The 288358-nt window shown below is 39.9% G+C and overlaps 6 protein-coding genes and 1 long non-coding RNA gene across 12 annotated transcripts; 4 read left to right on the top strand and 3 right to left on the bottom strand.

The window, feature by feature from the left end:
• Window positions 1–60281: 60281 nt before the first annotated feature.
• LOC141018360 (5-hydroxytryptamine receptor 1B-like) lies at window positions 60282–61433 on the bottom strand. The gene has a single exon (XM_073493319.1). It carries the CDS (start codon window positions 61431–61433, stop codon window positions 60282–60284), a length of 1152 nt encoding a protein of 383 aa, XP_073349420.1.
• Window positions 61434–73348: 11915 nt separating this feature from the next.
• On the top strand, window positions 73349–196813 carry mei4 (meiosis-specific, MEI4 homolog (S. cerevisiae)). 3 transcript variants are annotated; one of them, XM_073493318.1, is made up of 5 exons: window positions 73349–73474; window positions 75478–75723; window positions 81117–81667; window positions 95791–95922; window positions 196774–196813. In XM_073493318.1, exons 1-5 carry the CDS (start codon window positions 73447–73449, stop codon window positions 196783–196785), a joined length of 969 nt encoding a protein of 322 aa, XP_073349419.1. In that variant the 5' UTR covers window positions 73349–73446; the 3' UTR covers window positions 196786–196813. The 3 variants fall into 3 exon arrangements, with proteins under 3 accessions (XP_073349419.1, XP_073349417.1, XP_073349418.1); XM_073493316.1 differs by lacking the exon at window positions 196774–196813 and adding an exon at window positions 141457–142342; XM_073493317.1 differs by lacking the exons at window positions 95791–95922; window positions 196774–196813 and adding an exon at window positions 141457–142342.
• On the top strand, window positions 106567–108033 carry LOC141018369 (uncharacterized). The gene is made up of 2 exons (XR_012180717.1): window positions 106567–106751; window positions 107506–108033. It is a non-coding gene; the product is annotated as an uncharacterized lncRNA (long non-coding RNA).
• On the top strand, window positions 196792–213939 carry LOC141018356 (snake venom 5'-nucleotidase-like). The gene is made up of 9 exons (XM_073493312.1): window positions 196792–197262; window positions 201368–201590; window positions 202936–203124; window positions 208849–209046; window positions 209271–209425; window positions 210320–210428; window positions 210551–210700; window positions 211507–211707; window positions 211790–213939. The coding sequence occupies exons 1-9, from the start codon at window positions 196897–196899 to the stop codon at window positions 211972–211974; spliced, it is 1776 nt and encodes a 591-aa protein (XP_073349413.1). The 5' UTR covers window positions 196792–196896; the 3' UTR covers window positions 211975–213939.
• A 613-nt stretch (window positions 213940–214552) lies between these two features.
• snx14 (sorting nexin 14) lies at window positions 214553–240526 on the bottom strand. Of its 2 annotated transcripts, XM_073493305.1 has the most exons (30): window positions 240342–240519; window positions 240002–240142; window positions 237569–237689; window positions 236772–236845; window positions 236425–236503; window positions 236208–236251; window positions 236034–236121; window positions 235521–235605; window positions 234961–235117; window positions 234699–234774; window positions 234164–234208; window positions 233835–233915; window positions 233480–233594; window positions 233042–233197; window positions 231738–231862; window positions 231115–231173; window positions 230555–230581; window positions 228546–228678; window positions 228001–228187; window positions 227261–227344; window positions 227028–227128; window positions 226143–226254; window positions 225416–225456; window positions 222579–222698; window positions 221645–221768; window positions 220751–220915; window positions 220292–220387; window positions 219504–219595; window positions 216400–216456; window positions 214553–214737 (listed from the first exon to the last, which is right to left on the bottom strand). In XM_073493305.1, the coding sequence occupies exons 2-30, from the start codon at window positions 240127–240129 to the stop codon at window positions 214711–214713; spliced, it is 2799 nt and encodes a 932-aa protein (XP_073349406.1). In that variant the 5' UTR covers window positions 240130–240142; window positions 240342–240519; the 3' UTR covers window positions 214553–214710. The 2 variants fall into 2 exon arrangements, with proteins under 2 accessions (XP_073349406.1, XP_073349407.1); XM_073493306.1 differs by lacking the exon at window positions 230555–230581 and having other exon boundaries at window positions 240342–240526.
• A 1103-nt stretch (window positions 240527–241629) lies between these two features.
• syncrip (synaptotagmin binding, cytoplasmic RNA interacting protein) lies at window positions 241630–254019 on the bottom strand. Of its 3 annotated transcripts, none has more exons than XM_073493310.1 (11): window positions 253885–254019; window positions 253059–253218; window positions 251206–251324; window positions 250832–251053; window positions 250142–250318; window positions 249741–249876; window positions 248836–249041; window positions 248225–248374; window positions 247957–248078; window positions 247298–247836; window positions 241630–245750 (listed from the first exon to the last, which is right to left on the bottom strand). In XM_073493310.1, exons 1-11 carry the CDS (start codon window positions 253885–253887, stop codon window positions 245722–245724), a joined length of 1863 nt encoding a protein of 620 aa, XP_073349411.1. In that variant the 5' UTR covers window positions 253888–254019; the 3' UTR covers window positions 241630–245721. The 3 variants fall into 3 exon arrangements, with proteins under 3 accessions (XP_073349411.1, XP_073349412.1, XP_073349410.1); XM_073493311.1 differs by lacking the exon at window positions 241630–245750 and adding an exon at window positions 246638–247164; XM_073493309.1 differs by lacking the exon at window positions 241630–245750 and having other exon boundaries at window positions 246638–247836.
• An 876-nt stretch (window positions 254020–254895) lies between these two features.
• On the top strand, window positions 254896–269064 carry bub1 (BUB1 mitotic checkpoint serine/threonine kinase). The gene is made up of 24 exons (XM_073493328.1): window positions 254896–255076; window positions 255232–255291; window positions 255726–255867; window positions 255979–256175; window positions 256694–256734; window positions 256829–256908; window positions 256997–257046; window positions 258509–258699; window positions 258808–258935; window positions 259095–259585; window positions 260513–260553; window positions 260638–260757; window positions 261009–261122; window positions 261635–261716; window positions 262264–262345; window positions 262760–262937; window positions 263098–263164; window positions 263335–264143; window positions 264713–264813; window positions 266426–266587; window positions 266671–266828; window positions 266933–267110; window positions 267325–267431; window positions 268641–269064. The coding sequence occupies exons 1-24, from the start codon at window positions 255054–255056 to the stop codon at window positions 268837–268839; spliced, it is 3801 nt and encodes a 1266-aa protein (XP_073349429.1). The 5' UTR covers window positions 254896–255053; the 3' UTR covers window positions 268840–269064.
• Window positions 269065–288358: the final 19294 nt, after the last annotated feature.

Below are 288358 nucleotides of genomic sequence, written 5' to 3'. Positions count from 1 at the left end.
GATCAATCGTTCATCGCTCAAGAAAACTGAATGGGTAACACATAAACGGAGCACAAACCATAAAGCCATGGGGAGCAGGAAACAGATGCAAGAGACATAGACCAACCAACTGAAGCCTAGTTCACACATACGTGGGTGTTTTGGAAACATAGTTCTGGTCCAAACAAGCGTTTTGGCACCGTTTCAGAAAGAATCTCTGTCCATTCAACACACCTGAAAACACATATCACATGACAATTCAGGTACACTGGACATGCACACGACATCGTAAACAGGAAGCAGATTGATCACTCTGGTCGGTTGCTGAGTTACAGAAAATACTATGAACGAGGCGGGGAAACATGACTGTTCTGAATCTTCTCAGATTTGGCAACTAAACAACGTCAGCGGCCATTTTTGTCTCGTTTCCATCATGTCTTTAATGTTAAACAATATAACATCCATTCCATCACTGTGCAAACTCAAATACTCAAATATCATAACACATACTCCTAGTTCACATTTGGTAATGATGCTACAAACACTGATAAACGTGTGTCTGTGTCATTGTTTCAGTATCTGATATTAAATGGACTTAAGTATCAAAAGTACAAATAGTAACTAATACATGTATTTACATATATATGAATACACTGTATACTATGGGTGGACTGGATACCTGCCCAGCCAATTACTGGATCCGATATTCTGCGTTTTTCTGGTTATCGGAATCAATGTTTTGTTTTTTTTGTTAAAAATGTCATACTTTGGCTCTGTAACTAGTTACTAATTGTATCAATTAAATGTATTTAAATAGAAAATGTAAATACTCAAGTAAAGTACAAGTACCTCAAAATTGTACTTAAGTACAGTACTTGAATAAATGTACTTAGTAACATCCCATCACTGCCCGAGAGTGAGGTGAAAACAAAGGCTTAAATACACAGGAATGATTAACTAATGTAACACAGGGGAGAAGGAAAAAGACAAAGACAGGAAGTGAAAAGAAAGATATGACACATGAGGATAAACTTTCAACATAAAACAGGAAATCACAAAACTAAAAGTACAAACCATGACAGAACTGACATTTTACACTTTGTTTTTGGTAAAAGATTCAATAAATGAGTTATAAGATGTTGATCCATAAGCAAACTACAAAAAATATTTCAGGCGACACCCTCTGACTCTTCACTGCTATCTAACATGTAAACCTTCAGCTGAAATCAGTGTTGTGTCCTCCAGCAGCAGCTCAGTGGATCTCTGCCCGACCACCTCTCCAGTTTTACCACTATAGTAATCTGCTTGGTGTCACCAGTACAGCAGCAGCTATTTGTCTCCAGACTTATGGTGTTTACAAGCCCCTGATGCACACTTAAATTGTTTTTTAAATCAGTTTTTAATTGGCCTGTTTTGGGTCTTTACCAGTTTGGCACCTTATTATGTTTTCCTCCGTCTCGCCGTCTAGCAGCGCTCCAGAGGGATTTACTGTACGGAGCAATTTCTTCTAAATAACACAGAAGAGCTCTGCTATTAATAAAGTGCCTATCTGTGCATCCACCAGCCCGTCTGTCTGTCTGTCTGTCTGTCTGTCTGCCTGTCTGTGTTTCTATCTGTGTGAGATCGCAGTGCATCTGTCAGTCACGGCAGCAAATTGATTCCTGTAAATTGCATCTCCATCGAGTGTCTCCAACTAACCATCCTCTGCATAAATGAAGGCAGAAATACGATTTACACTTGTGTTTGACAGCTGTCTACCTTCCCTCTTATCTACACTACATATCTGCCGTGTTAACAAATCCACTTTTCACCTCATGTTATTAATCTGAGAGCACCAACCAGCTGTATCATGTTATCGTGGTGATTTATCTCTGAGGAGCAGCAGGTCTAATCTGATTGTGATAACACTTTACTTTGCAGTGGCCTTATACCACAGAATTAACCCTTAAGGAGCCATTTAAGGAATCAATAATAAAAACTCTTTGCTGGTGAATCAGTGTTAATACGAAGGTCCGCAGCAGTGCCGGAAACCAGAAAGCTGCCGCCTGCACTGATTTGTAATACATACACACACGCCTGACGTCAGCTCAGAAGTCCAGTGTGATCTTATAATGATTTTTGCAATAACAGGATGTTGCCTCTTGTGTGTTGCTACAAGTGTGTTTTTGAAAATGAAAGGAATAGTTCTATAGGCTATAAAAATTTACTAAATTATGTCGTTTCGCGTAAACTCTGGATGTCACTTCAGGACACTTGGATTGCAGTGGACGAGCAGTATGGAGGAATGTTACAAAGTTTTTGTGTAGTTTTATGGACCTTTTCGTCTCGGACACCATTGACGCCCCTTATATGGATTTTGGTCCACGGTACTCCCGCGGGTCTCCAGCTGCACTTTGAGGAATAAAAAACTACACCGGATGTCTCATCAGCATGAGGGTGAGTCGATAATGACTGAATTTCGTTCTAGAGTGAACTATTCCTTTAAGTATGATTATTGCCAAAAAATCTATTTTATACCTAAAGCTCCTGTTAGTAAGACACTTGGTTTTTGAGTCTCTTTCACAGCTCATTAAATACTGTTGCTTTCATGGCTGAGCCAAACTACGAGTTGGGAAACCAATTCATCAGTTTTACTATCTTACCACCAGGAGTTTTAAGCTAATTTAACATCAGATACATGTCAGATCATTAAAATAGTTATAAATACAATTAAAATATGTTGTCTCTCAAATCCAAAATCCAAAGATATGAATGGAAAGTATCGGTCTTGCAACTGCAACTCGGACTGCACAAAAAACTGCACATTTAATAACCAGGAATTTAAATCATAAATTAAACTCCGGTGACAAATCTGCCACATGTTTCACACCTTGGCCAGACCTAGTCTTATTACAACACTGGATGGATGTTGAAATGTGAAAATGTAAATGTTTACTGATCATTAAAAAGACTTTGTGAAAGTAAATTCTTCATAAATTTCAATAATAAATAAGTTTCAAATGTTTCTATTTTATAAACTTTAGTTTCGTCATGAGGTCGACATTTATGGTTTTGAGTGAAAAGTCAAATGTGAAAAGCGGATGACAAATGACACCCATTTTTTCTTTAAGTCTGGAGGACATCTGGAGTCAAATGTTTCACACACACACACACACACACACACACACACACACACACACACACACTAGTCTGACCGCCACACCATCATAACTTCTATTTCATTTTGACCTGCTGTCAGAGAAATGTCAGTTTTTGTTGACGCCACCAGCGGATCAGCAGAATAAGCCTCATGTCATGTGTTCGTAATGAGGGTTTAAAGGTAACACTCATGTCACATTTCCCGTCTGTCTCTGCACTATAACAATAATCCAGTGACAGAAATACGTGTGACAGTTCTCATGAATGTAATAACACTCACAGCTTCCTGTATTCATCAGTTTTTTTCTTTCCTTTTCTGTGTCCTCAACCTCAGTTCAGAGTTTGGTTTTGATTTATGTGTCACGTTCAGTTTCATTCTAATCTTTAAGATGTAGTTTGTAAGAAATGGCCAGAATTCAAACATTATCTTTTGCTGTAGTGACTGGATGACTGATTTTTTTGGACCAAACCAGATGTGACTGTGGAAAGAGTAACCAACATTGTTTTGGTGAGTTTGATTTCGTTGTGTGTGTTTTACAATGTGTTAACGGGTATTAATCTCGTCTTAGCTCAGTAAAATCGAGAAACTTAAAGTGTTCCAGATGCAAGACGCCAAAAGCGAACAAAGACCTTGACCGACCGTGACAGAATGAGCATACACACAACTGCACCCCCAGCAGTGCAGCCTCCTAAACGAAAAAGAGGAGACGTCATTATATATTTTATTGTACAGCAAACGTATTTAAACATTTCATTCACAACCCTTAACAAATACTTTATTCTACAAATACCAGTGATGGGATGTAACTAAGTACATTTACTCTAATATTGTACTTACAATTTTGAAGTACTCATACTTCACTTGAATATTTTCATTTTCTGCTACTTTACACATTTTGGAGGCAAATATTGTACTTTTCACTTCACTGCATTCATTTGATTACTTAAGTAACTAGTGGCACATTTTTAAATGTATTTATTGATCATAAGTCATAATCGGCTTGGTCAATAATCGGTCGACCCATAGCATAATGTTTACATGTCAAATATATGTTATACTTTTACGTTCGATAAGTACAGTTAATGTCAGATAGTTTAAGACTTTTACCCAAGTACTATTCATATGAGTGACTTTCACTTTTACCAAAGTGATATTTTAACATGATGTCTTTTCTGTTACTCAAGTATGACTTTTGTACAACACTATTTATTTTATACAACAATGATAAATACACCCTACCCCTTTCCCATGGGTGCTGCCATATAGAGCCGAAGTCACGACCCTTCTGGTTTCCCCCATGGGACCTCAGTTCATAAAAACTTTGTATGTCAGTGAATAGAAAAAGATTTTCTGATCCTGTTTGAATTGTGCCATGAACGACACATATGATGTCTGTCAATTAAAAAGATAACTTACTAAGTCAATAAAGTCTCAGTTTGTCATCAAACTAATGAAATATAAGACGTTATTATAAAGACTACACAGCCAACAGTCACCTTAGTAACGTCGTCTCATTGAAAAGTCACTAAAACCCGTAACTTAAACATTGTAGAGCTGCTCCTGTATGTTAGCAGCTTACAGAACTGACCAACCCTACTTTCATATGACTGCAGTTGTCAATGTGAGCAGATTTATTGTGATTTTCATGTCATGTGTTGGTGAGGTGTGACTTCAGCTCTCTATTGTTGTCTGACGTGGGACAACCGGCATCAGACAATCACCTCTTGTGGTACAAAGTGGTATTACAGAACAGGACAGGCCGGTGCTAGCTGATTAGCATGCTAACTTCAGTAGACATCTGCAGCAAAGTACACAGATCTCTTTGACATAACATCAACAATGTTATTTCCTCATATTCTTTTGATGATGTTAGTTCATTTTTTAAACAAAAATTCTGAACATGTTTTACAAATTGCCCCTTCAAATGTCCAGATTTGATTCAAAACGTTTTCCATTTGGCTTCTTTGTTAAGAAACATGGAGAGAAGTAATGATAACAGTTTCTGTGTTGATCCTTTAATGTGTCAGAGTTACTAAATATGATCACTTTAGTAAAGTCTGCACTGTTTGTGGGTATAATATGTAAATGTAAGACACTTCATTATCACACAGTGGAGGAATCCCGAGGTAGACAGAAAAGAGAGTCACATGAGGTTACATGAAAACCTCCAGCGACTGTCTGATCGACCTGCAGCTCATTTCTGATTCAGTACAATCTTTGTCTGTTAAAAAAAGACTTGATTTCATTAACCATCAGCTTGATTGAATTTTGTGCCACAGCTGTCTTGTAGTCTCGGGCGATTCAGCCTGACAAAGAAATTAAAAGATTAATTTCAGGCTGTTGTAGCTAAAATTAAAGCTCAGCTTCATTTGAAGGATATTCTGACTGTCCATATCAATCACGATTATTAACTTCATAATATCAGTCACAGCATTGTGTAAGTCATTTACTTTCCCTCCATAATGATTTGCAGACTGATGAGGGGACCTAATAATGTGGTTAAACGTTGTGTTATATAGACATTAAAAGACAGCGTGAGTCAAAATACAATTTCAATGTTCAGTAATAAACAACCAGGGAAACAAAAATTATAAATATGGACCTTAAATTGCATAAACCAACCACAGAGATAATAAGAGCTACTATTAGTCATCAACTCTGTGAGCATCATTTTGTTTTCAGAATATGCTTGAATGTCTGATGGAGATATAAACGTGAATAAGCACAGAAATACTGCATGTGTATGTATAACTGTAATGCTAATGACAATTAAAACTGACAGATAAATGATATCATGCTGATTCAGAGCCGTGTAATGATGCAAAACACTGGATGCTAAAGCTAACAGCTACAAATAAAACATCTTCATGTAGAAGACATGGAAATAAAGGAGCAGCACTGGTCCTATGTTGTAGCACACCGTGAGCAAGTTAGCCCTAGTTATAGTACAGGAAAAGAATTATCAGACCGCACAATGTTGTTTATGGGTCTACTACAGAAAAGGGGCCACTTAAATCACTTGGACAGTCAAGCAAATGTTTGATTTATACTTTATTGTTGTATTTTCAAAAAATATGTTTTTCATTTACAAAAGAAAAGAAGACAACTTTGAGGATGAGAAAAACACATCTCTGATGATCTTCATCTCATCCATCAAAGAACAGGACAGAGAGGCCAACGTTAAGTTAAACTCTGATATGACAGTTAACATCTGGGTCTATAACATAACCTATAACCTATAAAGTTACACTAGGTTACTTCAGTTACACGATAGTTAGCCAGACATGCTAATGTTTGAGGCTCACTTTAGAGCAGATAGACACACTGTTTAATCCATTCTTTAAAATTCTGCTGTTTGATTCTTTGATAGAACCTTTAACAGCTTGACGTGACTTGTCCAGTTAAGCCTCAAACTCTCTTCCAAATCTGCCTGTCAACAAGTATTTATTTAGCTTTTAGCTTTTGGATGTGTTTTGGTTGTTTCCAGCTGCTCGAGGTTCACAGAGACAAAAGAAGTTTGTAGCCAGGGGCGACAGACTTTCAACCAAAGCTGAGCCTCAAATCCCATAACTGTGGGAAACATGTTGACTGAAAGCTGTAAATGTAGAAAAATATACAGGGGAGGGTACAGGGGGATTTTTATATGTGTAGGTTCAGTTTTGTGTACATTTAAAGAACAAGTCTTTTACAACCTAACACCAGTCCTGGAAATGTATGTAAAATGATCCTTAAACTCATATCCCAGTGTAGACCAGTAAATTCAAAGCTGATTTTAACAGCAGTAAGGCATGGTTTTGGCCTGTTTTGAAAGGTTATAAGCTGATTGTTTATTACAAGATGTCAAAAGCTCTGTAAGTGTTTCTATCATTAACATAAAGGAGTTTGAAGACACTGTATTATTTATTTTTCTCGCCTAAATTTTTGTATGCAGATGAACTGTAACTGCCCCTATCAGCTGGAAAACACAATGGGTCCACATCATATAGTCTTACATGGTCCAAATTCAAATTTAATAACAATATCACTGTAAATGGACACTTAACACGTTTTTCTGAGGAAATATTCAGGCACCTGGCAAAAAAAAAAAAGGGGAAAAAAGCCATTTTATGACCTCAGAATTCCCCAACCTAAGAGTAACAGGGGCAAAAACTCATTAGAGTTCTTTATATACTTATTGACAGTAACAAAATAGTCAAAAACAAGAGCTTAGGTGGAGAAACAGCCTTTTCAAATGCATAGAACTACATAAACTTGCATAATTTCCAAGTTTAGGGCTTTAAAAACCGATATAAACTATATATTACTTGATTTTAAATCTCATTGGCTACATGATGCATCAATCATCTGGAGACATGTAAGTGGCTCCGGAGAGATGAGTGGAAGTGAAAATCGGTCACTTGTCTACACAATCACTAATTGGATGTGTAGGCTCTAGGGTGGGCAGGGAAGCTCCTATCTGCTCAAATGAGCTGTCAATCAAACAGCTGCCATCTCAGGGTCTCCAGTGTAGAGGGATAATTGTGCCTGCTGTGAAATGAGAGGAATCTTTTTACAGATAAAAGCATTAAAAAGCGATGACAGTCTGCGATGACAGTTTTTTTCTCCATTTTGTCATCATTATTATGTATTATAACATGGTCCAAGTTCAAATTAGATAACAGTATCACTGAAAATGGACACTTAGCACATGGTTTTCTGAGGAAATATTCAGGCACCTGACAAAAAAAAGCCCTTTTGTGATCTCAAAATGCTCCTCCCTGAGAGTAACAGGGGCAAAAACTCATTAGAGTTCTTTATTTCCTTATTTACACTAACTTGATGCATATAAAATAGTCAGAAACAAGTGCTGAAGTGAAAAAAAAGCCTATTCAAAGAAAAGAAATACATAAAAGTTCATAAACTTGCATCATTTCCAAGTTTAGGGCTTTAAAAACTGATATAAATTATATATTACTGGATTTGAAATCTCATTGGCTACATGATGCATCAATCATCTGGAGGCTGGCCAGTAAGAAATGCAGAGGGGAAAGAAGTGAGTGAGGCTCACTTGTCTACACGATCACTCATTTGCTGTTGTAGGCTCTAGGGCGGGCATAGAAATTCATATCTGCTCAAAGGAGTTGTCAATCAAACGGCTGCCATCTCAGGATCTCTGGTGTAGAGGGATTATGGTGCCTGCTGTGAAATGAGTCTTTTCACAGATATGTCCCTATTTAATATTCTATATGTTGTTCTATTCTCAGCAATGCCCATGATAACTGTGAAGACCCTCACATGTCTTCAATTTTGTGATATTCCACATTTTAACATTTCTGTACTGATATATCAGACCTAACTACAAATCAATTCAAGAAATGCACGTCTGTAAAAACCTGTGCCAACTTAAAAGCATGAAAATGAGCATACTGTAAGCCTGAAATTAAGCAAGCCTCGGGTCCTTTTACACCTGCTGAAAGAAGAAGAAAAGAAGTATCTGATCATCTTTGAGCAGGAAAAAGTCACATTCTTCCTTCCTGAATAAAAAAAAAGCAAATAGCTGGTTTCCATCCAAGAGAAGCAAAAGGCAGTCCTTGAAAAGCCATTATACAGCCCATAGTGTGATTATGTGGCACTTTATTGCGGAGCTGTCGAGCATTCAGATGGATGGTAATCTGAGGTCTTCTGTCATCAGTGTCAGCCTGAACTGCCTCTGCTGCAGCTTTATGTATGTCTGTCATCAGATCCACTCGTTCTGACCTTGGTCAACACTGTGATCACTGTGAAGCCACAAAACAAACAACACTTTGCTTTATGTTGCTCCTCAATGCACAGAAATATTAAAGTGAGATGTTTACTGCCTCACACCTGAGGCTGCCGCTGCTGTTTGGTCCCAGACAATATCTCTGTGCAGTGGAAATACACAGTGTTTGCCTTCTGTGGAGATCTGATATATTAAAATACATAGATCCGCTCCCATGGGGTAGATATGTTCACCTGAGGACAGCAGATGGAAGGGTTGTATTATTCTCAGATAGCTGTACCACTGATGGTTTGATATCAGTAACTTATAGACCCAACACAAAGTTTACATTTAGTGTGCAATGCATTTTGTTTTGTGATTGTTGGCAAGTAGCCTTCAAGCATCAGTGAGGCTCATTCTTGTGCGGTGATAAAAAACAATTCACTCTAAATCAACAAACTGTAACTGCAACTAAACACGACAGCTCTGTTCTGGACACTTAGGCCCTGTCCACATTAATATAGATATTTTGCAAAAGGAACATTTTCCTGTATGTTTTGGCTTCTTTTCAACACGCAAACAGAGTTTAGGTCACTAAAAATGCCTTCTAAAGTGCGTATTCGTACATGTAAAACGGAGCGTGTGGGGAAATTATGACGTCGCACCTCAATTCGTGCATGCCCATTGTTGTGTTCTGGAAGCAGCAACATGTCAACTGACCTTTATTTCAAAGGTGTTAAATTACATTTAAATTAAATAAAAAATTACATTTAAATCAAATTTAATTGAATTTAATTTAAAGGTGTTAAATTAAATGTCATGTGTCAAATAACCACAAAAAAATGAATCATACCTTCTACTGTTTATGTTTTTTAAAGGCGAAAATGTTCACTGTGCATGCTCAGAATGTTCTTTTCTGTTTCTTTGGTTCATCAGTGATGAAGACTGATAGGTCTGTTTCAGTGTTTGTAATAGTTTTTGTGTTCTCCTTTGTGCAGAGATATTTTGTAAAACTAAGGTTAAACGGAGGGAAATATCCACTTCAAAAAATATCTGTATTAGTCCTTAGATTCTCTCTCATAAAAATTGCTGCTTTTTAAAAAAAAAAAAAAATTGTGTTTCCAAAACCCAAATCAGAAGCACAAAAACAAAATGTCCACATTTCTGGAAACATTATACTGAATGACGAATGATAAACTTTTACATTTCTTTAGGTTAAACTATGAATCTTATGTTGTGACAATGCTTATGTGCTTATGCTCTGGTTAGGCTTGGGTACAAAAGACACTTGGTTGGTTGGGGCTAGGAAAACATCATGTTTTGGATAAAATACCTGTTTTTGTTGCTATAAGCATGTCTGGTGTCCCAACATCTCGTTACAGATATCCCCAGATAGCCTTCTCGCCCAGCTTTAATACAGCGTACCAGCAACAGGTGTACCGAATGTTTGGAAAACATTGTGGCTTGGCTTAATGTTACAAGGTTACAAGCTAAATTCATTGTCATTTTTTAAAACACAAGGGTTTAAAAAACAAAACTATGTTTGTGCCGAGTCTACTTTCAAAAATGGAGTGTTGATGATGATTTGAGGAGTCTCACAGCCTGGGGATTGAAGCAGCTCTGTAGTCTGGTGGTACAGCAGCAGATACTTCTGTATCTGTTGTCAGATGGCAGCAGGGTGAACAGACTGTGGCTGGGTGGGTGTTGTCTTTTAGTATCTTTGGGCTCTGTGCAGACATCGCACTTCACTGATGTCACTGATGCTCTGTAGATGGTACCAGTGATGCTCTCTTTAAATATGTTACCTATGTATTGTGAAATTCTAGAAGAACAACAGGATGTAATGACAGGTTTGCCATCAGGGCTGCAACTAACGATTATTTTTATTGTCTGTGATCTGTTGATTATTTTCTTGATTAATCAATCAGTGGTTTAGTCTATAAATTGTCAGTTGAAAATGTCGATCGGCGTTTCAAATGTCTTGTTTTGTCCACAACGCAAAGATATTCAGTTTACTGTCATAGAGTAGGAAAGAAAGCAGAAAATATTCTTATTTAACAAGCTGGAATCAGAGAATTTTTACTTTTTTCCTTTAAAAAAACACTCAAATCAATTAATCAATTATCATATAGTTAGTTGATTTAGTATCGATGAATTGTTGCAGCCCCTTCCATAGTAGCAAGTGTATTCTAATATACATTGCATTAACTTTTACACAATAAAATGTATTTATTGTTTATTATTATGTCTTTAATGCCAGTTGCGTAAAAAATAACTGGTCTGGTCTCCAAGTTATAGAAACAACTTGTTCTAAAAGAGGAATTAAAATGATTTTTTCCAAACGATGCTTCATGTTTGGTGCATTTGGAGGAAACAGTAAAAACAAAAACACAACACAAAGATAATTATGTTCTTTGGTTTGTGTAGTTTGTGTGAAGTGTATTTAAATGGTCTCATGTGTGCTGAAATCCAGTGCAGGCCTATAAATGAACCATCAGTCCTCACACGTGTGCGACTGTTTAACTGTATTTTTCTGGCTTCATTAGCAATCAGTTCTGTAATTGCACATCAGCAGAGCTTAATGTTCAGTCTGCGAGGAGATCGACAGTGAAAACGGCAGTAAGAATAATTAATGTGTCAGTCGATAATGTGCGAGTGTTAATTGTTTGGCCGCTGCTCTGCAGAGAGAGAGAGGGCTCCGGAGTTTTACACTGCGCCTGACCACTGACTGCTGTGGGCGGTCTGCAGAGGAGGTGATGAGTTTATCCCACACATGTGAATCATAGTGCAGTCCTGTCTGCAACACCGATTAAACACAAAGTCTGTGACTGAATGGATCATCTGGCTTTCAGGCCTCTTTTTCTACTGAGTAAATCAAGTCACTGTGTGTTTTTTGTGGCTTCGTTTTTTGCATTATTAAGCGAGATGATTCAGTCTGTCATCTCCTCACAGATGCTTCTGTTGGTTCTTTGTAATGACTTTATTATCTATTCACATTAGCAGTGATGCTGCTGGTGACAAAAACAATGACTGTATCACTTACAGTAAAAATCCACTCTTTACCAACCACTTTTCCTTTGGGCACGGTCTGCCAAAATAATGAAACAATTACTGGTACGAACAAACTACCACGAGTTCAGAATACATAAAAACTTCCCCATTTACACCTGCTATCAAAATCTGATCTATGCCCGCATAACGTGTCCAGATATACGAAAGTGCGTCGTTTTGAATCTAGAGAGTGAGTAAGCAAGAAAGCAAGAAAGCTGAAAGAAACACAGCTCTGGTTACTGATTAAATATCAGTAACAGCTGATCTGCTGCTAACAAAGTATGTATTTTATCTTGTCACAGAGTCGCCTTTACCGCAGGTTGCAACAAACCAGGATCACCTGACACAATATTTTTTTATGGAGAAAGGGATACCTTCATGTGTTACATATGCCGAATTTACAAGAGGGGCCAAATAATAAATAATTACTCTGAGACATCGTTTCACAAAGTTTGTAAAGTTTCCCCAAAGTCAACAACCCACAAAACTCAAAATTGATTTATAAAAGTAGTCTGGTTGTGAACGCAAAGGCAAGGTTGGATTTTTTTTGTTTATCCGGATAATGTATCCAGATACAATCCTCTCTTTTTAATACCAGGTGTAAATGGATTGTTAGATTTTGTTGTTCGATAGACAGCTGGAGTATTTCCTTAATTCCAGTGGGACACTGCAAGTGAGCACAAGAAAAATGTAAAATATCACACATCTCATTCTGCTTGTACATGATACATTTGTCTGCTAGCTACGGCTGTTGCTTGTGTGCTTACTGTGTGCCATTTATGTAATGCCTGTGTCATGTGCTTGGATATAAGCACTTTAAAGATGTTAGTATCTTTAAAGCAAGAAATCTGTCTGTTTGTTATTCACATATCTTGAGAACTCTTCATCTGATCGACTTCACACTTGGCAGGTTTTTTGCTGAGGACCCACAAAGTGCAGTGTTCAATTTGGTGCAATTTCGACACACGACACATTGAATATTAATACATTTCAAATAAACAGTGAGCACCTCTCTGTGCAGCAGTGGGGGGATGGCTTCATCACTTTGGCTTCTTGGCTCTGACTGAAGCTCAGACTGAAGCTGGGCTCCCTCTCACGTGATCTCATGGGGAAGCAGACTTAAACAAAATGGAGATTAACGTGGTGGTCTTCAGCGAAATGAGATGGTGAGATTTTAAGTTTCTGTCAACTGTAGTATGCTGGCTAACGTTAGCCTAAAGGGCTAGGATGTTTACCGTAGCTTGGCAGCACCGTCAGCTGCTCTGGGATGCCTCTCTCATTGGTTGTTGTTGTCGTTACCCGGCACTAGAAATAAATAACATCCTTTAACACACACTCTTCTTCTTTAATACAACCAGCTGTTACCATCAACATTGAGAGATACAGTTGAGTCTTGTTGGTAGACCAGGAGTTCAGATTATTTTGTCAAACCACCTACAGCTCATAGCACATAGAACGATACCTGTACAGTAACTGACATATCATTGTGATTTTAGTTGTACAGCTTTAGAAAAGTCATCATATGGTGCGCTAACTGGCTAATGATAACGAGCCTGTTAGAGGTTTATGAATGAATTTGAAGGATATCATCTTTCTTAGAGGACGTAAACTCTCATTTTCATGGAGGAAGAAATGCTGCACGGTTCAGATAAGCAGCTCAGAACAGGCTTTAATTCACTGTAAAATATTTATTGCAGTGAAATCCACACACAGGAAGATAAATCGTCCTCCCCTCAGATTCTAATTCACAGATTTCAGAAGTTTCACGGCCTTTTGAACGTTCGGCGAACCGAACAGAAGCATCTATTTCACATTCCTGTTAGCCTGTCATGACATTAGTCGCGCTAGCCTTTACATAATTGGCTGTCGCATGTGTCAGCAGACTGTAAATGATAACTTTGAAATGGAAATGAGCGTGAAGGGAGAGCGAGAGCAACAGCACGACCGTCCCCACTGACTCCTGTATGTGGGATTCCAGAGACTTCACATCAAAGTGAGGCCATTTCCCTCCTTCACACTGTAACATTTAAAACACACAAACACTCAACGCTTCAGTCTCATCCGTGTCCGAGAGCATAATGTGAATCATCAGTGAGAATATAAATGTTTCTTCTGCTCCAAAGAATGATTTAAACTCCAAACAAATGATGAAATTTTTTTGATAAAATCAGATCTGAAGTTTTTCACACATAATCAGCTTCACAATATTAAATGTTTGTAGTAAACAGACCTCCTGCGGACCTCGCAAGATTAAAAGTCTAGTAAATGCACGAATAAAGCACCGGTACGCTTTGTTGAATTTCAAAAAGCATCATTGTCATGCAACGCGTGGCTCTCCTGACCACCCGTTGCCTAGGGGATATACTGCATATATAAATCAGAGAAAAGCTTATTTTTCCACATCCGCGGCCTGCCTTTCATCTCAGCTCTGACAATCTATGGGAACCAGAATCTATTTGATAAAACATTTCCATCTTTTCTCATGAACGTAATTGATCCTCATGCAATTTTAAAGCGTTTCCTCCGACCCCTGAAGGCTCCTCGACACTCTGTGACAAACTGCAGAGGGGCTTGTAATACACAACTTTTCCTCTGATGCATTATTCACCTGCAGATGAAACGCTGAACCTATGCACGCCATACAGCCGAGCAGCTCTGGATCCAAGTCACACCCTGCAGCTGCTCAGCAGATACAGTCGCTCTCAGGGAGCTGGTAAAATCATCAGATGGACATCTGAGCGACGTCTTGAAGGATTATCCTACGGAGGTTTGTTTGAAAACCTTGAAAACAGGACGAGCAGCAGGTGGTACAGCAATGTTTTTTGTTTTTTCACACATTTCAACACAGTGCAGCTCCAACTGAGGATTTCAAGGTCATGTCATTGGTTCTGTTTCTGTGAATCACAGACTTTAAACAAGCTGAGAGGACGTTGTGACATGGCAGGAGTTACTGCAGGCGTCCAGGGGTCTGGAAATAAAAGTATTTTCTCATGTGAGGTGACTGACTTAGATAGAGATTAAACTCCTGCCTTTAGATACGCTGTGTCAAGTCAAGCTGTGATAACATATGCTTTCACTGCAGCCTCGATGGCTGACCCCTTGATTCAACTGGACGATGTCGTTTTTTTTTTAGCTAACTTATATAGTTAGCTTACATCAAGTACATAGTGTAACTTCAGTTATGTACATAACGTATGAAAATCAAGTACTTAGTTTAACCCAAACCACAATGCTTGGTCAGGTGCAACTGTCATGTTGTTTTGGGAGACGTTAGCAAACAAATTGCAAATACTCTGTTACTGTACTTCAGTATATTTTTCAGGTATCTGTACTTTACTTGAGTATTTATTTCTCTGACAACTTTTGACTTTTCCTCCCTACACATGAACACAAATATCTGAACTTTCTCCTCCTCACATTTTCATAAAAGGCTTGTTACTTTAGTTTGATGCATGTGAGGGGAATTATGGATTATTTTTAATTGGCGTCATTGCACGCCGCCTTCCCAACATTGCAAGATTGATTTCAACCTATCAGTGCACATCACGCACGGCAGACGCAGTGAGACAAAACAAAGACTTTAGAAGACAGAAACAGACAGAGGGAGACTGGAATGGGGAGAAAAGGCGTGTTAGTGTCTCGTATCTGCAGAGACCCTGCAGCCCTCTGCCTGGATTTTCTTATTTTCTCACTTTGTTGCTGCTCGGACGCTTTACCAACACAAAATGTGGCTATTTGACGTCCTGGGAATGAGACTCAACAATCAACTATCTTTGTGGTGCGTTTAGGAACAGCTGGGACAAATCCTACTGATTCTACCTTTAAGTTTAATAGTCTTTGAATTATATTAATATGACGTGAGCTTCAGTTAGCTTTGACCAGATAGCCGCTAGAAATGTTCTTCAGAGGGAGACTTTTTACTTTGATATAGTACATTTCAGAGCCTGTACTTTATTACTTTTACTGGAGTAAAGAATGTGTGTATTTTACCACCTCTGACCTGTTCACTTGTAGAGGTTTGAGGATGCTTGAGAGGCTGCCTACATGCCCGACACTTAGAGCTTCACATCTGTAGCAACAGTAAGACTGAGCAGATGGCCAATTAGCAAAATGACACTAATTTTGCAGACCTGAATGATCGACCTCGTCTTTGCATTTTAATTCAAATAAATCTGGTGTTGTACTCACTGATGTGTTAGACACAATCGACTCATCAGAGCTTCGTTGGCGGGATAAAGAATGAGGAACGAGAAAAAAAACCATCTTAATTCTTAAAAGGAATTTAGAATCATAATCAGAGCATTTCTAAAATCCTCTCTGGCTCTGCCAGAATGTGACTGGCAGCAGACTACAGCTGTGTGTGTGTGTGTGTGTGGTTTTCTGTGGCTTTGTGTGAGTGTGTGTGGGTGCATAAGTGACTGTGCTTGTGTGTGATTGGCTGTGGAGTAGAGCTGTTAATGGCCACTACAGCTGCTGCTTACCAATGATGCTACAAAGACTCCTCAGTTATCTCATAATAGAATTTATTCAAATTGCCAACGACCGCTCGAGGAAGTTTTTTGGTGGGCTGCATTTTTTGAGATTTTAAACGCTGTTCAGTTTATTAATTCAATTATACATAAAGACCAGAGGCCGGGGACAGTTTACCCGAGCTCCGGGGATGTTGATGCCCAAATCTATTTTTATAACTTTATAGCAGTTTTATTAGAGATTAAGGTGGGAGGAGGAGAGAGGCAGGAAATTACAGGAGAGCACAGACAACAGAGGTCAGGAAGAGGAGCTGAAGGTGTGACAGTAAAAATAACCATGACAAAGAACCATGCTTAAATCCATTTTTATTTTTAAGTGTTTCTTCTACACACTTGATCTTCATTAAATGGCATTAAATGTAATATTTGACATATTACAACCCTGTCCCCAGAATAAATGTTGGCTATGTACAGAACTGTACAAAACCACAGTTAAGTTCAAACTGAACGTTTCTATATGTCACAACTTTATGATTGTTGAATTTTCTATTTCTCTCTTGTCACAATGCTGTGCTTATGCTCTGGTTAGGTTTAGGCACAATAACCACTTGGTTAGAGTTAGGAAGACATCATGGTTTGGATTAAAATACCTGTTTTGGTCGCCACCATCACAGATGGAGATGGTCCGACTTCCTGGGAAAAATAGCCGGTTTTCGTCTCCACAAAAGCGTCTGGAAATGTCTCCAGATGTCCCTAAAAATATCCAGTTTGTCAGCCTTGTTGGTTGTAATAACGATCAAAGTTAATAAAAATGGCTGTCAAAATATTGATTTGTAAGTAAAAATGGAGGTAAATTTTAAAGTGTCCACGTTTTGAGATTTCTTTGTATACATTTTTGTTGAGGTAGAAACAGACAATTTCCGCCCTCTAGTGATTCAAAGTGGTATTAGTGTGGGTGACGCTTCAAACTGACAAAAACGTGACTAAGTGGTGGTTAAATTCAACCTTTTTTTGCCTGGTTTTAAAAATTATTTTAAAAAATGGGACAGCTAATTAAAAATGATAAATAATTATTGATATCAGCTGATGTGAAACTTCACTATCGTGATAGACCTTTAGACATATCGCCCAGGGCTATGATGAATATTAGTTTATGACAGAGATTATGCTAGAGGGTGAAGTATTCTGTGTTGTTTTCTGAGAATTAAAAGTAAGGGGTGCTCATTAGCTCAGTTGGTAGAGCAGGTGTCCCATGTATAGAGGCTTTGTCCTCGCTGCAGTGGCCCTGGGTTCGAGTCTGACCTGAGGCCCTTTGCTGCATGTCACCCCCCCCCCCCCCCCCCCCCATCTCTGAAGCTATCCTATCAATAAAGGCCAACAAATGCTGTTTCATTTTACTCATTATTTTGTTATTTTCATTCTCTAAATGTCATCAGAATGCAGGAAACAAAGTCATTGAATTTCACACATTTGTCGGTGGCAGGACCCCCAGAGCTCCGCTTTTTTTAAAGTCTCAAGGTTGGCAAGTCTGCAACATCATGTATTATAACTTATGACTTTTGGACTGTTATGAACATCAGGAAATGGTCACAGCTGAGGCACCGAAAACTACTTGGTTAGGTTTCAGAAAAGATCATATCGATCACAGGCCCCTGAAACAAACTGAATCTAAATTGTATCCTGGCAGACTTTGTGGTATTTTATCGTTGACCCATGAATCTATATAATATCGTATCATGATGAGGTGATTTACATCTCTACTAAATAATGTTAGCGATGACGCTGAGTGACAGCTGGGAAAGGAGAAAGGACAGAGAGGAAATGCAACCAGAACTCTATTCTATACATATCTGATTACATATTGCATTTTGATGGCAGATATAAGCAGGATGATTCCCTTGTGTCAGCTGGTTCTTTGCCCCTGAGTCATCCATTACAGTCGTAGAGTGTAAAACTTCTTGAATATTATCCATTTCTTAAGTTTCTGTAGAACAAACAAGCCGTTAAATTTAATTTGTTAACAGAGGGGAAATGTTCTTCCAACTCTCCAGCTGCTTTCTGATCATTATCTCTTCCTCTTTAGGTTTCACCTCCATATGTACACAGAAATAGCTTATTCAGCGACTCAGGAGTATCGTGAAGTGTAGTTTCTGCAGTAAAAGGAAGCTGTAAACTCTCTCTGAACTACTCCAGGTGCTCTAAAACAGCAGGAAGAAGTTGCTAAACTGTGGTAAAAGTCGTGGAGTTGTCCGAGTCGAGGGGAAAGTGGGCTGAAACAGGGCCGGAGGTTACTTCTACATTTACCTCCTGCCTCTCACCCCGAGGAGCTGCAATTTGTCTCTTTGACAGGTGCAAAGTGTAAGAGATGGATCGCTGAGAGCTTAGCTTATCCCTGAAGATCAGGAGGAAGAGACTCATTAACACCTGGACTTTAAACCTGAAAGAGCAGAAAGTACACAAGCAGGAGAGTTTGTAAGAGTTCTGCTAAAGGACTTCTGTTAAAATGTTTATTCAAGACAGTTTAAATAAGAAAGGAGGAGACGACATCACGTCACCACCTGCTGCTGCCTCTGTTCACACTCATTCAATTAACATATGGGTGCACATTGTTATCACCTCATTAATGATCATTATCTCCGTGTGTCTGATGATCAGGCAGCATTAAACGCAATCCTGGACTTTTTAATTGAGAGTTTTCTGGAACATGTCGGTTCACTTCAATTCAAAGGAGCCCTTCTGGCACTGGACAGATGTTTATATCAGCAACGCAAGTGTAAGATAAACATCGACAAATATAGAACAGATATTTACAGATTACAATAAAGGGGTCTCTTAAAATAAAATACAGATGTAGACTTATTTACGTTTAGAAAAAAACACTTTCCCAATTGAAGAAGAAACATAATATATACAAAAGTACACAAAACCTTTTTTAGTTTTAAAAGTAGGTTGTCAGTTTCATTCTCCCTCTGCGTAAATAGCCTGAGTTATAAGTTTTTAATGAAATAAGAGTATTTCTTTGCTTAGTAACAGACGTAATAATGAATGGGCTAATATGCCTGACAAAATGGTCAAAGGGTCGGAATGGGGGTTGTTAAAGGGCTGCATTTGGCCCATGGGCCGCCAGTTGAGTAGGTCTGGTCTATCAGCTATGAGCCCAGAATATGTTACATGTACTATAAGATATATTTGTACGACAGCATGTAGTAAGATAACCCAGTTTGCAGGAGCATCAGTCATGAGTGGACAGAGGAGGCTGAGAGCCACGCAGAGGACCAAACCCAGAGACAGAGTAGCCAATGACAGTCTGACCCAGTTCAACACTGCACCCACATTAAAAAAGAAGACTTCTGAGGCTGCTTCACAAGTTTCTTTTATCTCTTTTTATGGCAGCTGTGGCTTCAAGAAGAAGAAGTGGTTCCCAAAGTGGAGTCTGGGGCCCCCCAGGAGTCCTTGATCGGGTTCTTCCGGGTCTGCTGCATAATGTGGAGAGGTTTAATATCACTATTCTCTCATTTACTGGGAAATTATCTGCAGAATGATAAAATGTGTTAGAATGCCTTTTCTCCTCAGAGAGCCTGTAGAGAGTCATGAATTTCTGCTCTACATTATTCCCAACAATCCAAATCCTGTCCAACTGGGTCCCTGCTGGAGTTTAATCTGATGCACGCACACTGGTGTTAATTGACCCAAATACCTTTGAGGAAAAGGAAAGTGGAGAGGGCGTAATGATAAATGTATTAATAACTACTTTCTATATAATTTGTTCCAGTTCACTGAAATAAATCAATAGTTTGTGGACGGAATTTCATGGAGTCAAAAGGATGAATCTTTGCTACACTAAACACAGAACATATATACAGTTATGTATATACAAATATACATAAACACGTAGTGCATCTTTTGAATCTGAGTCGGGATGAGTGTAAACAGCATTAACAAGATGGTGATGATAATGTGGTCAGCATCTTCACATTAAAAGTTCAACACCTGGGTCTAAGTCCATCAACTTTGACTGTGTGTGAGCATCGAGCATCAATGATGTAAACAGAGTCCACCTCTCGTCGCCTGTTGTCCTGTACTCAGCTGTCAGCTCAGAACACGGTCTACCTGTCAAGTGCAACTGCTTGATCCAGGGTGTTGTGGTGGAGACAGGTCTCTGTAAAGATGTTCTGGGATGTTGTGGTGGAGACAGGTCTCTGTAAAGATGTTCTGGGATGTTGTGGTGGAGACAGGTCTCTGTAAAGATGTTCTGGGATGTTGTGGTGGAGACAGGTCTCTGTAAAGATGTTCTGGGATGTTGTGGTGGAGACAGGTCTCTGTAAAGATGTGGGCACAACAGGCTCCTGCTGTCTTTGGTCATCCTCTGTCCTCTTTTCATCTAGCGTCATCATCAGGACATCATTTTAATTTTTCACATACTTTGGTTTATTACCTGCTGAACTAATAACATTCCCATCAGTGTAGTGCCAGTTAGCGAATGTTAGCATGCAACATAGTAAGCCAGTGTGCAAAATCATCAACATCAGCCACACACAATTATTATTTATTACTTAAACACCCGACAATGGAAGTCACCCTCCGAGGATCACTGCTGCAGCCAGGTTGATAAACAGGAGTGAAGATAAATCCACTTTTTAATCCCAAAAGTTAAAAAGTAATCTCTGAGCTCTCCTCCCGTCAGTAAACGGCTCCGGATCAGAGCAGAATCTGATGCGACTGTGGGTGTTTATTCTTCCAGAAGGTCTGGATCTTCCTTGACTCTCTCCTCCAGAGCTGGCCGGCACTGACCAACAAATATGCTCAGAGGTGAAAAAATTGTTTGCTTTCTGTGGGACCATTATTACCCCAGCTTCACATCTTTTATCAATTTTCATGCTGCTGAAATGTTTTAATGCAGCCCTGAGCGGAAGCATGATTCTCTCACTTCCCTCAGCACTGACACTAACCTGTCCTTGAACATGAATCCCTCTTGGTTCAGTGGATCAGCTCAGTGACCAGCAGCGTCAGCAGGATGTTGCTGCATCGGCCGGCTCTCTGGAGGGACAACACATCCAGGACACTTGGCGGTTCTGCATTTCAGAGGTCCATCTCTTTTTAGCCTTAAACCATGACTTCGTAATCACTCCACACGTAGAGCATGAGCAGCTCCCTGGAGTTTTTACAGTTTTTGTGTAGAAGGAGGGACACACACTGCTGCACACCAGCCTGGAGGCTGCACGAATAACATGTCTCCACTTTTATACTCAGTCATTCTCTAAAAAGGACATACAATAGAAAAGACCTGATATCGACCATTATTAGCTGCACCTGCATATTAAACAGAGCCACTGTCAGAGAAGTCATTACTATTCAATGATATGACGGCTTAAAACTCCACCGTAATGTTGTCTTTTAATTCTCTCCGCAGTCTAATGCATATTTACACCTGAATCTGGATTTTGCAAGAATAATTAGAAGAGGCAATTTACCCAGAGATAAATTCAACTCAATACTTATATGGCTCAGTGCATTTAATCCAAATTTTACATGGCAGGTAAATGGGAGAACTGCTGTAAACAACTGGAGCCCGAAATACTGCAGTTTAGTGCTGCATTCAAATCGCTCCTCACCACTCTGCCCATAATAAACACTCACTTTACTCTATAGTGAGAAGTAAAGTGATATTTACATGAATCTTGACATTTGACACAACAGGGGAATAAAAACAGTACACATGTTTCAGCCTCAAGCCTTTCAGTGTTTGTGAATGTTTATTTACGTGGTTGACTCTGAGCTTCAGGCCTTCAATCATTAAGTGATTCAAGAAGATGATACGAAAGATAATCTACAACATCAGATGAGTCATCAGAATGTATAACCTGTGATATCATGTGTAGTTCTGTGTTGTAACAGTGCGAGGAGCTGCATTGGTAACAGAGCCAATAGTTTCTACTTGCGGACAGAGCTAGGAAGTAACAAAGTACAAATACTTTGTTACTATACTTCAGTATTTATTTCTCTGACAACTTCTGATTTCTCCTCTCTACATGTGAACACAAATATCTGAACCTTCTCCTCCTCACATTTTCAAAACAGGCGTGTTACTTTAGTTTGATGCATTTGAGGAGAATTATGGATTATTTTAATTTTGTGTCATTGCACGCCGTCTTCCCAACATCACAAGACTGATTTTAACCTTCATAGCGAAAAAACAAAGATGTAAGAAGACCCTGCAACCCTCTGCCTGGATTTTCTTATTTTCTCACTTTGTTGCTGCTCGGGACGCTTTACCAACACAAAATGTGGCTATTTGATGTCCTGGGAATGAGACTCAACAATCAACTGTCTTTGTGGTGCGTTTAGGAACAGCTGGGACAAATCCTACTGATTCTACCTTTAAGTTTAATAGTCTTTAAATTATATTAATATGACGTGAGCTTCAGTTAGCTTTGACCAGAAATGGCCGCTAGAAATGTCCTTCAGAGGGAGACTTTTTACTTTTGATACTCTGAGTACATTTCAGACTGTACTCTATTACTTTTACTGGAGTAAAGAAGTTGAATCAGTACTTCTACTTTTAACCAGAGTATCTGTACTTCTACTGGAGGACAGAATATGTGGACTCTTTTTGCTACTTCACCTGACTTCCTCCTTTGCTGCTGTAATAATCACTACAGCCACAAGAGGTTGCTGCATACGAAGAAAAGTAAATATGGGTCATAATAAGCTAGTTTCAGTCAACTATAAAGTTGTTTTTCTGATGAGGACAACCTGTAAACACCATATTTCCACCACTTTTTTTGATGCTATTACTCTTAATTACCTCATCTCATTGTTCCTTCTTGCTCTGCAATGGTTTATGGCACCCCATTCCAGAATTAGCTCCACCAGCTGTTTACCTCAACCCACCCAAATCATAATATTCACAGAACAGTAGTGGATGTGAACAGATTGTTTTGCATTTTATTTTACAGATTTTCTGGAAATTCAATCCAGATTTAAGTGATATTTGGATGGAAACTTGACTTTGGTTTGGCAGCCATCTTTTAACCGGCTAACAGCATTCACCTGGTGTCACAGGTGTGTGATTACCCTCCTGGAATAAAACCCAGCAGGGGTGCTGTGTACCATATTCAGCAGGCTCCTCTAAGAACTGATATGTTATGTAACAGCACGGCTGCACCTGAGGAAAAATGACCGTATTTTAAGATGCTGACAGGCTGCCAGAACACCTCTCGAGCTGTGATGACATCCCTGTGCAGCAGAATCTTCCTCTCTGTACATCAGGCTGTACTCGCAGTATCATGTCACATACTGCTCTTTGTACTTGCACTCTGAATTATGCAGCATCAAGTTTAAACAGCTGTTACGGCTGTTGGAGACGCTCAGAGAAAATCCAATAAAGCCACAGAGGCAGCCGGGGTTCAGACTGTGAGCCCTCTGGCCTGGTGGAGCAGTGCCGATAGCGTCTACACCTCAGCAGGGAACTTTTAATATCAATTCACTGGAACTGAGAGAGGCTTTATATTCACATATATCACCATATTACCTTCCCTGTCATGCCTTGAATATACCGTAATGCCGTAAGGGCATTTATGAGGAACTCTGATATCTCAATGAATAAATAATTCAGATGACAGGACGACACAATGGCTCTACTCGATGATTACAGTGCAGCTACATTTCATCGTGTTTGAGGGTCACTTGGTCACAAAGGGAGATTTAATTTGTGGTCCATTTTTTGTAGGTCAGAGAAGATTTGACATCTCATCAAGGTGGAAACGCTGCTAATGAGAGCGTCACCCTCATGTCATTCAGTCAAAGTCTCATTTGTTCAGCTACGTGTTTCCACACTGAGGTAACTCATTCATTTACTCCTGGCTTTGGATTTTTATTGTAATTACATTTTTTCCTAGCAGCTCTGTAGCTGCTAGACCTGTCTTAACACTTAAATCAAAGCAAATATCCTCAACTTCTACCTAGAATTTTATGAAATTTAGGACGGATATTCAGGCCCGGTTCTAGAACAAAATGACTCAGGGTACATGTGAGATTAAAGGGGGTCCAGCTGCAGTGACTGGCCACAGCAATGAAAAATAGCGTCAGTGTTAGGGGTCCTGCACGTGGTCCCCGGTGAACAGATTATGATCTTTATTTTTTTAAATCAGCCAAGCAAGAACATTTCAAATGTGTTTCCAGTGGTTTACTGAAATATTTAATTTTTGTTCAGTTTCAGTACTTAACATGTGGTTACATATACAAAATATTCTAATATCATAAAAAAGTAGCCAATACTAAAACACATACAATTGTGTAGCCGTGACAGCTAGGCTGCTATAATGTGTACGCTCTGTGCACACTATATGAACTGTAAGTCATGGGTGTGTTTTCATAGCAATAGGGTTGAGGACCCAAAGGCACACTGAGGCAGAATAGGTTGAAGAAATGTGACTTTACTAAATCAATGTTCAGATTAAAAGGCTGTTAGTCTGGCATGAGAAAGCAGTCCAAACAAGCAAACAGATCCAGAGGGGCAAGACGGGCAGGCAGGTCGTAAACGGGCAGCAGGGAAACAGGTACAGATGGCAGGAACACACAAACACTGAAGGACTGATGAGATAATGAGAAGCAGGTGTATCAGCAGGTGATGTAAATGTGAGCGAGGAGCAGGAGAATGTGGGAGTCAGGTGACCAGGATTGGTGGGAACGTCCGAGGGAATCTGACAGGGGGAGTGCACACTAAAAAACACTGAATTAAATGGACCATGGTTAGTTTTACTCAGTAGCAATTGGTTGAAAAACACCCAGCAGAGGGGTTGTTTGATCCAGTAACCTAACAGTTATGTATAAATAACACCAATTCTGGGTCAAAACACTCCAATGGGAATAGGTCAAGTTAACACAGTATTGGCAATGGTAAAAACCACTCAGACTAACATTTTGGCTCTTTTCACAGGCAATGTTTTTCATTTTTCTGAGGAATGGAGGGTTATACTTTAACTGCACAGAAGTCAGATGGACAGGGTGTCACAGTTTGCAAAATGATGAAATGCAAGCATTACAGTACATGCAGCAGGTAGTATAACAAACATCAGACAGGGGAGGAGCACAGGAACACAGGAGGGAACCTAAAAAAGAAGGAAGGTTCATTACATCATCGAATCTACCTTTAGTGCCAGATTGTCGTCTATGGGAGATGCATGGAGACACACACTTAAAACCCAACATATCTACGTCATACAACTTCTGATGAAGAAATGCCTCCAGAAAATGAAAGATCACACTTGTGACACAATCAAGACACAAGACGATACAACTACAAAATAAAACTGTAAATGACGAACCAAATAAACATGACATGGGTAGATGTTGGGTGTGTAAAGTGCAGGATATTGACATTGAAGACCAGGGTTCACCTCCTCAGTCCTGACTGTTTTAGATTGAGACAAAAAAAACAAACATTTTAGTTCAAGTCAGTGAAATATTGCTGTTAATTGTTATATTGTTGTTTCCAAACTGCAGCGTTGTCACCTACATTAATGAAACACATGTAGTTTTCAGCAGCGATTGCAACAGGAATTGTTGAGAAATGTCTCCAAACCACATGGAGGCTGGGTGTTTAAAGGTTATAAAAGTAAGTATAGAAATGGGACAAGGTGACAAGGACGACACCGTCCTAAAGATAGAGGTTTGTTCCTGATCTGTCCCACTTGTTTTCTATCTATATCAGTGACCGCCTGTACAAGATAACATCACATTGAATGAAGAGGACTCTGAACCAGGTCTGTGCCTTCTCCTCACCTGTTTCAGTGTCAGAATTGGACAAAAATATCAGGAAACAGTAGATTTCCTGTTGCTGGAAAGACTAATTTTATGATTTGGGGAAAGTTTTTCAATGAAAAACACTTAAAATAAGTCTTTGTTATTCAGCACGTGTACCTTGAACTCGAGTATCACTTCAGAATTAATGTGAAACTCATCTGACGTGTGATGCTGAATATTAATCAAGGCACCAAAGTGATTTCCCCAAATTCTTGTATGATTCCTGACAGGACAAAAAAAGGCTCTTTTTGTGAATCCTGTGATCATGTCTACTTTGATTTTTCTCTGACAAATATTTCTTTTCAACTGAAAGTGTTTTCTTAGTTTGCTCTTTATCACCATAATAATCATTTTCTCTCAAAGATAGTCTGACAAACTCTCATTTGAGAATTATTTTCTCGTCTGTCCTCGGCTCACCGCTGTGATTTTCCTGCTCGGCGCTCGGTGCTTGTTCTACTTCCACGAGCCTTTTGTTAAAGTCAGCTCCCTGTTGCAGATAATGTCTTAATAAATTTCCTTCTCTCAGCGTGACATATAATTACTGTGGGCATACATTGACCTAAATTGCAGCCCCCTTCTGAGCGGTACGGAGTCTAACGAGGATATTGATCTTCCCCTGCTCAGTAATTCTTTGGCCTTTGAATTATGACGACCCTGGTGGCTGAAGAGGCTGATTAGCTGTATTGTGTGCGCACCGAGCTGGAGATATTCTCAGAATTTGAGTGCAGAAATTTAGGAAAGAGGAAAAAATTGTAGAGCAAAATGTTGTTAGAGCATAATGATGTATGTGAAGCGTTACACAAAGAAATAATGGTTTGTCTGTGTGGAGGCTAGTGGAGCTGAAATCTTTAATATTATCCTGATGGTGGAGCTCGAGGAGTGGTCATGAGATAAATGGGATGTATATGTTTCATCCTCTGGGGAGCAGGAATGTGCATTACATTTACAGTACATTTAAAGGCAATTTGGACATGAGAAAAAAGACAGTATTTACATTTCTTGTTGAGGCTCATTTATGCTCATTGGCATACGAATACAGTCCATACAACATGGTGCTAGTTAAAGTACGGTGATGCTAACACAAAGATTCACTGATTAGCTCGGACATGTTCCCATTCCCTTGTAACAGATTGTTTTATCGATGTAGTGCCATGGTGAATAATCAGGAATGTTAAACTACCAGTAACTGTGTTTGAGCATTCAGTTTGCTAGCTACGTTTACCCAGAGAGCGACTGTGGATTACCGAACCAAGCTAACGTTAGCTAGGACCAAGGACTGGCGTTCTTGCGTTTGCCGTGCCCACTTCTGTTCATCTCAAGGCAGTTGGCAGCCTCTTGATAAATGCTTTTCTCGGTGTCTGACATCATAAATAATGAACAATTATCACGTAGCTGACGTTAGTTTATTGTTCTTCCAGCCTCCAGGAAGTTTTACAGTAGTTGGTATCTAAGATGCAATGTAACCACACCGACTTTGTATATAAGAGATTGAAATAAAAAAGAGCGGGAAAATAAATGTTTCATTATGAAATATAAGTCCCCTGAAATAAAAAGTTGCCCTTCTTTTAAAGTAACAACGTATTTATTTATTGGACTATATTGACTCATTTATATATCTATTGCCCCATTTATTTATTTCAGGATTTTTTTAATAAGCATATGTATTTATTTATTTAATATTGACTCAAATGGTGTTCCATATATCTCTGCCTGCAGATGCTCTGTTTCCACCGCCATCGAAGAACCGAGGCATTCGTTAGTCCTCGGGCGCTGCTCAGTGGCTGCTCAACACAATCCTAATTAAATTCAATGAGCGGATCTCCCTGCGGCGATCAATAAAGGATAACTTCATTTAAGTTAACTTGTGTTCACAACTAAGTGCAACACAATGAAATGTCATGTCAGGAAAAATGCCAGCCCCATATTTAAGAAGTCTTAATGCTTTGAAGGTGAAAACCACTGCAGCCTCAGCTCAACAATCAGTCTGAGCAGATTTGTTTAATTGTTTAGAAATCCTTGACCAGCAGGTCACTCAGAAGAGAAAAACAGGCGGACTTCTGTGTTTTTAGCCTTGAATGTTCATCTGTTCTTCGCTGCACTGTCCTCATTAAACTACCCACACACCACTATCATCTGCATTCTCATTGTATCACTGTTAAACTTGTAATTCTTTTTAAATTCATAATAAGGAGGCAGCGGCTGCAGGACTTAAACTGAGGACTGAGTGTTAATGATGTATCATCCACGCCGCCATTAATCTTTTTTTTACTCGTGCTAGGGAATCAGATGCTGCCCTGAGTTCTTCTTCTTCGTCCTTTTTTAAGGATTCTCCCACAAGACACGGCCGGTGATAATCTAGTTTGTAAAGAGGTGACTGTGAAATCATTCAGTTTGGGATTAACAATTAAACATGCAGCAGCTCTGTGAGGCTCAACTCAGATTATTAAGAAATAATGCAGACATGTGTCTTTATGGTACAGTGTTGAACAGAGAGCGGGGTGTGTGCTGTAGGTTATAAAAGGTTTAGGAACTGTATCACATTTTTTATTAAAGCCATAAATACTAAGAGGGCAGAACCTGTTTTTCTCAGCACATGATGACAGGTCAGTATTTTTTACTTTTAAGGAACTATGGTAGAAAGAAGATTTCACATTCAGATATCAACTCTAGGAAATGTTAAGGCAAATAAAATAAGGCCTTGAGCTGTGTTTTCCCAGCCCTGTATGTTACAGTTTCTTTCTATCTACGGTCATACAACCATACACATTATTACATTAGTGAAATTGATAAATGGGTTAAAACATGAGTCCCTTTTTTTCCCACTCTATTTTCCACACTTCCTCCTTGGCATTGTTCACGAGTAGCTAAAAAAAATCCTTAAATAATCATATTATTTTGATTTGAAATGTGATCTGTGTTTGTGTTGTGTATGGGATCAGAGTTTGGGTGGAGGGAACGGGGTTGTAGACTCATCCTGCAATATGACAAGACAGGTATTTTCACTTTACTGGACAGGAGAAACCCAAAGAAGCAACTTCACTTGAAAAACAAGAGGAAATACAAGCCACGACTACTGATAGTTGTAAGTGATTTCACAGAAAAACAAGCACAAAGTTGTGTGTAATAAGCAAACTTGGCAACCCTGAGCAGTGCCGCTGTATCCAGGCCTGAATAATACATCTATGATTTCACCTTGTAGAATATGGACAGGCTGCCCCACCTTAGTTTTTTTTCCCCAGGATGGTGAAGTCATGATCTGTTGTAGTCTGCCAATGATTGGCTGAAGCTAGGAGCCTTCATTGGTTGGTTAGGTTTAGGGACGCTGGTCAGGGTAAGGGGAAGAATAACGGTGTGAGCAGCCTTCGACATCCTAGGAAAAAATATCAGTAGTGGTAAAGGTTGTTGGGGCTGTACCTGCAGACACTGCTCAGGGCTGATAATGTTGTATTTGGGTAATAATTGTATTTACAATGAATATTATCCTAAAAAGATTCTATAGTTTAACTTCAATCAAAGGTTACTTTATTAATCTTGAAGGAAAATGATGTCGCATAAGTTATTTCCGTCCCCCTGTGCACTTTGCAGTTGCATTTTATGTGGATTTTTTTCAGTATCAACCTTTATTAGGGGTTACAACAGTGAACACACACATGTGATCAGAAGACAGGCTTGGAGAGAATATGATCCAAGATGTTTATTCAGTAAAGAAAAGGTTTTAAGTGCAAAAACTTCAGTAAAAACTGTTTGATATTAATCATTTATCCAGCTTCAGTCCCTCTCTGTCTCATTCTGTCCAGCAGATGAGAGCAGCCACAGTCTCTAATGTGTTTTGTACGCCTGTCAGCTCAAGATCAGGACCTAATTATCTCGTTACCTCCGGATAAGAAAGCGTGTCCTTGTTGTTATGACTTCATTATCCACTTTTTCAATAACAATAACAGTAACTCATGACTTATTTCATTATCTCCAAGTTATGACTTCATGATTTGACTCTTATGGGCCGTGACGGACAGAAGCCTGCGATGAGTGATCATCATGTTTAAGTGGTCATCAGGTAAAAACAAAGAGAGAGAAAAAAGTATGTATTACATTCAAATTAATTTATTCTATCAGGACGTTACATTTCAAATATTAACAAGAGCATTGTTTGTTTTCTTGAGCTAGCAGTAGGGCAAATGAGATTTTATTGTGAATTGTGAATTGTTTAAGTGTGAATTTTTTTTTTTTTTTTTTTTTTTGCCACTGCTGATTTTTTTTTCTCCACTCAGTTTCACACATGACAAAAAATTTCTCCTGAAATCTTTTTTTGGTGAAAACCAAAACATTTTTGGTTTTGGCTGGCGGCTGTGGCTCAGGGGTAGAGCCAACGTCTTGTTATTGGATGGATGCTGGTTTGATTCCCCTGGTCTGCATGTCTGCCACCGCCATCAGTGTATGAATGTCTGAAATACTGTAAGTCGCTTTGGACAAAAGCGTCTGCTAAATGTATTTTTTTTTTTCACCAATTCTCAAGGCGTCAAAAAGAAAAAAATGTAGATATTAGACATTTTTAGATATTTGACTCTCTCCTGAAAGTTATAGCAACAGGCAACCAAATGAAACACACGACCAAATACAACTCAACAACAAAAAGAATAAAGGACTAGTCTCTTTTCAGCATTTTAAATTTAAATTTCTTTTACATTAACAAATCTGAGGGTTATTTCATTAAGAAAATCAAAGTTCAGAAATAAAACTGCACAGCTACAAATCTTCAGACTCATTTTAAAAGTATTTTTCTCATAAGAAACATCCTGTGAGGCATTTAAGGCCTCCAATATGAAACAGTAACTCCCTTGAATTTGTTGAAGAGAAAATACATGAATTATACGTTTCTTGATTTGTTGAGATGACCTTAAACAGCACTTAATAATTGAAATAACATTAATATCAGAAGCCTTTATTCTCAGTGTACAGTACAGTACAGAGTTTAGATAAGAGTCGTCACGGCGAGGATTTTTAACTTTGATTTGAGGAGCGTGGTGATGAATATTAATCGAGGCTGCTCGCTGGTTTGGTAATCTGGTGATGAAATGTTTAATTTAGTCTCTCACTGTACTCATTCTCATCTCCCTCAATGATTTCCTGTTTCACACAGTTTCTTCTTTTTCAAACTGTCTGCTAGCTGAATTGCATTTTGTCCCATTTCCTTCTGCTGTCGCTGTAGAAATTGCTTTCTGTGTTCCGTCTCTGATGGATTTCTCCCGCTGTGATGACAAAAACGGAGGCTCCTAACACAACTGGGATCCTAATGTTTACATGTGAGCATTTCAAATAACCGTGATGCTGCTGGGGATGTCTGAACGTTATGCCAGGTCATCAACGTCTTATATTTTTCCAATACAAAGCAGCAGAATGAATCATAGAAACAAAATGGATGCAGAAAAGCCGAGCACATCACCAGCAGTTGCTTCCAGTCACACAGGACTGAGAGGTTGAACTGCACAAAGCTGCTCCTTCTATTTCTGCTGCAGCCTACAGAGCAGAGCAGCCTGAGGCGGCGTGGTGTTGTAAACACACAGAAACAGGTATCAGTCATTCAAATCAGCCTCTGTTGGAGCTGCTGCAGAGTGAGCTGATGGAGCCGAATCAACGGCAGCGATAGACGAAGAAACGGTGAGCATTCGTGACAGAAAATGATCTGAAATTATGATTTAAAGATTTTAATATCCATCATCCCTGCAGGCTGGTCTTGATGGTTTGGGTGATCCCACCTGTCACACCCTCAGGACAGTATTTCCACTTGTACAAGAGAAATAATAAAATCTGATGAGCAGACTCAGGCTCAATTACAAACCGGACAAATCAGGCATCTTGTTCCAAAGCCTCATTTTCTCTATTTGGCACTCTGTGGTAAATGGTAAATGGACTTGCATTTCTACAGCGCTTTTCCAGTCTACTGACCGCTCAAAGTGCTTTACAACACTTGTCACATTCACCCATTCACACACACATTACACTGATGGCAGAGGCTGCCATGCAAGGTGCCAACTGCTCTCCAGAGCAATTTGGGGTTCTAGGACACTTCGACATGCAGCTGGGGGAGCCGGGGATTCGAACCAGCCCTTTATGATGAATTATGCACTACACAACTGTCTGTCTTGCAATCAGGAATCTTGAAGTCATTGTGATTTGGACACTACATGTCACACACTAAGGGAGAAATCCACGATGAATCTTACTGGTCTCCGGCGTTTTGTCACCAAAACACACAAGTGACACAAAATTGTTTCTTGTTCAGTTGTTTCACACTGATTTAAACTACACCTTCATATGCAAGTAAAAATAAAAACACTATACTATGACAAAAAACGCGAGTTGACTTTTAGGAGAAGTTTTATTCAGTCTGTGGGATTACTGAACAAAAAGGAGGTGTTAGATGAAGAGCTGCAGGTGATAGGCTGCACACCTCTAACTCATCAGAGAGGTAACGACTCTTTTTCTCTCATTAACGTTATCAGGTTATCTGTTATGAGTTGAAATGCGACATATTGCCCAGCAGGCGCGTTTGCTTTTCACTCTGACAACAAATCCTCTGACATCGTCTTGTCAGTCAGCTCTCTCCACACTCAAAGTTAAACGTGACCCCTGTTGTGCTGCAGCTCTGTTGCTGGCCCCGCTGCTGCACGGAGTAGACACCAAAATAAGTTATTTATTAGGAGAAAAGATTTTCACTGTTAAAACCTTTTGTGTATACAGATGTTTACTGCTGTTGGCATTTTTGTTAAATATGAAGAAAATATGAGCAGAAGTGCTGCCAAGGTTAAGAAATGAAGTACAAATGTATTTCATTTCTTAGTTCAGTGCAAGGTTGCAATAAATATTTAAGAGTTGGGAAAAAGATTTGCACTTACTGTTAAAAACTAATTTCTGAATTTGTATTTCAACTTTTTTCTTGAAGCGCACAATGAAAAAATAAACTTCCTCCTCTCTTTCTTTCTCTCACCCCTGGCACTAATACTCATAAAGCCCCCCAGTAGCCAGGATCCTCCTACGTCACCACCCTCTCCACCAGCACCCTCCCTCCTGCAGCCTCCGTCCCTCTGATGTCAACATCCTGTTCTGTCATCAGTTCGTTTGGCTCTTTTTCATCTTGTCATGTAAAATGTCTAGTATCTTAAAACGCTCTTTATAAATCAGATGTATCATTATTAATCATATTTACAGAGCTTTAGTGTCAGACCTTCATGTACTTGGATAATACTCCTCTCTGCTCTGAAAGAATATCTGCTCATCTTGAAGAGTTAACATCAGTCTACACCACAGCCGAACTCTGCTGCAGTTGTTACCTGTAATCAGCTCAGATCTGAGCAGCACTCAGCTCTGCTTAAATAACACTGAAGCTCAAACATCAGTGGGAAAATGACTCAAGGATGACTAAAAGAAAAACAGGACTCCAGATGGACAGAGGCGATGATAAACATCACGCTGATGATCCCTAGAGACACAAACTTCACTGTCAACCTGCTGAAAGGCTGCCGGGACTGAAAAAAAAGCAAGAAGAGGAATTACAAGAAACGAGGAGGAGAAATACTACACTACAAGTCAACTGACAACAAGGGAAGAAACATTCATGGGCCCGGTCCAAAGATCCCTCCTAAAGCTCTAAACCTGGACCGTCACAGACAACATCACCCGCTGAGTGTTTGAGTGAGTGAGGGGCCAAAATGGTTAGATCAGAAAGTTTACCTGGACAGTTTGTGACTTTGTATTTCACGTTTTAAAAAAATACAAATAAAAACAAAAACCAGAAGTAGGCAGAAACAGAAACATTTTCAGTCAGAGGACTCAGGGAAAAAGTCTCATAGTGATTCAGATTAATACTTTTTAGTTGTAGTTGAACCCATCCACACCAACACGATCATATTAATATAGGCTCTGTGTGTTTAATACAGCCGAGCCTGTAAGTTCTTTGTTCAGTCTCTGTGTGACTGAAATGAGCCTAATGATGAAGCCTGATCCTCCGAGCGCACTTTAATTTACATTCTTGTATCACATATGTCCATGCATTCCTTCTTCTGTGGACTAAAATAAAAAGACATAGAAAAAGAGATATTTGTCTTGTCGTGTCATTATTGGCTACAATATAGAAGGTATAGGTCTGTTATGTTTCATATGATTAAGCCTACAGTTAAAAATATTTATTCCTGTCTCATAATATGTCAAACTGTGATCCTTTGTCTGCCTGCTCATCCCTGTGTCCAGGGACATTTCTTTATTTAAAAAGATCTCGGCTGTTTCATTGTTCTATAAAGGTTATTTGGGCGTTTTGTTGAAAGTAACTAAAAAGCAGTGAAATAAGTAATTTATTACACTACGCAGACAGTAATATTGTAACGTAATATATATATATATATATATATATATGTATATATATATATATATATATGTATATATATATATATATATATATATATATATATATATATATATATATATATATATATATATAAACAAAGGAAAAGATACAGTGACTATAAAATACACAACTTTGGTAAAAGTTTCTTATCATCAATCCAGTTTTCACTTTTGTTCACCTTGTTTCAGCATCATATGACGTCAACGCTGTACCAACATTTTCTCAGACTTTCAGAGTCATTCCCACCTGAGAGGGCGTTCACGCGAATTTTCCCAGTCGGAAAAGCGTTTTTCTGATAATTCCAACAGCACATGAACACACTGTAAACACACAAGGACTAATTAACTAATGAAACACAGGTGAACAGGAAAAAAAGGCGGGAAGAAAGCAACGGAGTCGGGCGACTGGAGCGGTGCACCAGACGATCCGGGACGAGGCGACAGTGTCACCTCTGTTTACTTCTATATCTGGTGTTTCCTTTAATAATAAAAGGAAGCTTCTCTCTCTGGATTCTGTTATGATATCTTACAAATAGAGGACAGGACCACTTTCTGACCTCGGACCTTCTTCAGATTGTTTGTTTGTGATATTTCTGATCGAGGGTCTGAAGCTTTCACTCTGTGGATAAGTGAGTCTGTTAACTGCCTGAAAGGTCACTGTTAATGTGTTATTGTGTTCTTCAGCGGCACTCTGCAGTGATCTGTGACTTCTCTCACATCAGCTCCTTTTAAAAGTCAAACACCTACAGAGAGACGCCACATCAGGTACAGAGACGAGACGGAGTGGACAGTAAATTACAGACGTCTCTCCCCTCCTGCATTAGAAAGCGGTCGAGATGCCAGCGTGGCATTTTCGTCCTAACAAAGCATTTCTAATTTCACAAATCATAAAAGGCCACTTCATCAGCTGAGCAGGAAGGCGTTTTGTTCAGGCGTCCGTGGAGTCAAACTGGAGTATTTGTAATCCTCAAAAGTAGAAGGAGGGTCAGAGGATAATCACACTTACATTATTCCTGCAAATTGCGTGTCACGAGAGGCTGCGGTGCTCGAGTCCGAGCTGAATCCTGACGACGCTCAGGCTGGAAATTAGTGCCCGAGGAACGACGAGATGAAATAACTGAGCCTGCTTTTTGTCCTGCTGCTGACGAAGATAAAATCATTAATTTATAATTTATAAGTCAGAGCTGTTGATAATTATATTATAATAATAACTTTATGTTGGAGGTAACAGACTTCAGATGTGGGCCTGCATGTGGAGAGTATTACACAACATCCACTGAGTCCGTTTAATATCTTTGTTAACCTAAATTGTCAACCTTTAGTCTTGTAATTGGGTTAAAATTACTACTAAAACTCACTTTTGTTTAAAGTGTGTATAAACTAATATATAAAAATATATACTTTAAGGTCGCACTGTATTTTAGAGAGTTTGTAATAAGCTGTACTTACTAGAAAATACTATATTCTTTATTAGAAAATAAAAAAAGACTCAGATCCTAACTAACTAATAACATATGTGGTTTTTATTAGAGTATAATTGGATATAGTAGTGTCTCAGCACATAGCACATTTTAGGTCTAATAATGCTTTATGTGCAGTTTATAATTACAGTGTGATTTAGGTATGTATGTGTATGCTTTATAATGTGAAAAGTGAGCAGCAGAAAACAGAGTAATGTAATAAATAAAATACAGACACTTGACTTTAAATATTCCTTCACATGTGGACAGATTGTGTTTAATCCCTCCATTCATAAAAAGTAAAGTCAGAGCCGACACCTGGTCTAATAATACTGAAGCAGAAATGACATTTTTCTGTCTCCGTCCTTCGGCAGCTGTCAGAAGCTTTTCTGTCTTCTGTCAGCAACTGCAGCGGCTTCGTCTTCTGTCCTCTGGCTCTGATTTTATTCTTGTTATTGAGAAACTGAAGCATGACCGACAAAATCTGTTCACCTTAAAGGGCTCAGAACATTCAGCTTTCATCATTTTTAAATACAAGCTTTTAAGGATATTTTGCAAGTAAATGCTGTTTTTGTAAAAGTTAGAAAATGCCCGGCGCAAGGACTGTGGTGCATGCACAGAACACCGAGGCCAGTTCAGGTCCGGCTAAGGCGTATACATGAAAGAATCTACATTTATACGTAAACATGTGAGAAGTCCTGCTAGGAAGGTTAAAACCAACACTATTTTGGTTATGTCTGCCATGTCTGACGCGCACACTGACGTCAATCAAAGGAGACAAGCAAAAAAAAAAGGCCAAAACGCATAGAAAAAGCTTTATTTGCAGAAATACCTGTGCACGAGTGTACAGGGTCTTTGAACGTAATTTCAATCTCATCTCTGACTCTGCGTTGGTGCTTATCATCACCCCTCACGTCCACACCCCCCTTGTGACCAACGGGAATCAGGAGACAAAATTGTTCGACATTGCCTTTGACCTAATAATCTGTCAATTTAAATATGTTGGTCTTTCTTCTTTCTTGTGTTCTTCAGCTGATTTGAAAGCTGAAATGAAGTGCAGACAGGGAAGATGACTGAATGATAAATATAAACAATATATCTCAAGAATATAGAGAGCTGTACAGTGAATTGCACCATGAATCACACATATGATGTTGTTATTTACTTGAAAATGATCTTTTTAATTGACAGTTTGTCATGATTAAAGTGGAATATCATCTAGTTGGTTTGTGCATCTCATCAGGATCCTCCTGGGCGGCTTCCTTTGGTGGTTTTCTAGTCACATCCAGCTGGAAGGAGACGCCGGGGTACACCAGGAATACACTGGAGTGATTACATAGCTCATCTGGATTGGAAGCGCCCTCGGGTAGGAGACAGAGCCTGGAAGATGATACTGGTGAGAACGCTGTCTCTGGATGAGAGAGCCATGCATCAGAAAATGAATGGATGGATCGGAAATGGTTAATGGTTAAAATCTGGTGCCGACAAAATGTCTTGGTTATTCCATCCAGTGCTGAGATATTTAACCTGGAACAAACCCAGAGCAGTGTGGCTAACCAAGATTTCTAACGAATGCCACGTGCAGCGTCTTATTACCTCTTTACCAAACCTGTGAGAAGCTGCTTAGTCATTCTGCTTTAACCTTGCATGATTGACTGTCGACTACACAGTGTTAAATGGCCCACAAAACGTCTCAATGGCACAAATACTACCTGTCTTTTCACTCGACAACACATTTATTACTTTTACCACTAATTTATTGTGATTAAATACAAATCACAGTCCAGGCGTTGTCAGCACAGAGCTGTGTGAGATCAGACATTCATCTTCATAACTGATGTTTTCATTATTCTTTCATTAACGTGTGTGTGTGTGTGTGTGTGTGTGTGTGTGTGTGTGTGTGTGTGTGTGTGTGTGTGTGTGTGTGTGTGTGTGACCTTTTGGCTTATTGCGTGCATAAACTAGATTCCTTTGCGGTCACAGGAAGAAGGAAGGAAGGAAGGAGGAAGAATCATCTGAGCGGCGAGTGTTTCCTGCCACTGGAGTGTCGTTCACGCCGTCGCTGGTGTGATTGGATCCCACCTCATTCCTCAATCACGGCACAAACAAATAAATAAAGCGAGCGGATCGTTTCTCTACTTGAAGAACGTGGTGTTTTGGTGATTTAAGTTAATGAGAATCTGGAGTGTTTACCCTGCTAGCATGTTATTTCTCTCTACGCTGCTTCTTTTTCTTTATCTTCTTCTGGTCGGCCACAACTCACCCTGAGCACCCATTTAGCACATCAAATAGCAGCGCTCGCAGATAAAAGTTGCTCCATCAAGGCGTGTTTTCAGACGGAGGCTGCCTGCAATATGGTGACATTTACTGTCCAGAATCTCAGGCCTGTTCCTGAGTGGAGACGGACAGATAAGCCTGGCGGAGGCGCATCAGCTGAGCGGGGTCTTTATCCCCGTCCGAGGGCTGTGAAGGACTCGGCTGCCGCCATTGTGGAGCCGTGCTGAATCACCCATGAGATAGCTGAACCTCAAACAGCTGAGGAAATTGCTCTGTGAAGCAGTAAGAAAAATGCTCGATTTCGAGAGTGATGGTTGGAAAAAGCCAATATGCAATTGATTTTTCTCCCCCCTCCTCCATGAGATGACAGAAATGGAGTTTCAGGGTGGAATGCGTGAGGCCGAAACACAATCAGCCGTATGTGGCGCCCAGCTCTTCTGACACATACTGTTCTGCCGCCAATCCACAGCCAACGTTCGTCTCATCTCGTGCGAGTAAACAGCGAATATTACAGCGGGCCGCTCACAGCATGTTGGCTAAACTCCAGTCAGATGTTTGCATCCGAGGCGGAGCTGTGTGTGAATTTTACTTCAGGCGGTTAAACCGACTGTGGGCCGAGTGATGAGGCTGTTTCGCTGCATTTATCTCAAACAGCGGACAGCATTCAGATATTCTGTCAATGAATTGAAATTTGTAAACTGTGATTTTCTTGTCTTGTTCTGTTCTTGCTCCTCCTGAGGTTTCGTCCATCTTTTATTCCCTTGTTAAAAGGGTTTCCTTTCAATATTGCAAGTTTTTCCTCACTTGGATCAAGGGTCATGGATGTCGTTCACTGTACAGATTGTAAAGCCCACTGAGGCAATGTGATTGTGATTTTGGGCTGTATGAATAAAACTGATTTGATTTGAAAGCATTTAACTGCATTGCCTACTCGTCCCTGGTAGAGGCATGAAATTCAAGGAAGAATGGTGAAAATAAACACATTCAGAGCACGTCAGCAACATCATGCAGGCAAGGTCGGAACAAAACTGTGCTGCACCAGTGAGGTCATAGAGACGTGGCCCGTGGAATAAAGGTGTTACAAGGCAGACTATCGCTCGCTGAAACGTGCACTGCAGCATCTTGCACCAGTCCAGCTGAAATACCAAGTTTTTAGGGAGACCCAGAGGAATGCATTTTATTGTGTTTGTACACTCCTGCTGCCAGTTTATTTAGATTCGGAGACGGCAGTGTGGATTATAATGCAGTATCTGTGTGTTGTTCCCCTGCTCCGACTCTCTCCATCTTCACTGGACAAATGAAGGTTATCCCAACAGCCCAAACACTGTAATGATACATATTCCAGTACAATGAGGTGTGTAGGAGATGAGAATGAAACAAGCTGTGGGACCCGACCCTTTGTTTTCACTCAGCACGCTCGCTAAAGTGAAACGTCAGAACCAATTTTGTGATGTTCATCTTAAACATGATCGTAATTTCCCTCCGGCCCCGCAGCTCGAATACGAAACAGTTTCAGTCGACAAAACTTTTCGTATTCTACAGACGCAGAATAAGAGATCAGCAACACAAAGAAAATAACAATATTAATGTGACTCAGGTGTTGTTTGTGAGGGGAGTCTAAACACTGACCTGGATCTTCCTGTTCAGGGCTGCAGAAGAAGAAAAGGCAGGGCAACAGGATCAATAACAGGGACGCTCAGGATAAAACGATAAGAGCCAACAGCAGATCAATAGCTCCACAGAGTGTGAAGTCACACATCATTCAAAACCCAGAGAGTCGTGTTGAGACAGGTTATTTGATTTGAGGATCAATCTGTGGCTTTAATTATCACCTTAGAGTTATGTTTCTGAAACAAAGAACAGATTTCAGTTCAGTTTGGTGGCACATGATGAGTTTGTGTTTTGGGTTTATTCAGTGTTTCCTGTTGTATTTCCTCATGTGTCATGTTGTGTTACTTCCTGTCTCGTCTTGTTTTCCTCCCTTGTGACTGTCCTGATTAGTTTCAGCTGTCCCTGATTAGCCTCCTGTGTTTGTTCAGCTCTTTGTCTGTTTTCCCTGCTCACCTGTGTTCAGTGAGTTATCACCCTCTGTGTATTTAAGTCCTTGTCTTCCGCTAAATCTTTGACAGCTCATGGTGTCTGCCTTCTCTGATGCCGTGCACTCCACGTCCATGTTCCCAGTGCTTCATTGGTTTGCACTTTGTTTAGTTTTTGTATTTTTTGTACTTGCTTTATTTCTTGGATTTGCTGCCTGCCCTTTTGTGTCTTGTATTTCTGACTTTTTGGGTTACACGTTACTTTGTTAAAGCTCGATTTATAAATGTTATTTCTCTCAAATTTTGAGCATAAATGTGTTGAAATCTGTGTTACTGAGCACTTTACCTGACAAGTGTGGGACATCAAGAAGTGACATGATGATTATGATTATGGTTAGTGCACAGGTGCCACTGTGAAATGTGCAGTTTAATCACACAACACAGTGCCACAGATGGCGCAAAATTTGAGGGAGTGAGCAGTTTGCATGCTGAGGGTGTTTCCCATTACAGTTTGAATGTTCTTCTCATGACCACAAGCCGTCTCCAGTGTCTTCCGAGAATTATGCAGTACATCCAAACAACCTCACAACTGCAGACCACATGTAACCGCGTCGGCTTTGGACCTCCACATTCGTGCTCTTCACCTGCATGAACGTCTGATGCAGCCGTCAGTTTGCTCAACCAAAGAATTTTTTTCGTTGTCTTAACCGTCATGAGTGGGTAAATGCTGACCTTTCGATGTCGTCTTAGGAAAGTGTTCTCTTTGCACTGTGCTTGTTACTGTTTAAATAAAAAAAGACACAGACAGGCAGGTAGGTGACACAAAAGTGAGCTTTAATAATAAGCTGATACAAAATCCAAAGGTCAAAAGGCACAAGAACAAAAGAACTACGAAAACACAAAACTAAATAAAGTACAAACCAAAGAAGCTCCTGGAAGAAACACAAGGGACAAACAGAATGGATGAACTGACAAAAAGTAACTGAACAACAGGCTTAAATAAACAGGGACTAATTAACAAACGAAACACAGGCGAAGAGGGAAAAAGGCAGGAAAAAGACAAAGGGAGGAAATGAAAAGCAAAATATGACACTACACCACAAACTCAAACCCTGTCCCCGGACAGCATTCAGGAGTGTTTTGGATTTAAATGAACTCTGCAGCCGCGGTGGAGGTGTGTATTCTCTGAACGATTTCTAGTTTTGATTCAACGTCCTCTGAAGCTGAAACCGTTCACCTCGACCAGTTCGCCTCCCGACTCGCACCAGTAACCTCACTGGCTCTCAGCACCACGACTCCACAGAGCACTGATCGAAGCTGATAAGGAAAAACAAGGCTGCACTCCGAAAAACCTGGTAGCAGATTTAACGACGCTGAACCGATGATTAAAGATTGTTCAATGATGCAGGACTTTTCTTTTTTCTTCTGTCTTTTCCTCTTCTGTTATTTACCTTGAAGTGACGCTTGCAGCAGCAGCAGCAGCAGCCTTTCTGGCTTTTTAATTGTTTTCAAGCAGCGTTTCACCTTGGAGAATCTGTTCAGTAATGACAGTAAATGTAATTTGCTGGTTTTAAACATCTGGTGGTTAAAACTGAAAATTGAGCCTCTCACTGATTACAGGCTGAGTGTGTAAGATAAAAATAAAAGCCCTCCTGGTTTTGAGAGATGTTCAACAACTAGTGAATAAATAATGGATGCAGCAGAGATACAGCTCTTATCAGGAGTATTGTAGGATGGAGTTTAAGGAATTGTGTCTTTAAATAATTGAAAAATATTCAGCTACAACTGTGAACAAGACAAACTGAACCATCTGGTAAATGAACAGTTATAGAAGCGGAACGGCCTCCTTTGTATTGGTTTGTTGTTGTTGAGTCAATGCGGCGCAGACACACCGACTCGATTAAGCCTTTACACTCGGGAAAGTCTTCGATGGCTCGGCTGCAGACCCTCACATCAATACCGTGCTTTAAACCAGCCGTGTAATTGTGAGGAATGAGGTGCGTTTGGACCTGAGTGGGCGTGCTGCGGGACTCTGCTGCCTCTGAAAACTGATCCACGAGATCCAGAGCTGCTTTTCAACCAGAATTCATCCAGGGAGTCAGATACACAGCAGTATTTTCACACATCACATCACTCAAGAACGGTATTAAGACCGCTGCATAAATTTGTAATACAGGAGCTGCCGAGGGTCTCTCGAACTCCAGACAGCTGTTGAGGGAAGACGAGAGGCAGGGCGAGCTTGTTAAAGGACAGGGACGTGACAGCTGGGTGGAGATTGTTCCAGGAACAGAAACCTCTCCAGTTGCTGTCACTGGACTGGATTTAGATACAAGAAGAGTTGTGTTAAATCGATATCTGCAAATAATGATTATTCTAATTCATGGATTAATTAGTTTATACGTTTTTTTTAAATCATCAATTGCTCTGTTTAAAAAATTTCAATAGAGCATTTTCCTCTGACGTCACGCTCAGGATGTGAAGCTCAAATGTCGTACTGCTGTGTTGCAGGCTGCACGTGGTACAAACATAATGAAGTAAAGTGGTCGTTTCACCACTTTTTGATTGATAAGCAACTGTAAAGACACTGGATGGTGAGAATCCAGATCAGCCGTATTTCAAGGTAAAACATCACATTGAAACACAGCAGCCTTTTCCACACAGAGATTCTGCAGTGTGCTGCGAAACCAAAGAGGCGTGACGGTAACATCAAAACATTGAGGTCTTTGGTTTTTAGTTTCCACCTGTAAATCTAAACATGTATCCGCAGACCGTTTATAATGATATGGATGCTGTTATAGAGTATTGTGATTGAGACCCTGACCCACCATGCATCGTGGAAAGTGACTAAGAGAATTTATTTTTTTGAATATGAATGTGTTTCCTCAACATGTACACACAACAGCAAACCATTTTTTATAAACTTTTTTCACTATAATTAGCGATCTTCTAACATCTTCATGTTTAAAAATATTAGTTTGACATCTCAGGAGATGCACTTGCTCCACAGCCACCGTGCACACGCCAGTGCTTTCCCAGGAACAGATAAACAGGGAGGATCAGGAAGGAAAGACCTACGACAAATCAAATATGTGGATCACAAATCAGATTGGGTTAGGTGGAGCCACATTTGCCACTGAGATGGAAACAGATGTCCCACTGTGGTGACCTCTAAAGGAGAACAGGCAAGAAGAAGAAGATGAAGATTTTAGGGACATGGACATGTTTGCTGTCTCTCTGAGAGATGAGATGAGAGGTTGGAATCCGTTTCATGTCAGCAGGAGGAGAGACACGCTTATCTTAGCTTAGCTTAGCATTAACCAGCATAGCTTCACTTTAACCCCTTCATTTACATTATAAACAGCATATTAACATTTAATAAACGCTCTATAAGACACAGTAATGTAGTTGTTAGCAGATTTAAATATTAAGCAGCATTAGTGTTGGCACCTAAAAGTGGAGGCTAATAAACAAACGATAAATGATAACAGAGTAAAACATGGCTGTAGTAACATAACATAGATGATTATTGGCTGAGAATTTCTCAAGATAACAAGAACTTTTAATAGAAGAGTAGCTTGGAAGATTCAAAGCAAACCATATAAACTTTGAATCCATTTCTCTCATTGGTTTTGAAAGTATGTGTCGCTTCCATAGCTGCCACCTTAATCATGTCCCGTTATAGCTACATTATGGTGTTTTTAAATGTTTCTACTGATTATAAAAATTAAATGGAGGGAGCCAAGTGAGAAAAACACTTCTAAAGTTTACCGATTAACATTTTGTGTCAATATTAGTTCTACCTGCTGGACTAATGTCACCACAGGAGGAAGCCTGTCAGCGCAACACAAACATGAGTCTAAACCAGCCTGATTTCAGGTTTTCACCCCGTTCCTCGTTCTCTGTCTGGGCCCAGATCTCCCCCAGCTGGTCCTAAATTTGATCTGGCAACCTCTCAGTCAGTCCCCGGCTCCCTCCTCTCTGAGCTCCAGGCTGTCGCTGACAACAACTTCAGCTCTGCCTGCCAGGAGGACTGACATGTTTTCCCTGAGATGAGGGTATCATTACACCCACTCACCCAGTCGCCGCCCCGCCAAGCCAGCGGTCTGTCTCGCATATCGCCTCCTCGCTCTCATCAGCATATCGCTCGGCTTCTCCCGTCCAGCCCGGTCTCGCTGCCACGAAGCAATACAGCAGAGACTGTTATGCAAACAGGTTCGGTGCTTGTTTGCCTCTGAATCATCTGCAGCTGAAGGCCTGATAGTCCCTATTTTCCAAAATAAACATGACATTACGTGCCGCAGCTGCACCTCCAAAGCCAGAATAAATAACAGAAAACTTTTGAGTTTTTTCATACTCTCGTACCAGTTGAAGGTCTTTCCTGCAGTTTTATTCATCAGGTTTAAAACAGAGTCTCAAGTCTTTACTGCAGTTTTATTTCCTGTCTTTTAGGGAACAAAACCCCTTAATTGTGCATCTCTACAGTCCAGATTAAATTAAGATGTGCTTCATTAATGTGAACTGAAGTGAGTCTCTAAATGTCGCTCCTGCTCCCGTTCTTACAGCGGTGATGAAGAGTTTTAATAACTTTGTTTTTATTGAAGTGTCATGTCCACTTATCTTCCAAATTCAGGCAAATGTTTGTCCTTAAAGTCAGACCTCTCCGACACTGTGAGCGCAGAAACATGATGAAGGTTTGATCAATGAAAGAGAGAAAGTGAAGGCCTAAATGAGTTTGCTTTGCAGACGGAGTTGTATTAATTCATTTGTTTATTAAGTGTCCACTGATACCCTAAAAAAAAAAGAAACATACTTTGCCTTAAATTTGGAGGATTTCTTAAATCTAAAACCATCTCTTTGTGGTTTACTGTCTGTTTGTTGTTTATCTGACCTCGGGACATCAGAGTAAGGAGGATGTGGGTGCACGACGTGATTCATAGGAGACAAAAATACGGTGAATATTAACACCTAGGCCAGGAAAAAGAGAAAGAGCCAGGGTGACATAACCAGCGCCTTTCTGAAGCACAAAAAAAAAGCCGTGCTCGTACAAAAAGACGCTGGGCGCTGCGCCTTGTCTCTGGGAGAACGCCTGTTGCTGCAGTCGCTCACTCCTCATTGGGAACAATTGAAAAAAGACGCTGGCACACGAATGAAATGTTGTTCATTCTGAACAGCAGCCAGGCAGAGACACCAGGAAGTTTCTGGTCCCGACATAAGAAGTAGTCCCGCTCAAATCCCTCTGTGAAACCACAACTTAATGGTTTTATACTTTGGTTATTGCACAAAATTAAACAAACAAATTATAATGTGTTAATCAGTGAACTGTTTCCAGTCTTTATGCTAAGCTAAGCTAACCAACAGCCGGTTGTAGCTTCATATTCAACAAATCTGCTGTATGTTACAGTGGTATTGATAATGTGTGTTTACACCCGAATCTTAACAGCTGATGGATTGGTGCATCTTTCTGTCAAATGGTGAGTTTGAAACATGAAAAAAAAAATAAAAATAGCACACCCATGCATGTCCGCCCACAAGCATGTTCCATGTCAAGGGCGCTGAAATGTTATGTAAAACGTCAAGTAGGCAGAAGTTATTCACTTTCACAACAATCACTTTCCACTGACCTCAGTCCTGTTCGGTGATCTCTGTTTCAGTCCAGTTAAACACTGTGAAGAATTCATCACGGTAATGCATTTATCATGTTCTCTCTGTGCTGAAGCTCACATTAAATATGCAGGTACAGTATTTCTTCACTACTGTCCTCTTTTTCTCCGTCTGAAGGGATTAGTGCTCATATTCTCATGCACATGTTTTGAGGATGTTTATGTGAATGTTTAATCACCAGACAACAGGTAGCGGTCGCAGTGAATATTAGGTTTTGTTAAAAGTTTGGGAGATGACGCTACTTTTCCAGTAAAAGTCCTGATGGTTCTGATTTTTGTCTTATTTCCTGTAACGTGTTTCGATTTGTTGTCTCTGAGGACACGAAGCACAAGTTCAAACACCTACTTATCTCAATGAAGTCTGACGGAGCATCACAGGGAGCTCAGACTTCCTGCCTCGTCCAGAATCTGAATTATCATTTTAATCACTGCTGTGCTCGCTCTAAAATCGTGTCTGCTGTCATCTTAAGTAATGACCTACAATGAGAGGTACTATTAAAGCCATTTATTATGCTGCTGCTGCTGCTGCTGCTGCTGCTTTTTTAGCAGACAATTTACCTCTCTATGCACCTGTGACATCTCTAAAACGCTGGGATAAATATTCAGAGGAGCAGGAGGAATGGTAGTTTGGGGACATTGTGATCCTGGAGTCTTAAAAAAAACCTGTTAGCAGTTTTTCATTGTTTTTGAAAAGCTGACAATATTTCTTTTTGACTGAGGCTGTGTGTTCGTTAGCATTTAGGCTAATGACACCACCCTGATTTTCCTGGTTGCCCAACAGCCTGTGGACTGATTTCTATGTAAAGCACTCAGGAGGCATTTATGTCAGTCAGGATGTTGTGCCGGCCCCCAAGTGCCTTGCCTGCCTCTTCTCCGCCCACCAACCAGCCAATTTATCAGCCGGTTAGTCTGGAAGAATGAGCTGAAGTTACCTACTCAAAACAGTCTCTTGTACACGTCAGCTAGCTAGCAATTCATCAGCATTAGCACTCAAGCTAACGTTACCAAACAATAGCCAGCTGAAACCACAGTATCACAGTATATTTCACGTTTTGCAGAAATTTTAGCTTCGACTTTGAACTGTGTGTGGTGAAGCAGCGTAGCTAAATTACAGCTAGCTGGGTAACCTTAGCATGCTTGCTTGGTAACTTTGAAATGCTATCTGAGTGGATGTTAGTTGGCCAAATCCCTTCACCAGCTAAAGTTGCTAACTTACGACAAACAGTGTTAATTTAGAAATGATTGTCATAAATGTCATAATTTGAGCCATTTGGTCTGATAAAGTGTCTAGAAGACCATTTTATCTCTATTCAAGTTAGCCGGTGCTAAACCGGAAGTTAGCCAGCTTGGTCAGCAGAAGTCTCTAGTGTGCACGCTCTGCGGGCCACACAACATGGAAGATCTGGGTAATTTTATAGCTGGGAAATCAAGCTTTTTTGGCTCTGCCTTTAACACTGTATCCAGGTTTTAATGTGATGTCCTTGGTAGAAACATGGAAACGTACAGTACCCTGTTGTGCAAGACTAGCTAACATTAGCGTAGAAATAAGATCTTTGGTTATCACCGGCTTAAGACATTTTCACATTTTGTTGTACGACATAGAATACGTCAGTAAATACTCCACATGTGAATTATAAAGCTCTTATGTGTCTTAAAATTGGCGTTGCTAACAAGTGTCTGAATGAGACTACAGAGGTGTCGTGACATTAAACGTCATCACAGTGAACACGGAGACTCATCTACTCACCAGTCCGTCTTCACAGGCCGACTTTAGTTACAAACTATTCTAACTTTAACTTTACAACTTGTACATTGATAATTTTATAGAAAACGTGTATAGTAATTGTGAAGTAAGACGCTTAATGGTGGTGACATTTGAGTCATGTGACAGTGATGTTGTCTGTTTATAGTCTAACATTAGCTTTTTACTTCTAGAAATGTAATTTATGTTTTGAAAATCACAAGTGGTGTTCAACTGAAGATTATTTTGCAGAGCAAAACGTGTAAGTACCATAAACTTGTGTTTATTTTCTGCAATAATCCAAAATCCAGCAGAATAGACCCATAGGCTTTTTGTCGAGGGAACCGGGGCGATGCTAACTTCCACATTAGCATACAGAAACGCGTCCTCCCTGCAGCTCTCTGTTGGTGGATTTTCCCACTGCCATTCTGACTCCTTCAGTAAATAATTTGACTGCCTCCTCCTCTTCCTCACTGACACGTTTGAATCTTTCAGCCGTGCAGAAGTGATTTCACAGTCGCAGCAGCTCATCAGGATTCGTCTGTAAACGTTGCTCGTGTTGTGCGTGCTGTAGAAAGCAGATACTGTACGTTCCTGCTCAATTTTTTATCCTGATAAAGTTTCATCACAGAACAAATCTCATGCAAAATTGAAGCAGGAGTGCATATGTTAGTGGTGATGAGGGAAGGCTGACTGATGTACAGGCGGGTTTGGAGGAGCTGAAGTGTGTTTCTAACTGAGCACACACACCATCCCACTCACTAACACACACTCCTCTCCATCCGTCCATCCCCACCGTCTGTGTGTCAGTTCATTTTAATTTCTTTATTGTTGTCGTGTTGTTGTTGCTGTTTCTGGTGCTCGCTGTCGTGTCGAGAAGGTTCTGTTGAGATATTTTGTGTGTTGTTGTTTGTTTGGGAGTGGGATGTTTCTCTGAGCTTTACCCCGCCTACACATATCATCACATGTTCCTTTCTCCTCTTCCTCCTGTGCTTCTGTCATTTAGCTTTTATCCATCTATCAACAGCAGGGAGAGAAGTGTTCAGATCATTTACTGAAGTAAAAGCAGTGGTGGAGGAGGCTGCATGTTTTACTTCACAGGAGGGAATTACTCTACTTTTTACTTTACTACATTTATCTGACAGCTTTAGTTACTAGTTACTTATTAAAGTTTTAACATGACATAACAATATGGTTTCCGTTAAGGTGTACACAGATTTTAACGTAACTTTAAAAATAAGACTTTACCAGTCTTGCACTTGCACACCAAGGAGTTGGGATGAATTTTCTGTGAAAACTTTATGCCCGCTGCCAAGTTACGCCTCTCTTCCGCCCGCCTACGCTGCTAATAGTGTACAACACTAGCTAACATTAGCTTAGGAATGGAGTCACAGCTGATAAATAATAAATAAATATTCTGTGCACAGCAAAGGCAGAATTTCATTGTACAGAGAAACATGTCTCCTCACTGTGCATATGACAATAAACACTTTTAATCTTGAATCTAAAGTAATGTGGAAATGGCAAACCATCCAAATTACAATCTGAGTCTGAAGGAATTAGCTTAGATGTTAATTACTCAAAACATAGATACGTTAGCAAGCAAGCTAACTTGACATAACAATAGCCAGCTAAAACCACGATATCAGAATATATGTTCACGTTTTGCAGGAATGTTAGCTTTGACTTTGAACTTTATGTTTGAGTCTTTGTTGTTTTGGGTTTCTGCTGTTTGTGTGGCATAGCTAAGCTACAGCTAGCTGGCTAACCTTAGCTTGCCTGCATGCTAACTTTGTCGCCAGCAAAATACTATCTGCGTGGATGTGATCTGTGATACTAATTTAGGACAAACAGTGTTTGATTTTAGCCAGCAATAAACAGTACAAAACAAAAAGGTATAACTAAGGACTGCTTTTACTAGACAAGAGTGATGCAAGGCAGGAACGCTCAACTAGCTAACTCATCATGTTAGCGTACTGTTTTGAAAGCTGTTTACAAAACATATTTATATATGTTTCTTTAAAATTAAACTACCAAACAAGTACAGCTGAAAGGATAGGTCGAATAACAGAAACTTAATTGTTGACTATTTTAAGAATCGTTGAAGTCATTGTCCATGTAAAAACATTTGATGGTTTCAGCCTCACAAATGTAAAGTTTTGCTGCTTTTCCTTTGAATGATTTGAATGTATTGCGTTGGAGTGAGACTGGGCTGTGTTGACAGAATAGGTCTTTTGCCTATAGACCATATTCACAGGGCGGCCATTTTCCTCTGATGTGACACCCAGAGGGGGACGCTCTAATGTCGTACTGTTCTGTTCCAGGTTGTCCTATAAATGTAGCATATCTAAAGAAAACTGTTATTTCACCGCTTCCTGAAGAAAAAGTCACAGTGAGTTATTCTACTTTGCTAACGTTAAGTCACATCACGCACATAACGTAACATGTTTTAAGCCAAACCACCTATTCAGTCATCAAGGTATGAGGATGTGTTGTAAACGGCAAAATATGTCATTTACCAAAAACAACATGTAGGCTGTGACCTTTGGAGCGTACTGGCAACAGGCGTACTGGACAAACAAGTAATTAAAACAGTCGCAGTTTGGTTAGGTCAACCCTAACCCTAGGCACCAAAACTACTTGGTTAGGTTTAGAGAAAGATTATTGTGTGGTTTGTGGAAGTTCAGTTCAGTAAACTCTGCTCATGCTAGCTAGTTAACTTTAGGGCAGTACAGTACACAGGGTGCATACTGTAGAAATCAGCCATTCTTACATTTTTTCCACAAACTGGTAAACACCAAGACTGTCGATGCTGACGAAGCACAGACACCACGTGATACTGACGGCGTTAAAAACCAAACCTTATTAGAAACTAGAGCCAACTAGAGATAAACAAAACAATCATTTTGGACTTTTCTCACCTTTCTACAAGTCCTGTAGATGTATTATTTCTAAAACTTGATTTGTCTACATAAAAATGTAGACAGCATAATAATAATCAATCTGACCTTTTGGTTCGTTACAACTCACGTACTTAAGTTAAAATAACTCACTGTTGACTTTCGGTGTCACACGGGACACTGAAAGCCACCACGTCACCTGACTTCCTCCTTTGCTCCTGTCATAATTACTACAGCCACAAGAGGTCACAGCTTAAAAAATGTAAACACGGGTTGTAATAAGTTGCTTTCACAAGTCGTATTTTTTGGTGGAAAGGTGTTTTGTTCAGGTGTTCTTCTCAGTGCTGCTTCCACCACTGCTGCTCTCTACAGCCTCCTCTCTAGTAAATGAGCATTCATGGAGACAAGTGTTAACATCAGCAGTTACACAACAACTGAGTGAACCTCATCTGCTGAAGAAAATAATGAGATATGGTTGAAAGCGGCATAACAAGCCACTAAACAAACCTTGAGTTCAATAACAGACAAGCTTTGCCTGAGAAGAAGACATTTTCTGGGTGTTAAAACAAGAGAGGAAGATGTGAAGGGAGCCATTTTAACAATCCTCACATTCGGTTTCCTTCAGTGCAGGACTCTGTAGTCGCAGCAGCTTTCAAGGCCAAAACACCAGAGAGCAGAAAATGTAATGTGTGATTCTATCGAGAACACTGAGAGAACGGGGCTGTTTTCTGCTCCAGGATCGACATTTACACTGTGAAAGCAGAGCTCACATACACGTGTGAACTCAAACAAGCTTCTGTCTGTGCATGAAGTCAATTTCTGATTTGTTTTCTACGGAGCCGACCGGAAAATTAGATGTTACAAGAGCACAAATGTGACTTGTAGATTTGTTTTATCAGGTTTTTCCTCGACAGCAGGATACAAACTCACAGTTATCTCACAGTCGGCCTCCGTTTGCTTTAAAATCACTCTCTGAAGGGAAACAAAATGCGGCTCCTGGTTTTAAAACAAAGCTGCCGATTATTTGAGGAACAGGTACGACGGTGTGACATCGCCTCTCCGGCTTCATCTATATTCCAGTCAATGTGTTTATTTGGCTTCTGCGGCGTGACACGTTTCCAGCAGAGCCCGTGTTGCCATGGTTTAGCCGAGCATCAAACCATGGAAACAGTAATCAGGGGGCCACAGCGGCCCGATCGATTTCAAAGGGAGCAAACAATATTAATTTCTGACAAAAGGAAAGAGTGACGCTGGCTCAGGGTTTTCTGCGAGTGTCTAAGAGGGGCTTTTTCTAATGAGATGGAGATTTGAAGGAGGTTTCTGTGAGGCTGGACAGATTGTAAATTAAGATATGCACCATTTTTTAAAAAGTGACATGTTTTGGTTGATAGCTGAGAATATATGGAAAATAGATATATCTGTGAGAGATTTAACTTCACAGTCCTGCCAATTTAATATTTCAAAGGACAAATCTGGTATTATTCTCTACGTTAAATACTGTCAAGAATTCCCACAGTGAATTAAAGTATTGTATGCGTATCAGCCTGATATATCCTCCTCCTCTGTGCCATAGAGCTCATTCTCGTCCAACAACCAGCCTGGTTTCACCAAACAGTGTATAAAAAATCACGTCCAATGACTGAAGTCATTTTGTCCCTTATCATAGGGCTTCTTTTGCTTTCCCTGTGTAATTAAACACTGCCTGCATGAAAGGGTCCGTAAGATATGGCCAGCATTTTAGTTTAGACATTTAACATTCAAAAAATGAACTAACATTATCAACCGAGTGTGAAGAAACAACAGTGTCGCCGTTATGTCAAAGACGTTGATGTACTGTGCTCAGTTTTGGAGCCTAAACGTAACAAAACCGCGACGTTTTTAACAACCAACAGTCCAAAGGTCACAGTATATCATCTGTTTGTCAGCTAGCTTTAGTCTAACAGTCTACCAGAGACATTATAGTAAGAGACAGTAAATTTAAGGCATTTATAGAAAAGTCTGTAGCACCAGAGAAGGCGGTTGTTGGACACATCCGTCTGCTTTACAGCAGCCGAACTGAGAAAAATATCAGCCAATCCTGTTGTTGTGCATTGAGGTAACGCACTAATGCACAGGAATACCAAGATAGGAAAGATTATTCACAATTTAGACATGAAACGTGCCTTTGTTCAGGTGCTCTGACGGGCTGAGCTGACGCAGTCGCGTCGCAGCATTCTGTATTGAGCCGTACAAGAGGTTGATATCGTGAAGAAAAAGTGTTTTAAACCTTATGTTGGGGCAAAGTCAGCAGAGCAAAGGGTAAAGCAGTTTTATCAAGATTTGACTGGTGATTCTTGACATTTTACAGTTTTTATATCCCTGTGACCATTTCAAGTGATATTTTGCCTCCATCCCCAGCAATTCAGACAGGAGCCTGGTCTTGATAGCCTGCCCGGAGCGTTGCCAAGTTGCAGGACTCGCTTAAAAGGACTTTGATATTATGTATAATTGCTAATTTTGCTAACTGTGGAGCCGTTCGCAAGCAAAACTGACACTAGAGGGATGGTTAGCGCGCCATTGTTTGAAGCTTAAAGCTGTTGAAGTGGAACTTCCTGTCTGGTTTGCAGTTAGCAACCCCCTCCCTCCTCCCTACATCGCCACATAAACATGGTGGTATCCCTTCAGGTGGACCCTAAAAATCAAGTTTTTTAGTTTTGCGCAAGTATTTTTTTCTTTTTTAGGCTACACTGACTGCAGTTTGTCACTTTTCCAGTTTGAACACTACATATGTGGTGTTGAATTTGAATGCAGGATAATAAACTTTAGATGATGATTTTTAACATGTATATTTAGTTTTTAACAGCACAGAAGGTCCCAAATGTAAAACTTGCACTTAACCTACACAATGTCCAACTGCTGTCGAGTGAAGGAACCCTCATTACTCTGTATGTATGCTGAGCTGTGCACATTAATGTATAATCCCCGTCATGGATGCGGATGCAAACATTCAGCAGTAAAATGCAAAAAGGAAGCAGGCGTGCATTTCATTAGGAATTCAGAACTGACATTTTCCTCATAGATAGATTATTTTCCCTGATGGTTAATTAACCGTTACTAACCGTTGTTGCCGTCACACAGAATATCCATCAGCTCACATCTGTGAAATGTTTTATCGCCACCAAGCAGACCAAATACCACAGCAGATCCCGGCTGATAAAAGAAATGCCAACGCTCTTTCTCATAAATCTTTACAGTACTCGTGCTTCAGAATCACATTAAAAACCTGAAAAACGAGAACGTGGGCAAAACTATCATAACCTCATGATGCCATAGACCTTTTTATTGATATTTTTTCAGTTTTCACAACAGCAGCAGTGCTTTTTTGTGCTCCAAGTTGGGTTGGATTTCATCCTCCAGAGCAGAGCAGGTTACAGTGCATCGCCTGTGTGCAGAAGCGTTGTACAGCAGAAGCTAACCTGGATGAAATGCAACTTCCATTGGATTGACAGAGCCACCAGATGAGTTTCACACTGAGCTGATCAATACTGTACACAATGAGGCTATTCACCACAGAGCTGCAATAGAGCAGGATGGTTACAATAAGTCCACGCTGTGAATTCAGCTCACACATCCAACATGGCTGCAGAGAAAGGAGCCCGTGTGGTCACGACTCTCTGGCAGCCATCTTTGATGTGATTCAGCAGGACTTTCTGTCATGTGTAATTGTTTTTTACAGAGACCCTGCAGTTGTTTTGTGACAGCTTCCTAGATTATTCAGGGACAGTTATTCATTATTTTTTACCCTTTTGTTTCGCGAACAGTGCACATACAGTGCTGCAGGGATATTTTTGTCTGCTAACCCCGAAGCTAGCATCGTCCTGGTTCCCTCAAGAAAAAGCCTTTGAGCTTTTGGATTAATTGCAGAAAATAAGCTCTGTGGAAAACACACGTTTGCTTCATCTTCACAAATGAACTCTAATTTTATGATTTTTGAAGCACAATGCAATCATTAAAAGTAATCTAATGTTAGGCTATAAACAAACTAGATCACGGTTGCGTGACTTCAGCGTCACCACCATGAAGCGTCTTGTCTTACTACACTATACTACACACACTTCACCATAAATTAATTAACAATGAGACGCATAAACTTTGGGTATTATTACATATTTTTTGTGTCGTACAACAAAATGTAAAAATCTTTAAAGCTCGTGTTAACCACAGACCTTATTTCAGACATTTAGCCGAAAATCCATAAAAAGAAACAACACTGACTTTGTGACGAGGGAACCGGAAGTGCATAAATGCTCACTGATTTCTGGGTTTCAGGACTCCTGTGACACTTTTTGGTCAATAAACTCTTTGGCATTCCTGCTGAGAGTTTGATGAACAGATTGATACCACTCTCATGTCTGTAGCATGTTAAAGAGGAAGCGAGAGCAACCAGGCGGTTATCTTAGCTGTGCCCATTAGCCAGAATAAAATGTCAGCATTGTACGTTTCTGCAAGTCCACGGATACGTTAAGTTTGTACATTTCTATAAGTATCATATCAACATTTCTACAATACATGTTTGATTACATTCACATAGCATGTGTGTGAGTTGACTTTCATGTCAGGAGAAGAAGAGACCACTGTTCGAGACGACTTTTTAGCATTTGTCAGCTTGAAACCGCTGGATATTTTTAATGAGACATGAAGACACTTTCCAGGCGTGTTTGTGGCGACAGAACCACGTATTTTAAACCAAAACGTGATGTTTTCCTAACCCTGACCAAGTGGTTTTGTGCCTATACGTAACATAAAATTGAAAGTTAAAGTGGTGATAAACACATGAAAAGTTTCAGCATATCTGTAGTTTGCAGAAACGTTGGGTGTTAACTGACATTTATTTTGGCAATTAGGTTGTTCAGCATGAAGACTGGAAACCAGCTAGCATGGCTCTGTCCATAGTTTAAAATACACCTTGTAACACCTCCAAAGCTCAGTAATGAACACACCGCATTGGTTTAATTTGCACACAAACAGAAATGTAAAAACTGCATTTTGTGGTTTCCAACCTTTATCTCTACATTTCTATTTGTGACCAAATTAAGAAACTGTGATATGTGTTCGTCACTGAGCTTGAGAGGTGTGGGTGGGTGTGTTTCATTTACTTTACAAAGAGACATGCTAGCTGTTTTTCTCCCTGCTCACAGTCTTTATGCTAATCTAGGATAATTAACCCCTGGTTCTAGCTAACTCCATGAATTTTACACATCAACGTGTTTCCAGGTGTTGGGGAGCACCTCTGCATGTGACACCACATGTAGTATAATTCCTTTAGTGTCTCCAGAGGGAGATGGGTGAGGTCTGATTCATTTCTTCAAGTGATGTCACTCGAGGCAATGTCGATTTAGGACTGCAAGTTTGAAAATGAGGCAAATTTCTTGGTCTGGAGTTAGAAAGAAGTGAGCTGGCAAGAGAGCTAATAAGCCTCTTTGTAGCTGCAGGCTACATTAGCCACCGCTACTGTGGCATAACAAACCTGGATCTCCTGACTGAACTGTCAGGGCTTCAGTTGCATTGTGGGAAATATGGGCACCAGGTTTTGACAAGGAGAAAAAGAAGGATGTATCGAATAAAAAAGTCCATATCCCTGGATCTGCTGCACCGATTCTGATGCTGGCGTCCATCATGAGTCCGACAATACTGTACGAGTATTCATTGGCAGAGAGTGGTACCAATTGTTTCATCCAACTCTTGGCAAGAGAGCAAAAAAGCCCATTTCCCAAATCTATTCCTCAAAATTAACAGCACAGGGCACATTTTTTGGATCACATTCTGAGATTTCTTAATTTACTGCACGACGTGAACAGGGCTGTAGCCAGGGCTTTAGAAGTACTGAGAGCAATATCCGTAATACCCACCCCAAAATATTGTTTCTCTATATCTAACAATGGCTGAAGTGCTTTCTCTACAGTGCTGGTAACTTACTTCCAGTTGGAGCAATACTGTCCTACAAAGACAATATGTGTGTGATTGAAATTCCTCCTCAGGTGGTTAAAGCCCCCAAATTTTCAAAATCCCTTCCTTGTAGCAAGCCTTCTCAGCTAAGCTAGGCTAGTAGCCTAATCCTTGCAGGACAAGTTTGACTGTTGTTTCATCATAGTTTGATTTAGCTACTGCCTTATTTATATGGGATAGCAGGACTGAATTTCTAAGATGTTGTACCATCAAAATTGATTTTTCAGTTACAGGAGACAGGTCAGCTAGCTGTCTTCCTAGCTGTAGTCTAGTGATGTCGCTGGCTATCTTTAACCTACCTTAACCTTTAACCTGCGGTTAAGCTAAAGCTAGCTAGCTGTGGTTTTTAGCCCTTTTTCTAGTTTTGCAAACTTAATGTGTAGTTTTCTCTGGAATTATACATGCTGATATTTTACATGGCACAACAAAAAAGTCACATTTTAAGTTTAAATGATTTTTAAAACAGCTAAGGCTAGATGTATTGATGTCACTGGCTAGTTTTAACCTAACTGTGGTTATGCTACCCATGATTTCAGCTACTTTTTTTTAAGTGTAATTGATTATTTTGCCTACAAACTAAGAAATTTAAGAATTTTTACTTTAAGAAATCGCAGAATTGACCTTTTGAAAATGTGCAATATGTGTGTATTTGAAATTCCTCCTGAGGTGGTTAAAACTTTCAAATTTCCAGACTCAGTTGCTAGCCTACTCAGCTAAGCTAAGCTAGTAGCCTAATCATTGTAGGACAAATTACTGTTGTCTTTTTCATGGTTTGATTTCGCTACTGCTTTATTCATATGTAGTAACACAACTGAATTACTATGATGTTGTTCCATAAAAATACTACTTTCAGTTACAGGAAACAGGTCAGCTAGATGCGGTCATTTAGTTGTAGCTAAGGCTAGCTGTAGCAATATCCTTGGCTAGCTTAATCTGCCTTTGGTTATGCTAAAGCTAGCTAGCTGTGATTTAGTTTTTTTTCCCCCTACTTTTTCAAACTTAATGTCTAAAAGTTACATTTTGGTCTTAATTCAAAAATGTGTTGGCAAGTTAGGCTACTGCATTTGACTTTGTAGGGTAGAATAGGCTATGACTGAAAATCCCTAATTGATTATTTTGGCCTAAAAATAATAAAAATTTAAGAATGTTGACCCCAGAATCAACCTTTAAAAACACATGTTATATGTGTGTGGTTAAAATCTCTCCCTAAGTGGTTAAAGCCCCACATTTCCTAACTCCTCAGTTGTAGCTACAGTCCTGGACATGTGGAGCATGATGTCCATCATTAGCATTATGTCACTGAAGTTTTAGCATCTTTTCCTGACAATCTGCAAGCAAACAGATTTTTTTTTTTCCCCAGTTAGATTTTTTCTTTTTTTCCCCCAAAAATGTTCTTTTGAGGGATCAGCAGCAGCAGCAGCAGCTTGACATTTAACATGTGACGGTTCGGTGGGAGGAAAAGTGTGATTTTGATCAGAATACTGTGACATTTTCCAGCATTTTAAAAAATCATCTTTCACAACTTTTGCAGGTCTGGACACAAATGCCAAATTCCATCAGGGGACTGTAGATATGGAGGACTGAAACTGCCCAAATCAAAAATAAATACAGATAAAAACAGCTCATTTTGCCATAAATGCAGTAAAATGATGTTAAAAATAGGTGAAGGCACTGATATTTATAAAATGTGATGTTGACTGGTATTCATGTTTTAATCCTCTTCTGTATTTATTACCTTCGCTGAGGAGGTTATGTTCTCACCTGTGACTGTTTGTTGGTTTGTCAGCAGGATTACACAAAAAATACTAAACAGATTTCCACCAAACTTGGATGGAGGACGGGTCTTAGACCAGAATAGACCCCATTAACTTTTGGTGTAGATCCAGATAAAGGGACGGATCCAGGAGTTTGTTTTTTTTCGCAATTTCTTTAAACATTGTGACATAGGGCGTTATTTGTTTTTCTTAAGTTAATTTGATGGATCCTGATGAAAAAAGAAGCTATATTTAGGTGGCTGTTATCAATGAGTTAGTACAATTTGATGTGGATCGAAATTAAAATCCGATCTAGCGGAGTTACCTTTTTTTTTGATATTGGATGAGGCTTGATTAAAAAGGGGACTGTTGGGCCTTGGTGGAGGTATGCACTCTACACTCTGGAGTACCGTTCCAGTTTACCTTTTTATTACAATTTTTCATTTCATTAATTTATACATTTAGAAATGTATTCATTTAATTAAATATTATTTTTTATCACTAAAATAAATAGGAAAATAAATACATAGGGGAATTCATACAGAGGTAAATAAACACATAAAACAAATTTATGTCACATTTTACAAATAAGCAAATGCCTACATTTTTTAAATATTATTTTGATGCATTTTAATTGCATATTACATTATTTATTTAGACATTTATTTATTTATTTATTTATTTCAGGGGTGTAGCAATATACTGATATTGACCATAAAAATGTAATATAAATATTGTGAGAATAATCCAGCGCAGATACACAGTAATCAAAGTTAAAGATGAATTTGACTGACAGATTTGAAAAAAGTCAAATAAAAAACATAGATTCAGCAAAAATGTTAACAGTAATCTTGCAGTGAAAATCAGCCCTAATGTCTTTTACTTATTTTTTATTGTGGCAGTTTTGGTCCTCCATACACAGACACCCTCCTGTTCATCATCAACCCTGTTTGATTCGATTTGGAGTCGTGTTTGTTTAGCCTGACATGAAATGGAACATCAAAGCTAATATCAACAATTAAGAATGCATCTTTAACAAGAGGTCTGGTCGACAGGTTCGGCTCTTCGCTCCCTTCAGAGTCGGTCACTTTGCACTATTTTACAGTGTGATGCCCACTCGACTGAGCGAAATCCAGACTCTTGAGGAAATCAAGGTAAAAATCACACTGATGCATACAGATTCGTACATTTACACTCATTTTGGAGCCTTTGTTTAAAGTGAACATCAGTCACAGCAAGAAAAGGAAAAGAAAATACACACACTGGCCACGAGAATCACCCAAATTTGTCTTTTCCTCAAACTCAAATCATGCTTTTCTCTCCGTCTGGGCCAGGCACATCTGAGGAACTGAACTAAACTTGTTGTAGGCACCAGTATTTCCCCTTATTGACTCAGGAAAATGAAACACAAATCTTATTTTTTGCCCGCGGGGCTCATGGTAGCTTAGTCCTAAGCTGTTTGTGCTTACTAGCCAACTGACGTTGACTGTCAAACTCATATGGCAAAGTGAGTCTGTCGGCTGCAGTCCAGTGCAGCACATACAGGCGGGGCCCCTGCATCTGGGGCTATGGGCTTTCTCCAAGTCTCTATAATAACACTATTCACAGCTTCCACCTCATCACATCCACTGACGCTTCTCCTCAGACTTTTCAGAATAATCCACTGGTTTATAACAACACAAAGCAGACTGGATGGCAGATCAATACATCTCCACAGTCCTGAAGCTCATTCTGCAGCCACACTATCATAAACTATCTGGATGCTGCCCTCAGGGAGAACCTGGGGAGTGACAGATTTATGTGTGTGTTAGTGGATTGGATTCAATTCTGGCATTATACAGATGATCAGAGATGGGTGCTGAGGGAGAGGAGAGGGGGAGGAGGGGGTTATTATGGCTGGTGATCATCGTTCATGCCCTGCAGCATTTAAACCGAACTAGTTTGTGGAAAGCCTGTTTGAAGTCCTCGTTGGACATGGTGTAAATGATGGGGTTGATTAAAGAGTTGAGGTAACCCAGCCAGGTGAAGATGTCGAATAACTCCGGGTGGAAGCAGGACTCGCAGACAGGCACTAGAAGAGTGTAAATGAAAAACGGCAGCCAGCAGATGATGTAGGCTCCCAGGATTATTCCCAAAGTTTTGGTCGCCTTCCTCTCGCGCGCGGCGGAGATGCGCTTCTTCTCCAGCAGCGCGTCGGACACAGTGACTTTGACTTGGCTCACGTTCGCGGACGAGGTAGTGTCACAGGAGGAGGTGTCGTTCGTCCCGTAGTTCAGGGAGGTGGTGGACGCCACCGAGCCGGGGGAGTTGGTGATCAGGTGCGCGGAGGTGAGTCTCTTCCCCGGCTTGTTGTGCGACTGCTTCAGGATGCGCTTCCGTGCCTCCACGTAGATCCTCCCGTAGAGCGCGATGAGCAGCAGCGTGGGGATGTAGAACGCGCCGAAGGTGGAGTAGATGGTGTAGAAAATGTGGTCGGTGTTCACGTTGCAGCTCGTCACCTCCTCTGCCTTCACCTGGCGCCAGAAGAAAGGCGGCAGGGAGATGGAGATGGCGATCACCCAGGCGGTGGCGATCATGCCCGCTGCGCGCGCAGGCGTGCGCTTTTTGGAGTACTCCACCGCGTCGGTGATGGCCCAATAGCGGTCCAGCGCAATTACGCACAGGTGGAGGATGGAGGCGGTGCAGCACGTTATATCCGAGGACAGCCAGATGTCGCACACCACCTGCCCGAGCGTCCACGTCTGGCTGACCGTGTAGAGCGCGCTGATGGGCATCACCAGGATGGACACGAGGAGGTCCGTGACGGCCAGGGAGGCGATCAGGAAGTTGGCCGGGGTGTGGAGCTTTCTGGACTGGTAGATGGTGGCGATGACGAACGCGTTGGAGAGCGTCGTGGCGAAAGTTATGAGGGCTAAGGTCACCGCGAGACCCGCCTGGAACGCCAGGTTACTGTCTTTCTCCTCCGCTTTCGACGTGAAATTGGCATGGGTGTAGTTGGTGGAGATGTTCAACAGCTCTCCGTAGATGACAGGCGTCGGTTTGAGCTGACTGGCATTCTCCATCCCTCCACCTTTCCCCCGTCAAACCCCCCTGTCATTGAGCTCAAAGGAAAGCCTGGAGATCACCCTGAAATCACTCAGATATTCATCCACCGCTCGTCTCTTGTACAGCCAAAATAAAAGCGGCTCCATCTCCATCAGCACCATCCAACACTCAGACGACAGGTGTAGCCTCACGGACGCATTTCTGCCTCCTCCTCTTCATCTTATTCACTCCACCCGCAGCACTTTATCATGTTTCATCCACTCAGGTGTCCAAGAAATAAAAAACAGAGTGACGCTCCATCATCCACACACCGTCAGGATCATCTTCACATTAACTCTTCATCCAGAGTTCAGATAAAAAACACTTTGCTGTCTCTGTAATCCGCTCAGAGTCTCCTCACAAGTTCAGAGCTGCTCAAGTCTGACTCCTGCTTTTATACTGCTGTCTCTCTCTCTCTCTCTCTCTCTCTCTCTCTCTCTCTCTCTCTCTCTCCCTCCCTCCCTCCCATACTCTCTCTCCCCTCTCTGTCGCTCTCTAACATGGACACTTCTTTCTATCATCTGTTTTCCCCATTTCATTTCATTTAGTTACATTATTCATATAAAGAAAAAGAAAACCAAAGGTAAATAAATACAGAAGCAAACTGAAACAGATTGATGTCACATTGTATAAATTAATTTATGTCTACATTTATTTTTAATATTATTTCTGGTGCATGTAATGCCATGTTTATTTACTGAGCCATTATTATTATTTTAGGGCTGTTGTGATACATACCAATATTGACAATAACCATGACATTAGAAAATGAAATATTAATATTTTGTGAATAATCCAGCACAGATATTTCGCCTGGTGGATCTTTTATCAGTTCATCTCTTCACTTTCTATTAAAAGTAAATCTTTTCATCAGCTTTTTTACAGTACTGGTTACAGACTCTCTCTCTGCCTCCATAAACTTGTGTTTTGACTGTAATTATTTGTTCAAGATGAATTTGACTGACAGATTTTTTTAAAAGTAAAATGAAATTTGTATACCGTAATAATTTTGTTATCGTGAATTTGTATAGCCACAATAATTGTGTAGTGAAAGTCAGCCCTAATTTCTTTATTTATTTTTGATTTAGGCAGTTTTGGTCCTCCATATATAGACACCCAATGGTAAAGCAAATACATTGGCGAATTAATAGAAAGGTAAATAAATAAATAAGCAAATTAAAACAAATTTATGCCTACATTTTAAAAAATATTATTTTTGATGTATTTAATTGCATATTACATTATTTATTGAGCCATTTATTTATTTATTTTAAAGGTGTTGTGATATTGACGATAACCATGATATTAAAAAATGAAATATTAATATTTTGTGAGTGATCCAGCAAATGTGGATCATTTATCAGTTCATCTTTTAATAAATAATAATACATTTAACTTATATAGCGCTTTTCAAAATACTTAGACGCTTCACTATTTATTAAAAGTAAATGTTCTTTTTGTCGGCTTTTCTACAGTAATGTTTACAGACTGTCTCTGCCTGTTTTCACTGTAAATTATCTGCCAGAAAAGACAAATACAAAGTCAACAGAGGTAAAGATGAATTTGACTGACAGATTAAAAAAAAAAAAAAAAAAAACTGTAGATACCATATTAATTTGTTATTGTGACACAGTAATCATGCTGTGAACATCAGCCTATTTTGTAAGTGCAACCGTTCTTTTTGTACGCTTTTACGGTATGGTTACACTTACACTGGTTAAAAAGTCAACAAAGTTAAAGATGAATTTGACGGAAAGCGTCTTGCGATGGTGCAACTTTTACTTTGTTTAGGTTGAATATTCTATTTCTCTCTTGTCACTGTGCTCATGCTCTGGTTAGGTTTAGGCACAATAACTGCTTGGTTAGGATAAGGAAAACATGGTTTGGATTAAAATACCTGTTTTGGTCGCCATGATCACAGATGGAGACGTCTGGAAGTCCGTTTTTACACCACCTCCTGAAAGGTGGCTAGTAATCAAATAATGTAAACATGATATGTCACGTTGTACAAATGTCAACCTCCGATGTATCTGGTTTAGTTTGCAGAAACGATAACTGATAACATTATATCCTGGAGACTGGGCTGCTTTGGGAGAACTACTGCAATAAAGTAGTACAAAACCTGTTGTGGCTCCAGAGGAAGCTGCATGTAATCTGATAAACTGCCTCCAGTGATGTCACTCAGTGGTGAAGTTGCATTGTGGGAAATGTAGGCTCCAGGTTTTGAAAAAGAAAGAACAATGTGTGGAATACAAAGGTGATATCTCCAGTTCTCCTGGATCGATTTTGATCATTTGTTTTTAAACTCTCCCTGAGACGAGTGGACGGATTTTGAAAACCTGCTGCCTGCATTACCCACAATGCAACTAAACCACTGAGTGACATCACTAGAAGCAGTTTATCAGATTACACGCATCTTCCTTTAGAGCCACAAAAGGCTTAATCTACTTTATTCACATATGCAGTCGTACTCCTGAAGACCTGTAAACACACTTTAATGTGTAAAATTGTTGGAGTTACCCTTTAAATAAAGGATGTGAGCCCTTCATCCACCACTGGTGATTAATGATTGATATTACATGTGCATGTATATGCATATATTGTTTTGTTTTTTTAACCCTTTTAGTTTTTGTCCTCACTTGATATTTCCTATTTTATGTTTGTCTTGTGTAGAGCAGCTTGTAATTGCTGATTTTGGTAAATGCTGAATAAATCTTTTTTTTTTTATTCTCGCTGGAAGGAAAATTAGAAATCATTTTGAGCACCATTTAGGTCATTAGCCGAACAACATATTTCAGGTTGCAGCTGCTAAAGTGTGAATATTTGCTGGTTTTCATTTTTAGGCTAATAAACTGAATATATTTCAGGCATCAGTTTTCATAATGTTCTGACCTTTCTAGATTGGAACAAGCTGCAAAATATCATTAACGCAGAAGCACTCAATCTTTGAACTCCTTTAAAGGTCTTTTACAAACAACCGGAAGGAAGCTTGTTCTGTTTTACATCATCTTGATTTTCACCTCTTTGTTTTCACTATTTCCCTTTTATCACTTTTATGAATTCTACGTGTCCTAACGTGTTGTTTTTACACATTAGGATAAATACAATGTTATCGGCTTGTCCCGCTCTTGTGAACGCAATGTCTTAAGGAATTTCTTCAATTTTGGCACAAATGTCCACTTGGACTCAATGATGAACTGATTCGATTTTGATGGCTAAAGGTTAAAAGTCACTGTGCTATTACTGCCATTACTCAACAATTTATACGATGATGACACACAAATGTTTAGTAGGATAAAATGATGAAGTGATGACATCTTATATCAAAAGGTCAAAGGTCAACTTCACTGTGATGTCATAATGTTCTGCTAAAAATGTTCTGCCTATTTGGCGCCACAGCTCAGGAACAAATACTCGACTGGTGCACTGAGGCGTACAGCCACCAGGCAGTAAATTCAGTTTGTTATGAGGTTGTTGTTTTTATGTGAAACTGCTAATGCTGCTTTCCACCTGAAAGAACAGATCTTGTATCTCACTGTGTGTTCATGTGCTGTCAGAACAACCTGAGAAATGTTTTTCCGACCGGGAAAATTCACATGAATGCCCTCTCAAGTCGGACCAACAACTCGGAAAAAGTCTGAGAAAATTTGGGTACACGAGTTGCTGAGATGACGTCATGCAACGCTGAAACATGGCAGCAAAAGTAAACATTGGGCTGATGGTAATAAAGTTTGACCAGAGTCATGTATTGTATAGTCATTGTATCCTACTGAGCAAAAACATATCCAAAAGACATCTTTTCAACTTTTCTTTACTACATTGAAAAGACCTCAGCCTCAGTTAGCTGCATGAGGTGTGCACTTTACCAGTAGAGTAGAGTAGCGCCTGGTAAAGTGCATGTCTCATGCAGGCTTACTGAGGTGGAGGCTTGGGGTTCAGATCCTCTCTGTAGATTTTGCTGCATGGAGTCCAACTAGACATCTGTAACTGAAGTTGAAAAGATGTCTAAAATTACAGTGTTAAAACTTTCATTTTGAGCCCTGTAAGGATGCCTCCTGGACATCAGTAGTGAATGTTTAAAAGATGTCAGAAAAACTTTCAGTCTGGCTCTCCAGTGAACGTCTTTTCAGCATCAGCAAAGACGTTGGAAAAGACGTCTTTAGCGTATGTTTTGCCCAGCTGGTCATGTCACTCAAATGCTATAAACAGCAGTCAACATGTTGTTTAAACACTGAGCGATAAAATGTGAAACAACTTATTTTTGGCGTCCATGTTGCTCCACATTCAGACATGACCCGCAGGAACACACCATCGAAGGAACACGTGAATGCAGCATACATGCGACCTTCCCGGCTAAATAGAGGATGTCCGTAGACAAATTGATAATGAGAATAATCGAGAGACAGAACGAGCCTTGAAGGAAAGCAGAGAGATGTGATTTTAAAGAGCTCTTTATTGGAAACGTGTGAAGGACACAGAGATCTGATCCACCTCTGATACAGAGACGTGGACGATGTTATCAGCTGATTTGATCTCTTCACAGATAGTAATCCACTGAGGACGGCTCTGAGGTCACGTCCTCTGTGTTCAGGGTACTTTGATACATGTGCACTTTAAATTCTCAGTAAAAATCAAATTAAATGTTCATTTATTTAAACACATTTGACTTCTTTTAGCGCAACAAAAAATAAACATGAGTGTGACAGTAAACGTTTGATGTGTGGAACTGTAGTTTGATTATGAAAATGATAACCCAAGGTTCACTTACTAGCTTTTTATTGGGCTTTCAAATGCACCTCATGACGCCCTCACATCCTTTACTGTAGTTATAATAGTGATACTATAGTGTGTAAGCTTATGAGAAAATGAGCCTACTTCTCACTTGATTTATGACCTCAGTAAACAGTTTTCTACTGAGTTTATGGTCCCAATCTCCAGTTTCAAGTCTTTTTCAACACAGCAAGATGTGCATTTTGTGAATTATGGTCCCATTTAGAGTAAAATAGACGATGAAACAGGGTAAAATGCCAGAGTAAGTCAGGAGCTATTGTTTCTGAGCTGACGGTTAGCTCGACAGCATTTCACCACTGTCCTGTGATCAGTCACCGTCACCAAGCTTGCGACGCCATCGCCTCGTAACGCCCTCAGCTAAGTTGGTGATAAACATGAATTCTGAAGAGCATCGGCATGGTAGCATGTTGATATTAACAAACACGTAAAATCAAATAATGGGAAAACTGACAACCAGGGAAGCCTGGAGGACGAGCTGCAGTTGATGTTCCCTCAAGTAAAAACTGAAGAGCTGTCAGCAGCTTCTTACTTTTGAGGCAGAGCTGAAAAATAAGTTGAAGATTCCTTTTATCAAACAAAATTCATTTTCACAGTCTGTAGCTGCAGAAACAACAATCAGAGTGAGATTTAATTCATTAATCATTCATCACACTTCATATCGTCCTCACACTCTTCAGCTCTGTCGGGCTCCGTATCGATTCACTGAGCTGAGTCACAAAGCAAAGCTCCACGTTCTCCAGTCAAGCCTGTCCCAACCTTCACCTGTGAGCCTGCAGGCGCTGCACCGACGGAGGGAATCACATCATGGACACTCTCAGCTGAAATGAGATCCCTTGAAAAGATGTGGCTGTGAGGGTGCGGTGCTCAGTGATCCAGCAGGACCTCTGCATCGAGCTGCTGCTCCTCCAAATGAAGAAGAGCTGGTCGACTTGTTTCAGCAGACACCTTCGGCTCCGCAGGAGGATTTACTCCTGACAGAGGCTGCAGTGCATCTCTATCTAATAGTGTGTAGAGATTTAGACTTTTAAAGAAGCGACCGCAGCACTGATTCTGGATTCATCTGCTGATTATTTTTGACACTGATCGATGAGTTGGTGTAAAAATTCTGAATATAGTGAGAAATGTTGTCAGAGCCCAAAGTGACACATTAAAAATATGTGTTTTGTTAAACCAACAGCCCAAATGAAACACCAACACATCATCACCATTCAAAGTAAAAGCAGCGCATCTTCTCGTGGAATATCTGCAAAAGAAATAGAACCCTGCTTATGGAGGAGGCAACAAAGGTGAAGAGGGAGAGTGATAGATATGGAGGTAAAAGAGAGTTTTGAGTATTTTGAAACTGTGGCATTAGTTCTTTAATAAATGATGTGAATACTTCCTCCTCCTCCAGCTCCTCTCTGAGCTGTTATCAGATATTAAAACATGGCGTCTGGAGGGAGTTTGGAGCTGCAGCCTCTTCACTGTGATCGGGTCAGGGAGCTGAAGCTGCCCCGCTCACCAGGCTTCACTCATTAGTCAGCGTCAGATGATAACGGAGCCTGTTAGCCTCTCTGCAGAGGAAACCCTCGGCATTATGACCCAGCAGAAGGCCTCAATCAAACAAGAGAGACAGAGGGGGGAGGAGTGGGAGAGAGATGCTTAATTAGATATTTAGACACTTTAAAGATGCTAGAATTAGAGAGGATATATATTTTCTCTATATTTTAAAGTTCATTTTTGAGTCTCATTCCCAACTCGTCACAAACAGAGGCACTGGGACGGCGGCCAGCCCGTCCTACAATCCCAACGCGTCCTTATTTGACAAGTTGGGAATGAGACTCAAGAATCTACTTTTCTTACAAAAAACACCTTTAACTCCACAAATTCCACACTTTAAGTATATTTTGATGTGAATACTGTTGTACTTTTAGTTGAGTTCAACTTTGAACAACGTCTCCCACAATGCACTTTCACTTTCCAGAGGCTTCATCTGCTGCTTATACAGTCTATGATCAAGGCCTTTAGCATGCTGACATTAGCTATTAGCGCTAAACACACAGTGCAGCTGAGGCTGATGGGAATGTGATTAGTACTGCAGGTATTTGATTATAAACTAAAGTACTGGACACATTGAAATGTTGACCTGATGATGGCGCTAAATGTAAAAAGTCAAATTCATACTCCATCACCAGAGTAAACAGCTAACCGTAGCTACCATTTGCTCGTTAGCTCAGTTAGCCATGCAGATAACTGTCTTCGAAGCCTGAGCAATACTATCGGACTATAGTATCGTACTCAACAGGAAGGGCTAGCTGGTTAGCATGCTAACTTCAGGAGACATCTCTGCAGCACAGTGCACTGACGTCTTCAATGTGATCATGTAGAAACTGCCATATCTTCACATCCTGTCCATAATTAGGGCCTGAGCGCTTGTCAGCGCGAGGACCTATTGCATCTGTAAGGATTATTTTTTTCCTCCCAAACGATCGCATATTTGGCGGCCTGAACATACCCCAAAACTCACCAAACTTGGAACATACGTCACATCTGGTGAAAAATGTGTTAATTTCACATGATTGTGGGTGGATGTGGCCAGGGGACTCCATAGCGCCACCTAACGTTGAAAAATTTGCACGCAAATCATTTTTGATCGTCATGAAATTCACAGGACTCATAGGTCTCATCGATTTAGCCACAAATTCGTTTTATTGGAATTTTTGCCGCAACCGGAAGCCGGCCATCTTGGATTGCGTGCGGCCATTTTCTTTTTTCCAACATACAATTTCCCATCTACACCAAATTCGTCACACATGGAGAGGGGTTCGCCCTGAATACGACTATGCATCAATACTGTGTCATATCCATAGCGCCACCCACTGGACACAGGAAGTCACTGCAAATTTCACTGTTGTGTTTTGGGTGACATGTATCCTATTTAGGTAGGATGCACGCGCCTCCTGCGGCGCCACAGCCCGACGTACGTGGGTCGAGGGCCCGTTCATCATTGCTTGCAGTTTTAATTTTGGTTGAATTTTTAATGTTTCAAAGTAAAATACCTTTAAGGCTCGTCACACCTCATGTCTGCCTGACGTCCTCCTGCTAACCCCGCTTTTCACAAACTGAACGAGCTCGTGACAGATAAAACCTCTGGATCGTGACTCTACACATACAGTGTAATAATAAAACAGCTTTAGATGATCTGTTTGATGTGCTGTAATGTATTTCTGTCCCATCTTATGTATTCTAACTGTGACTGTGTTATCTAATGTCTTACTCATACTTACACTCGTAGAGTTTGTTTGTTTTCGCTCGCTGCTGCTCGTTTTAACCTTGCTGAGGAAGGTGTTACATAAATACCTGACGCCAGTGAAGATGTTTGCAGTTACACTTCCTGCGTGACTGAAGGAGACTCTCTGTGTCTCAGTCTCTGTCTGAGTAAACAGACGTTGGGTTAAAGCAGCCCAGGTGTTCGGCATCAGAGCTGTGATGAGTTTTGGTCGCTGAGTTCACCATCACGCTCTCCAGATGCTCGGCAGCATTCAGCTGTGATTGCTTTGAAAATGGCTTCATTCAACACGGCTTCTTAAATGCAAGACAAATATTTAGACGGCAGGCTTTTATTTTACTGCAGATATTAATATAGTTTGAGGAACAAAAGGCCTCAGAGTAAACCAACTTACAGCAAATGTTAGTGGTTTTTTGTAACTTGCTGTAAAGAACAATGTAAACTGGTATTAATTGTGGGTAAAACTGTTTTTATTGTAAAGACAGAATTGGGAACTGATACTGAATAGTTTCATACATCAGGGCTGCCCAAAGTGGGGCTCGTGGACCGAAGTTGGCCCGCCAGAAACAGAATCAGATATACTTTATTGATCCCTGTGGGGGAAATTGCACATTACAGTTGCACCTTCTAGAACAGAAACTATCATACTGTAGATATAAAGAAGATTTAAATAGAGAAAGATGGAACGACAAGAGTAAGGGTCATTTTTTCACTGGATTGAGATTCAAATTTTGTCCTGACACAGAGAACAAAATGGCTTGCACATTTCCAGAACCCAAAACAGGCTCAATAGGTATCAGACGGAAAGAAAACCTTGAAGTCAACACAGTATGATGTATCTACTGATGAAATAAAACCACTGAATGTGGTTTTATTACAGCCAGTGAAAAGTATGAACACTGGCTAATTTAAACAACAACAAAAAAACATTAATGATAAAGGAGTGATATAACATCTTTGAATCTTTCATATATATATAGACAATGAATATCAAGGAGGAGGGGGAGGAGAAGATCAAGAAGGAGGAGGAGGAGGAGAACAAGAAGGAGAAGGAGGAGGAGAACAAGAAGGAGGAGAAGAAAAGGGAGAACAAGGAGAACTACCTTCTAGATGTGACAGAACAACTTTACCTGTTTTTTAAATGGCACAGATGGCGATAACATGTTCCATAGTGTCCTCCACCTGAGCACTGTGTACTAAAACCTGTAATTTTGTTCTGATTCACTTCATTAGTATAAAAGTCAGCAGAGGTGATGTTCAGATGTTCTGCTGAGGTTTGTTGGAGATGTGGAGCTGCAGCTGCATCATTCTAAAAATTAAGGGATATTCATTCAGTTTGCTGTGTGCCAACTTATTTACTCGGACCCAGTGACATATATACTTATAATTACACATCTGAACAAATATTTCAAGTGCTCCCTTTATTATGCTACCTTGATTATTCAAATAGACCTTGTAGTTGCAGAGATACACTCTGTTAATTATAGCGCAGAGACTCTGAATAGAGGCTCGTTCTGAACACTACACAGAACCAAAATCTGGTTGAAAGAAAGTGAAAACTGGTGGAGATATGATCTTTTGAATATGACAGATTCTTTGCTCTGGTACAAAATGACTTCCTGTTATTAATTTGATTAACCAGCAACCATTCAGCAACAACAATAAATGAATGAATGAATGAATGTTGCCAAGTTTCCTTTGGGTGTTGGATGTTCAGGACAAATTTCAACCCAATCCAGTGAAAAAGTAGTGAACTTAAAAACTTCATGATTTCAAAAGTACTTGGAGTAGCCTACAGCTATAGAGTTTTACAAGGTCTCATGAATTTAATAGAAGTTTTAACATGATTTTTTGGACAAATGCCCTTAGAATAAGAAACGAAAAAGCTTTATTTTAGAAACAAAACAAAAAACTTTTAGAACAGGTTAGAATAGAGAAAATATGACTTTAAAGACTTGATTACAGAATAAAAAGGATATATAACACATTAGAATTAAAATCTGAATCTGTTAACTGACGAGGTGTCAGTAAAAGTATTGGAGTAAAAGACAATAGTAGCATAAACAGAATATTTGACTACAAGTACCTCAGTATTGTCACTTAAGAGTGAACCTGTGTTGTATGTTTTATTTACGACTGTCTAAAACTCCATTAAACTGACTCTTGAAGAGCCTCACACCCACATCTGAGATTTGAATTAAGAGAAACAACCTGTGAGTTTGGCCTGCAGTCTGAAATGATTGCTGCACTAATAAGAAGTAAATAAATAAATAAAAACAAGTGAAGCACAGCGAGTCGCCTGAGATCAGATGGAGGAGAGGGCCGCCCGTCGCTGCAAATAATGAGCCGGTGATTCTCTCAGGCTCGTTCAAACAGTCGGACATGTTTCGACAACAACGCTCTCTACATATCGAGGACACTTGAAAATGTCATTCAGGAAACTTTGCAAAGGTTAACAATCACTGTATGCAAATCCTGACAGTTTGCAGTGAATTAGACTAGCATTAGTTTAACCTGAGGGAGAAAAACAAATCAAAACTGTTTTCATATGCCTGTCGGCTCAGAAGCTGCCTGAGGATAAGTCATGATTGTATTCTGATGATGCTCCAGCAGAGTTTGACTTCACTGTTTACTGAGAGTTTACTGAGAAGTGACTGCATGCTTCTCCACTGCTCATGTTCCACCTGTTTTCAGTTCAGTAGATGTTAAACTGGATGTTGAGTAACACAACACAAGAAGAAGGAGGAGGGGGAGGAGTAGGAGGAGAAGAAGAAGAAGATGAAGAAGAAGAAGAAGAAGAAGTTGGAGGAGGAGAAGAAGAAGAAGACGAAGAAGAAGAAGAAAAAGAAGAAAAAGAAGAAAAAGAAGAAGAAAAAGTTGAAGGAGGAGCAGGAGGAGGAGGAGAAGAAGAAGAAAGAGAAGAAGAAGAAGCAGAAGAAAGAGAAGAAGAAGTAGAAGAAGTAGAAGAAGAAGAAGTTGGAGGATGTGGAGGAGGATGAGGAGGAGAAGAACAAGAAGGAGGAGTAGAAGAAGAAGAAGAAGTTGGAGGAGGATGAGGAGGAGAAGAAGAAGGAGAAGGAGGAGGACGAGTAGAAGAAGAAGAAGAAAAATAAGAAAGAGGAGGAGAAGAAGAAGAAGAAGAAGGAGGAGGAGTAGAAGAAAGAGAAGAAGAAGTAGTAGAAGAAGAAGAAGTTGGAGGTGGAGGAGGATGAGGAGGAGAAGAAGAAGGAGATGGAGGAAGAGTAGAAGAAGAAGAAGAAGAAGAGGAAGAAGAAAGAGGAGGAGTAGAAGAAGAAGAAGAAATTGGAGGAGGTGGAGGAGGATGAGGAGGAGAAGAAGAAGGAGAAGGAGGAGTAGAAGAAGAAAAAGAAGGAGGAGGAAGAAAGAGGAGGAGAAGAAGAAAAAGAAGAAGAAGAGGAAGGAGGAGGAGGAGTAGAAGAAGAAGAAGAAGTTGGAGGAGGTGAAGGAGGATGAGGAGGAGAAGAAGAAGAAGTAGTGTTTTCAGTTCAGTAGATGTTAAACTGGATGTTGAGTAACACAACACAAGAAGAAGGAGGAGGAACAGAAGAAGAAGTTGGAGGAGGAGGTAGAGGAGGAGGAGAAGAAGAAGAAGGAGGAGGATGAGGAGAAGAAGAAGAAGAAGAAGAAGAAGAAGAAGCGGAAGAAAGAGGAGAAGAAGAAAAAGAAGAAGAAGAAGAAGGAGGAGGAAGAGGAGAAGAAGAAAAAGAAGAAGAAGAAGAAGGAGGAGGAAGAGGAGAAGAAGAAAAAGAAGAAGAAGAAGAAGGAGGAGGAGGAAGAGGAGAAGAAGAAAAAGAGGAAGAAGAAGACGGCTGACCGCCCACTGTCACAACTTTCTGACGGGTCACAGATTTCTCTGTAACACCTGTTCAGCCGGTGAATTATCATCTTTTGATGGGAGGTTGGATCGAGCAATGGAAAATAAAGACGGCCGTTTACAAGGTATCAAGTAGTCTTGTGTGACAGTGAGCTGGACACATCTGAAGTGTTGGTATCATGTTAAGTCGTTTGATGAACGGAATGAATTACCGTGTTTTTGTAACAGCTAGCTAACGTTAGCTCGCTGTAAGGTTGCCACAGTTGATCTGTAGGCGAGTTCGTTACTGTGTCCTACAGCTGTGATATATTTCCCACCGCTGTCTTTCGGAGACAGTTATGGATTCAGACTGCCACATTATGTTGGTAAATCAAAAAATAGCACAGGTGAATCTTGGCCACAGTCCCAGCTAATCTGGATGCACCTGTGCTTAGGTAAACGGAGAAAATTAACTTTGTGCGTTGCTGCGAAATAATATTAAAAAAATGTGTATCCTTACAGTTGTCTTCATTACAGTCAGATATCTGAGAAAGACTGATGTGGAGATTTTGGGGGAGGTAATAAACACGGTGGACAGTGGCGGGTCAGGACAATAAGTCAGATAATCCGATAATGGACGCATAGATCTATGACACCTAGCTTGATTGGGTTGTCTCCCAGAAGAAAACTGTCAGTATTAGCTCACAACATGAATGCTTTTGTCAGAAAAAGACTCTTTATTGAAATACTTGACGAGCTAAAGTTGGTTTGGTTACAGTTTGGGAAGCTTTTTAAAATGTAAGACGTGATGACTGACTTGTATTTCATTTGTATTAATGAAGTGTTCTGCAAAAACTTAATAGAAAAGCTGTTTTGGTAACAAGTTTATTGTGATGGGAAGCTTTTAGTCAATTCTTTTTGACTGATTCAAAACCATGAAAGTATTTTGAAGTAAACACACCTCCCACAAACTGCTCTTAAGTAGCTACTATGATTAATGTCATTTACCAAAACTGAAGGCATGAGTTATTTTGTAAAACAACACTTGAGCCTGCTGAAACTGAGAGTCATTAGCTTAAATGTTTGACTAAACAGTTGCCAGCCTTTAGGTAGATATATAATAATCATTAGTGGCTGCAGTTATTAATTAAAATATCTTAATTTTAGATTAATCTTCAGATTAATCAGATAGTTGATTAATTTAAAGGAAAAAGTTCCACACAAGTTTTGTTTATGGATAATACATTTCTATATTTTTCCATGCACCTAAGCAAAACAAACCGTTACTTTGACTTAGAGACAGATTTTATTGTCATTCTGTGAGCAACAAATGAACACAGAACGAAATTTCGTTTCAGGGGCTCAGCATAGAATTAAAATGAAAGTATATCAAAAAATACCAAAATAAGAAAATAAATATCAAAAACAGAAACATACTAAAAAGTGCAAATTATTGAAAGTGACATAGTTGAGTTAAGAATAGACGACAATTGTCACTCAGAGTTCAGCAGTCTGATGACATGGGGGGAAAAAGCTGTTACAGAGCCTTGTGGTCCTGCACCGAATGCTGCAGAACCTCTTTCCAGAGGCCAGCATGGAAAACAGTCCATGGTGAGGGTGGGAGGAGTCTCTGATAATATTCCTAGCTCGGGACATGCAGCACTTGGGAGCAATGTCCTGAATGGAGGGGAGAGAAGTCCCAGTGATCTTCTCCGCTGTCCTCACCACTCTCCTCACATTCCTCCAGTCAGAGGCTTTGCAGCGTCCACACCACATGGAGATGCAGCTGGTCAGGATGCTCTCTATGGTGCTCCTGTAGAATGTAGTGAGGATGGGCGGGGGTAGGAGGACTCTCCTCATCCTTCGCAGGAAGTGCAGATGCTGCTGTGCCTTCTTGACCAGTGCCGCAGTGTTCACAGACCAGGTGAGGTTGTCTGTGATGTGCACCCCCAGGAACTTGGTGCTGCTGACCACCTCCACAGCCGTGTTGTTGATGAGAAGTGGAGCGTGGCTGGGCTGCTTCTTCCTGAAGTCGAGTTGAGGGCGTACTCATGTAAAATATGTATTTTCTGATGGAATTATAAATGTGGATAAATTAAACATTTTAATTGATTGACTTCCTAAAAATCTGCCCTCCTCTCTGTTTCAGGAGCGAGTCAGGCTGACCGGTTTGTCATGAAAGTCATAGAGGCGCAGGCGGTGGCTATAATAAAGATGAAGCCCTCGGGTGTGAGCGGCAGAGAGTACGTCGAGGCTTTGGCCCGCAAGTTGAAGAGTTGGGATGAAGGCTGGAAGAGTAAAGCAGAGGAGCTGCAGCAGGAGGTGCTGAGGCTGCGACAGGAGCTGCTGATCACCAGAATGACGTCCGACACAACGAGCAGCATGGAGGCAGCAGGTACGAGGAAGTAATCAGATACTTTACTTTAGCAATAGTACTCATACTACACTGTATAATACTCCTGTCCTCTAAGTAAAAGTATGATAAGGATAATACACTTCAAATTATACATTCAAATTATTCAAATCATTCAAAAGAAGATCTGCAAATGTCCACATCTGTGAAGCTGGAACCATCAAATGTTTTTTTTTTTACTGCAAGCAGAGTTTCACTTGTTGGAAATAACTGTTGTCTTAATCATGAACAGGTCATAGTTTGCTTAAAGTTGGACTCTTTTAAAGTCAAAGTTTCAGAATAATTCATTCAGAGGCCTGCAGTTTATTTGAGCTGAAAGGTGAGCTGGTGTCAGAGAAAGAGCTGACAGTTTGTATAAAAGCACAGAGTGTGTACTGATGTCTTAAGTGTGGGGAGAGGACAGCTCAAGGACATCCTGACTTAAGACGCTGAGCGGACTGAGGTTATCACACAGGGCTGCTAATGATTACCGACACGACGCTCATGAATTGTTGAGGTGGTTTGTAGCTTGCCTCCCCCGTCCTGTTGACCCTTCTGTCATTGTTTATTCTACAAACAGGAGACTCGATATGTCTTCCCTCCGCACTCGTATAATGTCGGGGCATAATGATTTCTCATCACACAAAAACAAAACAATATTAATGTTATGTTAATGCTATCAAACAGATGAGTGCAGAGTGGAAGAAGAGCTAACAATTATTTTCATTCTTCTGTCTTATTGATTAGTCACTCATTAGTAGAAGAGCCCACACTTTGTCTTCAGATGATTTGTTTTTCCAAAGTACTTTTAGCAAGTCTCACCACTCGGAAACCGTCTTGGCAAAGTCCCCAGGCAGTCAGGACCAGGCTCCTATCTGAATGAATGGGGAGAGTCAGAACTTCAACTTCACTGGGACATAAAACTGCATGTGTACAATCACCAGTCGAATATGATTAAAAAAAAAACTTAAAAAAACACACGTTTGGTGACTTTTCCCAAATATAAGGTTTAACCCTTTGAAAAAATTTGTTGTTTACATTTGTTGTCCTGTTTAAATCGATCTAAAATAAAAGCCATGATAGCTAGAATATTCTTTCCTTTTGCAACAGGAAGCTAAGACTTTTTTTGTTCTGCCTAATCTTGTTGTATGTGCTTGATGACATCATTAAGTCACGTGACATACGGTGCAAAAAAGAGCAGTGGCACCAAAGCATTGCCCCAAAATGGCCGTGGGAAATCCGTGCTTACATCCTGTTTAAACTGATGTAAAGTTATAAGCATAATAACCAGTGCATTCTTTCTTTTTGCAACAGAAAGCTTAAGGGCCTGTGTCCACATAATGGAGGAAACCATTGTAATCTGTGATACTGTGCTGTGTTCACAGTGTTATGTGCAAATGGGAAACATCAAATTTTAAAGCATGGCTGTTAAACTTTGCAATCTGACATATTTTACTGCTCTTATATATTGATAATTACCAAGAGTGGTTCTAAAACAGCTTGTTAAATGTAACTTTGTACTGAGCATCACTTAAATCACTGTTAATCAGGTGAATACAGTGTATAGAAAGCGTTGAGTCATATTTCTCAAAGTACCCACATTTCCTGAAGGCAACATAATTGGGGAAGGCCCTGAGCCTTCTTTATTGTGCTGTCACTCACAATCCCACGCCTCTCTCAGTTGATGCCAGAGCCAGAAATCGGCAACCAAAAAAATAAGAATCTGAAAACAAAAAATCTGCAACTGAAAAAAAGACCCAAAATATGAAATTATATATGTGAAAATTAAAAATAAATAATTTATTCAAAAGAATATCAGAATTAAATCCAATGGAACATTCTGTTTCAAATATTATTCTTTCAATCAACCTTTTTCTTTCCAAATTAACAAACCTTTTTGGCCCTGATCTGGCTCATAACGCTCAGAGCGGCTGCATACAAATGGCGGAGTGCTTGGATAAAAGATGCTTGGTGCCGCGGCTTTTCTCTGGGCGGCTGCCTGCTACCGCAGATGCTCACTCCTTATAGGGAACAATTGAAAAAAGGCTGGTGAAGCTGGTGCTCAGAAAAAAACACTATGTGGACACAGGCTCTAAGGGTGCAGGCACTGGCTGATCATTTCTATTTAGTTCGAAGGGTTAACACAGTTTCCTAACCTCAGTTTCATTCAGCTCTTCCCAGCAGAGCACCTGAACAAATCTGAGACTTCAGTGCTTTTTTTCATGTCTTTAAACGTGCCTTTGCGTGATATTCTTCTTTTCAAGGCTTATTCTGAGTCCGTCTCCACTGGCTTCTTTCTTCCAACAAATCAGTTAAAACTGTCGTTTGTCTCAACTGTGCACGATTTCCTTGTTCGTTTCCTAGTTTGGTTATGATAAAGCAGTTGATTGGCTTTTGGGGAGAAGGGGCGGGATTTATCCAATGAAACCACCATCTCTGATGTCACAGACATTTCTCTTCAAACTGCTGTGAGTGATTTGTCTCCTCTCTTATAACAGTCCAAAACCAAAAGATGAACAGTTCAGTTACATAAATTGGAAAAGCTGCAAATCCTAACGTTTGAGAAACCACTTTGATTGCATCAGTTCTCAGAATATGTTGTATCTTCTCTTTTAGAATTAAGAATAAGTAGCATGTTAAGAATTAGCCTTAATCTCACACTGTTTCAGAGGGCACTGGACGTATCTTCGACCAGTTATCTAAACATGAGGAAGACCATAATATGATAAATACAGCATGAAAGTAATAACATTCAACCTCATCTGTATCAAATAGACAATTATTTTATTTTGCTGAGCACATTAAACACGTTCTGAATCTGAGTACAGCTAAAACTAATGCAGTCTAGTAGGAGGTGCTTTTATTATTTAGCTATCCTTCAGTAATAGAAATGAGGTGGACAAAATAACAGAAACACCTGTTCCTATAATGATCATTCAGTTGCATCAACACCTCTCCAGATGCTGTTTTAAAATGTTTTTTTTTTGTGATTTTTGGACTTTAGTTAAAACTAGCTGGAAAACCGTCAGTATTAATTTATTTTAGTATCAGATCTAATGTAAAAATTACCCTTGGACCTTAAATTAATTAGGTTTTCTGTTTTTAATTGGTTCCTCCATCCATTTTCTGCTGATTATCCAGCTCCAGCGTGTAAAATTATTACTAATTAGTAAGAGTAATTACAAAATTGTGATACTCGTCTCAGTAAATTATTGCACTTGTTAAATGACTCCAGGCCATTTAGAGCCGACTGGTTTTTGTTGATATCTCTCATAGTTTGACCGGTTTGACCATGAAAAATCAATTAAATTCTGTCTTAAATCGGATTTTGGAAGCTCTGCAGAAACCCTGTACACTGTACACATAATATGAAGAGTTTACTTATAAAATAAAATACACACAATATGTATCTGTACGTGCAGCTTTCCACATCTCCAGTTTTTAAAGCTTCTTCTCACTGATCCATCTTTCCCTTTGCCTATAAAAAACCAGCCAAATATGCCCTGGTGAAGTTATGTCATAATTCATTTCTCATAAAAAGGTTGCAGTGTTCCCCAGTCAAGAATATGTCATTTTGAAACAACACTCCCATCTGTATAAACCCCTCACAAAGATATAAAAAGTGTTTTCTTTAAACCACTTGTCCTCCTAAATCTAAAAGCTCAGGAGCCTCAGAGAGACATTTAGGACTGCAGCCGGTGAAACTGATAACCGAGGACCACCTGCTCATAGAGTTATGAGTTACAACACCTATAATTTAGATTTTAAAAGCCACTGGTGTGATTCTTAGGGACCTAGAATACAAGAAAGGATCATATTTTACCCTGAAAAGGAAAACACTTCATGTATGCATGTCTGGAAAGCATTTAGACTAGACTGTGTCTCGGTTTCATTTCACTCTGGATTTTGTTGTAATGTTCTGCTTTATTTTCATCCAGCACCTATGTGACACAAAAACAATTTACACATAGGGAAAATATGAAAGTATAATTAAGCGCAATTTTCCTCCTCAATAAGAAGTGTGGCGGTAATGTTATGATGTTTATGATGTTGTGTGAAAGGAATAATATTATGTTTTATAATAGAAGCTGAGGCAGAGACTGAAATATGAACGCTGTGATTCATGAGGCGCCCTCAGTCTGCCCTCAAGGCCACAGGGATCATATTTATAAACCTGTAATTATGTTCTTTAATGATCATTATTTATATAATAATCCAATTGTGTCTCTTTTGTCAAATTAAATCTGTCCTTTTGACATGAATGTGTCCCAAAGCCCCTTTATGAATGAGTCTTCCGTTTCCGTTACCATCTGACCTTCACTTAACATTTTTATTAACTGAACCTGTAGATAATACTCATTGTCAAATACTCACGGTGACACATTTGTCCCTGTGTGGCCCTTCTGTGCCTCTCCATTGTGACATGCTCATTAATTTTATTGAGTCTAACCGTGTTCTGTGCCACTGAGTGAGTTAAATGCCAGATTTCGCTGAAGACAGAGGGAGGATGAATAAAAACCACAGTCTCTGGTCAGGGATTTTTTTAACAGAAGTGGCTCCAGGAAGAAAACTTGAACATGGAGTCTGTTTGACAAACAATAGTGAAGATACACCCACGCTGCAAAGGTCAAAAAGAGAGGCGTGTGTGTCTCCTCTCATCCCTCATGTCCTCTTCTCTGAACACCAAAATACACTCAGAAGAACCAGTTTACAGCCAGCATGTCTCAGAAACTGAGACGCCCAAACTAGACCTGCAACGATGATTAAATTAATCGGCAACTATTATAATAGTCAATTCATCAGTTTGAGTAGTTTTTTCAGAAGATAAGTCAAAATTCTCTGATTCCAGCTTGTTAAATGTGAATATTTTTTGCTTTCTTTCCTCCTCTATGACAGTTAACTGAATATGTTTGGGTTGAGGACATCATCTTGTGCTTTAGGACACAGTGATTGACATTTCCCACCATTTACTGACGATGAAAATAATCCTTTGTTGCAGCCCTACTCTAAACCCACCTGTTCTCATTATTATTAATACTGAACAGCCTCTGACGTCAAACATCACAATTCTTCTCTTGAGTCATTCAGTTGCGATTAGCTTGGTCCTCCTCCTCAGGCTATATAAAGAGGTTTATGCTAATGTGCCTCATTATTTTTGGATAACCTGACAGTCTTGCCTCCTAAATACAGTTTTGAACGTTATTAAAATGGTTTCGCCGAATAGGTTTTGAGAGAAATGTATTTGTTTGCTTAGCTGAGTGCATTGAGCAGCCTGAACACCACCATAAAAACATTCATCATGCTTTAGTTCGTAGTGGTGCATTTTGTCCATATGTATGTGTTTTAGATTAAATAGGATTTATTTGGCTCCTCTTTCTTCTGTGTAAAATCTTCAGGTCAAGATGTCATGATGGACGCTTCAGAGGATCTGTTTGGTCCAGAGAGTGTCGGGCTCAACACAGACCTTCAGCTAGGCAGCGACTCAGAGACTCCTGAACTCTTTCCACTGGACCCCCAACCCACCATCATCTCCCCTCAGCCTCCACCTCCACCTCCACCTCCACCTCCACCTCCCTCCAGTCATCATGGAAGTCCTGGAGGGAAAGCCATTTATGCGCATGTGCAGTTCCTGCAGTCGCTGTGTTCTCTCCACAGAGTGAAGGGGAACAACAGAGGCCTGGAGTCACTGTGGTTCCGCCCTGATGGCGACGCAGGGTCAGTGTTGGTGGACTGTGTGTGTCAGCTCCTGGACTCTGTAGTGGCGGCGTGCAGGGATCCTCCTCTGCTGGGACCTCCTGACCTCGTCCTGCAGGGGTGCCAGGTCGCAGCCCAGGCGATGGACCTGTTCTGCTCTCAGAGGCTGCCGTCTGTGGACTTCACGAGACGGGTAGAGGGGTCGCTGAGGGAGCTGACAGGGATGCTGCTGCACTGGCATCAGCTCAGCAAGGTGAGTAATGGGATTCATGGAGAGGGGATGTTTTGCATGCACACAGTATTTCCTCTTTAATGTGACTGTGGAGGTTGTCCACAGCTGGAAGAGTAGAGCAGAGAAATAGATCCGGACTTTTTGATCAGATATATTTACATACAGTCAAACACTGCTGCATAAGTACCAACTTCCTCTGAACTTTTTACACAAAACTGAGTCGAGCTGCAGCAATTAACCGATTAGCTGTCAACTATTAAAGTATTCACTCGTCATCATTCATTTAAAATACTGTGCCCATGTTACCATGTTACCATACTTACTAAGATAACTGACATAAAGCAATATTTGTGAATGAGGCATTAATGTGCGAACTTGCTGTAAATGATGACGCACCCTTGAACTTTGCACATCAGCAGAGATCATGAAGTTATTTTTAATCACTTTGTCTCACTTTTTGTTGAAACATACAGTAGTTTAAGCTAAAATACCAAAACATTAGGGCTGCAACTAAAGTCCGGTCAGACTAAAGATTTGTGACGAGATGAAACAGTTTTAAAACCTTGAAGGAGAATCGAGGGTCTTAGGACAGAAGATGTTTGTACAGATTGTAAAGCCCACTGAGGTAATGTGATTGTGAATTTGGGCTATATAAATAAAATAGATTTGAATCAATTTGAAAGTTGCTGCATTGTGAACGGGTCTGTCTCAGCTCGACTCCGGCCGGCTGATGACGTCGCCTGTTACTCAGCTTGTCAAGTCGCCAGTGGCTGGTTTTTGAACATATGTCAGCTGATTAAGTCAGTTCCAAACTGTCATCTGGTCGAAAACGGCAGAGTTTTGGATGGAGGAAAGGGAAAGTCATCTCATTGGTTTGTTTGAATAACAGCTGTGTTTGTACGACACAAGCCCTAAAATGTAAATTTATTCATAAAATGACAACTTCACAGTTTCCTCACTTTCTGCTGCTTGCTTTCACCTCCAATTCATCATTACTAGAATTGCAACTAGTAAGTTAGTGACTATAACTGCACTCATTCATATTTTAAGGCGCTACAAATTGTAGCCAAATATTAAAACACTGAAAAGCCAGAAGCAGTTGCATGTTTCAGCTTGATCTGAGTGAATCTTTGGTCTGAACAGGGCTGAACAATTATTTTCATTGTCGGTTCAATGATTCGTTTAGTCTATAAAATGTCTAAGAACTGTGTCAAATGCTCATCACAATTTCTCAGAGCCCAAAGTGTCTTCAAATTGCTTCTTTTGTTCAACCAACAGTCCAAAACCCAAAGACTCTTCTTTTACTGTCAGAAATGCACAAAGAAAAGCAGCAAGTCCTCACAACTAAGAGGCTGGAACCAGACGATGTTTGACATTGATTACCCGATTATCAAAATAGTTGAGAAATTTGTTTCGATTAAGTAATTGACTAATCACTGCAGCTCTACAAATCATAAAGTTAAAGTTGAAAGTCCCTTATAATTACACCATAATGTCAGTTTCCATGACAAGAGGACGATTGTGCTACATCTCTATAGAGCAACTTGTTCTTGTTGAAAAGAACAGCACAGCTTTTGTGCATGAACGTATTTGCTAACACTAGTCATTCTCTAGGCACCATTATTTTTCCTCTTTGTTGTGTTTCTTGTCTCTTAGTCCTCTAGCAGGAGCAAAATTATAAGACTTTGGTCCGTTAAATGTGTATGAACCTGTATTTTCAACTTCATCACACTGGCATCTCATCACTTCCTGAAAACCTAGAGGGTGGCTATTAAAAGTTTTGTTCTGTCACAGACACCAGCCTTTGTTTTCAGTGTAAATTTGTAACCATTAAAATGTACTCCAGAGGCAATGGAAGAAAGTAAGTATCAAAACAAAAGTGTAACTTTTTCACATAGTTTCACTTTTGCGGCATAGCAGGTGAAAAAGAATCAGATTTAAAATGAAATCGATGGAAAATGAAGTCGTATACAAAGTAAATCTTCCAAGATAATTGGAAAGAAAAGAAGAAAGGGAAAACCCTTGGCAGGCCAAAGTGGGGTGATGCTCCTGAGCCTGTTGTAGGTGCAAATAGACCTGACATGAGCAGTATTCATTAGTATCACCAGGGAATCTCTGTCATCTCCCAGTTTTACTGTCAAGATTAAAGAAGCAGCAGATTTCTGTGGGATTAAAAATGTATAGTGGTCACAAGTTTTTTTAGTCTGGTACAAGTGAACATCTCTAGGGTAATTTTAGTCCTTTGCTAATGGGGCTTAAGGAGCTTACAGGACAATTGCAGTTGTTGGAAAGCTTCGTTATCTTTCCCCAAAAGACGTTTTAATACAACCTGATTTCCCATGAGCATCATTAAAAATTTCATATTTTATTTTATCGAGGCAAGGCCGGATTATTAGTGAGTGTAAGAATATGTCGACTCAGCTTCATTTATTCAGCAGCTGCAGCTGAGAGCTCGAAGGAAGAATGTAAAAGAATTATCATTTTCCTGTTAAACCCAAATAGAGTTTGATTAGAATAAAATGGGCCAAATACATTGTATGCATCAACACTGTCCTGACAGATTCCAAAGCGGCAGCAAATGGGGTGAACAAAATGCTAGGGCTGCAACTAGTGATTATTTTCAATCATTTTTCCTCATGGTTTAATCAGGTTTTTTTCCCTCTATAAAATGACACAATATTGTGAAAACACTCATCATAGTGACTTTAAATGGCTTGTTTAGTCCAACCAGCCACAAAAGTCAAAGATATTCACTTTACAGTGTTAAAACACAGAGAAAAGCAGGAACGCTCACAATAGACCAGCTGGAACCAGAGAATGTTTGACATTTTTGCACAGCAGGTCTGTCAAGCTTTGTAGTTCTGAACAAGCAGGATGTGCACAAGGCTTTAGTAACTAAGATACATGGTGTCCAAAGGCTTAAGAGGGTTGTGTCTTGTTTTCACCCATCCAAAACAAATCTGCTAACGGGCTGTCCACAGTAAGAACATACATTTTAAATGGATTGTTTTAAAGTGGTTCTAATTAGGGGTGTCAAGATTTGACTTGACTTTTGATTTTAAGGTCACGATTCAATTCGATTTAAAAAGATTTTCAGCATGACAGCTTTGCTTTTGTGAGACTTTAATGCCCTGACAACTGTCATTTGCATCTTCATCGTTATAAAGGGGTATTTTACAACAGCAGTTTGACTCTATCCTTGTGCTATTTGCTAGTTCAAATAATATTCGCTAAAAAATAAAATATTCAAGAGTTTAGCAAAAAATACCAACCTTCAGTGATTCAACAATACATAGCAAAGAAATAGAAATCAGTCAGTCAGTCACCATCAGTCGGCCTGTGAAGGGGTTGAATTAGATTGTCGAAATAGAACGCTGATTTGGATAAATTTTCGATTTTAAAATTGAAATCGTGACACTCGTAGTTCTAATTCAAGAGGATGGTAGAGACACCACAGCTATAACGACAATGATAGTGGTGAATGATAACGTGATCACTTTCAGAGCAATTTGATGAATGATAGAAACACTGACAGCCAAACAGAATCCATCTGAATTTTCAGGCCATCATGATCACAACTTATGAAATGCTAATATAAAGTGCTATTTTTGATGTAATATGTGGGAATTTTGCATTAAAATAACTAAAAATGACTGGACCATTTGTAATATATTATGTTGACTTGTGTACTTACATGAGTTTACTGAAGGTAACAGTGCGTTTCATTTGGTTGTCTGTTGCTACTTCTGGGCTCGGGAGACTTAGCTTACATGAATATAACTTTTAAAACATTACCTTGTCTGTGAACATCTGTGCCCTTGTCACGTCAGAGATTTTCATTAGCAGTGGTGGTTGTTTAAAGGTGTCTTCATCACCAGCGAAACACGTTTGACTGCAGGAACACTGTTTCTCTGCCCCCAAAACCAGATTTCTTTACTGTACACTAGCCGTAATATAATGTTAACTCTAGGTCAACTATGACTGAACACAGCACTCAGCAGATACTCTGGTTCTCTCTCTTCTTTTTCCCCTGTCCTTTTTGTAACTTTGTGTTCATGAAGTAAAGTACATTTCCCCTCTAACTCCAGTCAGCAGTCAACATTACAGAACATAAACACTGTAATTCTTATCTAATTAGAATCTAATCTAGTTACCTCTGCTAATAAGAAAATGACGTGGTTAACTTGTTCCTTGTACCTGTTCTGGGTGGTGTACTTATTTTTAAACAAACAGCTGCTGTTATCATTTTGCTGTAAGACATCACATTTAACAGCATCGATTTCTACCATAGTTGTATAACAGCCCAATACCGTTATTACCCTGACGTGCAGTGTATCTTGTGTTATTAGATTTAACCTTCATTCAAAGCTCGCTGAGCCCATAAAGGGTAGAATTGCCTTCGCAGCGGATTGTAAAAGTCACTCACCGCCTCGCACATGTTACTGTCATGACGGGTCTGGGCAGCTGGGAAATGGAGATGAAAGTGAGGCTGAGTTGACAAGGATGAAGTTATCCCATCTGGCTCTTACTAAACGCTCAGAGAATGGCTTACCCAACGAAGATGGCTGCAGGCAATTTCCTCTTTACAGCAAATTCCCCTTCTCTCTGTTTGTCATGACGAATGGCGAGGAACGAGGCGCAGTGATGTTTAGCAGTTGTCAATGAAACTGATGATAGCGCTGAGGAGGGTGTTGAATAATTTAAATTTAATGAGGACTTCCATTAACAGAGCACCAATCTGTCTCAGAGAAACTTCAGCGTTCCCACAGAGGACAGTTATCTACCAGCCTTATAGGACAGGTTACTTAGAGCCAGACAACCAATCACAATAAAATGCAGAGAGTAAATTAAAGGCGCAGGAAGGCCATTAGTATGAAGCAATATGTGATTATCATGGAAGGAGAGCACTTAATTATAGTGTGCCATTACAGAATCTATGACTGGTCATTGATTCTGAACAGATGAATAAAACATTTGAATTTTCTGAGTTCAGATTCAGTTCTCATAAAGTAAACCCTTATTTTGGAGGGTTTGGAAGTGCTTCAGGGTTTCTGTGACTTACTGAAATATGAAATAATGTTTAGAAATAAAAGCTGAAGCAACTGTCATTTAAACTACAATACCGAAGAACTTTTTTTAAAATTCACAGCAGTTGTCATAGTCACCAATTTCTGATTTCTAAATACCGCTCACACCATCTTCATCCAACTCGTACGTTTGACTGGGAACCTTTTTGTTTGAAGGCTTCTACATTTTGAAAGGCATAAAAAAGTTTTAGTTTTATGACTTATCCAACCCCAATCTGACCAGTGACAGTCATTAAGAATAACCATAATAACTGTACATTAAATCCAATCTTCCGACTGATGGCCTTGTTTGCTTACATAGTTCATATAGAGTCATCAGTATTAAATTGAGACTGTTTCATAACCAGTTGAAAGTTCCTTGAAGGATGTTTAAGGATAGAACTGTTGATTCTTTTCATTATTAATTAATATGACATATATTTTCCAGATTAATTGATAATCCTTAATCCTTACTATCACAGTTCACTCAATGTTATGTCAAACCAACACTCTAAACCCCAAATATATTCAGTTTACTGTAACACAAGACAGCACATTCTCACATTTCAGAGGCTGGAACAAACAATATTTGGTATTTTGCTTGAAACATGACCAAAACAATTTGAATATGAAGAAGTTGATCTAATTAATCAACTAATCTTTGCAGCTCTATATCCGACTTCTAAATCATATAGAAGTGCATGAAAAAGCAAACGAACATGGATGCCTTGCATTAGGTAAAGTCTGTGTAACTTGATTAAATGCTGTAAATATAGCTGTAATATATGCTATATTCATGTGTAGAGTAACTCAGCAATCATACAAACGTCCCTCAATGTTGGACCTTATTTGTTTGGTGTTTGAAGAGAGTAAGACAGCTGGAACTTCCAGCCGAGTGAAAAGCAGAAGTTGTAAACGTGAATCTCTCCCACCTTCCATCTCACATGATATATAGTAAACCTTGGCGTTTCAATAGGTTCTTGACAGTGTGAGCACCTGTAGTCCACTATTCTTTAAAATGCTATTCAGTTACAGACAGGTTTCATCTGAAATCATCTCTGTTGTCTTTTTGTGTGACTGTGACTCCCTCGAGATTTGGCAGTACATGTATTCAGACTCTCTCACCTTTTCATCAGAGCACCTTAGAGCGAGCTCTGTGTTTGGAGCGAGATTACACTGTTTAAAGTAAAAATCCTCTCTTTGATGCTCTAATGTTTGATATCACTAATCTGTGATGCTCAGTGCATGTGTAATTAATGTTTTTGATGTGCTCACTCTCCTTCAGCATGACTCATCCTCTTGTTTTGGTGAGTTTTATATTATTTTTGCCCAAATCGTATTTTGACAAGGCCTCAGTGGACGGTTTGTAAGCTTGTTACTCTGTGTCAAATGTGGGTCTGTACGGGCGGAGAATAGCTTTTAAAATGTGATCATTCGGCTGTGGGTGATACGGGTCACTGAACTCAGCTGTGCTTGTTACTCAAAATGCAACACCTCTTGGCTGCTTCACATTTTGCTCTATTGACATAACCGTGCCAGGAGAAATGGGTTTCACTGCCTTTTCTATTATGGTTGCCCCTCTTGTCTGTTGAATGAGCAACAGTCTGAAATGGCAGCTTTAGAAAGAAGCTTTGTCGTATTGATTCAAAGGATCTAAAACTAATGTTTTAGATTTTTTAAACATGTTTGAACCAAACCGATGAGCTACTGCTGTGAGATCACTCATTCTGTGTTTGAAATTAGTTATCCATAAGGAAAAAGTACATACAGTATATGTCTATACATCGAACAATAAAATGGCCAAAGAACTAAAGGAACTTTGCTAATAGTCTTATTGTGAAAATAATCATATATTTGCAATGAACTGGTGCAGTTTGCCCTTTTAAAGGAGACTTATAAGGCTTATTTTCATTCTCATAATTTTATCTGGGTTATTACTAGAATAGGTTTACACATCAGTTTTCTTATGCTATCCTGTGCTGCAGCTCTTTATTCCCCCTCTGTCTGAAACACTGATCGGTTTATGTTCACCACATAAAGCATTTTCTATGTGATGGAAACATCCTTTGCACAACTTCTCTCTAAGATATCCTTCTTAAAAATTAACATTCTCTTTAACTCCCCCAATAAGGATATTGCAAATGACTTTGAGGATACCCATTAATGAACTCTTCATATTTCTGACATCCAGTGAACACTCCATCGCTCTGCCAGTCAAACTGATTGTTCATGACAATCCAGATATGGAGAGGAGGTCAGAGATGAAGGGCAGGGCTAATTATAATACTGGGAAGACTCCTGACAGGATCAAGGAGAGCCAGTGGAGGAAGATGACCACTGGGACACGATTCTAAAGCATTCTGACACCAGACTAATCTGTCAAACACGCTGTTCAAAAACAATTTTATATTTGGAGGGGGATAAAATTGTCTTCATGAACCACTGAGAGATTTCAGCTGTATTTTCTTGCATCTGACAGTACAAAGGGATGAGTCGCTTTTTGTTAAATTAAATAGTGTGAAAAAGAACATTTCAACATTATCTTTGAAAAAAATAGGGTTTAATTTGAAATTTCAAATTATTTCAGAAAAAATCTGATCAAATAAATAATGGTCCTGTCCCCTAGCAAATTATCCATATTTTCCAGTCCTACCTGCCTCTTTTTCTTTATTCTGAGATCATTTTCTGCCTTACCACCTCGTAACAAACCTTATCTAAACTGACTGTCTTGGTTGTCAGTCATTTGGAAGTAACTCCCAGTTAGGTTTAAAGTGAATGGTTGTATTATAGCAACCACGAGTGTACCGGTCAGAGGGCAGTGTGCCCCCACAACTGTAACTCTCTTTTATGTGACACGCCATTTTTTATCACAGGGACAGGAAATTAAGTTGTGTTGACAGGAGGGTGAGGTGCCGTATCCACAGTGTGAGTGAAAGATATGTCGTCCACAGGCTCCTGTAATTCTGCAGGCTGTAATACATCTTACTGTACATACATGCACTGTCTGATGTGATTTATGTTTTTAACCTTTCTTAATGAAAGTTTGTAGTAGAGTGTACGACATCAGTAGAGGGATGGTGGGCTGAATCGCCTCCGTTCTCCTTACAGTTGTAAATAACAACACAGGGCTGAATGTGAGTTTATGCAATCATTAAGTCTATAATAAAAATGGACCGCCAGTTAACCTTCTTTTTCCTGGGTGACTGCGAGCCCAGTGGCAGACACAATTGTATAGTTATAACAAGACAAGGTTTATAGGGAACCAATGTAAATGTAAACAGACTGCGAATATTTAGGTGCATTTTGCGACCATTTTTGGAGGCAGTGTGAAACACTCACTGTGTGAAACCCAAGGAACAGCATTTCTACTTGTAATGTTTTGCAGTGGCCGCCACGGCAATTTAAAAAAAATCACAGAATGAACCAAATGTTGCACGATCAATCTGCTGATCCAAATCCAACCACAGCGTTGGAGGACACAGCCATTTCATACAGGAAAGGTTGCCTATATAAGGTGGATCTACCAATGTGCATTGGACTTGTTCATGAGTCAGCTGTGACTCTGTATGTCTGTTCTAGAGAATCCAGTCTATGATGTGAAAACAACAGTCAGAGAAAGTAGTTCAGAAAGTAGTAGAAAGTAGTTCAGTTTTAATCCCAGCGTAACACAGTGTCTCTTCTGCCAGGCTGCTGACAGTGCTGTCCGAGCAGGGCTGGTGCTACACGCTTTAGTGCCTTAGACAAGATTAGGATTTGGTGCCCCCAAATTGCGGCTTTTCTCACCAGTTAACCACCATTGGAAGTTGTCAGTTGGATTTTTTTTTTAGCAAGTGCGCCAGCTAATATACAAATGTATTTATGGTTCCCCTTATTTATAATTCCTAATTGAAATGCTATAAATGTGCATTTTTATAAGCGTTTATCTTTATGCTTTTATTGTAATACACTTTGACTAACAAATAAAATGTCTGTGCGACGGGAAGAATGAGGGGTCTCCAACTGATTGAGCACCAGTGCTACTAGTGAAAAACATTAGTCTGGAGCCCTGCTGTCTATTGCCAGTTTAATGAATCGACTAATTTTTAAGCCTACAAAATGTCAGAAAAAAGTTAAAAATACCTGATTCAGTTCAAGGAGATGTGTTCACATTGCTTGTTTTGTCTAACCAGTCCAACCCCCCACCCCCACCCCCCACCCCAATCTTGGCTGTCACATAAGACAAAGAAAAGCAATAATTGAGCAGCTGAAACTGGGGAACGTTTGGTACTTTTAAATGTAAGATGACGGAAGCAATTAATTGATTAAAAAAAAACAACAACAACATTGAAGTGGTGTTGATTATTGTTCTGTTGATTCAATTATTTCAGCTCTAGTTTGCTTCATGTTTGACTGAAAAGGTCACTGAGTAAATGAGTAGAGTATTTAAACCCGCTAATGGTCTTTCAACTAGAAATAGATATAGATGAACACATGCTCTTCTAGACATTTTGGTACCGTAGGGAACTAACCCTCACTTCCAAAAACCCCAGCACGGTAGTCAAACAATGAAGATGTCTGAAAAAGAGTCTGGAGGTGTCGGCAAAGTGCCTCCAGTCTAAATGTGCTCCATATTCAGAAATAGAGCCGTGAGCAACTGTAATTTACCCAGCGGCAGGTTCCGCCTTCAGCCCTGCTCACGTCCACGACGAGAGCTCTTATTTCAGGCTCTGTTTCTCAGACACACCTGGAGGAGTTGTTACGGTCTAGGAGGAAGGAGATTGGACAAGATGAAGAGCCCAGACGATGAAATTGCAGATCCTAAATCCCAAGTGGCGTCATTCAAATGTCACTCTCCCACTGTGTTCGCCTGCAGACATATTTCATGTAATAACCTTTCAGAGAGGAGGACGGTTAAATGTCTGGCTGGCCTCATACAGCCTCACACCCGCCTCATCTTACCGTGTCATCCTTTTGTCTACTGGATGAACTTTTATGAGCTTCTTGTATATTGCATCCTCGCCTCGTGTGTTTCAACCCCAAACAGAGCGCTCAAGTACACATTTTATCACTCTGTTATTTTTCAGACAATACTACCCCTGGCTTTAATGGCTGCAGAATGTGCCTGTTAACATGAGTTATGGGAATATAAGTCATTTAAACACAGAGGTTTTCATATTTTTGAAGACGTTCTGAAAAAGAAAATACAGCCAAGAAGAAAGAAAAGAAGAAAAAAAAATTACCCACTCAAAGACAGCGATGAACCTGACTGACATCAGCTGAAAGCTTCCTCACCAGATCTGAATCTAAGAACAGTTAGATAACCTGTACTTGATGACCTGAGAGGTCTGGATTTTAGTCCGTGAGCAGGTCAGAAATAAACCAGGGAGCTTAAGTGCTTTAGAGACTATTTTAAAAATGTTGGTTCAAGATTAATGGTCTAATAAATTAGCTCGCAAGTAAAACATACTAAACTTGACAACATCCAACCATGATGTGAGTTTCCAGAGACATAAGCTGTACACATATGCACTGCTATCCTGAACAAAGGATAAGGACAGTGAAGGGTGGAAGAGGCTCTTGCAGATGGATTTAAACAGAATAGGACCATAGTGTGTTTGAGATTAGAGAAGTGGTGAATCAGCTGTGAATGCAGTGAGAAAGCTGAATTGCAGTTGCAAAACTGACCTCTCACAAAATCAAAACACTTTAAACTCAACATCTCTTCAAGTCTCTTTTTCTGTTTCTGTCTCCAAGTAAAGAACCAAACCAGCTGGTCCAGTTGGGCTTGTGCGTTAAAAGACAATGAGGTCAAACTGGAGGGAAGGAATGCCTCATCAATCTGCAGCCGGAGAAAATCTGGTTAGGAAAACTGAATAACAATCTCCTCCCTTCAGTTGCTTCAAATTATGAATTAATCTCTTGATAGGATAATCATGCAGACAATTTCTCATGATGTCCTCGTATCATTCAGCACGCGGGTGTAATCAGCAGCACAGGCAATACAAAGCAAATTGAATTTCAGGTTCTTAATTTTTTTTTCTTTTCGTTCCGCTTTCTCACTCTCTGTTTGAGGCACACGGCTAAACACACCTATCTGATCGGCTTTGAGCATCTGTTTTAGCTCTGCACTTCAGATGTGTGCAGGTTACTAGTTGAATTCCCTGGACTAAATTGAAAAGCAACAATGGTCACGACGCCCTTGAGCCAAACAATTTATCCCCAGCTGCTGCCGTGGAGCTGCCTACTGGCACAATAACAGAGGACTGTTTGGATGTGTTGGGCTGCTCTCAGTCGAAAAATACGAGAAACTGACTGAATATGAATTAGGCTGTTGCTGAATATGAGCGTGAATGCTAAGTATACTCCCTCCAGGATCACAAAAATTAAAACCTGTGGCAGCAGCAGCAAACTGTGTGCTGCATGTGTTTGGCATCAGGATGAAGAAACTAACAGGACAAGGCAAATTGTATTTTCTGTCGTGTGCACACTGAAACCTGCAATAAATGTATTTCCTAAAAAGTAGCCTCCTGATGTATCTCTTTCCTCTGTTAAAAACACATCTATGAGCCACAATGAGTTCCTTAATCACCACGAACACACACATTGTAGTTTATTTTCACTCAATCCCGTACACACACCGTCCTGCTGCCACAAATACTCACAGGAGCACCAAATGTGGATTAATCTGCTGCTTCTCCAATAAATGCACCATTTCCTCCTGTTTGTTTGAGTAAAAACTATAGCAAGCTGGCCTGGGATCTAGGGTTGGGTAGGTTTCCAGTTTTGCTGGTCCGGTGTACGAGCTTCAACCGGTTTGACATTGTGCCAACTGACTGATCCGTGAACATTTGTCAGGTGTAATATCAGATGGAGAGAACTAGCACTGCATGGCTAATTAGCAGGAGCCCAGGGATAGCTGATTAGCTCAGCTCCACAGGAGGTGCAGTGCTTATGTCTTGTTATGATGTACTAAAACTACGACTCAAATACTACTCAAACAAGCGTCTGCAACAGAAAACAAGGCCTTGTTTTGATCCGCTGCTCCTGTTTGCCCTGTTAAAGTCATTGCATTATACTGTTAATACAAACTCAACACTTCCTGTATCCATTTCAAATTAAAAGCCCTCTAGTGTCTCAGTGGACCGTAACCGGTCATTTCTTAACAAGGCTTTTATTGTGAAACATTATCAGGAGCATATTGTAGAAAACTCAATGACTTCTAAGATTCATATACTGTATGTGGATGACTTGAACTGTCGCTGCTCCTATTTCACTCCACTAAAGTCTTATTTTGTTTAGTATTTTGGTGTTAAACTTTAGAAGAAGAAAAGTTAAGTTGAATTGTTGAAAATGAAAACAGTTGCAGTTGCCCTAAAGGACTGTAGTGCCAATACACTCATTCATGGGCTCTCATTATGTTCCTCTTGGGAGCGACTGAGTCTTATGAAGATGGATTTGTGAGCTCACATGATGTCATGATCGTAAGAAACCAGCCAACCAAAAATGAATTGAGAGGGACAAGACTAATATGCATTTGTATTGTTATTCTTATCCCTTTTTTTGCTGCATTTATATTGTTTGTAGTTTGTGTGCCATGAGATTGCCACTATTAATCATAGTTTTAATGATTTGGAAGACTAAATGTATTTCTGCACCTATGTCATCTTGTATCCAAAGTGAATTGTAAAATTAAATAAGATATTGCCTGTGTGCCTTTGAGTCAGCCATGGTCACATGTGTGTTATTATCCCAGAATCATCATCAGCTGCAGAATTAATTTTCAGCATTCTTCATAATGAGCAACAGACAGTATTTAGTGTTTATCCTGAGTGTGAGGCGCCTGGAGGCTCAGAGGGGGGACTGTGTGTTTGTCTGGAAGAGTTTCTCTGTGGCAGACAAATAGCAGCAAATATGGCAAAGTGTCATAGGTGGGATTTCATGTCATGTCTCAAAGATTTCCATTTACTTGAATGTAACGACAGACAATGAGCAGTCAAGGTGAATTCTAGTTACCTGAAGAATGCCAGAAGCATCACCTGTCCAGGCTCCAGTTTTGAACAACAGATTTTAATGCTCACAATGCATTAGGTGCTTGAAGATATAATATGTAAGATTTCTGACTTAAAATATCTAAAAACGACTACACCTTTGTTCTATATTTTGTAGAGTTGTTTACTTCACAAATGTTTCCAACAATGTTCAGACTCAGTTTACTCAAGGTAACGGTGCATTTCATTTGGTCGTCTGTTGCTATAACTTCCAGGAGAGGGTCTGAAAGTGAGGAAGGAAGTCAGAGAACAAGGCTTAATGTAGCGTTAATAAAACTTTTGACTCACTTTACTCGTGTAAGTTTGACCACAGGATCATTTGTGTTTATTCGCCCGAAAACAGTCAGATTATTGTATATTAGTCGTAACACCAAGGATGTGTGCAGCTGTGTTTTTAAATTCAGGTGAACCTCTGACTGAACTCAAACATTATGTTCAGGAACATTATGTTCAGGAAGTAAAGTACATTTCCCCTCCAGCTCCAGTCAGCAGTCAACATTACAGAACATAAACACCTGACAATGGAGTTCACCTCCACTGATCACTGCTGCAGTCAGGTTGATAAACAGGAGTGAAGATAAATCCACTTTTTAATCCCAAAAGATAAAAAGTAATCTCTGAACTCTCCTCCCGTCGGTAAACAGCTCCAGATCAGAGCAGAATCTCATGTGTCTCCGAGTGTTTATTCCTCCACAAGGTCTGGATCTGTGCCCGACTGTCTCCTCCAGAGCAAGATGTTTGTAGTAGTCACTTCATGCTCTGAGAAATTTTAACTTTCTGACATTTCTTATGTAAAAGAATCAATTAATCAATGAAATTGATAATGAAAATGATCAAAGTCACAGCCCTCAACTGGACACACATTGTGTTCACTGTGTCGTCTGCAGTGTACATTTGTGTGGTGTCATTAATCAGAAAGACTCGAATCATCAGCACATATTTATTGTGACCAGTTTGGAATAGAATCGATACAGTTACGGGCTTTTACATGTTATTTTGTTATAAATGTTAGCAAAAGTTTTTTAGTGAAATCTTTTTTTCCAAACCTCAGCTCCAGGCTGCAGAGAAGCTGACGGAGTACCTGATTGCGCTGGGGAGCAGCAGCATGTCAAAGTCCTTTCTCATTCGTCACATTCTCTCTCAGATCAGCGCTCTGGCTGATCAGCTCTGGCAGGCCTTCCAGGTAAACACCCCCACTGCTTCACCACACCACCTCCTGCATTACCATCATCTTTTTCCTCCTCTGCTAGTGTGTGTGTCGTTCACTTCTCTTTATGACAGTACTGCAAGTTTAAAGCAGTATGAACATTTAACAGTTTGTATAAATGGCAGTTTTGCATTTAAACCATACTGCCGTCATGAATCTCTCTCTCTTACTCTCACTGGCTTTGTTTATTTCTCTGTGTCTTTCTCCCCCACAGGCTCCCTTTCTCTCTATCATACACTATTTCATTTCACCTTTCTGCTCTTAGCAAGCCACCCTTTGTGCAAGGCTTCAGGTACAAACGGTTTGCCCTATAGACCTGTTGCCACGGCCACTCCTGTAACAACATAATCAATACTGCGTCCCACCAGTTTCCTGTCTGCCATGTATTCAAACATCTCTCAGTAGCTCTGGAGACCGCCTGATTCACAGGCAGGGCCATAGCTGCGTTTAGCCGGCCGGCTTCCTGTGAAAGGCAGAGCTGAGTGTCAACCCAACAGGGGTCCTTCGAAATGGAAATGTGCAAAAAAAGGAAAAGGATACAGATGATTTTCCCCCTTCACCCCTCCTGCTGAGCTTCCCTCCCACTCAGCAGGGTCGGTCATGCTCACTTGCGCCTGTTTTTTCCTCCTCCTCCTCCTCATGAGAGCCTCTCGAGGCAGTCGATGCCAAAGAGAGAATTTTATCAACACTGCATTTTTGAGGGGCCAAGTTGAGGAGAAAAAAAATAGCTGAACCCACTGTTCGCTGGAGATATTGACAATGCAAAACAGCCTTGTGCTGCTGTGGAGCCATTGTCTCCAACAAACCAGCAGTAATGAGTATTTGTGAGGAAGATTCTGAAGGCTCAGTCCTCCACAGTCTGTCACATAAAAGTGGCGTTATCGTCCTTGGTGCATTCAGGAGATCTGAAATTGTGAACTTAAATGAACCCACGTGTAGGCGTAGACTTGTGTTAATGTGGTAGTTTGACATTTAAAGGCACACAGACAGCTATCCAGGCATGTAATTGCGGTGGGGGATGAGAGTTCACACCCCCTCCAATATTAGAAATATTGAAATATGTCCCACCAATATCTGAGCTGACGAGACAAATCCTCAGCTAAGGAAAGCTTATTTCTCGCTTTTTGTATTCAATATTAAGATAAACTCATTCTGCTACATATTGGTGTTCATATATGTTCTGTAACGTCCATTTCATTATGAAACCCTGTGCTGTATACTGACGATTAAATTACTTTGTACCTTGATATTAATCAGCAGCAGCGACCAGACCTGAATTTCACCCAGTAATGCCCAACACTAGGGGATACGTGGGCAGATTTTGGGTCTGATTCAGACAGTTGCAGGGATGTTTCCAATTCAAAGATGGTGCTGAAGTTACTGGATCAAAGTCCCCCCAACTTTGAATCTTGACAATCTCAAAAAGGATATTTATGACTTGAAACCCTGTAGTATGAAAAGACGAGTGATGGAATATTTAGCAGAAACCTGCATTAGAGCGAGCTGACTGGTAAGTGTCACCAACCAGATGTTACCAACTTGCTTAATGATTGTTTTTCAGTGCAAAACATAGATGAGAGCAGCCGCGAGTAACTATCCTGTCACCAGAACCGGCTCCAAACAGAAAACAGCGAGTAGCAAGATGGCCTTAAGCCACTGTGTTGCAGTTTTTCATGTCAAACAGTAAGAAATCCCAAAGGTTATGAGTTTATTTACTTTCCAAAAGAATGAAAGACTGTAGGAGAAGAGATCTGTCGCTTCAGTTAGTCCACAGAGAGGATGAAAATGATAAACCTTGGGGCCCAGCCAGTTAATATGTGTCTGTCTGTGTCAAACAACTCATCACAGGTTAGTTAATGTTAATCTTAATGTTACTGAGTAAATGACACGTGTGCCAATTGTATCAAAACAGTACCTTTTTGAGGTTGTAACAACGTTTACTGTGAAAAAATATGGCCCTACTATAAAACACCTGATTTTAGAATGGAGTTTAGTTAAACAACCTCTCCACTCAACAGGCCGCCAGGAGCAGAGGGTGTTTTTAACGTTAATAATTCACATAAATTGAGCTGACCTACCTTCTAATATTGAATCTTGTAAACAGCATAAAGTAACGTTGGAAGTGGAGCTAAACCAACCTGTTTTCACCTCCTCTCAGCTCGTAGTGAACGGTTACATGATTAAGCACAAATGGCCGTTTAAAACGATGTAATTAGTTTACAATAAAGTCGCATTGGACAGATTCTTAAACAGCAAAATAAAGTTTCTTAATGACACAAAAGATGATAAGATGACCTGTACATTTAATTAGGTAGTTGTGTGTGTCAGGTTCGTCCAATTTGATGGAGATTGGGACTGAAAAGACACTCATTAACCACTGTTTCTTTAATTTTTTCTTCATTATGATGCTGATCATAGATCAACAACAACATAACATGATTGTTTGCCTGTCTGGCCATCAGATGTGTGCTCCTAATAGCTAAAAATCCATATGGTATTATTATTTTATGCTACTTAATTGGCAAAGCCGTCAGAATTTGCATTTACCGCCAGTCAAATTAAAGTGCCTGTTTTTACTCAAAAGGGCAAGACACAGGGGTGAAGTACCCAGAGGGGTTGGTCTCATCTAAAGCACACACAATGACAGTCAGCCAGCATGTTTGTTTTAATCTTGAGAGTTTCTGTGAGATCTGGAATCCTGACAATTGTTCAGTATAAACACAAAGTGTGTAGTCCTGAGTCTTCTGTGTTTTCTTACTATTACAATATTAAAAATTGTTTTAATCTGTCAGTAAGGTGTCTGTCGGTGGTCTCCCACTATGTTTAAAATCAAATCCTCAAGCGCACACCAGGCATTGTGTCACCAACCACGTGAACTGACAAGGTTATTATGTGTTGTTGGTAAAAGCGCCCACGCTTGCAGGTAGCTGGAGTGAAAATTGTGTCTAAATGCTCTTTTTGCTCTCTGCACTGTCGGCTTGAATCTCCAACGTGTAACTGTTGGTTAAAGAGCAGAAAATACAGAGAATTGAAAGTGTTTGATTGCTTTTACAGAAGAAGCTTGTGTACCAACTTTGTGCGCATTTGGATTCAAACAGAAGCCTGAATGACCAGTAAGGTGATTGATTGCATCCAGGGGAACAGCCAGATAGGTGGAACCATAAAACAAAAATAAAATAAATATATCGGTCTATCTGTTCCTCGATCTATCCATCATTACAGTTGCTTCACCCAGTGTCTGAGGTTTTTGTCCTTGCAGCCATAAGTATGCCCATGGAGTCCAACCCCTACCACTCCCACCTCTCATCTATATTCTTTCAAGGCTAAAGATGGAACAGTGAGATTGCTTTTGAAGAATCGGTATGTTTGAAGAATGAGCCGCTGGACCATCTTATTTGCTTGTACCTCCATGCCTGCAGCTCTCTGTGGCTCATTCTCTCAGGGAAAGAAGTCTCAGGGGAAGAGCTGCACGCCTCCTATTATGTAAAAACTGTAGAAGAGACCACATCTATGTTTCCATTAACATTTTATGCACTTAGCTCATGCTGTTATCCAGATGGAATGGTAATGATTGGAATTTCAATTCCTGTATCACGACCATCGCAAGCAAACTGTTGTGGAGCAAAATGTCAAGTAAATTTTGTTGTTGAGAGTTTGTAGTTACAAAGTGCAGAGGTTATATTTAACAAAGGAGGAGGAGGCAGGATAAGATGTTGGAAGTAAGGCCACATTAGGGAAGAAAAAACACCTTGTTTCCATGTACGATAGCTCTGTGTGTATGACAGTTAACCTGAAGTCCATTAATTCCCATGAAACCTCCATGACCTCCTTCCTTTTTTTTTTGGTCTGCAATATGTCATTCAACTTTCATCTTTTGATGCAAATCTCAGACAGACCTGTTTCACAGGATGTAAGCATAAACAAATTGGCTAACTAGCTGATTAATGTAATACAGCTTTGTTTGTTCTTACATTTACAAGTAAGAAGTTTAACTGTATATGTAGTTGGCTTTGGTATCATGCTAGCTGCATAACATATCGATACGTGCATAGCGTTAGTAGTTCAAAAGTCTTTTATGGTGTTGGTTAACGTTACAAATAAAAGTAACTCATTACATCACAAGATTACTGCCACTAAAAAGTAACTTGTTACTTTACTGCGTTATCTAAAGAAAAGTAATGCTTTAGAGTACTCTACAGTTCCCAAAAAGTACGGTAAAACCCTTTTGCAACTCGTCGAAAATGTGGGTTATATTGTCAAGACGGTGTGTAGCCAACTGTACACGTACCTCTGAATTTATTGACTCTACCGTCATTTTATAGCCTTCTTTGCGGCCCATAATCAGTAACTCTGCAGTCTAATAATAGGAATGACAGGCGCAATATAACATTTACAGCTCTAACAATCTGACAGTGAACTGTGCAGAGGCATACAGTATTAGGCACAGTTGTTTCAATGAAAACAACACAACACAGGCTCTTTGAGCCGGGTATATGATGTTTACAAATTGAACTAATGAACCCCTAAACTATGAGTGCTTACATAGAAACTATAAATGAATACGATGAAAGTGAAGGGCTTTTTTTTTTTCAAAAAATTCCTACATACATACAACTGAACTTGTAAATCACCACTATGTTGTTTTTGTCCTTTTCGCGCAAAAATCCAAATAATGGGAATATTACCACAAAGTTAATGCTGACCTCTCTGCTATCTGTATTATGCCTTTGATTCTTACTCTATTTTTACATGTTGTTGGGCAATAATGGACATTGAAATCTTGTAACAGTTTACATCGTAAGAAATCGTCTCTGTGTAGGTAACGTGGTGCGCGGATCTCAGCCCTCTAACAGTGTTGAGTTTACGCAACATCAGTGTGTCGAATGTTAACACCATCAGTGTATTTTTTAAAACTCTAAACTGAGTTACTCCCGCTATAACACTACAGAGTTTATACAGTTTAACTCAATATCACTGTTTATTTTACTTTGTTTTGTTTACTTGACTTAATATTTTTAAAAGTAGAACTGTGTGAGGGCATAAAGACTGAATTCAGTACTACCCTTTATCATGGTTTGCAATATTTTCATTACTGTAGAAGCAAACAACCAAAAAGTCCAGTAAAAACTTACTGCATGGCAGACATAAGAGGTAACTTATAGTAAGATACATGTCACTTTGCACTTTCCCTCAGGGAGTTCTTGTCCCCTATACTACTGCACCTGTATAAAGCCATTATACACTTCCCAGGCTGAGTCTCAGACATACGTCAGCTCTTTGTCAGCAGCAGCAGACCCCTCACCCCCCTCCTGTCAATAGTGCTGAGTGAAAGTATTTCTCAGCTCAGAGGATTTCCTTTGTGTGGGAAACTGTCGTGGCGGTGACATACAAAAGCTGAGTGGATGGCATCTGTCTCCCTTTAGTTCAATTTCCAGTCTTTAATGTTTTTATTTATTTATTTAATGTCAGGATAAATAGGTCTATCAGAACAAGTACACATTTATTCAAAATAGCACAGTGACAGAGTTGTTTGTCATAAAGGAAATTAATTATGATTTTTAAAATAAAATGCCTAGCGGTTTAATTGGATGTAATATTGAGAGAAGAGTACTTTGATACCTGTTTAATTTGGTTTGAAAGAACTCTGGTGCGTTTGCATATTTTGTTTGCTGGCCGCCAAATGGGGGCGTGCTAACTACCACCAACTATGTCCAAGTACCTCATACAAAACCCATGTCAACAAAACGGTCTATCCCGCTGACATAGCCAAAAATGTCCAATCAATGAGTCTGCATAACTTCAACAATGTTATATCAGTGCAGACCAAATGAACTAAATTGCAGATGTGAACACTGCTTTAAGGCATTGGCCATTAGCCTCTCATCAATTTAGTTAAACAGCATGGACAAACATGACTGTAGCTGCGTGCAACACAACATCTAAGAGCACAGGATAAAATGCCTAAGCTGCTGAAAAGACTTTATTTATTTATTCTTTTTTTTTTGTTTAGTACTCAGATTTTCTTTATGATGTGATATGAGCTGCGTGCGTCATCAGGTATCCATCAAACTCAGAGTTGCTATGCATTACCATCTATTCTTGGTGGAAAGCATTGATTACATCTAAGAAGAAGTGAGCATTAGTCACACTCGAAAGCGCAAACTGGAAAGTACATGAATCCTTTTAGGAGTTGGAGCAATGAGAGGCCTTGGTTTGAGACTTTGTTTGGGCTGATTTCATAAATAAGAGCACTCACTCAGGGATATTCACTGAGTCTCTTGTAATATTCATTCCACTATTTTTAAAATGCATTTCCCTGATTGATAATGATGCACTTCAGTTTTACTGAATGCAGCCTCCAAACTAACAATAAAACTACTTTATAGAAGAATAATTGCAGAATTTAGATATATTGAATGGCTATTGCTGAAAAATGCCAAATCAAATCAATTTTTCTTTTTGTAGCCCACAATCACAGTCATATTGCTTAAGTGGGCTTACAATCCGGACAGTGAACACTATCCTCTGTCCTCAGACCCTTGAGTGAGGAAAAACTTGCCACTTGAAAAAACAAAAAAACAAAACCAATCTTTTAACAGGGGAAAAAAAGATGAAAGAAACCTCAGGAAGAGCCACAGAGGAGGGATCCCTCACAGTTAACAATGATACAATGTGCTTAAAAGCAAAATATGTCATTTCTGCAGCTGGGGGGGTCACTCTGTCAAAACAAAACAAAAGACATTCGCCAAGTGTTGTGTGGAGGGCAGATCCAGACCTTCTGGAGAAATAAACACCTGATTCATTTCTCTTCACTCCTGTTTATCCACCTGACTGCAGCAATGATCCGTGGAGGTGATCTCCATTGTCAGGTGTTTATGTTCTGTAATGTTGACTGCTGACTGGAGCTGGAGGGGAAATGTACTTTACTTCATGAACGCAGAGTTACAGAGAGGAGAGGGGAAAAAGAAGAGAGAGAACCAGAGTCTCTACTGAGAGTTCACCTTGGACATATTTTTTATTCTTGACTCTTTTTAACACTTCTTTATTTTTTATTTTTTATACTAGTCTTTTTCTTTAACTCTTGTCACTTTTATTTGTTGTGTGAATGCACCGTCAGAAGGACTGCTTACTCAATTTCGTTGTACTTGTGTGTGATGAATGGATAAAGGAATTTGGATTCTGATAACAAGGATCTATTTGTTTTTAGACATTTTACTGAGGAATTCTTACATATTATATCTTGATATCACTGCTCTTGCATTATGCATCCACACTCCTACCTTCCACTATATGAAGGTTAAAGCAAACATTAAGACTTACTATAACTTGCGTTTAATCCAAAGCAAACCTCTGTATGTTTGAGTTTGCTGTTTCTTCCCTCGTGTCAGCCTGCCTGTCCCATCGTCTGATCTACCCACCAGCTGCGCTGCAGTATATTTCTGGTGTCTGTCAGTGATTTATGTGGGCGTTGTAGATTCAGTTAACCCTTCACTCTGCTGATAACAGAACCAAATGATTTGCTGGCCTGAATCTGTGGCCTCTTGAACACCCGTTACTGCAGGGGCGGCCCCCCTACGGGATGAAGACGGGCAGACTTTTCTGGCAAAAGATTCAACATATATCTGCTGTGTTGTCCTGCATCACAAAGTACCTCAGAACTAATTCAGCGTGGTGGAATGTAACAAAGTACAGATACTGAAGTGCAAGTCGTTTCTTTTCATGCCACTTTCTAAATCTGTTTCACTCCATCTCAGAGGGAAATATTGTACTTTTTATTTTACTACATTCATTAGACAACTTAAGTTGCCTTTTACGTAACAAATTAAGGATTTTAGCATACAAAACATATGAAGGGCTTATAGAATATTATGTTTTGTTATATGTAAAAACATCACATGGTTCCATCTTCTCAAATGTGAAGATTTTTCTAACCGATCTCACCATGTAGCACGTCCATACTGACACATGTTTAAACATTGATATCATTTTGAGCCTCTTTGAACAAGCTTAAACAGGCTGCAATTGACCTGGTCGGTCTTTGGGGGTGGGAACACCAGACTTATTAACTGTAATGATATTACAGTTTACTTACTTAGCACATTCCCCCAACACTGATTGTGTGATCATATTTCTTCTGCTTCAAGACATTGCAAAGCACTTCTGATGAAGGTTTTGAAACTTAAAGCTATAGTTAGTAATGTTGGAGAGCTAGCAAGATTTGAAAGTGGCACCTCCTCTAAGCTCCACCCCCTCCTCCCCCTCCCGTCAGTGCTCCGTCCAAAGCCACGCCCCCACAAACTTGAACGTGCATCTGACAGTAGAGAAGACAGAGAAGCTAATGTTAGCATTGGGCTAATACGAGCTACAAAAATAGCTAAGTTGGCTAACGTTACATATATTTCATGAAAATAACAAATCCCCCCAAAGCAAAACAAGAATTACCTGTCCAACAGAAAGACAGCAACCTCTGCATCACTTGTTAGGCCCTTCAGCTCCCTCAGTTGTCTCCACCGTTCAAAAGCTGAACCGATGTTGACTCTGGTTTTCCCTCTGGTTTTATCCAAAGCCTTCTTCTTCGTTGCAGCCTTTTCTGCATCCGGTTTTCTTTTCTTAGCCTGTTTAGCGGTGCGAGCCGTTACAAGTAACGCTGGCAGTGCTACTTTTGGCTGCATTTTCTCTGCCATTGTTCTCTCCTGCTAACTCGGTATGGAGTGTGCTGAATATTTCCGGCAACGGTGACACGTGATGAGTGCACGCAGGGAGGAGGGAGGGACAGAGGGGGGCGTGGGCAGGACGAGACATGACGGCATCTGATTGGTTCTTTCCACTCGGACCAAGAGGCAGGGATTGGTCAGAGTTTTTACAGGCCTGCAGCTGCCACAGAGGTCTGATTATTTTTGTTCCTTTTTCTGAACACATTATGTATTGACTACTCTCAGGATGGAAGGAGCATTTCACCCAGTATAACAAAAAGTGTTTCTGAACAGGATTACCAACTATAGCTTTAATAGGTTTTTTCCTTGCATTGTCCTCTACGTCTTGAATTACCATCAGCATTTTTCTATAAAACTTATTTAAAAAAAGAACGAAAAAAGAAAGAATACAGAAAATAACAAATTTGTTAAAAATACTGTGAACCATGAAACACAGCGTTGTGTTTTGTTCTGACCCCTGAGCTGTTGTTATCATTACAATTAAATTCCTATGTAGCAGTTTTATTATTATTATTATTATTGTAATTGAAATATTAAACTCTCAGTTCATCACCATCCCACCTGACCCTGTAGTGAATGTCACACAGGCCATCACCTCCTCCAGCTGCTGGTTAAGAGAGCAGATAGGTCCCATCTGTCCGGAGACTCTTAGCTGACTCAGGCCTTTTATGATCCAGAGGTTGAGAGGACAGGCGATGATCATTAAAGGGCTTCGTGTCATTTTCACACATCAGCAGGCTTATTTCCCTGCTGTCATTCTCATCATTGTTGGGGAGATCTTAACAGCCCCTCTGGGTGTTTGTCTGGAAACACATGCAAGATGACAAGCAAATGAGGAAACGAGTCAGGAGGCTTTCACGTCTTAAACTGATCAATTCTTGACTTTACAGGTACTTCAGGTACTTTCCTTTGGCTGTAATTGGTAATACTTGTCAGAATTGTTAATTTTAACTATTGATAAATTAGGAATCATTCTTAAACTACATATTTCATGCTTATTTCCGCAATGAAATTCGTCCAAATTTGTTTTCTCATTTCTTGATTCCTCTTTTATTCCATAACCCGACAGATGCTGGACACAATTGAGTTGTTAAAACATTGTTTATTTGAATATTTTAATTTAAGGCTGTAATGTTTACACTGACATGACAGTTCTTCCTGACAACTTAAGTACATATGCTCATGATATAACTGAAATAATAATATGATAAAATCCATCATCTTAATTAGGGAACATGCCACGTCATTCCCCTTGTGACTTAGTTAAGGCTTGGTTCCCTCAAAACTGAACATTAAGGCAGGCTAATAATAACCTGAAGTACCAGACAGTGCCAGTCTCCCTCAAAAAAGAGATTTTATTCTCAATTGACTTCCTGGTTAAATAAAATAAATAATGAAATGAAGATAGTTTGTCATGCTGAACCATCTGCAAAGGCTCTGTAAGAAACTGTTTGGAAAAGAGCAGACGCTAAAAAATAAATAAATTGGAAGGTGATTGGATGACCCATCTGTCAACTTCAACCAATCAGATCAACAGTAGGAGAGTGCTATCACCAGTGGAGTCAGTTGGTAAATCAAACTCTTAGTGAAGCTAGTCGAGAGTGAAAACCGCTTTTACATCAAGAAAAGGCTTCAGTGTTGTTCTTTGCTCTTCTTTCAATGAAATAAACTTTCCAATTCTGACAGAACTGATGCTATAGCCGCTATGCTAACGTCTTGAAGAGCTGCCATTTTTGTTCTCAAATGATTATCACAGCTAAATGTAACCCACATAAAAAATCAGGTCACTAACCCTGTATATGTCATTTAGACACTCAGTTCATCTCCTGTAGGGGGCAGTGTTTTCCCGTGAGCCTAAGACAGGTATCGCGTGAAGAAGTCTGCACCTGTGTGTGACGCAGTTCCCTCTAAAACCACGAAGCAGACAGTAGCAAACTGTAGCAAACAGTAGCAGACAGCCACGGCTAAATTAAAACAGACGTCCGCAGGCAGAGACGGTAGTCACAGGCAAATCCAGGCTTCGTCCGGATAAGCTGTGAGCCGAGGAGGATAAACCCCCCTTTATGAGAATTCATGCTTGATGAACCTCTGGTGAGTTAGCAAACTGTTAGCTGGTTGTTCGCTACTTGGCTGGAGGAAAAGATGAATATATTGTGCTATTAACTCGGTTTAAGCTGGTCTAAGTTACTTAATAGATGTCATAAGATGTTTTCAAATGTTCCCCATGACTTTCGTGCACTTTATATTGTAGTTTATTGCTTGAAAAAAGGTTGCTAGCTTTATGCTAATGCTAATCGCGACCGCGATATGCTAATCGCTAGCCCGAGTTGCTAATTGCTTTATTGGTCGTTGTACTTAGCTCATGCTAATCGCTAAGTTAAAGCTAAGTTTTCATGTTTTGTAAAGAAAAGGTGCATTTCATTTCTTTTTATGCCATTTGAATTACTCATTTGTGTTAATAGCCACTGCAATGGGTAACAGTGCCATTGAGGTGTGGTATATTTGATATTTGATTCAAGAAATTACAGTTGAGCATAAAAATTGTAATTCATCTGATGTTAAGAGTTAAATATTAGAGAGATGGATTAAAATAGCTAAAAATTGATGATATAAGTAAAATAGAAGTTAAAAGGGATGCATAAGTTATGTATCTGTTAAAAATGACACTGTTGTGGATGGTAATTCATGAATAATTCATAGTAATTCATTTTAGTGTGTGTATGTATTTCCTTGATATTTGGTAATATATTTCATGCCTAGAGCTAGAGCTGAAAATGTTGAGATCTCATAAGAAACTGAGACAGAATCAGATGAAGATCCTTACAACTTTGCACTTTCTGTGTAGGTTGGTTTTTTTGTTCCGTGCTAGTCTGATCAACTATCAGAGAGATAGAGAGACGATTAAGATGGCGAGCCCAGCCCAGCGATTCTGAGAGAGAGACGATTAAGATGGCGAGCCCAGCCCAGCGATTCTGAGAGAGAGACGATTAAGATGGCGAGCCCAGCCCAGCGATTCTGAGAGAGAGAGAGAGTTGGAGATGTGGTGTGGCCAGCCACAGAACCTACCTTGAGACTCCAGATCATCTGAATCACACATTCTGAGAACAGATAAGACACACACACTCTTCACCTACCCGGGTAGTAGAGATTTAGGATGAAATACTTGAATGGACATTGATACAGAACATCCACACAATTGGATCCCTTTTTCAGAACTGAACTTTCTTGAGTTGGAGAGCTCAACTTCAATGGACTCTGATTTTGTGTTTTTTTTATTTTTGTGGCGCCTTATTTGGTAAATAAAAGTACAGCTAAGCTGTCAATGTTATTATTGTTGTGCATTGATATTAAAGTGTCACCTGTTCAAATTAAACCACACCCACTCCTTTTTGTGAGTAAACTCCTGGTGCAACTCCTACCGGACCTAGAGCGATGTGATGTCTCTTTAACCTAAAAGTCAGGACCAAAGGTGCTACATAAACAATGCCTGTAGCTGCCAAAGGATGCTAATTGGTCTGCACCATTGTGGTTCAGCCAAAAGTGCTTAGCTTGAAGTCTGGCAAGATAGATTCTCAAGACCTCTTGATCACGTGTTCTCACTAATCCTGCTGCCTCTCAATGGTAGACAAAAATTCCTTACCTTGTAAAAAGGTTTAAAAATACCAAGGTTACTGTTTAAAAAGGTTAATCAGACGATTATTTCTTGAATTTAATAATCTATTATGTTGTCAGAAAATAGTAATATTGTAATGTCTGCCACTCTTTCCTCAAAGATACTACAAGAACCACTCCTCTTTTATTTGTTGATGCAACCGAGGCTGCTTTGGACAAATGATGACGACAGTAGGCTTGAGCCGATATTGGATATTATTGAATGTCACGATATTTGCTGTCATATGCAATATTTTTCACAATATCGAATATCAAACAGCTGTTACGGCATCTTTGGGCTTTTACTGTAAATAGAAAATACCTGTGGCGCTGTCATGGCAGGACTTAGTTTCTAAGGAGAATGCCAGCTTGCCAATGTGGCAGTATTATGGGTTTAAAGCGGGAGAAAATGGCGAGCCAAGGGATTTGAATGAGGCTGCATGTCGTCTTTGACGTAAACAGGTGTTAACTAAACGGGGCAATGCCACAAATTTGCAGTCTCACCTAAACGTCCATCACAAGTGAGCGAGCGATGATAATCTCGTCTGTCGCAACATTTGGACAGAACAATATTGTGATATAAAAGTTTAAATATTGCCCAAGCCTAGACGATAGTGAAACAAAGCAAATGTGTTTTATTGTCGTACCACCAGACTACAGAGCAGCTTCTTTCCTCAGGCTGAGACTCGTCAATTCATCCTCAGCACTCCACCATAAAAATTAGTTTTAACTTTATCTTATCTGACCATCCTTGTTGTATGTTCAAGTTGACATATTCAGTCATGTCTCGTTTTGTTGGACCAACAGCCGAAAATCTTAAGATATCAATTTTAATTTAATAGAAGACAAGGAAAAGGAAAAGTTAAATATATTCTGAAATATTCACAATGAAAGAGAGGAACTCTGTGGATATCATCTTAGAAAAATGACTGAATGATTAAATGACAAACAAAATAATTGCTAGTTACTGATTAATCAAGTGATTGTTTCAGCTATAGGTCAACTTATGATTTCAGTACAGTAAAGCAGACATTTCATAAGGAAATAAATATATACAATTTTAGTTTCAAAGCTGTCATAGGCATCATCTTAAGAACAAGTATTTGGATGCACTATTTCAAGGACAGAGGTGGTAATGAGACGATGCATTAAATTCATGAGTATTCTATCAGGAGCAGCGTGGCAGAGGCCACTGTTCCTGTCTGACATACATCCTCAGAGACGCTGCAGCCTGGTGCCACTGTCCTTGGAGCAGCGTGGCATACAGATTAGCCGTGCCATCTGGGTGCTGTGTTGTTCTGTCAGAGGGCGTGACAGTCAGCAGCGTACACCAAACAGCCACAGCCCCTCAGGACAAAGCCACCGTGAAACCCAGCAATCACACTAAACCACTGGGCAGTGTAAATGCCACTCTGACGCCATTACTATGCATCCTCAGTTGTCAGATGTCCCAGTGTCTACGCTGTATGCAAACTGTGGGTGGTGCACGGCTAGCTGTCTCATCTTCACCGCATGTTTTTTTAAAAATGTATTTAATGTGGAGGCCTGTAGATACATGGAAGGCAGGAAGAGAACAACATCTCAGTTGGATACTGTTCAGAAAGGAGAAAACAACAAGAGGAAACTGAATAATTACTTGAATTATTTAACTACTGTAAGTACAAAAGAATTCAATGTGAATATGAAAATGAACCAAATGATGCTTCTGGAACCGCATTAGTGCAGAGATTCCCTCTCACTGAACGTAACTGGTCAGTTGATCCGTGCTTCCTGGTGACCCTTGTAGAGTTTCCAGGAGCCCAAGGGGTTTTGTTTTGTTTTGTTTTGTCCAATCAAGAGACCACAAAAGGGAGAAGCTGCAAATCTTTACATTTTACAACTGGACCAGAGAATATTTGGTACTTAATTCAATTATTCAGTTTTACAGTATTATCAGAATTGTTGATTCATTTACTGTTGATTGACTCACTGATTCTGGGGGAGGGAGGAGGATCCCATTCAGCAAAGGGCACAGGCTGGAATTGAACCTGGGCCACTGCAGTAAAAACCTGGCTGTAGTACAGGTGAGCTACCAGGGTGCTCAGAAATGGCCAATGTCATAAGTTTATTGGAGAAAAACGGGCAGTAATTTTGAAATATGGTGAGATTTTCCTGGTCAAATCTATGTGGCGTGTATTAGAGTGAGGCTCGGCCATATTTGCCTGTCTGAATTCAACTGAGTCTGAGAGTTACGTCTACTAAGTGTGCTTGTTTTTGCCACTGATAGGCTGAGGTTGTTATTCTTAGTGTCCAACAACATTACCGTAACCATTCTGACAGAGAGGGACCTTTTTGTTAAATAAGTTCTTTTTTGTAACAGAAAACAGTCTCGTTCAAGGAAAAACATGTAGAAATTGGGTCCAGGTTTAAAAATACCAGAATATGCCTCTAAAGAGACTAAAATGCTCTGTAGAGCTACACATGGTAATAATTCCACTCCATTCTTTCATTAGTTGTGTTTGATTAATGGTAAGATTTCTAAACAATTGTATGCTCTCAATTGTTCTAAAGCTTGATAAAATATTGAACTTGAAATTGAACATTTATTGTGTTAAGAAATTGCTGATCATGATATATGCATGATCATTAGTTGCTTGGAGAATTAAAGAATTATAAGTAATTTGAGTGCAGAGAGTCTTGGTGAGGCGGCCATCCTGGTTAATCTTCCATTCATGCCCCGAAACTTCTCCGTGTTATTGTCTCATTAGAATGATCTGATGAGTTTCCCAGCCAGCCAGTGTCTGGGCCGATCGCCCTTAATGATATTAAGTTTGGCTAGTGGGATATTAAATTTAGCTTTGGGATGATGAATGAGTTTTCGACACAAGTAGGGTTCAGCTGTGGTGGCAAAGCCAGAGGAAATGAGCATCGCAGCTGATGCCTGTAAAGGCCAGTGCCAGTTCAATTTGCAGCCTTTTGGCTCCACAGTCCTCAGTGAATGCTCAGGGAATATTTTTGCTGCAGGACTGCTCCGTACATCATTTTTAAATACCAGGAGGAGGAGGCTGATTCCTGAGTTTCAAATACTCCTACATTTTTCTTGAGAGCCGGGTGGTACGATGCTTGATGGTCATCTCTGACTCACATGAGATGAATTCATTCTCAGAAATTGTGAGTTTAATGGAACTTCTTTGTGGGTGTGAGAGCCAGTGGTATTTGGAGAAAGTCATGAAGAGATGTGAGATGAGCAGCGGTGCACACGCGTGGCATTTCCAGGAAAGTGGCCTCATGTGCCTTAAAGCTCATTTGTTATGGGTTTCATGTGTGTCACCATGACCGCAGAAAGTTCAGCTGGATCACTGCCTCCAAGGCTCTGAGAGAATGTGAAACTTAGAGAAATCCTAACCCTTCAGTGGCTGAAAAATTCCAACTCTTTTTAAAGACTGCACTATGAATAATCAGGTCACTTTTTTCACAAAATGTCAGTTGTTGTGATGCAGAGAAAAGTCAGTTCTGTAGTTAGTAGGATTGGGTGATGTCTGCCAATTTGCCATATGACAAGGTCTACAGTGAAACATCGTGATGGACAATGACATCGTTGTTTATGAATTTGAGGCAGTGTGTCCCCTCAGTGTTGTCGTAAGTCAGCAGTTGCGTATTAGCCCACCAATGTAGGCAGCGCTGTTTCCCACCATTGCTCTGACATGAATCTCACACTCTCTCACCCTGCAGAGGAAACCATCTCCTGTTACCACTGACATACACCCCTGTGCCAGGTTTAAAAGCGCCCCTTGTCTCTGCACCACATGTCCGTAACTTAGCTTTGTTCCGCCTCATATGCAAAAAAAACCAACGTTGGTCGACTATCCTAGGAAGCTAAGCTAAGAAAACTGTATAAAATCAGCATGACTGAGAGAAACAGTGGATGAAGGGAAGGATCCAGTTAACTTTTTGAATGTTTTAACCCTAACCCTAAAATTCTTTCCCATAGTTTTGGAATCTATGAGTTAAAGCGAAAAAGATGAAATTTTGAGGCATGGTTGAGGAATGCCTAAATTCAATTAACAATGTTAGTTGTTCTGTTTTTGACTTGTCAAAATGTCTGCTGTGATAAAGGTCCATCTATTATATGACAAAGAAATAGGAGGGCCCTGATTGGTTGAAGATTATCATGTCTTTGTCATTTATGTGCCATGTCGATCGTAGCATATCTAAGCTAGCACGTGCTCATTTATCAGTCTAGCTCTTTTATACTGTTTTCTATTCGCCTGACTATCTAGCTGAACTGCAAGATATACACTCCTTATAAAAAAGCAGCCAGAATCATGTAAAGCAAAATAAATATTTAATGTATATACAGAGAAATTGTATTTTTTACTGCTAACATAATTTGCTAGTCGTGTCAGGCTCCAGTTCCGTCATCAGAGCCCCATAATGTTCACACAGACCCACAGTGAGAATTACAAACATCCCTCCTCTCTGCTCAAGTTGCCGTAGAGCGCCTTGTCAGTATATCTCTGCTTCTTTTTACACTTACTCACCAGCTCTGCAGCGCTCCTCAGGGAGAAAGAAAACCAATAACACCTTCGCAGGGAAAACAAATAACGACATTGTGATAGTTTTCTTCCTGCTGTAAGCTTTGTATGAAACACAGGGCTGCCAGGTGGGGAGGATGCTGGCATGACGAGTTGAGTCAGCAGTAAGTTGAGAGGAGGAGATAGTCGGTCCTGATACCGGAAGACCAGCCAGGGGGAACCATTGTGTAGTAACAATCACTGCAGCATCCAGGTGCCGATAAAGCTGCAGACACAGAGATGCAAGTCTCAGGGTAGAAATCCAACTTCTTTTACATCAGCTGTAGTGGCCATGTTAACCATATTAAACATTTCATCTTCACTTTTTCTGGTGTTACAAACATCCACCTAACATGGGGTGCTCACAGTCACAGAGGCTAAAAGACAATAACCCGATGGTGTTTATAAATAAAAGTTAGGTTAATCGGTTACTCTGTGTGAATGTGAGCGTGAATGGTTGTTTGTCCCTATATATCAGCCATGTGATGAACTGGCGACTTATCCAGGGTGTACCCCGCCATTGCCCAATGTCAGCTAGGATCGGCTCCAGCCCCCCCGTGACCCTGAAAAGGATAAGCGGTTCCAGATAATGGATGGATGGATGGATGGATGATTATAACTTTGTTGTTTCTTTATTTTAAACAGTTGAACTACTGTTTAAATAAGATCTTGTAATTGTCTATTCAATTTTAAATAAATCACATTTTATAAGCATGGGTGCCTTGTCTCTTTTGCTCACTACAGCCAAGAACCGCCCTGTCCAGTCTTGATTTATATACAGTACATAACTATATATGTCTGGGTCTGCTCCTTATTAAACATTAATGCTGCCTACGTAGATTGTATTCAAATCAGTTCAAACCAGTTACCTGTTTGACAGCCCTAAGAGGTCGTATAATTTCTCAGTATTATGTAAAATGCCATTTGGATCCTTTTATCATATCGGTTTTTCTGTGTTATCATAATAGTCCTCTTTCTATTTAAATGTTGAGTAAGTGGATTTCTGAAAAGTAAGCAAATTTAAATGTGGATCATGGGGTTTTATCCTCTTCTGTTATGCTAATATACTCGAAAGATGTGACAAGATAACAGAATTAATCAAGCACCATTTCTGGCCCATCGTGACATTTCAGTGTTGTTTCCCACCTAAAATGATATTTTAATGAATGAATTTATCTCTTCTGACTCACGCTTATCTTGCTGTGTGTTTTTTAATCAGCGGCTTTTGGAACTGTTTCAGCAATAAGGGATCCTGTCTGAACTCAAAGGGTAGATTTTTTTTTATTGTCTTTGCATTCAGATGTTGGTATACACATTCCACAATGAGACAGCTAGTTCTACAGCGATTCAGTGTTTGAAAATTCTATTATTCTAATACTATTCTGCAACAAAAGACTCGCTTTCACACCTAGGTCTAGTTTGAAACTTTTTTGGGTTACTGAAGCTCTTCTTCCCAGATTTTCTGCCCGGTTTCTGTTTTTATGTTTTAATCGAAAAGCATTTGTAGTCAGGTTGTTTTGAGCTTATTATTTTCTGTACACTTCCGGAACTACTGAACAGATTTCAATGAAACTTGGAAACAGAATAGACCCCATTATTTCTCACTTTCTTTAACATTGTGAAATAGGGACATTTTCATTAATTTGTCAGGGAATAATGCACGGAGCTTGACAAAAAGACACAAGGCAACTCAAAGTGCTTTACAGGGGCATAAAATTACATTCAAAGACATTAAAAATTGCATTTAAAATACATTAAAAACAAGTAGGAAGAAATCAAGAAACAAAACATTAAAATATGTTAAAGAATAGGCAAATAAGCTAAAAGAGAATAGGTTTAAAAGAGACAAGACTAAAGAATAAAAGTCATAGTGCAGTTCAAAGCCTTAAAATTGCTTCAATGAAAGGTCCTCAGCCTTGATTTAAAAGAGGTAGAGGAGAGTTGGAGCGGACCTGCAGTTTTCTGGGAGTTTGTTCCAGATATTTGTTACATAATAACTGAATGCTGCTTCTCCATGTTTAGTTTTGACTCTAGGGACTGAAAGCAGACTTGTACCTGACGACCTCAGAGGTCTGGATGGTTCATAACGTAGCAGCAGATCAGGAATGTATTTTGGCCTGAAACCATTCAGTGCCTTATTGAAATCCATTCTTTAACAGACAGGAAGCCAGTGTAAAGACTGAAGAACTGGAGTGATGTTATCTATTTTTTTGGTCCTTGTTAGGACTCGAGCAGCAGCGTTCTGAATCAGCTACAGTTGTCTGATGAATTTTTTTAAAGTCCTGTAAAGACACCATTACAGTAGTCAAATCTGCTGAAGATAAATGCATGGTCAAGTTTTTCCAAATTCTGCCGAGACATAAGTCCTTTAATCCCTGATATACTGTAGGCTGACTTTGAAATTGTCTTAGTGTGGCTTCTGAAATTCAGGTCTGAGTCCATGACTAAACCAAGATTTCTGGCTTGGTTTGTTGTTTTCAGCATTACAGACTGAAGCTGTGTAGAAACTTTTAGTAGTTCTTCTCTTTAGTAGTTTCTTGAAGAAAACTCTGGCAAAATCCAATCATTGATTTGTTCAATGCATCTATTCAGCATTTGTATGGGATTATAGTCCCCTGGTGATATGGTTATGTGAATTTGTGTGTTGTCCGTATAACTATGGTAACATATTTTGTTGTTTTCCATTATCTGAGCTAGAGGGAGCATCTAAATGTTGAATAGCAGAGGCCCTAGAATGGAGCCCTGGGATTCTCCACGTCATTTTCATCCGCTCAGATGTGTAATTACCTATAGACACAAAGTAGTCTCTGTCATTTGGACAGGATTTATACCAATTTAGTGTTGTACCAGAGAGTCCCACACAGTTTTCCAGTCAGTCCAGTAGTATATTGTGGTTGAGTGTGTCAAACGCAGAACTGAGATCCAGTAATACTAAGACTGAAATTTTGCCACTGTCTTTGTTTAAGTGAATGTCATTGAGGACCCTGACAAGAGTGGTCTCAGTGCTGTGATGTGGTCAAAATCCTGTTTGGAAGACATCCAAACAGCTATTTACTATTAGATAATTGTTCAGCTGTTGAAAAACAATGATTTCACTTAAAATTGGGAGGTTCGATATGGGCCTATAATTATTCATTACCAATGTTGACAATCTGTAGCAGATCTGGAGTCATGCAGTCTGAAACCTTTTTGAAGAACCCTGTTGGTAATATATCGATGCAGCAGGAGGAAGATTTCAAGTCTTGTATTATGTCTTGCAGGTTTTTTTTCATTAACTGGATCAAATTGTGTCATGGTATTAGAGTTGATTTTAGGTGGACACATGGACAACACACCTCCTGTACCTGGTACGGTGGCACTGACTGCTTGAATAATTTTCTGTATTTTGACAGTCAATAAGGATGCAAATTCATTACAGGCCCTGGTAGATAGATGTTCAGAGGCTACTGGCACAGGAAGGTTTGTTAGCTTGTCGACAGTAGCAAACAGGGCACATGCATTATTATTGTTTTTGGTGATAATGTCTGAGAAGAAGGACTGCCTTGACTTTTTCCAGTTCTAAATTAAAAATGTAAAGTCTCTCTTTATAAATATCAAAATGAACTTGGAGACTTGTTTTTTGCCACCTGTGCTCAGTTTTTGACATTCCCTTTTTGCCATTTTGACCAGCGTGGCATTTCTCCAAGGAGATTTTTTCTTACTACCACCTTCACTTTAGTGGGTGCAATGGCATCAATAACATTTGTCATTTTAGAACTGAAATGATCTACAAGGTCATTGACAGAGAACCTGGAGAGGGGAGGTGTGGAAGTGACAGCCTGAATGAATATGTCACTGGTGTTTTCAGTAATGAAGCGTTTTGAGACGACCTCAGTTTGAACATTTGAGTACACAGATATATCACTCTCAAAGAAAACACAGTAATCATCTGAGACAGCAATATCCGATACCAGAACCTTACAGTGATGTTGAGAGGTTCTTGATGACCCGAAAAGATATCACTCATTTTATTTCCACCTTCTATGCACTTTTATATTCTAACACCACAGGTGACATCACCAGAGTCGCACACAGAAATGGGAGAGTGACTTTGACACTGAGTATATTGAGGATGACTGGCAGGAAGCCATTAAGGTGTTTAGGTCCACCTTCACATGTAATAGGCTGACAGAGACACAGTATGAAAGACACCGTCTACATATAACTCCTTATATCCTGAAAAAGATGGACCGTCAGGCAGAGTCCTGCAACGGGTCGGATACCCGCGGGTTCCCGACGGGTTACCTGCAAAAACAGTTTCTGACGGTTAAAAAATATATTCGTATAAGTTAACGGGTACGGGTACGGGCGGAACTGAACTAACACGGGCGGGGTGGCAGGTAACTATTTTCATCATTTTATTTTGAAAAGCAGTGACTTGACACTTGCGTGACACTTGACTAATTCCGGCTAAATAAACAACGTCACGGCCAGTTAGCTGCTGAGCGAAATGGACGACATAAAATTGAAGTTGACAAGTGGAGAATATGAAATTGTGGACAATATATCATCAAGGGCCAAGTCGGACGTCTGGGAAAAGTTTGGTTTGAGTGAATTGTGTCTGTGCTGTTTGTGTAACGACTGATAACAGGTCGGGTAACGGGTGTCTTTATTGACAGGCGGGTCGGGTCTCGATTAGATTTAGATATAATCACGGATAGCTGGTCGGCAATAGCTCAGTCCATAGGCTTGGGGACTCAAAGGTGGCCGGTTCAAGTCCCACTTTGACCAGAAAAAGTGTGATGTGGACTAGTAATGGAGAATGCTAGTTCACATCCTGGGCATTGCCGAGGTGCCCTTGAGCAAGGCACCGACCCCTAACACTGCTCGTTGGGCGCCGTGCATGTGGCAGCCCCTTCACTCATCTCCTCTATACACTGTGTGTGTGTGTCTGCGTGTGTGTAATGTGAGTGATAAAGAGAATTTCCCCATTGTGGGACTAGAAGGGATCTTAAAATAAAAATAAAAAAAGTAACGGGTCCCTTTATTGACGGGCGGGGCGGGTGCGGGTTTCCAAAATTTGACCCGTCAGGCCTCACCTCTGTGTAACAAGTGTCAAAACGAGGCTGGCACGCATTACCATTTTTTTTGGCACTGTAAATTCATTCAAAGATTTTGGGGCACAGTTTCTCAAGAATTGGGTGGCATCTTCAGGGTAAGGGTTAAGAGAGACCCAGGCCTTTTCATTCTTGGTCTCCAGCCAAAGCAGGTCACTCTGACCCATTTAAAGTTTAAACTATGTTGACAAGGTAGTACAGTTGGCCAGAAAATGTATTCTGATTAACTGGATTAGAGATAAACCACCACTTGCAAGTATAAGTGTCTTAACTCAACTTCATGTATCACTACACTGCTGTGAAATGGTAAAGCTGACGTGACCATTATTTGTGGCTGTACTCATCAATAATGTGTCTGTATCCAGAACAATGTAAAGGGAACTTCTGTGTGTAATATTAGGTTGAAGGACGGCTTCGTTGGCTAGGAAACCTCTCTGCTGGGAATGGATGGATGGCGCTCTTTTAATTTTTACTTTTTCGTATTTTATTTGTATTTTATTTGTGCATTACAGATATGATGGCGAAATGTGTAAGTTGAAAAAAAAAAAACCTTACCAGAACCTTTGAAATGTTCAGACCTTCGGAGATAACCAAGTCTAGGATGTGGCCCCTGTTGTGTGTGTTCAGAAAATGACATCACCTTACTGTAATGCAGCCTTTAAAACCAAGACAACACTTATACCATATAACCATATCCAAAATTTAAGACCATATATATAGTCTCATTATAACCATATAATATCTTTATTTTGCCCAGACCTAGGTTGTGCCCTTGAGCCCACTGAAGTTCCATTGCAGCTCCGCCACCACTCAGTGTGTGAATGAGTTCATGTAGAAAAATGCTATAGAAATACTGAACGTTTGCCATTCTGCTGTGTCATGAGCTCAGCAAAGCAAGTTCCAAACAATTTTGTTCTAGTTCAGCTCAAACTGGCAAATCCAAACTCACTTCCCGTTCAAGCCACAGCTCTCAGTGGACATCTAGTACAGCTGACCCCTAAAATTTGATGATTGGAATCGTCGGTCATGAAGCCACTGAATCGACTCCACAAACAGGACAACAGCATTGCAGGATATAAACATTCACACAACACGTTGTGTCTCAAAATGACTGCACTACAAAACTGTGATGGAAACAGAGAGGGACTCTTCTGTGTTTGCTGCTGAATGTTGGCAAACTCAGCCAAACTATCAGCAGCAGGAGACACGCTCTGTGGTGTGCTAGGATTTTAAAGCTTAACTGATCATGACACTTTTAGAACAGTGACTGTGTGACAAACAAAATCATTGCAACATGAAACAAGAAAAGACACAACTAGGCACACTAGAAGACAGGATTGGCATGTTACAGTAAGACAAACAAACACTGAATGAAGACAAAGGTGTCAGCAAAGAACTGGAAAAAAAAACAAAACAAAAAAAAACAGAATAATGGGACTATGTACGTATATGTCCAGCATATATCGTATACTATAAATGATTATCCGATTAATCTATAATTAATACAGCTGACTTTGAATTAAAGTAATTGCTTAAAATTTGCATTCCCACTGACAAAAAAAAATTGAGAAAAAAAAAAGTTCAAGGTGTTTGGATATCAAGAAGGAATATTGGAATAGACCTGCTGCTCCTTGGCATTGAGTCAGGAGGCAGTTAGGGAGTCACTTGAGGTGGTTCAGGTCTGAATGCTTCACTTAAGAGGCTTTTTGTATATGTCGGCCATGGATCGTCTTTGGATCTCCTTGGAAAATCTGGAAAATATGGTGAGGAATGAAAGACATGTTGACTACAAGTAGGCAATCAAACCCTATTGTACATCTAACAATGTCAAATTAGACTTTCCCTGCCTGTGAAGCTGCAGGGGTCCATGTCATTGTCAATCCTGCTCTATGTGGCCCTTTATTGTACATTTTGATTTATAAAATGTTGATTTTTCCACACTGCATCCTGCTGTTAGACATCACAGGGAACTTTAAAAAAGTTGAACACGTCGTAACAAAACTACCTTTAATTTTCTTTAGGAAAACATAATGTGTATCTAATTTTGTCTGCATTTTACTTGATGTGGTGACCCTGCTGAGTCATATGGAAGATGAACAGTGCTATAGTCAGCCACAGTTGAGGCTTGCAAATCAAGATGCCCTTTGAAATCATGACTGACTGTTGTCTCTCTGTACATCAGCAGTCAGCAGGTATATTATCAAGTCTTTTTCTTTGGTAGAAAACTGAAAGGTCTTAAATATAAAGTTATCATCTTTTTCTTTAGTTGTCATGTTAGTGTTTTTCAGTCATTTTCTGGGGACACTTTTAAAAAAAATCTTTTGTGAGGAAGCTCTGCCGGCATCTGTGCTGATGGCTTAATTAATTAGCATTCTTTCTCTCTCTGGTTGCCTGTTGTCTTCGTCTCTGTCTGTCATCCTCTTCCTCCCACAGAGCTCGCCTGTCTCAGCTTTCATTAAAATAATCCACTGCATCCACTGCTCTGCTTAATCTTCTCTATCACATTCATCTTGTGGCTTTGGATGGATTAATACATGGAAGGGCAGTGCTGATTGTGTTGAATTACTGTGCAGAAATGCGTGGAAAATATATGGTTGCATGATAACCATGGTCTGCTAGCCACACTATGAAGGTTCATATCTGCAGACAAGACCTCAGGCGGTGGGAATACACTCTTTTTGTCCCTGTCCTCTCTGACTTTTAATGGATAGAAGCATATTTTAATGTCAGTTAAATGTGCCCCACATAAATGCAAGATATAGCATTCTCAGGCAGCTTGATTAATGGCTACTGGCAATTCACAGTCACAGTCATAATGGCTTTGGCATTTTAGGTGCAGCTACTATCTGACTGGCCTAAAAATCCACTAAGAGTTAACTTACATCATGCTGAGCACAGCATAGAGACATGTACACGCTGTGGTTTGTCAGCTCGTCTGCAAAGCAGCTAAACTTTGGCTGTCATTGCCGGAGAAAATGTAGAATTAATTGAGCCAATGTTTAGAGCAATCTGCATCATTTCCAAGTACATTTAAAGAGCAGGAGTTTGGCCCAGAACAAAATATATTTTGGCAGAAACCTGTACTAGAATCTGTGCAGAGACAGAGGCTGTCTTCCATTTCATTCCCAGAATCCACTGATGCACTTTCACAACTTTAAATTACGGAGAATTAAAATCAGCATTGTGTTCAAGTTACTTTTACTTGTTTCTCGTTTAAATTAAAATCAGCCACCACCAACAACCACCACCACCACCACCATCACCACAAAACCAACCACAGCAACCACCACCACCATCACCACAAAACAACCACAGCAACCACCACCACCATCACCACAAAACAACCACAGCAACCACCACCACCACCATCACCACCATCACCACAAAACAACCACAGCAACCACCACCACCATCACCACAAAACAACCACAGCAACAACCACCATCACCACAAAACAACCACAGCAACAACCAGAACAACTACCACCACAACCACAACCACCACCATCACCACCATAACCACAACAACCACAACAACAACCACCACCACCACAACAATCACCACAAAACAACCACCACCACCACCATCACCACAAAACAACCACAGCAACAACCACCACCACCAGCATGACAAAAACAACCACAGCAACAACCACAACAACTACCACCACCACAACAATCACCACAAAACAACCACCACCACCACCATCACCACAAAACAACCACAGCAACAACCACCACCACCAGCATGACAAAAACAACCACAGCAACAACCACAACAACTACCACCACCACAACCGCCACAACCACCACAACAACCACCACCACCACCACCACCACCACCACCACCATCACAACCACAACCACAACCACAACCACCACCACCACCACCACCACCACCACAACAACAACCACAACCACAACCACCACCACCACCACCACAACCACAACAAAAGACCTGTAGAATATGACACGCCCACTTCGGTTCACACTGAAAAACATGGTATTTTTCAGTTTCAGCTTTGAACCATGTTTCTGGATTCTAAACTACTTTATTTTGGGTCAAAATGCTCCTAACGGCTTGAAGTTAGGTACACAAACTTTAGCAGAACTGGATCTATGCTGGTGGAAAAGAAGCCTGTGTGTGGTGGTAAGATGTTCTCTGTGAGGTGAGATACTCTCTGTGTGGCGAGCACCGCTCTGTCCCCGTCCACCGCTGTGCATGTGACAGATTTGAAGAACGATGAGATTTAGGGAAAAAGGCAGAGAATTTGATGGACAATTAGCCGAGGATCAAAGCCGTCCTCTATCCTCAAAGCACAGCGCTCTCATTAGCGGTCTGACCAGGAAGGAAAATTAGACTGGTTGATCAAAGTCACTTTATAAAAGTAAACCTGGGAGCTTCTGTCGAGTTACTATCAAACTCACACGCTCCAAGTCATGCATAAATGTACAAACACACTGCAGACATACTGAACAGGTTTTTGAACATCCACTGTATTCATTCAGGCATATGAATCTAAAAGTACCTAAATCTGTAATATAGTATTTCTTAAATCTAAATTTAGTCTGTAAAATAAAACAGGTAAAAGAGAAAAGCTGCACACGAAGACATGATGTTGTGAATCTTTGCTATCCTTCCTTTTCTGTGCCTCCATTACCCTTCATTTCATGATTTCTTGTTCTCGTTTGAGAGTGCAGATCTTTTCTGTCCCTTCTTAGGTAACAACTGTCCTCTGAGAGATGATGACATATAATCTGCACTTTGAATTAGAAAGAAAACCATTCAGTACATGTTATGTACTGTATAATAGTGTAGAGCAGACCACAGCATAGAAGAAGAGGCGAGAGCAGAGAAGGTGGAAAGAAGCACAACTGAATAAAGCTTTTTTCTCAAGATCTCAGATATTAGATTGAGAACAGTGACAATACTGATATCAATGTATATAAGAGTCTGTTTAGTGGTCAGTAAAAAAGTGGAAGAAGGTTTTCAGTTTTAGGATTCACAGGTGTAAGTGGTTTTGCATAAAACTGCTCAGGGGCCTCTGTCACGAAGACATCTCAGACTGGTTTGTAATGTTTGGCCAGTCTTCTAATAAGTCTACTGCAGGTTAGATGATTTCACAAAGAAATGACTTATTTTAAAGTGGGAATAGATATATTTTCAATTTCTTCCTCTTTGCGTTTCCCTTTGGTAATACTGTTGACGCACAAAGACAGCGTTAGCATTAGCAGCCTGGTTACTGCCCAGAGCAGAAAACAACTGTAAGAATCCCAGTTTGACGTTATTTACAAATGAAATGTTCACTATAGCTGCTAAGCTAAAAGCGTTACCAATCACTCCGTCTGAAGTGGGTACATGAACTTGACCACGGGTCGGCGTTGTAAATAAGGTCTTTTCAAGTCAGTTTGGGATCTCAGGGTATCCAGTGACTTGGATGATGCATTATGGAGCCATTTTATGTTTTTTTCAGCAGCAACACTGTTTTGCTTTGAAGTTCCAGAATTGTTTTGTGGACTACGAAACCTGACATTTTATCAGCATGGGGGAATCAGTAGATAATGACTGAATTAAAAAAATGTGTTGAATCTCTAAGGCACTTTTGCACTGGCTGCACCTTTTAGACCCGGAAGCTCCATCCATATTTTATATTTTATGCAGCTCAGTTCTGCTTCACATCTGAAAGAGTTTATACAACTGGAAGGGTTTTTGTATTATCACAATCCTTAAATGTCCTTGTAACTGCTGGCTTCTTCTATAAAGCAAACATTTTATGCTGGAGTAAAGGGTTTGATGCCTTGTTTTTCTCTTAATTTACACAGTTCGAGTCAAATCAGTCCAGAAATGTTCAAATAAACTTTCTTTGCCTTGAAGTTAGACAGTCTTGGTTTGAGCTTATCTACAGTCAGAGTCTCTTCGTGAAAGCCTCTTGAGGCCGACCAACCTCCTAGTGAATACGGGGGGAGAGGCAGAGGAGAACCAAGGATAGCTTGGTGAGAGAAAAGAGAAGGACTGTGAGTTGTCGGGTCAAACGTGAAGCTCTTTTGTCAGCTTTCGGCTCTATCAAGTCTCTCTGAGTGAGTGAACACTGTACATTTTGTGGCATGGTCTTTTGCGGGGAACTCTGCAGTCTTATCAGCTGTGACAGAGCTGACCTCCTCTCTCTGTCAGTCGCAGCTTCATCAGACCATTTAACAAAAAAAGAAAATAATCATCCAACCCAACGGACCTTTTCTTGGGTTGCTGATGCTGAGATAAACTTGCAGAGCACAAGGAGATGCAGTGCTTTTTTCTGTGTGTGTGTGAAATAGACAGACCTGTGTTCTTCCACCTCCTCGGGCAGTCAAGATGTCAAGATATGAGCTCAGAATGCCGGCTTGGATGAGATTGAATCGATTTTCTGTCGGTTGAATCAGTGGATTGTCAGCGGACCGCCTTCAAAGAGACGGTCAGGGGAAAAAATAAAACACTGCAAGAGGACGCTTCTACAAGACAGAGGCGAGAAAAAGAGAGGAAAAAAATCAATTCCTGGGAGTTGTTGTCTGCTGCGGGCTAACGGGCGGGGAAGGTGGTGTGTGGTCATGTTGTGTGTGAGCCTGCAGCACACTGTGGTTGTACTCACTTCAGTGGAGAACCACCAGAAACTATTTGTACGCTGCACTTCAAAGGAGAGTCGTACCAGGAGAGTAATACGACTGCTGCGTGTAACGGGGCTGTATGAGGACAACCACAGGGCTGAATACAGTCTGCCGTCAATTAATGTACATAGAAAAAAAGGCTTATTTTCATATTTGACCCCTTTTTCTTCAAGTATTAAAGCAACGTAACATTTCTGCTGTCGACAAATTTTAACAGAACACAAAAACTAATTCCTTCTTGATTAATCAGTTTGTGATTGGCTCTCTTACGAGATCACTGGATCATCTTCTTCACCTTTATTGATATTGAATCAAACTGGATCTCGACTCCAGACCTTATTCTCTTGTTTCGCTTTTCAGTTAGTTTCAGTTTTATGTTACTACTGTTATTTACTAATTTGTTCTTTTGTAAAATGGCTCTCTCTTTTTTCACACTGTTTTCACTCATGCACCTATCTTTTTCATTTAGGTGCATACAATAATACTTTTTTAATTGAATTGAACACTATTTAAATGATTATAAGCAGGTGCAAATACATGTTTTTCTTCATCTAAATAACACGCAACAAGAAATTGCGTTACCCCAGTTGTTTAAACAATAAAGGCACATCAGTGTGACAATGATAATGTTTAGTCGCACATTACAGATTTTTGGGTCGTGCCCTGGACCCCTGCCTACTAACTGGTATCAAGCAGTTGATGAACAGAAAATGAATTGGCAGCAATGTTGAGAATTATTGATCAAGTAAATATTCCAATCTCTCTGTTTCTTTGCTTCATATTTATAACTGTGTTTACGTGGACTTAAATAATCTGCTAATAATCAAAGTTATTATTGTTGTTATTATAATTATTAAAGAGCCCCACATTTTTTCATACGTTGCTGCTTTCCTCCTCCGACTAATCATGATTTTTTCAGGTGTCCTATAGGATTTTTATTTATTGAACCATTGCCTCTGCGATGGAGGAAGTTCTGATTTCCAGTTGTGTAGAATACACTTTTCCCAGCCGTACCCAGGAATATGAAATTTTTTTATTAAAGCTTATATTCAGACCTTGACAAGACAAGATTTCAGTTTTCGTAGTGTCAGAAGTTCTTTCTGATAAGAGCAATTCCAGAGCATATGAGGTAAATCTTCATCAGTCATCATAGGTTCAATCCTAAAAGATTCAAGGAACATTAAAACAACGAGTTGTTCAAACAAGTCTTTGAAAAGATAAATCCATTAAGCCAGAAACACAAATATGGTTCTCAGGACATGATGTGAGTCCATCATGAAAATTGTGTTAACAGACAGAGTGAATGCATGAATTTTAATTTCTCATTAAAAGTTGGAACAAGAAACTTCTTCTTCTTCTGTTATGTTTCTGGCCGCTTGGACACTTCACAGTTTGCACATGTCAAAATTGCAAAGCCAAAATGAAAAAGAAATACATAAAATAGTAAACATAGCAAGTATAATTGATTCATGCAGTGTTTCATATATAAAAAAAATAATTCATTTTCAACCTATTCTAAACCACCTAATATACTATAACAAGATCATCAGGTAAAATAAACTTCAAATATTATTATGATATAGTGAGGAGAGAATGTTAAAATGTACAATCAGATAATAAGAAAAGCACAAAGCTCCAGATCTGTCAGGTCAGAGGCCTTACAGCACCTTGTACTGCATCTTTCCTCCCAGGACTTTTACATATTGATCCAGACATGCTCAGATCAAAGGAAGCTGTCATATCAGATCAGCCATCTGTGATGAACACCCACGATGTCTCATCACAGCCGTCAGCCAGTTACTGAGGACTGCTGCAGCGTGGACACAAAGTTGTTAATTAGCAGTGGAAAAGTCGAAATACTGTTCTCATAAGTAGTCCAGTTGAATTCGTATACAAACAATGTATATGTGATGTCAATAGAATACAATTCCGTTATGGTCATTGAGCTCAATGAAATTTGAGCAGTAATCCTATTACAGAAAGTATACAGAAAGAGAAGTCCAAATTAGTCTAACATCAGGTGAAACCAAAAGAAAAAAGCAGACTTCAAGCATTAGATCACATCTGTGTCATATGTGGAAAATATATTTAAAAGTCTACGTCACAGCAGGAATGTAAAATAGGGAGGCTTTGAGTTCACCAATGTTAAATTAACAGTTTTGATACTGATGATATTTTGTTCCTGTTCATTTCTCCTTTTGTGCCAAAGAAACAAATCTTCAACATGAAAAAAACTGTTTTTAGAGTTATTCAGGCCTTCATCACACTGTAAAACACACTTTGAAAGAGCACAATTATATATATATATATATATATATATATATATATATATATATATATATATATATATATATATATATATATATATTCACATGGAAAAGAACATTTTTTGCTGCTTCAAAGCCTTTTGGTCCCCTATACAAATGTCTGACATTTTTAGATGCTTCCATTACCCTTGCACACTCATGGCAGGGATGTCATCAGCAAGTAGCTCATGAATGTTCCAGCACACAATGTGATGTGACACAACAGAAAAACATCAGCCACTGCTAATTTGATTTTGGATTACTGCAGAAATTAATCTCTGTGGCAAACACAAGTTTATGATTCATACACGTTTTGTTCAGCAAGATGATCTTCACAGATGAACACCACTTTTATGATTTTCAAAGCATAGATTACATTTCTAGAAGTAAAAAGCTAATGTTAGGCTATAAACAGACAACGTCACGGTCACATGATTTAAACGTCACCACCACTAAGCATCTCACTAGCTGATAAATTGGTGCATCCCTATGAATTTATAGAAACATTGGATTTCTTGTTCCCCGGGTGTGACTGCTGACCTGGACTCAGGTCTGATAAACTGGTCCTGCTTCAGCATCACACTGGACTCAGAAGTTGTGCTCGGGGTCAGCGCAGGCCGAGCTTCTGTGCATTCAGACGGTAACTGTGTGCCAACTAACTGACAGCGCTGTTGAAGAGGGAAGGCTGAAGCTTCTCACTCACGCTGTGGGCTTTCTTTTCCACTCCGGTGACAAATCAATCTCTGTCCTTGATCAGTAAATTACTGCCCTTCACACTCCCAGCCGAGCACAGCTTCATTATGTACTCTTTGTCAGCGTCTCCCTCACTCTTTTTGCTCTCACTGCCTCACTCTCCGTTTGTCGCCTGTTCTCCCTCTCTTTCATCAATCTTTTCCCGTCAAATTTTCCTTTTCTCTGCCTTTTACTTTTTGTCCCTATGAGGCTCTTTTGCTTTTTCTTTCTTTTTTTCATAATGTTCTTCCTTCCATTTACCCTAATGTCTCTCGTGTTCTCCATATTTCTGTCTTCTTCCCTGTGCTGTTTTGTCACTCTGTCTTTTTCCTCTTAAAATAACTCCGTAGGTGCAAAATGTACCAGGACAAAATAAAGCAACCCTTCCTGGAAGAAGGCATTGATGTGAACTCTGTAGTAACTTCATCAGAATTACAAATGTCACTGAAGCAGTGAGTCACAGAAGGTTGAAAGCTAATTAGCTGCATTTATCAGCTGTAAAAGAGTTCTGGCAATTAGCAATTTGATATGCGAGTTTTTTCAAAGCAGCACAAAACAACTCCCCAAGCTCAGGGGGTCAAATCATCTGTACCCAAACTGCAGGACTGTCAGTCCAAACAATGTCCAAAAAATATTCATTTTGTGATCGTAACAATTAGCAGCAGCACAAACTGTAGGTGTAAAAAGGTGTTGGTTAGATCATTGATTCATTTAAAGGCACTCTGTGTTTGAGTGGTTTTGGTTATTTTCCATAAGACATTCCTGTATTTATGTTTTTGTTGTTTCTTTTCTGGCTGGTTTGAAGTGGGTTGGACTCAGTTGGACAAATGAGGCGTAATTATACAATTCACAATATTTTAGTTAAATTGTAATGACATTTCTTTCAAGTTAAAGTCTTATGGATTTATCTTCTGAGCAAAAATCACAAAGATTCATGGACTGTCCCACAGAACAAGCTATTTGAAGGGTTCATATTGGGCTTAGTCTGACTCACCAGATGTAGACTGTTAGTGTAAAGCCTGTCACTGGGTGCCTATAGAGTGGTCACATATCAGTTAGCAATTCTGCACATCCGGTTCCCTCGTCTCAAAGTCTGAGAGTTTTTTTAATTGGTTTTCAGTTAAATGCCTGAAATAAGGTCTGTGGTTACCACAGGCTGAAAATATTTACACATTATGTTCTATGACATAAAATACATCATTAAATGTCCCGCAATTTGATTATAAAGCTCAACTCATGCCCAACAGGCAACAACAGATGGGCATATTGACCTGAATGTAACATTCCTTAGTAATACTAACACAATGTAGTGTCCAACTTTACACTTGTAAAGATTAACTAAACAATGTTAATTGGCTTGCAAGCTGTAGCCACCCATTTAGCTATCGCTGTTCACAGTTTGTCACATGTAGAGTTGTCCAGGAGTCTCACTGCAAACTATCAGCGTGGTCTGCCTTTGGCGAGGGGGAGGAGGGCTCTCTGCATCAGCTGTGTGCTTGGCCAGCAAGTGGTATTTGGTACTTGATGTACTCCGGAGGTAACTCAGTTCACATCAACAGTAAATGCAAATAACTTCATTCTTGTTGAGAATCATCTGGCAGGGCTTTGAAGCTGAACTTGCCATTCAAAAGGGTCATAATCACAGAACGTGCTTGCATTAATCGTGTGTCAAAAAAATAACGGCGTTAAAATTTGCGTTAATGTGTTATTATCGCGTTAACTTCGACAGCCCTAGTTTAAAGACATGCAAACAAGCCAGAGTGTTCATTTCCCTATTCCAGAATGAGGATTGCTGCAGCCAGACTTTTCTCCAGCGCTGACACAATGCTGACTATGCAAGTCTATGAAAAGTTAAATTTGCTGTTTTTCACTGTGTAATATTCTGAAAAGGTGGATATCTTTAAATTTTGAACTCTCAGTTGGATAAAACAAGACATTTGAAAGCTTTGCCTTGGATTTTTTATCATTATTATTTAACTATTTTTTAACATTCTAGAGACCAGAAAAATAAATAATAGATGAGGCTGCAGAAATATTCAGTGAAAATAGTTGTACTTGAATAAAATGCCTATTATTCAACAAGTTAGTCACTTTGAAGTTAAAATCCGTCTTCTCATCCATCTTCATTCTTGTATTTTCCTCCACTTGAGAAACTTTGAGTTCGGCTCTCCCTCCTTCAGCAGCAGGCTGTCTGCTCGCCTGTGACCCAGTCAGAGCAGTAACGAGCTCCACGTCCAATCAAATGGACGATTAAATCCCATTCAGGCCGCAGCTATACAATCTCAGTGCAGCTGATGTTATCTGGGTCATGGTGCTTCAGGCTCCCGTACTGCATACAGATCCCAGAGATGTCTCCTTAACACAGCCCTGGTCCTCATCCACCTCTGTGCAAAAGACTTTTCACATTTCCAAATCCCACCTGTGGTAATTAACGAGGTTCCAGGTATAGGTTGTTTCTCTTGAGACACCATTTTGAAACGTCTCTACAAGGAGCCCCTAAAATAAAAAAATGTTGAGCTGCTTATTATTTGTACACTGTCTCCAAACATCTCATTTTGCCTTCAAACCACAACAATGAGAGTTTGAGTAATGACAGTTTAATTTCTATGGACTACACAAAGATGGAATGATAGAATTTCACTACGACACAAATGACCCTGGTAATTGTTTCATTCTAGATTCAGATGTTCAAACATTTAACTCTGAGTCATCCACTATTGTTTCACTTAAATTCGTTTAGACTAATGTTCATTTAACTCACAACTATTTCTCTAGTAAGTAATGTGATAGATGTTGAAAAAGAAATCTCAACAGAATAATTCCAAATCAAGGTCCACCTGCAGCTTTTTCTAGTGCTTTTAACTAGAGGTCGGCGCCGATGGGACCTTTTACAAACTATTGTTATCGGCTGAACTTGGCTCCAATAGTTGCCAATGGCTGCACAGCCTCCACCGACAACACAGGGGGAGTACGTCATCATTTTGCATGGAGGATACTCTGAGTCAATCATCATCATTTGAGGGCCACTTCTGCTGAAAATATCTGAATCCTCTAAATCTCCCTCTTAATCTAAAGTAAACACACACAAAGTAATTCTCCTCTCCATGAAAAACCTTCCACGCATTACTCTGGCGATAGGGTTAGAAAATATGGGCTAATGTTAAATCTTTGCGGTCCCGGAGTAACATTAAACATTGGAACAGCTATATTTACTGGAGCCTGACAAGTGTGGCATTCAAGTCATATCTAGTCTCACATAGCAGACCATACCAGACCTCTCTCATCTGACCCGTTTGCAGTTTATCTAGTCTCAAATATATAACACTATCACCTTGTTCACGATAGGGACAGGGCACTGAAGGCAGCCAGGCAGGCAGGAACAGAAACAATCTGTTAACGTTACGTTACTTAATACTGTACTTACCAATGTGGCGTTCTCTCTTCCAGATAATCCAGCCACGCAACTATCCATCTATTCATGAAATGAACTTGCTCACTTTAGGATCCTCTTTACCCCGGGAATATGCACGAACATTAATGGTTTGTAAGAGTGGCATTTAACCACTGGCATTAAATGTAACGGGACGAGCAACAGAAGTAATCCTGGTCAGTTCAGCCACAGAACAGCATTGTAAATAAAACAGATTCCAACAAGGTAATCCACTAAATCACACATTTCCAGATACTGTGTCTTGATATCAGACAGACAGCTACTGCTAGCTTTTCAACTCAAGTTAAAGACTGTGTCCTCTAACTAAACTAAAGTTACTCTATTTTACAGTGAAACTAACTAAGTTTCACTGTAACTTTTCACCAAGAGGGTGGGAGAGAGAGAGGGAGGGCCCTAATGTCCAGTTCAACAGTTCTGATAAAGACCAACACCAAAGATTGTTCAATTTCAACAGTGTTAGAATTCTACTGTATTAGTGTTACTAAAAATATGTATATTTCCAGTTTATATCAAGTTTATATCTTTGAGAACATAATAGTTTTATTAAATCAAAGCAAAGCTAAAAATTTTTTTGTTGGAACTTATTATAGTCATTGTTAGGGATATCCCGAGCTGATCTGCGGGATCGGGATCTGGGCCAATATGGGCAATGTTTCGCTGATGGGGATCAGCAATTTTGAACGTGGACCCAAGCCGAGGATTTTTACGTCAGCTGTAAACAGAGCACAATATGTGGGAGAACGCAGACGCACGCGTAGGGATGTAACGGTTACCGGTGTCACGGTAAACCACGGTAAAATTCCCAACGGTGAAGGTTACCGTTTAAGTTTTAATTACCATGGTAACCGCCGCGGTCGATAACCACGGTGTGGAAAACTCGCGAGATACTTTATCCAAGTCTCCCTACGCAGGCGCAGCGTGCAACGTGCGCTTGTTATGTAGTGAAGAAGACATGGCGGAGGGAGGACGTGATAGTAGCGGCCCTCAAGGCATTTTTCCGCCTTCAAAGAGAACCAAATCTGAAGTCTGGGCGTATTTTGGTTATTATGAGAATGCTCAGGGACAGCTGGTCGAGGATGGCAGCCCTATCTGCAGGAGCTGCAAGAAGAAAGTTGTTGCGAGAGGCAGCAACACGTCCAATTTACTTACTCATTTGCGCGACCATCGCCCTCAACTGTTAGCTCTCTTAGTGAATGCAAGGTAAATTAACCTTAAGCTCGGGTGCATGACGTGTGTGTATGTCGAGTTTTCTCTGTCTAATTTGCTGTTGTCACTAATGTAAACTGACCAGATAGTGGTATAACTGAACGAAGTTGATCCGTGATTTGGCACGTTATCTGAACCGCTTCTTAATTGTAGATTTCACTTTTTAAAGTCGACCTTATAATTCCCCAAATATTGATGCAGAGCTGCAGTGAGGAGGATTTGAGACAAACACGTACTGGGTGGACTGAGTTAGTGAATGCAAACTGACTGAGATGACTGACTTTCATCTCAGCTCCGTTCACCGGAGCAGCGTCTACCTGTGGCTCAGCAGCCATTTGACCAATCAGATTGACCGAGTCCATTGACGACAGACGAGCAAGCAGACAGAGACAGACAGCCAATATATATAAGTAATATCAGAAATATATAATACTTGTGGATTATTTGTAGAATAGACTATATATAAAGAATAATATAAAATGGTGAATATAACAAGTGTCTAGATAGAGATAAGAGCCAAAATAGTGTTCATAATTAATTTAACAATAATCCTTTTTGTTTTGATCTAAAAAATTATCCAACCTGTTTCTCACAAAAGTGATATGATCTAGATTGTGAGTTTTGTGATCTGTTGGTTGCACCCTTAGTATTAAGTAACAATGACAGTAATAATTAATAATGACATTTTCTATTCATTTTTTTCACAGAGAGGGTCTGCTGGCCAATCGAGTGCTACTGCCAGTACATCTCATTCTACCTCTGTAACGCAGACATTACAGGATGCTTTCAAAAACAGGCTGCTTATACCCTAAGCCTTTTAATATATAATAAATCTATTTAAATATAAATCTTGGTGAAATTATTTCAATTTATCAGTGTATCAGTGTTTTTTCAACATTTTGAAGACATTTTAAAAATACCGCGGTATACCGATAACCGTGATAATTTTGGTCACTATTACCGTGGTGTGAAATTTTCATACCGTTACATCCCTACGCACGCGTAACGTTACCCTGGCAAACCTGTGGATAAAATGTCAGCAGTGTGGAAGTGTAAAGTGTAAATTAGAAAGCGAAAGCAGTCTAACTGCAACATGTAACATCTGCAATACGACCGTTTCACGAGGGGGTAACAAAAAAGCTGCATTTAATACTACAAATTTGATATGGCACATAAAAAACAAACACTCAAAGGAATACGAGTTCACTGAAGCAATACAGGCAAAGGCACCAAAGCAACAAACACTCACAGATACTTTCAAAAGGAAAGAGAAATATCCTCGAGACAGCGACATGGCCAAAAATATCACAGAGAAGGTCATTGAGTTCATCGCTCTGGATAACCAGCCCATCTCCGTGGTAGAGAATCAGGGTTTAGTTACTGACTTTGTTTATTTGGTTGTTTTTGTTAAAAAAAAAACCAAATGAAAACCAATGTTGCAATAGCAGGGCTCTACGCTGACATTTTACCCACCGAGCACATGTGCTCCTCAAGTAAAATATCTGGGAGCACAAAGATATGTATGGGAGCACAAAAAATATTTATTTATCGATGCTTAACACTTCACACTTAAATAGGCAGCACAAACAAAATTTTAATTTACAGTGTTTTTACAGTGTTTGATTTCATTTTTTTCTTCATTTCAGGCAACACAAAACAATTTTTTTAATTTACAGTGTTTGATTTCATTTTTTTCATTTCAGGCAACACAAAACAATTTCTTAAATTTACAGTGATTTCATTTTTTTCATTTAATTTTGTATCCAATGTGTACTAAACACAAAGGATGTCAGTTGTCGTTGAATTTGTAGGTTCTTCCTCCAGTCGGTGGGGCAGCGGGGACAGGGTCTTTGGTAGCCGCCATGGCGTCAACATCAATGCTAGCACTAGCCTCCACAACTTCCGCTGCATCACTTACGACTTTCCACTTTTTCAGTTCCTTCTCATTGTGCTCCTCTCGCTTCCGTTTGAAAAAATACTCAATTGATTTCATCCTGCTTTCGCACTCTTTCTTCTTCTATTTCTTCTTCGAGTTACCGGCAGTTCGCTCTCTTTTTTTTCCCTCCGTTGACCTGTCACCTCTCGCATGACACTCGTTGCGTCATTACAGAAAACTACTGTGATTGGTGCGTTGCGGCCAGAGGATTGTGGGATTTGTAGTTTTTGAATGATCGCAGATAAAATAGGTTGTGACGGTAACTTGTGGTTGTGATGGTAACTTGTGCGAGTGAAATGCTCGCACTGTAGAGCCCTGAATAGAATATGGAGAATAAGAAAAAGCCATATGAAAGGTTTTACTTTGTTTCAACACAATAAAAAAACCTATTAAGGAACAGCTTGGATGCAGGTAATTTTTTTCTTAATGCAGCTGTATTATCTAGGAAAATATTAGTTACGGCTGAGTATCGGATCGGGACTCGGTATCGGCAGATACTAAATATTAAATGACTCGGATCGGGATTGGGGAAAAAAAAAACCTGACCGGGACATCCCTAGTCATTGTAACTGGTAAAAATAGTAATTATTGTGTAATTCCGTGATAATTATAAGGTTGCAACTGTGGGAAATTTTCACGGTACAATAATCTTCTTTGTATGCAATATTTAAAATCAAGGTCATTTTTGGAAAATGGCAAAAAAACGTATTTGCCACATTCCAAATTGGTTGCTGAAAGCAGCAGCTGCGATCATGTTACACCTCAAAAACACAGACGACGTGTTTCTCTTCTGACGAACTGAATCTCAGGGTAGCTAATTATCACCTTCACAGGGCGCAGTTGAAGGGCGCGAGCCTCTGTGTTACAGGTGAAGCCTCCTGCAGATATTCAGACTCTCTACAGTGTCCTGTTGATAAGCTTCAAAGCCAGAACATATCATCGAGCTCACCTGGAAACTTGATTACAAACAGCCTTCCCCTCTGCCTCAGCCTCACCTGAACCCACAAGCCCAACCTTTAGCTGAGGTCACTCTGTGGGAGAGGAGACGCTGAGGATGAAGTTCATTCCGACTTTGTGGTTTGGCCTGGAAATGAGAAGCTGTCCTTTAACTGGCATGGTGGGAGACGGTAGTTTATCAGGATTATTAAAAGACACCAGCAAATCCTGTCACTGTCAGCCTGCGGCCCACCGGATCCCCGAGGAGTGCTAACGAGCCAACAGACAGCTCAATCAGTCCGTCCTGCTGTTTCCATCCTCTCACTTAGTGAAGTCTGGTCAGGATACACGCAGATGGGCCCCGGTCGCTTCATCTGATGTTCTTATCTCCAAATCTTTACATCCTTTTTATTATGTTTTATTTGTCTTCTATTCTTAAGGTTCGGCTCTGTTTTTCGGCTACCAGTACTGAAATATGGGCAGACACTTCTATAGAAATACTTGGCAGGTGATTGGATGAACCATCTGTCTATCACAGGCTAACTTCAGCCAGTCAGATCAGCAGTAGTCGAGCGCTGCCACCAGCGGAGCCAGTTGTAAATCAAACTCTTACCGAAGTGAGTTGAGAGAAGAGTGAAACCATGTTTTCTATGGAGAAAAGTCTTCAGTGTCATTCTTCGCTCTTCTCTCAATGAACTAAACTCTCCAGGTCTCATAGAACTGATGCTATAGCAGCTACACAAACCAACCTTGAAGAACCGCCATTGTTGTTTTCAGACAAACTTCTCTCGCTGGTCGTCACATAATTGTTTCTCATTTCCCTGGAAACCTGTCGGCATTAACGCATGTAATGATGTATTTAGATTTAGTTTGATAGGATGCTTTGCCCATTAGATTTCCTGGTGGACTGTTCAAGAGGGATTTATCCTCAGGGGATTTAATATCGGACCCACTGTGGAGAGCACAACCGCCCACCGATGGAGACATTCCAATAAAATGTGTCACCTCTAACGTCTCTTTTCTCTGAGATCTGCTGATTTTTGTTCTGCTCCTGCTTGATGAATCTGTCAGTCTGCATTGTGTTTCTTTTTCCCTTCATGCCATGAACATTGATTTCCATGAAACAAGAATACAGTTCTACTTGACAGGAGCTCAAACATTGATTTCAGATAGTATTCGTTGGATGTACAGACAGGAATGTGAAGAAGGCTGCGTCTTCACATTGTAGGCGGACTCTGACTCCACTTTTGCCCTCTGAAGAACCTAAATTATTGTTGCAAATCTGGTAAACTAAAAGCATTTTATCTTTAATTTACATTAACTTGAATTAAGTTGTGTGATTGAATGTTTTGTAAGATGTGCAGACAGTTATTAACCATTTAGAACAATACTTAGTTCGATTGATTCAAGTCTTTGAGTAAAACACCAGCACACGTATCACATATTACAACCCAATGCAATTACTATAAAAGCAACAGCCATGTAATGTGACATTTCTAAAGCAGTTCGTGTCCGAGGAGGCCAGCAGCTCCACTGTAGTGTCCAGATTTTTATCTTAAGCAACCGCTTCTGTCAGCTCTCCCGGTGGACGAGCAGTTGTACCGTTTGTGTATGTTCAAGGCCGACGCTCCATCACAGCTCCCTCTGGATTTTCATTCCAGTTATCGATTTTTATTCCATCGAATCCCACTTCACAGCTTCATAAATTACTCGGCTGTGTTAGTGCTTGACAGATCGGAGATGGAAGTCAGAATATCTTGGGCTCCATCTTACAAGTCTAACTGGCATAAACTACCTCCACCACCTGCCTGGGTGGTAAAAGATCGGGGGAATTTCAGCAAGATGGATCACATATAAAGTAAATAATCATCCCACAAAATTGAGTTTAACTGTGGATTCTGCATTATTGCACCAGATATAGCTTTACAAAACAAATAAGCATGATTTAAAGACATAACGCATGATAAGTTGTAGTAGTAGTGTAGTTTGTCATGTCAGAATGAGCCCAACTAGAGCAGTTTGATTTAAAGAAGCAGAAAACTTCTTCTTCTTTTCTTAGACTGAAATAAAAGGTTTTGTAAGGCAGCTTTTTTTCTCTAGCTGTGTCTGAAAGCACAAGGACTGTTGGTGGTTATGAACTCCGATGAACATGTTTGATAAGGGAATGTATCAAACATGTTTGTGTTTATTAAGGCTGCACTGAAATTGTTCCCAAACTCCAAGGTCACATTTTCAGTTTGCTTATTTTGTCTAAAAAATGTGCTACTTTGGCTCTGATACAACATCCTCTCACACAGTGTCCCACCCACAACATTGTCTGATTGGTAAAACGTCACAGTTAATAGCCTCTAAACACTGAATAATCTGAATCTGAAAGGAACTAGTGACTAAATGTATCTAATAAATGCAGTGGAGAGGAAGTATGAAGTAGCAGAGCAAGTACTCAAGTAAAATACTTCGAAAGTATACTTAAAATCAGTACTTGAGTAAATTGTATTTGGGTTCATTCCATTACTAGTTGTTCAACATTTTGACACAAAGATTTTCAGAATGTCGATCCCAAATATTGGTTTTCTGTCTCCTTGATTTCTAATAATCCATATCGGCCCTGTAAAAGCCATATTGGTCCACCCCTAGTTGATATTAACATATTTGAGCTTTAGTGATTGTGGAGAGCTGATGTCAGCTATAATGCATCATTAACATTAGCAATGTGGAAAACTTAAGCCTGTTTCACACTACCTTTTCAAGGTGGGAATCTTGTGCCAATATTCCACCTCACTGTCTGTGTGAAAGTTACAGAGGAGGAATGGGGGGGACAGTTTGGTTCTGCCTCTGATCTGCCAGCGGAGGTAGTAGTAGCAGCAGCAACAGAGGTGGTACGACGTCTGTGTAAAAGGGTAAGCCAGTAGTGTGTAGGTCTGATGGTGTTCACAGTCTGACAACTAAACAGATCCTACACTTATCAAATAAAAGAGTAATGTCCCAAACTTCAACTCGCAAAGCAAAGTTACAGGACCAAACAACAGTAATGTGATAGCAGGTAGTGTCTTTGGCTTCTTTATATCATCCTGTCTGTTCAAACTTCATCCCCGAAACAGCGTCTGTCCCCAACAGCGAGAGCCATGCAGCTCCTGTTGTTTACTGGTAGTGATTATGTGACATGACTTTGAGCAAAAAACTTTAACTCAAATTGTCTTTGTCTCCTTCCACTAATGTGTTGTTGTAGTTACTGGCAACTCTTATATAGAAAAAAAATCAACAAATTTAATTTAATGAGAAAAATCACTGCAACCGTCAGCCCTCCCAACTGAGTCTTCCGGAAAACAGTATCCCTCTCCAGGAGTAAGAGTTAGACAAGGTCTGCTGTTTACTGATTGTGATAATGTGATGAAGTCACACTTTATACTGGCGTCCATATGATTAGAGACATTTGCTCACACACAGTCAGCAGAGACATTTTTAGATTTACAGGCGGAAACATGGTTAAAAAAACCACACAGATATAAGTGTTATGATGTGTACCGTCATGCCTCTTTTAGTTCCACAACACCAGCATGCTGTATGAAATGACACACTGGAGCGGCGTTATGCCGGCGCTGATTGGTTCAGTGTGAACAAGCAAAGCCGGCGTAGAGGCGAACCTTGATTGCAGCGATATTGCGGAATCTCTGTGTGAAAAAGGCTTTTGTTAATCTCTCCAGCTAATGTAATGCCAGCTCCACATCAGTATTAAAACTTGAACGTCTTATTGACCAAAACTCTCTTATGTTTCAACTGCAGCACTGTGGTTTGAGATGGTTTTTGGAGATAAACCAGGTGCTTAGAGCATCTCTGGTGGTTCAAAGGCAACTTCAGAAGCCATTAAGGCAACACAGGAGTGACTGTGAAAAAACTTCTCCAGAGTTAAAAAATATACGGTGGATGCATGGAAGTGGCAGGAATCAACAGCAAACAACACTCCAGAGCTCTCAGAGAAAAAATCTTTGTTTTCTTGTGGGCAAAAAACACAGGAGTGACTGCCAATTGTGAACACACTGCTGACATTTTGTGCAAGGAGCCAGTAAAATGTTATTGATTACACTTTTGGGTCATTAATTGTTGTTTTGTCAGCAGGAGAATTCTGTCTTTAATATCTGTTAGTTGAGCTAACAGCTGGAAAAACTGAACAATTGACTTGGGAGATTTAAAGAGAATTGTGTTTTTGCTCTCCAGAGCAAAGTGCTAAGTGACCCGATCCTGATGGGGTCTAAGTGGTGTGCGTGTTTTTTTGTGTGCGTGTGTGTTGGTAAGGGGTTAAGGGCTGTTGTTGTCACATTCTGTCAGCTCTCTTCAAGTGTAGGCCTAGAGGAATACCTGACAGCCATCTGGCGGTTGTTTTCCTCGGTGACATCTCTCAAACACACAAAGATGCACACACAGAAACTTTCTCATGCACAAAATATGGCACACACACATTTAGAAAGGTACACTGAGATCTAGCCTGGAAGGAATCCAGCAGCTTCTGTTCATTTGAATAATTAACATTTGCTTTGCAGTGTTTTGTGTATTGTATGTCTCGAACTTGACTTGAGTGTGTGCTGTGAGAACAATCACACCTTGTACCTCATAATTCTGTGCTGTTAGCTGTTGTTAAGCAGCAAGTCGTTGTATCATCAATCCATCAGCCCTGGAGGGTTACAACAGTGTTGGTTTATTTGAATAACGATTTATTTCTTCACACTGTCTCTCCTTTGAATTACACCGATCAGGAATAACTACTCAGTCATGTAGCGTAAAGGAATTCTTTGTTGTCTACATCTTTGCTGCAGCAAGTGGAGAAGGTATCTGTGCTGGTTGACCCTCAGGATGTGGTAGGAAGCTCTGACATATCCAGTGTTAGAGAGTTCAAAGCTGCCATTGTGGAGACTGCTGCTCAGTTGTGATGGCAGCAAGCCAAGATCCTGTTAGTCAACACCACAGATGAAGGAAGCTGTAAAGGTGAAGGAGGAGACCTTTTGGGTTTGGTTAGCCCAGTGGACCTGGTTGTACACAAATGGAGACAAGCCTCAACGTATAGAAAGGCAATAATACAATTAGTCATCGATAGCAATAATAAAATAGTTCAGTACAATGCTCCATAGTTGTACTTGTATGCATTAAAAGCAAACCAACTTGAAAGCACATAGCGAATACGCCTTGGTTTATAAACAGCCTATCATATCCCTCTATAATGGAGTGTGCTACAAGTGACACACAAAGGGCCAATAATTTATCAGATGTGTAGTTTGGTTGCACCATCGCCATGTGACTTACAAGAGCATGTCAGAGACGTTACTATGGACCACAGTTCTCAAGACTAGCCGTGGTGATAATGTCTGCTTTTTTATGGTTTGATTGGTGGCCTACGAGCTACAGCTCTTCTGGCAAACATACTGATCCCTTCGGCCTCTGTCCCCATCTTCTGCTGCTCCTCTCGTAAGGGAGAGCTGACAGGCCGGCTCTGCCCACTGCTGCTCTGCCACCCGGCCTGTTTGCTCTGCCTACGAGCCCAGAAACACTACAGCTGCAACCACCGGGGCAACTACAACCGTCAATCTTGCAGGCTCACAAGAGTGAGAAAATAAGTGCTGACGGAGAGGAAACTGTGTATATAAAAAAGAGCAGTTCAGCTCGTTCAGTTCACCATTTCGATATCCGAGCTCAATAAATCATGCTTCATTCTGTATCAACAGTGACTTCTTTTAATGGTGCAATATGTAAGAATTGGCCACCTTACAAATTCAAATCAATTGGGGGCAGCATATCACCAGAGTAACAGCTAACTGCTGTTACCTGTAGCTGCCAATAGGTGGTTAGCTCAGTTAGCCATGTAGCTATCGGTCCAGACTGGGAGCTCGCAGCAGTGGGGGAGTGTTGGTGTTTACCTCTATTGATAGCTGGTTAGCATGTTTTCTTCAGTAGATATCGCTGCAAAAATCCATAGATAGCTAGTTTCGAATGTTTTCAGCAAAAAAAATCTTACATGTTTCACTTAATTAAGTCCAGGTTTTCTTGATTTTGTTGGCCCTTGGTCTTCTCCTACGCACCTGTCAATCCACAGGTGTGCAAAAACAGTACACTTTAAAAAGTTGTAAAAGACTTCTGGAGGTTTGAGAGTATGCATCTGTACAAGCTTTACATGACACGCATAACAATTTAAATTTCCTTTTGTTGTTCAACAATGATCCGTGTCATATACAGTCAGTGGGGTTGGATTTGGTTATCAAAGGATCATGCAGCTCTGATGTTGATGTTTCCTTCTCGGGGCAGGACAGCTCAGGGCTCGACAAGTTTCCTGTGGACCAGTATCAAAACTCGTGCCACCTGTTCTGGATCCTGGAGACGCTCCTGGAGAAGTCAAAGGTACCGTGCAGGGTGGAGGTGGGGTCGGAGGAGACGGGCTTCCTGAGCCACTTGGAACAGCGTGTCTTCCTATTGTCAGAGGAGTTTCCCTTGTTTTCCATGTACATGTGGAGGATAGGAGGTCTCCTCACCTCCTCGGACAGAAAAGATCCTCCAGGTGCAAGAGACGAGCAGACTAACACTTTTTACCAGCATCTGTAGAAGCCTGCACTGTGGCAGGGCGCTAAAAAGGAATAGAAAGACTATATAAAATTCGCAAGGACCATAATCTCCAAAACTAGTTAGAAGTTAAGTTTGGCGTTTCAATTTTTTTCTTATTTTTAACGACTCCCTCAAAAACGCCAAAACCGACAATAAATGTATCTTTTAGCAAGTATTGTGTATCTATCACGGCCTGATATATCTTCCATTTCGTCCAAAAACTATTCAAACACATCAGTGATTCACACTGTTGTTGTTCTTTTTATCACCATGAACTCACATTATTTATATATTTATTTTGCAACAAATACTCACTAGATCACCAAATGTGGATTTATCTGCCGCTGAAAATAGTCCCCAACAAATTCACCATTTCCTCCTGTTTGAGTAAAGATATTGAGCCTTTTTTTTAAATGAAACTTTATATTCATGAGCCATTTTTTAAGAGGGGGTCAGACGGGAAGTCGGACAGTGTTGAGAGATGGACTAACATGTTGTTGGTTTTGGTCTTGGTCATGTGATTTGTCAACTTTAAGGGAAATATGTTGGCTGAATTTGTCCATTTAAGTTGCAAATTTAGAAAAACAGACATTTTGACATGAAGTCTTGGCAATGAAATCATCTGAAAACCTCTTATTACATTAAATGAAAAACAATGTAAAACCTTGAGGTCATTGAAAACTCCTTGCACAGTAGTTCATTTCAATGCAGTCACACACACACACACCGTCCTGCTGCCACAAATACTCACTCAAATGAATCTGCCATTGAAAATAGTCCCGGACAAATGCGCCATTTCTTTCTCTTTGCATAGCATATGGTTAAAAACTAAACAGTTGTTTTATGAAATTATAGAGACTTTTTTTAAAATGAAACTATATATTTTGAGCCACAAATAAAGAATATTACCCTCCTTGTCCTTAAAGAACTAAAGGTAGTAACATAATAAAACTTGATGGGATTCTGTCAAACTGTGGAGCCCAAGGCTTTCTGCCCTTTTTAAGTGTTTATTTTTGCTGTTGTAGAGGTTGTCAGTAAAAAAAAAAACACAAAACACATTTAATGATGTTTTTAATCTTTTACAATCTGAGTGGATTTTATGTTTGCAGTAGTTGCCACCAGGAGGGAAAAATTATCAGTTAAAACTGTGGAAAATGTTTCTTCTTCAGGCTGTTTTGTTTTAATTTGCTCATTCTGTTAAGTGTTATGAAATGCATAACTGCAAAACTGAGTAAGAAAAATAGATTCAGATATTTTTTATTTATGTTTAAGTGTTCATTCCAACATCAAGTGTGTCTGTAATTGAGTAATTACACACTTTAATGTTTGAAATGTTTCACAACTGACAAAAAATGCCCACATTTTGATCCTATAAAGGCCACAAAATTACTGTAAATTGTTGTTAAGTACTCATGGTTTGGATTCCTCCTTGATATTCTGTCAGTGATTTCTTTTAGCGTTATTCTTCACACTGGATATTAGAGGCTCTGGTGTTGAATAAATGGAAGATGTCTGTTCTGTGTTTCCTGCAGGGGTCCAGTGCAGGTCTTAAAATACTACAGAAGTGTTACAAAAAGGATCTGGATCAATTTCAGCTTGCTAACAGTTGGGGGGAAAGTGTTAAAACTTGAGAGAATAATGTGTTGAAACAGTTTTGATTCCTGAGTCAGTTGAAACACAGTATGCGTCATTTTCTGCCAATTGTTATTTTGGGACACACAGTAAAGAGAAACATTCATCTTGATATTATAATTTGTTATAAATACGCAAACAAAATCAATCAAACTTTATTTGTATAGCACTTCATACAGCAACAAAACTTAGGAACTGACGAACTGAGGAAGCTCAATCTTGAATCAAACAAATAAATAAAACGTAATTATCAATAAAATCCAGGGATTAAACTCTGTCGTTAATGAATACTTACAAACACACAAATAAAAGTATTATTATTAAAATACATTCAGTCCAGTAGGGTCAAAAAGTCTGAGACCACCTATCAGAGCACCTTCATTCAGCACCCACCCAACTCCACCCTCTCCACCACAAACAACGACCACAATAAATGCACATGAATCACAGGATATCCCAGCACCCGGTACAACCCCACTCCACTCCAACAGCAGCACGCGAAACCCAACGACCCATACTAACCCAGCACGACCTGCAGTGCCTCGAGGAGATTCCTATGATGCCACAGAAAGCCCGGCCCTCCCAGTCCTCAAGCACCCTTGCAAATGCCCAGACAACTGCGGAAACAGGAAGCCTAATAAATAAAAACAACAGAAAAGCAATTAGAGTAGAAAACAACACTGTAACACATCATTACCAACTCTCTAAAGACTGAAAAAGGCACAACTACAGCTGAAACTGAGGTTATTACGCTTACACAACGTATTTGTCGCCAAAAGTAATAGTAAACTATTAGAACATACTGTTCTGATCACAGAATTTACTGTTCACTAGATCATTTTTTGAACATTTTTAAACTAACAAAGTATGCTTCACATAAGCAGTAGTCTAATTTTATCATCATCATGAGATTAAAGCGGCACATGCTTCTTTAAGTGTAAGTCTTGGTTAGAAAACACAAGATTGGAAGTATTTGCTTTGAATGTATCCCATAGAAGAACAGTGATTGGGCTTGATTTTTTTCACGTTCATCTCTCCACCCCATTATCACTGTCAGGTTCTGGCAAAATCAGGAATAATAGTCAATGCGACAATTGTGCCCTAGCTGCGTTGAGAGAGCAAGCTGTGGGAAAGACACCTTCAATTGAGGCTGATGTCTGTTCTCTCGGTGCTTCTGTCTTCCTCGGCCCCTTCTGTGGTGTACTGTCTGTCTTCAAAGCTGTCTTTAGTCCTCCAACTGTTGCTGTTTCTCAAACTGCGACCTTCTCCAGATTTGCTGGAACATTAAAAAGTACAATGTGATCACCGAATTAAACGACCTGCTCATCATGAAAATGAAAATGTCGAAAATTCTCACAATGTTGAAGAAAGTGAGAAAGAATTCCTGGATCCGTCCCTTCATCCAGAAGTTTATGTGGTCTTTTCCCGGCCGAGATCCATCCCCCGTCCAGTTTTGCTGGAAATCAGTTGCATCGTTTTTTTGTAACATAACCTATAACATCCTGTTAGTCCCACCCATTTCCGGTGTCAGCCTCGTCATTTCTGAGTACAGCTATTGATACAGATAATTGAATTGGTGGAACAGATACAGATAATGGTGTTCTCACTCATTTGCTAGTCTCCAACGATCAGAGGGTGTAGAGGTACCGTGTGTGCAGCATAAAGTGCAAAACCGGATGTACAGAATAAATTCAACCCAATCGGCAGAATAAATGTTAGCTAAGTGAGTTTCTACCAAAACCACAGATAAGTTAAACATGAGCGTTTCTTTATGTTGCAACTTTATGTTTGTTTGGGTTGAATTTTGTATTCCTCTCTTGTCACAAGGTTGTGTTTATGCTTTGGTTAGGTGTATGTTAAAATACATGTTTTATTCGCCACGATCACGGATGGAGATGGTCCGACATAAACATATCATGTGACTCTGGTTTGCAGAAACATTTCCTGCTAACATTATATCCTGAAGACTGGGCTGATGAAACTCCCTGCTGCTCATCAAGCTTACAGCTGTGAGCTTACCATAGTAATTAAAGTTCATTCAGATGAGCCAATAAATATTTTTATCAACTTTTCTCTCTGGATTTTGGCATTAGAAGACACTGTTTAGAGAAATCAGAGGAAGTAAATCAATGAGGGGACATTAAAGGATTTGAAAAGTGAGGTGGACTCTTCCCATCATCCCCAGTGGAAACTATGCCTTGGTTTGTACAAACACAGACACTACAGCAGCCCTCTGCTAATGGACTCTCTGTCTCTATCTGTTCCCTGATGCTCTGAGCTTGTTAGCCTTTCATCGTTCCCTAGTCTCATCAAGAAACCGAGTGCCTCCATTTGCAGTGATGTTCAATTCCCTGCTGCTTATTCGGTGCCTGCAATAATGGCCCAGGCATGAGCGCGGCTAAATAAGTTTCCTGGTACGTCACGAATTACCAAAGGCTCACGGGCCCCGGCTGCGCTGATAGCCATCACTCCTATTGTGTCTGCTTTGGGTTTCTGCCCGTCTCTGTCTGTGATCTCCTCATCTTTCATATCCTGTTGAGAGCAAAGCAGGGATAGGCCGCGCTTTAAAAAATAAAATGGACTGCTCCTACGTGCACTGATGGTTAATGTGCCTCTGCGGTGAAGTGAATCCGTCTCATCATGCGGGGGGGATTGACAGGAGCAGACATGGCGGAGTGTCATCAGCCGAGAAGCCCAGCGAGAGTCTCAGTATACAGCATGTGAAGAAGCTGTTTCATCAGTAGAGGAGATTTATAAAAACCTGCGTGGTGATACAATAATAACAAGAGAGGACCTAATACTGAAAGGCATCTTAATATTTTCCTTACTGCCAACAAAACCCATGAAAACACCAAAATCAACAATCTATCTGACTAACAGGTATTGTCTATGTATCCAAAGCTCACTATCCCTCACTAGCCCTTTTAACACAAAGTATAATATTGCCACAACAAAGGTTCGCCTCTACACTGTCTTTGTTTGTTCACACTGAACCAAGCAGCACCAGCTGCTGTTGTGATTGAGATCCTGACCCACCATGCAACGTGGAAAGTGACAAAGAGAAGTTTTATGCTCTAAATGACATCACATAATCACCATCAGTAAATAGTGGACCATGTCTGGCTCTCACTCCCGGATAAGGAAGCTGTTTTCCTGTTGGAGGGGGGTTTCACTGAAAACTCGACTGGGAGGGCCGACCGTCGCTGTGACTTTTCCTCATTAAATTTGGTGATTTTTTTTTTTCAACAACAGCACAATAGTGGAAGATGACAAAGACATGTGAGTTAAAGTTGTTTGCTCGAAATCATTGCACATAATCACTGCCAGTAAACAACAGGAGCTCTGGCTCTTGCTGCTGGGGACAGATGCTGTTTTTGGGACAGAAATGTAACAAAGAGTTGGTAGGACAGACAGGATTACAGTTTTCTAATTATAAATTCAATATTTTTATTTTTTTAAAACTGATATGATATTGTTGTTACAGAAAAAGTACTGAAAAAAAGGTACCACTGAGTACCAGTATTAGTGTTTTGGCGTCACTTTGCAAACAAATGTAACACCACATTTGTACAATCAATTTTAATATGGGGTCTTATGTGGATTGACTCGCTCTTGGGGCCAACCTCAAGTGGCCATTCGAGGAACTGCAGCTTTTGACACTTCTGCATTGGCTTCATTTTTCCTCCCCAACAGGGATGTTGCCATTTTGGCATAACTTGACTATACTTAGTGTTTTGTCGTACAGGCAACATCTGGCTATATAACAATTAAAAACAAAACTTTGGGAAAAAAATACACTCTACAATGTGTAATTGTATTTTGTAGTAGGTAGTTTTAGAAGAGAGAATTGAGTGTTCAGTAGTTCATTGTACTGCTCGACCATGAAATACTGTAGCCATAATAAACAGCATGAAAATCTTGAACTAAGGTGAGAGAACATAAATCAGTGAGGCTGTGAAGTGGCTTAGGGTGCAAAGCCTGCAGAAACCGTGAGCAGATTGTGTAAATAATGCTTCACTAAGGCTTATCCACACTCTCCCATCAGGAGCGGATGATTTATGAGCCTTCTGACTCCTTAAATCTGCACAACCTTGATTGATATGAAAATTAATTTTCCATATGTTCAGTCACCGCTGTTATAGATCAAATAATGTTTGATGTCTGGTTCTGAACGAAGTCCAGTGTTGTTAAGGTCGATGTATCCATTTTAAAGTCATTTTATGTAATACAGATTTTTGGAATAGGAATAGAAAAGATTGTTTAACCCTCTGTGTATTTTTATGCATGACAATGAAGGACTTTGGCAGCCAAACAAATAGTGAAGGAGAGCTTTTTCTTTAGTAAATGCTCCTTAGTGTATCATTTGTATGCAGATTTAACAAAATGAACTGCATTGAGGTTGACGGAATATATTCAGAGAATAAACGATGGAGAGAGATTTGTATTCTCAACATGAGGGAGAATTGATTTGAAGAAACATTCGTCACAATCCTTTGAGCAAGAGAAGAGGATTAAACCTCTCCTTGTTCGTGTGTTTTGAAGTCAAAAAAGGTTTAAAGCGAGTTTAAAAGGTAATATAAAGAGCTTTCCTTTTATCCGTACAGGCTGGGTGTTATTTTTTAGCCATCCGGGCTGATAAAGATGACTTTTTAAGGCCTTCTGACCTTGATTGATATATAAACTAATTGAACTTTGATGCCCTTCCAGATGCTTGGTGTCTGATGTTTCAGATCACTGGCCTTTTTTGACAGCTGTTTCAGAAATCAGCTGTAACGAAAGCTAATGATTTTATTACTGGAGAGCAATTAACATACCAAATTATGCCCTCAAAAAGATATTATGGGAAGGGCTTATTGAAATGAGAGGATACCAGATGAACTGAATCTGTCTGATTGGACAAAATCCAGTAAATATATTTTGTTGAACGGAAACTTAAATCATCACGTCATGTATTACGGATGTCAAAGAAATGCCTTCAATAAGAAGTTTGATTTGATTTCACTTCTCATATTACACTTTTTCCTCGCAAAACTGCAAATGCAAACCCACAAAATTAAAGTTAAAAGATAATGACTTACTAACAGATGTTGTATCTTGTTCTTTTCTGTGATATCACACCAAAAGTGAGTTCAATCCAAGCGTATACAGAAACAGGATGTTGAGGTGCCCTTGAACAAAACGGCTCCAGTGGAGTCACTCAGTTTGAATGTTTGTACGGCTGTTTTTTAGGCAATGGAGGTGAGAGTCATGTCGAGCTGAGCTGTGAGCAAGTGCAACCACTGAACCCATGCTGGCATAGTGGCTGTTTGTCCACTGCAGTGCTCGGCAAGGTTAAAGTAGCAGTTCTCCATGATGTGGTGGAGCGATGCTGGTTTGTAGAAAATCCAGTTACAGTAATGATTTCTGCTTGTACTATTCCTGCTTGTAATACTTGGAAAAGATCTGCTGAGCAAATGTTTCCAAATGTATCCATATCTTGTGGTTTTTAGTTTTTTCAGAAAGTTTTTACCAATGAACTCTGTGGCAAACACTGCCTTTCCTTAAAGCGGCAATCCCTAAAATGTGGCCAGAATTTTACTTTAAATCATAAAAAAAAGCACTAAAATTAACAACAGTGTGAAGAAACAGCAGTGTTGATGTTCTGTCAAAGACGTCTGTTCTGCGTTGCAGAGATGTCTACTGAAATTAGCATGCTAACCAGCTAGCCCCGGCCCGTCCTGTCTCCTAATCCCACTTTCTTGTCAGTAAACAGAATAAACTAAAAAAAATGTCAAGCAAGTAGCCTTATATACGTTCTATAAGCATTTAATAGGTTGTAGAAATATCCAAGACTGCCTTATTAGAGGAGACCATCTGAAGAGTTTCCCTAAATGCCATCAATTAGCTTAACTAAAAGAGACTGGCTACACTTAGAAACCAAAATTATAATTGATCCAGCAAAATAACTTTTAGGAAAATGTCCCCAAAATCAAATTAGGTGTAGGTCCCGGTAAATTCAGATTGATTCTGATTGGCACATCGCACTGAAAGTGATCCCAACGATATCGTTCAACACTGTCTCGTCGTTGTTAAAGTTGTGGCGTGGAGTCACAGTTGAGTTAGAATGATTTTTTTAAACAATCTGTTTATAGTTATTGTTATAGTTATTTTTATGGTGTGGTTGGCCCTTTAGATTAGATTGTTATGAGCCGTACTTAAGAAGTTTTAAAGTTTGGGGACTCACACAAGTCTTCATTAAAAACAACAACAGATCATGAGAAAATGGCACAGAAAAAACTTCCTATCAGGATTATTTAATAATTAAGTTTCCTTAATAGGTGCCACAAAAATGAAAATACAATTAATGGCTTGTCATGAACCTCAGGCATGTTGTTTTTTTCCCCTTGGTGTTAAAAATAATTGTTTTGAGCTGGAAGCTTCTCATAAATCTGTTTTCTTTCCCAGGAGGACCTTTTAGTTCTTAATGTTAAACCAACTCACTACAGAGCTGTTGATGTTTCCTGCAGTCACTTTCTTCTGTAACTTCGTCACCGTCTCCTAAATAATCTGCTGTCAATAGTTTCAGTACAAACAGCCCGTCTCATCCACCCGCTCGCTCTATGAGCACGCAATCAGGCTGATGAATGTAATCTGGTTTAACAAGTTGTAAATTGAGGATGACTTCTGCTCGTTCATCTTAATTTTACAGGTTTTCGCATCACTGGGAGACAACAGCATTATTTTCACTTCAGCCATGTTCAGAAGACGCATTACTTCTCAGCGTATCAGTGGAAATACACAGAGGAGGAAGAGACAGCATCTAATAATCTCAAAGAAAAATCAGGGTAGTGTCAGTTTCTGGTTCCTCTTGTTTATCTTTAGGTGGCCTGATAATGAAAGAAGTCACGTTAAATTGAAAGGTTTGTTGTTTTTGTCATCTTAAAGGAGCAGTTCACCCAAAGAGAAAATGTTTGTACACCAGACGAGATCAGTGGAGCCATTTTTAGGTTTTTTGGTTGTCTTTCGTCCCCAGCTACTTCAGTTGTATAGGATAATGTTGCAACATTGTTTTGCTGTGAAGCTCCAGAAATGTTTTGTGGACTACGAATCTTCACCTGATTTCAGCATGGGGGGAGGAGTTGATGTGTCACGATTTCCATTTTAAATAAATTTTTACAGTCGAAATGAAACGCAGTGTCGACGATCACTCGCACATCTTAAACTGTCAAATCTACATCGCTTCGTACAGGGACGTCATGGTGCATTCAAGCGCACCTCATAAAAAATGTAGTCTAACAATAGCATAGCTGTCAGTGCTGAAAAATGTTTTAAATCAAAAGTCAAACGAATCATGGATTTTCAGAATCGTGACACCTCTAGTGAGGAGATCGTGACTGAATTTTCAGTTTTGGATGAATTGTTCCTTTAATCATTTTATGAGCATTAAGAGCTCTCATGGATCAACACAAATTGTGAACTGAAAACGTTCTGATTTTTATCAACACATCAAACATGGCATGCGATTAAAAACAGCCTACTGTAATTTTCGTAAATCTTCGTGTCAGAATAGGAAAAAGAGCGAAGTTCATCTTACTGACTAAAGCTCTGTGCTACTGACTCAGATTAACATGTGTGACTCAATCCTGCCTTCTTAGACAGTTTAGTAAATGGATAATTTTGTCTTTAATTCAGACTAATTTGACAGCCAGAGCCCGTCCTCCAGGGCTTCCCGCAGGCTGCCTCCTTGGTTTGGGCTTTCCAGAGGCTGATTGTTACCGTCACTACCAGGTGCTCTGTGCTACTCATTAACGGCATTCATGTGTCAAGAACACAAGCGGTAATGGGTGCACGTTGCCAAAAACACAACCAGCAGGGAGCGAACATTTTGGATGACAGTCTCACGGCAGCAACTGACGTTCATGTTGGTTTAAAAGCCTCCCCAAGCCAGTCACCTCATCACCAACCTGGATGTTTTCAAGTGAGACCTGCAAGAGAAATGTTCATTACCGTCTCGATTCTTCTGTGCACCTGAACCTAATTCATACCCAGATGAACAGACCCTGAGCTCCACTTTCATTCAGGTCGGAATTAGGTGTGAGCACATCTCTAATGAGATCCACCACAAACATTTTCCCAGCGTTTCATTAAGTGACTGTCATTCAGTGTGACATTATTTCTCCATCCTCGTTGTCTTTTTACCATTTTCTCCTCTGCTTAACAAACTCCTAATGGTGTGTTCAGAACAAACGTGAAGAAAATATTCACCTCGTGCCATTTCACAGTCTGGAGCTGTGTCTGGATGACTAGAGCTTCCAGTGCTACCTGAGGCTGACCAGTGCCCAGTTTTCAGCTGCAGAGCGTCTGTCCATCTGTCTCCAGTGAGTGGCAGTTTCTTAATAGTTGTGTTAAAATAAATAAATAGTAACTATGACCAGCAAGTAGACGTAGAGTAAATTACCACATCGGTATGAACCCAAAACAAAGAGATTTCTCTGTGATCTGACTGCAATAAATGGATCAAAAGGACGCCGAAATAACAATCATGATAGCCTCCTATATAACTTAGCTATATCCGCTAATATTAGATTGAAAAAAATCTAAACTACGATAACTCTTTTTAGGATTACTTAAGATTAATTATACATAAATATGCTGGCGTCTTAAATAGGTGACGATTCAAATAGCTGGCTAATATGGTAAATTGGTGTATTTTGAGAGAAGCAGTTTTACAAACAGACCATATGCCCGCCCCTGCGGAGCACTCAAAAAAAGTGCGAAGGAACGCACCCAAGGCGGCATCCGTCATTTGATTGGTCCACACTCTTGCTGTCTCCCTATTGGCTGGTGAAACACAATATTTTAAGCGCAGGGAGGGACAGCCTTGAGTCTGAGCAGACTCCTCAACCTGAGAGGAGGTGCTTGTTCTGAGTGCGTGCACATTAGGTTTGAGCGTGCAGACTTTAGATCTGAGCGCGCAGACTTTAGATCTGAGCGAGCACAGGACATATTTGAATGCGAGCGGAATTTTTGTGTGCAAGAAGAAGTGTGAGAAGTGTGTGAGCACAAGCATGTGATTTTTGAGTTCAAGCACACATTTTGAAAGAAAGCAGCAAACATCTCAGTGCGAGCAAAAAATGTGAGCGTGAGGAGAATAAATCTGAGCACGAGAAGGAGCTGTGTCACTGAAAATGAATGAAATCATGCTCTCAAACTGAAAATCTACGCTCTTCAATAAAGATAGGATAATTCTTCCATATTCGTCAGGGTCGGTCGGCCAGACGACAAGCAAACAATTTTCAAAATGCTTGTTCCTTGAATGGAGTTTGGATCGATCAGGGCTATGCTGTGCTGAGACAAATTTCCATGACTTACCAGGTAGTCTGACTTCACTTTCCTCCACGCCAGCTTTTTTTTTTGTCCTGTCTCTGTATGAGTAGATGTGTTATCATACAGCTCTGGGTGTCTGCAGACAGCCACGATTAGTGATTATTATCCTCTCCGCAAGTGCTGTTCATGAATGCCCGGACATCAGCGGCGTAAACTTCATGACGTCAGCGTGGATGACAATGTCACGTGAAATCATCGCTTAGTTCAGTTTTTTCAGCTCACTCACATCATTCGCGTCATTCGCACCACCCAGCATGAATAAACGCAAATTTGTGTCCATTCACAAGTTTTCTGTTTTGCCTTAAGTCATTATGGAGGTGATAGCTGGTACTGATCTGTCTAACTAGATTAGTGTTACTTTACAACTAGTCTGCATGTTTGATAGACCTGGCAACTCTTAACTTAATAATGACAATGAAGTACAGATACCTACAGATATCGAGCATCATCGACGAATGTCTTGTGAAATATCTGGTGGTACGAGTTTATTAACCGGCGGAGAAATTCCCTCACAGTGCCATCCCTGCTTGTCATTATAATAGACAAAATATTAAACGTAAATGGTGTGCCATTTGCATGGTTTCTCACCTGTGCAATTGTGTACTAGGGCTGTCAACGAATAAATAAATTCGAATATATATTCGAATATTTAAAAAAAACGGAGATTCGATTGTAAAAATTAATATTCGACTGTGGAAAAAAACACATTAGCGGCTGCTTTGCGAGTGGGCGCACTGCATGAGGGGTCAGGGACAGGTCACAGGAGTCGCACTTGCACAGCGTCACTCACTGCTGAAAGTGAGAAGTGACAAAAAACGTGGCAGATGCAGATGGCAGAGAGAAAAATGAAATGGCAGAAAGTTCAGAGCCCAACTCGGCAGCAGAGAGAGTGGTTTGGACTCCAAGCAACCTAAAAAGCCCTGTTTGGAAATACTTCGGATTTTGGTCAGTAGACGGCAAAAATGCAGAGCCTCGAGATAAAGTTGTATGCAAGCTGTACAATTAGCTTACCATTCCACCACTAGCAACATGAGGGCAGTTTGCACATAGAGAGAGAGGGGGGCGAGCGAGAGAGAGGTCGACGGTCTTAAAAGTTTTACGGTATAGGCCATTAGTTCATTTACTTATTTTGTAATGTGTAGATATGTTTTCAAAGACATGTTAAAACTGAAATAAAAATACCTATATAAGTAGTTATGTCTCGTTGTATTAGTTTGTCCTCCTGTTATTGACATAATGCGCAAATATAGATATTCGAATGGTTCGAACCTATGTGTTTTTTTTAGAGGGAATATTCAAACGTCATTTTGGAGCAATTTTGACAGCCCTATTGTGTACTAAATATTTTTAACACAAAGAAAAAACTAAAGTTTTGTAATCTGATGCCTGTACACTGCTAACTGTATACATGACTGAAAAGTGACAATAAATTAGCTGTCAGATGCTCTTAGGGAGCTCTGTTTTCTTCTTTCCTTTGATGGAAAGTTACTTTCATCAGCTTGAGATCAGTCAACAAAATAACCTCAGCACAGAATGACCATGATTTGTTATTTTTCCTAATATAGCCAAGCTTGTCAGCTCAGTTCAAGTTCAGTTTTAATTCATCTGGGGCAATTCTGTCCTCTGCTCTGCGCGGTGACCCCCAGTGGGAATTCCTCGGTAACACAAGGGAGCAAAATGAATGGTGAGGGCTCTCATTTTCTTCTGTTACTGGTTGGTTTGATCTCACTTCTGTCAGACTCCTCTTAATTCACTCGAGAGTGAAATTTTCATTACTTCCCTCTCTCCATGCAGCCCTCTGAAATATTCAACAAATAAGAGCTGAACCCTGGCTCTGATAGGAGCTGTGCTCTCTTCAGATTGTCTCTGATGTCTTCGTCTGGAATGCAGCTGAGCCTGCATACCACCATACAATCACTGAGAGTTGACCCTCTTAATATCTTTTGTCATTCTTTATTGATCTCTGTGAGCAGGACAGGAAGGACAGCCAAACAGAGCAGCACATTGTGAAACTGTGAATTCAGCAGCTTGTTGAGGAAACTGCAGACGGCTGGAGTTCAAGATGATCAACAAGATGATCAAAATCTTGACCATCACAGCAAGCAGTGTGTCAATCAATATCTGTCAAAACATACTTTACACTCAACCCTGGGTGTTTTACATCTCTCTGTAAGAGAACTGGCTCAATGCCTCAAATATAAATCAACCAAATAAACTGATTGAGTGCTGCGAATGACGGCGAACAAACTTTAAGCTCCTGGGCAGCTTTTAAGTATTATTGGTGTCTTGGGTTCTCGCATCAAATGTCGGACGTGTGGACTGAAAAGATGTCAATACGCAAGTATTCAAGTATATATAAGTGTGTATATATACACATACATTTTTGTTCTAATTTACCCTGTTTCCATCAAGTTGGCTCAGGTGCTGGTTTAAACCCAGTGCCTCCTCTGGAACCAGTTCTTTGTGTTTCGAAGCCAAAGAACTGGATCTCGGCCTGGAAAATTGGTTCCAGAGCGGCACCAACTTTTTGCTGGTCTTGAACAATGCACTGCTTATTCCAGGGGCTGGGGGCGGGGTTGTTGCGACCAAGGACCAACTAAGCAAGTGTAGCGTGTCCATGGGAGAAGAAACGGAAAGATTTTTGCTATGGACGTCAAATCGAAGCAACAGTGGTCTGCGGACCAGTCATGTTTGGATGCCAATGTAGGCATACAAAGTAAGGAGCAACACTTAAAGAGTGGATTTAGTCCACCATCGTTGTTCCTTATAATGCTTAGAATTAGAGACATATACAGTGACTGAATGACGTGACTAACAGGCTGGACACTGGATGTGTGTGCAGCGCTGCTGCGTGGTATTACATCTCGCTTTTCATTTCGGCGTCCATGTTAACAGGTTAGAGCAGCCACACTGGATGCATGAGTTGCACTTCTCACACGCGTCAAGCGAGGCTGCTGCGTTGCGTCATCTAGAGATTCGGAGTCTTGCCTGTTTTTACCATGACATGGTCGAGATTCTTGGCAAAAATAGAGTTGAAAACGATCTGTAGACAGTCATATGAACATCATACCAGCGTTTCACTACAGTTTTAATGTCTCTATGTGTATAGTATGTCACAGACATGAAGAGAATACACACAACAAGTGAAAAGACTTTTTTTTTCCTGTGCACTCTCTTTTTTCTTTCTCTCCCTCCCTCCTCCTCTTTCCCCCTCCTGCTTTCTCGCTCTTTCAACAGGGGTAAAGGAGAATCATGTCATTGTATTTATTGTTAATTATCAAAGTCAAACTCTGTGTAAACCGCGCTGCAGCAGCAAAGCTGGCAGTGTGGACACAAACACACAAGTGAGCAGCAGCAGCTCAGCAACACAGCCGCCACTCAGTACACGAGCATCCTGTGTGGCCAGCCTGTAAATCGCAGCAACAGTGGTTCGAGGACCAGTCATGTTTGGATGCCAGCGTGTTCATGCAAAGCCAGGAGCACTTGTAAAGAGTGGATGTAGTCTGCCATAGTTGTTCAAACAATGCTGTGAAATCAGAGACATATACAGTGACTGAATATTGAACTCTAACGTGGATCTCATGCTCGTGGAAAAGCAGACCAGTTCTTTGAAGGTTTGCGGGTTGAACCAGCCGAGAACCAGCACTTGGTTCAGTTTGGTCGAAAGGGGGAATTAACTGGTGCACCTGATGGTTCAGGCCCACATGACAAAAATCAAAGGAAACTAAAGTGACAAACTAGCAGCCTCCTGCAGGAGGCTAGTGAGGCTAATTGTCTGTTGCTATGCAAAGAAGTAGTCTTTTCATTAAAAAGTATTAAGCAGAGGAAATTTACAACTGACAACCTACTTAAGATTAAAAGTGTGTGTTGTTTCTTTTCCTGTTCTTCTGAATATGTAACTTTTTTTTTTCAATTATAAAAACTAAAAAAGAAAGCAGAGGAAAAAAATAAAGAGCATTGTTTTAACACACTTAATTCCAAGCTTTACAGGTCAGACATAGAGAATGTAAAAGTCCGGCCCCTTAGCACTTCACTTTTCATCAAATCTGGCCCCTCTAAAGTAGTTGAATAGACCTGCTCTAATCTTAATTAGTGTGTCACCTTATTAATGCATAAAAACCCATAATGTCAACTCACAGCATATAATAATCAGTCTGTTTCTACAAAATCAACTTTTCAGAGATGCCAGAGTTTCATCTGATAGCTGCTTCAAATTAACACCTGCAAAAATGCATTATTATTATTGTTATTATTATTCCAGTCACTCTGCAGCCTGCTGATAAAGTAAATGAGTCTCTACGTGTATGATATTTTCACACTTTTGTGCAGGTTTATGTTTGAGTGGAAGTAATTCCTGAACCTGATTCTGCAGAAGTCAATTTTCTAGTCTTGTGCACATGAAGATCCTCCACCGTCTTCAGTTTTCTGAAAAGTGAAACAATACAAATGTGAAGCCGGGGCCTCGTGTGAAGCTCAGTTAATCACTCCCTTTGGATTACTAATGAATCAGGAAATCCCTGCCAGACTGAATCTGCCTCGCAGGTTTAAATTACTTGTAGCTTCGCTGCAGAATGACTCAGAGAAACAAACGGCTCCTAGTAAATAATGGTAATATGTGAGCTTGTCGAAGTTTTCTGCTCAGTAAGCAGCAACAGAAGATTAACATAAATCTTCCAGCTCGTACCTGCCGGGTGAAGAATGGTGGGATGGTTGTTCTGTCAATAGAAACACTGTTAGCATTGAGATTACTGCGTCACATGATTTAATGGCCTCAGGCGCTGAAACAGCTGCTGTTGAAAGTAAAAATGACATAAATGAACAAAGGCTGCAACAAATATCTGTTAGATTAATGTACTTATGTTTTGTGTTAATGGTTCAGATGTCATAAAGTTGTATCCTCACATTTCTGCTTTATTGATTATCACAATTGTTGAGTAATATTCAGTTAATCAACTAATTGGTGGAACCTTGGTTACACTTTTCACTTTCTGTCAGATCAACATCTATCAGGTTGAAGGTTTACTGATATTTTTTACATTTCTACTTGCTGGGAGTACTTAAGTCTTGGGATTTTTAGTGTTTTTTTGCAGTTCTTGTAAAAAGTTGTTTGAGGAAACTGCTGCAGGTGACAAGTTGATCCAGTGCACAGCACTAATGGCCATTTTGAAGTCATAATACACCGTACCTAAATCATTTGCATGGACGCATTAATGACATTTAGAGAAAGAAAGCATTTTAGTTTCAGTACATACAATATTCTTAAACAATGCAAGTACACATGTGTAGAGGATGATTTTACCAGATTTATTTTCTCAGAGTCATTTATGCAGATTGGTGCTTAATTAATTAGACATCCTAATTTGCATAATTAAACCTAAAATATCAGAAAACGTATAATACAATAAAAGTATTTGTCTTAATGTAAGTTATCAACTGGGGAAGTTTCATGGCGATATCTCTTAGTAACAAAAGCACACATGCTTAAAATCCAGCGTCAGTATCGGTCAAAAACTGCATGACACCTCAGACAATGACTGACTGATTATTGGCTCCTTAATCTCCTCAGGTGAGCTCTGAGACGGCCTTTCTCTCACAGGGACCTCGGTCAGCAGTGTCACAGATGGTCTGAGTCAGCAGAGGATTATTGTTTTGTCTCCGGCTGCTTGTTTAACCTTTATTTTTTCTGAGAAGTTTTGCTGAGCAGGTCTGTTATTCCTCTGAGTGTCAAAGCAGCAAACACAGTCCCAGCACACGGCCGGACACTGAGCAGTAATTCAGTTCAGGATTAAGTGCCTTTTTTTGAATGGGGACACCTTGTCTACAGGTCCACAAGGTTGATGTTAACTTGTTTCCCCACTGGTGCACCTGCAGAGGAATATTTAATGAGGTCCCGTATTGTTTGTTTGTTATCTAATATATTTTATTTATTTATTTATTTTTTGAGTTTTATCAGTGTTAATATGTAAAATGTATCATATTAAATTGTCTTTAATTTAATTGTCATAAAAAACATAAATGAACGAAAATAGAGCAGCAGGAAAGCTTTTGTTAACTTGTTTGCACCACACAACACCAACTGATAGAATCCTGTCTGGGTTCAGTGTGAGTGATTGTCTCTGGCCTGACCCAGGCTCCACTGTACATCTCAGTGCTCCTCACCAACTAAAGGAGGACGTGGACTTAATCAAACTATAGCTTGAGCGAAGGAGGGATAAACAATGTATAATTAAAAGGATTTGCATGCTATTAGCATTCCCTGACTTTGTCTGCAGTGACCCTGGAGGCTGACGGAGCAATAACAATGTTCACAGATACATAAATTAGACTCTGAGAACTAAAACAGATGCTTGAGAGAGCAGCACAAGAGTGTGTGTGAGAGCACTGTGACACCGAGTAGAACTCCACCAGGGGGGTCAGAGATCAGCAAACCACTAAATGAGGTTGGCAACTGCACCAAAGCTCATTTGTTTGGTTTATAAACACAGAGAAGACAACATATCTTTATTCTATTGTTGTTGGCAGTCTTCTTTGAAAGATTTAAAGAAATGAGGGGAATGAAACAGAGGAGAATCTAATTTTCATTAGATACTCAAGCAAAAAAAAATAGTACTTTTATTTGAGTATGTCCTGAACAAGACATTTAACCCCCCCTACCTGCTCCAGCAACACAGTCAGCACAAAATAACAGGAGCTGCAGATGTGAACATCACTGGAACATAAAGCTAATAAATTCCTCATCACAGTATCAGTAAAAGTCAGAGTAGTGTCAAAGACAACAGAGGTGAAAACATGAGTGTCAGCTCCACCTGGCCGTTAATCAGCCCGCTGACATGAAGCATGAAAGTCACCGTAGTCTTCACTCTGAGCTACTCCCTCTGACATTTTTGTGTTGATGGAAATCAGAAGTTTGAAAAGATGATTGACTAAATTATACATTCCTGTGTCTGTGTGTTGAGGTCTTGACCTTAACAAACTCAAATTCTTCATCGTCTTGTTAAAACTTTTTCTGGTTCTGAAGTAGAAACGCTGAACAAATATGAATTCCTCTACAAGGTATCTGTCCCACAGATTCTGACTGACTGAGCATATTGAAACCAACCAGTTTAGCATCTACTCTGAATTATGTTGGGTTCAATTTAAACCATCATTTTTAAACTTGGGTTTGCAGCAGATTTCTAAAAATGGTGGGTATGATGGGTAGTTTTTTCAGACATCTTCAGGAATAAATGGGCGTGGGGCTAAGAGCCACGAACAGGAAGTGAGGAAGTATTGAGAGATGGGCTAACATATAGGTTGTTATTGATCACTGTAATTGTTCTTTTTTGTTCTTAAAAATAACTTTTTCCAAAAAATAATGAAATAAAAATAAATACCAGAAATAATTCTGGCAACTAATAGAAGAAGAAGTCATTCAGAATCATAAAACAGGAGTATTTCTTTGTAAAAGTCTCGTCTTGTTTCCTGTTTGAGTGTAAAAATCTTTGGTGTGTAGTCACGGTGGCAGAGTGGACCTGTTCACTGATAAGCATAAGAAATAAATTCAGCCTCTGTTGCAGCCTGAGGCGAATTCTTCTCTCTACAGTTGTGTCTTCTTTCAGCCGTTGTGCTCCATCAGTCTGGTCCCTCCAACAACCTGAAGTCAGATCCAATCAGATCAGAAGTAACATAAGAAATGTTAAACAAATAAATCCCAAACAACCCCCCAGATACTTTCCAGACAAACCTCCTTTTTTCAGATCAAACATTTTGCAAATCTCCTCCTTGATGATGATTAATCTGTCCTCTCACCGCAGGTCTTTGGCTTTTACTAGCTCATTACCGAATCGATCACACTTCAACATTTCTCAGTGTATGAGCTGTCAGCTAATTGTGCCGTTTGTACGCCGAGGATTCTTTGTGAATTGGTCAACATCTCCCGTAGCGAAGGCCCATTAACACACAAACATTGTCTGTCAGTGGTAGTCTGAAGCACACAAATCATCTCACCTCCCTATGCATGTAAATATAAAGCACTTTATGAGTAAGTCATCTATCAAACTCCATCGCAGTGAAGGAGAAACCTGATAAAAACTGCTTTCCATCAAATCATTGTTCATTATGTTCATGTTGTAATGTCAGGTGGTAAAAATCTGACTCAATAGGCTTTTTAAAGGAAGAGTGAGCAGTCCATTCGCCCTTTGTGTTCCCATTTTAGCTTCACAGGAAATAAAGCTCTGGCAGGATTTAGTCAAAGGCCATCAGGGACCAACCATGAATCTATTGTGGGTAAATCTGGATACGGAATTGAAAGCGGGGCCCTGTTCATTTCTATGAAAGCTGCCCAGTGGCACATTAAACCAAAAATGTTTGACTTACTGGGTGTTGAATTATCCACATCTTCTGCATATTTTCCATTTCATTGTGCGTCCAAAAGAGCATGTGCTACCTTCCGGCTTTCCAAATGTTATCAGACCAAAAGACTCAAATTCTGACTGTAAATTCACAAATGTCTTTTGGGCCGTTATGCATTTTGTGACGTTGTAATTATACGGTTTGACCACTAAGCCAAATTAGCTTCTAAGCCCGGTGCTGTTCCTGGGGGTTTGGGACCAACCTGGTTTCAGTTATATCTGGAATTAGGAAGTGTAAACACCTGCAGAGTCTCTTCAAACTCTTGCCTGTGACTGTTGTCAGTGAAAAAACAATAGATGTAGTTTTGACGTTGATATATCGAGTCCCATTCACTTTTTTCTGTTTTTATTTTTCTGTTTTTATTTTTCTGTTGCCGTAAGTTACTCAAATGGAATAACATTAATCATATATTTGGCCAAAAATTTGAAGATATAATATGAAACATTTCTGCATGAAAATATCTAAAAACGATCTGACCTTGTGTTCTATATGTTGTTGAGTTGTGTACTTACTTTATAAAATGTTTCGAACAATGTTCAAACCAGAGGAATCCACAAATGTACTCAAGGTAACGGTGTGTTTCATTTCGTCATCTGTTAATATAATTTCCAGAGAGAGAGTCAGAGAGTGAGGAAGGAAGTTGGAGAACCAGACCGAATGTAACTGGAATAAAACTTTAAACATTACCTTGTCCGTGGACATTTGTGAGTCACGTCAGATAGATTTTCATTAGCAGTCGCGGTTGTTAAATGCTCGATCATTTCTGTTTATTTGCCCAGTAGAGCCGGATTACTTTATTATACATCAGCCACGACATGCACCGACAATGTGTGTCTGTGTGTTTGAATTCAGGCACACTCTGACTAAACTCAGCAGTCAGCAGAGACTCTGGTTCACTCTCTTCTTCTCCCCCTCTCTTCTCTGTAACATTACATTCATTAAGCTAAGTACATTTCCCCTCCAGCTCCAGTCAGCAGTCAACATTTTAAGGAATCTGGATTCAGGATTTGTCCTTTAACTCCTACATAAATCATATTTCAAGGATTGCCTTCTTCCTCCTTTGGAACATTGCAGAAATCAGGAACGTCCCATCTCCAAAAGATGCAGAGAAATTAGTCCACGCTTTTGTTACCTCAAAGCTGGGATATTGTAATTCCCTTTTATCAGGCTGCAGTAAGAAATCTCTAAAGACTCTCCAGCTGATCCTGAATGCTGCTGTGCGTGTACTGACAAGAACTCATATTAGAGAACATATTTTTCCTCTCTGCACTGGCATCCTGTAAAATCCAGAATTAAATTTAAAATCCTCCTCCTCACATATAAAGACCTTAATGACCAGGCTTATCTTAAAGATGTAATAGTACCCTATTACCCCACGCTGTTCACGCTTCACACTTGTGGTTCCTAGAGTCTCCGGAAGTAGAATGGGAGGCAGAGCCTTCAGCCATCAAGCTCCTCTCCTGTGGAACCATCTTTCAATGTCCGTTCTGGAGGGAGACACCCTATCTATGTTTAAGAGTAGATGTAAAACTTTCCTTTTTGATAAAGCTTATAGTTGTGGCCTGCACAGGCTCTTAACTGTGCTGCCATAGGCTTAGACTGCTGTGTGTTTCTCTGTCTGTGCACATTCATATCTCTTTAATGCATGCTACTGACTTTGCTTCTTTCGTCTCTGTGCTCTCTTGTCTCGTAAATCCTGCTTGACTTCTACTATCATCATTATTATTATTACTATTATTATACTTTTAGTATTATTAATATTCATATCTCAATTAGTAAAGCTGTTATTACTGCTGTGGCTGCTGTATCCCCCCTGCTGCCATCTCTCCCCCCTCTCGGCCTCCAAAAGTTAAAAAGTAATTTGTGAGCTCTCCTCCTGGCATATAATTGTACATAAATGTAGAAGAAATTAGAATTTTAATGATCGTTATTGTAAAAATCCTGAAATGTCAGTATTCACTATCATGATCATAAAACATATATGACACATGGCACCATTTGGTGTTTTTGACCTCTAGTGATGGTCCTTGTTTTGTTGTTTTGTACATCTTGTACATGCAAACGTGGGCGGCACAGAGCACATTCCTGCAGGTGGTTTCATGTTGCTCCTGTGATCAAAAGGTGGTAGTAACGCTCCAAGAAATTCAAGGTGCAAAGTTCAAGTGAATCTTTATTCTTATACACGTTAAAAGGACAATGTAAATGAAATTAAATACATGTGCTCTGGCTCTCTCAGCCCTTAAAGCTATATATAAACAAACAAAAACAATAAAGACATCAGAAATTGCACAAAATAATAGTAATAGTCCACTGTGAGTTATGTAAGGTGCATACCATTCATTATTTTGACCGCCTGTGGGTTAAAAAAGTCTTTGAGGCAGCTGTTTTCTTAAGGGAAGGAGTGAGAGTAGACTGTGTGCTGGGTGGCCAGTGTCCTCCGTGATACCCAGGTCCTTCCTTCTTTGAAGCTTTGGATTTTTTAAGCCATTTTTCTTTACTTCTCTGTTGTTTGTGGTCTCCTTCAGTCAGGAAGTCAGACCACACTATGCCTCCTGTGAGGATGCTCTCTATGGCAGCCTGGGAGACACTGTTCAGGGTTTGTGTGGACATTTGCTGCCATGAAAAAAGGCAAAAAAGAAATAAACAAGCAAACATGGATGTTAACGATGCAGGTTCATGCATCCAGTTTAGATTCATTAAAGATAGGATAAAGACAGAAGAAAGAAAAAGCATGAACAACAAGCACATGACAAATTGAAATACAAAAGTCTGATTCAGGTCCAGACTTCATGTAAACTTCATGAAGTCTTCAGAAAACTTTGCAGTCAGTGACCATCAGCTGAATAATGTCTGCCAGCAGGTCTGTTTTCTATTAAGTCTATTTTCAGCAGCCAAAAAATGACCACTGTGAACAACTGCATGCTCATGTGCACCGCATCTAAAGCCCTTTCAGCTGGCAACTCATTAGGAGGGCAGGAACCACATACACTTATTGCAGTTTTGATATTTTTAAGTCTGTCAGAGGTTTCTATGTCTGCATGCAATTGAAAATGATTTTGACCCGAAAACTTAAATTCGGTATATCTTAAAAGTGTCTTTTTCCTCGTAATTATGTATTTACACGAAGGTTTGACTGGGGTACATTCACAAAAAAAGCCTAGGTTGCATTTTGGCGAGAGTTACACTTTAATGACCTTGATGTGTTTCAGAAGGTGTGGTGTGTTTGTAGCTTGAGGGGGACTGAACTGGTTATCTGTTTATGATGTTCTGTAATGGGAAGATTTTTAATGTGTGTGTATGTGTAGGTTTTTTTTTAATGAAGGTGGTTAAAAGTCAAAGTCTTATCCTTCTTTTCTCCTTCTTTTTCTCCTTCTTCTTTTTCTCCTTCTTCTTCTTTCTTCTTCTTCTTCTTCTTTCTTCTTCTCCTTCTTCTTTTTCTCCTTCTCCTTCTTCTTCTTCTTCTTCTCCTTCTTCTTCTTTTTCTCCCTCTTCTTCTTCTTCTTCTTCTTCTTCTTCTTCTTCTTCTTTTTCTCCTTCTTCTTCTTCTCTTCAGAATGAATCTCTGTAATCGTCTCCAGAGAGTTTCATTACAAGTTCATTATTATCTGCACATTTTCTCTGAGACATTATCTCCAGAGCTCCAGAAAAACTAACAGATCGTTGCAGCAGTTCAACATGATGCAGCTTCCATTATGTGAGCTCTCTCGGCTGCGAGGTGCTGGTCTTCATGCATGCAGTACCTCATTATGGCATGCCTGTTTCATGTGTATAACATAACTAATGAGGGACAGACAAGTCGTCCGTATCTTTGCCTCTAAAAGGAAAGAAAAGGTGGGAGAAAAGAGATGAAATTCAGGAAGTGAAGCAGAAAATCATCTGCACAGAGCAGAGGTGCACATCTGTAAAAGGCCATTTATCAGTTTATAATTGAGCTTTTTATTTAGTTCTCATGGCTCAGTGGTCAAGACTTTTATTCTGCAGGTGGAGAACTATATTAACTTTTAATGCAGGTGAAGAAAACATGCAGAAATGTTGTTACTCCTGACAAAAACTTGACCTTCAGCATTTTGCTACAATCAAAAGTTAGATCCAGTGTGACCTGCACACAGACCACAGAGGAAGAAACAGACGGAAACATGTCCACACAAAGACCATGACCCAGCAGCTTGTCCAAACTTAATATATTGATTGTATCTTTCAGGGGCGAAAGATTTTGGGTTGTAGATTTTACTGTTAAACTGGCAGTAGACAAGTTTTCTGCTTTAACGAATCATTATGAAGTAAATGTTGGTTGCACAATCTAATGGCTATAGAATAATGACACCATCAGCATTTGGATTGGTTGCTTATAAACCTCACTTTCACTTTGCTATTCTGTCTGCCACCATTTGTCTCCTGGGAAAAAGAAGTCAGGCTTTCTTTCACTTCTCCATTTTAGACTAAATGAATGAATAAACTTCGCTTCGGATGGGAAGCGATCCAGTTGTTTTTGTGACAGCGGTGGCTAAATTCTGTTTTTAAAGAATACCAAAACCTTCCTGTGCATAAAAGACTTCCCAATATTTTTACCTTTAAACTCCTTTTTGCAAGAGAATAGAGCAATGTGCTGTAGAACTGAGAAGTCGTCTGGAACACCTATTCAATCCCATTAGTGTGTCAGGTGTGTTTTGGGCCTAACACATTATCGGACCGGACGGGGTGTGTCATAAAAATGATCATTCTGATTAATTGCAGTAGGGGAGTGAAATAATGCATCTTTAATGAGGAACATACTAATCACATAACCCACAGCGATCCCCCAGCAGCAAACGATAAGTTTGTCTCCCAATTAAGAGATCCAGTGAGCACATTTACACAGGAGGCACAGCAGCTTAACTTCATTGATTGTTATTACCCCCATATAAGTCCTGACTTACCAGGATTTTTCATGTTTACTAATGTTACATGTGCTTCTGCATGTCAAAGGTTCATACAATGAAAAAGTCTGGAGTAAAGCAGCCGTCCTCCTGATAAATCCAGAGCTCCATCAGAGCAGTCTAATCCTGTTTCCTATGGGGAGCTTCCTCTGTCCTATCGAGTTTACAACTACTAGTTTGCTCCTTAAATGCACCCTTATATTTGTAACAGTGACATGCAGCCTCTCCGATCATTAAAGCACTTTAATCTTTATCTTACTATCTGAATATTGCACCCTTTAAATAGCAGCAAAATACTGGGCCCTTGACTTTAGACCAGGTTTGTGTTGGTCTATGGTGCAGTTGCTTTCTGCTGCCTCAAGATAGCAGTGCGCCATCAATGCACCTGACCAAACCTCACTTTAAGACAACAGGGCCATGAGCACACAGCTGGGTGCAAGTAGATTTTCTATTTACACAACCAGCAGTGACACTTGCGCTGCACTGGATGAAAGAACAAGCCCCTTAAACTCGGATTAAATTAGGCTATGGTCCATGATGAGTTTGACCTGTTGAGACTTTAATCATTCAGCTTCGTCCCTCTGCTGTTTGTCGCTTTGAGTCCAAACTGCAGAGAAAAGAGTCTCTTCATCTCCAAGGCAACTAGCAGTGTGTGTGTACAGTAGCATGTATGTGTGGCGGAAAGAGCGTGTCATATCCACACAAACACAAGGCTGCTGTAATATTTCCTCCTTTGGAAAATCTCAGCGTTCAATTAGAGGTTTGGATGAGAAGCTCCCCGAGGCTTCATCATGTTTTTGTTTTTCCAAATCTCGCTCATTGATTCTCCGCTAATTGGAACAAATTATTCTAATTGAGATTTACCCTAGTTAGAGGAGAGGAGGGAGAAGGAAGAAACCTATTACAAGAGAATTAGCACAAAATTAGACAAGTAATCTCATCCTGCGTTGGTGTTGTTTGTCTTATCTGGCACTGTTGCAGGAAGTCGCTGGTGGGAATTCTGTGTGTTGCTCAAGGACTCCTCAGCAGGATTCATGGATTGTCTTTTCCAACCATAAGTCGGCCTCCAGACTTCTTGTCTAGCCGTTTCATTTTCAAATTTTAATATTAACAGTGGATGAAATTTTCAATGTGGAAGTTGTTGCTTGTGTAGCCCTGGGTAATATGATTTACCCCTAAATATTTATTGGAAGTTTTCTTGGCTATTGAGAGGTTCATGTAAGTTTTGCTCTGAATAAAGGTGTTTTGATGTTATTAACATGGTTCATTTACTATGAACTTTATACTGCCACTTTATGTAGGTTGTTTGCAGTGTACCTGGCTAACAAGAAGATTTTTCTTCCTCCGATGGTCTACCGCAGTCGGCCACTAATTCACCCGTTACCCCTTCAGCTCTTAGGAGTGTAATTGAGACTGCTGTTTAGACTTTGTGACTGTTGTGAGAGTGAGAGCATCGGCTAGCTGAGCTCTGAGACCACTGAGTGAGAAAGAAGATTTCTGCTGCCCAGGGTCCTCTGCGGTCAGCTGGCCCACCAGCCGCTTACCATCAGCCCATCAGCAGCTTGCCTACTCCGCAGCTCCCTTCGACTTGACAGAGGTTTTCTTTCAGTCTGTTTTTTTACAGACACTGTCCACCCGAGAGAGAAACGACAGCGTCAGTCCCGTCAGTAATAAGGGAATAATCATAAGAGGGCATCTAAGTCTAAGTAGTCAGCAGTGGGTGGAATTGCACACAAATCTGTCATCCAAAACACTGAAAACATGACAGCTAATTATTTCCATGTACGCTCAACAAAACAATTACATTTATGAATTGAAAGCTGAGTTTTTCTAAAGGAAATAAAATGACTAGCCAACTGATCCAAACTGCTGGTTGTCTTGGCGATGAAGAGACTCTTTTCTCAAAAGGACAAACAACAGAGGGATGAAAGTGAATCATCGGAGTCTCAACAGGTCAAACTCTTCTCGGACTGCAGCCTGAGAGAGACGAGTTTAACGTGATCCTGACGACTTCTTAACAGCAAAAATGCAGTTAGTTCCTCAACTCATTGCATATCCTGAATACTGCCCAGCCAAAAAAAAAAAGACACTCACACACTCTAAAATTTAATTGAACCGCCTTCAGCTGTAATTACTGCATGCATTCCCCATCGCATCGTTTTGATAAGCTTATGCAATGTCAAACATTTATTTCCGTCCAGAGTTGCATTAATTTTTTGCCGCTGCTCCAGCACATCCCAAAGATTCTCAAGGTCTGGACACTGTGGTGGCCAATCCATGTGTGAAAATGATGTCTCATGCTCCCTGAACCACTATTTCACAATTTGAGCTTGATGAATCATGGCTTTGTCATCTTGGAATATGTCTGTGCCATCAGGGAGGAAAAAAGCCATTGATGGAAAAACCTGGTCATTCAGTATATTCAGCTACAATCTTATCCCAAATTAGTTGACTTTACTAGAAAACTATGGAAACCCGTGACCTTAGACCACTTAACTTTTTATGCAAGGTGAAAACTAAACAGGTCTAGATTTACAAACTTAGACATGATTAAATGTAGTAGGCATATTTAGTTTACATTAGTAGGCTTTACTCAAAATCATTAGTTCACATAAATTATTTCTTTTCAGGAGTCTAAGTTGTACAAATAACTATCTCGAGTTAAATAAACACTGCATAAAATAAGATCAATCTACAAACAACTATCCTTTAATTTACATCAAGTTCCTATGAAAGTCTCTTGAAGAGTCAGTAAAATCCTTCAACTTGCTGATAGTTACTTTGTTACTGTATTTGAACACAAATAAAACCAATTTTTCTATATTTTCACCTAATTGTAAAAATGTGATTGGTCAAGACTGAATTCAAAATTAACATATAATGGTTAACGATGTCTTCATTATTGTACAAAAAAGACCAAAAAACATGTTTCTGAAAAAGAGTAACATCTTTTCCACGACCACAGGATATGTCTTCCCACGTGGTTGTTTAAGAAATGAGAAGCTACTCACTGCATCAATTAGGGTTCAATAACTAGGCCAGCTCAAACATATTAATCACTGCAGTAATTATCCAATGGAATCCAACCTATTTGCTTAGTTAAATCCAAGTGGTGACTTTTTTTTTGTGCGGCAGTGTATGAAATGGTGCATTATGGTCAACTGAAAAATATTTAGAAGATAAACATCACTTGAACTAAAGATTCTAGTTACCACTTATTAAGTATTACATGATCAGTGTTCGTACGGGTGCAGGAAATCCTTGACAATGGTCGAAATTTAATGTGGTGTTTTTTAAGGTTTGGAAAGTGCTTGGATTTTGGATAAAGTGCTTGAAACTCTTTGAAATTCAAGTTCTATCACTTTCATAATAAATCACTATCTGACTGAATAGTGAGCTTTTTGGATGAAGAAATAAAAGAAGTCGGAGAGAGCCTAATTGCTTGCCTTTCGCATAAAGTTGAGATGTTCTGCTCGAGTCTCGCTTAGCACTGAAATTATTGTGGTAATTTAGAGATAACTTCAAAAAGTGTCCTTCATGTTAACTTGGTACTTACCATGAAATTTGTCGACCTGTGAGCTGTTGTGTTTCTCTGCAGCACCGAACTGTAAAATACATGAAAACTACATGTGCAGCAGCAGCACTGTGATGTCAGTCCTCTTGTCTCATGGACGTTATTGACATCATCTTGTTTACCTGTAGTTCATCCATCTGCACCAGCGAGTGCTGTGGACTCTTATTTAGCCCGTCACAGCCTACTAGTCCGGACCGCCTGTCATCGGTGGGGCAGAAACGATCTCAGCGGGGGCTGATTGACACAAATACCCACTGAGCTGCTGCACAGCTGTACAGTCAGCAGCCAGGAAATTGCAGTCAATCAGAGCGTAGCCTTGGTGTTGATCTTAATGAGTGTAAGACTGTCACGTTTGCACCGAGTCAACGGCGTGTCCTGTAGGACCTGCACTGCTGTCAACAGCCAGAAAAGCAGACAGGAAGTCAGTGACTGAGGAGGATTGGAAACGAGAATTAAACTCTTCCTCAGACTGTTTGTTCTTAATTAATTATTGTGCCCGATGTCTTAATGGTTTAAAAGTTGGCCTGATTAAGTGTTTGCAGATCCATAAAAAGCCCCATATTACATCAACTCAAGGCTGTGAAATGGTTTCAGTACAGTTTAGAATAACTTGTAGTGTCCTCAGAGATCTTTTTAGGTGTTCATACTGAATTGTCACATTTACGGTAGCTGTTTCAGATCTTTCTTCCAGCGTTTAAAATGTAGGTGTAATTAATTACAGCATGGACTAATGAGACACACAAAAATAAATGAAAAATAAAAACTTTGGCTGATTTTATCTGTCGAGTTTGTGACAGGACACAAACAAAAGTCTCCCTTCCCAAACAACATCTAAAGTTTCTGTAATCATTCACACACCAAAAAAACTTCAGAAACTAGAATGGCACTAGAGTGCATACCTCCACCAAGTCCCAACAGTCTCCTTTATATACATCTAATTGTATTCATTCAGAGATAAAAAAATTTAAAAAGATTTCAATTTCTCCGAGTCCAAAGAGACATCTTCAAATTTCTTCTTTTGTCCAACCAACAGTCCAAAACCCAAAGACTTGTCATTTACTGTCAGAAATGACAAAGAAAAGCAGCAAATCCTCACATTTAAGAAGCTGGAACCAGCAGATGTTTGACATTTTTGATTGAAAAATTGATCATTAAAATAGTTGGCGATTCATTTTCAACTAGTCGATTAATCAACTAATCCTTGCAGTCCTACTACACCTGCCTAATACACTTTAATGTTAATGATGGAGGACAAAATCCACTGTCTTCATTCAATCTGAAGATAAACAATGCTTCAGTTGTCTGATGTAGATGATTCAGATGAGTCTTTTTAGTATAAAATTCCAACTAATCTTTGTACCTAAACGACTGAATAGGTAATTCGCCAGTCATTCCCAAAACAACGTGACTTTTGCAGCGTACCAGCAGCAGGCATACCGGACCTTCCTCATATGGTCACAGTTTGGTTGGTCTCAGGGCTGTGAACTAATTGGGACATCAGGTTGGAGATAACGAGTGTTCAGACTTTAATTTACAAGAATTCTAAAAAAAACTTTAAAAACAGTAAATAATGAGTGAGTGACTGATGTTTGTTCTTTGGACGTTGGAAACTCACCTTTTTCTTCAAGGGCACCGGGTGTTTGACTTGAGAGCACATGACTCTCTTTGTAGAGATACATGTTGTAATAAATCAGGTTTCATCTAAATAGACAGGAGCCATCATTAGTTGTTCGACTAAAGTATTAAAAGTCTGTGTTCATGCTGCTCCACCTGCAAATGCTGAGAATGTATTCATTAACATCAATCAGGACTCTGCACTCTCACTCCCTATGGAACTAAAAACGCTGTTTAGTACGATGAATAGTTTAATTCAGACGGCAGATTTCCACCACGCGTGCCACACGATGTGTAAAACACCTCCTCAGGCACTCTCAGACCCTCCACTCGGTGAAGAAGCCTCTTAGTATTCTGACGGCGTCCCAGCCGAGGAGGAAACGTCTGCTGCTGGCTGGCAGGGCAGGGCTTCTGACGAGCGTCTGAACTCTGAGATCTGGGCTAAATCTCCGACCTCCTCCGCGGGTCAAACCCTGGCCCGCAGCAGAGGGGAACGCAGCTGTGAGAGGAAAAAGGAAAAGACTTTTGAAGTTCATGTTGAGCTTTGAAAAGTGTTGAAAATCATTAGGGTGTGTTATTCCTGTGGCTGAGAGGTGCGGCAGGATGGAAAGACCTGTGGCTCTGCGCTCACCTGCAACCGCATCTCCAACTCTGACCTGCCAGTCCTGAGTCGTCCCCTGATGACACCGCAGTCCATTAGTTTAATTTCAGAACCTTTCTGCAGGAGGGAAGCTTTCACTCACTGTATTCATGCTCATACTCTCACTCTCACTCTCACTCTCGTCTTTTTAAAGGATTTGTTTCCAACCCAAAACTTGTGTGATATTAAATGTTCCAGACGGTTTTGTGGCAACAAAAACTGATTATTATTCACAGGACATCGTACGACATCCGAGATCGTGGTGACCAAACCAGGTATTTTAATCCAAACCATGATGTTTTCCTAACCCTGACCAAGTGGTTTTTGTGCCTGAACCTAACCGGAGCATAAGCACAGCTTTGTGACAAGAGAGAAATAGAAAATTCAACCTAAACCAACGTAAAGTTGCGACACAAAGAAACATTCAGTTTGAACTTATCAGTGGTTTTGGAGAAACGTGTTTAGCTAACATTTATTCTGGTGATTGGGTTGGGTGAGGCCAGGAACCTGCAATCGCTGACTAAACTAAATCAAAAACTGCAGCTTGTACAGTTAAAGTCAAACCACTGCTGGTAACAGCTTCTCAAATGTGAAGATCTTTTTGTTTTTCCTCCATTTCATGCCACTGTAGTCTGTAGATGTATTGGTATCTGTGGGTAAGTCAGGCCAATAAATGACAAGAAACATCAGCACAGAAATGCTGAAGATATGTTAGGAAATTAGCGTCTCCATTATCAAGTTTGACCACCAGAGGACGCTGACAAGCTAACATTTACACTTTTGTTGACACGTCCTGTCCTCATGTCAGTCACTGATCTTTATTGACTGAAGATAAGCGATCCTACATTTTAAGTATTATTTTTATGCTAAAAATGTATATTCCCAGACACATTATTAGATTATAAAACTATTAAATATGGACATCAGTAACTTCCACACTCAAGCAACGATCAGGCTCCTGCTCTGTTGTTATTGTCAGTTATTAACCTGCTTGTGAGACAAATTATCTTGTGATGAACGTTTTTTACTCACACAATCATTCTGACTTTATATGCACATACATCATGTACATGTGGTTCCAACTACATAAGTGATCACATTCTTGGTTAATCTGTATAGTCTGTAATTTCTCATATAAAATGTGAAAAATGTTTATTCATTCAATTTATTATCAAATGAAACAGAAATCGGACTTGAGACGTTTGAGAAGCCGAAAGTGATTTTTGTTTGAACTGATGGAATAATGGACAAATTCAGCTCTTCATCTCACTGTGTGTGAGTATTTGTATGCATATTAGTGCGTCTGTCTCCATATGTGTGACTGTGCGACAGTCTGTGTCTAATAGAGTCAGTTTGTGTCTCCTTGCATGTTAATGTCCACATGAATATGTATGAACGTGACATTTATTAATGACTGTATGTCTGTTTGGAGTTTTTTAAGTCTCATCACACATATTCAAATTAAAATCAAGTCTTTGTCCACGCTTTAAAGGAACAGTTCACCCAGAAATGTAAATTCATCATCTCCTCCCTCCCATGCTGATGGAAAGTCAGGTGAAGTTTCGTACTCCACAAAACATTTCTGGAGCTTCACAGCAAAACAGCGTTACAGCAATTCTCCTAAACAACTGAAGTAGCTTTCCATCATCATGGGGGGGAGGAGATAATGACTGAATTTATATTTTTGGCATCAAGTACCGTTTGCAGGACTTTTACTTACAGCAGAGTATTTTCACAGTGTAGTATCAGTACTTTTCCTTAAGTAAAGGCACAGTTGTTAATCTTTTTTACCGATGATTAAACCGAATGTCATGTCCATCTTAAAGTCTTGAAGTGCTCGTATTCAGACCATATTATCCAGCTCTGCTGCATTTCAAAGTCATGTGGGTCTCGATCTCAAGTCAAATTATTTCCATTAATCTGTTTTAGACATCACGCGGACAGGAAAGTTCTTCATACTGAACGAAGGATGCAAATTTCGAAAGCAAGAGACTGAAAAAAGAAGCAGATTCAGACATTAACACAAACACATAAACAAATGTTTTTATGAATAGGTTTGGTTTGTTAACATCGAAACAAACTTCTACATTTGCTTCCTGTTTGTTGTAGCTGCACATATTGTGTGTATGTAACAGTCAATGAGTCCTAATTACACGTCGAGCCCGACGGTGAGCCTGCTGCAGCTCTGAGCCTCACAGCACACCGTACTACACGCCTGTGAATCATTGTTTAGCAAGCGTAACCAGGGAGTTAATCAGCCTTCTGCACACACTCCTCCTGCTTTCTGCTGAGGAAACGTTTTCAGAGAATACTTATGTTGTGCATTATATGTTCTTAATATTTAATATCCTGCTCAGTTTGAGGTGGGAGTCGTCCCTGAAGCCTCATGTGTCTCTGACATGGTTCAGTCAGCCTTGTCTGTCTGTGTGATTGGGTGTTTGAGGTGACAGCATCTCAGCAGAGAATAAATGGATCCAAAGTTTGAGACAGGGATGAAAACACACAGCTCTCACCTCAAATAATGACATGAATGACACAAGAACTGAGAAACAGTCAAAGTTTAGAACACAGGCCAAGGTTTAGTTTTGGGATGGGATGTAATGGGACACATCATCCTCAGTTTTGGTACATTAAAGCAAAAGAAAAACAAACAGCAGCATTTTATTTATTTTGAAAAATAATGTAAAGTTTGATTAGCACAGGAAGACAGATGTCCTGTGGCACTGAAGTCCACCACTATCTCCTTCATCTTGCCAGTTAATCTGCAGGTGATCCAGCCCACATCACTCAACCAGGGAGTCCATGACGCCCCTGTACTCAGCCTCTTTCCCCTCCGTGATACTCCCCATAAATGCAGAGTCCTTGGAGAACTTCTGGAGGTGGCAGGAGTTGAGAGTTGTATCAGGACGGTCCTCAGTGGGGGGTGTCAGGGCTTTGACAGCCCAGTCCGCCATCAGTGAGCTTCTGTGCCTCATGTTTTTGCGGTGTGTTCAGCATCTTTGGCGCTAGTCAGCCCTTTGTGGCAGCTTTTCGTCCTACTGTGCGTGTTGAATCAGCGTTGAAGCCTGTCAGTGAGGGAAATCACTCTGATGGAATACAGACTACCGCCACCTGCTGGTGTGGAGAGTCACAAGTAACGTGAGACGATGCAAAAGTCGAATTGCCGCTGCTAGTTCTTTCATGTCAGTTTGATGTGTGTGGGCTCTTTCTCACCACAGTGTCAGACAAACATACAGTGGCCAACCAGTCAGATAATCTAATATCTTGAACACCAGGGAATAAAATAATCAGTCCTCCACCTGCAGTGTCACCTGTTTTTTTTTTTATACATCTCAAGTGTTCAGAGCACGCCGACATCGAACTGAGGGGAGATTTTTAAGTAAGGAAAAAGTAATTTTATCCCAGGACTGTTGTTTGTACATCCCTCACTGAGATGTTGCTAGGTAACCAGATAAACACACTGTTGGTTAGTAGATACAGTATGTGTCACGCTCACCAAGGTTATTAAAGGTAACTAAACAAAATAACAAAAAGTCTAATGAAAGACACAAAACTATAATAAGTCTGACACTCACAGCTCAACAGTGGAGGAGACTAAAGCTGCATTTTATTCCTGTTTTCATCTGATCTCAGTATGAAGGTGACATTTCTGGATGTAGTCACATGTTTAATAAATAAACAAACTGTTTCATTCAATTAGCTGGACAAACACTCCTGTCATCTGCAGATACAGCTGCGAATAGAGAGCTGCTTCACCTCCCAGCAGCCGATCGATAGCCAGATTGCACTCAAAATGCAATTTAATTTGTACTCCAAGTGCAACCTAAGCTTTCATCAATACTTTCAGCAGCAGTTCACATAATTCTTGACCCAGAAAATAAACCTAAAAAAAAAAAAAAAATACAGTATCACAAATTATTGAGAAGCTGATTCATACAGGACTAATAAAATAAGATGAGCTCAGAGTTTGGAAGAGAAAAAAGATACAGACTTCCTGGGCAGTTATAATAAATTAGAGGAGGAGTCATCCAGTGAGAAAAGCTTAACTTTAATATTTCAACAAATAGAAAGTCAGTGGGTGTGTACGAGTGCACCAATCCAGGGGCTGCCTTACAACAACTGAGTCTGAAGTCTGAAATCAGATCAGTTAAGGACGACATTCAGGATCCTAAATCCTATATATCCTTTCCTAACGGCATTTTTAAAAAATCCTATATTAGGATAGGAATTTAGCTGTTACAGAACCATCTGCACTGAAGAATTCCTTATGTCAGGGATATTCAGGATGTCCTAAATTCAAAATAACTGTTAAAAAATGGCAGCACCACAGTTGGTGGTGGTCTGTATGGTGACGACTGAGAGGCTTATCAAACTGTAACTGTTTGAGAAACTCATACTGACGTAAGGCTATTAGCTTTACAGTTCTTGAACCATGTTTTAATGGGTATAGGGTCTGTCCTCTCCTCTAACCTCTGACTCATCAAAGTTACAATTTAGCCGTCTTCTCTTGTCACTTACAGTGAGCTAGTTACTCAGTGACAAGTGAGGCGAGACAGCTGTTGTCATTTGTTGTGGTATTTGAATTAATTACCAGTCTTGTCATGATTTCGATTCAAATTCTAAAATGATCAAAATGAGATTTCAATTTCGATCATCAAAGTCAAAAGGACTTGAAATCTGCGATTCTCATTCCATCTCCGCCTACTAGCCCTGTCAGAGAGGAGAATACTGACAGAAGCTCTGACAGCTTCAGATGTTGGTTTATTGTCTTTGTCAGAGATCCTTTATTGATTTGTTTGTGAAGAGGGTTTATTCTGGACAGATTTGAGAGACCGAACGTTGTAACAAACTGAATTTCTATCTTTTGTTGAACTCGAACTTGTCTGACTGCAGACCTGCAGAAAGCCAGCAGGATAAAGTCGAGCTGTTGTTGTAAAATACTGAAAATGTAAATGACTGTTGTCAGGACTTAAGACCAATGATTTTTACAAATCCAGATGTGGTAGTCTAACACTGACATAGCTGTCACAAAGTTGAAAAAATCTTAATCTTAGCCCTACTAATTAACATTTTTTTTTTTACAGTATTTACCAGCAAAGCACAATAACAGACTTTATACTTATAAACCGATGGCCCTGAGGTGGCTTCTACATGTTTACTCAATCTCAAGAGGGACCCACGTCTTATTTTTGCCCCCTAGTAAGTCAATCCAGCCCTGCTCATTTTGATATATTATTAAATTCATGAGTTTCTTGGGGAGGTTACTGGGGGAACGATTATTGGTGAAACTCCTGGTGCTCGGTGGAACTAGCGTAACTAAGAAAATATCATAATAAGTGACGCACCTGCGACACACTAGGCTGCACCCATAATTTTTTAATTGTTTAAATATTTGTCTCTGCATGTATTTTGCCAGTTAAAAAAAATAATTTTGCATTTTTGAGTATACTTGATCTCTTTGTTCCTGATGTCTCCTACTTTTGTTGATAGATGTTGTAATCTGTCTCAGCTTTTACTCCATGTTCTGCAGCCTGCGGCTTGAGTATAAAAATATTATCATAGTCTCATATTGACAATTTAATTTCTTATAAATCTGGCTAAACCTCCATTAAATCTAGTGCCGTCAGTCCTCAGAGTAGCTCTGGCTTCTTCTATCCTGCTAATAAAAGAGACGCATTAGATCAATTCATCTTCAGTATTTCCAGTAAAAATGTAATTTAAGATACTTTGGAAAGTTTTTCAGTCTCATTTTGCTCATGAATTTGTTCTTGACCCGACAGCCCTGCTCTCACTTCCTTTCAGCTAAGCTCACTTCTCCGTGATGTGAGGTTTGTAACCATGAAATCATTCAGTCGATGATCAAACCAGCTCCAAAATAATGTTCGTCTGCTTCCTGTAAAGTGCTTTGAGGAGTCTGGACTGATGGAAGCTGCTTCACAACAGCAGCAACATCAAACGTGACTCCACAGCGAGGGAAAGGGGTGTACTGATTGTGGAAATGGACTTTTTGAAGTCACTTTTTGTACCTTTAGACTGGCCGCTGAGTGACTTCTCCCCAGTGAGTCCTGGCGGTGTCAGATCCAGGCTCCCAGCAGCACTTTGCCTTTATTGTTACTTGTCCCTGCACTTATCCCACCAACACAAATCCATCCACGTTCTCTGTACTCTGTAATTAAAGCGATTCTGATTCAGAAACTGCACTTCCCCCATCCATCTCCTATAATTATTTTTGAAGCCTATTTTAAGTGCAGGGTTATTAATCATGTCATGGTTGAAGTACCCCTGGGTCTCTGAGCACGCTGGGAGATATTTCCTTTCATAAGCAGCAGGCTGCTGTTCATATCGAGTCATCTCAAATCCACTTCACACAAAGTTAACCATCTGGCTTTTGTTGTCTTCCCTGGAGATCAAATCCTAAGAAACAAACTGTTGTTGTTCTTTGCATGAAAAGGATGTGTTGAGTCTGAATATTTATACCTATTTTAAGATAACTTTACTTTTTCATCTGCAGCATCATTCTGTCTCTACAAACCCTCTAACGTGTCTCCTTTTCATGGAGAGAAGTGATTTCTCATCCTCATGCTGTAACTCTCTGCCGTCATTTGCAGCCCGGCCTCAAGGTTAGAAAAGTGGGCGTGTGAGCAGCAAATCATTAGTTCAAACTTTTCAGACCATCTGGGAAAAAATATGGGTGGGGAAATTAGTGATTAATGTTCTCTCCTCCTCCTCTTCCTCCTCGTCTAAATGTTCATCCAAGACACTTTCTTGATGTCTGAACCAACTCCTCATTTCTCCCCCAAAACATGAGGACAGGCATTTTAAAGATCCGTGTCTTTACATCCTTCATATATCCTTTATTTAAACAGGTAGAAGTCTCATTGAATCAGACCTGGTATTAAAATCCATCCTGTATGGTCTGATCACAAGTGGACAGCTCTGTCTGTCAGTTCACACCTTCATGACTGAATAAACAAACTGCCCTTAAAGGACATCACAATGTCATACCGTTTTACTTTGTTTATATGTGGCGGACCCTGCCACCTTTCTAGTTTCAAACAGTGTTCTGGGACCTTATTTTCCTCTGAGAACAGCTTGGTTATTCAGTTATGGAAAAGGTTTGTATAATTACCTCATTAATATTGCAAATATTAAAATTCTGAATTTGAATTTCTACTCCAAAACTGCCTCTTTAATCATTTTTCATGGGTTAATCCATCAATTTTCTGCTGAAAGTCCTGTTATTTTAATTCATTTGAATTAAATTAAGTTAAATTAATTACATCATTAGGAACTATTTTTTATAGACTGCTGGGAAGCACTGAAACAATGAGATGAGAATGATAATCAATTATTCTAATGCATTTCGTCCTGACTGGTTTTTCATCATGTTTTTCTGACTGCTATAGTCATAAAACAGGTATTATTACTCATTCTGTCTGGTCAAAAGGTTCGAAAACACAGCTAAACAGAACAACTAACAAATGTCATTCTACACATACATGATTCAAGTGACAAATGCTGATTTCATCCTCCAAAATGCAGCCGTTGAGCTTGTAGTGATTATCTTCAAAACGATGAGATGTTGAGATCTACTGTCGGCGCGAGCAGAGATCCGTCTGGAAACATTAAAGCTTTTAAAGAATTTAATCGAGTCAGATGCAGTGACTGAAAGTCCATAATGAAAACAGGCTGAGATGAAAGAGAACAAACAGAATGAAGTTTGTTCTGTCGTTCGTTTGCTCTCACTCTGTTTTCTTTCTATTTTAGCTGTTGTACTTTGTTTCCCCTCAGAGCTCCCATTAAATCATTCTGATTTATGCATCAAAAGCCTCCATTATTTAGACAGTGTTCCTCCTCTGCTCCTTCTCTGATCTGTAAAATGAGTTATAAAAATAAAACATCCTCTCCTAGAGGAACACGACGCCTCTTCGTCTCTTTTGAACCGTATTGATTCGGAAACAGTCCACCTGTGGCTGAGGAAACAAAACCCACTCCATCATTATGACACCTTGTTGGGGATTGAAACCTCCTCCTGGTGTTTCCCGTTGTCTCTCCATTTGATTTTCCTTCAAGGTGGTGTCTCGTCTTCGTCCGTGTCGAAGATGTGGACGGGATGACAGATTTAATTGAGGCTGAGGTTTTCACACTGACAGGCCGCACTGCCCTTCAGACAGATCACGCCTCATCATCAGGCCTCCACCAGTGTTTGCTCTGGAAGGCTCAGAGAGGGGATCAGTGACGCAAATCACAACACGTGGGAAGGCGGTATAGCGCCTCTTTTTCGGGTTCACGAGAGGGAAGACTTGAGGGATTATGTCTGACTGGTTAGTTTGGTAAATGTAAGCTTTTTTTTCTGGGAAGCACCCAAGATGGATTATGACTAGCTGTTCTACGGAGCAGGTTTTTTTTGTCAGTGTTTTTACACTGATTGGTTGAAAAGATGTAACAGTCATTTGAACTGTGGTTACTGGAATACTGAATTGTGCCTTCCTCCATCTTCATGTGACGGACTTGAGAGCTGATGCTGAACTTCTCCAACCAACTGAATCATATGTGGAATTTATGGCACAATTCAGACGGGATCTTTCTCCATTCACTGCCAGACAATAGGGTCCCATGGGGGTCCACTGGAAGGGGCGCAACTTCAGCTCTGTACTCGGCTGTAACGACCTGCTCAAATTCAAAATTAAGCTTAGCAGACCGTTTGAAATCGTTTGCCTTGTGATCCAGCAGAAGCTGCTCTGGAAATTCACTATCAGATTGACTTCTTGCACACCCTGTTGACCTATCAGTAAACTAAGCTAGCTAGCTAAAAGGTAACGGTTGTTTGTTTGCTACAATTAAAGGTGGACACAATCATGGGACCAAAGCATCTGAGAAGCAGAAAATATACTCTGTGTGTGGTCGTATGTGTCTGTCATTGATTATGTGTCTGAGCTGACTTAATACTGACTTAATAGGAAAACACTGAACATATTGCTGTAGATTGGGAATGATGAGGGAATGACAGCGACAGCACTGTTTACTTTCCTCCAGACATTTAGGCTGGGAACTTCTGAGTGTCGGTGGTGCTCTTGTCCTGTCGCCCATGCAGCCAAAAGTGTAAGTCTGTTTACTTCCATTATAACATGCCTCCTGAAATGTAAACTGCGATTGCTCGTAAACTGTTCAAGCTATCAAACTGTGCATTTAGGCCAGTAAAGTCCCAACTCTGGTGACTCATTTAAATTATGAATCACTTTTCTATGTAAAGGTATGGCGAGACAACAAGGCCCCGTTATGGGAACATGTTTGCTTTTTTTGCAATTTTCACAAAAAAGGTTTTGCAAATCGCTACAGAAAGTATTTCCACACTTGTCCCGATGAATCCGCACGTTTTGATGTATGTTTTGTGTATGTGTCGGAAAAGCTGCCAAAAATCATACAGAAGAATTAGTAATTCATAAGTATTTCGAATAATATATAGTGTTCGAATTACTTTGTACATCAGGCACATTAAAAAACACTAAAATCCAGTAAAAAGAGGTGTGTCTCATTTAAACAGTATAGGAAGACATTTTGGCATTGATTTTGAGTCAATGGGTCACGAAACATTTTTGAAACTTGATTTTTGGAAACAGTGAAGTCCTTGGTATGTGCTGCCAACCTGATGCAGTTTTCACGTGTTCGTCTTTACATTATATTTGTAGTGAAAGTGACCGCTCACCCCACAGAAAGAGCATGGACATGCTGAAGCTTAGCGAAAGAAAGTCACATAAAAGTCATGGAAAGCCTCAGAGCCGCTGTGGGAATCAGCTCCTGTAACCTCCCTGCTGACGATTCTTTGAAGAAGACGCTGAATCCCCAGCAGCTCCTGGGAACGCCGCTGAGTGGCCGACCGTGACCTCTGACCTCCCGCCAACGTGTCGAGCGACGTCCTCGGAGATCGGACGTGTGTACACTGGGCCGTTACCAGCAGGGTTCAGTGTAAGCGGTCATGTCAGCTGCTTCGCTCGCTGACTGATCGTCTCATTATCATCACGATCGTTAGAAGGTCGACGCCCTGAGAAGGCGTTATTATTGATCAGTGGAGCTGTTCGCCCGCAGCTCAGCAGAGGACGGATCAAAACGTCAACGTCAGCCCTCCCTTTCATCACCAGCTGCTGACCGAGAGCTCCTGAGCAAGGCAGTGACCTTCAGACGGACCAGTGGAACTAGATAACATTATGTTCATCAGCATCAGAAGATTTTTATCATTGATTAATCATCTAAAGCCTCATTCGGATCATTTCTGACAGCATTTCAACCATCATGCAATGACTGGATGTGTTCTGACATTCAGCAGGAAGAGAGGAGTTAAAATGTGATGATAACAAGGAAGAAGAGTTTCCTGTTCTCTCTCAGGCTGCATCACTGATGGACTTTAAAACACACTTTGCTGTTGAAACCTTAATGACCATCGTGAGCGAGAGAGACGCTTCCCACAGTGAATGCACAGAAAAATGTTCTCATATAATTCATCATTAAATGCTGTCAGACAGCAAAATCTGCTGCTTATTTAAAACATGTGACAGAGCACAAACACTGAGTGACAGCGTGTTAATCACTGTTAGCTGTATGTAAAGTGTTTTGATTATTTATTTATTCATTCACGTTTTGGAAGGAACATTCATCTATGGAAGCCCAGAGGGGCAAGTGAAGACTTTTTTTTTCTGGTGATCCATTTTCTAAGTCCGATTGACAATGTTTTCTCTCCTGTGTTTATGACTTGAGATGGAAAAATCCATCTATGAAAACTTTTTTTTTTGTCATGTTGGAAACCAAGTGAAAAAATAAATAAATAATTGTGTTCGATTCCACAGACAATTCCACAGACATATTTGCTCAGTTCTGCTCACACATGGGGAAAAAAAACCTCCTGAAATTTTCATCTCTTGCGCATTTTTTCACAAATGAGTAAAAAAACAAATAGAACTTAGAAAGATTATCCCAGCAAAACTTTTTTTCACCAGTTCTCAAGTCATAACCACAGGAGAGACTTAGAAAATGGGTCACCAGAAAAAAAAAGTCTTCATTTGCCCCTCAGGGTTTCTGTATTTATCTCAGAACCATCACAAAAAACTATATTAATTGTCCCAAAGTCAAAATGTTTCTTAACTTTATCCTCTATAGTCTTTTAGTTAAAAATATTATCATTCAAATTACTTTAACTCCAAACTGCCCTCAGCTGAAGCACCTCAGTACAGTTATTTACTGTAAACGTGTGTTGTCACATTAAACTGCAGTTCACTGTTTAACATGTAATGTTCCTCTGAACAGAAACTCTGTCCTGTTTCTGTTTTTAGCTGTTAGCTGCGTTAGCCAAACACACCACAGGACTCTGCTGACCAATGACCACTAACAGCTAACAGCTAACCAGCTCTCCTCATGTTGAATTCAACATAGGTTTGTTATTCACAATGAAGCATTATCAGGGAAAATGTTTGCCCTGTTGACAGTGAGTTTACTGCATCTCTTTGGAGCCAGTGATGGTAGCGGTAGCATGCACCCCGTCTGAAGCCGTTGCTGACTGTTTAGCTTAGCAGCTACAGTGAAGTTTTCGGGGGAAATAGATGTAAGTAACATCTTTTAAAAAATCAGTTTGGGATCTCTAGGCTTCTGGAGACTTGGATTATGATGGACAAGCTGTTTGGAGCTATTTTTTACATTTTAAAACAAGTACCCATCTGTTTTTACTTTGAAGCTCCAGAAATGTTTTGTGAGTTAAGAAACTATACCTGGCTGTTATCGGCACGAGTAGATAATGACTGAATTTTCATTTTTGAGTGAACTGTGTAAAAACATTACTCAAACCAATGAAAAGGTTAGTAAAAGTGTTGGCAATTACTTTAATGGCAGACATCGAATCGATTAATCGTTGCGGCTCTAATCTGCAGACATTCAGTCGTAGACTTGTGTCTTGTTGAAAGTGATGTGGGAATGTTTCCCATCCAACCTGTAAGACTCTTATAAGGGGGCTTATTCAAACACGAGACAGAAGCCGGCAATGTCTGACCGAGGTCTTCGCTCCAGAATCTCCCGCTGGTGTTGAGTTGGGTTCAGATGGAGTGACTGTGAAGGCCACAGCACACGATTCCTCAGCGAACACATGTACTTGCTGTTTCTGAGCCCATTTATTCAGATTTATCCCTTCAATTTGTCACCTGTCTGTTTGTCGGTTTTCCTCCAAACAAACAAAAAGGTGAAACAAGTTCAGTGAGGCTCCGCCGCCTTCACTGCCAGATTTTAGTTTAAACACAGAGAGCAGATGAAGGATGAATCCATCAGGGAGCTCTGTCTCTGTGTGGAGTATTAATGCAGGGCGGAGGACAGGATGAAACCATGAAGGAGGAGTTTTATTGTCACTGTACTGCCGGCTACACTCTCATCCTCCAGATACACGTGGCTGCTCTCTGGAGAGCCGTTGTTATCCATCAGCTGGAGTAAGAAAGGCTGCGTCACTCTGCTGTTCTTAACACTCTCATCCATTTCTTTTATTCCCTCACAGAGGCTGACAAAATAACCAAACACTCCTCATGTTAACGCTACAGTTCTGCTGTTTCATTTGTCATCTAGAAATTTAACATATAGAAAAAATGTGGCTTAGTGAGGTGTTGTTGTTTAGTGTGAGAGATGTTGAGCAGTCACTCTTCTGAGATGCATCTCCTGCACTCTACTGCCCTCTGCTGTGACAGGGATTCATATTTAGTAGAATTAGATGGGAAATAAACAGAAGCTACCAACCAAATGCTGATAAATCTTCCCCGAGGCTGATGAATCGCTCTGTCTGCCGGCTGCTGAGGCAGGTGCAGCGAGAGGAGGTGTGGCTGAACATCTGAGCTGGATGAATACATTTGCAAAGACTGCAGTAGGGTCGAAAAGTCAAACCAGTCAAAATATCTCTATTTTGCATTTTTGTTTGGAATGTAATACGGTTTGTGATAATATCTACACCAGCCCTGAGGGGTGAGTGAGGAAAAAAGAAGAGGTGTGTTTGATCCATAACAACGAGGTTCAGAAGGAACAGGAGGAAAGAAGTATAATGAGGTAACTCAGAAGTAGCGTCCGTAACTTAATACATGGGGTAGTGGTGTGCTCTAGCCTCTTGTGGTCAAAATGAGTATTACAAAAACAAACACTAAGAAAAATGAGCCTTACAAAAAAAAACGCTTTCTCCTGCCAAAACTTTTTTTTTCACTCAGTTTCACACATTCATTTATTTTTCCCTCCTGACTACAAAAAAATTCACTGTTTCACACATGGGAAAAAAAATCTCAATTAAATATACAATATGTAAGACTTCTGAGAAAAATGAGCCTGACAAAAAAAAAAATCATTTATATCCTTTGGTTTCAGACAAGGTAAAAAAAAACATCAAATGGCTCCAACTCTTCAGAAACCTCGAGATCCCAAACTGATTTGAAAATACGTTATTTACACCCTTTTAAAAGCTGAAATCATCACTGTTATGAGTTTAACAGTGCAACAAGGGTGTAAATAACTAGTTTTAAAATACATTTGGGTTCTCTGGGCTTCTGGAGACTTGGATTACAGCAGGCGAGCTGTATGGAGCCGTTTGATGTTGTTTTGGTTGTGCCTAAAGTCCTCAGCTACTTCAGTTGTTTAGGAGAAAGCTGTAACGCTGTTTTGTGGACTACGAGACTTCACCTGGCTTTCCATCAGCATGGGGGGAGGAGATATTGACTGTATTTACATTTTCGGGTGAACTTATAATTAACTTCCATAAAACCTCGTCGCAGACATGGATAAAAAACGACAGTCAGGCTTCAGCTACAATCCAACACAAAATTCAAAGAGCATGAAACCAAATTGTTCCATCGATAAACAAAAAAATTGGACAAATTGAAATTTGTGTTCATTGTTCTCCCTCACATACTCAGTCAATACATCCTTAAATGTGACTCTCTGACATTTCAGCTGCTGTCTTACTATGTTTTATGTTTTCAGTGACTCTCCTGATGTCAACAGTTCATGTCTTGCAGTTTGCTGCCCTCTAGTGAGACAAGACGCTCTGCAGGGCTGCCTCACATGATTCATACTTTAATAAGAAGGTGCAGGGAGGGGAATCACCACAAGCCAGCAGCCAAATGCTGCTAAATCTCCCCTAAAGCTGCTAAATCTGCCTGAGGAGGAGGAGGAGGAGGAAAAAGAGGTGGAGGAGGAGGAGGAGCATGTTTGTGATTATGTGATCAGTGTTTTTTATTTTTATTTCCAATAACAGTAGCAGAAAATGGAAATACTCAAGTGAGGCACAAGTAACTCAAAGGTGTACTTCGTTACAGCACCTGAGTAAATGTAGTTAGTTACATACCATCACTGTCACCTTCTCTATCTTCTCATCATATTTTCTCATTGATTCTCCCCCACCACATTCTCCTGGTTTCATGGTACTTCCTGGTCTCTGAAGTGAGTGTTGCTACGGAGACACTTATGCAAATAGCAGCTGGCTTTTCTTCCTTTTCATCTGCTTTCTTAATTAGGGGGAAACTAATCCTCCATGTTGGTTGCATCAGACATTTTGAGCAGCAGCAGAGCGCCGTCTCTTCACCCAGGAGGGTCGAGATCAAAGCAGCTGCTGGTGTCAGGACTGTGTTACAACATCTGTATTCAGCTGGAAAGTAGGGCACGTCTTCTCTCCCACACTAGACATGCATGTACTGTATATACTGTATGTGACACATGAGACACACTTGAAAGATGTAGGCTGCATTAGAAATTACACGCTTCTCCAAACATGCACAGGAGCAGACGTACTCTATGCACAGAGATGTTTTAAATGTGGCCAAGAAGGTACGAGGAGCCGTAACCGACGAATGTCAAACGTATGTAGTAAATGGCCAAAACTATGTGGACACCTCAGTCCCAAATTCAGTAAAAACTGTGTTTGTAATATCTCAGTATTTCAAAACAAACGCTGCACATGCTCTTCAAGAAAAATTAAAACCAGCCAACAAGGACAGTGGTCAGCAGAAGTTCAACATGCGAACATCCGATTCATTCGCCGACAGAATTAATGGATGTGTGACAGGCTATGTAGGTTGCTACCTTCAGCTCACTTCTCTGTCTTGCCTCATTTTGCTTCGAGACCATAAATCTAAATGTCTGTAAGCCTCATTGATGAGAAGGGTGCTGCGTTTCAGAATCTGCAAAAAGAGCCTTTGAGTCATCTCCGACCTGTGGTCGGATCCAGTCTTTTAATCCTTTCTCTTTCTCCCACTCTTTTCTTGTATTTCACCCACATACTCCCTGGCATTGTGAACAAAGGTGCTACAGAAATGTAATGTATCGCGTGCCAACTGATCTCACCTGTGTCTATGGGGGAAGGGGGCTGGGGGAGGGGTTGTGCATGGGTCCTGCAACAGGACAAACAAGCAATGCCCTTGAATAACATCAAAACCAACTGAGATGCACTTAGATGCATGGCCAACAAGCACAAATAAGCAACTGCAATGTAGAAACAAGCCCAAAAAAATGAGACCCGCCACAACCAATATTTGTAAGAAACATGCCCAAACTGTTCTTCAGTCACATCTTCTGCTTCACTCCCTCGTTACACCAAACGTCTATCAATCTGTAATATTCTCTAAATTATGCACTGTAAATACACTATAGTAGTATTGTGTTTCCAGTGTTACATGGAGGACAGGCTGATTATGATTATATTACTCCCCACTGTTGTTTTGCTTTTTTAAAAATCAATACGTAGTCAGAACACGTACAATACCAATACCAACTGCCACAGGTGTCTACTCCATGCAGCAGCAGAGTCTCAGCACAGAGTACCAGGAGTCACATTTCAAGACGACAGCAGAGGATTTGTTGTCAAAGCAAAAAGCAAAGCGCACATTTTGCAATAATTTAATTGAATCCCAATGCAAAGAGGGAACCTGATGACGTTAACGAGTGAACAGAGTCTGTTTTCTGACTGAGAAGTTGGAGGTGTGCAGCCTGTCACCTGCAGTTCTTCATCTAACAGCTCCTGACTGTTCAATACTCCCACAGACTGAATACAACCACTCTCTGACATATTTCAAACTGCTCTGTTGTCTACAAGTGCCCAGCACCGTTGCAATGCTCACAAGGAATCCCACCTTACCGGGAACAACCTGAGGGTTCTGGATAGACGGCTGCCGTTACTGCATGAGCAACGTTGTCCCTGTAAAAACGGGCAGAGAGTGATTTTAGTTCCCAAAAATATTTCCTCTCATCAAAACAACTAGAAAATGTTTAGCCGTTCATTCCCACAGGTTGTGTGGGATACAGCTGAGTCATCATGAGTATTTAAAGGTTTGGTGATAGGAAAAATAATAATTCATCTTGTTAACTTTTGTTGGCTTACTCTCCAGCCAGAGGGGAGACATTTTTTGGCTCCGCAAACAAACTTGACCTGAAGTTACTGTACAAGGCGTAATCACAGTGGTTCTGCTCTGAAGGCTCAGACCGCAGGACGGTCTGCAGTCTGTTTCCATGATGACGTTCAGTTGGGTTTGGCTGTTTGTTTTTAACCTCAGAGCTGAGTGTGGGAGTGTTTAATGAGCACTCTGCTGCAGTGTGGCTCACTGAAGTGTCAGCTGCAGACTACTGGCCTCTGTGATTCAAACTCATGACCAGTGTCGCTCACACAAAATCATGACTAGTGATTTTAGAGGTCTTCATGAACAGCAGTGTGTGTGAAAAGGGGTTTATACACGACTAAATTTCCACATTTATTTTCACTGGTGGTGGCATTAAGTCAGGCGGGACAGCTATCAAGCCAGAGACCACTGTTCAGGATGGTGTTTTAAGATCTGTAAGGGTGAAACCACTGGATATTTTCAACGAGATGTCAAGACATTCTCCAGCTGTGTTTGTGCAGATAAAACCAGGTATTTTAAGCCAAAACGTGATGTTTTCCTAAACCTGACCAAGTGGTTTTTGTGCCAAAACCTAACTAGAGCATAAACACAGTGTTGTCGAATCAAAAAACTATACATTTAACTTTAAAGTTGCAACATATCAGTGGTTTGCAGAAATGTTTTTGGCCAACATTTATCCTGGCAATGAGGTTGGAAAGAAGTTGCTCTTGCATCTGGTGGTTGTAGCGAACATTTCCCGTCTGCACCTGTCAAAGGGTTGGCGTTAAAACATGTTATTGTGAGGGTGTGATGGGTCTGCAAGGATTTTTTCTGGCTCATTTTCGGACTCTGGAGGTGAACAAGTCTTGGAAGTCAGCACTAATGATCTTCTCTGCAGAGAATATCTGTACTAAAGTTTGTGACAGCGCATCTGTAAGTTGTTGAGATATTTCACTTTGAATCACAAATGTCAACCTCATGGTGGCGCAAGAGGAAAAATCAGGGGATCGTCAGAGAGAATAGGATTCTTTCAAAAGGTAATGGCAATCCATTTGATAGATTTTCCAGTCTGGACCAAAGTGAACAGACTTGTCCCAAAAAATAAACCCAGTCCTGAAGTTGAAGGACTGTTTAAATAAAGGGCATTAAGAAATAAAAGGTAACTCAAAAATAGTAACAAAAAACTTTTATCTCAATCAATATGGATACCACCTTTGATTGCACAAGACATGACAGATGAATTTATTACAACACATTAATAAGATAAGGATGAACTTTTGTTCTCAGCAGGTCATATTATCAGTTTATAATCAAACAACACTGTTACTGATCCAAGTAAAAATCAAAGCTCGTTCAAACCTATCTGCAAAATTACAGAAAAACTTATTGGACTCCATCGGAAAACCGAAATGAGTTCTTCTCCTCACAGAGTGATAAAAGTGAGGTCATGCCAAGCCGCTTACAGAAATCTGCATGTCTGAATTCAAATGGATGCTATCTTACAAACAGTTGTTGGAGGTTGTGTTCTGAAGTGACTACGGAAAGGAAAGGATTTTCAAAAGTGATTCAGGAAAACAGAAAACATTCTTAAATGTACACCACGCTTCTTAAAATGAGAAAAGTATGTAAAATAATGCTGTAAAGAAATGTTTAACAGCAGTGGACTCATTTCTCTGGTGAGTTGATGTTTAGTCTGACAGAAGCAGAAGGTTCTCCAACGTTTTCATTGTTCACTGTGTCGCCATGATGAACTGTGAACAACAACACACATGTTCAGATGGAACAAATAAATGCAGTTAGTGAATTTTGTCATAATCCCGCAAACTGCTGCATTGTCACAGTTCAAAGTTGATCAGCAGAACCTGAATGCATCATCATTTATTGTCTGATCTGATTTTTACCTGACTGCTGGACCTAAACGCCTCACTGTCTGGCTTCTTACTTGGATTAAAGCATGAACAAACAAACAGTGAGGCATTCACAGTCCTGCGATCATACCAAGTTAGCTAAAACTAAATTAAAAACTAAAAATAGGTGTGGAAAAACATTTAAATAACTGAAATAAAAACAAAGAGTCACTGAACTGACCTTGTGTACTTGCAAAACTAACTAAAATTGTTAAACACGTGCAGAAAATGTCAATTCTCGTCAAATTTGTGAACACAACAACTGGTCCAGTGGGATGTCTTGACACAGTGTTGTGTTACCTTTCCTGACAAATACCCCTCATATACTGAAACTAAAAAAACTGAACTAAAACACATTTAGACAATTAAAACCAAACTGAAACAAGCAAACTCTCTTGAAACTAACTGAAATTAAACTGAAATGAAATCATCAATCAAAAAGTGAAATAAAGGTCCCTGATCTTTCTACATACATTTTTAGTTGAGCATTTATTTTAGACTCACAGTGTTGTCATCAGGAGGTCTCTGGATTCCTGGAAAGATAAACCACAGAGTCACATTTCAGCTCTAAACTGACCGTTTGTGTTTATGATGTTGGTCTGAAATCTTCTCACCTGGAGCTCTGATGAGAAGAACAGTGATCACAGTAATCAGGACGAGTTCAACCACTCGCAGAACCAACATGATGTAGTTGACCACATAACAATCTGTACGAGCTGTGGGTCAGAGAAATATCAGAGGACAAAGTTATTATCAAATCAGAAGCAGAACTCGTGTGTTTAGCCATGTTAGCTCTAGGGATGGTGAATCACTTTGCTCCAGCTTGAATTATCTTAACTATTTTTAAAGTCATGATCCTCTGAGGATGACGCCTGCTGACTTCAGTGATCCTCTGTTGTTTTCGTAGTGGTCCTTTTATTTATATTTTTGAAAGTTGATAAAGGTAAAAAAAAAAAAAAAAAAAGTTCCAATGTTTGTGTTTGTTGGCAGTAATAGTTCTTGGGTAGAATTTGGTCAATTGTAATCTGCAAAAAATCAGAAAATTGCCTCTCTAATATATTACATTCATGGTCAGGAGGTTTGTTTCATGCTGAATGCATACGAGTAAGATTCAAGATTGAATTATTTATTGTCAAAGAGCGAAGCATCTCCCTGAGCTGCATCGTGCAGAAGATAAAATTAGTTTTAAGATTTAATAGAATAGTTAGGAATATTAAAAAATATATTAAAAGGCTTGTCAACATGTATTTCTTCTGCAAAATAGAATAAAATAGTGATCCAAAATAAATAGATATTCAAAAAATAGCATGAACTGTATTTATCTGTAGCAGTTGCAGAGGAGAAGCAGAGTAAACTACCTTCTTTCTCACCTTGTGTGGATGTCGTCGTTGTTGCATTTTCACCTGAGAAATTTAAAAAAATGAGAAAATACATCATGTTTGTAAATGCGGAAGAATGATGTCATCTTACACCTCAAAATACATCAAATAATCAAGTTTGTTTGATGTATTCTCTCACCTGAGGACTGACGGCTGAAGGCAAACTGCTGCTCTTCTTTCCTTAAAGGATGCCGCACTTCGCATTTGAACGACTCACGAGACTTTGACTTCTGTTTGAGAGGTGAGGCGGGAAACGTGACGGTGACTGAGCACTCGGACTGTGATGTCTCCAGGTCTTCATCTTCATCCAGACTGTTACCCTCAAACAGCACCTCAGTGTGTGTTGACAAAGTCCATATCTCCACAAGAAGCAGCTTGAGGTCGCCTTCTCAGCGTCCTTCTGTTCAGTCACTGGTGAAGAGGTTTTGTGAAACCAAAAGTAAATCAGCCCAATCGCCAGGATGAGACCATGGTGTTTCAGGCCTTATAAGTAAGCGTGAAACTACTGGGTAGTTTTGAAAAGGACCATGGCATTGTAACATTTGTAAGCATGAAACAAGCGACTCTAGCGTTTCAGCACTTGTTAGTGTGAAACCACTGGATAGTTTTGATGAGGTACCACTGCATGTCACCATATCTATGCATGAAACCACTAGATATTTTTGACAAGGGGCCATGGCGGTCAACATTTGTAAGCGTGAAACCACTGGATATTTTCGATGCAGGACTTCGGCATTTCAACAGTTGTAAGCTAGAAACCAGTGGATTGTTTGACAAGGGACCACTGCGTGGCCACATTTGTAGGCGCCACACCACTGGATATTTTTAAGGAGACCTTCGGACAATTTTCTGTCTGCTGTTTGTGGCGACCAAAACATGAGCTTTTCCTAACCTTAACCATGTGTTTTTTTGCACCTTAACCTAATTAATCCAAAACCACAGCGTTGTCGCAAAATAAAACGAAAAAAAAAGGAAAAAGATTTTAGTGAATTAACTTCATCACTGTAGTAATAATTCATGTAATGTTTCAGTTAGAGCTGCAAACATTAGGATGTAAATACTCACTGGTAATAACAAACAGGCTGACAAAAGTGTCTGTTGCTTTTCCTGATTTGGACCGTCTGCAAGTGTAGAGAGCAACATCCTCAACTGTGGCCTTCTTTATAAGCAGAGGGCAGTCCTTCGTAACACTCAGTCTGTCGTTCAGTCTGATGTCACCAGTCTGTTTAAGTCTGACCGACTCTCCTACTCCTGTCTTGGTGTAGTAACTGAAGCGCCATGTAGTACCGTCACATGTATTGTCATCCTGTATCCCATTTTCACAAGGCAAAGTGATGTCATCACCATCTCTGACGGTGTAAAAGTATTTTTGTCCAGTTACAGCTGTGAACGACATGAGAGGAAATCTGAAAATGAATTGAAATAAAATCGTTGCTGCTATAGTCACAGTGTAAACAACAAGTAAGAGAAGATAAATACATGTCTTCTTTTGAATAGCTGCGTCTTTATGGGCTTACCTGTCAGATAAATCAGAAACAGTGAAATTTGAATCCATCTGAAGCCAGACATTCTGCTCTCTCTCTGTCAGTGACTAAAGAACAACTGTTTCCTCACATAGAAAGATTTATTTCTTTGTGATCGGAAAATAGAGATGTCACTTCCGCTTCGTTGTAATGTTATACACCGTACAAATAAAAGAAACACGCAGGTGAACGTGTCTGAACAACTCTTCATTTTTTTCCCCGTAAGGTTTATACTGAATTTAATTTTCCACTGAAATGAAGTTACATTGTTGTATGATAGTTGTTTTTTTAAAACATCTTCTAAAACTATCAATGTAGCCCTGTGTAACAGACAAGATAACCAAATGTTAGTACAATATGTTTGTTATGTATGTACCTCAACTGTAGGGTGTAAGCTATTTAAATAAAGAGGAATCGTTATCAGAATTGTCCTTTTCAACATGGTTTCTGATGGGCTGTGTACACTTATGCATTTTAAAAAACAAGTAGGCGCACCAGAAGACAACTTGGTCCTATAACTGTACCTGCACTTCTGATCAACAGGAAATGAATTGACCAATCAAGTTTCTTTCCTCTGTTTTATATATATACTCAGGAGGGTGTGTCAGCAGTTCGTGAGCTCTTTCTTCATTATTGCAATTTCTTCTGTGTTGAAAGATGGACAGGATGTTATTTTGCAATCAATCAAAGTTACAACAACAGCAGATGTGTGGTAGCTGGTTCTGCGTATGATGACAAGCTGGTACAGATAATGGGCAGATGGATAGATGATGACATAGAAGTCTTTGTTTCTAAAGAAATGTCTGATGTGGAGCAAGAAAATCTAAAACATTTTACTTGCTCGGAAGTCTCCCACAAACTCTGAGTCAACTCTGCTGAAAACTAAAGACCTGCAGGCAGACTGCTTGTAAGCAGGACACCAAAACAACTGAAGGATTTAAATGTAAGTTACTGGAAACAAATCAATGTAAATCTTATAAGTATAGAGCTGTGGAAGAGAAAAACAAGCTATACTTAGGTGTACTTTTTTGTAAGTTCTGTGAAACTTTTGCAAGAAACCAGGTAACATGAGAGACACAGCTGCTAGCCGAAGGGGAAGGGGTGTTTACTGGGGTAACTAGAACTGGCAGTCTGCTGTATCAGTACCACCGCTGGCCGTTTGTTTTACAAACCAAACACAACAAGAGAATGCAGAACATCTTCATCAGGGCCTAACGTTAGTCAGCTAACAGGACCGCTAACGTTAGCTGCATGACCGAATGAGCAAGCGGTAACTGTCTAACAGCAGCTAAACTCTGTAAACTACCTCGGTACTGGATTCCCCGTCGTCAAACTGGACACAGTTGTCTCAGAGTTTGTTTGGTCCGACGGCAGCTGTGTTCATCAGGAAGAAATCAGTGAGGGTTCAGGCAGAGCAGCCAGAGGACATTGGAGAACAGAGAACACTCTCTCTATGAAATATGATCCAATTTCACAAATCAGTAAATAGAATTATAAATTTGTGTTTTTGCGACAGGGATCAGTGGAGTCTTTCTGACATGACAACATGAACACCCATGAATACAGACATTCAAACAGATATTTACAGGATATGAAGACAAGACAAAGGTTAAAAGTACTTTAAAAGCTGAGGAGTGATTTGGTGCTTTGTGTTCACTTCCAAAGAACTGTCCTGTACGTGTTGCATCCTGCTGTCTGTTCAGGTGTTAAGAAAACACTGATAAGGAAATAGGTCTTTATGTCTTTCTCAAAGCTTAAAAACTCTTTGGCATCTGTGGATTAAAACGCTTCAAGGCTGAATTGTCCTTCAGCTACTTAAGTGGCTCTGTTTCATAATCAGGTGTGTGAAGTGCATTGACATACACGTGTGCTTTAAATAAACTTGTTTGATTATAAAGTGACGTGTCAGATAACAGAGCTGACTGATGATCACAACTACACGTCAATAAAGGAAATCTCATGGTATTTGTTCTGGCAGGACTGTAAAGGTTTAACGAGGTGAGGCATTTCCTTCGTTCCACAGGCACCCTCGGGTTACCGTTCATTTTCAAGTTGAAACCCATCAGTGACGTCATCCAGCAGAGGATCATGACTGCCAAATGTCAGCAAGGGTCAAACTGCTGCGGTTAATACAGCATTTGAATCGTAGTGTAAGCTTACAAAGCGTTGTAATTAGTTACTTTATGTAGATACAGCAGGAGGTTTGTGTGTCTGTTATCACAGCACATACACAGTTTTAATAGTTTCTATTTTAAAAAAAGAAAATAATGCTATCAGTCAAATTCCTCTTTTAGGTCAGAGATATACGTACATGCTATTGAACCACATGTTCTTGTAGACAACCGGCTAAAAGAGAGCCGAAGTCACGCCACCATCTGGTTTGCCTAATGGGACTTTAATTCGGATAAAATATATCTGGTAGTGAATGGAGAGAGAGAAATACATTTTTAATGATAATTTTCAAGTCTATAAAGTCTCAGTTTGTCATCAAACTAATGAAATATAAGACTGAAAATATGTAATTATAAAGACGACACAGCAACAGTCGTGTTATTGACATCATCTCGTTGAATGGTCACTAAAACCCGTAACTTAAACATTGTAGAGCTGCTCCTGTATGTTAACAGCTCACAGAACTGACCAACTCTCCTTTCACATAACTGCAGTTGACAAAAGGAGCAGTCGGCATGTTGGTGACGTGTTGAGTGAGACGATGTAGTTCACTGAGCGGTTTAACACAAAGCAACATAATATTTTACTTCATTTACGACAAACTGAGACACCAAATGTGTGATTCATGACACATTTCAAACGGGATCAAAAATGTATTTGTCTCTCCTCGTTGACGACTGTACAGTTTCTTTCTGAAAGGTCCCATGGGGTCCACCAGGAGGGCCGTGACTTCGGCACTTTATGCTGGTGCTACACTGCTCCTCACAGGCTGGATACACTGGATGCGTGTGCAGTGCTGCTGCGTGATGTTACCTCTCACTTTTCATTTCAGCGTCCATGTTAACAGGTTAGAGTCGCGTGAGAAGCGCGTCTCATGCATCCAGTGTGAACGGTCTAACCGTTAGACAAAAAGCCTGGTGCTCTTCCTGGGGCCGTGGGAGCTGGTCCTCTTTCACAGAGTCCGCCATGTTTGTACAGTAGTCCAGAAGGGACTAACCAAACCTTGGCTCTAGATATGGACTTCCGTGTTTTACATTTTTAGCAGCCATGGCAGTCGAGGGGGCGATGAGGGGTGTTTAGTTGGTCGCAACATGCGACCTCACCTCTAGATGCCACTAAATCGTAAACAAAAACTACTGGGTCTCCAGGTGGTGTTGATGTAGTTGCCTCCACCCTGCAGACCACACTGAAGATAATCTGGTTGATTATACAGTTATAAAGACATGAAACCTCCAGATCAGTGCTCTGTGAGGATGTTTGTTCAGTTTAATCCTCTTTTTCTATGGCCTTATGTTTCTGTTATACTCTGTCTGAATCTCTTTTTATGTCTTTTGTCAAACACTTTGAATTGCCTTTATTGAAAGATCTTTAACTTGCCTTGTGAGGTGAATGCATTCGTGCGAAACGATCAAAGGTTGGAGGAGACACGAGAGAAGAAGAGGGCGTATCACAATAATCCTCCTCCTCCTTTTCCCTAAGGCTCTCCCTCCCTCTGTCTGTCTGTGCTCAGCCTGCAGTTTGTCTCTTTTCATTCAGACTCCACAGTGAAGCTGAGGAGCGGAGAAGCAGGTGTGAGACGTGTCTCCTGCGGGTCATGTAAGAGAACAGCCCGTCCCGTCCCCGGTTTCCTCCTCCAGTGTTTTTACGCGCCGCGGAGAGATGGGAGCGCTGCGCCCGGAGAGGAGCGCTCTGCCGCGGCTCTGCCTCCACCTCCTCCTCCTCCTGCTGGGCTTCTCCGTGTCCACCTCGGCGGCCTGGGACCTGGTTCTCCTCCACACCAACGACGTGCACGCCCGGGTGGAGGAGACCAGCAAGCACTCCGGGAAATGCAGCAGCAGCAGGAAGAGCGGCGGGTGTTTCGCCGGAGTGGCCCGCAGAGCCACGATGATCAAGAAGATCCGCTCCACCGACAGCAACGTGCTGCTGCTGGACGCCGGGGACCAGTTCCAGGGCAGCGTGTGGTTCAATTACTACAAGGGAGCCGAGGCTGCTCACTTCATGAACAAACTGCAGTATGATGCCATGGTGAGACACACAGACTGTTAATAACTGAGCTCTGATCACATTTATTCTCTCTGTGAAACTACAGGGCAGTTCTGAATCAATCAAGGGAAAAGAGTGACTGAGTTTAAAGTGATGTTGTGCATTCATAGATATATGATGACAGACTTTATTGATGAATTATTGATTCCTTCTGGTCCCAGCAGCACATCTTTATGTTGAGTTTTGCAAAAACTCCAAATCCAAAGTAAACATGTCTAATTTCAAAACAAAATATCTCTATAAGTAGCATTTCAGGAAGATATAGAGACTTGTTTTTACACATTTCATTCAGATTTGTGCTTATTACAAGTAAAAAACATCTGTTATTGATTCTTTATTATTATTATTTACTGTTGAAGTGGGATTTTTCCCCCCACTGTGTTTATTTCCAGTTATGGAGGAAGTATGCTCACCTTTTTTCTTTAATGATCAGTTCACCCAAAAAGTGAAATTCAGTCATTATCTCCTCCCTGCTCGTGCTGATGGAACGTAATAATGCAACTGAAGGAATTTCATGTCACAGTTTAGGCTTTTAAAGATGATGTTTTAGTAGAATTTATGTAACATTGTTCAAAATAATGTCGACATGGTTGTTGTCTCCCGTGTGCGAGAGCTGTCAGATATTTTTTTATGAGTTATACCAAATCAAACATTTAATATTTTTGGTATTGACAAGAAAAAAACAGAATAGTGCTGTTACTATTAATCCCACTGTGAATCAACAGTCTGCAGCTTTATGCAGTTTTCATCTGAGTTTTTGGGACGCTGGCTGGTTTTTATTCTGTAGGTGAGAAACACAGGTTCTACTCTGACCCCTTACTGAAGGATGAGTTCATACAAAAGTCAGATCCAGTCATCATCTCCTCCCCCCATGCTGATGGAAAGTCATGTGAAGTTTCGTAGTCCATAAAACATTTCTGGAGCTTCACAGCAAAACAGCGTTGCAGCATTCTCCTAAACAACTGAAGTAGCTGGGGACTTGTTTTAAAATGTGAAAACAAACAAAACAAAACATAAAATAAAATGTAATCCAAGTCTCCAGAAGCCCAGAGATCCCAAACTGGTTTGAAAAAACGTTATTTACACCCTCGCAGCAGGCTCTTCAGACGGGGTGCGCACACTGATAAAATGCCAGGTTGAATTAACCTAATTTTATTATGTCAAGTGGTTGCACAAGATAAATGTATCTAAAACCAGATATGTATTTTAAGTTGAGCGTACATGTTCTTAGTAATTTCAAGTGAGTTGTGTACACTCAACTTGTTTGTTATTTTTTCAAACAATTACTTAAACTGACGGAATCAACTGACTGTGTAATATAATCTTTTGTTTCAGAGAATTAGTACTGAAAAATGTATCATTCAGGAACCAGCATTGAATTTTTTTTTATCTATGAATTGATTTTCAAAACCGTTGGCAATAACTGAATCGTTGACAGCTAATCCATTAATCAGTGCAGCTATTTTCAGTCAAGTCTGTCAACTTAAGTATGTTTCTATTTTAAATGTGCACGTTAATCAGGTTTAATAATACTGTTATATTATTAGAGCTGCAGCAATTTATGGATTCGTTGACAACTATTACATTTATCGCCAACTATTTTTATAATTGATTAATCGATAAGAGTGATTTTTTTTTTGGGGGGGGGGGGGTCCAAATTCTCTGATTTCAAGCTTCTTAAATGTGAATATTTTCTGGTTTCTTTCCTCCTCTATGACAGAAAACGGAACATTTTCACCATTTCTGGACATTATAGACCAAAAATCAAGAAAATAACCAACAAAGGAAATATAATATTAACTAATAATATTAGTTGCAGCTCTGTCTTTTATTACAGTATTCTTGAATATATGAATATGAGTCTGTTGGTGCTAATTGTGACTTCTTCTGTGGTGGATTGAAGATAATCTTAATCAAAGGATAACTGTAGTTTGCTGCCATTCACAAATATACAGAATAATGTTATTTTGCTTTTGGTAGTAGACGTAAGATAAGTTCCTCTGTTGTTCCACATTTTTTATTACGAAGAAGAAATAACTTCTCAATCCACAGCGAGTCTTTTAGTCCCAGACAGTACAGTGACCTCGAGAGATTTAAAACGTTCTAAACTACTGAAGCGGGTCAGTGATTGTACTTCTGCAAGAGACTGATCACCATCATGATTTTAAAAGATGGGAGCTTCAGTTAAACACTAAAACCATCACTGAGAGAATGAATAGAAATGTGTGAGTGTAATGCAGATGAACGAGACTCTCCTCAGTGAAAGGCTAAATTTATTGATCTGGGTCTGAAGGGTTTTAATTAGCGTAATGGCTTCAGCTGAGAGAGAAACGTCTTCATGGATCAGCTGTCTGCTCACTCAGCCTTTTAATCTCTACACCAGAGTGAGAGGAATTACTTCAGACTCATTTTAAATCTCGATGGAGAATTAGTCCTGTAGTGAGGAGTCTGACCTCAAAAAGGAGATGTTTTACATTCTGGGTGTGTACGGTGGCCAAGAGGGGACAAAAAATACAACTCAAGAAAGGCAAATGAGGAAAAAATTGAGGCACACGAGCAATTAAGAAAACATTTACCAGTTTGAAGACACATTCATGACATAAAGAAATAAAGAGTAAACAATCAAATACACAACACTGTTGAGTTGAACAGAACAGAAAGTTTCCACAAGACAATATAAACTTTATTCACAGAGCTACAAAGTACAGACAAAACAATACAAAATGCTAAAACAATGAAACTGCCAGAAAATTCTGAAAAGTAAACACCGATATTTTCACTCTAATTTATCCATCTAGGCTGTTTTGGTGTGAGAGGCAGTTGTGTAGATATCGGCTGTAGATATGTCTGTTTTCTCTACAATATAATGGAACTAGAATGCACTCGGCTTGTGGAGCTCAAAGCACTAAAAAAGTTACATTTAAAAAAAATCATGGCTCACTCAAGATGATCCACAGAGCTTGTTGTGAGCAGTTTCATGTAGGAACTATGTTCTTTCCTTATCACTGTGCAGAGGGATTACAGAAGGACACATTTCCCCTCCAGCTCCAGGCAGCAGTCAACATTACAGAACATAAACACCTGACAATGGAGGTCACCTCCACGGATCACTGCTCAGTCAGTAAACAGCTCCAGATCAGAGCAGAATCTGACGTGACTCCGGGCGTTTATTCCTCCAGAAGGTCTGGATCTGCAGCAGATTCTCTAGACGGCCCTGAACGGCTGAAAGACATGCGTTGATCAGGGAGTGTCTTAGCTCTGTGAGGTCAAAGGTCAGCAGCAGGCCAGCTGAATGCAGGACCAGGATCTTCCAGTGAAAGAAGTTTCAGAGAAATGAGAGGTTTTAATTTCAAAACTCTCTGTTTCTCTTTATGTGTGTCAGGTTTTTCCTATTTTAGTTTGAATAATGGAACAGATACAGTTCAGAGAGTTCAGCAGTTTGTTTAGAGCTTTGTAGATAAATAGTGATCAATCTGTTTTCACTTGCATGTCAGTGTTTACTGTAAAACTTGCTGTGGTTAATTATCAAAGCAAAATAAACCAGTTCTGTAGTCATGGAAAAATGGCATGAATCTGCTCTTGGGTTACAGGCCTCAGAGTGGGAGCTGAGACCGATGATTTGGACTGAAGACTTTCTTCTGTAGAACATTGAGTAGAGTTTGACCCCTCTACGCTGTATTTATTCAGATAAAGTCACCTTCTTCTAAGATGAATGGAGGTCTTAAGAGGTCAAAACTCCAGCAACGGCTTTATTATCCGGCCTTCATTGAGAGTTTTGACCTCTTGAGTTTGGATTATCCTTTTGGTTGAAGTGGGGTCAAAGACGTATCGCACTTTATTAATCCTGTCATGAGGGGTCACCTGTAGACATACTTTTGTTTTTTGGGGGGGAACCACGAGTACAAACAGTAGAATAGTAGTCAAATACTTGTGTTTCCTATTAAAAGCAAAATCTAGAGGAGCTAGTCTGTTAGTCTGTGTGTTATTTTACTGAACAAAGACTCTGAAATGTTAACACGTGTCTGTATTTGTGTGTAATCTGATGTTTGTTATTCTAAATCTCTCTTCTTTCCTTTTTGTTTTTCAGGCCTTGGGAAATCACGAGTTCGACAACGGAGTGGAAGGACTCATGAAGCCGTTCATGGAGAAGATCAGGTGTCCTGTTCTGAGCGCCAACATCAAACCTGATGAAGCTATGGCACCGACGTTCAGCAGCTCCTATCTACCTTATAAGATACTGACTGTGGGCAGCGAGAAGGTGGGCGTAGTGGGATACACGTCGCAGGAAACTCCGGCTCTGTCCAGACCTGGTGAGTGGACGTGACTGGTTTCTGTTTATTTCAGACTGTCTCACATCGTCTCCACGCTCATCTGGAGGCCTCCATACTGTAAACATGATGATGAACTCCATCAGTGCGGTGACCCTGTTTTCTCTCCAACTGTCATGGCTGAGTGGAAAAAAATGTTTTTTCATGGACAAAAAAAAAGTTTTTCATGTGTAAAACCGAATGATTTTCTTTCTTCTTTTTTTCAGTTTTTTCCTGAAAATTATTTTGTACTCTTCGCTCTGTTTCACACAGAAGGGGGAAAGAAAAAAAAGACAAAACAAACAAAAATTGCTTGGCTTCACACATGAACACACATTTCTCCTGGGGAAAAAATGTTCCACGTGTTTTCACAGAGGAAAAGAAAAAAAAAAACATCAACACAGGGAAGAAAACAATTTAGATCAGACTTAGAAAATGGTTAACCAGAAACAAAATACATGCGAACTTCATCTCATCTATTAGTATAACTACAGTCGTTTAGTATTTGTTCTTGTTCCCCTCCACATGACACTACTCCAGTAAACTGTGGGTCAAGAGATAGAGCAGGACGTCCACTAATAACACGGTTCAGTCCTCAGCTCCTACTATCCACACTTTAAAGTGTTTTTGGAAAGATGAAGAGCACCAAATTCATCAGGCAACTGTTTGTGATTCTTACTGACTTTAGAAACCGGATGATAAACAACCTGTGGTGTCGTTTTTGAAACTCAGACAAAAATTCAACGAGTCAAGTCAAAGGTGACAGAGAGGCGTCTGAACGGCTGGTGGAAAGATAAAAAAGTATAAATACCAGGAGGAAGTTCATCAGGGCAGCTGAGATTTAGATTGTAAATGTTAATCTTAAACAAATGTATAAAGAGATTCATGACGGAGCACCTACAGCTTCTTTTTACTATTTAATTGTTTGCCCATTTTCAGAAAACAGTAAATCTTGTATTGTAAATGCTTTGCTGCTCCTTGCTACAAGATAACTGATGAGACCAAATAATTCTTCACATTTTCACCACTAATAAAGCTGATGCTGATTCTGACTAATGTTCGCAGTAAGAGTGATAATAGATAGAATGTTACGCCATAAAATGTGCAAAATGTCAAAATCTATCACGTCACTGCATAAAATTTAAACTTCGTATTACATTTTAACCCGGAGGGAATTTTAAAATTAGAATATTAAAATTGAAAGTAATTTAGTGAAAAAATGTAACTACTTTTTGTTGTTGTCAGATTTTTGATTGTATACTTTATTTTTTACAGACACACCTTTAAATGTAAATGTTTGTGCAGCGTTAACAGATATTTTGAACTGTTTGTCCGTGTCGGCGTTCAGGACCTCACCTGGAGTTTGAGGACGAGGTGACCTCGCTGCAGCTGCAGGTGAACAAACTGCAGACGCTGGGAGTGAATAAGATCATCGCTCTGGGACACTCCGGCTTCACGGTGGATCGCGAGATCGCCAAGAAGGTCCGCGGAGTCGACGTGGTCATCGGTGGACACACCAACACTTTCCTGTTCACAGGTACGGAGCTGAATACAGATGTTAACATCACATCCGTCTTATCTTTGTCTCATACTGTGGTCATCTTTTATAATTCCAAACATCACCCATCACTCACATCTGGATTATTCCAAATGTTTCAAACTTAAAGTGAACAGATTTCAGAAATGGAAACCAGGGACATTTCCAGTTTTGCGTTCAATATATCATTAAGATATCCAGTGTTGTTATCTTTGAATTAAAAAAGGGGGGAAATTCTGTTTTCATGTATTTTGACAACAGAAAAACTGATTTACTGTAATAAACTGCAATCTGACTGATAATTGTGTACTAACTGTAGATGTTTAAAGTTGGGCTCATTTGAATACACACTTATACATTGTAGGCCAGTTTAATCTGGATCAAAGCATCATATTATATCATCAGATTCAAATTCAGATTCAGACAACTGCACCAGGGGCAATGTGTTAGTTTAATTCAATTTGTTAATTAGTTTGAACAGCTTATCCTGCACACATACTAAAACATACAGTAACATGTAGACACAAACAAATTAAATAGAAATAAAAAAACAATGCATTTCCATTTTCCAGCTAATCCAGGAGGGTTTATAGAGTTTATTTATTTTAAGAAGCTCTCAACACAGAAAGGAACATTTCATCTTGCAGTTAATCACAAACATTCAACATCAACACACCTGGTTTTCCTTAACAGGGAGGGTGTGAAAAATTGTAATCTGAAAAGTAACTGGTAACTAAAGCTGTCAGATGAAGGTATCGTCGTAAAAAGCACAATATTTTCCTTGAGATGTAGAAGAGAAGTAGAAAGTTACATAAAATGAAAATACTCAAGCAAAGCAGAAGTACCTGTAATGTGCACTTAAGTAAATTCATTGTGTCAGTGTTTTAAATGCACAGTTAAAAACGGGGACATTTCCAGGGACAGTCATCAAAAACAGGGATGTCTGGTCACCATATTCAAACCAGAGAGATCCTCAAGTTGTGCTGCTAGTACACCGGCGTCACACTCTGCCTCTGATCTGCGGGTCGTGCCTTTGTTATAGCCGGCTTAGCATGCAGGGATTATCCACATCGACAGATGAAAAAACTTTAAATAAACCACCGGGATGCTCGGGCTGTCATCACAGTGTGTTTTAAACTGCTGCACGAGGACCACGAGCATCGCTCACCGTGCTGATAGTCATCTGATCTAATCGCTGGCTAAAGCGATCGTCCACCACAATGTGACCTCGGGTTATGCTTGATTGTGTTGATTGTGTTTCAGCTTCCACGTGTACGGTCAATAGTGAGTTAATAGATTGTAATTTTAGTGGTATAGTGTTGTAATTTAAAGATTTGTCTGAGGAAAATGTTGATGATCCCAACAGCCTCAGCTCTTTTATGCCTTTGCATTCCCTGCATTGTTACCCACTCTCTAGCTTGTTCATGACTTAAAACTACTTAGCCGAGAAAATCATGTATACAACTTCCCATGAGCTCACGAGTTTCATTTGAAGGCCGCCTCTGTTTTTTTCTGACTTTAGTGCAGACCAAAACTTACCTACATTACCAGTCACAGGTATTTTTGGTGAATGTGCTCTGGTGTTTGTTGCAGCACTTTCAGTTAATTAATCATCAGCCAGACTGAAACGTGACTGAGCTGTGAATGTGTGCCAGTTGGTTATTGACTCATTGGACTCTCCTGCGGTCTGTCTCTGTGTCTCCTGACATGAGGAAACTTTGAGTCTTCATACCTGTGGTCAGCTCCAGAGTAAACACAGTTTTGGTCCCAGTGTGGTCTCCATAAATAGCTCTGTAGTGTTATAATTAAACAGCAGTGAACCGTCGCTGAGCAGACACAGGAAGTGAGTGGTTGGTTTGGACCTCGAGCCACAGAAACAAGCACTGAGTCTCTGTTTGAACTTCGGTAAGGAAGAGTGTTTTTGGAGTTGAGATGAGTGGAGTCACAGAGTGTCATTGTTGAGAAGCTGAAAACTAATGATGTGTTCAAGTCTGCCTTGAACTTTTGGCTTTATAATTCAGTTTAACAAGTCATCATACAGCCATTCATTTCATTTAGAGGCGAGGGCAACTGCAATTGTTTGCTGGACCTTTTGCTGCCAGAACAAAAAAACAAAGAAAACCTCTAAACTTTGTCCCAAAAGTCAAAGAAAGAAAACTGATTATAGTTGAGCAGCAGGATTACAGTGGAACATGAAAGAAGAAAAGCTGCTCTGATCAAGACCATGTGTGGAAAAGTGCGTCAGCAGGAAGTAAATCGCAGTAGAGTTAATGTTTTTTTACATTACATTTACGTTCTGTAAAGTTAGCCGAATTAGCCATTAGCTGTTCTTGTTTGCAGTGTAAACATACATGTACAGACAGCTCTCACTGGATTACTTGATACTGAAGATAACATAAAAATGTAATAATTCTAAAGCAAGTTCTGCAGCTATGGGAAGCATATTCTTCCTATGATTTCTAACCAGATATACAGGCACATATTCAGAGAGAACCAATTCTGGGAAGGTGTGAGTCACACTGAAACTGAAAATGTGTGTTTAGATTGGGCTGGAGTTCGGCTCTCAGAGCAAATTAGAATTCAAACTACAATAACTTACAGATGTTTTCAGAACATGTGCACGAACTTCTCTTACAGTAACTTTGCGTCACATCTCTTCCACCCCACAGCCCACTCAACAACGTTTGAACACATCTGGATTATTGCATTTATTCCACTCATCTGTTTCTATTTGAACTGCAAAATTACATTTTCGTACGATGCAGCCCAAAACAAAAGACTTTATTCAGAGACATTGTTTTTGTATCAGACAATCAAACTCTGAAAAAAAAGTTTGATGAAGAATGTTACTCTTCTCTACATTATTGTACATTATGTGAATTTTGTAAATAAAAATGTTGTGTAGCCATTCTGGCGGGGTCTCAGAAATACTGTTTGTCAAGAGACTTCATGGTTAAAGGAAAAGTTTGCTCAAAAAAAAAAATTCTAGGGGTGTGTGCATCCCTCCCTTATAAGATCCGATACGCATCTAGATACACGGGCTATGATATGACTCAGGGACGATTCTCTTTATTATAGAACAATTCTGTATGTTTGTTTTATACCTCCCACACAGTGAAGAAGTTCATGTGTGCTTGTGCTTGTCAAGGCTCTTTTAGAGGAAAATCAATTGATCTACATGATCATGTCTGAGTACAAGTCGTTATGCAGTTTGTTGGTGAAATGCCGTAGACTTGGTATCTTGTACCTCGGCTCTAACGTATTTATCATGTCCTGAAAGCCATCATTTTCCACTACACTGTAAGGTCTCCTCGCCCCATGCTGATGGAAAGTCAGGTGAAGTTTCACAGCAAAACAGTGTTGCAGCATTCTCCTGTTTAGGAGAAGGAGCTGGGGACTTGTTTTAAAATGGAAAAAACAACCAAAAAAGCATAAAATGGCTCCATACGTCTGTGTATCATTACCTTTAGCTTCACATATAATCGTTACCTTTTCACCTTGCATATTATTACTATTCATTATTCACTTTACATGTTGACCTACCTTTTTACTAGTGGTGTGAATCTTCACTGGCCTCCTATTTGATTCAGTTTGATTATGATTCAGCTGTCAAAGATTCGAATACAAAGCGATTCTGGATGCATCTCAGTGTACGGCATCCTCACTGATCTATGATCCTGCACACGCTTTTTAATCATTTAAATTCCCCTATTATTCAGAAAGACCTTCCAATAATCAGACTACAGCAGTCTACAAAATAAAAGCTGAATCTTTTCAGTCCGTAAACGTTACAAAAACAAAGCATTTATCCATCTGCAGTGCCTTACACCTTTGTTGTCATCTACAATAATACTGTTTTCACATGGCAGCTTCAAGATGAGGCATCTATTGACTCTGCTGCACACACTTCTCTCAGAGTTGAATGGAGAAGTTGACAGCACCTCTTCAGGTGCATCACGATGTAAAATCACAATGCATCTTTTTATCCAGTAACTTCCACACCTCTTTTCTTTTTACCTTATATGGTATTACTCCCTTGAGTTAGGATCTGAACTGAGCAGGAACTTGTGTACAATTCTGCTGTAAAGTAAAGTGTGTGAGTGTGTGGGGGAGTAAACACTCAAACACACTCATTTCTCCTTAGGTACTGAGATACTTTCAAGGCCGTCGTTTCGCTTTAAACTTCCCTTTTTGACTTATCACCATAGTATTCTATAAACTGTGACTGTCTCTGTAGCTCTTTGTCAGAATTACCCAGAATGCCTTGGTGTGAAGAGCGCTGACCTTTCAGCTGAAATAGATTAACTGTTATTCTTTATTTTTCTATTTTACCATTTATTAAATAATACAAAAGACAATCTTTTGTCAATTCAGCTTTTATTTCTTCCCTTCTCTGCAAGGGGAAACAAGAATTTCCACCACAGTCCGCTGTAATCCAAGTCTCCAGAAGCCCCGAGATCCCAAACTGATCTGAAAATACGCTTTACACCCTTTTTAAAGGTGAACTCTTCACTGTAGCTGCTAATATAAAAGCATGAGCTTGACCGCAAGTAGAGGGTGTGAATAATGTCTTTTCAAATCAATCTGGGATCTTGCCCAACGAGCTGGATGGAGCCATTTGATGTTTTTTGGTTGTTTTTTACATTTTAAAACAAATCCCCAGCTACTTCAGTTGTTTAGGAGAACGCTGCAACGCTGTTTTACTGTGAAGCTCCAGAAATGTTTTGTGGACTATGAAACTTCACCTGACTTTCCATCAGCATGGGGGGAGGAGATAATGACTGAGTTTTTATGTTTAGGTGAACTGTTCCTTTTTATAAAGGTTAAAAAGGTAAAATGAAGCAGAGAAAAATAAAGAGAGCAGCAAGTTGTAAATCAGGTGAGTCTTAATGAAGCTTTTAATCCAGTTTTACCAGACTCTGGACCACGTCATAAAGTGAAGTCACTTGTAACGCCAGACTCCCTTATAAATTGTGTGATTTTAAGAGTTGTTGCGTCATGAAACTTCACAAACTTTGTGAAACGGTTACATCAGTTTGGTATTAAAAATACCACACTGTTTGTAATTACACTGTTCATAGTGTAAATATTACTACAGTGTTCATATTCTAAATATTATGTATATACGAGTCAACTCTATTTCTTATCTTCTTATTATATTGTTTATTTTTTACTTTGTATTATTGTTTATTGTAATAACTGTCCTTTGGCTGCTGTGACAAAGAAATTTCCCCATTGCGGGACAAATAAAGGAATTCTGATTCTGATTGTGGCATCGCTGTAGAGGCCTGTCTGTTTTTCATGTGTAAGTTCATCCTGTCTGAACTGTCTTGCATCTGATTTACACTCAATTTATTAAATAATATAACCTATTTAGGGGAAAACATGTGAAAAACAGTAACTAATAAAGGCTACTTCTTCGGAGGAAAAGGAGGAAAAGGAAAGTGGAGAAAGTCACCAGATTCCCTTTAAAAAATGCTCAATTTTAAGACTTTTTGCGTTAGAAGAACCTGTATAAACTAAACTATTTTGGCTACTTGTTCATTTGCCCAACGTTCTGCATGAAGATATTTCTTAATTTATGTAAAAACCATTGTTAAACACTTGACATCACATGTTTTTTTCTGTCCTCTTAATTGACACAACAAGACATTTGGGGCATATTATAGATTATGAATCAACAGGTTTACACAGATTCTAACTCTCCTGATCTTTATCTTTCAGGGCATCCTCCCTCCTCTGAGGTCCCGTTGGGTAGTTATCCGTTCATGGTGACATCAGTGGACGGGCGCCAGGTTCCTGTCGTGCAGGCCTACGCCTTTGGAAAATATCTGGGTCACTTGAAAGTGACCTTTGATGATGCTGGAAACGTGATGAAGTCAACAGGAAACCCAATCCTGCTGGACAGCAGCGTCCCACAGGGTAAAGAGAGCTCAGACTCTGCTTCTGTTTTTATTCATTTATTCCATCATGCTATTTTTCTTAAGACATGAAATACAGAACCTTCAGAAAATGATCTACTATCACTCGGAAAAGGAAAACTACAAACCAGAGAATGGTTTTAAAAGCCAGCAGGGGTGTAGAGGAAGTATATCCATATTTCTGTTTTAAACATTAAACCTCTCAAATCAAACATCTTTTTCCAGATCCAGATGTTCTCGCTGACGTGGAGGAATGGAAAAAGAGTCTGGCCAACTACTCAGCTCAGGAGGTGGGAAAGACTCTGGTGTTCCTGAACGGGACCACTGAGGAGTGTCGATTTCGAGAATGCAACCTGGGAAACCTGATCTGTGACGCCATGGTACGTCATCATTACAGGAAGAGTTCATGGATAATCTGTCATTTGAATGGTTGAGTGGATCTCAGATTCTGCTAACATGAAAATGATCCCATGTAGTCAAAATCATGGTTTAAGTGTCACACCAATTTTAGAGCCAACAATGACAAAAAAAAAGGTGTTGGATGGGACTTTTGAGATTGTAATTTCCTGAGTAATTAATCATCTTGCACTCAGGGGTGATCTCATTTCTGAGGAGTGGCCCTCATAGATAAAAACAAAACAATTACATAGCTTTATTCAGTAATGTGGGTGAAACTGGATCATATTTTATGGAGAAAATGTGTTCTGATGTCCTCCGGCTGCGCTGCTTGGACTTGGTATAGATAGTTTTAAAATAAAAAGTAGTTGGCAAAGCTGATGGCAGCTTTTGGCTAGCTTTGTGGACAATGAAAAGATTCGAGACCGAGCTATCTCCTCTGACAAAAGATTGATTGGAATGGGCACATCAGGCATCCCTTTAACATTTGAAAGCACAACTGTCTCCACCACATCTACAAAGACTCTTTGTAGTTCGGTGTAAGAAGCTCATTAGAAATCATCAAAGGTGAGGCAAGGCTCACTGGAGGCGTTTCCATCTCTCAACAGTCTCCTGTCATCTCTACTGCTTCATCAAGGTGGTTGAAGAATAGTTTAGTCTATGTTTTTTTAATAAGGTTTCCTTCGAAGTTTAGTGAAGCTTCTGTCTGCACAAATATCAAGAAGCTAGTCCAGGACGGACCTCGAGGATTTCTTTGACCAGCGGCAGGAACTGTTGATTTTGAACATCTCCAGACTTGTAGAGCAATTAGCTTCAAGCTAACTCTGGCTATGAATCATGTTTATTGAGGGAATCTGCTATTTGTTTTCATCTTTCAGGTCAACAACAACATCCGATTCTTAGAGGACGAGCAGTGGAACCACGTCAGCGCCTCCATCTTCAATGGAGGAGGCATCCGAACATCCATCGATGAGCACAGCAGGAACGGTGCGCCGCTGATTTCCATCTGCGTAAAATTCAACCAGAGCAGCATTTCAGGAAAATGGTTGGGTATTTTCTGTAAAACTACAGAAGAACTTTATAAAAGTGCGTTGATGTGTCGTTTGCAGGTTCGATCACCATGGAGGACCTGATCTCCGTCTTACCTTTCGGAGGAACCTTCGACCTGGTGCAGCTGAACGGCTCCACGCTGAGGAGAGCTTTCGAGCACTCAGTGAAACGATACGGCGAAAGCACCGGAGAATTTCTCCAAGTGTCCGGTATCTTTGATTTTACATCGTTTCCATCTGTGCATTTATTATTTATTTTTAGATTCCTGACATATCTTATGCCGTTTTTCCACTAGCACTTTTGGCCGCGCCGAGTCAAGCCGAGCTGCGCTGATTTGCTTTTCCATTACCAGTTTTACTGCGCCTAGTTGAGCTGAGCTGCGACCGACCTGCTCCCCAGTAGGGCCAAGTCGCGGCCGCCCCACCACCAAGTGGGCTGCGGTGACGACCCGCGACTTATCCAACCCGTAACAAGCCCCAGTCTCCACCTCAAATCGATACTGAACTCATGTCTGTGCAGGAAACCTAAAGAAAATATGTTTTTAAAAGTCGGTGTGTTCAGCTCTCAGTACTGTTGTAGCTTCTAACTGAATCTCTTTAGTTTCTCTCGTCCTGTTTGTTCTTTCAAACATATGCTGAGTTTCACTGTTTCATGTGTTCACTTTCAGCTGTTTCAGGAGTCACGTTTCCTGTAATGCTGCTTCATAATAAAAGCTTTTAAATGACAAAATAACGGGGGGCCTTTATTGTGAAGAAGTTATATAAAAAATGAAACATGAATTAGCGGAGCCACTTTGTTAGCGGGGGTTCTTCAATAGTACTGCGGGGATCGAGACAAGCACGTTACTGGTTTAAGACGCACCTTCCAGCAGGTAGCCCAGTTGCGGCGGGGCTGCCACGCCAAGTCAAACCGAGTAGAGCCAGGCCGGCAGATGCAATGGAAAAACGGCATTAGTTACTGATGTTTCATCCTCAGTCATGTCTCGATGGACTCAGACTGATGATGTTTCCAACAGGTTTCCATGTAGAGTTCGACCTCTCCAAACCGGCTGGTAGTCGCGTGAGGAGCCTCGACATCCTCTGCACTCAGTGTCGAGTCCCTCAATACGAACCCGTGGAGGATGAGACGGTTTACACAGTGGTGGTGCCGTCCTTCATGGTGACGGGCGGAGACGGATACTCCATGATCAGGAATGAGACGCTCAAACACAACAGCGGTGAGAAGTTGGGATGTTTTGAGGATCTAGTTTTTGGGATTCAGAGCTGAAACTTATCATTTGACTCTTTATTTCCTTCCAGGTAATCTGGACATTTCAGTCGTGTCCAACTACATCATGCAGAGAAAGAGAGTTTATCCGGCTGTTGAAGGACGAATCAAGATCTACAACTCAGCTTCTGGACCGCGAGGACAAATTTTACTGGTTTCACTGGTGCTGCTCTGGACTCTGTGGGAGCATGTAGGAGTGACTTCAACCAGTTTTTAACCAAACCGCAACTTGAAGAATCAACAGCACTCATGGATGTAATTCTACAGGACTGAACATATGATTTGACTTTAATTTGATCCTATTTTACATTTCGGAACAAAAGCTGAGCTCAAGGAGACGGTTTCTCCTGAAAAAACTGGTCAGGAGTCTCTTGAATCTCCGTGTGGACCACGTTTGGACTCACAAAAACCACAGCTGAGGTGACTTAAAGCTCCAGGAGAAAACAGACAAATCCTCTCTCTGTCCACGCACAAGAAGTTAAAGTTCCATGAAGTGTCTATTTGCTTTGGTATAGTTATGTGTTTCCTGTAAAAACAGGCAGTTAGGGAGGGATTTGCCAATAGCGCTGAATGGATCATCAGCTCCCACTAAACAAAGCCTCTCGACAACAGGGAATACAGCACTGAGGTGGTTTTCTTGCTGGATTTGGCTCCTGGCACCCAGGGGCTGAGTTAGCAAGTAGGACCAATAGCTGCACAGCTAACCGAGTTAACAGCAGCTACATCTAGCAGCACATCAGGAAACTCCATAAATGATCTTAGTAATCTAACCGGCCTCCGTCATTCTCGGAGGTAGCGCACGGTGTCGGTCCGGAGGTGTTCACGGTTAGTTAGCAATAAGTAAAGCTGTCTGTGCAGAAAATATGATCGGGTTCAACCCAGACCAGTGAGTAAAGTTAAGTTAAAGTTAACTTAGTTTTTGTTCAGTAATCTGTGACCGTAGAAACACTCGGCGTCCTTCTTTTACGGAAGCCCTGAGGGGCCAGTGAGGACTGTTTTTTTTTCTGGTGATCTGTTTGGTCTGATCTAAATTGTTATCTCTCCTGTGTTTATGACTTGAAAAAATATTATTTCTGTGTGGCTTCACACATGAAAAAAGAAATTCTGCTGGGGAGAAAAAAATGTGAACTTAAAAACTTACCCTGCAAAACCTTTTATTTCACCAGTTCTCAAGTCACAAACATGGTAGAGATAACAGTTTACATCAGACTTAGATAATGGATCACCAGGAACAAAAAATGTTCCTCACTTGCCCCTCAGGGCTTCCGTATTCTTAAAAATAAGAGAGCGTTTACTGGACGCCCCCGACTGATGGATGACATGAAAACAGGATATTTAGTTCGCGTTAGCTCAGACAGAAGCTGTTTCCCGCAGCAGCCTCTCTTCAGTCGGGAACATGCAGTGTTTTTGAAGCAGACTTCCTCGGATGAACAAGGCCTCCTCTGTGTGAGGGATCTCCTGAACAACGCTCGCTGCCTCTTAATTCTCGGGAACTCCTCATTAGTCAGTTCACTGGGTGTAACACAGCTGGCACCGGCCTGCACCAACACCAGCTGCCAAATTCTAGAAACCCACCACATTAAGAGTCAGGAAACTGTTCTGAGAAGAGACAGATCTCACTGTCAGAGTGCGGAATCAGCCTGAGTCACATCACTTTTCTACTTTTTACTGTTTTATATTTAGACATTCAGTGGAAAGAGTTTCTCAGAGCAGCTTCATATCTCAATTAGAGGAATGTGGATTTCGCAATTCACTTTAAAGGGCCAGTATTTTAACAAATGCTCTCTCTTAGCTCCAGTAGTATCCGTCCACTTACATCGTTTTGGTTTTATTTGTCAAGATTTTGAGATATGTGAGATTGAGGATCGAGTCTGTGCTGCTCAAAGTTGAAAAATGATCATAAACACATTTTACATTGAAACTGTGTATTTATCCTGACTAAAGCCGTTCAGACGAGTGTGTTTTCTTTCATTAATTTGGCATCATTTAGTGTCTTCGGGATGGGAATCTCAACACGATTCAGATTCTGACAGTTATGATGCGTTTATAAAATGATTGTCACTGTATTTTGAGGCATCAAAGCTGTTGATTTGTATACATGATTTATTTTTTCTCAATGCTACTTTTAAAACATATCGTAATTGTAATGATCCAAAATAAACAAATTAATTCACTTCCTTTATCTGTGCTCAGCCATTCTCAACAAAGTACAAATACTCAAGTACAAGTTACTGTACTTCAGTAGATGTTTCAGGTATCTGTACTTAACTTGAGTATTTATTTCTGACACCTTTTTTTTTTTCCTCTACATGTGAACAAAAATATTTGAACTTTCTGCTCCTTACATTTTCAAAACAGGTTTGTTACTTTAGTTTGATGCATTTGAGGGGGATTATGGATTATTTTTATTTTCCATCATTGCACCCCACCTTCCCAACATCACAAGATTTCAACCTATCAGTGCACATCACGCACGGCAGACGTAGTGAGACAAAACAAAGACAGAAGAAGACAGAAACAGAGAGGGAGACTGGAATGGGGAGAAAAGGCGTGTTAGTGTCTCGTATCTGCAGAGACCCTGCAGCCCTCTGCCTGGATTTTCTTATTTTCTCACTTTGTGGAAACGCACCAGATTCACATTTTGATTTTTTTGATTCTTTGTGAACTTTTACTTAAAGCTAAAAGTTCACTTAAAATTTGCTTGACATTTTATGGAAACATGGCTTCTGTCCCACATCAACTTTATCGAGATATGTGCAAACAGTCGTTCGTGAAAGAATAGACAACAGACATCGTTTTCTGTAGTGGCTTCAATAAATATATCTCTTTATTAGCGCTTTAATATACATTGGAATGTAGAGATGGTCCCAGAGTGTTTGGATAAAGTTGAGTATTGCACTTCTATAATCCAGCTGTGGTGGATGTGGATACAGTATTCGGTATGTCGGCTGGTTCACATGACGATCGTTTCCTTCACTCCCTGAGGAGGAAAAAACATGAAAACATCAGTTTAACTTGGTGAACACATTAACTCTCACCTGCATATTTAATCAGCTACTGTTTCAATGATCGATTGATGCTTTAGTCACTTTTTAAGAGAAAAATGCAGATTATTCACTGGTTCCAGCTTTTGAGATGTGGGCATCTTCTGGCTTTTCTGTCTTCAGCTGGCTGACAGCTGCTTTGTTTACTCTGAGGCAGAAAGCTTGTTACTGTTGAGGTTTTAGTCGACTGAACTGAAATAAGAAACTTTGAATTCAGCCTCAGGAGTTTCTGCAGTGTTTAAGTTGTGGTGGTTCACTTTAACTGCAGCACTGTCGCCTTCTAGACTCATTCACTTCAGTCATGGTGAAAAGGGTCATTAATCTGTACTAATCATGTCACCTCATATGTCAACTTGTTGGCTACATTACATGATGTCTTTGTATTTAGCTGAAGTCAGCTTGTTAGCCTAGCTTAGCATAAAAACTGGAAGCCGGTGGAAACAGTTAGCCTGGCTCTGTTCGAAGCTCATAAATAGACGTAGCGACAACTTTAAAAGCTCAGAATTGTGAGGCTGGACAGTTGTGCTTTGAGCTACATGCTAACCACCATGATTACCAATGAATGCTAACAGAATAACCCTATTAACAAATTACAGCTGAAGGAAAATGTTGATTTTACATTTCTTTACTACATTAATACGACACAGATCCATGACATGAACTGGAAAAAGTTCTGCTGGCATAGAATGATGCATAATTTACTTTTACTTGTACTTTTCATACTTTATTGCCAGAAATTAGCCAGATTACTTTCTAAAAAGTTAAATCTCTTATGGGTAATATTTTTATCAAACTAATATTTTAACACGATATCTTTACTTTTGCATGAGTACGACTTTGGACTTTTCTTGAATCTTCAATGGGTCCTTTATACATCACTGTATATGATTCAAATCTGGAGTCGGGCTAATTGTTCCCACCCTATGCTATGCTAGGCTAACCATGAGTCCTTCTTTGTACTTCATGCACTGACCTAAGATTAACATCCATTGTCTCATCTTATTCTTGGACAGAAAGCAAGTAAGTTAAACTTTCCCTTTAAAATGAAGCAAAATGTTTGTTTAATCTTCACAGTCCTCTCTTCATATTCAGACTTCTGTTGAATACACTGATCTCATGTCGCCTCACAACCTGTACTGGTTTATTAAGGAAGTGACGTCTGCAGAGAAATTCACCTAAACCTGCATTACATTTAAATATGAATATGTAAAGTTAAACTATACTAACTTTATATTTAAACATCACTTCTGCTGTTCTGAGGCTGGTTGTTGTTTTTAACTGTGACGGAAATCTGAGACATCAAACACACAGATCACACGTTCTGTTAGTTACAGAAGATGATTTGAGGGCTTTACCTTAAGTTTATTATCGTAAAATGAACTTTAGACTAAACTTACTGTGAATTCTCAGAGCAGACAACTTATACCATATATGATCAGGTTTAGTAGATGTTTCAAGGCTTCCTGAGGGCCTCCAACTGCTGGGATGAAGTGTCTGACCCTCTCACTGTTTAAGACTTCACCGTACACATTAACAAACATAAAAGTTGAGTCTCTTCCTGTTTTATCTCTTTACATTCTTCACTGTCACTTGTTTACCTTGGTGAGTTCAGGGAAAAGCTCCTGCACGGCGATGTCCAGCAGCACATACGTCATCTGAGGAGACACAAAATAAGTCACTTCAGTAAGAGAGGAAACTGGAAGCTAAGTCACAGAGCTTCACTACTGTTTGACTGATATTCATTTACACAGAGAATAAAAAATACACAAGTGGACTTTAAATCTTATTCGACCTTTTAGTTTTAAATATTCTTACAACCATAGATTTATTACTGATGTTTTGGTGTTAAGTAAAATGTGCCCGTATTGTATACTTTGTACCAAAAGTGGCATCAAATATCTGATTAGATTCATAAGTCTTGTTCAGCTGTAGCTTGTAATTTTCAGATGACATTGGGCCGTCCACTAATAGTTGATGAAATTTTTTGTCAATGAGCAGAGTGTTAGTCGATAAAGTTCTCATGAGTTCACTGGTCACAGAAAAAAAATAATTCACACTTCATCCGGGAGCTGTGTGTAGTCTTTTGGGCCGGGGGGAAACAAAACAGACATGTCCCTTATGACGCAGAAATCGCAAACTGTTGCTAACACGATCTCTGACTGGTCCATGTCAGGATCACAGCCTCTGATTGATCTGAAAGACTCACTTATGGCATGGGACTGGCATTAGATGGCTGACAACAACAATAAATGTTTTCAACACAGTAAAATTGATAAATAATCACAGAAGACATTCGGTGTCAGATTTACAAAACTCCATAAAGACGGCGCAGTTCAACGCTGGATTATAAAGCTTCTGAAAGGGATTGATCACAGTGGTGCTCTTGTTGGAACAGTTAGCTGGGCCAGAAAAGTGAGTCTTTCATGCAGCGCTCCAGAGATATTTAACAGGGGTGTCAATCTTTGGCAAACTCAAGATTTGATTCTATTTCATTCTTGAATGTCCAAGTCGATTCAGAAGATTTGTTATTTTCTTCACCAGAGTTCAACTAAGTTGTTTAATGGTCTCGTTCGTTACTGTGGATCACTGTTCACTCCATTAACGTTAGACTCCTGGTGACTTCATAAAAAGTGTTCTACCCTCGCAGTTTAGTTACGCCTTTTTCATTCCATCAACATCACGCAATTAACATTCAGAAAATTGATGTTGGACATTTGTGAATAGATTCTGAATTGTAGGAGAAAAGAATCTACATTTCTAATGATGCAGCTTCTTAAAACTTCCCATTCCTCTGTGATAAGGCCCTAACCGGTCCGTGACGGTCCGTGCTCGGAGTCTGTGACTGGAATGAGATCTCCCGCGATGAGGTAGTGAACGCCGGGCTGAATCATAACACCCCTAAGCGCCACGTGTGGAAATCAGTTGCAATGGTGTATCTCTCCACCAGGAGGAGCAGTGATGATGGAAGCTGAAGCATTACTTCAGCATGAAATCAGCTGTTCTTACTGTATCATAGGCATACAGTATTTGACGTGTGTGATTCCCACACAGAGCATATTTAATGATTATTAGGCTTCCGGAAAGTGAAAGTAAAATGGCTGGTGAATTAATGATTTGACAGGAAGGAAAATCTGCATGTGCAGCACTCATCTGAGCGGCTGACTTTATCTGCAGTGGTACCGGAACAAACTATTATAGTATATGAGCCGTTTTCTTGTTTGTTATTGTAGTTGTATAAATGTAATTTCTCATGCTGTTGGATTACTGCTAGACCATCAGGTGCGTGTTGAAATCCGAGAGCAAACTTATTTTTTGCCAAAGTGAACATCTTATTTTTGAACGGCTAAACGCCAACAAATCTAGATTGAAGCAGAATATTTTGTTAGGTAAAAACATGTTGTGGATTTTGGTAAATTATAACATTGATCTTTTTTCAATATATTTTGACTCCTGGACTTTTCAGTGCTCTGAAATTATTAGAAATGTTTGGATTACACGAGTCGGAAGTAATCCTACACAAAAAAACAAAGACAAAAACATTTGCTAATATTTTCCGTATTTCCACAAATGTTGAAGGCACATTCGAGCAATTTTTGTGAAGTGATGATGATATCTAGTCTCTGCTGAGTCCGCCTTGAATGCTCCAGAGATAGTGGGATTTCCCAAACTGAATAAATACTGCACACATAAACACAAAAATGCTTAGCTAGCTCGAGGTTGTTATGACTAAAATACCTGCTGAAGAATAAAATTTTCCATGGACAGATTTAGGTAGGCTGCTACACATCTGCAGACTTCACGTGAAATAACTTCAGATTGTTGAAATGTATAGAAAAAATATCGATAACTGTAAAACAAGGCAAACATGAACCACTTTCCTGTTCATTGTCTATTTGTCTCCTAAAGTGTTTTCAGAAACATAGTGTAGTGGCCTGTTTAGCTGTAACACCATGTTGTTTGATATCAGCTGGGGAAAAACACAGCCCCCTTTTCTGTTTTCTCTGGTTATGTAACATAACAATTTCAAAAGTATTTGTGACTTTCTACTGAATAGAGCGCCCACTTTTCAAAAGTAAAAGTAGGCCTACTCATTAAAGGTGCACTATGTAGTTTGGGGGAAGAAATTTTAATCAGAAGAGAAAGATCTTCATTGACTGATTTCATGTGCCTTCACAAACTAAATAAACACATGGTCTTCTTTCTCATGACTGAATAAACAAATGGTCCATTTCAGAATAATATATGTATAGTATAAAGGGTATTTATCCTGTATATGTTTTTTGTGAGGGAAGCGTCATCTCATGGTGACACCCTGCAATTGAATGAATGGGCGTGTTTACAGTGAAATCTAGGTGTACACCAGGAGGAGGGCGGTCTCTCCTCGACTGGGGACCAGCTGGCAGTCAGCTGGCAGCCGAAAGGCCTATGGTTGGGAGGGGAAAATTGAAGCGGCTCGATTCTTTCGAAAGACCATTGATTTATGAGTTTGCAAATGTTTTTTGTTTATTGTATTATGTGTATATAACTAACTACAGCCTTTGAGGCCATGACCACCAACTTAAAACAACAGTTGTGACAGCAGCAACATAAAAACAAGCTTCATCAAGTATTTAATACTAATCAGGTTTGTCTACATTGCCTGCTGTTTCTGTTATTTTGTCCCTGTGTACATGAACTTGTGATCTGAAGTTTTTCTGTTTACCTGCTTGTTGAGGAGAGGCTGCTGCAAACTGTCAAACAGGAGCCGGATGCCTTCGAATTTTGCCTCTTCACCGATGCACTTTACCACAAAGTCTGAAATCAAACACACAAACACATTACATTTTCTGGACCTTTACCACATTAAGCAGTTATCTTTTGTCTGGTGTGACGTGTCTAAAGTCATGGCAGAGCATGTTCATGTTTGGGAGTACAGTTGTCACATTCCTGACTATAATAATAATAATAGTCATCGTAACTGATGTGTGTCTGGATGAACAATGGCAGCTTAGCTTTATCTACTGTTTAATATTATAATGCAGCTAAAGAACATTTAAAGAAACCAGTGCAGAAATCTCACCATTTAAATTACAAATGATCTTTCATTGATTACAGGCACTGATGTTGGTTCCTTTCATGTTTCAGGAAACAAGCTTGATTTGATTTCTGATGAACTCAAAGTTATTCCTTGGAATCTGCAGACCAGCTGAGGTGGAGTTTGGGGAAGTGAAAGTAGATAAGACTGTCTTATCTTTCATTAAACAAGAGTCCATTAGTGCCTGGAACTTCAGTCTCAAGAAAATACTCTTGGCAAATTAGCTAACTAAAATAGCATCCTAATGGGTCAAAAAACTTAGATAAAGCTACCAAAATATTTTCATATAGTTTTTGTTTTGCAGCAGATTTCCTGTCTGGTTCACTTCAGTGTTTCTGTTGCTGGGTCTGGACAATGAAAATTATTTTTTGAGAATGTCGACAGGAATGTCTCTGCAAACTGCTGTGAAACCTGACCTGGTAAATACTTCATCATCTCCTCAAATGTCTGCTTGGCTCTGATCTGTTTGTCCTCAGTGGTTCGCTCCTCGCTGCTCTCACAGAACACGGCGTCTGCAGGAATAAATCACAAAATTAAACTTTCATACATCAGACAGTTCGAAGGTTATATTTCTCCTTCCAGTGACTCCAGCATCTATTTTCCTTCCTGTCTCTGTAGGTCAAAGACTGAAGAGGACAAAACGGCCACACACATAAAATAAACCCACTTCGTGTCATAACTCAAACTCCACTCTGCATTTAAATATATTTCCCAGAAAACCTCTATTCAAATAATTCACATTGTTAATATGTGGTTTAAAAACAACTTCTAGTCATCCCCAGTGTTTAAACAACATTATATCTGGTATCAGTGATACCACTCTGAATACTGTAAATCCTTTGTAAATCAACACAGACACACACAGTCTTTGGTACCTCTGAGCTGTGTGATGAGAGAGACCATGTGGTGCTCCTGGAGGATCTGCTCCAGTTTGGACTGCATGTACTGGTCCATGTAGGCCTCGAACGTGTTCTTCAACAGGATCCTGCCTGCAGACAGGACGTGGTGCAGCCAATCTGACATGTGGAACACCGCCCGACCTGTCGGTTACAACAGCAGCACAGACCGAAGAGTCAAAACACAGACCGACCTTTAGAACAGCTTTAATGCTTCATGTACAGCTCTTACTGTCCACATCCCATTTTTGTTGGGCAGAAAAGCACTGTCAGTGGGGTTGAAAAGACGCTGCAGGTCTTTCTAAGTGCTGTATCGTAGGCAACTGGACTTGTTTCAGTTTCTTGAAGACGTTTCACCTCTCATCCAAGAGGCTTCTTCAGCTCTAACTAACTGGAGGGAAGTTGTAAGCTTTAAACCCTGTGTGGGTGTGTCCTTTCAGAGTCGTTAAGGTCATGTTTGACTTACAAGCTTACAACGCACAGATAAAAGCAACCCTCACCAGCAACATTCAGTGTACATACACTCTGCTCCTACCTATGGACTTCTCTGTCTCTGTTATGAGTTTCAGACTGAAATTTTTTTTTTGGATTAAAAATGTAAGTATTTCAAAGGATGATCCACCAGCTGTGAGTAAGTTCAAATGTAGCCTAATTAAAATGATTATTATTACTAAGTTTGTGCATTACTAAAGTAAAAGTGCTTCCACAACGTTACATGACTAAGTAACAACCAAATAATTCCACATGGCTCCAGGGTAGATGTAGATCATGAAATGGTAAAAGTTTTTCTGCCACACGGCACCATTTTTCGAAACCAGTGGAGTTTAATCACAAGCTGAACTCTCCTCCACTGCAAGTCAACTGTTCACTTACCGACGTACATCATGTAGTCATACATGCCGCCCACTGTGATCATTTCCATGAAGCAATTGTAGTTGTGTTTCCTCTCCGAACTGTCAGACAGGTTTGCATTGTTCTTGAACAGGTCGCTGAAGAGCTGCAGGTCAAAGTCAATCATCAGTGAGTCTCAGGAACATTAAAATAACACAACAGTGGAAGTTAACATGGTCGCCAATTAATACTCAACTTTATGAAAATGATGTTGTATCAAGTTGCAGCATGAATGTCCCTAACTTATACTCTGTGTTTTAACACCTTCATATAATGTATAATATCTTTCTCCCTTTTAAATCCCATTAAAAGGTGCAATTTGTAAGAAATAGTGCTGGAGGGTAGTGTTAGATTTGACCAAATGTGCCATATTTGTGCCAATATGACACCTGATTTTCTGTACAGATAACAAAACTATATTGTCTAAAACAAACTTACTTTGAGAAATAACACATTTTTTTACAATACCTGTTTTTTCTTTAAAAAGGTGTGATATGCAAGACTGTTAATTTTAGGTAATTTTTTGAATGTTTCAAACTATCAACAAAATGAAAAGAAATAACAGTGTTGAAGTTCTGTCAAAGACATCTAAAGTACTATGCTAACCAGCTAGCCCCTGCCCACCCTGTCTTTACGAGTCTTTATAGTGCAAACAATGTTTCCTGTCAGACAAACCCCTCATTTATCCAAACTGTCTCCATGGAGAAAAACATTAAGGTCCATCATAATAACTCCTCCCTGAGAACACAGGAAAGGCATTTCCTCTAAGACCTGTTTCAACCTTCTGTTCACTCACAGGAAGGCTCTTGATAAAGTTTTGAAGATAACTCCCGATCAGTTTAGGGATTTACCAGCGATAATGACACAGGACAAAACATCCAGCTCTTCTGTGAGCAGGAGGAGGGGACTGTCTTACCTTCTTGTTGTTCTCGGCGGAGGGGCTGAGGATGGTCAGCTCTGGTCGGCTCGGTTTTGGTTTGGGCGACTCGCAGGAGTTGAAGAAGGACTGGATGAACGGCTCCAGGTTCTGTCCTTTCTGGAAAACAGATGTCAGGAAGTTTCAGTGTTTAATGTCATCAGTGTCATGTTGAACTAGTCACAGCATTGATGGACAAATCTGTCTTAGACATGTCTTGCTAGGGTTGAATACTGTGTACTGAGCAGAACTGGAAGGAATACCTGCAGGAACACGTGATTTTGAGCATTAGCATTAAAGACAAGCAGTTTTGTTGAATATTTCTTTAAATTCTTTTCTCTTACTATGTTTATTGTAATGCAAATATACCAAGGAAAATTCCTTGTATGTGAAACCTATGTTGCAATAAACCTGAAAATTCCCAAATTCCTCTTAACAGCGTTAATTTTTTTTCTTCTGCAGTACCTTTGAGGTTATTAGGGATACAACAATATTCAATATTTTATCAAACCGTTCAATACACAAAGGCAAACAATACAATACAATACAGTACAATACAATACTACAATAATGTTTGCTGTTTAACTTGATTGGATACTGCATATGTTTTTTATGGAAGGCAATCAAGATAAGTGTTAATTTTTTATAATAGGGTTTGTGGTTTGACTATATCTGCTTTTAATTATTTTTACATGCAATATTGCCTTTGCTAGTATGAGTAGTTTTATATTAAGATATCAAAACCGTACCGTTACCGTGGCCCAAAAACTGTGATGCATACCAAACTGTGGGAAAACTCTACCGTTGCATCCCTAGAGGTTATTCTGGAGAATATTCTGGACAGTCTTTGTCATTTTTTTGGATTGTTGCAATAATAATAAACATACATTAGCATAAAGCAAGCATATTTGTCCACTCCTAAGTTGATAAGAGTATTAAAAACTTGAAAAATATCCCTTTAAGGTACATTTAGAACAGATAAAAAATGTATGATAAATTTACGATTATTCACAGGTTAACTATGGACAATCATGTGATTGATCGCGATAAAATATTTTAATTGATTGACAGCCCTATTATGAAGCAATTATACTGAAACACACGACCACTGAGAGGAAAAAGTTCTTAGCGTCCTGTAGATGTTAGAAAGCTTGCATAATGAGGATAATTATTGTGAGACTAAGGCAGAGAAGATGGGATGGCATGATAGTAAGCAGAGGTAAAATAAAAGGTTCAAAAACACTACAAACATGGCTCCAAATGGGAACCATCCGAAGGAGTGAAGAAGGGCAGAACAGGAGGAGAATATTCCATGCAGCCCAGCTGAAAAAGAAGCTGACAACAGTGAATGAATGGGTGCTGGTGGCTACTTAATTCAGCTTAAGTGACGTTTTAGATAAAAATTGACAACTTTAATTCCTGTTCAGCCTTCTTCTTTGAGGATCCTGGACTGTCTTGTTATTGCCAACAGTACAAAATTCCTGCAGCACTGACTGTACAGTACCGGGAGAATGATGAAAACAAAGAAAGCCTTCAGAGTTGAATTTGTCTCATTTTTCCAGGCAGAGAGGTCAGAGGTCAGCTGGATAACAACACCCCAGGAGGCTGCAGGAGGCTGAAGGATTACTGATTATTTATCTGAACTCTGGTCCTCCAATTAAGAGGAAGTCTGAATCGTCACCTCTGCTACGCCATGCACAACTTCTTTCCACCACTCACAAAAACAACTCCTATCAAGAATTACCAACGGTTGTTCTCTCTGCCAACTGTTCTGTAGCGTTTGGCTCACACTCACACAGGGAAGTGTTATTGTTATATTAAGTTAAGAGTTATTTAATGAGTTCAAACACCATGTCAATAAACTGGTTCTATCCTGTTTCCTTCAACTAAGAAATATTGTAAAAATCAGACCATTACCACATTCATATATTCCGGTCTTGATTTCTGCATCTCACTTTTTTCTTGCCTTAATCAAGCTGCCCTGGCTCATCTTCAGCTCTTCCAAAATGCAGCAGCTAGGCTCTTTACCAGGGCTGGTCAGAGTGTAACGTCTCTGCACTGGTTGCCAGTCAAGTTTAGAACTGACTTTAATATTCTTTTAACTAAATTCTGAGGTACTACACAGCTTAGCTCCGGCCTTTATTTCTGACCTTCTGACCCCATACACCACTGACTGGCCTCTTAGGTCATCTAACCAGAACCTCTTGGTTATTCCACGTGCTTCACTTTAAAACAAAAGAGACTGCTCTTTTGATGTCGCTGCTCCCAGACTGTTTTAAAAAATGAAGAAATTAATTAATAAATTAAAAACATACATCTTTTGACTGGCTTTACAATGATCTTGAGGATTTCTCTGTGTGATTATGGATCGCTGCATGATTTCAGTGTTTTTTGTTTCTGAATGTACTTCTGACTATGTTTCACACTGCATGTACTCTGTGCTTGTTGCTTCTCTTGTACATTCATTTTGGATATGTTATGATATAAAGTACTTTGTAACTTGTGTTGAGAAAAGTGCTATATAAATAAAGTTTTACTTACTTTAATGTTGGTATAAAAACTGCAAGTATCCGTGGATAATAAAAAACATCTTGATGAAAGCTCTGGCTGTGGAATGTGATTCTGCATATTCACAACTCCTTTCATGCACATGAGATCTTTGTGTGTTTTTTTTTTTTTTGTTTGAGACTAATTCTTATAAATATTTGTCCTTATAAACAAATAATAATAATAATAATAATAATAAATAAACAAAGTATGGCAAAGTTAAGGATTCTGGAGAAGTGTTTAAAAATAAAAACATTATTAATCATCACTTCAGCTCAGGAGGGACTCACCTCTTTTATCAGCTTCCCTGGAACTGACTTGAAGATTTTTCCTGTAAAAGAAAAAATTCTGTTAACAAATTGGACTGAACCTGCAGGCCTGTTGTAGACAAAAAAGACCTGATATATATCAATTGACTGTTGATACAAGACATGTTTTGAAATTCATCACAACCAGCTGAGTTTGCTTGAGTATATTAAATTGTAATGGATACAAGTGTTAAATGAATGTAAAAACTTTGTGAATATTCTGACAGAAGTCAGGAGTTTTGGGGGATATATACCCTATTAGTCTCAATCCACACAGATGGACATTAACATTTTAAGACAGAGGTCAGATTCAGCGAGGGGTTGTTCATAGACACAGTCTGATGCAAAATTGTGTCACAAAGAAAAAAATTATCATTTTATATTTTCAATTATCAGTTTTCAATCAGACCAAACGCTTATGAATGGAGTTCTGCGTATATTGTGTTCATGTCCTAAAACCTGATGGCGTCTTAACAAAGGGAAACATGTCAAGAAAGAAGAAATCTCCTATTGTGGCCTCCTGTCTATAAGATAAGTTCTAGGATTAGCCTTTAAGCTATTTGGAAAGTTGCCCAAAAAGTTAATAAAAAACAGAACTGAATTATCACCAACAGGACGTCACGTCACATATAGTAAGATTCATACTATACAACTTTTACCTTGACATGACAAGCTTCAGATAAAGAGGAGATGTATGATGTGAACATACCCAGGTTGACATCAGGCAGCATCCTGTCCAGGAACTGAGACTCCATACTGAAAGGAGACAGGAAGTCTGCCAGCAGCTGACTGTTACTTAGCTCTGGATGCTGCAGGAGTCTCTGCACACGCACACACACACACACACACACACACACACGATAACATAATACATTTACAGTTACTGCTGTTTATCTCTAGAACACAAACTTAAAGTAGTTTTTTTAACATGTTTTTGTCTGTGCATCTTGTATCTACAATGTCTGCTTCCATCAAACATCAAATGGGTTAGGGTTGTACAGCTCGTCCGGTGTAATCCAAGTCTCCAGAAGCCCAGAGATCCCAAACTTATTTGAATAAACACTCTCGACATGCGGTCGAGCTCGTGCACCCACTTCAGACAGGGTGCGTGCTAATGCTCTTAGCGTAGCAGCTACAGTGAGGATGTCTTCTTAAAAAAGGGTGTAACATCTTTTCAAATCAATTTGTGATCTCAGGGCTTCTGGAGACTTGGATTATACTGGAAGAGCTGTATGGAGCTATTTTATGTTTTCTTTTCTGTCCCCAGCTGCTTCAGTTGTTGAGGAGAATGCTGCAATGCTGTTTTGCTGTGAAGCTCCAGAAATGTTTTGTGGACTATGAAACGTCACCTGACTTTCCATCAGCATGAGAGGGAGGAGATAATGACTGAAGTTTTTAACTTCCTTTAAATTCTTATTAATATTGTTTTGTTTTACTGCCCTCTAATGATAATATATAAGCACCTGTAAATCAACATATATTTAGTTATTATGAGCTTTTTTCTTTAGCACTTTAAATCTAATTCTTCTCCCCCGACAAAAAAAAAGCCCTTAGTACCAAAGACAAACAGCGAATAACGATCTACAACAGTTACCTGTAAATATTCCTCAAATTCTTCCCTTTTTGACGCGAGGAACTCATAATTCTTTGGTCCAATAATTCTTTTGGATGGAAGCTGTGCATCTGCAAATGTGCCTGGAAAAGAAGTGATGGAATAAAAAATGTTCTTGTTAGGAAACAATACAAGGCTAGACACTAATATTGTCATTAGAATAAGAAAACTGTCAGTTATTCATTCGAAGTCTGTTGGTAGAGGCTCATTGTTACCGTGGAACTCTGTAAGTTTGGATTCAAGTACGTAGAACTCCAGATATCTTCTGTAGACCGACCACTTCTCTGTTTCATGACCGACTGCAAGAAGAGGGAAAAATCCAGCATGTCTGACTGATGTAGAGGCTGACGTGTAAACAAGTTGAGGCTAAAACTGACATTGAATACAAGGTGCAGATTCCATGTTGAATATGAGAGACTTATATTTCTATTTGGTATAAAAGTAAATCAATCAGGTTAGTTATTCAACTGTCTGCTGCTTATATTAAGTCCATGGAATAAAGTCCTTGAACAAATCTGTAAATTAATCTGTAAATTAAAAAAATATAAAGTTAACCAGCTAGTATTTCTGGTGCTGACTAGCTGAATAATCATTCAAATCCCTCCTCCTGGTGAATTTATTATTTCACCCCACAGTCCTGCTTGATTATAAACAAGATAACTTGAAGAGGAAGTAAGAGTTTAGATCAAACTGGCACATGACATAGTTTGAGTTGTTGTTGATTGTTTTAGTCAGAGCGGAAAATCAGGATTTCCAACTCTCAGGGTCTAAAGTGTAACTGCTACAAACGCTAAAGACATACCAAACAGTGTGTAGCTGCAGGAGCTCATATCTGTGTTTTCCCTTTGAGTTAAAAGCAGCTCAGCGCTGTTGAAACTCTCCACTCCTATGACTCACACACCAGACAAGTCTAATGACAGAGGCAGCTTGTGTTTTACCTCCCCTGTTTACTCACCTTCCTTCCGGTCGTTGCGCTCCACATCTATGCAGAAGACGGGGATCTTCTCCCTCTTGACCTCGTCTTCGTAGATGTCGATGTAGGGGATGGTGATGCTCCACGCTGACAGGTTCCTCAGGGTGCCCGGTGTGCTGGCCGGCTCAGCGGGGGAGTCATCCTCCATCACGACGGTCGCCTCCTCCACCTGCAGGGACAGAAAGAATCAAATCAGAGAACAATTAAAACACCTCGCCTCAATTAAAAAAGAGGAATCTCAGTCACAGACTAATCTCAATCTCTAAGAAGCCAATGATAGGAGAAATCAGCATTTTAACACACTTAAAAGCATCATACAACATGTAATTACAGGTTAATGCTGTGAAATAATGTGAAATCCTTCTTTGGTCTTTACAGAAAAAATGCAGAAGCTGATATTCTACTACATGTTATATATGAAAGATTCTAAGTTGGTTTAAGAGACAAAAAGCATAACTATAAAGACGACAATATGTTAAAATGTAATCTGCCTGATTCCTCAGACTTAAAGAACCACAAACACTCACCGCATCATCGTCGAATTCGTTCATGGCGCTCGGTGGCAGCATGGCTCCTTCCATGGTCGTGCTCTTGAACACACCTTTGATTTTGCTGCCAATTCTGCTGATCCCAAATGACTCCCCACGTTTGGAAAAGTTCCTAGGGTCAACAGAGAAATGTAATGACCCATTTGTAAAAGCAAACATACATTAATACTACACAGTCCCATAAATCACATCTCATCTATTCAGACAAATGATTCTGAAACAATTCTTTCTTTGCTTCCCCTCGGCTTATTCTTCCTTTGCCGTTTCTCTATGTCATGATGATGCTCAAATGTTGGAAAACAGGACTAAATAGCTAATTCATCTGTCATGTTTTCCCCATGACTTGTTGACAGCATTTCACTTCATGCTGTCACAAGTGATAGGAGAAACAAATGAATTTTCTCTGTACGATGCATCAGTCATGCAGCAGACATGCAGTAAAAACAACAACTGTGAACACTACAAGCCATTTTTCTCCCACAGCCAGAGCAGCGTGCAGAACTGAAAACTACTTTCTAATGTTTAACCGGCTGGTTTCAACCTTCTTACAATAACCTGGCAAAGCGCCTGACTGATCCAACAAATCAATCAGGTTTAGCAGTTTTTTAAGCACTTTCCTGTCCCCAAATCCCCAAAGGAACATTTGATTTTAAAAGAGCTATAAGTCAGACTTTTACCACAGCTAAGAGTGTCACGGATCAATGCCAATGATTCAGACATTACTGAACCATCTGAGACGCTCACCTCTAAAACTTTTTCCTTTGGAACAGAAAGTCAGAAGTGTACAGGTGTAACCCAGAATGTTAATTACTGTGCTCGCTCCAGCATTCATTCGTCTCTCCTCCATGTTGTAGAGGACAACAGATACTACTTTATGTGCCAATGATCGCTGCATGTTCATAATCAAAAGGAATAAATATCTTCATTCAATTATGTGTTGCATTTGAATGTGATTATAACATTTTCAAAAATACTCTGATGATATGTGTTTGTAGAAAATGACACTTGTCTTTTTATTACTTTGAGCTGCTTTTCATGTATTAAAAGTGGTGCATGGTTATAATATATCATTTTAGGACTGCCATTAACGACAATTTTTATTGCTGATTAATCTGTCAATTCTTTTCTCTCCTAATCAATCAGTTGTTTGGTCTATAAAATGTCAAAAAAATTATGAAACATGATGATCAGTGTTTCTTGCTTAAATGTTTTGTTTTGTCCACAACCCAAAGAGGAGGAGGAAAGAAACCAGAAAATATTCACATTGAAGAAGCTGCAATCATAGAATATTCAGTTTATTTCTTAAATAAATGACTCGAATGAACCGATTATCCTAATTGGACACAATTAATTTAATAGTTAATCAATTAATTGATCACTTAGTTTGCTAAATAGAGTAAAAGCTTTGTAGGAAAAAAATGATTTTCCGCTTTGTGTGGTATCAAAACAATGATTGCTTTGGCATCATATTAAGACTCAGGTAATATATTGGTAGTGCTAGCCATCAGGAGTTACTGATGTTTGCAAGTGGCCCTGTTGGAAAAGAGACAACTTCATAGTCAAATGTTGTGCTAAATCTCTATTGTAACATCAAGACTCCAACTGTCCACTACTGAGAGAGTAATGAAGGATGGAGGAGACTAAAAGTTTCATTCTCAGGTTAAAAAAAATAACCAATCCCTGCCAGAGACAAACTTGACCCATCATCAACAGATACCCATAATGGACTTCTTAATACCCCCGTAGTGTTGCTTAAGACCTGCTGTCTTAAACAGGTCTATTGTCTCAAACATGAAGTTAAAACAGCAAGCATCAGCATGACTTGTAAACAAACACAAAAGCCCAGCAGTGGCTCACAATGTTAACATTTCTTTGGCAGCCAACATGTGTATGATTCACAGAGCAGCCTTCAGTGAAATATACTGCATCAGTTTGTTTACAGGCAGCAGACTCTGTGAGGTCAGGCGACATGCCGAAGACCTACTTACCTGTTTTCTTCCAAACTGAAGCTATTTCTGGAATAAGATAAATGAGCAAGTAATGATGACAGTCTGGACAGAAGACGTTGAGGACTGTTGTCACTACTACAGTACAATGCAGTACAGTACAGTTAAGTGCAAAAATGCTTGTCAATCTACTACTGTCAAATAACATTTTTGGTGGATGGCATTATTCTTTTTCAAGAAGTAAAATATGAACAGAAGAGTATCTTAGACCAAGTGAATGCAGCTTTTACTATATCACTAAAAATCTAACTGTGAAATGAGCCATGACCCTAACCCTTACTGTTCCAATAGTTCAATAAATGGCATTGATCTTTTCACTTGCATTGAAATTTGTATCCATTAAGGACAAACTTGGTCAGTAATTAAATGCAGTTTTCATTTTTCTTTTCATGGGAGGTGTTTTTATCCGCATGTAGAAAGAGGAAAGTTTTCATGTGAGAACATTTATAACTTTCCTCTCTTTGTGTGTTATTATTCACACATGAAAGATAAATCAAAAGCAAACTAAAAGTCTGAATTATAAAACAATCCACATCACCAACCTGCTGATCCTGTTGTTCCTTGTCGGAGACTCGGCTCCTCTCAGCAGGTGTCTGAAGTACTGAACATAGACAGGAGACACAGTCAGTGCATAGATTACAACTCAGCTACGAGTTGTGCTTTTACAAAATGGTAAACATTAAATTTCTTTATGATTTTTTTTTTTATATTAACAATAAAGACCTGTGTTGAAAGAAGTGTTCCGATCTTTCAGTCAAGTAAAAAGGTAAAAATTCTCTGTTACAAGTTGATCTCTTCCATTCAAAATGATACATGTGTAGTGTATATTTACAAAAGTTTATCAGTTTGAACATTAAATATCTTGTCTTTATGTATTTAATTGAATGTAGGTTAAAAATGAATCAATGCAATGCTTGCCTCTAACACTCTGCTTATTCTTGTTGCCCTTCAAATATTCTGTAACATTACAAACAGCCAACAACAACTGAATTCTGGGGGAGCTTACACCTGATGCGTGTATCTCAAAGCATGGCGTCATGCATTATCATACAGAACCTTCACTTCTAATCTCAGTTATTCATTAAAAGCATAGTTTTTTTGTTTATATATTAGAGCCCTTCAGAAGTAAAATGCAGACGTGTTTGTGAGTGTTTTGAGTTCTTACTTCATCGCTGTGGCAGAACATCGGGGTGAAGACTCTCTCTAGCAGAGATAGGACGTGTTCATATGCCTCAAACAGACAGCGCATCGTTTGCAGCTTCACCACACCGGTGTATGGACCTTTAGCAACTGAGAGAGAGAGACAGCATATCATTAAACTGCTTCTCTGTTTAGAAAGTTAGAAGGTTTACAGTGGAGAGAAACAGAAAAGTACAACAAGTCCTTACTCTAATAGCACTCCACTCTAAATTGTTTAAAGAGTAACTCAACACCAGGCTGAGACGAGTGAAGGTTTCGTGTCCATTTCACTTCCGAACACATCAAAAATCACTGATGAGTGGGCTCAGAAGTGTCTGATCTGTGTGGCCAGTAACCAGTTCACCTGTGCATCACTGCAGCCACATGAGAAGAAAAACCACTGGAGGCCAGAAAAAAGAAATCCAGCTTCAGGCCAATGAACAGTTCATCTACAAGCTAAAATTCCTCAATTGCGATTATTGCTCAAATCATACCACAAATAGTGGTAAGCTAATTCAACAAAATTTAGATGAAGTATGTAATTCATCAGTTATTACAAACATATTCCAACACATTAGTGTTTAAACTGCCATGTCATTTTCAGGCTTTTTTGACGGCTTAGCATTTTGATGCTTTCACAGTAATTAGGATTGCACAATAAATATCTGACCGATGCATTATCGGCCCAATAATGGAAAATTTACATTATCGGTTAAGAAATTATAGCCGATATTACAAAGCAAAATTGCTTTTGTTGACTTAACAAGTGCAGCATCTACACACAGTAGGTGGTGGTATGGACCAAACACAGAGAAGAAGAACAACAAACACACTGTTGTCAGATTTTAAAAATAACAGTCACAACCTTGGCAGCAGAGGCCAAGATATTCTAACATCAAGTCCTTAATATGGATCCAGAGCCAAAAACAATAGAGCCTACCATTCCCATAATGCAACTCAGCTGTGTCTCTTGAATGGAAGACATAATTGCCTTTGTCTTCCATTTATGTTGAACTGTAGTTCCCAAAAGCCAAGTTGAGAACCCTCATGAAATTAATTATGACAAAGTCAGAGATTTTTTTTCAACTTTAAAAGGCTTCTCGAGAGCCACAGCAGACATTTTAGTAGTGGTATTGAACTGATTTTGATATGTAAAATTTGTAAAATTAGTCGAGTGCCCCTTTACAGTGATTGCCTCACATGAAAAATGAAAAACAAACAGATTGGAGTTGTGATGTAGTGACTCACAGCTGCACTGACAGTGAGGTAATGAACATTATGTCCTCTTACTGTTCCTTATCTCCTCCACGATGAACTTGTCGAAGCTGATCTTGTCGATGCTTTCATCCAGGCAGTATGTCTCATAGATGTGCACCACCTCGCCGTGTAGACGCTGCAGCTCAGAGTCACTCAGCTCTGGACTCAGGATCTTATCGTTAAACTCCTCTGGAGGAGACAACAACAGGGACAATCATGAGTGTCCTGATATGCGTATGTCACAGGGGCAAATACTTCACAAACCACCCACAATTCTTCCTGAAATGTCCTTCTGTCTAAACATGATGAGTCCAGGGTTAGAAAATGAAAGGCTGGATGAATGAAAATGGTAAACTCTTCATTTATGTTGATCATTGAGGGCCAGCAGGCTAACTGACTTGCTTGAAATTTGAAGGTTAGCTCAGCCATTGAGCTGTATTCAAGGATCAAGTTTATGATGGTTGCTCTTACCCACAGTGAGGCAGAACTGCAGCACATGCACGGCTCCTTCCTGCTTCAGGAAATTCATGAAACGAAAGAGGAGATCCTGCTGGTCCCTGATCTCCTTCAGCTCCAACTTCAGCACCTGCACAACCAGAGGAAGACACTGCATTACAGGAAATGTTTCAAAAAACACTTAATTAAAACAAAAAGATAAAAACATGCAAGATGATACATAGATACACAGGATGTTAAGCGGTGGCGAAGGGGGACAAGAAGTTAGAAACTGCAGTAAAGGTACGAAATATTTCTCTATATTCAATGTAACAGAAATCAGTCGATCTGTAGTGGATAAGGTCTCTCTCTGTCTCAGCGAGATACTCACAGACTGCTTCTTGTTGCTGACGTCTGCATATTTCTGTAAAAATGGAACCAGGGCAGACGGAGGCTCTGTGGCTGGTTCTGGCTGGAGACACAAAGAGAAAGTTGAAAAACCTTGTTCAATAACCTGGATTCATAAAAAAACATTAAATATGTATACTGTGGAGCAACAGGTTTTATTGTCTTGCATTCTAATTTATCCTAACTGAAAAATCCACTGCCTTGTTTTGAAAAAGTAAGATTTCTAGGGTATACTCAGTATGTATCCAATATGTAATGATATGTAATGTAATGTAATGTAAAGAGTATTCCTGAAATATTCTTGTCACTTACTGGAGTGTCATCGACAAATATCAGCACCATTAGGTTCACAGTATCCTGAAAAAAAACAAACACAAACAGCATCTCAAAGTCATGATTATGTGTCGACTGGAACATTAGCTTTTGCTGAAGTTCATCAAGTTTATTAGTTTCATATCTATCAGTGTCAGGGCATAAGATTTTGTGGAATTATAATTAAGTGTTTGTTCAACCAAAAAACCCTTTTGTTTTCATTCCTTTAAGACTCATTGCAACTGATAATTACTGATATTCATGACATTCTCTGAGATGGTAATTGTACTGTGAAAATCTCATACCGTGGGAACCCTAGTCCCCATTCGTCACTTGGACACAAAACATGGGAAAATAGGGTCCAGATTGAAAAATACTCAAAAAAACAATTTAATATAACATTTCAGATAATTTGTAAATAAATAAATAAATTCCATAAAATATTGATTTCATTGTACATTATGACCTGCTTATTCATTCATTCATTCATTCATTCAAGCTTCTTAAAGACAAACATGAATCCCGTTCTACTCACAGGGTCAGCAATGAAATCCATGGTTGGTAACATGACAGATCCAGCCATCACCTCCCGCAGCAACAGAGCCAGAGACCTGAACAAAGACAACACACAACCACCACAGTTGCAACCTTTAATATATCATCAATTTGTTTGGTCATATAGATACATGCAGTTTGCTTCCTTCCCATAATTAAGGGATTGTGGTTTACATTTCCAAATCTAAATCCAGTCTCACATGTCATCCAGTCAGTTAGGAGTCTAGTTTGTGTCTGCCTACCTGCAGTCTGTTGCTTTGGGAGGCATGACATACGGAAAAAGCATCTCCGTCAGCTTCCTCAGGTAGAGCAGCTCGTCTTTTCGGCTGCGCAGAGCAATGTGAAGATCAGCACCATATTCATCCAGAGCTGCCAGTTGTAAACCCTCCGTATTCTTCACTGCAGACAACACAATGAAAAATATCAGTGGATATTATTATATTATTCTTGAATTAATTTGAAAAGCTGAAATCTTCACTGTAGCTGCTAAACTAAAAGTGTTAGCGTGTACCTTGTCTAAAGTGGGAACACAAGTTCAACAGGTGTCGGGGATTCTGGAGACTTAGATTACATTGGAGGAGCTGTATGGAGCCATTTGATGTTTTTTTTTTTTGGTTGTTTTTTTAGGTTTTTAAAACAAGTCCCCAGCTACTTCAGTTGTTTAGGAGAATGCTACAATGCCGTTTTGCTGTGAAGCTCCAGAAACATTTTGTGGTCTACAGAACTTCACCTGACTTTCCACCAGGGAGATGATGACTGAATTCTACTTTTTGGATGAACTTTTCCTTTAACAGATGCATACCTTTTTCATGAGCTTTTGCAATAATTTCGATGTGCTTCATTGCAGCTTTCATCACTTTGTCTGCAAACACAGAAGGAACATCAACCTGCAAAACAGAAGTAAAAAATGATTGAAAGACAATTATCACAATTTATCTCTGGGATTAAAAGACACAATGACAAAACATTTTTATCATGTCTGTCTGTGATCTAGTGTGATCATGCCTCAAGCTCCTTTTTGAAACTGGTATTTGAAAGTATAAATTTCATCTGTCTGCTTTATTCATGCGGCTGAGATCAACTACAAACTAGATGACAGCTCACTGAGATGAAAATCATTGCAGTGAAATGTGAGACCAAACAAAATGTCTTGTCATGATGGAACAACTTGCATTTGACTTTTCTGACCTCCTTTGTTAATTAGTTAATTATTATATAAAACGATTAACTAAGAAAATAATCTGCAGATTACTGACAATGAGAATGGTTAGTTACAGCTTTTATTCTGGCGGGCTGAGCAGAGTTTAAGCGTCACCTTCTGAGCCCGTCGGACGAGCACTGATGCGAAGAAGCGAAAGGTCATCCTCACTTCATCCACACACGCCTCGTCGTCTGTGATGTCCCTGAAAACCAGAGGAGAGTTTATAATAACAACTTCTCCTAAAATAACTTTCTTTAAACAATAACACTCTTTGGGATTTCTTCTCACCTGTACCAGGGGTACACAAAATTCTCGAGAACTAACTCGAATACCTACAAGACAGCAACAGTCAGAAGAGGTCAGAAATGAGACACAGATCAACAAAATTAAAAAGTCATTTTGTGAGTTAATGTCAGAAGTTAGACAAATATTAAAGATTTTGTCAGTATAACATTTACACTTTTTAAAATAATTAACAATTGACGTGTTTCCATCACTGAGGTACCTCTGCTATTGAAGCGTCCACTTTTGAATGAACCTTCAGGTCCAACCATGGCTGATAGTTTTCAAGGAGCAGCGTCGGCCTGCAAAGAACAAAATATTTGATCCCATCATCAGAATGTGCTTGCTGAATGCATCTCAGCTCAGCACACTTTAAAACTGCAGAGATCATAAGCTGCTTTAGTGTGAAAATTTGCTCCAGCTAAGATCCAAATACTTGTGAGCAGAGTCCATGACAGGCTGAAGAGTTTTTTGTCAGAAGTACATGCATTCATCCTGAACTGACACGGTACTGTCTGTTCACTAAGTATCACATGAAGTGTTTATCTGCTCAGAGATCTGTTAACATACCGGTGACGTTTGCACTTGACTTTCCCACACACAGCACAGCTGTGGCCCAGAGGAAACAACTCCTGCTCCTGCCGCTGGTGGAAAAAACAAACAATCACTCATTCCCTTAATCTACTACATCACATATTATAAATTATGTCCAGACATTTTCTGAGTGCACACTTGACAACCGGCTCCACAGTTATTTAGATGTAGTTCAATATCAGAACAACAGGCTTCACAGCTTAAAGTGAAACTCTCGCCAAAATGCAACCTAGGCTTTTTTTGTGAAGGAACCCGAGTCAAACCTTTGTGCAAAAGCATAATTATGACGAAAAAGCCACTTTTAAGATTTACCGTAGTTTCGTTTTCGGGTCAAAATCATTTTCAATTGCGTGCTAGGGGCAACATTACGGTAGCATCAAAATCGCTATTTTTAAAACACTAAGAAGACTCGACACAACATGAAACTTTGCTCGTAGTATCACCAGGGTCTCTACGCATGAACACGAGCATTGAGAACATTGTTTGTGTACACAGAGTTTACTAAAAAGAAGGTTTTTCAACAACTCACGATAACAGTAGCAGTAGCCGTCCTGTCAGTCGAGAAGAGTCGATCCCCGAGTGCGACGCTTTAGGAGCTTTCCACCTTTACTCTCCTCCATGTTACGTCGCACTCGGGGATCGACTCTTCTCTGGCTTTTTCGTCGTAATTATGCTTTTACACGAAGGTTTGACTCGGGTTCCTTCAAAAAAAAAAAAGCCTAGGTTGCATTTTGGCGAGAGTTTCACTTTAACATGTCAGATGTGTGACATACTTTGTTTCTTGGCTTTGTGGTGAAGAAGATATTTGGGAGAAGAGTCTCTGGTCCAATGGAACAATAGAAAGTGATAAGACCAGCAAGGAACGACCAGAACACCATCAGAATGTGGATATACCTGCAGGGACATGATTATACCGTTTTAATTAACCACAAGGAAACATTGATCAGAGTTTAATCTGGGGCTCTTCTTTGTGTTCACTGCATGTGCACTGCATCTATTGCCATTAACAAGTTTTAGATAAAGTAATAGCTGTTATTGTCCCATTCATAGGACCATATTGTAGAGCTCTTTTGAAGATTTACATTTTTTGTCTAGACTTAAAAGGTTAAGGCAGTGTATGATTATGATAACATGTCAGTGAAAACAAGGAAAAGAGAAATTCTGGCACTACCAGCTTGTCAAGTATACATTAAGAGTACTTTCCCATTTCCTATCAAATAAACTGAATTAATTAGTACAACCTATCAAATAATAAATAAAAATAACAATACTTCAAGGTGGGCAGTGAAAGCTGCATATATCAGAGCGTGATGCATAAATACTGGATACATTCAAGAATTCACCTGCAAGTTCATCAGGGAAAACGTGTGTTGATCAAAGTTTAGATTAAGGCTTCAACTAACTATAACTTTCAGTTTTTTTAATTGAACTTAAGGTTATTTTACTGATTAATGGTTTAATCATCTCATCTATGAAAAATATCAACACTTTGTGAAACAATAGCCAATCACAACTTCACAGACCCCAAAGTGACATCTTCAAATGTTTTGTTTCATCCCAAAACCTCAAATTATTACTATATTTTACTGTAAATAAATCAAATCAAATCAATTTAAAGGCGCACTATGAAGTTTTGAAGAATGACTTTTGATGATGGGAGAGTTGGGCAGCTGCGTAAAGTCTTCTCCAGCACATCCCAAAGATTCTTGATGGGGTTAAGGTTTGGACTCTGTGGTGGCCAATCCATGCGTGAAAATGATGTCTCATGCTCCCTGAACCACTCTTTCACAGTCTGAGCCCGATGAATCGTTGCATTGTCATCTTGGAATATGCCGTGTCATCAGGGAAGAAAAAATCCATTGATGGAAAAACCTGGTCATTCAGTATATTCAGGTAGTCAGCTGACCTCATTTTTTGGATGCATAACGTTGCTGAACCTATCTGACCAACTGAAGCCACCCCAGATCATAACACTGCTCCAACATGCTTGTACGGTAGGCACTAGGCATGATGGGTGCATCACGTCATCGGCTTCTTTTCTTACCCTGATGCACTCATCACTCTGGAACAGGGTAAATCTGGACCCAGAAGACCACATGACCTTTTTCTATTGCTCCAAAGTCCAATCTTTATGCTCCCTAGCAAATTGAAGCCTTTTTTTTCGATTAGCCTCACTGATAAGTGGTTTTCTTATAGGTACACAGCTGTTTAGTCCCAATCCCTTGAGTTCTCTTCACATTGTGTGTGTGGAAATGCTCTAACTTTCACTATCAAACATAGCCGTGAGTTCTACTGTTGATTTTGTCCGATTTGATTTCACCAAATGTTTAAGTGATCTCAGATCACATTCATTCAAGATTGGTTGACAACATGGTTGTTTAAGAAATGAGAAGCTACTCACTGCATCAGTTAGGGTTCAATAATGTGTGGCCAGCTCAAACATATTAATCACTGCAGTAATTATCCAATGGAAGGCTCTTACTTATTTGCTTTATTAAATCCAGGTGGTGACTTTGTTTGTGGCCAGGCAGTGTATATAGTGTCTTTGTAGGTTATTAGTGTTTTTCAAGTCATATACACCTTACTGCCACCATTGCTGCTGCACCTTCATCAATCAATCAGTACACTTCCAACACTTTAATGGCTGTTTTATACCTTCTGTTTTATTGATATATTAGTTTATGTTTACACTTGCATTTGCATGGCCTCATGTTCAAACACGTATAGACAGATATATACATGCACCTTATCCCTGCAGTCCATATTTCTATTCTGTATACTCTGTTTTTGATTTTCTTCATTTATTATTGTATTACTATTATTATTATCATTATTATTATTATTATTACTATTATTATTATTATTATTATTATTATTATTATTATTATTATCAGTGGTAGTAGCAGTACAATTTCTTATATTCATTTTATTTATTAACCATTTCTGCAGTGGAGTCTCTAAGAATAAGAACTTCACTTATCTTCTATCATCACTGAATAAATCAGGTTTAAATAGTGGCAGTGCAGATAGGCAGTTTATAAACAAAAGCTTTGATGATTTAATGACCCACCGGGGTGAAACACAGATACACTCTGGCCTGATAAGACTACAGTAGCAGGTCAGACATCACATGATGTCGTCCACCCTTCCCAGGATTATCTGACACTGTGCAGCTCAGTGAACAGACTTTATTTAATGTAGTTTACCTGTTGAGAAGCACAGTCAGAGACAGCATGGACAGCAGCAGGAAGCAGAAGACTGGATACTGACGTCCAGCTTCTCTCAGGACGTCAATCTTAAGTCCCCGCTTCAGATACGTTACAACACCCTCCATCCTGTAGAAGGACCTGTTGATACCAAGGAGAAACACTCACTGTAACAGCTGACACTTTAAAGTGACTGTTCGGTCTGTTTTAATGATTTATATCGATTACGAGTGAGGTTAAACATTTACAGTTTGAGTTTAAACTAGTTTAGTCGAAGGTAGCTATCCGGAGCCGTTTAAGCTAACGCTAGCTAACGATAACATTCGTTTTTTCAACTTACAGCGTCAACACCACCGGAGCACCTCTTCATAGAGTCAAACACATTTTATCCACAAGCATAGTCTTCGTCTGTCCGCCAGACCAGTCCGGAATTCAAGTTACTTTCGCCAGTTTCGAAAGTTTTTACTTCATGTTTGGCATATTTTAAAGTCCCGAGATGCTTCCTTGACAGATGGATTGTTTGCTAATCCGAGCAGGGTTGCCAGATCCGTCAAAAACACGCGTGATCACGACTGAACATGGCGGTTCGTGTTTTTCAAGAGAAAACTACCACCGGTGGTCTTCTTAAAACACAGTTTAATGGGATTAAATAGAAAACAGTGATGCTAATCAAACTAATGGTCCATTCTATTGAAAGAGATAAAATCAATGGATTCACTTGTGTTTCATGAAAGTTTAATATTTGCATTGATTTGCTAGAATAACAGAGAACCTAAGGTAATTTAAGATATTTCATTTAGCTATTACTTTAAATACAAGAAAATATCCTTAGATTTCTAAATGTTTAAACAATCAATCAATCAATCAATCAATCAAACTTTATTTATATAGCCAGTCAAACAAATCAAAATGTTTGATAGATGATAGAAATAAAATAAAATACTGTATGTGAAATTTGATTTAAAATGTTCATGTACAGACAAAATGTGGACAAAAACTCTTTATTTATCTTTTCGTGTGTATATTGTTTGTTCTGTTATGTCAGTGTCTGCATTTTATGGATCACTGTATTAGAAAAAATGTTTAACCTGTTACTTAAAGCACCAAATGTGTCTTTTACGAAACGCACATGGCAACCCTGAATGCCAGCAACGTCACTTCCGTTTGGCCGATCCATGTTTTTTGTAAAATCGTAGCGCGTCAGTGGTGACTCTTATTACTATGAAATGTTTACCCAGTGACCTGTTTACCATTTAAAAATACATTCAAGTTTAATTTATTATTCTTATGAATATTCATAATTAAGATATGTGGAAGACGTTGTGCAGGGTACCTTCACTTGAAAGGGTTTCTTCATCCCAGTTCAGGACTATTTTTTTTATATTTAATGTATTTGTCAGTTGAGAGGTGAGATGAGTATTTGTAAACTTTGAGGAAATCCAATAAAAATATGTATAAAAAGCTTATTAACATAAAGATGGTTGAAGACCTAGAGCTAAATTGAAACTACAAAATGCAAATATTTTTTATAATTCATGATGTGGAGCTTCACAGACTAAATCCATGATCCAAATTTTACAGATTTATAATCCATGACACTGGCTATAAATAAAAAAACACAACCCAGATCAAAGTCAATAACTTTATTAGAAAAATAGGTTTAACTCACCTCACTGTACAGTATAAAACAATTCATTTGCAAGAATGCAAACACACTTGTTAGCAAAAAAAAACAAACAAAAAAAACAAACAAACAAACAAAATCATAAAATCATTCCAATCAAAATTGGAGATCCAACAGTCAATACTAGTACAAAAAAAAAAAGTAATCAGGCTCTTTTTCACAAACCCGGTAAAAAGAGAAAGAACAAGCTGCACAATCTTTTTCTGACCTGTAAGAACTCTAAACATGAGTTAGATTCAAGACACTGCATTTCATGGCAAATGTCACAAAAAGGCAAAAAGATTTATTTCTACGCACTAATGATGTTTAAAAAAGAGCTTAAAGGAGAAATCCAACCTTAATCACTTTCACCATTAAAAACCATGCATGTCTGTTACTTACATTTTAAGTGTTTTATTCTGTGATTTCCTGCAATTCCTATAATGTTTTTCTATAAACACAGCCACGGCCATGTCCCATACTAAAAAGCTAATTATTATGTGAATCTACCGCATTATGTGGGTGTAGAAATTCAACTTTGTGCGATTGATTTTCTTCTCTGCGTGATCGCTAAACATTGGTGCAAATTGAGATCTAGTGGTGCACTGTGACTTTGAGTGAACAACAATACCCTGGTGAGATTCTACATTTTCCTCAACAATTACAAAAACCCATAGAAAGACCAAAACCAACAGTGAATGTATCTACTACATATTGTGTATCACAGCCTGATATATCTTCCCCAACTCTAGGATTGTCCCCAACAAATGCACTGTTCCCTCCTGTATGTTTGATAAAAACTACAGTGAGCAGCTGTCGTAGGAACCTTTTTTAAAATCAAACTAATAGTGTTCAAGATCGATATCTTCAGTAGGAACCAACGGGCATGAAGCCACAGACTGGAAGTCAGAAAGTATAAAGAGGTTAAGTCCCGTCCCTTACGGTGGATTGCAATGGGACCTTACTTTAGAAAAAAAGTATGTATGGTAGTGAATGGAGAGACAAATTATTTTTGATCCTGTTTGAATTGTGCCATCAATTACACATGATTTTTGTCAATTTTCAAAGATAGAAAAAGACCTTTTCAGTTTGAGAAAGGTTGTTATAAAACTAATCTAGCATAAAACCATGAAAGTATGTCATCTGAAAGACTACACAGTCAACTGTCAAGTGATGTAGTCTTGTTAACGAAAAAACAACTAACCATGTAGAGTTTGACCTGTATATTAGCTCTCTCCTTTCTCATAACTGCAGTTGTCTATTCAAATTGTCTATTTCTAATTTGTCTACTTGCTACTCTGTTTTTTCTGTGCCGAGGTTGCGGCTATGTTGGGGTTGGTGACGTGCGTTGGGCAAGACGATGTAGCTCACTGAGCATTTTCACACAAATTAAATGGTATTTTACCATCTTCACGACAAACTGCAACTTTCAATTATCTTTTAAAGTGACAAGATTCATAATCAAAACTGTATGTCTCTCCCCATTCACTACTGAACAAATTATTTCCAAAATAAGGTCCCATGGGGCACACCAGAAGGGGTGAGACTTCATCTCTGTATTTGGTGACAGACTAACACATTATTGGTTTTGGTATTTTCCCAAAATTTGTTGACAATAAGAAAAATACAGAACATAACCAGACTGATCCTTCACACTATATACTGACCGTTTAATACTCAAGGTTAACTTTTCATCAACGGAAAACTCACTAGGAAACATACACTCCTGAATGTTTTGGAAGTCTGTATTAACTTGTGTAGAAGTATCTGTAACAGTACTCTGCATGTGTATAATTACACACCTCGTAAAACAAAAAGTGTACAAAAAAAAAACAAGCTTCACCACCAAAGTCAGTTATTTTCTCTTACACCAGGATGGATTTGCTCCTTTAAATTCTTAACATTTTGACTTCCAGTATGTGTACACTGATAGTGAGAAGACATGAATTAACACCAGTTTATCCAACAATTTGTCACAAAAAAGTACATGGCATGATAATAAGTCTATAGTGACATACAATGTGAATAATCATGCTTTTGCAATGAAAACGCTTCCCATGCCAGTTTGATTCCTAAATTTTTCAGGAGCTGGAAATTAATGTACTTTCTTCCAGTCCTGCTTAGAGAACCTAAATAAAAAGGCAGCTTCACTGGATGTCAGTGGTCATTCATCTTGATGTTTGTGCAAAGCAAACAGCCTGAAACATCACAAACATCCTTAAAAGGGTGCAAACAAAAACAAAAAATAAGACACTTTTCCCATCATGGAAGACAAAGGATTACTGGTTTCCAGGTACTTAAAGTTTAAGTTCACCCAAAAATCTGTCATTATCTCCTCCCCCATGCAGATGGAAAGTCAGGTGAAGTTTTGTAGTCCACAAAACATTTCTGGAGCTTCACAGCAAAACAGCGTTGCAACATTCTCCCAAACAACTGAAGTAGCTGGGGACCCGTTTTAAAACAAAATGGCTCCATACAGCTCGTCCAGTGTAATCCAAGTCTCCAGAAGCCCTGAGATCCCAAACTGATTTCAAAAGATATTATTGTCCCAACCAAGGAGGTTATGTTTTCACCCATTTGTTGGTTGGTTTGTCTGCAGGATTACACAAAAACTACTGAATGGATTTGGATGAAACTTGGATGGAAGATTGGTCTCAGCTCTGAATAGACCCATTAACTTTTGCTGCAGATTCAGATAAAGGGACGAATCTAGGAATTTTTACTTGCTATCTTTAACACTGTGAGATAGGGCGTTTCCTGACCTTTTTAATTAATTTGTCAGGGAATAATGCATGGATCCTTTTGAAAAAAACAACAACAACAACAACAACAGGTATACTTAGGTGGCTGCAACAAATTGATGTGGATCTGGTGAGCTTAAATTATAATTAAGCCGTTATGGATGATTTAATGTTTAGAGTGATACAGGGCCATCAAGTTTGTGAGTGCCGAAAAAAACAAAATCTTCACTGCAGCTGCTGAGCTAGAAGACCCAGTCTGAAGTTGGTGCATGAGCTCGACTGCACGTTCAGGGTGTAAAAAACATCTCTTCAAATCAATTTTGGAACTCTAGGCTTTTGGAGGCCTGGATTACACCAGCCGAGCTGTATGGAGCCATTTAATGTTTTGCAGCCTAAGTTATGTTTTAAAACAAGTCCCCAGCTACTTCAGATGTTGAGAAGAATGCTGCAACACTGCTCTGTGGACTACGAAACGTAACAGGGGTGAGTAGATAACAACTGACTTCCATTTTGGGTGAACTGTTCCTTTAAGATTTTACAAAAACACAATAACAATTATAAAACAATTTGTCTGTAAACTACATCATCACTCAGTTCATGTTTCAAGACAGCAAGGCTTGTTCAGGCTCACTTCAGGAGGACCAGCTAACATGCCTACAGCAGCTGTAGCCTACATCAAGTCTCAGCTGAGAACTAAAATTCATTAAGTGCTGTTTGTTGTTGCCTGTGCATATCTGAGGAGAGGAGTGAGGGGTGGGGATTGAGTTTCAGGGGAGAGGGGGAGGTGGGCGAACCCTGCCTCAGTACAAAAAGGGGCAGAGCAGGCGAGTCCTCGAAACTGAGGTAGTTAACGGACCCTTGGTGGCTTCGGTTCTTAGAGAACCATTTTCCTGGAATGCCCGCCCTTCAACACATGGTGAGCACACCTCAACACTCTGATGACCATAGAATATCACAACTAGTCCATCATAAAGATGTAGTTTAAGAGCTCAAAGAAACAAAAAAAATTAGCATCAAGTTCCACTAAACCACTCCAAACAAAAAAAGTGCAAAGACTTTTCCAGAAGGATGTCCATCATGAACTCCCACTCAGCAAGTCTCAAATGGCATATTTGGGGCTTAAAAACTTAACAGTCAACTGTTTAAGCTTAACATTTGCTCTTCTGATTATCTTCAAACGTGGCAGTTTCAGGAGATCTGCTCCTTAAAAAGGCTGGAATGCCATTGGACCACTGAGTCAGATGACCTTACCATTCCATCCACTGGCAGCCTGCAGTGTGTACCGCCATACACTGGTCAGTCTTCATAGCGACACATCAGGACCGGCCTCGACCCCTTTTCCCTGCTAGTCAGGTAACAAAAGGAAGCAATTAGAGAATGGAAATCAGGATCATGTTACATCTACACACATCTACTGTTCTGTGTCCCTCAAGCTCACACACTCAGTACAACTGTAGAGAGAACTGTTTAAATAACATGAATCTGCATACATTAGAAGACAAAGCATTCTCACACACTAGCACGCCCTCGGATTTAACATGCACATGTCAATGCCTTAAAGGAGGACGACAAGCAGAGAACCGGCCTGGTTTGGATGTTTAAAACTTAAAACAGTTTGAGGTGCGGCAGGTGAGACGTAGACAAGCTCAGACAGGCAGAGAGGGAGGGAGGAGGGGTGGGGTTAACAGCAGCCATTAGATCTATTAAGCAAACTGAACAAAAAACACTACAAGCGAGTCATGCATGGCAATTATCTCCCACAGTAGCACAATATCAAACCTCCAGATAAACATGCAAGATTAGTATCCAGGCCTTCAACAGCTAGGTAGATCCTTCTGGGACAAGGAAAAGCTTAATTTTGTAATTAAGAAATCAAATTGTGCTTTTATTCCCCCTGCTGGTAACAAAAGGGACTTGTATGACAGACTTGTAGGGGGTGGGGCTTAGTCTTGATGCTGCATTGACAGTGAATTTAGGACACCAATTTGTGAAACATTTATGTTTTTGGACATGAGAGGAACTCATAAGGATGGAGTATGTCACTACATATACAGAGCACTTGAGAGATGCCGACTATAGAAGTAGGTGATTTGGAATTTGATGGCATGCAAGGTGACACTGTAGCATGTGGCCAACATTGGCAAACCTTTAATCCATTTGCTTCCACAAGGAGCCTTAAATTTGAAGGCAATTTGAAGAGAGAATTTGCCGAAACATGAATTTGCAACACAATTTGAAGTTTTGTACACGTGTGCGTGTATGTTTATTAAAGCAGACAAACAGCAAAGAATACAAGCCAAAATGTAAAGCCAAAAAATAGGACTACGATGGTCCTTTTTTTTTTTTCTTTTCAATAACAAGACACGCATTACTTTGTGACAATACAAATTGTATTTTCATTTGTTTTAAATACATGTTTAGGAGACATATGCTTTGTTGCCGTTAGCTACTTAAAACATGGAAACCATAATTTCTAAAAACATACATAAAGCTATAGCCAAATAGACAGCTCGAGCACATATTTGCATCTAAAAATTTTTTCAAACTTTGTTATGGAAAATCTTTTAACGACCATCTTAAAAAAACAAAAAAGGAAAAAAAGAAAACCAGTTCGCCAGAAACAGGTGGGTGTGTGACTACTGTTTGAGTCCAAGCTGATTATTAAAATATGTACAAAAAGATATCTTGCCAGATGTCACCAATTTTGAGGAAAAAACGCAGGCAACCGTATGGGATTGAGGGCCAATCAGATCAAGTCTCTAAATAAAAAGACAAAAACAAAAACAATAAACACGTATTTTGTTATCAAAGCCCTACTGGTTTACTTCCACTGTTGCCCAAAAGAATCCTGATAAAATTCCTGGTTGTCGGATTTGTAACCGGAATAGTTACCAGAATGATCACCACCTTGGAGCGGTTGCTGAGCAATGGGTTGAGAGCCCCAGTTCTGATTATTGGTCTGGCGACGCTTGGAATCTGGCTGGTTGTACCCATCAGCTTTGCGCTTTCCTCCTACATTTCCACCGCGGCCACCCCGAGCACCACGTACCCCTCCTCGCCCTCTTGGCTGCACGCCTCCTCTTGCTCCCCGCCCGCCACGGCCTGGTCCGAGTCCACCACGCTGGGAGAAGTTGGCTCTGCCCCTGGGTGCCCCGGCGCCACCGCGTCCTCTGGCTGGAGAGGCTCCACCCCTGGTGCCCCTGTTGCCACCCCGCCCTCGTCCCGGGGCCTGGAAGTCGTCGTACCCATAGTACGGGTCATCGTAGCCCCCACGGTAGTTGTGATAGTCATAGCCGTAGTAGTCATAGTAGTCCTCATAACCATAGTAGTCAGGGGGGTATGAATAGCCACCCCGGTTGCCGCCTCTGCCCCGGCCTCTGACAGGAGGAGGCATGTGGGGAGGTGGAGGGTAGTAGTAATAATCATCATACCTGATGAATACAGATAGAGACAAAATGATGATCAGTTTCAGAGGACGGGATTCTGATTTTGGCTTATAAGTAGAACCAGCAATGCATTCCAATGAGAAAATCTGCTGAGATGTTTCTTACATTTGTGTTTTGGCTGCTTGTCTCTGGGCTTTGCGCTCTTTCCTTTTCTGATCTGGTGGTTTGGCAAAAACAATCTCAATAGGCTCTCCCTCCAGCTCCTTCCCATTCATTTCTTCCAATGCCTGACAAAAGCACAGAGACACATTTAACATTTCTGCAAATGTCAGCAATTTCATATTTAGAGCAAAGAAACTACAGTGTCAACTCAATAAAAATGGCCTAGAAAGAGTCACAGAATTCATGTCTCAATGAGGAAAAACTGAAATACCTTCACTGCACCATCCCTCTCTTCAAAGTGAATGAAAGCATAGTCTTTGAGCTTCTTAACTCGTTCCAGTTTTCCAAACTGACTAAAGGACTTCTCCAGAATCTCCTCTGTAACACCGTTGGCAAGGTTTCTAACAAATAAAACCTTCACCTGCAGGACGAACACAGATATAGATACAGATTAGAGCTAAAATGGATTTTTAGCATGAGTTGCAAATCATTCTATGCTCAGAAGCCCACAAAGCCTGTTATTTTTATTACATATGAACACTTGTCATTAACATTGTTTTCAAAGAAGTGCCAAGTGACATAAGACTATGAAATAGCATGTCTTCTTCATTAATTAATGCGCAAATATCTGGGTAATCCATTAATTGGTTCATTTAACAAGTCTTTCAGCTTGTTAAATGTGAATATTTTCTAGTTTCCTTCTTCCTCTGACAGTTAAATAAATATCTTTGGGTTGCGAACAAAACAAGACATTTGAGGATGTCATCTTGGGCTTTGGGAAACACTGATTGACATGTTTCTGCTTGTTATAGACCAAATAACTTATCAAGAAAACAATCAATAGATTAATCAACAATAAAACGATCGTTCATTGAAGCTCACCTTGGCCATGACCTCTGGGTCTGGATCTTCGATGGGATCGGCCCACTCCACTGTAACAACGTTGCCCCAAACCTTCACCTTGCCACTCATTAGCCGACGGCGAGCCTGAGCAGCTGTTTTGTGGTCTTCATACTCCAGGAAGCAGAAGCCTCTGTTCTTCTTTTTGTCATCTGGTTGATGGTACAGTATGACATCACTGAGGCCCTCTGTAAGTACACAGAAATAAGATTTTATGAGATTACGACAATAACTCTTAGTTAAAAAGTTATCATAATAATTCTGATCCAGAGCACCACGTTTTAAAACATTAGAAATGCACAGTTATCGAGGCATTCAGACCAAACGCGGGCGAGTCATTTGCACGTCTAGATTACATACAAAGTCAATAACAACACAACGCGAAAACTTGCGCCATTTGCGTAAGTTGAAAATATTAAACTCAAACAAGGATTGTGCTGTGTTGCAAATACCTGTCAGCATTGATATTCATACTGACATCATGACGTTAACACATTGATATCCGGACATTCATGACCAGCAATGGAGGAGAGGATAAAAATCACTAATCTTGGCCGTTTGCGGACTCCCAGAGCTGTACGATAACACATCTACGTGTACAGAGACAGGACAGAAAGGAGAACTCGCGTGGAGGAAAGTGAGCGAGGAAGTCGGACTACCTGATAAATCAGAGATGTGTCTCAGCACAGCATAGCCCTGATCGATCCGAACTCTATTCAGGGAATAAGCATTTTAAAAGTTGTTTGCTTGTCGTCTAGCCAACAGACAGACTTTTACAGGGTGGCATTATGATGTTGTTATTTCAGTGAAAGTTCTCTTCACGTTTAGTCTGAACAGCCCCTTACATTAACACAATCTGTAGAAACACTAAATTAGATATTTTTTACCTGTGACTTTCCCAAACTCTTCAACAATCTGCTCCTTTGTTTTACTCTTGGGAATGGAGCCAACGAATAGCCTGTTGTTGGCTACAGATATACAAACTCCGATGTGTTTGCCGGGGCGAATCTCGTGATTATTGCACTGTACAAATGACAAAAAACATGTTAACTATATATTGCGTAACAACAAATGCTGTTAGTTCAACTGCCTCCAATATTCGTACATTTTCAAAGAAAACTTAATTGCCTAAAGAAGGGGGGGGGGGGGGGGGGGGGATTTTTCGTCTACCGTCTATGAGTTAATTAACTAATTTCTGGTTGACAATGTTGCTCCAAGCTTCTACGTTATTCTTTGTGGAGTATGCAGGAATTTTTTGCAGAACAGAAACAACTGTTAACTGGCTTACCAGCTTCACCGCCTCCTGGGCCGCTTCTTTAGTACAGAACGTGACGAAGGCGTAGCCCCTGTTCAGGCCACTCAGTGGGTCCATCATTAGCCTGAGGTCCCAGATAGGCCCCGCCTTCTCAAAGAGAGGAACCAGCTCATCTTCAAACAAGTCACGGGGAATCTTCCCAACAAATATCTAGGAGAAAATTGAAAAAAAAATGTTTTAAAAAAAACATACAGACCTGACTGTCCATCTTCATATTAAGCTGGGAAAAAAAGTTCAGCTGAATAAAAAATGTAACTAATCTTTCCTTTCATACAGTTTGTATAGAACAGGGGTAGAAAGTGTAGTGAAGTGTAAAGTAAGTAAGTAAAGTAAGAAGTTGTGCAGAGAGAAATAATCATCTCTGTACCGACTAACACAGGTCACGAAGCCATAAACATTATAGTTTACAAGGCCCATCAATGTGACTTGACTGATATGCAAAATATTTGTGTATAAAATCCCAGAGGGCAGTCTGTCAATACTGTTAAATATGTAGAATTTTGTATGTAGATAAGCTATCGTTGAAAATAATTACTCTAATACTATTAGAGTTTAGGGAGCAATAAGACAAGATGAAATAAACTAATATTTGCAGGACAGGTTCAGTTACCATTCCTGACTGACAGCAGTGATTCACTCTTCACACAACAAGACAAAGCGTACCTCTGTTCCAACATTGGGTTGGGCACCTGAGTACACCGACTCAGGTGGGGGCCCGCCATACTTTCGCTGGCCTGTTGTTACGTCAAGTGTGTAGTTGGTTCTGTCCAGGAGTTCTTTGATTTTAGCCTCATCTGGTCCTTTAGTGGAATCTGAAACTTTAGTTCCTTGTTTCTCTCTCTGTCTGTAAGTCTTCATTACTCCACACAGAAAGGCACTTTTGTTCTGCAATAAAGAAAAACAGTGAAAACGTTGATATTCTACTCGTATAGCAGCATAAAAAGAATAATCTGTGTTAGAGTTAGTGTTAGTATACAACATAGTTGTCCTGTACATTTGAACAAACAGCCCTTTGTAGTTCAGATGATTAAACTTACTTGCACGTGTGACAGATCACTCTCTTTGAACTGGACCAGCACTTGCAGGGCTCCCTCCTCATTGAATTCTTTCAAAGCTTCAATAGCCCTTTCGTCTAGGTCACTATGTGCTACTAGGCCTGATGAGCACGGGGTTTAAAAATAAAGAAGGACAAGATCATAAGAACAGGTTAGCGCTGAGAAACAGAAGACATCTGACTCATGCAGCTGTGAGGCACTTGCACAATAGAGGCTTAATAATAATCGATCTGTACCAGAAGGAACCAAAGAAAATTACAGCTGAAGGCAGGAAAGCCCTGAGCATGACCAAGTTTAATTTCTATGTATGCTAATGTTTTACAGTCCCAAACAGGGCCATGTTTCCTTACAACCAACAACTGATGCTGTCCAAAACAACAACAAATGTCAGTCAAAAATTACAACACATATGCTATTGAACTGTATTTCGAGACCTCCAGATTCTGTACAACACTGTTTTCTGTTAACAGCCATTTGAACCATGCTCTGGATAACATCCTTGTGGCCCATTCGGCTCCTGCTCAAAAGAGAACAATTCACCTGCTGCAGTCAGGCAGCTGCTTTATTGTTTCTGTGTGTGCCACAGTACCAGCTGGCTTCAATCTACCTTCCTTCAAAACTTTAAAACTACACCCATTCAATCCAGTTTCTCTACTTTAACTGCGTGACAAAACTCAGTAAGAGCTGAAGCAGCTTACTGATGTGCAGCAAACACAGCACATGTATGTGTGACTGTGGACAAATTAGGAAGTATTTTATTTGTATCTGTTGGAAAGAAGACGCACAGCAAAAAAAAAAAAGTCAGAGGAATGGTGTCTATGTGCACACTACCTTCTCCATCTGTCATCCAGTAGCTCACATTATTAGTTTAACAACCTTTAAGGCAGCAATCAAATACAGTTATTAGCTTATTATAATACAGAGGAATCAACAAGAAGAAGACGTTTTGTCAGGTCGCTATCGTTTAACCCAATCAATAGCAAAAGGGCAAGACTTACTGTTCACGATTCTCATAAAAAGACAAAAACCAACATGTTAGTGCGCCAATCAATACTTTCTGACTTATCCATCCTGTCTGCAGCAGCCCCAAACACACTGGTTTCTACCAGAGATGTAAATCTTTCATAATGGGAAATATGTACTATTTTTTTAAAAACAGCTGCACTTAAGGTAAAAATTTTACCATGGTACAAAATACCTCATTACACTTTAGAGCCAAACACCCAGAAAAATGCATTTCAGTGAGATGAATGGGACTTGTTTTAGACAACTTCCACAAGAAACACCTTGTAATCAATGTTTGTCTAGTTATTTTTGAAATTAGTTTCTTTCCTGTGTATTTTCAACTGTAGATTAATACACATTTGGTTCTCTGGTGTGTGTTCTGGGCGGCAGGATGGTGTATCTGATAGTGACTCACAATAAAATACAGTGCGTTTGTGGTAATATAGGAGCATGCAAGCCAGAGCAAAGTGTGGCTCACCGCTGTAGTTTTTGGACAACAGTGGTGCTGTGTGGCTCAGCTTTCGTCAGGATTCTACTTTAAGTTAGATACATGTAAGTGAACTCAATTCATAGCTGGTTCTGGTCTGTTTTCTGCAGTAAGAAAAGTACACAACTGGCTGCACTTATCCCCTAAAGAAAACAAAAAGTAGACTTACAGCACTGACCCTGCACAATACAAAATAAAACTAGATCATCCTCAATTATTCCATCTCTCTGACAATGCCTAGTGTTTCAACAGTGTGGTGATGCCTTACTTCTGTATGAACATGTTTCTATCAAGCAGGTTGCACAACATAATTTGCAGAAATAATTGCAGAAATTCTTCTTACCTGCTACGTAAAGTTCATCTAGCTTCTCAGCAACATTCTGAGGTAAACCGGCTTCCAGTAAAGCTGGGAAGTGTTCTGAATGGGTCACCTCTGCAGTAGTGTCCATTGGTTCCTCCGTGCCATTCCCGTTTACATGATCTGTGGCCATGTCTCCAGACATCTGTGTGGATGAGATTGTTGTAGAATTACACCACTGTGGTCATAGTGGGAACTGGAAAAGCAGATTAAATGAGCGGTTTGGCGCCATCGTTCAAGACTGAGCACAGCAGTCAAACTGTAATGTTATCTGAGCGGCTCCTGTGATCAGAAGTTACGAAACTGAAACGATACTTGAATCGCGCGTTTGTCCAACCTTGACGTCTGATACACATCGAAATAGGGGGTGTTAGTTCAAACCACCTTCTCACCACTGAATGTAATGAAATATTAATCTCCGGCTGAATGCAGCTCGTTTCCAAACATCCACCACGCCTCTATAAGCTAATGGGAGCTAACGTCGCTGGCTGGTGCACATAACAGGCCGCAGTCTTCGCCGCGTGTGGAGGAATAAACTGAATGACAGTGAGGTTAAACGCACATCTCACAATTACATTCTTTCGGGAAGCTGTTTTTCTCGAAATTAGATTCACATTTGCCGTGATACCACATCTGTTTAATCGGCCGTCAATCAAATCGGGCCCTTCTTCAAAATGCCGGCTAGCCATGTAAACGAGCTGCTCTTTAGCCGACACTAACCGGTCGTGCAACGAATACATCAGTGTGCACAGAGCGCTGACTAAACACAACATGTTTCCGGGGTAGATCGGTCAGTTCGATGTGTACATACCATGCGAATCTAAACTCGGGTGCACGATGCTGATAATCCGTGTTGAAGGTTCTTCAAATAAAGGAAAATGTTCTGGCCGGTGCTATTCAGGTTGGTTTCTTTACTCCCGGTGAAACAAAATGGCGGCTCCGTAACGTCGCGAGCTCTCCTTCTCGGCTGCATGTAAGGGGTTTCTTAAACGGCTCCTCACGGGCTGCTCAGTTTACATACATCCGGTCTGCAGTGACACTGACCCACTGTTCTATTAAATATATGCTTCGACCAAATCTGCAGTTTTTATCTGTGGCATTGTTTGGATGAGACTATCACATGATAACAAAGCTAGAAATATGTCATGCTATCGTGGTTTGGCCCACCGTTGCTGCATTCGTATATGTCTTAGTCTTAACCTCTAATGTTACTGTCTACAGTCTTCACTCGCAACAACACTCCCTTTAACGGCAGATTTCAGCATATTTAATGTATTGCCACTTCTGTGTTGTACATTAGGTGTGTAGATTAAACATTACACTACTTTTTCAGTAAAGATTAGATTTTCTCTACGAGTAAGGACTTTTATTTTGAAAACCCAAACCGGAAAGACAAATAGAGATTTAAAAAAAAAGCTATTCATGAATGGAAATGTTGCAAATATTTTTATTTTATTGAGTAGACTTTTTATTTAAAATAAGCAACATTTGTCCGAAGTATCTAAATCTCCTTAGTCTATTTAGGGAAAAATACTTTCTTTACTGGACTAATTTATGTTGATTGAGAATGACCCTCACCAGTTAATTGAAGGATTTTTTTAATTTTTTTTTTAGGAAAGGAAAATATAAAGCCTTGTTTGAGTTTTTAAAAGAAACTGGGTTAATTAAAGAGATAGTGTTTTTTTCCAAGTCCCAATGAAAACAGTAAACTCTGGCTCTCACTCCACATAGCAGATAGGTGGCGGTATTGCCAGTTACCGCCCGCCACTTTGCAGAAGAAGAAGAAGAACGCTCGCGTTGCTATTGGCTGAGCGCGAAATTTCAAACGTTTTCGTTCGCGCAGGCAGCAGCTCGTTAGGGAAAAACAAACCTTAAGAGAAATATCAAAGTTTTTTCAATTTTTTGTTAGATAGATTGTTCGGGAATAACACGAGTTGCTTTTAAATATTTTGAAGGACTTTCTCTTTAACTCAATGCGAAATGGATATTGCCACTTGTTTACAGTAAGTCAGCATACTTGAACATTAAATTTACCCGGTGTTAGCTGCATGCTAGCGTTTATCTTTAGCGGTACCGATGTATTGCGAAACTAACTTTTAAACAACTTGTTAGACATCGCACTGCCATCTTTTAACCTGTCATATTCCCACCCTTGTAGGTGTTTTGAAAGCAATTTGAGCTCATATACAGGTGACGACCCACTGGATCCATGGGACAAGTGAGTAATTTGATTAGCTAGCTGGTGTTTTCGAGCAGATTTTTCGTGTTGTTGTTGACTCTTTTAGCAGTCATACCTTTTGAAAATACAGTCTTTTATCAATTATTACTTGATTTTAAGTTTTTGACCTGCATTCTCACCTTTCTTTGCTCTTCATGTTCAGTCTGAGGTTGTAATGGCGTAGATTAGATACGATAATAATGCTATTTTAAAGTTCCTGTTGTCAGTGTTCCTTACATCTCAGTATATTATTCCACAGCCCTGCATTGGGCTGATTTCCCTTTCTAGTTATATAGTGTTTCTTATGTAGTGCTCTATCTATCCAACTTATTTTGTGCAAGACTACTGCAGGTAACTGTACTTGAATGAAATATGCATGACTGACAGCTGAGGCAGTGCTGACTAAATGCACACTTCCTTTTATATTCTCTCAGGTTTGTGGATTATCTGGAGCAAAGATTGCCTGCAGACGGTGGCAGCGAGATGTCTCTGGTGTTTGAGACTCTTGTACAGAGATTTTTAACTGTCGAGCGATACGCAAATGACATCAGATATGTGAACTACTGCATCAGATGTGTGAGTCTGAGTGAAATATTTTATTATAATGAAGGGGTCAAACACAAACAGGGTTTGTTTTTCAGACTAATTAAACCTCATATGAGCATTTTTTTTCATTCTGTCATACAGGCAAGTTTTTATTCTGACCCCATCGCGCTGTACAGTTACATCTTCAGTAAGGGTGTCGGCACCAGGACTGCTGCCCTCTATGTGGCCTGGGCGCAGCAGTTTGAACAGAGGGGATTGAATGAACAGGCTGATGCTGTGTACCAGAAAGCCATGGAGAACCAAGCCCAGCCAGCCGACGCTATTGTCAATGAACTCAGGTAACATTAATGAAATATAAACTGCAGGCAGAGCAAAGAGCTGTTCCTGAGGGGAAATGCCTTATGTACTTTTTTATCTGTCTGTTTGAGGGTCCTTTTGTCTCCTGGAGAGTCAATTTGATGGTCCACGACTGTTGATTGGTTTTCACAACGTGTAATAACATTTTAGGAGTGCACACAGGTCAGACAGACTGTGTTTAGTTGCAGACGCTGAAGCTTTTTATGACCAGACTGTGAGGTGTTCTTTTTGGATCACAAATGCTAATGTGTCCACAATCTAAAGCTATTAATCTCGCTTAACTGTCTACCTCAATTCTGTCTGTATGATTACTAGGATATCCCATTGTGTGCAGCCTCCCTTTAAAAAAACAAAACAAAAAAACAATCCTTTGCTGTCTAATCTTACATATACTCCTTACTATGTCTTACATAGTTGTTTGGATGTGCATTATACACTGTAAAATTCTATCTTACAACAATAACAATGTGCTTTACATAAAAAAACATCTGATCTGCAGGCAGTTTCAAACAAGAACCCAGAGCCAGACAGCAGTATCAGGTAAGAGTGTATTACTTGCTTATTAAAAAAAGATTACGTTTGCGTTATATATCCTGTCCCCTACTAACTGTTTTTATAACATTTTTTTGTAAAGCAGGAGGTCGAAACCCTTTGCAGAACTCCCATTTAACCAATCAGATGTCATCGCACAGAGAACCTGTAGCTCCAAACAAGGTATGTGTCTTGAATTTCCATAATAATCATTTAATAACCCCAACATCTGCTTTTTAAATCAAGTAATAATCTTCATCCTCTGTTGCAGATCTCTGTGGATTGTCCACCCAAACCACCCGCAGTTCAAACCATCGTAACGTAAGTTGCTTTTTTTGTTTAGTCATTAGTATTTTGTTAGATGGTTTTATGCCGCTGCATCAGAGAAAGTTGTAGAGACTCTGGAGCACCATGTGAAATAACATGTACTTAATTAAAATTATATCAGGTGAGAGAGATGCAACAAAAAGACAAGCAGGTTGACAACAGGCCCAGTATTCTGTTCTTTTACAATGAGTATCATATTCTAATATTTAAATAGGGGATGAGTGACTTTTTCTCTAGCATCTGTGTCGAGATTGATATAGAGAGGCAAGATGTTAAAGATTTGATTAAACCTTTACAACATATATATGAAGCCCAGGAGAAGACGATGCTGGGACGGCCAACAGTTAAGTTTTTCTGTTCAAACGCAGTTATCAGATGCACATTTGCTCCTTTTCTCATGATTAAGGGTGAATACCACATTGGGCTGCGACTAACGATTATTATCTTGGCCAAGGAGGTTTTGTTTTCACCTGTTTGTAAGTTGGTTGGTTTGTCAGCAGGATTACTCAAAAAATACTGAACACATTTCCACCACACTTGGATGGAGGATGGATCTTGGCCCTGGAAGATCTTTCATGATTAATTATTCAGTCTTTAAAATGTAAAAAAAAAAATTGAGAAAATTACTTCTCAAAATTTCCCACAGCCCAAAGTGACATCTTTTAAATTTTTCTTTCGTCCAAGCAACAGTCCAAAACCCCCCAAACTCTTCATTTACTGTCATAAGTGCCAAAGAAAAGCAGCAAATCCTCACATTTAAGAAGCTGGCACCAGCAAATTGTTGACATGCACTCTATCATCAGATAGACAAATTGTTATAGCTCTATTACCATTCATAAACTCACATAAGTGTTTATGTCTCTGCTCGTAAATTTCAAACTAGTGAGGCGCACTAATCTGCAGTCGTCAGCAGATGGTGCACTTACCAACAAAGATGAGTTGTTTTGACTGGCGTACACACAAACGATGAGTTCTTAAACAACAGAAGCTCAGACACAAAAAGTGAATAAATACCTGTCCTTAATGATACTAGTGTTTGTACTAACAAAAGGTTATGAGTGAATGTGCATGGTTGGATTTATATTAACTTCATCTACATAAATTTGAGGATGTAATTTTAAAAATAGAAATGTATCCGTCTACTGACATTTTAACAAAGATATTTTATTTTGAAGTATACCCCTTCCTGGAGCAGCATCTGTTTTAATCACATTCAAACGGCAGATTGTTCATTTATAACACATGGTTATCTCTTGAAATTTAGGATCGGTCTTGGGTTAGTGAAATGAATTTAAATATCCACAATAGGAGTGTGGAGGACTTCTTGCCTTGGCGTAGTTAACTTACGTGCTTTCATTATTCTGTTATTTTCTGTGTAAAGGTACGTCTCCTGATTAGTCACCAGCACAGCATATGTGTACTGTTCTAACTATCTGATCTGTCTTCTCCTCCACAGAGTCTCTCGCTCTGAGACTTCGGGGGCAATTCCCTCGAGTCAAAGCTCCGGTGTTCAGATCGTGTCCCAGTATTTGAAGGATGAACTTGTTTGTGAAGGATCTGAACTGTGCTTTGAGGAGGTCCGAGCAGAGAGATACTTCCGCCGGCTCCGGGAGAAGCAGGAAAAGGAGGCCAGTCCAGACTGGATCGGTAAGATGATGGTTTATAAATCCAAATGTAGCAGCAACAGAGCCTACTGATTACCAAGTGAGTTATTCAATTTGTGATCATTTGTATGCTCTTCTTTTTTGTATGAAGCAGAGAAGATGGTGAGGGAGCAGGAAGAGGACATCCTGAGCATCCTGAGCATTAAATCTATGTTTGAGAAAGTAAACCAGGAGCTGGAGGCCTGCGGAGGTTTGACCAGCCAGGCTTCATCACAGAGGGTGAGCCTGAAAATTCAAGTGTCTTGAAAAACACAGACACAACCTCTATACCCTTGTAAACATAACAGGTCTAGTTATAAAGGATAACATTGCATATCAGTGGGTCAGTTTCAATTGTCTAAAACAATGAAACCAAGCCCTTTGTGTTCTTTGCTGCAGTTGCCTTTCGTGGAAGGAGCCACCAGTCTGAACCCTAATCCTACCCAGCAGTCCTTTGGGCGCCCTAGACCTTCAAATCGTCTGAGCAGCAGACGCTCTCTTGGCCTGAGATTACACACTGAGCCGACCTTCACCCACGAGGCTGCCGCTACCCTTGAACGCCCTCAACAGCAGGACGAGAACAACACCAGAGTGGCTGACACACACACTCTGAGCTCAGAGGGGTTCCATCATCCCTCTGTGCTGACTGACAGGAGCGTTCATTTACCAAATCCTGCACCGACATTCACAGACCAAGCGTTTGTTGTCCAGACCTCGATGGTTCAGCCTCGGTCAGTGCAGCCCATTAGCTTTGAGCAGATGAACCTTTCGCTCCACAGACCCGCCTACACCTCTGCTGTGAACACTGATGGCTTCTGCCGGAACAATCAAGTTCAGCTCAGCAGCTCGGAGAACTGGTGCCCTCCGGAGCACAACAACACCACACATCAGTGAGTGGCTTCAGATTCTGCTCATATGATATCTTTTATTCAGTGCAACAGCAGTCTTTGAATCCCCAGCGACCTCACCACATCTGAGGAAGCAGTAAGAGGAGACCAGTGTTGTTTTCAGCCAAATAAAATTTGGATTATACTCTGTTATTCTTGAATATTATTCTAGAACTCTAACTCTTTGTAGTTGCATACCCTACACTGTAGCCTGACATGCACCTGCCCAGAAACAGCTGCGATTGGTCTGCTTGGTAGCATCGCATTTCGGTCTTCTTCTCTGGTACTTAGCAGAGGTGCTAACGTAGGGGATTGTGACCTGTAGTTTCCCCAGTAAACACACGGACCTCTTAAGTTGTTGTAGTCACTCCTGACCGGCCAGCTGCTGCTCTTCTAGGGTTATATTCCTCCTCCAAAGCTGCCGGAGTGTCTCCAGGCGAGAGAGTGGACAGGCCGAATGTCCAAAGGATGGGCTGCCCTTCCATATACAGCCGGGTGGCAAATGCCGCCTTGCCAAAAGTAACGTTAGTCTGCGTCCAAGCTCGGTGTGTATGGAGGGGCAGCCCGTCCTGTGGATACACCTGTCAGCTCTGCCTCGCCCAGAGACATAACTACGAGCTGAAGGGGCCGGTGTGTTTACCATGAGAACTGTAGCTGGCAATCTGTTGCATCCCCACTGCAAGTAACATATATTTAAAATAATGAAACATATAATATACAAGATGATTGCACAGTATGAACATGAACAATGTGCAATATATATTATATCTACAGTATGTATAATATAATGTAACATGAAATCCCACCCCAGTTTAGATGAATTATACAACTGCAGATAATTTATAACAGTAATGAAATCTGAAAAATAAAATGGTTCCATTTCATTCTAAATAACTTTCTTCAATCTGTTTCCCCTCTTCTTCTCCTCAGGGATGTTGGTGATCCAGCAGTGCCTGAGGACAAACTCAACAGTAAGTAAACCAGTAGTTGATGAGTCAGCCCTCTAATCTCAGCATCCTGTGAGTGTTTTCAAACTTTCTCTGTGTGTGTGTCAGTGTCACAGGGGGGCACAGGTAACCTGTCTCATGTCACTCCTAACACCTCACTGGGCTATGTTCAGGCCACACCGTCCAGGGTGCTGCCGTCACCTACTGTCAACACACGAGAGGCACTGGGTGAGCACAACAACCTCTTCACCTTCACCTGGTGATGTATCAGGGATGTTTGTTTGGGCTGTAGGGTTTTCTGTCAGACTGATGAGTGTTTTTAGCAGCATGTAGTGCCAGTAAACTCCAGAGCGTTCTTTCCCTTTCGGCTTTTATTCATGTTGTATTCCAAAAGTAACAGTGCAGTGACTCTGTGCTTGGACCTTTACATCTTTCTATCACAGTGAATAATATTTGATCTGGTTTTTCGTGTCATCCAGATGTGATCATGGACATGTTCCAGGCCCCGACTCTCCTCGAGGACCCGTTCAACAACACATCGGTGGTCCACGCTGCTGAGAAGGAGGCTGAACCATCCGGATACCCAAGAAATGGTAAATATTCTGTAAGAAGGCATGTGCATTCATAAAGGTTGGTCCCATATCTGAACCAGTGGCTAAAAGGAACTTCATACATGTATAAATTAAGTGCTGAGAGAGAGTAAAGCACACACCATGTATAGAATATACATAGTCTTTATGTGACTGAGAATTCACCTGTTGCGTCTGAATTTGGTTGGAGTTTGGTACATATAAAATTTAGGTATATACATTTGATTTGTGTGTTTTTCTTTCATTATTTTTTATTTATTGTTGTTCTTATTTTATAGGAGACATTGTACTTGTGGACCAGAATGTGACAATGTCTATACAAAACGCGTATTTTGAAGTCTTGTCTCAAAGTTTGAGGAAAGCTAAAGACCAAAAACAATGTTTTAATGCTATTATTGAAAAATGTAACATTTCACTCTATCCAACAAACGGAAAGTTACAAAAATCACGCAATTAATGTTTGTGGTAAATCAAATTGTTTTCATTTAAATTCATCATTCATTGTTTTTTTGAAGGAGGCGTCTCCTCTATCACCAAGCCCCCAACCACGGCCCCGTTCACCATCTTCCAGGATGACACTGACAAAGAAAATGGAAGGTAATTATAGATAACAGGTCACCAGAGAGCAGCACACAGTATAAACATCCCATTTATACGCTGTAAAGTGGTATTTAGATCCAAACGAGTCATACGTACAGCTAACAATTATTTTTGTTATCGATTCATCTCCCAGTTATTTTTATGATTGATCTTTTAGTCTTAAAAAGGCCAACAGATTGGGAAATTATGAGGAGCATTTTCATAAAGTCCAATGGGACATCTGCAAATTGGGTTTTTTGACAGTTGGTTGTACAAAAGAAACAAAGACTCTTCATTTACTGTCATAAATGACAAAGAAAAGCAGCAAATCCTTGCATTTAAGAAAGAACTACCAAATGTTTAACATTTTAGCATGAAAAATGACTGAAACAACCAGCTGATTCCAAAGAAATACTTTCTATTGACTAATAGTTGCAGCTCTAATGTGCTTACTTACGAGAAGATGCTTTGCTGTGACCCTCTGATGATATGAACAATTATAAATAATTATAAAATATTTCTATGATTAATGTTGCTGTTATTTTGTCACTGTCTCTGTGTTCAGTGCTGCTGCTGCACCTTCTGCAGTTGAGAAGTCTAAACCAATCAGAGCACTGGCTGAAATCCCAGTGTCCAACAAACCAAATGTGAGTGTGAATGATTTGTCACTTTCAAAATTCTGCCTCATCCATTCTGCTTTCTTCATAAACTCTCTCAGCACATTTACAACATTTAAATGTGTACAATTTTAAGTAAATGACTTCAATCCTGTCCAGTAATGTGCTTCAGCTTCATGTCAACAACCTGCTTTTTATGTTTAAGAGCAGCCATTAGTGTTGAAGTGTTTTTTATGAGACCCAGTATGTATGATTTGAACATTTCTGATTATGTTGTCTCTTGGTATAAAACACAGCAGTGTTGCTTATTGATGGCTAAAGGCACTAAACTAAAAACAGAAACTACAAACAGAAACCTGTGACACATCAGACTAATTAATGCATTGTTTGGATCACATGCTGCTGCTGTGTGTGTTTTTCTGACTATGTTTTTTTGCTGATTAGGACACTCCTTCCGATCTGATGCCAGATGAGAGCACCATGTGGGGAGCTCGCTACAACTCCCTTCACTCGCTGGCAGCTTGTCCCAACAGCACCACAGACTTCGCCATGTTGGCTCAGTTCGTCTCCACGCCGTCCACACACAAAACACCTTCCAGCAGCAACTTTTACCAGGACCCAGGTACACTACCTGGACCCACACACACTCCAACATTACCTATACATACATATGTACTGTCAGTCAACAGTCAAGCACATAATTGAACTAGTTTTTACAATTTACATGCTTCAGATTTGGGAACATGATTTTTCAATAATAATGAATTTTTTCATCTTTCCAGAGAACAACTGTGACGGCGCCGATGCTGATGATGAAGCTTTTATCAGACGTCAGGCGAAAAAACTCAGGTAACCAATCTGAGAAAATATCCAGAAGAAATTCACATTCATGAAGCTACAATCAGAGAGTTTTTACTTTTTATCCTCATTAATCGATTCTCAAAATATTTGATGATTAAATTAATTGCCAACAACAAATCAATTAATTGTTCCTGCTTTACCTGTGTCCCCTCACTCAGCCCCATCATAGAGCAGAGTCCGTGTGATGAAACAGCCATCAGTCAGCTCGTGCCGTCTTCTCAGAGACACGGCACCATTGTCGGTGAAGGGCTTGCCACAGCCCAGCTCTGCCTCACCACCTCCTCCATCACCATGGTGCAGCCTCCCCCTCCTGCTGTGCTCTCCTTCAGAGACCAGACGGTCTGTCCCACTGACTCCTCTGTCCCCAGGACCACAGGGCCTGGCTGGGAAGTGTACACAAGCCCCGAGCAGCCTCCTAAACAGGCCTCTCTGATCTCACAGCAACCTCAGAGTTCAGTCAGACCAAGAAATGAACCTTTTACAATCATAGAAGATGAACCCACCAGCCCAAAACGAGCCCAGGAACAAGTTGATGTCCCCATGACTCCAGAGTGTGCCCTTAAATCAGACTGGCTGGCCATTGGAAGCCCAGATGTCCCAGTCGAGCCGGACCTGGACGCCTTCCTGAGTCCTTGTCGGCCCAACATTAGCATGGATGTCCCCATGAGTCCCAAGGAGCCACAGCTCTGTTCCGACGTGCCCATGAGCCCGGGACAGCCCCAACAGTTCAGCACTGTGGATGAACCCATGATGAGTCCAGACAGAGGGCTGAAGGCTGACGTGTCCATGCACGCAGTGCCAACACCAGGCAGAACGGTGGCGGTCCAGCTGGTGTCAGATCCCTGGGATGATGAGCTGATCTCTCGCCTGCTGTCAGCTCTCACCCCACCTCTCACTGCTCACCCCCGCTGCATCACCTGGCAGTGCAACGTGCCCAACATCAGCCCAAAGACCACCATCAGCATGGGTGAGGAGCAGAGCTGATACTATTATTTTTATTTATTGACTGGTTTCCTTACTTCTTATAAAGGATATTTGGAAAGTATGCTTTCAACGTTGATACTCCTCATGTCTGTACAGTAACTGAGCTACAGATAGGAGGCTATTAGCCTAGCTTAGCATAGAGACTGGAATAAGGGGGAAACGGTTAGCCTGGCTCTGTCCAAAGTTCAAAAATAGACTAACAACTCAAATCTCACTAATTTATACGTCATATAAGTTGAACAAAACAGACGGATTCAAGCAAAAGAATTTGACATTTTGGTTCCAGCCTCTCAAACCACAGACTAGTCCTTTTTAATAAGTCTAAATACACAACTTATTATTACTATAGATTTTAAATTGTAAGAAAAGAATAATAATAATAATTTCATGATCTCTTTTTCTTGGTGTGTTTGTTAGTCAGTGAATACGGTCAGACACTGAAACATGTAGATTTTCGTTTCATTCCTACTTAGATATCCATCAAAACAACCAGTTTGAACACTTAAGGGAAATGAAGATATGTGTTGTATTGAAAATATTTTCCTCTAACAGGAAAAGCGTCCCTGCGAGTGGACTCTGTTGTTGGAGAAGGAGCTTTTGCAACCGTCTACCAGGCGACCGACCCCGTGACATCTGAAAGGATGGTGTTGAAGGTAAGAAGGTGGTGATTGTAGATGAGGACACAGGCCCATATGTGATCTCAGTACTTCATGATTCATTTACAGATGGGGTTAATGCAGGCCCTGCTTTGCTTTACTACAGCTGATGTAGATAGAATATTTCTTATAATATATTTTTATTAAGTGGCTCGAGATTTTGTGCATTTGCCGCCATTGTTACCTGTATATACGCAATGATGTTTCATGAGATTATTTTAGTTTTTTCTGAAAACAGTAAGATGATTTTTGTTAAAATGTATCTGCACATGAGAGCTGAACAAACAAATATTGAGATGCTCATATTAGCTCTTCTTTTCTTCCTCAGCCATTGTACTAGCTAACTTCGTAGTCGCCACCAAATTGACACCAATTAAAGGAAGAGTTCACCCACAAAGTAAAATTCAGTCTTTTGCCCCCTTTCAAGGCGGGTATCATGCGCCGATACTGTAACTGAACCGCAGCAGAGGCAAGACTACGTCTATGAATGGAAAAGCCAGAGGCACAGAACAGGGCTGTGTCAGTCTGATGTGGTTAACAGTCTGATAGCTAAACAGATCCTTCACTCATCAAATAGAAGAGAAATGTCCCACACTAAAACCCACAAAGAACGTTACAGGAAACAACAGACAACAGTAATGCGGTAGCAGGTCCTGTCTTCAACATCCGTACATGGAAAAATGTCTGTCATCCTGTCTGTCCTACTGACTCTTTGTCACATATCTGCACAAAAAAAAAGCGTCTGTCCGTGGCAGCAGAGCCAGGCGGCTCCCACAGTTGAATGGCGGTGCAAAAACTTGTATTGAATTGAATTCAATTCACTTTCCCCCAGAAAACACCATCCCTGCCCGCAACTGAGAGTCAGACAGGGTCCTCTGTTTACTGATGGTGATTATGTTATTATGTTATTTAGAGCAAAAAACGGAACTTTGACACTTTCCATGATGCAACAGTCATGTTTAGATTAACATGTGGAAACCGGAGGAAACATGTCAATAAAACACATGGATATCAATGATGTGTACCATCACGCCTCTTTTGGTTCCGCAACGCCGGCATGCTGTATGAAATGACACACTGGAGCGGCTTTAAGCAGGCGCTGCTTGATTCAGTGTGAACAAACAGGTGGAGTAAAGGCAAGCCTTCTTTGTGTCGATAATGCAGAGTCTCTGTGTGAAAAGGGCTAGTATCTCCTCTCCCCCACGTTTATGGGAAAGTCAGGTGAAGTTTCGTAGACCACAAAACATTTCTGGAGCTTTGCAGAAAAACAGTGTTGCAGCATTCTCCTAAACAACTGAAGTAGCTGGGGACTGGGACAAAACAACCCAAAAAAATAATCCAAGTGCTCCTTGTATCCAGGGCTCCATCTAATGAACGAGTGTTGGCATTTGAGTAAAATGTTCCTTATTTATCATGTTTCAAGCAGTCTTTTGCGATGTGTGCATGTCCATATCATCGATCAAAATACAATTTATGGGTCAGCACGAGTGTGAATTTATCATTCTTTATTAAAACTGAAAACACATTTTTGATATGTTATCTTTCTCAAGCAGCGGAGGTGTCAGCTTCTTGTTCAGTGATCATGCGAGTATCTTTATTTTCACTGCAGGTTCAGAAACCAGCCAATCCCTGGGAGTTTTACATCAATACTCAGCTGGACGCTCGGCTGCAGCCCAAGGTCCGTCATCTTTACAGCAGCACTCGCTCAGCTCACCTCTTCCACAACGGGAGCGTGCTGCTCGGCGAGCTTCACAACTACGGCACTCTGCTGGTACGTTCACATCAGAGACGTAGTGACACGAACACGAACACTATTTTGTCCTCCGTACCCTGAAACTGTGACTCCTCTTTCAGAACGCAGTGAACATTTATAAAACCCTGAGTGACAAGGTGATGCCTCAGCCTCTCGTCATATACTTCACCATCTGTATCCTGAACATGGTGGAGCAGCTGCACAATATCCGCGTCATCCACGCCGACATCAAACCTGACAACTTCCTGTTGGGAGAGAGGTAACAACCTGTACATATTACGATGAAATTCAGAGGAGCCGTTCAGCAAAGTGACAGCCAGCATGGTCACTAAACATCATCATCATACTGTTGTTGTGTTTCAGGTTCTTGGAGAACAAGTGTTTTGAGTCGGAGAACGTGGACCATGGCCTCGTCCTCGTCGACCTCGGACAGAGCATCGACATGGAGCTTTTCCCAGAAGGCACTGCGTTCACCGCCAAGTGTTTGACGTCAGGCTTCCAGTGTACGGAGATGCTCAGTGGGAAACCCTGGAACTATCAGGTGAGGACACACACACCATGTCTGCTCCAGTAAAATCACTTTAGTTTACCATATGTATTTGTTTATTTGAACTATTTTCAAGCCACACATTTTATGTTGATGCAATAGTGAAGGTATATTCTGTACAGCTCTTATTGTAGTGCTGCAATGTGAAATTCAGAGATCAATCAAATCCCCAATTAATACTTACTTTGTTTTTGGTGTGTGTTTATAGACGGATTACTTTGGGATAGCAGGGACCGTCCACTGTATGCTGTTTGGGACTTACATGCAAGTCACAAATGAAGGCGGCCTGTGGAAGACAAACGGCGTATTCAGAAGGTAAAGAGGTTTAAATTCTCTGGTCCAGATTGTAATTCAGGGGCGTTCACATATTTATTGAATTCTATAGAATTACTTTCTATAGATAAATGAGATTTTGTATTGTCTGAAATCATGTTATTAGACAGGTTTTTATAATCGGAAATGTGCTGCATTAAAGGAATTCTAAATTAAATTCCAAATTCTTTATTGGTCATTCTATGGAAATTACTTTGGAGAAAAATTACACCTGAAAAACACTTTCATTTTTTTGCATATTTTATAATAAAATATCAGTTTACAACAACTGCTGCCTGTTGGGCCATCAATTTTATTAATTTAATAAAAAATATTTTTAAAAATATTTGTTTTTTAATCAGTTATTTAACACTCCAAGCATCACAGAACTCCTTGTCCCTAGTCATGTTTAGAAGAAAAGTCATGTATTTTGAGTTCAACCCATGTTTTTCTACCATTTAAAATGCAATAATATATACATAGCTACTAAATATATGATAATAAATGTCATAAAAATAATAATAATGAAAGTCATGTGACAAAAGTTTTATTTTTTTGAAATAAAAACTCACACTGATGACATCACTTCACTTCCTGTAGATCTGTGAAGACAGGACATGGCTCAGTCCACTGTCTCTTTTCACTTACAAGAAATGGTCTCATTTATCTCCAGATTTCATATGAAGCTTTTAGGTGACGTCACTGGTGTGACCGACTTAATTAGCACGGAAATGTAAAAAAGTAGAATACAATTTGAATGACATGATTTAGTGCGTTTTACATGATTGACAACATGTGGTTTGATGCCCTGTAGCAGCCATTTTGTAAAGTGCAGTTTTCATGAATAATGTCACTTGTGTCATGTCAATCATCATGTCAATGAGTTGTGGAATAATGTGCCAAGTTTAAATGACAGAAAAGGAAGTCAGTTTTCAGACTTTTTTTCCCGTCCAAAAGTGACGTTTCTGTAGAAACTTTTCCAAAAGTAGAATCACCCTAGGTTTATACTGTTTAATTTGATTTATTTATCTTTTTTGGGTGTAAAATTTGATAATCTTCAATCCTGGTTTACGAGATGGGTCACCGTGAAGTGTTACAAATAATCAGAGCTGGGTCAGGGGAAGAAAAATGAGATGATGCCGCTTTAGGTTGTCTCTCCAGTCAACATTTAACGGGGTCTTTTGTCTGTTTTTTTCCATTTCTGCTCCTCAGGAACCCTCACAGCGACTTGTGGCAGGAGTTCTTCCACACTCTGCTGAACATACCAGATTGCGACTCTCTGCCGAGCCTCCGGAGTCTCCGCTGCAAACTGTCGTCGGTCCTGCAGCAGAGCTACAGCAGCAAACTGCCCACGCTCAAGAGCCGCCTGGTGGTGCTGCTGCTGGAGAGCCGCAAGGCAGCTCGGAGATGACGACCTGAGACAGATCACCGCCTTCACTGCAGTTTAACTGTAAAATGTTCTGTTGAGATGTCACTGGAGGAGGATTTGAGTTCCTGATTAGATTTGTACAGATCTGTAAAAATGTAAATATATTTAGTTTCTTTCATAATTTCATTTTATCTGCTTCCAAATTGTTTGACGTCTGGAAGAGAAACATTTTTGCTTGTTGAAGAATAAAATTTGGGTTCAGTTGTGGTAGATTATTTTCATTGTCTCTACAGATGGAAGCCGGTCTGCACAGATTTGTGGGGGGATTCAGTGTTTGTGTCACTGGGATATGATGCATTGTTTTGAAATGATTCCTTTAATTTTATTTAAAGGTTTACAAGTTTTTGAGTTTGAGTTGGCTACAATTTGATTTTAAAGATTTTTATTAATTAACTTGTTTAAAGCCTCCATGACATGCAACATGTATTTAATGACTACTGTATTTTTTAACATTTACTGTTTTTTTTGTTACTTTCTATAAAAATGAAACTGATGATTATTTTGACATGTACAGTTTTGTTCGAAATAATAGTGTTTAAAAAAAGTGAGTAAAGCTCAAAATCCTTATAATAGCTTTTATTTCCATACACGCAAATGCATTGGGAACACTGCACATTCTATTCCAAATCAAAACATGGAAGGAAAAAGGTATCAAATGTGTTATTATTTTACAGAAAATGAAGGAAAAGGAATATTAAGCTGTTCAAAAAAATTCATAAAAAAAACATTTACTGTATAAACTGAAAAATGCTTGAAGATTTAGCTTTCCTGTGAATCACTGAACTAATATTTAGTTGTATAACCACTGTTTGAGAACCGCTTCACATCTGTGTTGCATCGAGTCAACCAACTTCTGGCACCTGTGGTGTATTCCAGCCCAGGACGATTGGACTGCATTCCACAATTCCTCTGCATTTCTTGGTTTTGCCTCAGAAACAGCATTTCTGATGTCACCCCACAAGTTTTCTATTGGATTAAGGTCCGGGGATTGGGCTGGCCACACCGTAACGCTAATCTTGTTGGTCTGGAACCAAGATGCTGCTCGCTTACTGGTGTGTTTGGGGTTGTTTTGTTGAAATACCCATTTCAAGGGCATTTCCTCTTTGGCATAAGGCAACATGACGTCTTTTAAGGATTTTGATGTATTCAAACTGGTCCATGATCCCTGTTATGCGATAAATAGGCCAGACACCATAGAATCAGAAACATCCCCATATCATGATGCTTGTGCCACCATACTTCACAGTTTTCACAGTGTACTGTGGCTTGAATTCAGTGTTTGGGGGTCTTCTGACAAACTGCAGCCCCTAGACCCAAAAAGAACTCATGCTTTCATCAGTCTACAAAATGTTGTGCCATTTCTCTTTAGGCCAGTCACTGTGTTCTTTGGCAAATTGTAACCTCTTCAGCACATGTCATTTTTTCAACAATGGGACTTTGCGGGGGCTTCTTGCCGATAACTTGGCTTCACAGTACTCACAGGTAACTTTAGACCTTCTCTGATCACCCTGGAGCTGATCATTGGCTGAGTCTTTGCCATGTTGGCTATTCTTCGATCCATTCGAATGGTAGCATTTTGAAGCATTTGAGATCATTTGAGCTGAGCAGCCTGTCATTTTCTGCACTTCTTTATATGTTTTCCCCTCTCCTATCAACTTTTTAATCAAAGTACGCTGTTCTTCTGAACAATGTGTGGAACAGCCCATTTTACTCAGATTTTCAGAGAGAAATGTACTATAACCAGCATGTACAACAGTTGCTGCCTTCCTCCTTAAATAAGGGCCACCTGTTTGACACCTGTTTTTTCACAGAATGAATGACCTCACTAATCGAATTCCACACTGCAATTATTTTGAGCACAACTGTATATGATTACATATATATATATGAATACATGATTTTAAGTCATACCTGATGATATCATGAGTCATAGATGTTGTGGTTGCAGCATATCCAACTCCCGGTATGGGACCACTTACTGCTAGAGTCTGTGAGCATATTGTATAGATAGGACCAGTAACCGAGCACGAGTGATTTCTGCTGTCTGGATATTTCAGAATATTTGAAGTCAGATCTTATGATATGTGACAGTCACATCCGATGTCAGTAAAGACTAGTATATCACCATGTGTCATATTTCAACAGGATTAACGGGTCTTGTCTGTTAACTATAGAAAAAATATAATAGGAAATGAACAGAAATGACGTAGAAAACCACTTGAGTGCATATAACCCACTTTTATTACACTAAATAAAGGCACCAAAGAGAAAAGTTCCTTCCTGCTGTTTTTGTAAAGGGCCTTTTGGCAAGTGGACATGTTCCTAGTTAGCTGCGCTGCTTCACTTTTGGATGGAAACTTGTACACCATAATTATTATTAATCTTAATAGTACACAAACAGTACAATGTTTAGACGCTCTGTTCGACATGTTTATAATAATAATTTGACTTTTGATCGTATAATTATGATTTTTTTTTGTTTTCATCGTTTTTTTCTTTACCTGGTGGAAACATGCTTCCATAGGATGTGGCAGGCAGGTGCGTCCAAAAGCCTCTCTCCCTCTCTCTCTCTCTCTCTCCCTCTGTCTCTCTCTCTCTCTCCTTCTCTCTCTCGTTTATTATGTATTTATTAATCTCTGGCCTAACGTTCATTATTTTAGACCCACACACAGTGAAGATTATAAGTGGAGCTCTTGTAGAAACACCTGCTGCACACACACAAATCCCACAGTTTACGTCTGTCAATTCAAATAAACTTTATTGGCATGAGTGAAGTTACATTATTGACACATTTAAATGACATATTATTGAATGAGGAGATTTTACACAAGAAAACTAAATAAATCACTTGATCACGCACACGCACGCGCGTCACTGAAGGCCATGGAAACAGAACGTTGACCAAAGCTATAAAAGCTGCAGCCCTGCCTCCATTTCTCTGTTCGCACATTAAACTTTGACAAGTTGACCTACTGCGGATCTGCTGTTGGAAAGTTGCAATCTGGGAAACCTGATCGACTGGAAAACTTCATCACAAGCAAACCTGTTGGATTATATCTGACCACCTGAAAACTTCTTCTTAAATAAAACTTTGGATTTTACCTGAACACCTGCAAAACTTCTTCTTAAATAAACCTTTGGATTAAACCTGAACACCTGAAGACTTTTTTTCTAAGAAACCTTTTGGATTACTTTGCTCGAGGACAACTACCGCAGAGCGTGGACCACCTTTAACTGCTGAGAAGTGGTTTCTGGTGGACCCCCTGTGGCGAAGAACCTGCTGTCCACAGTCTCTGCAGGTGGGACAGCTTTTATTATCACACCAAATGTATTTATTCATCTTCATAAACGTGTAGAAGTGGGTTTCGGTTGACAATGTTGACAATATACCCTTGGTAAATTGTTGAATTTACAGATAGGATATTGATAGCATTTTAGCTAGCTTTTCAGGAAAAGTCGGTTTTGGGTGACACTCAACATTTTCTCTCTGTAAAATTATGTTTAGATGATAAGAATGTGCTGAAAGTCTCGCGACAGGTGAGGAATGTGTTCAAGGTTGTGTAGTGATGTTATAATAATTATTTTAATAGTTATTACTGTTTGAGGGCATCCATTTTTACATATTTAATGTGAAAAATTTAGAGGAAAGGATGGAGACCGAGCCATTTTTGAAAAATGCCAAAATAAACAAGGTTGTTGTCTCGTGCGCCGCCACGGAGACGATGGAACGTGAGGAGATGAGCTGCAGTGTGACCACACCAGGCCCGTCTCTCTGTGTGCAGCTCAGGTTGCTGCTACAATTGTTGAAACTGAACTTAAAGTGTAACCAGATATTTTGTTGAGACAGTTCAAGTTCACAGTTGATCATATTTTTGAAGGACCTTTCACTGTTGTGTTCAGTCAGCACTCAGACTTGTACTTGACGTGTTGAAGAGATGAGAGTGGCGTCCTGTGTCCACACCACAGTCTCCTCCACCTGCATGACTTGGGACTAAGAAACAACATGTTGGCTTCATTAGTTTCTGTGCTTTTTAATCAAGGCAGCACAGTTTAGCCTTCGTAATGGCGCACGCTGTTCTGTGTACAACAAACGTTTTGGCAGATAAACAGTATATATATATAATATAATAATATATTGGTGTTGTGTTGGTGTTCATGTTGTTATTTGAATTTGAATATAAATATAAATAGGACAATGGGGAAATGGTTGTGTTCTTGGAGGACAGGCCTACTTACTTTACATGTTAGACTGTTATAATAAATGAATCAACTGGTATTCAAGTCTGTAACACTGCATCATATTTTATGAGCTAATCACAATAAGAGTATCTGAAATAAAAGGCTCCAACAGCACAAACACAATGAGGTGAAGATCAGTGACTGAATGATCTGAGGTGAGGCAGCACACAGTTCACAGCTACCTGTCACTCAAAGAGACCCCGCCCCTAATTATGCATAACTTTAAACATTAGTATAATTTAAAGCAGTGAGTTATATAAAAGTTCAGATGAAGGGATAAATAATCTACAGAAAGCAGCTGTAAACATGTTTATTTCTGCTGGAAAGATATTTTAACATGGACTCTTATGGGGACTGGCTTCAATCCTCAGAACAGCAGATTGACGCTGGTTTAAAAAACAACCAAAACAACATCAAATGTCTCCGTACAGCTCGTCTGGTGTAATCCAAGTCTGCAGAAGCCCTGAGATCACAAACTGATCTGAAAAGATGTTATTTACACACTTTATTAACCTCAAATCTTCACTGTAGCTGCTGAGATAAAAGTGTTAGCGTGCACGAGCTCGACCGCACATCGAGGGTGTAAATAACGTCTTTTCAAATCAACATTTTTAAATGGTTCTCAGGTGTTGTTCCTGTGGTGGATGGACACATTTATTTGAACAAAAACACCACAAACAAAGAACTTTTTGAGCATTTATTCTGTCCATTTATTAAGTGAATACAGTTCAATACTCTTGATCACATACTGGACAGAATCTTTACAAAAATTCAAAACTTCACTGATAAAATAAATTCATACAATATGAAAAGGAATCCTTCACATTCATGTTAATACATGAACTCTGAGTGCAAACTCTAAAGAACATTCAGGAGCTCGTTTCTGCTTTTTGTTTTCAAAAAACACAGACGTCACCAGCGTCATTACAGAAAGTATCAATCACTGAATCAAATCTGAATCACATCGGAGCATCTCGTTTGTCTGAGTTTGTTGTCACAGCTTGGCTCAAAAGGAGGAAAAATGCTCCACTTTGTGTTGTTTTAAAGTCCAGTGTGTTGGATTTAGTGCCATCTAGTGGTGAGGTTGCAGATTATAACCAACTGAATACTCCTTGTCTAACCCTCCTCTACGGTGGCTGCCCTCTGTGGAGTCAGTGTGTGGTTTGGCTGTTCTGGGCTAATGTAGAAACATGGCGGTGAACATCCACTAGAATTTCATATTTTTAGAGCTGAACATGTTTCTCCAAAATGTTTGGACACATCCAGAAGATGTTGGAGTGATGTGTCCGCAGTCACACTGCTGTTGTGACTGAGATCATTTACTTGTAATGTGAGACGAATGAAGAAGCCAATCAGATTTTTCCAGACAAATTGTCTACACCTCTTGAAGCATGTGGTTGAGTGCTGTTCTTCCCACATTGAATGCCATTCCTCCTGTAATATTTCTGTTTTTATACTTTATTTTACTTGTGTTTTTTGTTTTTGTATGACAACAAACAAATGAACAGAATAAGAAAGAAAAATAACAGACAGACAGACAGAGTGATAGGGTCATCATGGGTAGAATGAAATGCTTTGCAATAAAAAACTGAAAGGGAAAAAAAAGATGAGGTTACATTGCAATGTTCCTGTTAGTCCTTGAAACCCATGAAAGGGATCTTCTGATTCATATGACTTGAGTCATTTTAAAACGACACTCCTCCAAACAAAATATTATATATAACATTTATGGCTCAAATAATATTTCCATTTTTTCCAGTATTTCTCACAGTTTTCAGCAGCACGTCTCAGAGAGAAAGTTAACTGTTCCATTATGTGCATTTCTTAAACTATTTCTGTCCATTCAAAGATTGTTGGAGACTCTTTACTCCGCCATTTCCTGGTTGCTGCTTTTTTACTAGCTGCTAGTAGTATCTGTAGTAAATATCTGGCCTTTTTTTTTTTCAGCTCAGTTGGTACATTTCCCAAATAAGTAACAGTGACATTAAATCAAGATCTGATCTCTGTTACTACATCTGTCCAGTAGGCAGAGATATTAGGACACTCCCAAAAACTGTGATAGTGACCTGCAGACATGTTACCACACATTCTCCAGCAATGGCCATATTTGGATTTGTTACTGCAGGATTTTTTTATTCTGAGAGTAATGAAAACCTTAAGGTGTTTTTCCAGGTGAATTCCCTCCAGATACCTGAACTTGAGGTGTTTGACTGTGTCTTACAGATATTTATTCATTTTCAGTCATTTGTATGTTAGCTTCCATCTCCCATCTTGATTTAATATACATTGTGGAAAGGCTCCTAATCAGACTCATCTCTGTCTCTCCAACACTTTTAATATTATTGTCGAAGCCTCCTGTCATATTTCTGTGTCTAGTTCTTTTTCCCATTTCACTTTAACATATTCGCTGTCGTTCCCTTTCTGCCTCTGAAGACCCTGGTGTAGTTTAGACATTGTTTTTTGTGTTTATAAGCTTGAATTATCACTGCATTACCCTCCTCAGAGAACTCTGGTTTATCTGTTTTTCATATACTATTATTATAAATATCTTATTTGTAGATACCTGTAGAAATCATGAAGTCCTTCAGACGATCAGATGATCACTGAAAATGTGGAATATGAAATAAATACATGATTGTCTTTGTAAAGACCTGAAGCAGTGGGTTAACATGTTTTGTACATTTAATCGTTGACTGTTGGATGGTAGCAAAAATAAATATACCCAATATCTGAAACATTGTAATGGTCCTTCAAAGGGAATGAAAGTAACTTCTCCTTTTTCTTGTTTTCACCTGTTTTGTTTCAGTATTCTGAGAGACAAAATGGGCTCCAATGTATCCATCGAGTCCACCTCATCTTCCCAGATGAAACCCGTCCAGCTCCCCAGCGGATATGAGGTCCTGGAAGTTCTGGGAGAGGGCTGCTTCGGAAAGGTGGTGAAATGTTGGAAAGAGGACATCAAGCAGACTGTGGCTGTGAAGATTCCTAAATTCTTCTACGAGGACACCATCAATGAGGTGGGAGGTGTTGATTTTGATGTTCACAGTTGTAAAAGATATTGTATAGTCAGAGGTGCAGTAAGTGCCTCGTGCAAACAAACAAGCTACTTTAAGCTTTCTACAAACGTCACGATGTAAAGATGTAGTGATTATCTGTACACTAAGTTTTAAGCACCACATTATGAAGCCTTCACACGTTAACACATTAACTGACTGTAAAAACTAATCATGTCAAACTTGCCGTGTGTCTCCAGATTTCCATGCTGAGACGGTTCAAGCGCCTCAAACTCGACCGACACAACATCGTCGAGTTCATCGATTGCTTTCAAACCGAACATGGAAGGGCAATCGTGTTTGAGGCGCTGGATATCAGCCTAGGCGACTACCTTAAAAAGACAAGTTTTGCGCCTATGCGTCTGATTGACATCAGCACCGTCATCCAGCAGGTATGAACTCAGCACCATCAGATGGAAAGCAAAGCACTGAGCACTCTGTCACTTTTAGGCTTTGGTACATTCTTACCGACCTTGTACTTTCAGATGGCTACAGCATTTGAGGCGCTGAAGGGGATCGGGGTGATCCACGGTGACGTGCACCTCCATAACATCATGATGGTGAATCACCAAACACGACCCTTCAGAGTCAAGCTCATTGACTTCGGTGTTGCCATGTCCAGATCAGAAGCCAGCCAGGGCCTGCCCCTGCAACCACTGTCTTTTAGGTAGGGTTCATTATTTTTATTATTACACTGGAGTGAGTGAGTAGTTTACCATTTATTGCTCCCTTCCCAAGTCTGACAATGTAAATATCCTGTGTAATGTTTCTCCTCCACATTCAGGTCTCCAGAAATCATGTTGGGCTGTCCTTTTTCTGAGGCCATTGACATGTGGTCCCTGGGCTGTCTGATGTTTGTAATGACCTGTGGCAAACTACCGTTCAATGGATTCTCATTGTTCAATGGAGAGTATGAAATAGTAAGTCACCTGCTATATTCAGACAGTCTGTCAGTTACTCATACTTGCGTGTCTTCACTCGTGCTTGTGGTTTTGCTCTAATTAGTGATCAATGTACATCCCACATGTATGATGAGAAATCTAAAGCTGGGAATCAAAAGGAAATTTAAAGAACATAGGGAATGAGAAACCATCTTGGTGTTTTGTTCAAACAGATGAGAAAATGCTTTAAGTTTACTTTGAGTGTGACAGAAGGAAGTAATCTGATGTTTAGTGGTTCAAAGAACAACCGATGAGAACTGGCCATTCAGATACGGAGAGTCATTACTTTGCCCTCCTGAGAACAATATTTTGCTTCCTCTTGCATATTTTGATTTAATACTGTGTTTAATCTCCAGCTGCAGAGCATCATTGATCTCCTGGGTCAGCCAGAGGACCGTCTTCTCAGTGCCGGTCTAAAGACAAAGAACTACTTTAACCGGACTGGGTCCAACAGCTGGGAGCTCAAGGTACCACAGTGAACTTTCTCTGACCTTTAATCTTTGATCAGAATATTTTCTTGTTAACATTTCCCAACATTTAACAGTCAATCATTCAGACTGATTTTGAACCACTTTGAACCTTCTCTCAGACATCTATGGAGTATCACGGATATCACCTCATCCGTGCCAACAAGGACCAGCTCCAGTCTCTGGACAATCTCAAAGAAGTAAGTGTGAAGTAACTTTCATCGTCACTATGATCGATTGTCTTTTCATGATGCTGGATTTGACCATTGTTTTCTCAACTAGATGCGTCTTGAGGAAAATCATGAAGCTGAGGCCACAGAGCGAGAGCAGTGCATCGAGCTCCTGAAGGCCATGCTGAAGATGGATGCGGATGAGAGGATCACTCCCCGTGAAGTCCTCACTCATCCATTTATTACCAAAGACTACCCAAAGTAAGTGTGTGTGTGAGATGTGAGTCCTGTAGGTGGTGCTTTGTTAGTTAGTGATGATTTATCATTTAATCAGTGTCCTGTCATGTTTCTGGGACATCAGAGTAACAGTGAGTGTGTCTTTTTGTAGCAATGTGGCTTTGGCAGCAGCATCCCATCCCGGCTGCACTCCACCTCCAGAAATTCCACCAGCAGGTGTGATCCTGGTTCGGCCTGCGGCAACTGAGAACACACTGCTGCTGGAAGGTCAGGGGAGCAAAGTCAGGTGAGATGTCTTCCTCTGGTCACGACACCCATTTCTCAGATGAGAAAATAGTTCAGATCACCACAAAGAATTGCAGAGAAATTATGTTTGAAGATGTCATGACAATAACAGGACCATTCTGTGTGTGTGTTTTCATATTCAGTGGCAGGACTTACATTGTCAAGATCTCAGGAAGTTCTGCCTTCACTTCCTCGAGTGAGGACTTTGACTGTGAGCCTGCTGCCACTCCTCTGACGGATGATGACGTCATCAGCATCCGACCACACTGCTGCACTCCGTATCCCACATTTCTACCATCAGGTGTGATCCTGGTTCGGCCTGCGACAGCCCAGCACACGCTGCTGGAAGACCAGGAGAGTGCAGTCAGGTGAGATGATGAAAAATAGTATCAGAACCTGTTGCCTTTGTCTTTCACTCACTTCCACATCAAATCCACACGATAGCTAGATCAAGATCTTTACTTCAGGAGGTTTTGGTCCGCAGGATCCTCAGAAAAAACAAAAATGAACAGTTCCTTGTTGCAGCTTTAAGATGTGATGACAATAACAGGAATAACACTCTAACTAACTTTTTTGTGGTGTTTTCAGTTTTCAGTCTGGCCTGAACGAGACGTCAGGGTCCTCAGTGACCAACACTGAAAGTAGCATGAAGTCCTCAATATGTGAGGACTCAGGCTCATGTGGTAAGTAACAGTCATCTCTACTTGCGTCTGAACTGTTGTGCACTTTGAAGTACGGCTGAGGTCTTTAATGTCCTTTGACTTTCAGAAAACGTGGGGGCAAAGAAGAAGCATCAGAAGAAGAAGAATCGCTTCAGACGCGTCTTCTCCTGGATGAGGAAGACCTTCAGTTCATGTTGTACCTGTGCTGAGGAGGATTAGGGAATCACCAAAAGACTTCCCAAAGTAAGTGTGTGCGTGAGATGTGAGTCCTGTAGGTGGTGCTTTGTTAGTTAGTGATGATTTATCATTTGATCAGTGTTCTGTCGTGTATGTTAAGCAGTTGAATCTGTAACAAATCGTCACTTTTTTCTTACCTAGTCATATATTTTTGTCTATATCTGCTGTCATATAAATGCAGTGAAGTACAATTTATCCCTAAGAACCCTGTCACTTTTAGGCTTTGGTACATTCTTACCGACCTTGTACTTTCAGATGGCTACAGCATTTGAGGCGCTGAAGGTGATCGGGGTGATCCACGGTGACATGCACCTCCACAACATCATGATGGTGAATCACCAAACACGACCCTTCAGAATCAAGCTCATGGATTTCGGTGTTGCCATGTCCAGATCAGAAGCCAGCCAGGGCCTGCCCCTGCAACCACTGTCTTTTAGGTAGGGTTCATTATTTTTATTATTACACTGGAGTGAGTGAGTAGTTTACCATTTATTGCTCCCTTCCCAAGTCTGACAATGTAAATATCCTGTGTAATGTTTCTCTTCCACATTCAGGTCTCCAGAAATCATGTTGGGCTGTCCTTTTTCTGAGGCCATTGACATGTGGTCCCTGGGCTGTCTGATGTTCGTAACGATCTGTGGCAAACTACCGTTCAATGGATTCTCATTGTTCAATGGAGAGTATAAAATAGTAAGTCACCTACTATATTCAGACAGTCTGTCAGTTACTCATACTTGCGTGTCTTCACTCGTGCTTGTGGTTTTGCTCTAATTAGTGATCAGTGTACATCCCACATGTATGATGAGAAATCTGAAGCTGGAAATCAAAAGGAAATTTAAAGAAAATAGGGAATGAGAAACCATCTTGGTGTTTTGTTCAAACAGATGAGAAAATGCTCTAAGTTTACTTTGAGTGTGACAGAAGGAAGTAATCTGATGTTTAGTGGTTCAAAGAACAACCGGTGAGAACTGGCCATTCAGATACGGAGAGTCATTACTTTGCCCTCCTGAGAACAATATTTTGCTTCCTCTTGCATATTTTGATTTAATGCTGTGTTTAATCTCCAGCTGCAGAGCATCATTGATCTCCTGGGTCAGCCAGAGGACCGTCTTCTCAGTGCCGGTCTAAAGACAAAGAACTACTTTAACCGGACTGGGTCCAACAGCTGGGAGCTCAAGGTACCACAGTGAACCTTCTCTGACCTTTAATCTTTGATCAGAATATTTTCTTCTTAACATTTCCCAACATTTAACAGTCAGTCATTCAGACTGATTTTGAACCACTTTGAACCTTCTTTCAGACATCTATGGAGTATCACGGATATCACCTCATCCGTGCCAACAAGGACCAGCTCCAGTCTCTGGACGATCTCAAAGAAGTAAGTGTGAAGTAACTTTAATCGTCACTATGATTAATTGTCTTTTCATGATGCTGGATTTGACCGTTGTTTTCTCAACTAGATGCATCTTGAGGAAAATCATGAAGCTGAGGCCGCAGAGCGAGAGCAGTGCATCGAGCTCCTGAAGGCCATGCTGAAGATGGATGCGGATGAGAGGATCACTCCCCGTGAAGTCCTCACTCATCCATTTATTACTAAAGACTACCCAAAGTAAGTGTGTGTGTGAGATGTGAGTCCTGTAGGTGGTGCTTTGTTAGTTAGTGATGATTTATCATTTGATCAGTGTCCTGTCATGTTTCTGGGACATCAGAGTAACAGTGAGTGTGTCGTTTTGTAGCAATGGGGCTTTGGCAGCAGCATCCCATCCCGGCTGCACTCCATCTCCAAAAATTCCACCAGCAGGTGTGATCCTGGTTCGGCCTGCGGCAACTGAGAACACACTGCTGCTGGAAGGTCAGGGGAGCAAAGTCAGGTGAGATGTCTTCCTCTGGTCATGACACCCATTTCTCAGATGAGAAAATAGTTCAGATCACCAGAAAGAATAGCAGAGAAATGATGTTTGAAGATGTCATGACAATAACAGGACCATTCTGTGTGTGTGTTTTCATATTCAGTGGCAGGACTTACATTGTCAAGATCTCAGGAAGTTCTGCCTTCACTTCCTCGAGTGAGGACTTTGACTGTGAGCCTGCTGCCCCTCCTCTGACGGATGATGACGTCATCAGCATCTGACCACACTGCTGCACTCCATATCCCACATTTCTACCATCAGGTGTTATCCTGGTTCGGCCTGCGACAGCCCAGCACACACTGCTGCTGGAAGACCAGGAGAGTGCAGTCAGGTGAGATGATGAAAAATAGTATCAGAACCTGTTGCCTTTGTCTTTCACTCACTTCCACATCAAATCCACACAATAGCTAGATCAAGATCTTTACTTCAGGAGGTTTTGGTCCACAGGATCCTCAGAAAAAACAACAACTATATCTGCTGTCATATAAATGCAGTGAAGTACAATATATCCCTAAGTGAATATAATATATGTTAGTCCTGGTACAAGTGTCTCAAAAGCAGCTTCTTTACAATGTGTGTGACCAGAAACTCCACTGACAATCCTGACCTCCTCCTCCTGACCCTGCTGTGCTGGAACTGAACACCCAGCCTGAGCCTGTGCCTGCACACAGAGGATGTGGTGGACGTCTGCAATACGCTTACATCCAGGCACAGGTGAGATACTAAGTATAGATTAGGCAAAGATGTCATTAGAAGTAGATCACTGTCTGTATTGATACAGATATTTGCCAATGGTCGGTGCTTTGTGGCAAAAGAAGGCAGGAAAAATGTTCATTTTAATTTAAGATGACTTTGTTTTCCTGAATGTAATGTCTGTATTCTTCTGTGTCTTCATGTATGGAGGAAGGGTGCCATGGGTTTATTAAATGTCTCTCTCTCTCTCTCTCTCTCTCTCTCTCTCTCTCTCTCCTCTCTCTCTCTCTCTTTCTCTCTCTCTGTCTCCACAGGTCCTGCTGTATCAGTGGCCTGTGTACGGCGTCCTGGTACCCGCAACAGCAGCCGTCAGTCACCCTGCTGCTCCTCCACACACAGTAAGTCCCTGGTTCACCACACACACTCTGGACATCTCCACTGTTTGGTTGCAGCAGACAGGAGGTTTAGTGCTGTAGGAGAAGGATATCAGTGCAGGAACAGTTACAGCTTTACAGGACAAACACGAGTAAAATCTGACTTTGTCCTGCAGTTCCAGTTCAAAGTTCCCTTAGAAAAACGGCACATTTTAGAATTATTTAAAGTAAAGTGAAGATGTGTGCTCTTGAAGCTCAGTTGTGTGTTTTGTGAGGGATTCGGGTGTCAGGCTGAGGCCAAGTACATCTTAACATTAAACAACTCTGCAGGTTAATTACATCAGTAAAACAGTAAAATTAGCCATCATTTCTTAGACAGTCTATCATCCCAACAAATAATTTGTTACATGATAAATCTAAAACCTACAGTTCACAGGTGGATCTTATTTCATTTTTTATAGGTAGTCAGAGGTGAAGCACAGTTTTAATCAAGTTAGGACACATTCAATGCTGCATTATGGAGGACTAAAACCGCCAAATCTAAATATATTAAGAAATGAATGTGTTTCAATAAACAAAAACATAATATTAAAAATGAATGGAGGCATTAATCAATTAATAAAATAAAAACAAAAATTGATAATTGTATAATGTGCTTCTATATTTCATTATGTATTTATTCCTGATTTGCATTATGGAGGAAAATGGTGAAGGAAATGTAGAAGAAAATATACTGAAATAAGTAAGTTAGTGGATTTAACTGGGGAGCAAACGCAAAGGGAAAAAAATGCAGAAATAAATGCATTAAAATGGCTTAATAAATAAATGTAATTTAAAATGAATATATAAACCTGAAAATTAAATGGGAAAGAAAATGAGAAAACATTTAGGCACTTTCAGTCCTCCACAGTCCCTCAGCAGAAACAGGCAGACATGTCATGGCTGAATGCTGTTGACTCTCCAGATGTGTTTTAATCCCACAGATGTGACAGCAGCTCATTGAAAGACTTGTTATAATTAATTGTGAGGGTAAATCCTGACAGCTGGTGGACACATGGCACCATCGCAGCTCGTCTAAGCACCTGTTCTGTGTTTGTTTGTGTCTCCAGTATAACAACGTACCAGTGGTGAGACTCCCTGGAGGCTTTGACCACAACCTGCAGTGTGTTGCAATGATGTAAGTAACACACACATGAATGCAAACAAACACACCAGTGCACACAGCTATAGAGCTTCAGTTTTCATCATCACACACACACATACACACACACACACACACACACACACACACACACACACACACACACACACACACACACACACACACATATACACACACGCACACTCACTCTTTCTTTCTGCTGTCTAATCATGTGTGAATCTGACCTGTTATCTGTATAGGAATGTAGAGCTGTTGTACTCTCCTCCAGCTGGAGTTTTCCCTCCTCCTGCTGTCCCTGCTGCTCCTCAGCCGAGCACCTCCAACTCAAAGTAAGTTTACTGTGGACACTTTTGATCAAAATGTACTTTTCTCTGTATTGTGACTTTCTCATGATCAGTCTTGATCATTTTAAACTGAATTCCATCAGCTGTTGTTTTGTTGTGATTGGCACCATTAATGAGAACCTATGTGTGTGTGTGTGTGTGTGTGTGTGTGTATGTGTATGTGTATGTGTGTGTCTGTGTGTGTGTGTGTGTGCTAACGATCAGTGTGTTGTCCCTCTGTCCACAGTGGAAGTCACTGTCAGCGGAGGAGCAGGCCGTTTACCACCAACAGGCCGACAGAGAGAGAGAGCTCCCCGCCCAGAGACACCCCCGGCTGGTCTGTCAGCCAGAACTATGGAAGTACACACTGCTCACACACAACTCATACATGTTTACATCACCACATACATCACTGGACAAGAGTCACTGCAAACAGTTTTTATTGGCTGACAAACACTTTGGAGCGCCATTGAACATTGACATGAATACAAAGTTCAAGATCTTTACAGGTGACCAATTGTACATTTTATTATATTTAATTTGAATGGCTGAATCTTTAAAGGGGCACTATTTGTGATCAGAAGAGAAAGATCTTCATTGACTGATTTGTTTTTTTTAAAACCTTAAAGGACAACACAATTTCATACTGTTTTACTTTGTGTATATGTGGCGGACCCTGCCACCTTTCTAGCTTTAAACAGTGTTCTGGAGACTGAATTGTACATCTTTAAAAGGTGTGATTTTCTCAAATGTATGTCATTTGATCCAATATTAGTATTCAGATGTGGTTTACTGCAGATGTAAGAAGAGGTATCTTATTTTGAAGTGTTTTTAAAGTTTTAGAAGACTGATCTGTGTTTCTGTTTTTTGGTGTTGCAGCGTCTAAGAGGTCGTGTGTGTCTCCAGTGGCATCCACCTCAGGGGCAGCTGTGATGGAGGCCTCGACCTCACAGAGAGCTGTGGAGGAGCCACGTCCCACGCAGACGGACCCTGTCCCGGAGCCACATCAGCAGATGGCCGTGGTGCAGCTGCAGCACACGGACTCCAGTGACCGTGCATGTGAGTGACATATATCACCTGCCACAGGAGTACAATGTACCGACTGCCTCCTGGCTGCATGTTCTAGAAACAGCAGTCACATCTTTGTCCTCCTCTGCAGGACTCTCACAGAGTCCAGCCAATCAGAAGATGTGGAGCATCACCCGGTGACGGAGCAACTTGATCCTCCACCAAGTCCATCCAGTGCAGAGCATCAGCTGCCCTCCTCTCCTCCCTGTGGACTTCTGTGATGTCATGCAGATGTACAGATAGATGTTAAGATAGATGATAATATGTATGTATAGATGTATAGATGTATGTATAGATGTATGTATGTATAGATGTTAAGATGTATGTATAGATGTATGTATGTATAGATGTATGTATAGATATATAGATGTATGTATAGATATATAGATAGATGTTAAGATAGATGTTAAGATGTATGTATAGATGTATGTATGTATAGATGTATAGATGTATGTATAGATATATAGATGTATGTATAGATGTATGTATAGATGTATAGATGTATGTATAGATATATAGATGTATGTATAGATATATAGATATATGTATAGATGTATGTATAGATAGATGTTAAGATAGATGTATAGATGTATGTATAGATGTTAAGATAGATATATAGATGTATGTATAGATGTATGTATAAATAGATGTTAAGATAGATGTATAGATGTATGTATAGATGTATGTATAGAAGTTAAGATAGATATATAGATGTATGTATAGATGTATGTATAGATGTTAGATAGATGTATAGATATATAGATGTATGTATAGATAGATGTTAAGATAGATGTATAGATGTATGTATAGATATATAGATAGATGTTAAGATAGATGCATAGATGTATGTATAGATGTTAAGATAGATGTATAGATGTATGTATAGATGTTAAGATAGATGTATAGATGTTAAGATAGATGTATAGATGTATGTATAGATGTTAAGATAGATGTATAGATATATAGATGTATGTACAGATAGATGTTGAGATAGATGTATAGATGTATGTAAAGATAGATAAGATTGTTACCATCATTTCAGTAAATCATTTTAAAGTATATTTAATCAGCTCAATATAATTCATTTTCTGCAATTACATGGTAAATACACCAATAATAATTATTTAAGCCAAAACTTGCAGTGGTTCATCAGTGGGAAAATGTTCCATATACAAGGTAAACAAACAAGACAACAACACAAACAAACAACACGTCACGGTGTTACTTCTAGTAAATATGAATAGGACGTGGTAGTTTCAACTCCACAAAAAGCTGTTTTTGAGGTGTTAGTGCTTCGTCAACACTCATTTCTATTTCCAGGCAGTCTGACATGCTCAGGACGTCTTGTTGCCTCCTACTGTCCTCAATTTGAACTAAAGCATTAAAATGAAAAGTTTCAAAATAGTCTTAGCAAATAATACATCATTTATTTAAGAGAAATGGAAGAAATATTGTGTATATTTTGTGTATTTATATTTCGATCTATTTATAAAAGACAGTATTGTGAATGTATTTATACATACAAAATACATTTATAGTATATATACACATGTATACTATTGTAGAAATAGATTTTCAGCTTGTTTTTACCTTTTTTTTGTGTATGTACAGTCAAAGTCAAATGTTTACATACACTTGTAAATGTGGCGAGGGGCACTGAGGGAGGAAAATTCAGGTGGAAGCCAAACAACACCACTTGGGGATTTGCAACCCCGAGAAATATTTGAACCTTGGATATTGGATGGGAAATAGGTAGAAAAGGACACACAGGCTCGTTACTGAATAGGCAGAGACGTGAGTTATAAAGTAAAATAAAGGTTTTATTTTAAACAATAATCAAAATAATAATGTAAACAGACAGAGGTGTGAACTGCTGAGAGGGAAAAGAAAGGGTTAATGAGCAAACGAAACTCTTAAAATCAGTAAGGTGAATATATATAATTACAATTATCTTTTTAAAAAGGCCTCATTATGAAATATCAAAAAGATCAGTGTAATTATATTAAAAGTCGGTCCAACCACGACTATGAAAAAGGAAAACTAAATGGAGGCCATATGTGGAGAGCAGACTACACAGAGGCAGTGTCCAGGGGTGCTACCACTACTCAAGTTCAGTGCAGCACAGCAAACCTCACAGCAAAATGGTGCAGTCAATAGTGTATACCTGTGTGTTTACTCACTTACAAAGTGATGGGACCTCACCACAGGTGCCTAGCCTCCCAACAATATGGCACTCTGCTTAAGAAAATAACTACACAAGTAATCTAATCAGAATCAGAATCCCTTTATTTGTCCTGCAAACTGGGAAATTTCTGTGTCACAGCAGCCAAAGGACAATTCAATATAACAATAGTAAAACATAAACAATAATAAAAAGGTAAGACATAGAAATAGACTCATATACATAGTATGTACAATATAAACAGTGTAATTATAAACAGTGTGGCAGTGCATTGTTAATAAATAAATATGCGTGTGAAAAATTGTTAGTGCAAACCAAAATGAGAAATGGGTTATGTGTAGAGTTTTTATTGCACAGTTCACAGCGAGGTCTACTGGGAGCAGTTGTAGAGTCTGACAGCAGCAGGAAGGAAGGACCTGTGATACCTCTCCTTTGCACACTTGGGGTGTATCAGTCTGTTGCTGAAGGAGCTGCCCAGTGCTGTGATAGTGACCTGCAGGGGGAGGGACTCCTTCACCAGCAGCGATGACAGCTTATCCATCATCCTGCTGCCGAGATGCTGCTGCTCAAGCAGACTACTCCATAGAAAATGGCTGATGCCACCACAGAGTCATAGACAGTTGTCAGGAGTGCCCCCTGCACTCCAAAGGACCTGAGCTTCCTCAGCAGATGGAGTCTGCTCTGACCTTTCATATGTTGCTACAGTGTGATCAGTCCAGTCCAGTTTATTGTTCAGGTGAACTCCCAGGTACTTGTAAGATGTCACCATCTCAATGTCCGTTCCCAGGATGTTCACCTATGTGCAGGATTGTCTGTGCCTTCGGAAATCCTTCCCAGCGTTGAACTGGAGGTGGTTCTGCTGGCACCAGTCCACGAAGTCCTTAATAAGTTCTCGTAGGCTCCGGCGTCCCCGTCCCTGATGAGGCAGATGATAGCAGAGTCGTCAGAGAACTCTTGTAGATGGTGGTGGGGTGATTGGTGGGAGAAGTCTGCGGTGTACAGGGTGAACAGGAAAGGGGCCAGGACTGTTCCCTGCCGGGCACCCATACTGCAGACATATAAGCAAGGTAACAAAAAAACAAAGTAAAGGTAACCCAGTTGGTTTTAACAAATTCAACCTTAAATATAACAAAGGAAAATTGACCTAAACAAAGGAAAACAATAGTTCAAACTACAACACTAATAAAACTAAACTAAACTAGAGGCAAAACACAAAACTAAAGGCAAAACAGAAATGTTATTGTGCAGGTGAACCTGAAAAAATGTGAACCACTCGTGCACCAGACATGAACACAGAAAGCACTCTGGTAAGGGGCGAACAGGGATTCCTCACATGGACAGCTGGGACACCAAACACTGCCAGCCACAGCAGAGACAGAGCAGGAAGCAGAGGCAGAACAATGGCACACAGGTGCCTTATAGCTTGGCTATGATTAGGGAATTTGTTGGGGGAGGAGTTGATTCAAGGCTGCAAAAGGAAAGAATTTGGGATGCAGTC

Source organism: Pagrus major, chromosome 22, assembly GCF_040436345.1.
Source record: "Pagrus major chromosome 22, Pma_NU_1.0".
Taxonomy (NCBI): Eukaryota; Metazoa; Chordata; class Actinopteri; order Spariformes; family Sparidae; genus Pagrus; species Pagrus major.
Note: the sequence above shows the minus strand (reverse complement) of the source record. Positions and strands in the feature narration are given on the sequence as shown.

Bases quoted from the DNA above. Each gene is read 5' to 3' on its own strand.
- LOC141018360 (XM_073493319.1), bottom strand. From the start codon at position 61,433: ATGGAGAATGCCAGTCAGCTCAAACCGACGCCTGTCATCTACGGAGAG.
- mei4 (XM_073493316.1), top strand. From the start codon at position 73,447: ATGGAAAATAAAGACGGCCGTTTACAAG. The intron at 75,724-81,116 runs GTACGAGGAAGT...TAAAATCTTCAG, and splicing joins GAGCAGCATGGAGGCAGCAG to GTCAAGATGTCATGATGGAC. The intron at 95,923-141,456 runs GTAAACACCCCC...TTCTCGGGGCAG, and splicing joins AGCTCTGGCAGGCCTTCCAG to GACAGCTCAGGGCTCGACAA.
- LOC141018356 (XM_073493312.1), top strand. From the start codon at position 196,897: ATGGGAGCGCTGCGCCCGGAGAGGAGCGCTCTGCCGCGGCTCTGCCTC. The intron at 197,263-201,367 runs GTGAGACACACA...TTTGTTTTTCAG, and splicing joins AACTGCAGTATGATGCCATG to GCCTTGGGAAATCACGAGTT. The intron at 210,701-211,506 runs GTATCTTTGATT...TGTTTCCAACAG, and splicing joins AGAATTTCTCCAAGTGTCCG to GTTTCCATGTAGAGTTCGAC.
- snx14 (XM_073493305.1), bottom strand. From the start codon at position 240,129: ATGGAGGGTGTTGTAACGTATCTGAAGCGGGGACTTAAGATTGACGTC. The intron at 237,690-240,001 runs GTAAACTACATT...ATGTCCCTGCAG, and splicing joins CTGACTGTGCTTCTCAACAG to GTATATCCACATTCTGATGG. The intron at 220,916-221,644 runs GTAAGTGAACAG...TGTAACCGACAG, and splicing joins TGACTACATGATGTACGTCG to GTCGGGCGGTGTTCCACATG.
- syncrip (XM_073493309.1), bottom strand. The intron at 251,054-251,205 runs GTAAGTTTAATC...TCTTTATTGCAG, and splicing joins GTGATCTGTCACACGTGCAA to AACAAAAGTGCCTTTCTGTG. The intron at 249,042-249,740 runs GTAAAAAATATC...GTGTACTTACAG, and splicing joins AGAGTTTGGGAAAGTCACAG to AGGGCCTCAGTGATGTCATA.
- bub1 (XM_073493328.1), top strand. From the start codon at position 255,054: ATGGATATTGCCACTTGTTTACA. The intron at 255,077-255,231 runs GTAAGTCAGCAT...CCACCCTTGTAG, and splicing joins GATATTGCCACTTGTTTACA to GTGTTTTGAAAGCAATTTGA. The intron at 261,123-261,634 runs GTAAATATTCTG...GTTTTTTTGAAG, and splicing joins ATCCGGATACCCAAGAAATG to GAGGCGTCTCCTCTATCACC.